We start from the raw sequence: 284,000 nt of genomic DNA, 5'->3' as shown, positions 1-284,000 counted from the left end.
GAGAGATGTAAAATACATGTAAAATATGCTTGTGCTTTTTGAGTTGGTTACATGTGACTGTTACGTATAGAATGAGGACACAGTGTACTGTACATGACTAAAATGCCATTTTAAACCACCCATGTGAAAACAGGCTTTTCCTCTTAAGCAGTTCAATCTCACTGGTATGAGTAGGCCTATGGAATAATGTGGTTGCAACTGTTTTCTAAATCCTGAACCAACACCTTTCTCATCAGCGTCAACAATCCACCCCAACCAAGTATGCGTTGGCACGAGTGTGTGTGTGGGTCACGTGACTGAAGTAGAAGCTTTTCTTAATTGAGGAAAAACAGGTTCTTTTGGATGGCAATCTTTCGTTTAAACATCTTTAAATACATATTTACAGTGGATACTTATTTTTAAAATATTGGTGGAGGATAGGCCTATTGAAGTTTTTTTATTTATTTATTCAAGCTCAATTTAAATTTGAAACTGAAACTACAATGTCAATATAACCACTGGTTTAAGCTAGCCTATATAAAACAGTGAAGCAAATCAAATTAGACAGGCATATACAGTGAATATATAATACACTTAGCCTACAGTTATAATGTAATTAATAATTATTTTATTATATATATATATATATATATATAGCCTATATATATATAGCCTATATATGTATATATATAGCCTATATATATATATATATATATATATATATATATATATAGCATATGGCATAGTATATGTAAGCTATAGCCTATAGGCCTATAATAATTATACAAACTAAAATGGCCTATATATCTTAATATAACAACCGAACAAACGAACAAATGAGGCTGTTAATTGTGTAAATTACCACAAATAACACAAACAGCACTGTACAAAGAGTCCCAGCAGTTGTTTCATGTTAATAACGTCTGAAACAACTGACAACAAGAAAAACAAAGTAGTAATAAATATACTCAGTTTAAAACATACCGGAATTGTTTTCCCAGATTTGTGCGGGTCCATGTCATTCGACGTATTTGTCAACTTGGCCGCTGTCAGTCCGCTGTGTTGCCGTTCATGTGTCATGCAGGCGGCACTTTATCTTCACCTATAGCGAAACCCGCTGACTCGCGCACGCAGGTGTCTGCTGGATTAACCACAAGAAACTAGCCCTTCATCTAGCCATTTTTTGGCATGATCTTATAGAATCGAGACGGTATAACCCTGTTGATTTTATTATTTATGTAGGTTTTGGATATAAAAAAACAAACAGATTTATTGTAAAATCGTAAAGTGACACTTCCCACCCAGTTTCGAGCTGCAGATGAGTCTCTCTCTCGCAACCATCCTGTACTTCCTGTAGACACAAGAACACAGGTGTGACGTGGGAAAACCAGGATATCTATGAATAAAGCAGTAAACATGCTAAAAAAATCTACTAACACATATATTACAAACTCTTAAAAAATAAAGACGTTATTTTGCCTAGTCACTGAAGGAGTTTAACCTTCTGAAAATGTTAATTAAATAAAATGAAATAAAAAAATATGCCAGAATGAATGTCAGGGTTGCAAATTTAGCCTGCATTATTGTTATTACTACTACTACTACTAGTCTACTACTATATTAATATTTTGTCTGTATTTGTTTGTTCATCTTTATCTCATAATTAGTTGGGTACTATAGGGCTGACAAATGCAGTCAACACAGCAATTTGTTTAAAAAGACAAAAATGGAATGAGATTTTCAAGTTCAATGATACGTCTGAAAAGTGAATTACCACAGTGACATGATGAGGTGATGATGATGGACAGACTTTATACATAAACATATGAGTAAAGAGACACAAGAGAGCAGCAAGAACACCCCAAAGAACATCATTAAAACCTTCTCATTAAAGCTCATTAATTATTTAAATATTTGCCATTTTAGACCTTAGGCACTTGTCATCATTAATGGAAAAACAAGGCTTCTCTTTAGACTCTCTAAAAGTCTCATAATAAGGTACCTTTTTTATTTACCCCTGAAGGGTGCATATTAGTACCTTAAAGGAATACATATTAGTACATAAATGGTATATGTTAGTATATTTTGAAAGGGTAGTCCCTTACGGAACAAAAATATATGGGAATATAGGCCTACTGCAAAATATAATGCGATATATCACATAATGCATTTCCACATTGGAAACTAGTGCTTATATTTTTCATACTGCAATATATGCATTGTATGGCCATATAGTAATACATAAACATTTATAAATGAAGACAAAAATAGCTTTACATCATATTCAGAAAGTTTTATCCTTTATTGTGTACATATATTGCACATACATGTTCCCATGTAAATGTCAAAATCACAGAATGAGTTACAACAGAGTTCTAGTTCCCAGCATGCTTTGCTTCTGACTGTTAAAGGAGAGCAAATGTTCAAATGAAGTGTTATTTAATGCTTTTTGCTCAATATTAATATAAAGGGGAGATCTGTTAGTGTTTAATGTTATATTATTTTGGAATTTAAAACGTTTTCTGGTATGTGTGAGTTTTTGGGGTTACCATTGTGCTGAAGAGTATAACCTGTGGATAGATTGACATTTGGCTGAATTCCAACAAGAAAATGTTGTGACTGTGCACTTCTTACACAGTGAAAGTCTCTTGACTAAATACTTTAGTACATGCAGGAATGCTTGTGCTTTTGATAACTATAGCTTGAAAATAAGTTACAATAATATTTTAAATAAATATAAGATATATATCAAATTATATATTTATCTGTGTGTAAATGCTGCATGAGTAAATATTATATATTTGAAATATATTACACATGCAGGACCATATCTGATCACATATTCATCTATATATTATCATCTATGTATTTCTAAATATAAAATTACATACATTATGATATATTAGTAATTGCTACATATTTTTCAATATGAAAACTGGCAATTCTTTATTATTCAATATATTGTAATATATTAACACAATATATTATTCTGTATATACTGTTTTATATACTGTTAAACCATTTAATAGTGATCATTCATATGTTTTCTTTTCATAAGAGAAATTTAGTGTAAAGTCTTACCAAATATATTAGGTAAAACAGAAAGCATAAAGAGTATATGAAAAGTATACAGGTCTATATTTCAACAATGCTAGAAGAAAAGGTTCTATATAGAACCTTAAAAGGTTCTATAGGCGCTTCGTATTTGGAACCCCTAAAAGGTTCTATATACAGAACCCTTTTTAAGGGTTTTTAAGAACCAAAAGGGTTCTTTTGTGTCATTATAGAACCTTTTTAGCATAAAAGGTTCTTTGGAGTTGAGTAAAGAACCCTATGGTTCTATATAGAACCCCAATGAACCCTTTTTATCTAAGAGTGTAGAACCTTTTAGGGGTTCCAAATACGAAGCGCCTATAGAACCTTTTAAGGTTCTATATAGAACCTTTTCTTCTAAGAGTGTGCTTTTAAAAATGTAATATTCAATGTAAGAATCAGGGGAACATGTTCTATCTCTCTATCCATCCAGGGGTTCTTGGCCTGAAAAAGGTTGAAGACCCCTGAGCATGCAACAGATTAAATGTGTACTAAACCACTGGCGACTGGTTGTTTATCTTTATTTTGTGTGTCTTTGTTTTGATGCGCTCACACTCGAAGGCTGTTCTTCCCCAAGGAGGCCATGTTTTCACAAATACAACACACTTGATAGACAGAAGAATCATAAATTATTAATACATGTCATAATGAGGAGATCAGGGAGCAATTTAGGGCAGACTGTGCCCATGCTGTTTTCTGTGATTCTATCTTTATAAGTATATAATGTTATACTGTTATATAAATATTTATACATATATATACTATTTATACTATCCCCTATGCCTTTACCAAAAGCCCAGCCAAAGTTCTCAATCATGCCATTAATACAAAAATATGTCGAATTTATATTTATTTATATTTTGATATCCAAATATCAGTTTCCTAATATTAATATGGCAGCATTTATAGTCTGCATGGAGCTCTAGCGTGTTGGACAACCTTCTAAATTAAATCTAGATAATACTATTTTTAACTTTTTTTTATTAAATGTAAATAATAAATTGTCCTGCAACATATGTGCTTTAAATTCTTAATTTCTTTTCTTATGGTTTTGTAAGGGGATTTACAGTCAAAGACCCAGAAACGATGAATGAAGACCCAGAGTCAGAATTATAATAAATTAAAAAAACGTTTTTACTGAAGATAGTTTGCAGTTTCATCAGCAGAAGTCAGCTTCAAGACTCATAAGGAGTTCATTGGCCGCCCTATTACAGTTACAAAGATTACAGCAGTTATTCCCTTCACAAGGTCAAAGCTATGTCATTGCTTCAGGACCAGGTTGAATGATTCTGATTGGCTAAGAAAATAGATAAACATAGCAATTTTCCACACCTAAACTGATAGACTGGAGCATATCTCCATCGATTATGCAGCTCACACTCAGACCCTGAAGTTAGGCACGCCGTGACCTTCTAGGTCGCAGATTTGGGTTACTGGGCGCGAGCCTGTCCAGAACAACAACTCAGTTAACTAATGCCAGTGGTTCCTTAACCTGTAACCAAGAAGACGAACACACACATCAACATGGATTTGGCCAGGCTCTAACAATAAACAGAAGAGTCCTCTCAAAACATCAAGATAATACAAGGACACTTTAATCTAGTAAAGTAAAAAACTTTAGCTACAAAATGGTCTCTTAAACTATAGACTTAAACTATAAACTAATAACCCCTGTGACCATACAGTAGTTCCCAGAGTACCATAGAAAAGCAGATGCATGTATTGGCACATGTTGATGACCTTTCTCAAAACACAAATGAGTCTATATTTCATTTCTGGAAGCCAGGCTAAATGAGCAGGCACTGTTACTGCATTCAGATATCAAAAACAGACATTAGACTAGAGAATACATGAAAAAGACCAAAAGAACATTTTAGTTCATCACACTGGTAACTTCTAACAAAGTAAAATACCATAAGCCTTAAGAAGTCATTCAACTCATGTGATGTTTAGAAGGAAAATTATTGATTAATACCTTGATTATAATCACTCATTAGATATAAAATTGAAGCAGCAGTGGATTCCATCCACTTCAGTTTATTTCCATATTTTCTCTTTTCATTTATTCGCCATACAGCACATGTGCATGTCATGCTATCCACCGTCTTTTTAACGTAAGAACTAGGCTATTCGTAAACTGAATGTGTCCGGCTTCTGGTGTCATTCGCTTTCAGTTATTTTTAGCTGTATAAAACAGCCCATTTTGCTGCTTGATATTGCAATCTGGTATTTCTAACCATATTATCGTAAAGTATTGACATAATTATAAACACACTGCTTTGCAACACAAACTTTTTTCTCGCTTTCATTCCATCCCTCTCATACTCACAGTGGAGCAGAGAGAAGGTTGATGTCTGACTTATTCATAGAAGACAGACAACACGTTTGGCGTAGCTGAGGGAGGGAGAAGCCACGGTGGAGGCTTGGGCTTGGAACCAGGGCGACGAGTGACTCAGACGGAGCTGATGGTAGTGGAGACCCAGGCAGAGCTGAAAAACTGACGGGACCAGGCGACATCGAAGGTCCTGGAAGGCAGGGCAGAGCTGCAGTGACAAGCAACCGCGGTGGAGCAAGGATGCCAGAGGACTGAGGCGAAGGCGGAGTGACCGAGGACCAAGGCGGAGCTGGAGGGAAGGAGGAGCCTGCCAGAGCCAAAGGGGTAGACGGATGAAACACAGCTGAAGGGACGGAATTATGGGGAGCCTGCAGAGCACCGACTAAGCAGGAGGAATGAGGTAGCCTGGTAGAGTAGTGGGGACGACAGTCCTGGGTGGAGCCAAGGGGGCGAGGAGCCAAGGTGGAGCAGACTGCTCGACAGGCCGAGGTGGAGTTACAAGCCTGGAGGGTCTGGGCGGAGCTATGTGGTCGACAATCCAAGACTAAGCTGGTGAACACTCAGCTCGAGGCGAGTCACTGGTGACCAGGACAGGAGCCAAAGGGCTGAGGAAAGGCAGTGCAGGTGGGGATGAACAGGCAGGCTTAATAGGGTCACACGAGACAGGCATAAAATGGGCCCACGTCACTCCTCTGTTCATCTTTCTGCCTTTTCCTTTAATCCTCCCTTGTTTGGCTTATGCTACTCTGTCTGAGCAATGCCTGAACTTTGTATTTTGAGCACTTCTTGCGTTATTTTTGCCTCTTCATGATGACTCGCTTGCTGTAGTCCTCAGTTGTAAGTCGCTTTGAATAAAAGCGTTTGCTAAATGACTAAATGTAAAATTCATGAACGACACTCTTGGCTGACGTGGTACAGGCAGGATTGTCTGGAACAACGCTCTTGGCCAACTCAGAACAGGCAGAGTTCGGTGGGAGTGGCAGGCAGGGTATAGGAACACATACATTAATAACAAGGTGCTGGGTGACGAAACAGGCTCAGTGCACAGGGAAACAGGCATGACACACTCACTTTCAAAGTCAGTGCTGTAGAGGGGTTTGGGCTCCACATCAAGCCCTCATATTCCACCAGTAATCCCTCTTGAAGAGTCGTTGCAGCAGGCTCCTGGTCAGACATTATGTCGGGCTCGGGCTCTGGGACAATCCTTAGCACAGTTCATGATGCTGGCACTCCGATAGTAGCAGGATCCAGATCGGTGTCTGCGATGGGCACAGGCTTCACTGTCGCTGGGCTGATGGCTGGGGCTGGCACGCTGATTTCATTCTCGCTCTCGCAGATTGTGAATGGGGAACCATTGGGGAGGAGTACCCACTCCACATACTCCTTAAAACTTCCCAGAGGCTCATCTCCAGTCAGGCACACCTTGGTCTTTTCATTCAGGCCCGCCCAAAAAAACACACGCAGGCTGACATCGGCGTAGTGGACAAGCAGTTACAAATCCAGAAAATCCCATGTGCCTCTAGGCCTAGGTAGTGGTTCCCCTGAATCTGACTGCAGCTAGATCCATGCTTTTGGGTCAGTTCTTATGTTGTGGTGAGGTTGCAATAAAGTTGATGACATGGATCTAATCGCAGCAGTCAAAGTTTTATTTAACACAGAACTCAAGGTATTCAGAAAACACAGGAACAAATCAACCAGACCTAACGCAGACCTAAGAACTGAAGGAAAGAGAGTTTAAATAAACAAACCAATCAATGATATTAACAACAGGTGTAACTGATTACCAACTAATAAAAAAAATAATGGAAACCAACTGAAAACTATAGGTCACAGAACTAAACAAGTGCTAAACCCACACAAAACAGAGACAAACCTAGATGATCCTTAACAGTGTTGCCCTTGTTCAAATATTTCTTCTGCTTTTGTTCAGCCAAAGTGTTATTTTACATTGACTGAATGAGAGATATGAAAGGACAGTTGATATGCAAATGGTGATATAAAAAAGATTTGCATTATATTATAGTTCTGTTTATTTTTTAAATATAAACATATTATTTATTGTTTATGTGCAATAATATATATTATTTATATAATATTAATATATAAATATATGATTTTAAATTATTTCAATATGTTAATCTTTACATTTAGCTACATTTATGCATTTGGCAGACGCTTTTATCCAAAGCGACTTACAGATTTCAAGGTACACATTTACATTCTTATCAGAAATAAATAATAATTGTCAGAAATAAATTAAATAATTTATTTCTTTAAAAAAAGAAAGAAATTATTGAATTTTGTACTCATATGTGTCATTTTGGTTCATGGACTGTTGTTTTCAAATGTTGCAGAAGTACTAATGAATTAAAGTTCTGCTCACTCTAAAATATGTCATGTTGTTGTAAACAGGTTTTGAGTTCTCTGAAGTTCATAAATTTTACAGCTGTTTTTCAGGTTTGACTAAATGATGGCTGTTGTCTCAAAACTGTTAATGCCCTCAAGCATATCCAGCAAACTATCAGAACAACCTATTCTATGGCAAAAATATGTTTAAGACTAAAAGGGTCAGTGATATACACACATGTATAATTTCAAATTTCAATATCATTTTTCGGTTTAATTTTCATGCTTTCTTTTTAATTAATTTTATATTCATATTCTATAAAATGGTTATTGGCAAGTTTCTGCATGCCTGGCTTCTTAAACTACACACACACAAAAAGACAAAATAAAAATAATATTGTGAAAATAGAATGTCTCTAACACCTCATTAGAATTCTATATAAAATTCGATATAATCTTTATAATATTTGCAGACAGCCTGTATTTTGCACTTTTACACTTTGGACTGTTAAAGAAAGACTTTTAGTTTTTTTAACTAAACAAAACATATGTATAGTTTTACAGTGATCCTAAAAAAGTTCAGCATTAATTTGTTGAATATTTAATTGTCTGTCTGTAGAGTTGAGCTTGCTCACAATATACTCTCCAAACAAACCGTCTCAGGTTATGACTGTAACCCTAGTTCCCTGAGAAGGGAACGAGACGATGCGTCGATGACGCTTTGGGAACGTGTTGCGGGATTACGTCTGAAGCACGTATGTCAACTAGTCCAATGGAAAGAATGAGCGTCACGGGCGGGTGACGTCATGACCAGGAAGAGATAAAAGCACATCTGGTGCGTTACTCGCGTTAGCTTAAAGAGCCGAAGCAAAGTCGATCGCAGGGATGCAGGAAGTATGGCAGGGCGACGCATCGTCTCGTTCCCTTCTCAGGGAAATAGGGTTACAGTCGTAACCTGAGACGTTCCCTTTCGAGGGAACTCGCGATGCGTCGATGACGCTTTCGGAATGAGAATACCCAATACGCCGTACTTACAAAATGCCAGAAGACAAAACTGTCGGCAAACTAAGCAAGAAGTACCTGGGACCCTGGGGCAGCGTCCAGGTCCAGGCTATAAAACCTCACAAATGTGAGTGGTGAAGACCAACCTGCTGCATCACAAACCACCTGAAGGGAAACCACCGAAAATAAGGCTTTAGAGGCCGCCATACTCCTAGTAGAATGAGCTCTGACCACCAAAGGACATGGCTGGCCAGAGGACTCATAAGCAAGAGAAATAGCCTCGACTGTCCACTTGCTAATTGTCTGTTTAGAGGCTGGAAGACCCTTCTTAGGTGATCCAAAGCAGACAAATAACTGATCAGATTTTCTCCATGGGGCAGCCCTGTGGACACAAGAGATTCAGTTTTTCCTGGTCCGAAGAGGCAAACGGAGGAGGATAGAAAGCCTGCAGTACAATACGCCTCGGAATATTGGTTTGCACCTTAGGGACATATCCCTGTTTAGGGTATAGGAATGCCTTGACCATCCCAGGTGCAAACTCGAGACAGGTGGGAGAAACCGAAAGGGCCTGAAGGTCTCTGACTCTTTTGAGGGACGAAATAGCTAGAAAAAAGAAAAATGGTCTTGAATGTCAGAAATTTCTCTGAAACCGACTCTAGTGGTTCAAAGGGAGCCCCTGAAAGGCCTTCCAAAACTATTGCCAGATCCCAAGCCGGCACCCTAGTACGTGTTGCAGGCCTCAGTCTCAAGGTGCCACGAAGGAAACGAATAATCAGGGGGTCTCGACCCAAAGATGTACTACCCACCGGGGCGTGGAAAGCCACAATGGCCGCCACGTAGACCTTTAAGCTAGATGGACATAGACCTGATGAAAAGTGATACTGGAGAAACTCGAGTACTGTGTTAACTGAACAGTTGACTGGATCCCGCTGATGCTGGTGACACCAAGATGTAAAAACTCTCCACTTAAGTGCATATAATCTCCTCGTAGCTGGAGCTCTGGAGCTAAGAATGGTCTCCACAACCTCAGTTGAAAGACCACTCTCTATAAGTTGGGCCCCCTCAGAGGCCAAACCCATAGATTCCAAATCTCTGGCCGGGGGTGAAATATTGTGCCCCCTGCCTGAGACAGAAGGTCTCTCCTGATCGGGACTGAAGTAGACTTATTCCGTCCTGGCAGACTCTCTCCAGAACTCCTGGGAGCAAAGCAACAGGGGGAAAGGCGCACAGACGTAGCCTCGGCCATGTCTGTACCATAGCGTCCCAGAGGGGTTGGATGAGTGAGGGAAAACCATAGTGGACAGTGCGTCGTGTACTGAGACGCGAACAGATCCACTTCTGCTTGGCCGAATAATTCCCATATCTGCTTCACCGCCTCGGGGTGGAGTCTCCAATCCCCTGGCCTCAGCCCCTGCCTCGACAGGGTGTCTGCTCCTATATTCTGGTACCCAGGGATATACACTGCCCTTAGAGAGAGTATCTTCCCTAGGGAACACAGGAGGATCTGGTGCGTCAGTTTGCAGAGTGGACGCGAACGCAGACCCCCCTGACGATTTACGTAAGAGACCACCGATGTGTTGTCTGCACGGACGAGCACATGATGGCCCCTCAGGTCTGGATGGAAATGTTTCAACGCATTGAAGACAGCCATCATCTCCAATTTATGTGCCAAGAGAGATGATGACTCCTCCACAGACCCTGAGCTGAGAGGCCTTCCATTACCGCACCCCAGCCGGTGAGGGAAGCATCTGTCGAGATCGCAACTCGATGGCAAAGAGCTCCCAACACCGGACCCTGGGATAGGAACCAGTGTTTTCTCCATATAACCAAGGCACGGCCGTGTGATCTTGATCATACGAAGTGGGTTTCCCCTTGGGGAGAACCCTCTGGTTCTGAGCCACCACTGCAAGGGTCTCATGTACAGTAGGCCAAAGGGTATCATATTGGACGCTGCTGCCATGAGACCCAACAGTCTCTCGAACTGTTTCACAATGCGTGACTGGCCTAGCTTCAACTCTTTCGTGGCTATGAGGATAGCAGCTACACGAACGGGCGATAGTGTGGCCCACATCATGACTGAATCCCATACCACACCAAGGAAAGTGGTTCTCTGTAATGGAGAAAGCACACTCTTCTTGGTATTGAGTCTCAACCCCAATTTCTGCATGTGAGCGAGGACGACATCTCGATGCCGAACCGCTAACTGTTCCGATTCCACCAGAATCAGCCAGTCATCGATGTAGTTCAGAATGCGTATGCCCTGCAGCCTGAGCGGGGCCAGAGCTGCATCTACGCACTTCATGAACGTGCTGGGTGATAGTGCTAGACCGAATGGAAGCACTCGATATTGGTATTCTTTGCCCCTGAAAGAAAACCTCAGGAGATTCCTGTGTTGAGGGAGGATGGAGACATGGAAGTAAGCGTCCTTTAAATCTATCGTGACAAACCAGTCCTCGGATCTGATTTGAGTCACGATCTGAGTGTGAGCATCTTGAACTTGAGTTTCATGACTGCACGATTCAACAGACGAAGATCTTAAATGGGACGCAACCCCCCATCCTTTTTTGGTACAATAAAGTAGCGGCTGTAAAACCCTGTCGGGCGAGTACACCTGCTCTATAGCTCCTTTCGCTAAGAGAGACTCTACTTCTTGCTCCATAACCAGAGCCTGCTCTGGATGTACTAACGTGAGTAACACCCCGTTGTAACGAGGTGGAGAAGAACCAAACTGGATTCTGTAACCTTTCTCTATTATCTGCAGGACCCATGGAGATATATTCGGCAGATTCTTCCACTCTGTCAGAAAATCTACTAAGGGTGCCAGTCTCTCGAGACTGGCCTATGGTATTATCGGAACAGCCACTTCGGTGACCTGAAGCATACTGGCAGGAAACAACCGAACTGACTGTTTTTGAACCCCCCTCTGTTTTTGAACCATATTTCTTCATTGCGTCAGCGAGTCTGACGCAATGTCGAGTTGACACTGAGCCAAGAGCTCGCTGGAGACTGCTGCGCCCCGAGGCACCAAGGGTGGCGGGGTTGGCAGAACGGTCCCGAAGTGGGGCTTTCAAAAGCCTCTGACTGTTTCTTAGTTTCTTGAAACCTATCAACAACTGAATTCACAATGTCACCGAAAAGACCAGAGGGAGAAATAGGGGCATCCAAGAGAAAAGCCAGATCTTTTTCTTTTAAATCAGCTAAATTGAGCCAAAGGTGTCTCTCAGTAGCTACGAGGGCTGCCATAGACCGCCCAATAGCACGAGCGGTCTCTTTTGTAGCCCTGAGAGAAAGATCTGTAGCCCGACGAAGTTCTCGAATTTTGTCGGGACTAACTCCCTCACTCTTATCGATATCCCCCAACAGATCTGCCTGGTAGGCTTGGAGCACTGCCATCGTGTGCAGACAGGCTCCAGCTTTACCTGTTGCCGCATATGCCTTGCCCACTAAATTGGATGTAGTTTTTAAGGGTTTATTGGTCAACACGGGAGCCTTCAGGGACGATGCTGACCTAGGAGACAGATAGCTCGCGAGCGTCTGTTCCACCGGGGGCATCGACCCATAACCATATTCCTTCAGTCCCTTTATATCTGAGTATGTATGCACTTGGGGACTGAAGAGACGTGAAGAATATGGTTTATTCCATATTGATTCCAGGAAAAAATGGAAGGGCCCGTGATGGAGATGATATATTTGACGTTAAAAAACGCTCGTCTAACTTGCTTTTAAGACGAGTATCTTTTCTCTCTGCTGGCCAGTCAATATTTAATTTATCAACAGCACGAGTTATCACCTCCACAAGCTTCTCAAATGCGGGGGAAATAGATGGCGAATCCTCTCCCCTATTTGTGATTGTGTCACTTTCTCCAATGCTCAGTAACTCTACCTCCTCAGAGCTAGAGCACCGAAGCATTGGGCTCTCTTCCCGGGCGGAAGAAGCCGCTGGGCGGGCTTCCGACACCGGCAAGAGAGCAATGGATCCCTCGGGTAAAGGAGGAGATAAGGCAGAGCCCATCTCCAACCCCGCCGAGAGATCCATTTGCGAACCCCAGATGAGCCTTCTCCGTGCTGCCTCGGCAGCAGCAGGTCCAGCTCCCTGAGGTTCGCGAGCCTGTCTATCATCCTCGGATGTGGACAGGCGGGAGCGGAGCATGCGGAGCGGGAGACGCTCGCATTGAAGACAGTCAGCCCCCTCGAAGGCTGACATAGCATGCTCCACTCCCAAACAAACTACACAAAGATCATGTGTATCCCCACCCGTAAGGAAACGAGGGCAGGGAGAAGAACAAGACTTGAATAGCCGTTTCGCCATGATTTATATATATATATAGAGTGACAGACAATAATAAATAAACACAGTTTTGACATAGAGCACTTTGCTGAGGCACAAAAGCTGACGCGAGTAACGCACCGGATGTGCTTTTATCTCTTCCTGGTCATGACGTCACCCGCTCGTGACGCTCATTCTTTCCATTGGACTAGTTGACATACGTGCTTCAGACGTAATCACGCGAGGTTTTCGCAAAGCGTCATCGCAAGTTCCCTCGAAAGGGAACTGTATATTGTCCATTTGTTGCTCTTTTTTATCTATTTTATTGAATTTAAGAGGGATGACAACATTATACCAGCAGAGTGGGTCTTACATTCCTGTTGCATATGTTTGGTTAGGGACTGTGAACATTGTATAGTAACAGACCCTGGATTCTTTAAAAGCTAGCCCACTCATTTAAATCTGAATGCATCAGAGATTTTCATAATTTCAACGTCAAATAGTCTATTAAATATTTACCGCTTATTGCAAGAAAGCTATAAGAAAAGAAAGTGTCGTTCACATTTACATGGACTATGGGCGCGCAGTGCGGTCAGTACGGGCCTTTCTCCTCATCTCCTGTTACTTTAGTAATCCCACCACACGCACGTGCACTCTTTAAAAATGTGCAAGAATGTCGCTTAGCATTTAGCTGCATGATCACATGAAGCATTTTTTCAGATTAAAAAAAAAAAGTGACCAGATAAACAGGGTTTTGTAAAATGGAATAAGCTGGATTCTATTTTTTTTCTATTAAACTTTTCACTCATTTTATTGGTTATAGAAAATGACTAATTTAATATTGAATAAAAAAGGGCACCCTCCCACCCAATGGCATGTATGGTATACCCATGTGGTTCTGCCTCTGTTTAACATCTATATAAGTCCAGGAGCAGTGTTTGTGTTTGTGGAATCTGCAGCCGGAGCAGATGGAAGGTTGATGTCTGACTTATTCTCTGTAGAAAGACAACACGTTTGTGTGAGAGGTCTGTTGTGTCCTATGCAAACTTTTGAAAGTATTCATCTTTAATTCACATAATCAACAGATGGAAAAAAGATTGCATCAAACTGTATTGATCATTAGTTCAAATAAGTCTTGTTTCACTGTTTCTTGTGTTTCAGCTTATGGCGGGGTCCAATGGCACAGCTGTGGATGCGTCTTTCACTTATCAGCAAATCTTTAATCAAGACATGGATGTTGGGCTCAGCACTAAAACTGCAGTGGCTGTGTTAACATCTCTGTTCTTTGTTTTTGTAAATTGTGTGATGCTCTTTGCTCTAGGAAGCAAGCGCGTATTCCAGGAGACACCACGCTACATTCTTTTTGGCCACATGCTTATGAATGACTCTGTGCTTTTGCTGGTCTCAATCTTAATGTATGCAGTGGCTCAGTGTTTCCTTCCAATACCCAAATCCATATGCACTCTGTTAGTTTTTATCTCCTACTGCACTTTCCGTAACGCTCCTCTCACTCTCGCACTGATGTCTCTGGAGCGGTACGTGGCAATCTGCTTCCCTCTGAGACACTGCAACATCGCCACACCAAAAAGGACTGGAATCGCCATAGGAATCATCTGGATCCTTAGTTCTATAAATATTATAGCAGACATTATTTTTGTTTTAACTGTCAACCCCAATTATTTAGCTGGTATTATATTTTGCACATTAGAAAAATTGTTTCTATACAAATGGCAGCTGGATAAATATCAAGCGTTTGATGCCCTTTATTTTGTGTCGGTTGCAGTGATCATCATTTTCACATACATTAGCATTATGATCACAGCTAGGTCTGTTTCCTCTGATAAAGATTCAGCTAAAAAAGCCCTCAGAACGGTGCTGTTGCACTTGATTCAGCTGGGACTGTGTCTCACCTCTTTCCTGTATACCACAATAGAAAGAACACTGTACATGATGACTGGAACCAACTCATCTCTCTTCATAAATCTCAGATATCTCAATTTTCTTATTATTCTCATTATACCACGTTGCCTGAGTCCTCTGATCTATGGTATGAGAGATGAAGCCGTGTGGCCCTTGTTCAAATATTTTTTCTGCTATCGTTCAGGAAAAGTAAAGCCCTCTATTTATGTACATTAACTATTATGGTTGTGGCTTACAAGTTGCAAAAACCTTAAACATAATATATTAATAATTGCATTATTTAAACTTGTTTACCAAACTCTCAGATTAAATTATCTGCCAAAATACTTTTTAAGACTGATATCTGGGTGAGTGATATATCTGTGCATATTTTAACTGTGCATACTGTCTCTGTGCTTATTTGTAATGCTTTCATTTTATTTATAATATAGAAGCTATTATTGACAAGTTTCTACATGGGTGCTGAAATTACACTCGTATAAAAACAACTAATATTAAAATTAAAATAATTTTGGGAAAATAATAATGTCTCCTAACCAGGGACAAGTATAAACATAAAAAAATCTGTTAACAACACCTCACCAAGAATTCTATATAAATTTCCATACAATTATAATTAAATATGCAGACAGCCTGTATTATGCATTTGTACACTTTTGGACTGTTAAAGGAAGTCTTTTCAAGGCTTTTTGTATCTACAAAACAACATTTCTGTATAGTTCATCATGCATGTAAACCACCCTTACAGTATATGAGCTTGTGTGATAAATAGTTTATTCAATTATTAATAGATATACAGTGATCCTAGAAATAGTTCAGCATTAATTTGTTTGCTTGCTCAAAATATACTCTATCTACTATGAACAAACCTGTATAATGTCCATTTGTTGCTCTTTATAATATATTTTCTTCTATTATATCTCACAGTTATTATCTTAAGTTATTATGTACATACGACTAAGAGACAGATTGCTCCTACGACAAGAAGGAATGACAGCATTATATATATATATATATATATATATATATATATATATATATATATATATATATATATATATATATATATATAAAGGAATGACAGCATTATCCAGCAGAGAAGGTCTTACATTGTTTTTGCATATGTTTGGTTGTAGAGACTTGTACAGTGACGACGGACCCTGCATCCTTCAATGTAGGCTCACTCATTTTAAATTTGAATGCAGATTTTTATGTAATTCTGGCATAATTGGGAATAAAAACATTTCATGATGGTATAAAAGCCTACATAGTAAGTATAATTTTAAAGATAAAGTGATAAAGCCTCAAAGTTAAAGTGAAAGGCTTCATTGAGCTTAACTTCTATTTTTAAACGGGGAACGAAGTTCTGCTTCTTGGTGTGTTGATGCTATGGGAGACGCCATCAGCGTGACCGGTGTCTGGAGCATGTGTAAACACACCGACCAGTGTACAAAACTTTACTAAGCTAAGAGCAGATATGAGCTGTACGAGGGACACACAACATAGGATGCTTGAGTAAAGGGATGCTTGCAGACTGCTTGGTTGGTGGTTACCATAATTTTGTTTACCCTGCATCAACAGCCCTATATATTTAGTCAATGATGCCAGCATTATGACTTTGACAGACATGTGCTTAGCAACACATTGCTCTTGTTTTTATGTCTGGTTGTAGCCTACTTTTACATTTACAGCAGCGACAGACCCTGGAAGCTTCGATGCACGTTTCATGGACGTGGCAAACTTGTTTTACATTTTTCAAATAAATAAAGCAAAACATTGTATCTTCTGTTTATGGTTCAATATCCAATAAAAACGAAAAGAAAAAGCTTGTTTTAATGCTGCGTTCCATTTACCTGGGAAGAGGGATGCAGCAGCTGGAAATTACGTCACACCCGTACGTGGTGACCTCATGGTCAGAAAGCGGTATTTTGCACAGATCATGCCGAAGAGTCATGTCCACAAATAGAGGATAGGTTAGGATAGTAGCCTACTGTATGCACCATTGAGTTTATTGAGACACAGACAAAAGTGTTCATATATTTTCCTACTGTTTCACCATACTGGATTCTGAAGTCGGGGTTGTTGTTGCACTTCCCAGGAGTTCCCCAAATTCGCAAATCCTACTTGAGGAGGAGGCCTAACTCCCATGATTCGCTTAATCGACACTGCTATAGGTCACCAGCAGGGGGCGCAAAGAGAGGCAAAATAAATTAACGACAAATTATTTTTTACATAGCATTAATAGCAATATTAGCATTATGATTTAGCTAGGTCTGTTTCCTCATAAAGATTCAGCAAAAAAAAAAAAAAAAAAGCCCTCAGACCTGTAGGCCTACTATCAGGCTGCTAACAAAATGTGACTGTGTCTATCTCTTTCCTGCATACTAAACAAGCACTAACGTTACATGGTGATCGAGAGCTCTTCTCTTTGAATGCATCTCAGGTATGTTATTTCAATTTTTATTTTTCTCATTGTAGCCTACCTACCGCGTTGCTTGAGTCCTCTGATCTATGAGAGACAACGCAGTGCTGACGTGTCCCACCTGTTATTTAAGCAAAGTAAGGTAGGCCTACTCTGTTATGTGCATAACTGTATGGTATGATATTAAAAAATAATTTAACATGTGCAATAATAATTTCGCAAAAATCAGTTTGTTTGTGTGTGTGTGACTTAATGCTAGTTTTTATTTACTATGCCATTTTTAAACATGTTCACTTTTAAAAGATAATTAGGCCTATACAGTTACGTAGCCTATCCTACATTACATTTTATGATTCTGTTGTTTTCAATTAAACATATTTTTTTTAACTTTCATTTTATTTATACATATATTTTATTTATACACTGTTATTTTCAGCCTTTGTCTTGCTGCTGAAATAATACATAAACTGTTAACTGTTAAACTCCTAAAACATTTTTTATAATTGATGCGGCCGACCTGTATCCTACTATACACTTGCACAAGACTGTTAAACCAAGACTTTTTTGTTGTTGTTTTTATCTACAAACAACATAAGTATACATTTACATTACATTTATTCATTTATCGGATACTTTTATCCAAAGCGACTTACAAATGAGAACAAAAGAAGCAGTTAAACTAACAATAGGACAAAAGTATGCAAGTGCTATGACCCTTTGCAGTTTAAGTACAGATGATCATATGCAAATTTAAATATAATATACTTTATCTGAGTTTTAAGTGATTGTGTGTTAAAGTAGTATTTTATTATTAACAGATTCAGTAACCTAACCACCCAAAAAATCTGCACAAATCTTTAAATATTACTTTTCTTTGTCTATAAAGGTCTTAGTGAACCAAGTTCACAAAGTATTTTCTGTACAGACTATAACATCTATTTATATTGAGCCCATATTGAGACAACTCCTCCAACAACAGTGTCCAAGGGGCATGGCAACATTTACTATATGCTAGTGGTGCACTGATGCCCTGGAGTACCAGAGTAGCCAGGGCCGCATCCATGCACTCCGTAAAGGTGCGTGGAGACATGGCTAGGCGGAAAGGAGGAACTTGATACTGGTAAACTTTGCCTCCAAAAGTGAACCTGAGAACTTCTTCAAATGTGTAGATAAGCATCTTTTAGATATATTGTCACAAACCAATCCAATCCTCAGATTGAATTTGGGAGAAAATGAGTTTGAGCGTTAGCATCCTGAAACTGTATGTCTGCAGAGTATGGTTCAGGCCAAGCTAATCTAAAATTGAACGTCTTCTTTTGGGGTACTATGAAGTACCGGCTGTAAAAACATGCCTCTTTCTCTCTGGAAGAGGTACATTTTCCATGGCCCCTTTTGCCAGAGGTGTAAAGTCCAGGTTCAGAAAGTAAAAGTCCTCCTCAGTATTTTGTTCCAATCACCTGGATTTGTTAATTAGCACAGTTTTTCAGCCAGTAGATTGCTGGCTAAGTTCAAGGGTGGAATTAACATTTGGCAGGACTTTTACTTTCTGACCCCTGGACTTTACACCTTCACGCCTTTTGCCAAGATAGACTGGAGTTCTTGTTTTAGAAATATGGTTCATCATTGTTTCTAATACCCCATTGAAGTGAGGTGGACGGGAGGCCTGGTACACAATGTTGTGGTGTACCCTCCACGAGAGGGCTCACCCCCAGGGACCTGGTTCCTGGTTCACACATCTCCTATATTGAGTTCCTGCCATTACAGACTAACTCTTACTCCTAAATTCACAAACACGCACTCACACTTATAATTGTGTCCACGTACATGCACTCAACAGAGATGCGGCTCCTGAAGACAAAGAAGATGATGACGTGCCTGTTTATGCCTGTCAGGTGTCTGTTTATGGTCTCGGTGACGCACATACGCTCAGCCAATTGAGTTAGTATGTTAAAACCTCTGTGGTAGCCATGAGCCTTAACAACATAAAATGTGACTTTTATACAGTCTATCAATTAGGCTAAAATAACAAGCCAACATAATACATCGTGTTACTGCTCAAATACTACAAATAAAATACATAAAGGTTTCTACTGTAAAATCACGAATTGTTCTATCATATTATTTATTTGTGTGTGTGTGTGTGTGTGTGTGTGTGTGTGTGTGTGTGTGTGTGTGTGTGTGGTAAATATAAAACCACAATGTTAACTATACTTTTCACTCATATACTTTTGATATTAGAGTAAATAGATTCTTTCAATATTATTATTATTTCGAGTTTAAAACATTTTCAATAGTGGTCTCTGATTCTTGGGCCCCACTTTTAATTCTTAAAATGACACCCACACATGTCTTTCTATCTCTCTTTTGCCCCCTCCCTCTCAAACACCCAGTGGCATGTACGGCATACCCATGTGGTTCAATCTGCAAAGCTTCAACATCTATATAAAATGAGGAGCAGAATTGTTTGTGGAATCTGCAGCTTTAGCAGATGAAAGGTTGATGCCTCACTGAAAGGCAACACAACACGTCTGTGTATGAGGTATGTTGCAAACTTGTTAAAATTACATTTTTAAAGATGCCACTCAAAAATAATAGCTATCAGTAAAATTGCATGATTTACACTGTAAACTTGCTCTAATTCATTTTGTTGTTCTATTTTTTTTTGTCTTTCAGCTTATGGCAGGGTCCAATGGCACAGCTGGGGATGTTTCATTCATTTATCAGCAAATCTTTAAGATAGACATGGATGCTGGGCCCATTACTAAAATTTCAGTGCTTTTGTTAATATCCCTGTTCTTCTTTTTTGTAAACTGTGTGCTGCTCTTTGCTCTAGGAAGCAAGCACGTATTCCATGAGACGCCACGCTACATTCTTTTTAGTCACATGCTTATGAATGACTCTGTGCTTTTGCTGCTCACAACTACCATGTACACTATGGGAGCATTTTACATTCAAGTAACCAGAACCGTCTGCACTTTATTAGTAGTTCTCTCCTACTGCTCTTTCCGTAACGCTCCTCTCACTCTCGCACTGATGTCTCTGGAGCGGTACGTGGCAATCTGCTTCCCTCTGAGACACTGCAACATCGCCACACCAAAAAGGACTGGAATCGCCATAGGAATCATCTGGTTCCTTAGTTCTATAAATATTATAACAGACATTATTTTTGTTTTAATTGTCAACCCCAGTTTATTCGTAGATGTTTTATTTTGCACACAAGAGAAATTATTTTTATTCAAATGGCAGCTGGATAAAACTCAAGGGTTTGATGTTCTGTATTTTGTGTCGGTTGCAGTGATCATCATTTTCACATACATTAGCATTATGATCACAGCTAGGTCTGTTTCCTCTGATAAAGATTCAGCTAAAAAAGCCCTCAGAACGGTGCTGTTGCACTTGATTCAGCTGGGACTGTGTCTCACCTCTTTCCTCTATGCCACGATAAACAAAGCACTATACGTGGTGACTGACAGCTCTTCTCTCTTCATAAATCTCAGATATTTAAATTTTCTTATTGTTCTTATGCTGCCACGTTGCCTGAGTCCCCTGATCTATGGTATGAGAGATGAAGCCGTGTGGCCCTTGTTCAAATATTATTTCTGCTATCGTTCAGGCAAAGTAAGGCCCTCTGTTAAAGTACATTAACTATGTTTTTGATAAAAGTTAACGTGCAATAATAATTTTAGCTTACAAGTAAATATTTAATTATGATGAATGCCATATTTAAAAATGTTTGTCTGAGAAGGTCAAGGGAACCATATACTTTTACATTGTTCTGTTTAAAGTGAATATAACTTTTTTTCTATTCTAATATAGAAGATGATTTTTAAGTGGATTTTACATGTCTTGCTGCTTAAACAATGCATACTCTGTTAATTGTTAACAAGCTCTTATAATAATCTTTCATCATATATGCAGACAGCTTGTATTATGCACAAATACACTTTGGACTGTTCAATGTGTGTGAAATAAAGCAATGTATTGAATTATTAACAGTATAAAAAGGTTAACATTTGTCTGTAGAGTTTGTCTTACTATAATATGAGAGATTATTTTTAGTATAATATGAGAGTTTATTTTTAGTATAAGCTAAATGCAATATTTTCTGTACAAATTATTGTGCTTCTTGATGTATTATGTTTATATATTGATTCTATCAATAAACATGAATTTGATTATGACTCATTTAGGTATATTTCATTTAGCTTACATATGATATGAAAGAAGTGTTCTCTCTGCTAATATTGTAAATTATAAAGGGAAGAATTGGTAACTCGTCTACTCCTAAGCTAAACTACTCACTAAAATAATTGTCTCATACCTTTTTTTTCTGGGAATCAGGACCAGATTTGATTTACTACAAAAAATTACATTCAATGACAATAGGCATAGAATAAAAGATTGATTTTTACATCCTGTGAAAATCAATATTTATACAGAGCCCTAGAAGGAATGAGCAGACTGCGGAAATCTCTCTTTTTATTTTTCCCTTGAAATCGGCAACCGACCAACACTTTGACCACAATATGATGCAATCATCCTAATTACAACAATAAACAAGCAAGGCATCAGAGGAAATGCAAAAGAAATCAGTTAAGGGGGAAATAAAAATGTAAATATATATAACGATTTTAAATTAAAGTATTATTGTATTATTATTATTTCCTGCCAAAGTAGCCATGAGAATTTGAATGACTACAGCAAACATACATAAAGTCATACAAAACTGAATATAATTTAAGAATGAGTTCGCAGTAAATGAGTCATCATGATTTTGGTTGTATTTTAATCCCCGGTGAGAGCAGAGAGGGATGACAGCGCTGGATGAAGACTACGAGTGGAGGCTACACATCGTCTGTTGAAGCAAACAACACACAGAAGACCAAAAAGGGCAAGATTAGAAAACAAATAAAATATATGAATTATACGATTCAATCAACATTTGACTTCTTACCAGGGGAAATCCTCCTTAAATTCAGTGAACTTGTTACGGACCATGAATGTGGCTAGAGCATCAGCTACCTGCAAAAATGCATATTACAGTTCAGAATAAAAAAAATCAGTAAAAGACTACAGCGAATATGTCCAAGTTTTCAATTACTGTGACCCTATGATACAAACAGACGTACTTTTTCCGGGGCATCTTCATGAACAGCATGGCCACATTGTGGCAGAACCTGCATCTGAAACTTTCCTGTAATAATAATCAAAAAAGACATGAAGGACCTTCTGGCCACAGCAAAGTGACTTGCCTGAAGAACAGAAATATCAATGCCGAACCTTGCATTTGCCCAATGGTAAGATCTTTATCAAGCCTGTCAACACCTGTGGGAAACACATTAAAGACACCATGTAATCAAGATTGACAATTCTTAATTTATTAAAGAATATTGTAGTATTTTTGAATAAAATGATTTATCCGTGTACATAATTTTTTTAATTTCATGTGCCCTCGTAATCTTAAATCAAAATAACTCCCTCTTGCAGCAACATCACTTCTCTTCTTTGATGATGCGTTTACTGGCATAAGGGCGGGGCAACCTGTCACTCACATGACATCACAGCAATAGCAAACGATCCAATCAATTCCCAAAGAACAAAATTAAGTCCCGCCATACATTTTTTCTTGTTCAAGACGCCGTTTTACTAGGATATACGTCACAATAGAGAAAAAAAGACTATCGCAACTTCTTTTTCATTAAGAGTACATGTCTAAGCCTTACCAGCCAGCAGGAGGAGTTTTGGCACAGAGCAGCTGAGAAAGAGAGCAGACAATCCTTTAAACCAGCCCTCCCAGTACTTCTCTGTCTTTGAGAGTTCAATACGCCATGTGTACAGACATTCTTTCTTTATCTGCCAAATGGGAAAAATCATCAATCAATCATTCGTACATAAAATAATGTGATGTTTGATGTTCATTGTGAGACGTAATTGTAAATAAATGCACAATAAAGTAAGGGATAATGTACACCACCTTTCAAAAGTTTGGGGTCTGTAAGAGTTTTTGAAAGAAGTCTCTTATGCACACCAAAACTGTATTTATTTGATCATAAATACAGTAATATTGTGAAATGTTATTACAATTTAAAATAACTGTTTTCTATTTTAATATATATTTTGACTTGTAATTTATTTATTTGTTTGTGGAAACTGTGATTTTCCAGGATTATTTGATGAATAGCAAGTTCAAAAGAACAGCATCTATTTTGTAATGGAAATCTTATGCAATATTATAAATGTCTTTGTCATTTTTTATCAATTTAATGCATGCTTGCTGAATAAAAGCATTAATTTCTTTTAAAAAAACATCTACTGACCCCTAACTTTCGAACTGTAGTATACAGTCAGCCAATTATTGTTTCAAAACAACCCCTGACAGGGTGATAAGATCAGAATTGAAACATTTAAACCTCTTGGTCATCCTCTTTCTTCCTTTTATGGTGGGATTCACCTCCTTCTTCATCTTCCTCTTCTTCTTCAATAATGCCTTCACTGAGGCTTTTGGAAACACCTGGACTACTCAATGGCTCCTCACATCTAAACATCCAAACACATCTGATCACAACAATATACACAATAGCTAAATATTTCTACAAATGTACAACAATTCCTGGAGCTAGTTAAAGGGATAATAAAAATGATTCTGTCATCATTTACTCACACTCAAGTTTTTCCAAACCTGTATGAGTTTCTTTCTTCTGCTGAACACAAAATAAGATAATTTAAAGAATGTTGGTAACCTGAGAGATAGTAAATGATGACAGAATAAAAACATTTAAGGGAACCCACACTAGGGAATACTTACTTTTTCACCTGTCCAACCATGGACACTCGTGCAGACTCAATATTTCTGATCTGACCACTTTTTACACTGGTCAGAAAAAAACAAAAACAGTTACCAGTTGGGATACATGAGGCATACTGACCTCTACCATGTTTAGCAAACTCTAATAACTGTACTCTAAATAAACTTGATAAACAATCTTGGCTGCATTTCTCAAAAGTATTGTGAGCGAAGTAGATCGTAGTAAAGACCATTGGTGGCAATGGTTCTACAATCTACATAACCCTAATCCAAACCCTAACCCTAGGAAATGCAGATCAGATCATTTACAGTTTAGGCCTGGCTTTCAATTATACTGTAATGTTGAATGGCTTAATAATTTATTTTATATAATAATAAAATCCATGTAATAGAGGCATCAATATCAGCGACCTTCAACTTCTTAAAAAATGCCTTTAAACCAATAATTAAAACGTTAAATATTCAAAACACTGTCTTTATGTTGTTTTCAAATTGATTTGGAGATTCATTGTGAAAATTACAGATTTTTATGTTTGGTGCGATTAATAACATTTTGTTACAGAAATCTGTGCAATTAATCGATTGACAGCCCTAGATTTTCTATATATTCCAGCACTAGATATTATTTTCAGCAATATACTCAAAACTGTGTACCTCCATTCGATTGCGTTCTCCACAGATTTAAACGTTTTTGGTCGACCTCTCAGAAAGTTTTGCATGCTGTTCAAGGCATCCATTGCTGTACCTTAAGAATGAACAAACTTTAGAATTAAAGCATACATAAATATAACACACAGTCACAAATAATCAAACTGTATTGAAATCCATGACGAAACATACAATGGTTTCATAACGATTTTTGTGAATACATCAATAACTGTGCAACTCTTACACTTGTAAATATTTTACTTTTTCTCTTCTCATGAACTGTTTTTGCTTGTGTGGATTATGAAACAAGGTAAAATAGGGATGAGGGGTGAAAACTTACCTTCCACTACATCAATAACACAAAGGCCAAGCAGTGATGGGACATGATTGGATGCAGCCGTGTGAACTGCTATTGCTCCACCCATGCTGTGACCAATAATCATGATCGGAGGTGGGTTTTCACCATAAAGTGCCTCCACCACTTTTCCAATATCCCTGAGAGAAAGTAACATTTCTAAATTTGAAGAAACATTTCTAAAAGAGTATGTTTACCCAACAACAATGTACCAAAATAGCAGTAGTTGGCGATGCCACTTTGTAAAGAAACACTACGCGCCTATAGACGGAACATGCAATGCACATGATGTCACCGTTTTCACAAAATCGCATTTTTGTAGTTTACACAGATACGATAACGATATCATTTTCAAAAACGTTTACTTTGAAACCTGTTTTACAAAAGTTTGTGTTTTCAGACCCCCAAAAAATTGTTGTGTAAATTAACTTTTTTTTTTTTTTTTTTTTTGGGCCATGTAAACGTCGCAAAAACGTCCTTGGTAGAGACATTGAAAGAAGAGAAATGAGCACGTACTCACTTGGCCATTGTTTCAGCAGAGAGGTCGTCAGGGTTCTTTACTTTAGAATCACCTACATTTTATGAGAAAATGTGACATTTGAAAACAGGTCGATTAAATCATATATTTTGTGTTAATTGTATGTATGTTATTGACCTATGTGATTTTAAAATCAAAAGTCAATGGTTTGTTATCAGCTAATTAACTAAATAAGAGTTTGAAATCCCTTACCATGTCCTCTGAGGTCCATAGCTGCAACCCTGCAGTTAATCCTACTGCATATAACAGACTGGAAATACAAACATCAGATAATATCATTTATAATATTAGCAATTATTTTAATTAAATATTTTTGCTTCATATTTTTGTGTAATGTGCTAAAAGAAATTCCAGGATTCTAAGATGAATAGAAAAATCTGAATTTTGTTTTTGTTTTGTATATAAAAGTACTTACTAGGTACCAACAGGCCTAATTGTCCATGTGCAGGTATATATATTTATTTATAAGTAAATAAATATACATATCTATACACGCACTACTGTTACACGTGCCGTATATTAGAGCACATAACAGAACGCCATTTTTCCACATCGGTCTCTTTATGATGAACTTGATGCATCATAAAATCACAGACCTAAAAGTGATGTATTGAGGTATGGCTTAGTGAGACGTAAGAAACTCACAGTGAACACAGCCCAGGACAGTGCAGAGTGACCTCCTCCATGAAGGAGCAACAGGACAGGACCATCAGAGCCACTGCTGTAAATTCTGAATGTGTACTGAGGAGTTAAGGAATGTTTTACGGAATCGAATGGATTATATTACATGAGGTACATGAAGGCCAATATTTCAACATTTTCCAAGAGTCTCCTCAACAATTAAGCAAAGGATATGTCTTTGCTGTTGTCATTTTCCACCTCCACATCCTCCATGGTTTCGAAGTACTGACTCCAGGGCAGAGGAGTAAAATCTCGTTTTCTTCCTGGTCTGCATAGAGAGAGGGGAGAACAAAATAGTCAGTGGCATCAATGTGTTCTTGTGGATGTCAAAGAAACCTAGTGGCCACAGGTTAAATGACTGACCAAATGGATGGTCAGGTCAAGATGTGAAGATGAACATGAATCAGAAGACACGCTAGCTAGTGATGTGAATCCAGTGTCCTTTCAGCAAATTGGTTCTTTCGAACTGTTTCGCACCATTACGTAATGATAAGCTGCCATTTAAAGCCAGCCCAGCATGAAACAGAAGATTTCATTGATTGTATATTGTGAAATGGCTCGAACAAGAAAAAATGTATGGCGGGACTTCATTTTGTCCATCGGGATCTTTGTGGTTTGCTATTGCTGTGATGTCATGTGAGTGACAGGTAGTCCCGCCCTCACACCAGTAAACACATCATCAAAGAAGAGAAGATATGACGTTGCAAGAGGGAGGCAAAGTTAAGTTATTTTAAATGAAAGATTACGAGGGCATTTGAAGTGCAAATAATGATGTGCACTAAAAAATAATTTATAATAAATACTGCAAAATTCCACACAAAAAAAATAGGAAATGTCAATTTTGATTTAATGGTGACCAACTCTGAATCGTAAGTTGTTTGATAAAGGATCATACACTCCTGGGCAAAAGAAAAAAAAGGGCCAAACTCAAAGTCACTAAACAAAAGCTTTTAATTGTCACAACCACAAATTATTGGTCAGGAAATTAGCAAAATTTTACCAAATGTACTACTTAAAAAAACAAAAAAAACATTGCCATTAAAGAAAAACATTAAAGACAGCATGAAGTTTTGGGAGAATGTTTGAAGTTGTATGGTGATGAATCACAATGTAACAGGTTGCATGGTGATGCTCTTCTAAAATCTGCTGAGAAATATAATAATAAATGCATGTCTAGCACAGTGAAGCATGGAGGAAGTGTGTCATTGTGTGGGGAGCCTTTTTAGTTGCTGGTATGTGTGAGCTACTTCACTGTGAAAAGTCATTACCGGCACATGCTTTGGAGTATAGGAGAATATTGCAGAAAGGTTTGCTTCCCACAATTGAAAAGATGTTATCTAAAGATGAATGATCAGATGTTATTTCTCTTGCTCCTGCCCAAACTGCAAAGACAACAATGAAGTGACCGGATAACAAATCCATCAGACTCATGTTTTGGCCTGGTCAGAGTCAGATTTGACCCCTATGGAGAATATTTGGTCTCACTTTAAACACAAATGAACTGGAAGACATTTTTCAACAACTCATGAACTGTTTAAAGCCATTAACATTAAGTGGAATAACACTTTATCTACATTATGTGTGCAATTCTTGCTAATTTCCAGACCAGTGATGTGTGACTAAAATGGTTAAGACCATTAAAAGTCCAAGAAAGACTTTGCCATATTTGGCTAGGCCTTTTTGATTTTTTTTTTACCCAGGAGTGTACAATCAAATAGTAAATTAATTTCTAATAATTGTATTTTGTATCAGCCCTCTCATTTGAACCTAGGAATACACGCATGTCCGAAACAGACTGCTGTTGCGTTGTTGTTGATTTGAGACCCGCTTGAGCCGATTAAATCTCGTTCAATAGCTTTATTGAAAGATTCAGTCATTGCTAACGATTGAGTCGTGATCGCGGTAGCTAGACGAGACACAGAACGCAAGAGTGACCGCAGACAGTTGACCAGAGAAGCAACATTTAATCGTGGATGGATTTTACACTGGCTTTTTATTAGGTGCGACAAACACCGAAACAGTTAAACACACTAAGCTAAGCCATAGATCCCGAGAACAGTTATGACTCGTCGTGACAGCTATCAGCGATAGTGTTGTTAAAACACCTTGTGAGTACCGATGTGCATATGATTATAATGAATGATATGATGAAGTGTAAACTCACCCCATTCTTATTTTAGATCCAGACTGCAAACCTGCCATTGGGGGTTTGGAGGCTAGCAAATTCAATTGCAACTGTTTCTCCATGGTGCGAGGAAAACAAAACCCTTTGAGCACGTAAAGCGTCTAGCCCTCTTTGCACCATACGATCTTCTTCTATAAACAGTACAGTTGTACAATTTACACATTAACGATAAATCAGACTAGTTCAGCAAGACAGGTACAGAAATCTATGTTCACACAAGTAGTCTCCGCCCACCAGTATTTTTGCGCATAGTGCATTATGGGAAATGTAGTCATATAATTGGTTCTTAACGCTAACTATGACGTCAAGGCGCATGGGAAGAACTACAACTAACAGAACACCAGTTTTGGTTCCTTTGCACGTAAACCACCCTGAAAAATATGACGTAATGCAATACAAAGGATGATGGATTGATCCTCATCACTCCAACCGGGAGTCATCAGTAGTCCCTTGTAATTGACAGTTTTCTAAATATTGATTGTTAATAGTTTTCTGCAACTTTTCTGAAAGCATTGAGTACTATATATTTCATGTAACATCTGCTTTCTGGTATAGCCATTATTTTCACTAAAATAAATATTATCAATTGATGTTTTTTTTTTTTACCCCTGTATTTACCCCAAATTGTCATATTCCTGAAGAGATAACATGTTTTTTTGTTAGCTATGTCTCTCAGTCTCAATATATTAGAATGTATATATTTGTTATAAAATATACTTATATAGAGAGTGAGACAGATACATAGCTTTAAAAAAAAACATTTTTTTAAATCATAAGTTTAATGTATTATTATGCATTCTTTTCTTTTTGTCTATTTTTAAATCTTATCATTGTCTTTGTGAACCCTAAACTTAAAGCACTGGATTGTGCATGCATTTGTTGAATATACAAAACATATACGTTTTGTAATAGTTCTTTTGCAAAATTTGGAAAGAAAATGCTAATTCAATTGCAATCTGATTTAGACCAAGCATTATGAAAACTGAAAGATTTCTGTGAAGGCTTTTTACTTTGAAATCAGCATTTATGATTGTAAAGAGCTATGCGTAACAGCAGCAGTCGCAATAATAATGATTATGTTAAATATTTCCATTGGAGTGCATAAGAGAGAAGACAAAACAAGAGATTTGATATTTTTCTCCTTAATTGCTTTAATAGATGATTATCACTCTCATTAACAGAAGTTTCTTTTCAGGGCAGGATCACTGGTATATGGTGAAATAAAATCAAATAAATAATATCAACGAAGCACCATAATATGGATAAAAGGCATGAATCTAAAGTGGCCTACATTCAGTAAAAACTTCTTTCTTAAGAAATGCAAAAAACACTAAGCAGGGAAACCTACTTTGGACCTAGTTTGTGCTAATCATAAAAAAATTAAACATTCACAGTTCAGAAAAAAGAAAACGAAAATGAAAATTGCCACAGCAAGGACTTTTTTCCCTTTTAAGACATATTTAGGGGCTTCAATAGACTATTTGGTGAAATCCCAGAATGCAACACTGCCAATAAACTCCCTGTGAGGCATCTTAAATCAAATCACACTCAAGCCACCAGTTACAAAAGGATGCGGAAAATTCAAACACAGAGGTCAACAAAAAGAAAAAATGTGGAGCTACAGTAAAACACAAAGAGCTTGTCAAATCTGAATCATAAGAGTAAATCCTCAAAGGCAGGAGTCAGAAATGTGTCTGGATGCTTCGCCACCCTCCAGTCTTCAGTATCATCAGCAGTGTCACTCACACACCTCGCACCACAGCGCTCCCTGGAGGGCCCCACGCAAACAACATCAAACCAACGCAGGCAAACAAACAAAAACAACCATCTCGGTCAAATTTCAAACACAAAAAATGCAAATAGCCATGTCAAAAAAAAAAAGGAAGGCTGTTAATTTTTGGACGTGAAGGGAGAGTAGAAACAGAAACAGTGCTTGGAGAGATATGTGCACGTCTCTCCTCAGTGCATCAGAGGTGAGGGAGAAGTCTTCACATTCCGGCAGGACTTTCGAGGAGAGAGTGGAGGAGGAAGAGACATTACTTCTTCCAGATGGTGTAAAACACCCATCTGAGTCAGCATGTTAAGGAACTGACCATTCATTTGAGGGCAGCTATGAGTTGCCTTGTCAATAATGACACATTTCAGTGGACAACAGAAAAGTATGGTCAAAAGTAAAAAAATGTTTTACTGAAATATAAAATAAATAATGTTATAATAAACACACATAAACAAACACACACACACGGAGTGTGAATCTTCACTGGTATCACGATTCAATAAGTTTACGATTATCATGTCAACGATTTGATTCAATATCACGATGCATCATGATGCGTTGCATCCTCAATTTTCAATATTACTGCACATGGCTCATTGAGTACAAGCAGTCGGATATATGAACTCCCTGAATGAAGCAAACATCAAACAAAACTTAAGTCGGAACATAGCACACAACAGGAGCATTTAGAATGAATAAACACTAGTGAATACCAAAAGCGCATGAAACTGGCAAGTAGTGTAATTAAATTACTCACACACACTTGCACGCAAATGCTTGCACACGCACATGCTGAAAATGTTAAAATAGTGGGTAAATTTTTTTTTTTACTCGCTTTTGTTTGGGTCCGCATCATGGAAACAATTAAACATGTTTCCATCATGGAAACGCATCATACGACTGTTTACGTTCACTTAAGACATAACCTACTATGTTTTCTAGGATATGCACCAAAATGGGCATGTTGACATATTTTTTGTGTGAATTTGTCCGTTACCCAATTTACCCCATTGTAAATGTAAATTACATTTAAATTGTGTGTGTGTGTGCATATGTGTGTGTATATATATATATATATATATATACAAACATATATAATATATAAACACACACATATATATAAACACACACACACAATTTAAATGGCCTTAATTTTTTTGCATATTTTCTAATAATTAAATTATTTAACATTTCAAATAATTAATACCTTATTCACAGACATATTTCCCAGACATTATTAATGTATTTTAGCTAGAGGGACTGACCAGGTCATTTAAAAAGGATACAGCTCCATATATGAGGGAACACACACCACCTCTTTGGAAAAGTCCACTTTGCACGAAAGTCTCCCCAAAAGCTTTTCATATTCACTGAGTGCATCAGTCAGATTCGCACAATTACCCTGCAGGCAGAGAATAACAGAACATTAAAGGATTGAAAAGCAGTAAAAATTCACAGCAATTTTAACTACATGCCTCCCTCACCTGCGTGAAATACTTTCCACTAGGCCGCAAAACTCTAATAGAGAGGTCAAGGATGAGTCTCAGAAATTCCCACGTCGAATCTATAGAACAATACCAATCAAATTTATTTAATATTTGTAAAAAAAAAAAGTAAGACTCAGACAGAAGTGTAGCTGCATATAAACTAACCCTCCTCGGGTGCAGTGGAAATAGGAACAGCCGTCAAATCATTAATGACGTAATCAAACGTCCTCCCTTGCTCTGCAAACTTTTTAAGTACGGGAACACAGTCTTGAACCAAAATCTGAAACAAAAAATTAGAAATTAGAAAAGAAATGTAAAGTAATTTTCATAGTTGGACATATACATTCATTGTTAGCCATGACAAAATTGGCAGTTGCCCAGAGTTTGGGTAATTTCCTTCAACTGACTACATTGCACTTGTTTCAAAAGCAGGAAAGGGGCCTCATTGTAACTTCAAGCACAAAAATATGTAGCAACTGATAAACGGTTCAGAGAGACAAAACAGAACAAACGAACGAGAATGTGTAATAGTCTAATATACACTACCATTCAAAAGTTTCAAAAAGAAACTAATACTTTTATTCAGCAGGGACAAAACAAGTGACAGTAGAGACATTTATAAAATATTCTATTTTAATATTTCTATTTTAAATAAATAGTGTTCTTTTTAATTTTCTATTCATCAGGAAATTCTGATTAAAATAAAAAATGTTTTTTTTAGCAGCAAATCAGCATGTTAGATTTCTGAAGGGTCATGTGACACTGAAGACTGGAATAATGATGCAGAAAATTCAGCTTTGGAATAAATTACATTTAAAAATAAATTCAAATGGAAAACCGTTCTTTACTGTATTTTAAATGTGAATGTTTTGATCAAATAAATGCATCCTTGGTGAGTGTAAGATACTTATTTAAAAAACATTTCAATACAATCTTAAGACACCCACACACTACAAGATAATCGGAAGGATTTGGGGTCTGATTATCCCCTTCCAACAATCCTAGGTAACGTCTGGATTATCTTGAAGGTTTTACAGATTGTTTTTCAGATTTTCCTGTGGTGTAAGGTGTGTTAAGAGTGATTGAATCTGCTTGGAAGAACGCCGGGGCCACAACATCAAATCGTAAATATCCAAAATGTTGAATATTTATGATCAGGAATCCAGGCTGTTGTGTGGGGGGAACCCCAAGGACAAGCGCGCACGTACTCTGTAGATTGTCACGTGGAACGAAAAGATACCCAATCAGAAAGCGAGCTGACGTAAGACGGAAGCATAACACGACTTCATCCAAACCTTTTTCTTTACACCCCACAAATTTTCTGTAAAAAGCAGTCCAAACTCTATTATCGCCATTTCTTCTTGCCCGTCGTCCGCAATGTTTATTTACTCTAAAGTCACGTTTGACAGTGAGTGATTTTGAGAGATGTCCCATGTTTGCAGTCGTGAATGGTATCTGTTGCTTTCTTGGCCACATCGCGGCACACTATAGGAACAAAACGGTTAAATAATGTTTGTGGTCTCTCACATTTTTAAAATCTGATAAGATTTTAAAAACCTTTTAGTGTGATCCAGCCATTACCGACTTACTTATAAACCGAAGCTTGACTGGTATGTGTAGCAACAGGGAATAAATATAATAAGAGGGAATAAATAAGAGCTTTAACTGATAAAATGTCACAAAGTCAATCCTTACCTCATAACAATCTCCCTTCAAGTTATCTAAAACATTCCCACACGTCTTCCTCATGTGTTTACGGCATCCGTCAATCACCAGCTCGTCAATGTAAATATTTAATTAAGGAAAGTACATATCTAAAATCAGTTAGAGAGCTACAAAATACTGAGTAGGTTTCCATTTAACTGCAGTCAAGTGTTAACTGCATAAAGGATATCTCAACCATGGTGATCATCTTTGGTTTGAGCTTCACCGCCTCATGGAGAATTCCACCATCTCCTCCTCCCAGAATAAGTACCTCCTTTCCAGCATAGTGCTCTTTGCCGCTGCCCATAATGGCCTGAGTGTAGGGCAGATCGCTTTCTGCCAGATCTGACATTTGATCACACTAAATTATCACACACTCGTACGGTACAATAACCCAAAAACTTCTCATGTATTTGAAACTAGCAAATAAACAAGGAACTTTTAACTTACTGACATCCCCGTTAAGAATAAGCATATTGCCAAACTGCCGCGAATGCAGGATTTTGATGTTCTGGTAGGCGGATTCCTTCTCGTACACAACTTCGTCGATGTCGTACTCCATCAGCCTGCCGTCAGCCGTGGGCCAGTATCGGTCCACATCACTGCCTCGAATCAGCGCAGGGAGTCTGGCAGGACAGATCACAAAAACGTTCCACAATACACATGTTTGGAATGACATGAGGGCTAGTAAACAAGGAGAGAAGTTTATGGCAATTGATTCAGGATGAAAATAATGCTAGTTTCACCTCTTGATCCTTTGGATATTTCCATCCAGGAGAGCCTTTAATTTCTTCTCCAGTGCGCTCAGTAGCTACAGAGAAAACATTGTCTTAATTATGACATTCTGAATAAGGGAAGTAAACACCTTCTAGATTGGTTGAATCACTCTCGCCTACTGGTTGATCTGTGGTCAGCATGCCGTACTGTTCAGAAGTTTTGTTTTTTAAAGAAATTATTAATACTTAAGTTCAGAAGGGATGCATTAAAATTGATCAAAAGTGACAGTTAAGACATTTTTAATGTTACAAAAGATTATTATTATTTCAAATGCTGTTCTCTTGAACATTTATAAAAAAAATCAGAAAAATGTAGTAGTAGTTTCCACAAATGTTTCTTGAGCACCAAATCAGCATACCAAACACAAACATTTGACCGGTAGTGTATAAATATAGACTTCAGAGTGTTGAGGAAAATGTGATTAAACGTTTTCAAGAAGTGACAAAAAACAACATCCTTATAATCAGATATCCCAGTTTTAGAAGCAAAAGTATGGCAACTGTAAACAAAGCCGACATCTTCAGATATTTGTCAATCGTTTTACATGCCACAAGTGAATTTAGGCATAATGTCCAGAAAAATGCATATTAATTTTGAGATTTGCTAAAGGTTACATTTAACAGTGTTTTTAGATTCTACGCGTTTTAAAGATTAACTAGAATAACGTTTTATTAGATTTCAGATATATCATATGGTAGTTAGAGGTCGACCGATAGTGGATTTTTACCGAGAACGATAAGTAAAGTTAAGTGATTTGTGACGGCATCATACCTTTAATTTTTTAATCCATACTTGCAGCGAGTAGTGAACACACACACTGCAAACCATGGACACACATACCCAGTGCAAAAGGCAGCCATTTTTGATGTGTTGCCCGGGTATTGAGAATCGAATCCGCAACCTTCGGGCTACCAGTCTGACACTAACCATTAGGCCATGACTGTCCGCTTCTGGATAACTAGGTTGATATCCAACCAATAGTTTTTAAAATGGATACTGAATGAAAAGAAAAACTAGTGCTGAGCTTTATTACAACAACAAAAAACCGCACTGAACCATGAAAATGTACTTATTAAATGAAATAAATATATAAATTATATAAATATGTATATAAATCCAAGTGTGAAAATACTTATAAAATTTACTCACCCACAAGTTGTTCCAAACCTGTATAAATGTATTTCCTCTGTTAAACACAAAAGAAGATATTTTGAATCTTAACAGTTTCTGGTCCCCATTGACTTCCATAGTAGGAAAATAAATACTATGGAAGTCAATGGGGTCCATCAACTGTTTGGTTTCGTGACATTCATCAGAATATCTTCTTTTGTGTTCAACAGAAGAAATAAATTCATACAGGTTTGAAACAACTTGAGGGTGAGATTATGATAGAATTTTTTAATTTTGGGGTGAACTATCCCTTTAATATTACAGATGGACTCTTATTGTAAATGTGAAGTGTTTCTATTTCATATAAATATGAAATATTCTGTCGGCTGCATAAACTTATCAATTTGCTTTCTTGCATCAATAGCTTTAAATATGCAACTTTTCTTTGCAAACAAATGACCAGCTGGATATAAACTAATGCAAACAGATGGTAACAACCATGACATTAAACATTTGAGTCAGAATGGCGTGTGTTTCTGTCACATTGCTGTAACCGCTTGAGATACTACTGTTAGCGTCCTCTCAGCCTCAATGACAAACGTACTGCTGTTCTTTCTCTACTAATGCAGCATCTGGTAAACAAATCAAATACTTTATAATGATATAAAAACATGTAGTGTACTGTATTCATACTGTTTTAAATCTGCATCTGAAGTGTCCTGCTCTGTGCAGCGCACAGCCTCATGTGTCAAAACAAACTCCACGAGGCATTGGAGATAGTTTTTATTTCGCCTTTAGAGGATGCTCTTGTACTGTATAATGACAGCGGACCCTTCTCAGCTACTCCAGCAACACACACACACAACCCGGAAAAACTATTGGTATGGATTTTTGCGAATAACTTATCTGTGGCGATTAATTGGCAAACCTATCAATCGGACGACCTCTGGTACTAGTATCTCTATCACCTACATTCTGTTAACTCACATTGTCCACTTGCACTACATCATCCCCTTCAAGACACTGCAGGTCAAAGGTCACCAGACCATGGGAGTGCATTCGTAAGATGGCAAACCTGATACAAAGAAAATACAGAAGCACAATTAAAACCTCAAAACTGCAGTCAAAAACTATATATATAAAAAAACATGAGGCGCTCAGGCCAGATTCATCCCAGCTTAAGCCTAAACAAAGCCCCAACAGCTGTGTTTACAGCAAGCCACACACAAAACAGGAAGTGAGTGCCAAAGCCTTTAGATCAGATTCACAAAGCCACTAAAATGACCCTGCGCTCTACTAAATGCGGTCCTTTGTTGCACAGAGGATGCACTTAACTGACCGATCAATGGTCATCCTAAAGAGTGTCTGAACACTGGAGCACACCTGGTGTTTTCAGTGGGGCATTTGTGGTTTCAGTCATCATTATTGTCAGTTAGGTTCAACATTGTGCTTAGCTGTTACAGAGCAAAAATTAAAACACTTTGGAAAGGAAACTGGACTCTTTTTCCCTCAAAAGCAGCAGCAAATTCGCCATAATAAGAGGGTGATTACATCATTATCCATTCTTCAAATTTCAGTCTGTCCCTTCAGCTAAACAAAACCTGTTGAAGAGTTTTTGCATGTTGTATAGATAGTTTTTGCATGTTGTAAATAGGGATGGGTACCGAAACCGAAACGTGTTAAACGGGCCCCGGAGCTGAACTATGAAAGACCACAGCATCGATAAGCTCCAAACCTAGACAAGCAAATAATACTTTAGGTCATATCTAAACTTATTTTCTTATTTTATCTTATCTTATGTATATAAAACACAAAATGCCTATACACTGGCCCATGTACTAGGGGTGCAACAGATCACAGTTTATCCATGATCCGTACGGACCAGGCCCAGCGATTCAAGCAGTTTTAAACCATTCAAGCGCAAGAAGAGGCGAAAGAGAACTCGATCGCGCGCTGTTATCGGAACGAATTGATCCCTTTTTCGCGTCTCCTTGCGCTTGAACGGACACAGACACATAAAATTATTAAAATACCCATCTCGGCAAGTATTCTCAAACACAGTTGAGAGAGAAATCGGATGTGTATCATTATATTGGTTCCGTTGATTAGGTCTTAAAGTGACAGCAGCCTATTAATAGCAGCCAATTAAAAACATTAGTCATTAATGTTAATCAAACAGCAAAACACTTCTTTAACAAGGAGGAATCTATATTTCATTTATTCAGTGAACACTGTTATATACAGTGTTATATCTATACAGATTTAAACTGTTATTTTACATTTAATGATTACATTTCTGTACCTGATTTCAATACAGTTAGACCTTACTTTATCCGTTACTTTGTTGAATTGTATTTACCTATGCTTGTAATTTGTGTAGTTGTTCTTATTTTATTACTGACTGTACACTTGTCTTTAATGATGTTTAATTACTAAAAGCTAGATTTTTGTTGTGATATCGAATTACTTAAAGTGGGCATTAAGTAATAATTGTTTTTGCTGATCCGATCTGGGACTCAAAAAACGTAATATGATCCGAACCGTGAGTTTTGTGATACGTTGCACCACAACCATTTACAAATAGTTATTTTATATTCGTTTTGCTAAAAAAATGCTGTTTCTTTTGCTCTAGATATTTATTTTACCTTTCAGAATATGAAGCAATGTTACTCATGTTCGCAATTTTTTTTATATATATAAAAAATATATTTGACTGTAAATATACATATTTGACTGTATAACAACACAGCCAAAGTACCAAATCGATAAGTAATCGGTAAGAGTAGTAGCAGTACCGTCAAAACCTTAACGATACCCATCCCTAGTTGTGAAAGACTGGTGTTCGACTAAAGACATTTGAGGCAAAGTCGCTCACCTGCCATTCTTGCCGACAAAGGTTGCCAGATATCCTTGTCCCTCTGAGTCGTGGACATTCTCTGTCATTTCCTGCTCTTGAAATATAGACTGCAGGCCACGCACAGTCGCAGAGACATCAGCTAAACAGATAGAGGGAAAACAGACCGATTACTTTATCCTCCACCTCGAAAGCCCCTAAAGAAAATCTTCTTACTAAAGATGACTGACCCTAAAGCCAATTTCACTGCACACAGATCAACTCATTTGCACATTTAATAATGTTTCTAAAACTACTTAAAGGGATAGTTCACCCGAAATGTTTTATTCTGTCATTATACACCCTCATCATTCAAACCTGCATGGCCCTCTTTTTTTTCTTTCTTTTTTTCATTGGTGGAGCCAAAAATAAGATATTTTGCGAAATGTCTCAAGTGTTTTTTGTTTGTTTGTTTTTTACATCCAATGGAAGTCAATGGTAACCAAAGTGGTTTGGTTAACAACATTCTTCAAAATATCTTATTTTGTGTGTCCACAGAAAAAAGAAATTAATACAGGTTTGGAACCAAATGAGGGTTAATAAATTACAGAATTGTTATATTTTCTTTCTTTTTGAGTGAGCTATCCCTTTAAGGACTGATCATTTTGGTCACTATTCACTTGCATCACATCTTTTCTCATACACTGAAATAAATGGTGAATGAGAGTGTCATTCTGAACACCTCCCTTTGTTTTCCACAGAAGAAAGTCTGGTTAGTTTTGAACAGCATGAGAGCAAATAAATACTTTTTTAACGTTTTTTGTGTGCACTATCCCTTTAAAACTCACTAATCACAAATAAGTTGCAAGAGGGTCCAAGTGTGAGTATCTGCAGGTTGGAGTAATGGGCGTGATGAAAGGTTGGGTCGTGCCTAAAGGTATGGGGCATGGAGAAAGGTCATCATCATTGATCACGAAAGCTTTCTGACATGGTGTGGGTTAGGGTTAGGGGTTAGTTTTTATTGTAGGCAATAGGCATTCAGCTTTCAACACACCCATTATTCTGACATGCAGTTATCCCGGTCTCAGAGGATCTGCATCTGTCCATTACACATAATTCAGTTAATTCTGGGATTCAAATTTCTCTTGAATAATTTTTAACCTAGTTATGCGAAATCTGCACAAAACAATCCAATCCAAATTGATTCATATCCATTCTACAGTTTATAAAGTAGGATGAATTGCAACATATCGATCTGTAGCAGTACTTTTATCTAATGTAAATAAATCTAAAATAATAATAATACACGATACTCTGCACCTGTCACACTCCTCGAAAGAGATAAGGCATGTTTGTGTGTAATATCGAAGATGATCGCTGTAGTATGCAAGAATGGAAAACTCATCTTATCGACTTGCGATATTATTAGACAGTCAGATAGAGGAACTGCCACATGAGGTGAAAGACTTTCAGAGCTTGTCAACATACAAAAAAAAAACAGCAATCGTTCAAAAATATGTCAGATGCACGAGACTACCTATAGAGGATTTAAACGCTGTACATACATAATAATTGGTAATATATAATTGGAAATATTTGTTTTAGTATGCACTGCGGCTAGCTCGCCTGCTAATGCATATATATGTGCACATATAAGCTCTATTCAAAGGCAAACGCCAGCTTCGGAGGAAACCCGACATTAGCCTCTGCTAACGCTGCTATGCTACCCTCCTAGAAGGTCATTTATCAGAGCAAACGTCAGGAGGATATGCACAATAATAGAAGTTTTTGCTCGACTGCAATGACATGCATCCCGCGGTCGTCTCGGCAATGCAGAAGTGGGACTGCAGCCTCGCTGCGATTCTAAAGACACTAAATCGCTTACAGGGCAGTTGCGAGGAGGCCCGTTTGTCTGCAGTGCAACACGAGCCCCTTCTTCTCTTCCACTCGCCCACTCAATACATTTCACTGAAATTTACCTGGCGCACGGAGCTTGAAGTCAAGGGTGTAATGTAGCACTGCCATGATGGGGTAAAGCCGTCTGCCATGCCTGGATGAGGCAGCCGGTGGTGAATCGGTGGAGAGTCTGTGGTGACAGAAGGAGAGAACAAGCACGCCGGAGGGAGGGAGGTGTGTTGTGTGAACCGCGCTCTGTCTATCTCTCTCTCTGAGTCTGCACTCTGCATGCAGTCGAGCTCGGAATCGGAAGTGGTCGTTGGTAGCGCTGGGGAGTTTGATTCATCTCAGCGAATCGAGTCTTTTGAATCAGTTTCTCAGAGATTTGTTCACTAATTTTAACCTATGATTTTAACAGGGTTAAACGGTTACTAAACAATTTTTTTCTCTCTTTTTGTGTAACCAAGCTAACTTTCTTAAAACGTTGCATTGATTTTTTTAAGACACAGAATGTTTAATGTTTTTTTTTTTTTTTTATCTTTCTAGAAACCAAATTTGTTATATTGTAAATTAAATTAAATTGTAGGTTACATAATGGTGGTTGAGGAGATTCCCAAAATCTATCATTTTTTTCATTTATTTTGTTTTATTTTCATTCATTCTTTTATTATTTATTTTTTGCTGGCAAAGACGTGACATGACGCCCCATTTTTTGTTTTTGTAGGCTACTGTTTTGTATTCTTGAAAATTATCTGCAAATAATTTGGGAAGACAAATGTAGCCTACAATTATTTATCATGCCATAAAAACTGAAAATGAAACAGACAGAACATGAATCCGTGCATGGAAGGGAACGCAAATGATTCGTTTAATTAAAAGATTTGTTCAATAACATCGATTCGTGGAAGACTGGCCCCGAGGAGGTATCAAAACCGATTCACACGTGTAGGGCGTACTCACTGCTGCACATAAAAATGCATTATGTTCTCCAGGCCAGGGTGCAGCTTTTAGACTGTCAGACTACATTTTTGAGTTATTTTTGCTAAGTGATAGATGTAATTGTAGATGACTTGTTAAGTGCCCTCCCCTTACACTTTCAAGCAATAGCATGTTCACACGTTCAGTAACTTGACATGCTTATGATAAACAGAAATGCTTGCACAATCAGTGCATTACATGAGAATGACCATTTGTTGCCTTATACTGTGACAGTAGCATGGAACAGTATCAGATGGTAATATGATATTTTGATGCACCATGACAGCTGAATGATTACAATATAAATGTACGGGTTTTTAATGAACTTCAAGGTATTTCAGAGAATGTCATTATGTTGCGTGTGTATTAAACATGGTAGTCCCATGCAGTGTTGGGGGTAAAGCATTCCAAGTTACATAATCACATAATTACTTTTTTAAAGTAGCCTAACTGGTAGGCCTAAAGTAACACGTTGCTTTTAAATTGCAAGTTACTTTGTTTTCCTGTGTATATATGGACACCGTATCTGTCCCCATGTTGAGAGAAATAAGGAACATGATGGTTATTGTAGTTTTAGACTAAAAGTGAGCAATTACTACTTATTTCACTTGCACAAAAAAACAGATTCAGTATACCTCAAATGCAAACCTGAAAACCTGCAATAATTAAATGTTAAATAACACAACTATACGTACAAATATTTACCACTTTAGTAGGCTAACTAATTGTATTTGCTAAAATACAAACTTAAGATAAACATCAAGTTTTTTATTTTTTTTTATTTTAATTGCTGAAGAGTGTTGAACTTTCTTCACCTGCATCCGATTCTTCTGGAATCCAGAATGTCAAGACAGCTGAAAGCTTGTTTGAGCTGCACCCTCTACGAATTTGCATTTCCTTCAGCCTAAGGCTTATTCATTTTACTGTTGGTGTGAAAGGGCCTTTACATTTACAAAAATAGAACTTATGGGGTTTTTTTTGTTATAAAAAAACAACAACAACAAAATACAAGCAAGCCCAGGTGAATTAAGTAATGCAAAAGTAACGCAACACATTACTTTTCATAAAAAGTAACTAATGCAATATTGTAACATATGTGACCATGGACCACAAAACCAGTCGCATGGGTACATTTTTTGAAATTGAGATTTATACATCACATGAATAAATAAGCTTTCCTTTGATGTATAGTTTGTTAGGATAGGACAATATTTGGCCGATTTACAACTATTTGGAATCTGGGTGCAAAAAAATCGAAACATTGAGAAAATCCATTTATGCTCACAAAAATATGTTTTATGTTAACGATAGGAAATGTACCATCCATGGAACATGATCTTTACTTAATATCCTAATGATTTTTGGCATAAAAGATAAATCGATCATTTTGACCCATACAATGTATTATTGGCTATTGCCACAAATATTGGACACAAATTGTCCTGGGTCACATATCACTTATAAAAGTAACTTTCACCCAACACTGGCACCATGGTAATTCTGCTAGAGCATGAAACTGCACTCCTCTCACTACAGATACAGTTTAGCTCTGGTTTTCTGTTTGTGTCATCCAAAGGCAGACAGTGCTCAGTGCTCAGATTCGAATGAAAGCCTCTTACAACATTTCCCTCAAAATGTTGGCTTTATTCCAAGCATTTAATTGCCAACTGAACTAAACCGAGAAGCACGTTTGTGGGCATGTGCATTGAATGCCTATAGGCGGTGCCTAAATATAGGTTAATGTAAGTACAGCCCAGCTTACATCGTCAGGATATCAGCAGTGATATTACACAAATCCAAAATATCATAAAACATTTTAGAAATAAAATAACTGAATCCACTGAACTATCCTGATGGCCCAACCCTCCAAAATATATAACCATAAAAAATAAATCAAAATGTTCACACATGGGATGCCAAACAAGTCACATTGGAACTTAAACCAATGTCAAAACATCAAACAATTTATTGATAAAATTAATTTTTTGGAGATACTGGAACACTGGTGCTTTCACATGAAAGTTTCATTTTGTTAAAGATATTTCAAGAACACATTAAAAGGGATTTACACTTGCCGTTATCTTCAGATAACACATAGTTCAGCATACAAAACAATGTACAAACATCTCAATAAATATCATGCTTACAAAAATAGACAGTGTCAAACTAATTAATCGTTTTAGTTCAACATTATTGCAAGAATCTTGCTGCTAGGGTGCAAACGGTCAGAATATTACAACATACATTATTTACAACACACCTTTCAACACACAGCCGCACACAGACACGCAATCATTACATCCTGTCAGTTCTTCTCTCACAGTCACAGTAACATTTACCATTGAAAAATGTTAGTTTCAGTGAAGCTGGAATTAACACTCTCAGTTAAGACACATCACAGACATTAAATCTATTAACCAGACAATGGCCATGCAAATCAGATTTAGAAGAAAATAATTTCTATATCAGTAGTTTTATTCATTCCCTGTGTTTTTTTCTTTCAGTCATGAGAGACTTAGGGTAGAGTTCATTGGAAGTGCAGTTATCTGGCCCCAAATGGAGGCCAAAGTCATTATTACAAACACAAATAATTCGAAAAGAAAAGAACTGTACAAACAAAATAATGCCAATATTAGCATGTGCAATAAAAGAGCAAAAATGAAAAAGTGAGTGCAATTAGAGGAAATTCATGAACGCTGTAACAGAGTAAAAGAATGAAAAATGTTCCTTAAGAAAGATGTAATGTTTGATAAAAGCGACTAAGATGAAGCCTTCAGGGAAAGAGAATGGATCTTTTTTTAGCAGATACTGGAATGACTGGTGCTGTGCCCTGCTGCGTTCTCTGGCTACACATCCCGATGGATGATCTTAGTTTCTGCTTCTTGAAGAGGGATGTCCTGTCAAAACAAGACACAGCGATGAATGATGCGTATTCAATTATGCAACACACGTCTATGATCACAAGACATAAAACAAAGAATTTATTTTTCAAAGCTGAAAGCACAAAGACATTTGATGTGCAAATATCCAAAAGTTGTGAAATATAAATACCCCTGGTAAAAAGGAAAAGAAATGTAGTGCATTTAACTTTGCCAAGCAGAAACATCATGGCATCTTCCACAAAAAAAGACTGATCAGTTTTATTGTGTTTCACCCACTGAAGATCACTTGCTTTAAACTGAATATTATGCAATCATCTAGCAATGCACATCCCACTCAAAAAATAAAACGTTTCCTGTGTGTGTGTTTTTTTTTAGTTTAGTCAAAAAAGTTCAGATTTACACTTACTGTTCAAATGTTTGGGGTCAGTAAGATTTCTGTTCAAAGAAACTGATATGTTTATTCAGCAAGGATGCATTAAATTGCTCAAAAGTGATAGTAAAGTCATTTATAGTGTTACAAAAGACTTTTAACTCAAATAAATGCTTTTCTTTTGAACTTTCTATTCATCAAAGAATCCTGAAAAAAATGCATGGTTTCCACAAACATATTAAGCCGCGGCAGCTGCTTCAACATAATAGTAAGAAATGTTCCTTGTGCAACGAATCAGCATAATTATTAGAATGATTTCTGAAGGATATATATATATTACTGACCCCAAACTTTTGAATGGTATAGGTTGGAATTTGAATTTGGGATTTAAAAACGGTGGGCCCACATCTTACACTTATGCTATGAACTATGTTTTGGAAACGTTTTTTTTTTTTTTTTGTGGTCGTGTTGCTCAGGGAAAGCAGTAAACCAAGACCGCAACCAGTGTCCCCTGAAAGCTGTACCTTAAATGAGTTTTGAAGGATCCGCAGGCGGTGCAGCTTCTCATTGAGTAACGGATCATTGCAGCGACGGACGAATGATCGCTTGTACTCTAATCGAGAAGAGGACCTGTGCTCATTGACAGGGGATAGACTACTCCTCTCAAGAGCCCTGTACAAATCCCCCAATGAGTCAGCCTGGTGCCTGCGCTCCCGATCTGAACCTGCAGAGGGCAGTGAAGAGTTACTCGCAATGACCAGAATTATCACCACAACTGCAATGTATTCAAATTCAAATGTTATGCACAAGTATATAGTTTTGTAAATCAGTAATGGTTATTTTAAAAATCATCATAAAGCATTTAAATACATGAATATGGTAGTGCATGCATGTTAGGGCAGGATTAAAATCCAACACTCAATGTTACACAAGGGATTCTCAGCACTATATCTTCCTCTAAAGCTGAAAACCTTTGTTATAGTACAAAACAATAGAATTAGATGTGGTGTGTTTATTGTAATGATCACATTAGCTGTTATACACTGACTGTCAGGGATCTCAGGGTGGAAGAAAGAGAGAGCAAATGGCCCTGAAGCCATATTCCTCCGCTTCCATTCTGAGAAGACATTAACACGGACTGAAGGGACTCCTCCTCGTGTGCTGTGAGGCACAGTATAGTTCTGAGAAACCATGAATGTGTGGAACAGAAACGAGGGATGAAAAAGGATAGACAGGGATGAGAGCTGTCACGTTGTATTAGTACGACTGCACCTAATATGAGGCTATTGGAGGTCTTAAGGGAGATGTGTATTCAGCTGAGATTTGCAGCTACAGTGCCTCTGAATCGAGCAGCAATATGTTTATCATTACAGGCTACAATGCAAATAACTGGAGCGTTGAAGCAAAATGCAGCGTCCCCTCAGTGATATTTTGCAAAAAAATTCAATTCAATCATGATTCCCACCTAATAAAACAACAATGTAATGGTGAATACAGTTATTGTCAAATCTCTATCAAGACATTCTCAAAATTATTGTGATTCTCATTGTGATTGTAATGCCTTCTAGTGAATTACAATCAATAATATTAGTTCTAAATAAAATTAAAAAAAACTGTGAAGCCTAACAATAAGACAGCTCAAAACAAAGATGTAAATCATTTTACACACAGACACACACATATTTGTTAAACAAACATAAGCAGCATCAGATAAATAATTATATATACTGTAATTAGTCATTATTTATAATCATAATAATATAAAGATTTTCTAAATATTCATAATATTTATTCAAATATTCTTAGTTGTTGATCGCTATTAAAATGTCAAGAAAAAAACAATATCATGGTTGTTATTATCATTATTAATCTGAATAAATGTTATGAATATTTACATAATAATAATAATTAACAACAATGTATGTAATGTAATTAATAATAATTATGATTACTATTATTTTAATAATAATAATAATTATATTCATAAAATGTATTAACAATGCATATCGGTTGACCACCATTAAAAATATGTATGAACCTGTCAATCACAGCTGTCAATCATGATGTCACACCACCGCATCAAATAACTAACTAAAAACAAACTTATTTTAAAAATAAACACTTTAACTTTCATCAGCGTGATTAAAAACTACAGTAAATGACAGAAACCGATCGAGAAATAAGCGATCGAGACGCTTTGGCTTCACTTTTCAGGGCTTGTGCGGCACGCTTGGTTTAGACCCTATTCTGAATCAGGAGCTAAATTAGTTCCTCCAAAAGATTTCTTAGAACTAAAATAGTTCCTAGTTCCTGCGGTGCGAACGCGCCAAAATCCGGGTACTTCCACCAATAGGAACTATAAAAAGGTTGAAAGCCCCTAATATGACACGGGCAAACCAGACGGCCAAATCCAGTAACAACTTGCTTGCCTCTGCCTACACATGCTAACTCACCCATTAACTTCCCTCTGCATATATATGTAGGCAAAGGCAAGTTAGGAACACAACCGTCTCTCAGTTTCCTGACCTGTATCTCTGGCATGGGCCCGGCCCAGGTGGTATCGCTGTGCATCTGCGTGTTCAGCTGCACTGCTGGCAGCCAGGATAGCATGAAGACCACTGTCACGGGGCAAAGTAAAACTGCGGTGCTTGCTTCCTACTCCACCTGCTTCTTCTCCTCTTCCTACAGCTGTGAAGGACTTTTGGCTGGGTTGGGTGGGTGTAAGGGGCGGCGCGTAGTGTTCTGGTGGCAGCCCGTGATGGGCGGGGAGCGTCGACTGGCGGCGAAGTTCGACGGGCACGATTCGGCTAGGATCAACGAACACGGAGTCGTCTAATGGCAGAGTCTGCAGGAAATGGAGGCCGGAGCTGGTGAGGGGAGTCTCGATGAGGTCCTGCCACGAACGCCGCTGGCTGGAAGACTTTCGGCCCGGAGAGCTAGCGCTGCTCACGCTGCCCCCATGTGTCTCGGATAGGGGGGAGCGGGACTGGATGGTCTCCGTGGAGGGTGGGCGGATGTGTTGGGACTCCTGGAACGGACTCACCTGTAACACAGTGGACAATATGCAAGGACCTTTTAGTCTGTATATTTTACAACTTAGAGGTTGGTGCACCAAGAAGCATAAATCCAAATTGAAGGACAACTATAACAAGAGGGGCATTTATATCCCTGTTTTCCATTTTCCCTGCTGTCGTCTTTTACAAGCTCACTGCTGTCACCCTTAGTTATGCTCTGCCTGGATGGAACGGTCTGAGACAGCAACACACGCACACACAATTCTCCTGCTTAGGATTAAAGGACTGATTTGCGTCTCCTTCATTAAGATTACAGAGGGCTGGAGCCAGAGGACCTCCTTAAAAAAAGTGCCCTTTGACTATGAATTTACAGTGGCCACAATCACCCCTGGGGTCTAAATAATTAATGTGTCCTTCATGTCCCTTCTGTCCACCCCTTCACACCTCATTCTTCATCCTGCTCCCCCTTCCTCTCTGCCCTTCTCTTGTCCCACCATGTCTTTCTGCATTGCATCACCTCATTTGTTTCCTTCAGTCTAAGTTTTATGTATATGGAGTACAATACAGTTCAAAAGTTTGGAGATAGGACATTTTTTTTTGAAAGAAATTAATACTTTTATTAAGCAAAGATGCATTGAATTGATCAAAACTGACAGTAAAGACATTTCAAATAAATGTCATTTTCCACTTTCTATTCAGCAAAGATTCCTGAATTTTTATTATAAAAAAATGTATCCCAGTTTCCACAAAAGTATTATCCAGCACAGCAACTGTTTTAAATATTGATAATAAGAAGAAATGTTTCTTGAGCATCAAATCAGCATATTAGAATGATTTCTGAAGGATCATGTGACACTAAAGACTGGAGTAATGATGCTGAAAATTCAGCTGTGCCATCACATGAATAAAGTACATTTTAAAATACATAAAAATAGAAAACAGTTAAAGGGGACCTATTATGCAAAATTCACTTTTATATTGTTTTTAAGTAAAAAAAAGTCCATCCAGTCATGTTAATTTCCCCTTAAATCAGAAACAGTGTCTCAAAATGACGTGATGTCACATTGGAACAGGCACCGCCCACAACTGGCACGGAATCTGTCCTATTAGCTAAGCTCCTCCCTCGAGTGAGCTGTACAGTCCGCCATGTTCATCTCCTCGCCAGAGCATTTTACAGCAGCATTCAAGTAAGAACTGTATTCTTTAGAGATCCACCGATTACAATTTTCTAGGCCCATTCCGATTTCCGATTTTTCATTGAGTTTGACCTGCCGATACCGATTTTAGCCGATTCCGATTTCATTTTTTCTAACAACTTTACACAAATATTTATTTTCTATATATATATTTTTTTATAAAACACCATATACTTTTACCCAAACTGAATAATAAAAACAAGTTTACATGGGTAAATATTCTATAAATATTATTTTCTGACATACTAAACACACTAGACATGCAAATTCTGTGCATTTTGGGCACTTTTTCTGTGCAATCATATTTATTTTGTCCATCAAAAGTGTGCTGTCGCTTTAATTGAGCGTGAGCCGCTGACGCATGCGGTGTGAAACGGCCGTAATTCATGAGGTTTCCTACATGTGTCGACGGACAGCGAGTGGGTCTGTTTGTACAGTAAAATTACGATGCCACGCAGATGTGCTGTTCCTGGCTGTGGACAAACAACATCTTTGAATACGCTGCCGAAAGATCCAGACGTCAGGGAAAAATGGATGCACATTATTTTTTGCGAACGTCCCAGTCACGGCAGTGTTAATTTAAGCGTTTGTTCTATACATTTTAAGGATGACTGTTTTGAGGAAAAAATCCCAAAATGATGCTGGCTTTGCCAGAAAACTGTTGCTCAAAGATAAGTCCGTGCCGACTATTCTGGGCTCAACAACGACGACGCAAACGTACTTTTTATCATGGCTAATTGATTTAAGTGCAGCTTTTTACACCATTTCTCATAACATCCTCACTGACAGATTAGTCTCTATTGGTTTCACTGATACACCCTTGGAGTGGTTTAAATCATATCTTTCTGGCCGCACTCAGTTTATCCAGCTTAAACATTTCAAATCCGAATTATCCCCTGTCACTTCTGGTGTTCCCCAGGGCTCTGTCCTGGGGCCCCTTCTGTTTATCATCTATTTGCTGCCACTTGGTCATATCTTTCGCAAATATAACATTAGTTTTCATTGCTATGCGGATGACACCCAGCTCTATATGTCCACTAAACCTAACACATCTCTCCCTCCCAGTTCCCTTTCCGATTGCCTAATAGAAATCAAATCCTGGTTTTCTTGCAATTTTCTGAAATTAAACAGTGACAAAACTGAGGTTCTCCTCATTGGCACTAAAACCACACTGACTAAATCTGACAGTTTTTCTCTTATTATTGATAATTCCACAGTTTCTCCTTCCCCTCAGGTTAAGAGTCTGGGTGTGATCCTAGATAGCACACTTTCTTTTCAAGCTCACATTAATAACGTCACTCGTTCTGCATACTTTCACTTACGTAACATCAATCGCCTCAGACCGTCTCTCTCACTCACTAGTACAGCAATTCTCGTTCATACACTGGTCACATCCCGTATTGATTATTGCAATTCACTTCTTGTTGGTCTTCCTTTCAAAACTTTACATAAACTTCAAATGGTTCAGAACTCTGCTGCCCGAATTATCACCCGAACTCCTTTCATTAACCACATTACTCCTGTGCTTCAGCAGCTGCACTGGCTACCGGTTAAACACCGTATTGATTTTAATCTTGCACCTTTGTACCTCACCGACCTACTTCATATTACCGCACGGACCCGGATTCTTAGGTCCTCTTCTTCTATATATCTTACTGTACCTTCTGCCCGTTTGACCACCATGGGGTTTAGAGCCTTCAGTCGCTCAGCCCCTCGTCTCTGGAACTCTCTTCCACCAGATATCCGTAATATTGACTCCCTCTCTATTTTTAAATCCTGCCTGAAAACTCATCTCTTTAAGATGGCATACCACACATGATCAATCCGTTCTTAACTTTGTTTTTAGTTATGTACCCTGATTTTATGTTCTGGAATTATTTTAATTATTACAATTTCTTGGATTTATAAATGTATTGTACTAGTATGTGTTGTGAGGTGACCTTGAGTGTCTAGAAAGGCGCCATAAATAAAATGTATTATTATTATATAAACACATTTGTATAAGAGAATCTTGAAAATATGTCGCCTTTCTAGTAGGCCTGCATGTGATAGAAAATAAAAATGTTTGCCTTTATCAATGCTGCATCTTCAAAGATGGCCTGTGCATGTCCGTGGTACACCCTATCATTTCATTGAAATTAGTTAAATAATGTTAAACTGTTAGCAAATTAAGCTATAGGATAATTATGCAACAATAATCCGTTTTCAAGTGTCTCGGGTTACAATTTTTTTATTAATTCAAATAGTTTCACTTTCCATGTGGACACGGGCTGATCCAGTCTTCGTTGTTGTGGTGATGGTTCTACCAGAAAGACTCGGGAGATAAATTGATATAACAGCGTATATTTATTAACAGCCCAGCAAGCATGAATTTATAAAGTTCTTTGGCGTAGGCCCCGTCCTTAGAGAGCAATGCGAGGGTAGCGGAATCTGCATATCCTGCCTGAAGACGAAGGCAGGGGCGCAGCCGACCCCCCCTGGAGGTTAAGGAAGGGACCATCCTGGTGGTGGTGGGGAGGATGAAGGGGAAGGTGCCATCTGGGTGGTGGTTGGGGAGGATGGAGGTACTTGGCAGCGTCAGCATCTGCGAACTCAGACGAATGTAAGTACCGATCTTTTATACTGTGAGTGTTAGCACATGATTGGTTAGGAGAGAAGTAATACGTGGCACGCTGATTGAGTCTTCCTGGCAGAACCTACGCTGAAGCTGTCATTTCTACCAGAAAGACTCGGGAGATAAATTGATATAACAGCGTATATTTATTAACAGCCCAGCAAGCATGAATTTATAAAGTTCTTTGGCGTAGGCCCCGTCCTTAGAGAGCAATGCGAGGGTAGCGGAATCTGCATATCCTGCCTGAAGACGAAGGCAGGGGCGCAGCCGACCCCCAAAGATAGGTGGAGGAATAATTCCACCGGGACGGAGCCCACCCCCAAAGAACTGAAAGTAAGTATACCCACCGGTCGAGCATCCTGCAGTTCCTGAAACGAGAAAGAAAAGTTAGAAAAATAACGTAATAAAAGCGATATAGTGGGTATATACTTTTTTATTTTTATTTTATTTTTTATAAATAATGCATGGTTATGATGCCTATAGACACGGCCGCAATGGACCATTAGACCGTGATGGCTGTACGTGAACATGGTGAAACAGACAACATAGAGACGAGGTCCAATGGACCACACACAGAAGCCATAATAGCGCAAGGTCGAGATGACCACATAAAGACGAGGCCACGATGGACCACTTGACCACGATGGGCCGCACATAAAAGCCGATGAGGCGCCAGGTCATGATAGACCACATAAACACAAGGTCAGCTTGACCACAGGCCATGATAGACCACATAAACACGAGGTCAGCTTGACCACAGGCCATGATAGACCACATAAACACAAGGTCATGCTTGACCACAGGCCGGCTTCGACCACACGTAGTAAGGCCGCGATGGACCAACATACCTCAAGGGCACACACAGACAAGCCGCATTGGCCACACAGCCATGATAGACCACATATAAGCAGGGCCACGATGGCCACGAGACCACGATGGGTCACACACAGGACAGGCCGCGATAGACCACACGGCCATTGGACCACATAAAACCGAGGCCGCGACGGGCCACAAGCCATGATGGCCGCATAAAGGACAAGGCCACAGTAGGCCACACGGCCATGGGAGACCACAGACACGAGACCGCTTAGGAGCCACAACGGCCGCTAATGCCACATAAATACGAACCTATAAGACAAGGCTACTAAGCCACACGAAACAGCGGCCGCGATGGACCGCACATAGGACAAGGCCATTGAGGCCACACGTAGACGGCTAAACAGACACGACCATTAGGCCACATGAAACCGAGACCTCTATAGGTCACTGGACCACGATGGGCCTTGGAGGACAAGGCCACAGTAGGCCACACGGCCATGGGAGACCACAGACACGAGACCGCTTAGGAGCCACAACGGCCGCTAATGCCACACAGAGACAAAGCCTATAAGACTAGGCAACTAAGCCACATGAAACCGAGGCCACGATGGGCCACAGACCACGATGGGCCACACGTAGGACAAGGCCACAATAGGCCACACGGCCATGATAGACCACACTGAACAAAGGCCGCGATGGGCCCGGCCACGAATGGCCACGCACAGGACAGGGCAGCAATGAGCTACGAGCCGCTAAAGGCCACACATAGACGGGCTAAACATAGACACGGCCGTAAAGCCACATGAAACCACGACCTCTAGAGATCACTAGACCACAATGGCCTTACAGGACAAGGCCACAGTAGGCCACTCGGCCATGGGAGACCACATAGACGAGACCGCTTAGGAGCCACAATGGCCGCTAATGCCACACGAAAGACAAGTTTCACGAGACAAGGCCGCTAGGCCACACGAACCAGGCCGCGATGGACCATGAGGACAAGGCTGCGATAGGCCACACTGACCGTGGCTATGACCGCCTACTTGGGACAAGACCGAGCTCAGCCACTAGGCCGAGAAGGATCACACAGAGACGAGAGACAGACTGAACAGCCACACGGAACGGAGTTGCAACACATAGAGACAGACACAATATGGCTTATCAGATGATGTGAATAAGCTGCTGCTCGGTAAGTAAGTGATATGCAACCGAGACACCACCACCAGTATTTGCATGAGGATTTACCTGGATCGTTACTGGAGAGCTTGCTGAGCTTCAAGGATGATTTTAGAATCGGTTCTTATATAGGATTCGAAAGCAGAGGAAGACCATCTTCCCATGATCTTAATGGCTGATGAAGAAACTCCTTGTTCAGCTGCTGTAGTGGCTGCCCCAATTCTGGTGGAATGGCCAGTATAGAGAAAAGGGGATAGACGGCAGCTTTTGAGGACAGGAGCTAAGTGAGACCTGAACCAGGTTTTAGACAGAGGTGCTCCGTTAGGTAGGATAACAGGGGGAGTGATCTGAGACTTGGCAGATATTAAGGAATTTAATCATAGATGAGAAGGAACAGAATTTATTGCTAATTTTGGAAATTGTTAATGTGATAACAGAACATGAATTCTAGAGTACATTTAGCAAAGTTACAACACTCGAAAGGTCAACCATGGAAGATTTCATTTAGCGAGATTGCTTTAAGGACTACGACAAACGCTGAACGGCATTCCTCCTGGGTTAGTGGCATCACAAACCCTTAAATTACATAAATCCGGTCCCCAGAATATGATTTATAGATATCAAAACAGAATGAGCAAATCAATGACTAGAAGATAACTACGCGTAAGCTGCGTAATCATGAACTAACCATCCTGAAGTGAGGTCTACATGTTTACACTTCTTGGGTCTCTCCATCTTTGACTGACTCGGATTTGAACAAGCTAAAAGTTTTTAAATTTGTCTGTGAGGGGTAGGCGAAGCTGTAGTACGAGCTGTTGAAACTCCGCCCCCTGTGCTGGGAGCAGTAGCCTGACTGCATCCGAGGGATAAACAAACTGTGTGCTTCACTCGCCCTCGAAGACAATTCCGGCATCAATACGAAAATATCTGAGGGGCTTTGTGAGCCAAAACCCCTCGCACGCACCCTGGGGACACCGGAGACCTACCACACATAGATTTTGTAATTGTAGACGAGGAAGGAACAACCGGCCATGATCAGGATGGGAAATAAGAGGAATCTGAAAAGAAAGTGAAACATTATAACAAATACTGCAGAGTCTGAGCTTTTAAGGTGTTGGGAGCCACGCCTTTAGTGAAATATGGTCTAGCTGGATTGACTTAAATACATGATCTCTGTTAGAGGAGGGCAGGGTGATGGATCCGGGTTGCTGAAGGGTGAAGCCATCTGAAGCCTGAAGACTAAAACTTGAAAGCACGTAGACATGGCATTGCAGTGGCCAGGAATGAGCGCGACCTTAATCATGAAATTAGAGACTACTGATTGCCAGATAAACATTCAGAAATAGAATGACCGCCTGACAAGAACTGCTTTAGTGACGCAACAGAGCTTCGTTAGCACATACGAGTTTTACCACACTTCGACCCAAAAGGACGTTAACAGCCGCTATAGGATAATTCTGTGAAGCGTGGATGAACGAGCCGGAGTAGGCTTGGTAATATGTCTGACCTTAGCTGTTCCAAATGCCCAAATCTGAGATTGGACATGCACCTTCGTCTAGCTGAATCGGGTCACTTAATTCGCCACAGTGGGCCAGCGTTAACACAAGAAAGATGTCCTGCTTAGAATAGAAATACTCAGTGAATTTTCGATGACCGAGCAGAAAGCATATACTAGTGGTGTCAACAATAATAGATTTGGTGATGCATCGCAATGCGGGGCATGCACGATTCAGCATCGATGCGGCAAAGTGCCATAATCGTTTATTTCGCCGTTTATTTTCTGGCCTTGGGTTGGACAATAAAGTTGTGAAGTTTCAATTACATCCGGGGTCATAACAACAACAATCAAGATGGCTGAAGCGGAGGGAGATGACCGCGATAGACGAGTAATTAAAATCGCACCCAAAGCTTGGAAAGCGGACATCTGGGCACATTTAGATTCTACGGAGTTAATGGGAAACGTAACAAAACTTACGCGATGTTTTAAAACCTGCCACACTAAAATCAAGCACGTTGGCAATGCAACGACAAAAAGTTGGCTGTTATTATTGCACTATTTAATTTCAAATGGTTCAGAAGCAGAGAGATGGGAAACATTTCTCGTTCAAAGCACTGAAAGCAGTGATTTAGGTTTTCTTTTCCAGGTTTGAAAATGCCTTATCTGATACCCTGTACCATTCAATTTTATTTTGTTTAATGACATTTATGTCAAAGATACAGAAGAGTGATAATACACACATAGCAGCCTATAAAATCTGTTGTTCAATATATGACTGCTTGTATTGCCTCATGACTGATGAAAAATTTGCCTTGTGAGCAGAATAATTTTGATGCATCGCAATGCGTCGTAGAATCGAATTGTTACCTGGTGAATCGTAATCGAATCGAATTGTGAGGGCAGTGCCAATTTATTTATTTTAATAGCACTAAATCTTAATCTTATTAATCTTAGTACGATACTTACCTGAAGTGAGGTAACGGTATACCGATAAGATACTACCTCGATACACTTGATATTGTGTTGACTTGAGCGTAGAATACATTTTCAGCTGCACAGCATATACCTGACATTGCTCTTGAGTTGCTCTTGTAGGAATTAAGTTTTATCCACGGCCGGGAGATGCTGGCCATGACAACCAAGTGAGTCCCTTGGATAGGAAAAAAATATATTAACATTTAAATCGTGCAGATGAGTAAAACAATGTCACTTGAGTCTCTTGACTGTGATTTGTTTTGGTGACACATGCTATCAGTGGATTAAAGTAGTCACCAGGAAAACGTGTTACAACGATTGTACCATATCTGTTATTGTAGACTTTTTAAAAATAGTATAAGACATTTGTTAGAGAATTTCCAGCACTTGTAAATGTATAATATACTGTCTTTGTACTTTACTACGCATATGCAGAAATATAGTGACCAACTGTTCTCTTAAGCTAAGCTTTTTTCCTTTATAGATATGGTGGTGGTCATATATTAACATGAAAAACTAAAAATAGCCGGACATCTCTGTAAATACCGAAGCTGATGAATTAAGAGAAGGCATAACGAGTTGAATTGGGTAGCCTACTGCTCCTTTAAGTGGAACGCACTCTCTGGTGAGTGGGCAGCCGGTATGAGACGAGAGCGCGAGCTTTGAATATAGCATGTAAGCCGGTTAACATTTGTGTTACTCTTATGCTGGTTTATTTATATTCGGTTATCGTGAAGTATATGCGAACTGCCCATGTGTGCGTGGGATCAACGATGCTGAAAAGACATGAACACTGCGCTGCCTGTGGGATATCAGTTACGTGAATCTAGCTTACACATGCTACAACCATCCAGCGAGCTATCCAGCCATACTGTAAAGCGTTACAGTATGTAGCGTTGAAGACTGCAATCTGTATCCGCAGTTAAGAAAACTGCCACGTCACCACAGTCACGAATGAACTCCACCGCTGGTGAAGGAAGCAGCGGAGTAACCAAATAAATTAATATACTTACCTGAATGAAGTTTGAATATTTGATCGTGAGTAAATGTTAACGTGGCTGCTGGAAGCGCAAACGTGAGAACCGACTTGAAAGCGTTGAAAGTGAATTTGAACTTGAACTGAAAACCATAGAAGATCGTCTCTCATGAGATGAGTTTCCTGCACGCGTGTCTCGCACTCGCGCGCCGTCAGAGTTGGTAAAACCGACGATATGATTGAGTGTTGGAATGATTGGAATTGAGACGCGGGTGAGTACTTGGCAGCGTCAGCATCTGCGAACTCAGACGAATGTAAGTACCGATCTTTTATACTGTGAGTGTTAGCACATGATTGGTTAGGAGAGAAGTAATACGTGGCACGCTGATTGAGTCTTCCTGGCAGAACCTACGCTGAAGCTGTCATTTCATTTTCCTCTGATTCCGGCTCAAACATATAAGGTTTTATCATTGCAAGAGTCATTGCTTCGCATGCATCACCCGCTATTAAATAGTTGCGCCGAATTCGCAAATGTCTCGGCTGGGGGCGTTAATAATTGATGCATAGGCACTGACGTTAGCCAATCATAACAGTGGGCATTAACACTGAACTCTTAAAGGGGAAACACCCCCAAAACAGACTGTTTGAATCAGAGGATGAGAAACAGGGTGGGAAAAGGTCATAAATCACTACATTTTAAAAGTTTTTTGTAAAAAAAACTATAGTAATACTATAATTGCACCTAAGGGAACATAATAATAAAATAAAAAAAAAACATGTCATGACCCCTTTAATACACAGATCTAATTACACATGCGATTTTTTCCCCCTGCAGTTTACATTCACAGATATAACCGACTGTGTTTATGTGAACTTTTTGTGTGTTTTGACATAACCTTGTTGTGTGTATTTGACAGTTTAAGAGCAATAAGTCCTGAAAGAGAACTTAGTTTATTACTCAAGGGACCATCTGACACTCGGCTTTCTGTGCGCATGCTTCGGATGTGTGCGGTCAAAAATATATATATATTAGAAGTTTAAACTGATATGGCTTTAAAACGCATGCAAAAAATAACTTTCATCATGATGAAGAACTGTAATGTCACATGAGTGTGACCGCGATAGAAATGATAATCAAAGCCAAACAGTTGTTTCTTTTGTTTTTGGCAGAGTATCCGAGGCATGAGCTAAAAAGGCTGCCCTCTTCTGGATATAGGGCGGGAAGCAGCAGCTCATTTGCATTTAAAGATGCATGCATGAAAACAGCATGTTTTTGCTTCAACTATAAAAATGGGTTAGTTTTAATAAATGATCTGCAGGGTATTTTGAGCTGACCTTCACACAGACACATTCTGGGGACACCTGTGACTTATATTACATCTTGTATAAGGGGGCAGTACTTGAATACACCTTGTGGTGCAACCTGGACACATCGTCAGTGATACTCCCGGGGTCATAGGGTGTTTCGGGTCTTACATCAGACACCCTCACCCGGGCGACCCAGCCGGGGGTGATCAGGCCCCGACTTGTGTCCAGGTAGCGCCCTACGCCACGCGCCCCCCCTCCTTAACCAGAGCCACCGTGCTGCCTTTTCAGCGGCTTCCAGGATGTTCTTAATGGCTCTTTGCCTGTGCAGTCCGCAAATCCCTAAGAGTCCCAGGACCCGGTGTAGAGACTGTCCTGCGAAGCCCCTACAGCCCACTTCAACAGGCTCACAGCGGGCCTTCCACCCATTCCTCCGACACTCAGCTACCAGATCAGCGTACTTGGCCCTCTTCCTTTCCTGGGCTTCCTCCATTCTATCTTCCCAGGGGACCGTTAGTTCAATTAACACCACCTGCTTACTTGCTGCAGACATCAAGACCATGTCCGGTCGTAGTGATGTGACGGCAATGGATTCTGGGAACCCCAATTGAGTCCCCAGGTCCGCCAGGAGGTGCCAGTCTCTTGCTGTTGCGAGCAAGCCCCCTTGGGTCTTTCTAGGGGGCTGAGGCTTCTCGCCTGCTCGAACAAAGGCAATTGCAGACTTGGTTGGATGATGCTGCAGATCCCTTTTTTAAAAATCTTACTGACCCCAAGATTTTGAATAGTAGTGTATGTGAGGAGCAGAATTACATGATTTTGCCTGGAGTGAGCTAGGAGCTTTCGGAGAGTTCAATATGACATGAGTAACGTGTTATTGGCCCATAATGCAATTACATTTCAGACACATGTTGAACACAAGAACCCAAGCAAAAAAAGAAAGACATGACTTACTGAGGTAGGGTGTGGATAAGTGTCATACGGAGGTGGAGGGCTGTCCAGTTTGGGTGTTGAGGGCATGTGATCAGTATCCTCATGGTCACTCTCGCTCCAGTAGTCTGAGGAAATGACAGCAAATATCCATTAAACAAACGTGAAGGCCAATACTGAAATTTGAAGGCTGCAGAAAGCAGACAGTAAACTTCATTTAAAGTCCCCCTGTGGTGAACATCAAGTTTGTACTGTTGTTTATGTCTATGTGGTGTTTTTAATATACTTTAAGACAAGCCATGTGATAAATTCATCAGTCAACACCATTGCTGAGTATTTTCTCCTTAAAACTGCAGTTAACCAAAGAGAGTCTTAAAAGTGCGGTTTGAAATCGCCCATGTTCCCTGCTGTCACAAACAAGTAAACAATCCCGTCAACGTGCTATCATTCCTATCAAGCACTTTGGCCATTTTAACACAGTGAACACAAAAACACCTATAAGAAGGAACAGGAAAAATCAGGTACAGCGGGAATTATGAATATGATGTTTATTATGATGTTACGATGAACTATATGCCTTTCTCCACTGACTTTCTATGATGTTCAAAGCATTTCTAAGGATGCTGATTTTTAGAAGGAAGCTGTCTGACTCTGAGATGGTTAACGTGAACATGGTTTGTGTAACATTAGCAACACATTATTAGCTGTTCGATAATGTAGTCAAGCCAAATGCTAATCATATCAATTACCATTATGTGTTCGACATTGTAGAGAGCGATACATTTAAAGCATTCAGATTTATCCATTTATAGACGACCCTGTAAATATGACCTTTTTCTTCTGAATCAGTTACTGTTTTAAACATATATGTCTGAATTAAACCAATATTTCTACTTGTCTTTCTTGTGTATCGTTTACTACAGTTACAACAGATATTCTGTGCTGGTGTGATTGAGTGGAGGCAGGGACTAATATGTATATTAATGGATCTGCATATACTAAATGAAGCAAGGGTGTAGAGTTACATTCAAGCTATTTTTAAGCATGAAGAAATTATTTTCACAGGATTTTTTTTATTATTGACTGTAGGGGGACTTTAAAAGATGTTTATGCAGTTTCTAGTCATCGTCATTGTAGCATTTAGTCATAAAATGATAACGTTCTAATTAGGGTATATAAAAAAAATATTCTGAAGAATGCCCTATACATGCACCCAACATGTACTTCATATGCAAATATTTATAGGACTTGCAGACCAGACCACACAAAGTGAGAGTGTGGGAATAATTGATCCGACAGGCTTAGCGGAGCATGAAGGCATCTTCTCACCATGATCCTGTCGGATCCTTTTCTGCTCTGAGTGAGCTGTTGCCGCCATGTTCATCCGACTGAGCCACCTGTGAGCAAACATAAAAAATGTTACCTGGGGAGCTCTTTGCACTGCTGAAATGCAGAGCTGAAAGGCTCTTTTGGGATGTTGCTAAAATTAGTAGCTTTGATCAGCTAAGGGAACATTAAATGAGATTCGGGAGCCTGTGCAAGAGAATTCATGAGGATTTGACAATGTTTCAGATTACAGTATGAGCCTTTTTTGTTTCTTATAGACATGTTTTCATCTTACCTATTCATATCATCCAAGTTGTCCGCAGCAAAGTAGAAGCTCTTGATTTTAGGATGGCAAGCCTTAAAAGCACTGAAAACAAGCAAGAAAAATAGACAATCAAAACATGCTGGCCTTTCCGATAGGGGTGTTTCTCTTGCTTTCGATTTGGTTTGGTAAAATACTTGATACACTTGGTGTTAGGGGTGCACAGATTAGTAAGACTGTTTCCATAGGAAATCAGTGTAGTGAATATGATTTGTTTACCTTTTTATGTTTTTTAAGTAACGTAAAGCGCATTTAGAAAAACACTCAATGCCGCTATAGTGTGATAAACTGTCATCTCTAGTTTATAATACCACTCACAACTTTTTGCGACATTCGTTGGCTTGATCAATGTTGAACTCAGGCAGACTGACAAAGCCCTCTGCCTTTTCATCCTGAGAAAGAACAGAGAACAGTGAAATTAAAAACTTTATCTAAACCGTCTAATGGGCCATTTTGTTTCGTGGTACTGCATCATGCAGATGAATGGCCTCGTGCCCTCACCTCTTCATTGGTGTACCAGTATAGGCAGGCGTCTTTCAGCACAACCCAGTACTTCTTCCATTTCTGAGAGAAGTAGCTCTTTGCATCCTTCTTCTTCCAGAGCCATCCCTCACAATCACCCTGACCCAAGTCTCGGCAGGAGATTCGCCGCTTACTAATGGAGGGCAGGGACCCAGCTGAGAAGGACAAAGAGAGAGTGAGAGAGATCAGAGATATCAACGTGGGCATTATAAATGAAAGGAATGGCAGGAATAGTATCAAAACAGTGACATTTTTGATGTACTGCCATATAATGGCAAAGAAACATCTAGACAGAACAATTATTCAGAGTGAGACTGTGTGATGAATGTGTGTAGAAAAAAATCCTTTTCTCAATCAGTATTTTTTCTTCCGTTTCCAGTCAAATTATTCAAATTACATTTAAAAATATTTTTTTAGACAACATATTATATTATTAAATGTATTAAAATTGGAAATAATATAAAATAATATATATATATAAATAAACTGATAATATGTAACAAAATTAACAAATGTATTAAAATTATTAACATTTCATATACAATTGTAACTATATTAATAATTTAAAAATATTTTTATTATTATTATTTTAATTATTAAAAATATATATCTTGAATTGTTTATTTTCCCCACCCCAATTATGATATATTTTTTTAGATTCTCTGAAAGCTAAACCTACTGTACACAAAATTTGTAGGATGACTCAATACTTTTCTGGGAAAACAATAACTTTTTTTGTTGTTGTCTGATTAAAATTATTTATCAAAAATATTTTTGCAATGTGGCAATAACTACAGGGTTTTAGAGCTAGTAGAATTTAACATCTCACCTCTTAACTTAACTTTCTTTGACCGGGAGAGCATGGACGATCGATCAAATGTCTGAAAGATAGTAAATAAATAAAATATTTAAATCATCTTATGCTGTGTCCCTTATAGTCTTGCATAACATTAAGTTGTCTTCAGAACACTCACAAGGTAGACAGAAGAGGTTTCAGATGTGGGTGTGGCCAACGAGTCCTGCTGCAGCATCTCCATCTGGAGGGTGGGGACTAGGGTGTAGTGGGCGGGGCTTCCACCTTTCTCACTCTTTCGTCTACTACGCCGACTGCTGCGACGTCCTGTGTGGTACTCCTCTGTCCCTGCCTTGTCCTCACTCACATATCGCAGCAGGGAGTTTTCTGTCAATAAATGTATGGGATTATGAAACCACAGTATATTGATTATGAAAATGAAAAAGCATTTTTCAATGCACTGTCTATTTTTTTAAATTTAATAGACCAGATTTGATTCTGCCTTTTAAATAATGTAATGCTTAGAGTTGAAATCAAATTATTCAGAGGTCTCATGATCAAGGAATAGGGATGAAAGGTGCAATGTTGCACATGTACAAATGTAATATAAATTCTGCCAGCATGACTAAAGAAAGCATTCTCTCTGCTCCTACTCCTTCAGCAACAGATCCTGGCCTCAACCAATGAGAAGCCAGCATCTTGGCAAGACCTCTATGTTGGAGTTACCATGGCAATGCAAAACCAAAAAATCCCAAAATCTCAAACAAAGAGCCAGCGAGATACTGGCAGACAGATCCCAGAACAAAAAAAGAGGTAAATATAGGAGAAACAGGACAATCTGAATGGAAGCGGATTTTTAAAAGGTTCAAATGGAGAGGTCAGGGCTAAAGTGATGAAATTCTTGGTTTAGTATAACCTAAGGAAAAGAGATTTAAGAAAAACATCCCCCTCAACATTCACCTACACACACACACACACACACACACACACACACACACACACACACACACACACACACACACACACACACACACACACACACACACACACACACACACACACACACACACACACACACACACCTCTTCTGATCTCTTTCTTCAGCTTGGCTGGATCTTCATAGTCTCCAACCCAGTTATATTCTACAGGCATGGAAATAGGCCTCAGCCGTCCTAGTACACAAGCACAGAGAAATCGAAATAAAATCAAATAAAAAAATGACTGCACAATACACATACAGTATTGGGCCAGGAGTAGAAGTATAACTCAATTTGCAGATATAAAAACATCCCTTCTGACTGACTGATCCCTCGTCACCCTGGCAAGACCACAAACTTGAATCTGACTTAAAAAGAGACCAGCATGAAAAGACAACCTCTCCTGACACTGAAGCTAGTCTGTAAAGATCAAACATCATCATGTAAGAAAGGATGTACCATATGTGGTATTGCTGTCCCTGCGTACGGGTGGAGGGCCCTGATTCTGATCATACTCGTAACAGTACAGGACCGCATCCTCATCCAACAGGGGGAACCGCCTCCGGCACTCCTGATCCAAAAAGGAATTGGGCGAATCAGAACCTTTAGCGGCCTGCTGGCAATTGCTGGTCAGATTCCCCATTTCATCTCTGCAATGGTAAGAAAAACCTTGTGTAATCTTCTATTACAGCTTTCTTGGAGAAAAAGTATTTCCAGTGCAAATTATATTTGAAGACTGAGTAATGATGCAAAAAAAATCTGCTATTTTAGCTATATTAAAGGGCACCTATTATGGAATTTTGAAATTTACCTTTCATGTAGTGTGTAACATAGATCTAAGTGAACAAAAACATCCTGCAAAGTTTGAAATATGAAAGTGCACCGTATATAAAGTTATTGTCTTTCAAAAGTAAGAGTCGACTCTGAGTCATTTTTATGAATCGTTAGAAGACCGAAGCTTTTTCTCTGACTAGATGACGTCAACTTGTAAAGTTATTTGAATACGATACGCCCACTTATTGCACTCCAAGGCCAGGGAAAATATCAGGGCGACGAGACGCTGTGTTCTGAACTACTGTCTATGGTTCTGAAGTGCGACTCAAAAGCCAACTTTTTTCATTTGCCCAAGAAGGAGCATTTGAAGACTAAGTGGCTACAATTCATATAACTGTACCACAGAAGTATAGTCCGAGCCTTGTGCTTTGTTCGCGCCATTTTGAAGACGATTGCTTTACCAACTTAAATGCACTCAAACTTGGATTCGCGAGCCGGCTGATATTGAAGGAAGGTTCAGTTCCAAGTGTATTTGCATCAGCTTCCTCCTCCGTATCACAACCTGTAAGTGTTATTAATAATTGTTGCTTTTATGTTTTATGTAGCATGCTTAATAATTATTTTGTTTGTTGTCTAAGCACCGTTTAGCTTCTAGGTCTTCAATGACAATTGTATTGAGATAGCCTATGTGAAGTGTTTGTCGTTGTTTTTGGAGTTGTCTTAAAGAATAGAGTAATACCTCGTAGTAACGTAACTACATTTTATTTTTTTTATTTTTGTAAAAACGTTATGTTTATGCATCGGGCTAACGCAAACAAAGACTGATTGTGCTTTTACAATATGAACTCTGGGCTGTGCTCGCTAACATAACATTACATTCTTTATCTTATTTTTAGTTTTTTACTACAAACTACAAAGCAGTGGACTATAATAATTATTATAACACAATTTAATTGATAAAAGCATCATTGTACTCCGTGTTAAACAATAAGTATTATCTATGTAAACACTGGGTCATCTGACCAATCACAGATTAGCGTCGCGCAAAGGAGGGGTTTGGAAAAACGAGTCGTTGAACGATTCATTTGGGAGTCGGTGAGCAAATCAGGTAAAAATAAATGCATATTATACGACAACAAAAGTGTTTTTTTGTCATTGCATACATGTAAAACTGTTGTTGGGGACTCCCTAAACAACATTAGGAACATTTTAAATGTCATAATAGGTGCCCTTTAAGTTATAGTATTTAACAATATTAAAATTTGACTGTATTTTCTGCATCAGAGACATCTTTCAAAAACATTAAAATCTTACCATCTCAAAAATGTTGTACTCTCTTTAAAAAAAAAGCATATGGTGTAAGGCGTTTCATACATATTCATACATATTTACAGTGTGGATCAGTGTACTAGTCTGTCCTCTTGTTGTAGAGATTGTCATTTTTGTCTGTGTGTGTGCACCTGTAATACTGTACCTGGGTGAATACGGCTCGTCAGGGGGAGGGGGGATGTAGAGGTCCTGTAGAGCGCAGCTGTCCCGTCTGGATGGGGTGCTGAGGGTGCTGGATGGTGTGGCCACACTGCTGCTGGGGCTCGGGGGGATGATGGGCTAAAAACAGTGGTAGGCTACCGTTAGCTTTAGCGTTTACAACATCCCTTAGGAAAATTGTTTAAATATACTTTTACGTTTTAATACAGGTCATTTTTAGATTTTCACTTGTCGATAATGAGTGTTTGTTATTTCGTTGCATGTAAAGAAACACATAAATAAGTCTACAAATGTCCTCTCCATTCACATGCACACTTCCGTTCAAAAGTTTGGGGTTGGTACGATTTTATAATGTTTTTGAAAGAAAGGATGCATTTATTTGATCAAAAACAGCTATATTGTGAAATATTATTACAATTTAGAAAAATAATTGCTTCCCATTGTAATAAGTTTTAAAATGCAATTTATTCAGTGTCACATGATCCATCAGAAATTCTCTTTTAAGAAACTGTGATACACTTTTTTCAGGATACTTTGATGAATAGAAAGTTCAAAAGAACAGCATTTATTTGAAATAGAAACTTTCTGTAACATTATAAATCACTTTTGATCATTTTAATGCATCCTTACTGGAAAAAAAGTATTCATTTATTTTCTTTTTTAAATCTTACTGACCCCAAACTTTTAGTGTACATCACCAAGATGTCTTTTCAATGTTTCCGTTGCAAATATTTAGAATGCATTTGAATCCAATCCCTTTATCAGATTGCTGTAATATACAAATATGATGCCCAAAATAGAATGTTATTTATAGAAATGAAAGCTACATCTCTGCAACTGATAAGTGCTTAATAGATACAGTAGTTATTAAATGACAAAAATGGCGATATTTTTATTGTTTCATGAAAATTTCAAGGGTTATCATACAAAAACTACTGATTTAACATTTTCATCACTGAAATATAATTACCACAAATTAAATGACAACTACTAAAATTTTAAGAAAATGAACTAAAATTAAGTTCAACAAAAATAATAAATAATTTTACCAGACATCAAACAATCATCCTAATGGCAGAATAACCTGGCCTGTGTGTCTTTGTGGAAGAAGACATGCGAAAAAATAGCATTGGCCATCTCATTTGAGTGTCCAGTCATACTGAGTCTGTTTCCTCCTGCGTTTATGTATTTAAAACACTTTGTGCACGCTGAAGCGGCTTTGGTTCTGTGTAAATAAAATGCCGTCTCAATGTCTTCAACTGTTGTCATGACAATCAGCGTGTCTTGTTAACTGTCAGCTGTGCAATAGAAACGGCAAAGAAAAAAATGAATACGTGCAATTTACACACTGCACAGTCAAGCGTCTAAAACGACATTCCACATTTTCCTCTCAGGCCACAGTAAAGCTTCCTGATGCACAGGGGCTTCGGTGAAGCTGGAGAGGAGATTGGGGAAAGAGGGATAAGCAGCAGATTAGAGGTAAAAAAAGATGAAAGAGGAAAAAAAAGGAAGGTTAGTGGGTGGGTGGGGGAAGAGTGGAGTGAAGATTTTGCCATGCAATCTAGTTGGTCAAAGCCCTAAGGGAGGGGGAAGAGTGCTCTTAATGCTGCTAAAAAAAGAACATGCCCAGATTGGGGGACTACGGCACACAGCATATCATCAATTCACACACACCACTTAATCCTCATACCGCACACATCCCGTCAGTACCTGCAGGGCGAGGGGCTTCCATCTCATGTTCTTGAGTAAGGCTGGGGCTGACGTGAGAGTGCTCTGAGGTCGCTTCTTCAGCGTGAGGGTCACCCCTGCAGGATTGCTGCGTAAAGAGTTCACCAGGTTCTTCAGCTGCCAGCCCACCTACGCAAGTCCAACACACGTGTTGACCTCACCACGAGAGAATCAGATAACATTCCAGAGCATTTTGTAGTCTTGTTAACGGGGGGTCATTCTTCATCATGTCATATACATCTTAACATTTTGGATAAATACTTGAAAAAAAAAATCAAGATGGGAAACTATACACTACCATTCAAAAGTCTCTGATGCTCACCAAGGCTGCATTTATTTGATCAAAGATGCAGTAAAAACAGTAATATTGTGAAATATTACTACAATTTAAAATAACGGGTTTCTATGTTCATGTGTTTTATAATGGAACTTATTTCTGTGATGCAAAGCTGAATTTTCAGCAGTCATTATTCAGATCTTGTCATGTCACATGACCCTTTAGAAATCATTAAAATATGCGGATGTAGTGCTCAAGTAACATTTTCCTATTATTATGAAAGTAAAAAAAAAATCAGGATAAATAGACAGTTGAAAATAACAGCATTTATTTGAAATAGTTTTTTTTTTTTGCAACATAAATGTCTTTACTGTCACTTTTGATCAATTTAATGTGTCCTTGCTGAATAAAAGTATTAATTTATATATGTAAAAAAAAAAACATACTGACCCTTGAACGGCAGTGTATTTCTTAACATGAAACAATTAAGAAAAAATATATTTTTTTCTAATATCTTTTATTCAATCATGTTCATTTTCATCTTGTTGTGTAATAATAAGGCTACCATTAAAGTTTAGGAGTATACTTTTGATATACTAAAGTATATCTTTTTATAGAAGCTAAAATGAAAACAGAAAAAATATTTCTTCATTACGAAGTGTAATGTAAAGGAATGATCGAGTCATGTTAGCAGGTAAAAGGTAAAATTATTGTGTATGCCGGTAATAGAAACGCTCACCACTGTCTGATGATTGACCTGTATGACCTCATCACCAGCATGGATTTTCTTACAGCGGTCAGCTAGTGACTGGAAGAGGAAGAGGGACAGAGAGAAAGCCATTGGATTACACATAATTGTTTTGAAGATTACATGTACAACCAACTGTCCATGCATGTCATACTGAGATGAAATATATTACTGAAATATTGAAAATGACCACTCACTCCCTCTGTAGTGCCTGTGATGACATGTAGGCCATCATAGGTTGATTTGATGTACATGCCCTAGGGCAAGGAGAAAGACACTTTAGAGCCATTGCCTGAAAATATCGGACACACACTGAGAAAACACTGAAAGTAGCTTGCTGACATGACATGCAAGCACAAATCCACTCTGACACACAGGCTCATGAAGGAGAAGAGATATAGTGGGAGAGAGAGGGTGTGTGTGCATGTTTATTTTTATCTATCTCTATTCAGGCTTTATTGAGCGGATACTTAAAGTGTCAAGTGTGTCTATATGTAACTGTGAAATATTACTGCCTGAAGCTCACACCAGCATACCATCATTAATGAAGATGGGGTACACGTGGCATCTATCTATCTATCTATCTATCTATCTATCTATCTATCTATCTATCTATCTATCTATCTATCTATCTATCTATCTATCTATCTATCTATCTATCTATCTATGATCCATCCATCCATCCATCCATCCATCCATCCATCCATCCATCCATCCATCCATCCATCCATCCATCCATCCATCCATCCATCTATCTATCTATCTATCTATCTATCTATCTACCTATCTATCTATCTATCTATGATCCATCCATCCATCCTCCATCCATCCATCCATCCATCCATCATCCATCCATCCATCCATCCATCCATCCATCCATCCATCCATGAAGTAAAAAGATCTTCAGTTTTGAATAAGTAAAATTTATAATAAACTGTTCTGAATTAATGCATTACATTAGTAATATTTGTTTATTATTCATCATTTAAAGAGCTTTTGATTTAAAATGCTATTAAAAAAACATCCTAGTTGGAAACCTAAATTTTGTGCATTAGAAGAGAGATAAGAAATCAGGCATCCAGATACCCACCAGTCCCTCGGTGGACCTTATGTTGTCCAGCTGCACCACTTCCAGATGGGCGGCCTGGGACACCATGGGGTCCGAAGAGAGGGAAATGATGTGGTCACACACACCTGAAAGTGTCTTACACTGAGGACAGAGAGAATAATTGTGGATATCCTGACCAAGAGAGGCTCAGAACAAGTATTCTATCAGGCTACAATATGCTGATCGTTTCGTTGCATGTTCACTGCACAGCTTCGTAAACACCATCTGCGCTGAGATCGAGACTCGCCAAGATGCACTGTTTTATGAAGTAATCATGTGACCAGGATGGTCTCATAAGCATAATTCTCCATGATCTTGCTTCCTTCTTTGAATTGATCCATGCAATCACGATTCTCTCTCAATCTGCTGCTGGTGACTAATCAGTAAAGGTGTTCCTGGTGTTGTAAACGCAAACTCTCTCTTTCTCTCACTGTCACTCTCAGATGAAATGTGGCCTGGCCTGGTATTTATAGCAGAGAGCCAGCTGTACCCTGACTGACACTGCAGCATGGGCTAGACTGCATGAATCAAATGTGAATATATTTCTCTCTCACTCACCTCACACATACTCTCGCTCTCTCTTTTTTTTCTCACTTCGACACAGATTTCTATTTTTGAACAGAGGAGCTAGATAAGGAGCTTTATGTAAATTAATCAAGAGCATGTGTGAGAATATAAATGTCACTCTTACCACATGCAGTATCTTATTCTCTGTCTCATACACTGTGCCATCCTAAAACACAAGAAAAGAAAATGCGATTTTAACAAATTACATTCTGATCTCATCACACTTACAACCTCATAACTAAAATACTACATGTGATTGAAACAGAATTATACATTTCATTTATAACACAAAAATTTTATAATCAGTATTTTATTTTTCCAGTAAAAATAAATTTAAGCATACTATTTTCTTATTTTGTCTTAGAATTTTAAGTTTTTAATGATTTAAAATAGTATATTTTTTTATTTACACAATTTCATATTAAGAATATATATTAATAATGGATTAAGTTTTGTTTTTCTTAGCCAACTGCAAAACGTTTTTGTTTTAAGCATAAATGTCACAAACTTTAGTTTGATTTATGTAAAAAAAAAAAAAAAAAACTTAATTTGACATATGTGACCCTGGATCACAAAACCAGTCACAAGTTGCATGGATATATTTGTGGCAATAGCCAACAAATACATTGTATGGGTCAAAATTATCTATTTTTCTTTTATGTCAAAAATCATTAGGATATTAAGTAAAGATCATGTTCCATGGAGATATTTTGTAAATGTCCTACCGTAAATATATAAAACATTTATTTTTGTGAGTGAATGCAGCACAATCGCGAATATAAATGGACCACTTAAAGGCGATTTTCTCAATGTTTTGATTTTTTTGCACCCTCAGATTCCAGATTTCCAAATATTGTCCAATCCTAACAAACCATACATCAATGGAAAGCTTATTTATTCAGCTTTCGTATGATGTATAAATAAATCTCAATATCAAAAAATTGACCCATGTGACTGGTTTTGTGGTCCAGCGTCACATATATTCTCTAAAAACAAGTCCTAGGTTGCAATTCTGTTTCTTATGTATTTTTTCTTTTTTATATATTATACTGGAAAACAAAGATACTAATATTTTTTTCTGTAGTGTTATATAATGCTAAATGGTTATATAATGCTTTATAGTTCATGTGCATTCATGTCATGAAACTTTGATTAATATATATTCAATGGTGAATCATCAGAAGTGTTGTATAATATTTGCTAATGACATGTCAACAAAAGTTATAAAATGCTTCCCAGTTATGTGATCCACATTTGATTTCTGCTCTAATGGGTAAACAGAGTTTTGGGATGTCTCAGATGAGGAGCTGAGCTTTGCTTGTAAAACAAAAGAAGAAAAGGCACGGAGCTGGCACGGAGACTTGCACCTATCTGAAATAGCCAAAGGCAGAGTTCTCTGTCTTGAGCAGACAGCTGAGGAGGAGATGAGTCATCCTCCCACACCGAACCTGGTGCAACACTTTTCCTCGTCCTCCTCTCATCTGCTCATTTCCTCCACTCTCCATCACTCTGCTTAATGGTAGTCTGATTTCCAGCCCGTGGGTGAGGGAGCTTGGGGATCTCGACTGGCCACACTCATGATTAATCTTAAACATATTGGGAATCTCCTTCAACACTCAACCTACACATCACAGCCTGATTCAAAGGAGAGTAATAAAGATTGAGCTAATACACATTAGTGTTTCATTAAGAGAGGACAACTTTATAGAAAGTTTGAATGCGTGAAAGGCCCTTCAGAGTGTGGTATTTTTCACTTCCCAGGACGTATCATAAAGAGCCAATTCTACAGGCCTTCATACATGTTCTGGGACACGTCGCTATTCTCCCACCTGGGACAGTCTGTGCTCGCCCTCAATGGCCCATGCCAGAGCAGCACTATTTCAATCCAGGACAGAAAATTGAGAAGGAGAAAAAAATGTCCATGGCCTCCTTCTAAAGAACCTTCTGCCCTAGAAACTTCACCCTGCTTTCCATGCATCCTCGAAAAAGAGATTTAGTCCTAAAGTATGGCGTGACACTGGTGCGGGTGAAAATGAAGATAGACTCTAGGTCAAAAGAGACTTCTTAACTTTGCATTTAATTTTATGGATATGGGATTTAAAGGTCCCATATTGTCAAAACTGAAATTTCCTGGCTTTTTTCATGATGCCAGAGGTCTAGGGGCTATGAAACTACCGTATAAGTTTTAAAACAGTCGATCCACAGACAAATGCACACTGCCTGCATAAAGTAGCTGTGCCTTTTCACAAGCCGCTGTGACTTCCGTATAAATGTGATGTCAGAACTACTCGGTCACCGCCTTCAGTCACCACCCCCACCAATGGTGGGTCACTCAGAAAACAACAGGCCAATCAGAAGAGAGGCTCATGAATATTAAGTAGACAGGCCAAAATCGACCTGTTCTTGGCAGAGCTCCTGAGAAAGGAGCTGTGAAATATATATTAGGATGTTTTTTGGTACTTATACCGGAAATATATATTCTTAAGGACATCAAAACCTAAAATAAAACTTCAGAAAGGTGTACAATATGGGACCTTTAAAGGGACAGTTCACTCAAAAAATAATATTCTGTCATCTTTTAAATAAAATGCATAAATACATGCATATATATATGTTAACAAGTTTACTTTGGCAGCCCTAAAAATACATTTTGTAAAATCTTATTTATTGTTTATTTTCTCTACAGTTACTTTTATGATGCTTTTTGGAGCTTGACAGTAAACATATTTTGGGTTCGGAATGACGTGGAAGTTAATAAATGACAAAAATTGCCATTTTGGAGTAAATTATCCCTGAAAAAAAGATGAAGGTGATATGTTAATGTTATAATGGAGTGTTTCAGTCCATACCTGCTGAACTATTGTGGTCAACTCCAGACACAGCTGAATCACATTATTCCTGGTCATGGAGTAGTCTGCTACGGCAGCGAACGGAGACCTGATGAAGAAGTAACATCTGCCATTAACCATTAGATCACTTCTAATCACAACCATTTTTTATGTCTAACCTTCCTCGCTGTCGCTGCACTGCCAAAGCCGAACTGAGTCTAATTCAGGCAATGGAGGACATTCATGATGAGGAATGAGAGCTAAAAGGAGGTGAACCAAGTAGCATGTGGAGAGGGAGGGAGATGAAGAGTAACAAAAACAGAGAGAGACAGATAGACAGAGCTGAAAGCGAGAGGAGAGAGAGGATTTTTCGCTCCAATGCACTAATTCACAGAGGCTCCGGCAGCAGGAGGAAGCTCTGCTCACGTGCCCCATCACACAGACTGCAAAGATCACGGTCTTTCTATCATTACGAGAGTCTTTCATTTAGAACATGCTGTTCCCTTCTGTGGCCATAATAAATTCATTTCCATCTGATTTTGTTAATATGCTAAGGATATTATTATTACAGCATACAGTATCTTTTTGCTATATATAATAAGTATACAGTATTTATATATTTATATTACAGACTAGACTGGGCTCAACAGTAAGAAACAATAAGGCCTGGTCTGAGTAGTTCAGATTTTTACTTGCCATTCCAACATTTTCATGGGCCCCAACATAATTTTTTTTTTCATACTTTTCAATACTTTTATTCAGCAAAGACAATACATTGAACTGAAGTTAAAGACATGTATTAAGTAAAAAAAATGCATCACATCTCCTACAAAAATATTAAACAGCACTACTTTTTTTTCCAGCATTAATAATAATACTAAATGTTTCTTGAGCATCAAATCAGCATATTAGAATGATTTTTGAAGGATCATGTGACACTGAAGACTGGGGTATTGATGCTGATAATATTTCACAGTATTACAGTTTTTACTGATCAAATAAATGAAGCCTTGGTGAGCGCAAGGAAATCTTATCAAACCTAAACTTTTGATGAAATCTTTGGTTCTCTTACGAGAGGTTCTCTCGTACTGCGTACTGAAAGTACGCACCGGGTAAAGTCTCTTAGCTCGAGATATTGAAGCCAAAATTTATCCTTAAATTTCCATATCTTGTAAACGCAGTGCAGCAGCAGTCAGACCTAGAGCGGGCAATCTAGCGCGCTCATTGGCTGCTCCGCGGCAACTGCTGCAGCCTACCACTGAGCCCCTGGCGTGACGTCACGCCCAATGAGGGCGCTCCGCGCCCTCACGCGGCCAAGCCCGCCAAAATGGGAGTGGCTTAGCGTATATAAGGGGCAGTTCAGGCTGCTAACACTCGATTTTAATCTCTTCAGCGACGCTCTACGCTACGCTGACCTCCGAGAGAAGCCGCCGCCGTCGAATCCAGCGACCAGCCAGCTTAGGACAGCGCCTGAGGAAGCCGGCCGTCTTCGCCACCTTCAGCCGTCCGTGCCAGCTACGCTATCCGGCGACAAAGTATCCTTTTCCAATACCTCTCCGTGAGCTCGCCGCCGCGACTCACGTCCTAAAAGAGCAAAGGCGTTTGTACAAAAATGCCTCGTCTTTCCTGCGGTTCGTGCCGAACCGCGCTCAGCGACGGAGACCGCCACGTGATATGCGCTCTCTGCCTGGGCCGAGACCACGCAGCCATCGCTCTCTCGACGGGTGGCTGCATCGAGTGCGACGAGATGGCGATTTCGACCCTGCGGGCTCGACTCGCCCTCTTCAACGTCGAGGCTGTCGCTCCGCCTCTCTCCAGTGGCCTGCGAAAGAAGAAGCGCCGTGCCCAGAGACTCCCGGAGCCCGTCGCTCGCGAACGCTCGCCGGAACCTTCCCCTCGAGCTTCGCATTCCCCTTCACCGCCCCCCCTTCCCGACGCGCAGATGACGGCTTCGGCCCTCACTGCCGTCGACACAGGGGACGAGGCGGGGGACGACGCCATCGACAGCTGTTCTCTCCTGGCGTCGGACAGTGAAGAGTGGTCTGGATCTACACACTCCACCTCCTCTTCGACGCAGGAACCTGGCAAGGCCCGGTCTAATGTGGACGCCGAACTTATCCGCCTCCTCACCATGGCCGTTGACCAACTGGGCCTGGACTGGTCTCCACCGGAGGCGCCCGCGCCCAACAGGCTCGATGGGTGCTTTTTACCTAGCCGCCGCCTAGCGCCTGCCTCTAGGTCAGCACCCTTCCTGCCGGAGCTCCACAGCGAGCTCTCTAAATCGTGGAATGCTCCATTCTCCGCGAGACTCCGCTCCCCTGCTTCCTCGACTCTCTCCCACGTGGACGGAGCCGTCGAAAAAGGCTACAGCCGGATTCCCCCAGTGGAAGAGGCGGTCGCAGTGCATCTTTGCCCGCCATCACCAAAATGGCGCTCAAAGTCTGCCCTCCCGTCGAAAGCCTGCAGGACCACTTCAGCCCTTGTCGGCCGCGCTTTCGCCGCCGCCGGACAAGCCGCTTCCGCCCTGCATTCTATGGCTGTCCTCCAGATCCTCCAGGCCGAACTCCTCCGCCGTTTGGACGAGAAACGCCCGGTTCAGGACATCGTGACGGATCTGCGCAGCGCGACGGATCTTTCCCTCCGCGCCACGAAATCCGCAGCACAGGCGATGGGACGATGCATGGCTTCACTCACGGTAACGGAGAGGCACCTTTGGCTGACGCTCGCCGAGATGAGTGAGTCTGAGCGCGCCGTGTTCCTCAACGCCCCGCTCTCCCCCGCCGGCCTCTTCGGCCCTGCGGTGACCGGGATCGTGGAAAGGTTTTCTGAGGTACAGAAAACGTCTCAAGCCATGAAGCTGTTCCTCCCACGACGCGTTAGCTCCGCTGCAGGCCGCTCCCAGCAGCCTCCTGCACGAAGCTCATCGCAACAACGCCCATCGCAGCCTCCATCAGCTTCGCAGCAGCGACAGGGCGGCCGCCCTCGATCGCGCTCAAACAGCCGTCACAGACCGCCTCCCCCCCGGGGACCGCGACAGAAGATCGTGCTGAAGCCTGAAGCCGCGAAATCCTCCTAGCCACCGCGAAGAGGAAAAGATGCGCGAGTCCCGCCGCCGCCGCCGGACCGCCATCAAAGTTAGCCGCTCTGTCAGTCCCCTTAAACAAGGCTACTGCAGTTGTGTATTTAGCAGCCAATGAGCCACTCACAGTACACGCTCGCCTGCACACAAACGCCGTTTTCACGGCGACCCAGATAAATCACAAAAAGAGTGTAATGTCTGTATATACGGCTCACGCCGATTGTGTTCTATGTGTAGAAAATGTGCCCACTCCAATGTGTTCACCCCTACACACAAGCACGCCCCCCAGGTTTGTCACAGAGCCCACTCATATAAAGCGGGCACGCGCCGCTCGAGTGTTAAATGTAGGATTTGTGCCCACGTCCCAGTGCCCACACCTACAAAATGTCCGCTCTGCTGTACAGTTATCACGGGGGGCGAAACTAATAAAGCCAATAGGCCGTGTTTCAGATATAAGCGCCGCACGTGCTCACGAGCACGCGCGCTCACTGACGAACACTGTTCCCCCCATATCGCTCACAAGCACCGCTGTTCGCGCCACAGACTATTCTCCGTCCCTAGCGACCGAGTTACTGAATGCGAAACGGCAGGCTGCTGTAACCAGCGAGCAGCATTACTCAGCAAACGAGGGCGCGCGCGCCGCGCTGATACCTCCGTTTCAGTTCCTCGAGCCCGCGCAGTGCGGCGCTCAGGACGCGGAGACCATTCTGCCCCTAGCTATGCGTGCGAAAGCATGGGAAGCTATCCCGGGCGTGTCAGAATGGGTGCTGAAGGTTGTAAGACAAGGCTATACACTGCAGTTCGCTCGCCGTCCCCCGCGCTTCCGAGCCCGTACAGTGACGAGCGTGAACCCAGAAGTAGCACACCTACTTCGCGCAGAAATAGCAAAACTGTTATGCAAGGGGGCGATAGAGCCGGTACGTCCTTCTATGAGCGAGTCAGGCTTTTACAGCCGTTATTTTCTCGTGCCCAAGAAGGACGGAGCGCTCAGACCTATATTAGATCTGAGACATTTGAACAAAGCTCTTATGAAAAGACCGTTCAAAATGATCACGACCAGACAAATCCTCGCGCAAATTCGCCCGAGGGACTGGTTCATTTCTCTCGATCTGAAAGACGCGTACTTTCAGATTCAGATCATACCCCGTCACAGGCCATTCTTGAGATTCGCCTTCGACGGTCAGGTATATCAGTACACCGTCCTGCCGTTCGGCCTGTCTTTAGCACCCCGTACATTTACGAAGTGCATGGACGCGGCGCTCGCTCCCCTGAGGCGTCAGGGGATGCGAATATTGAACTATCTGGACGATTGGCTGATTTTAGCACAATCAGAGGCGGAACTTGTGTCTCACAGAGCTGTGCTACTCAGTCATCTGGAAAACCTGGGTCTCACGGTCAATTGGACCAAGAGCTCACTGCTGCCCCGTCAGTCAGCTTCCTTTCTGGGAATACAGCTCGACTCAGTGGCAATGACGGCTCGCTTGTCAACACAGCGCGCGCGCCGTGTTCAGCGTTTGGCCGCATCTTTCCAGAAAGACAAAGTGTTTCCCCTGAAAACGTTTCAGAGATTGCTGGGCTTTATGGCCTCAGCCGCAGCAGTGCTCCGGCTAGGTCTATTGCGTATGCGCCCCCTGCAACGATGGCTCAACGCTCGTGTACACCACCGAGCGTGGGCTTCCGGCGGTTACCGAATCAGAGTGACTCAGAGCTGTGTTTCAGCTCTGCAGCCCTGGCTTGTGACCGACTGGTATCAGCGGGGAGTTATGATGGGAACTGTCTCGTACCGAAAAGTTATCTCGACGGACGCTTCCAACCTCGGTTGGGGCGGGATATTCGAGGGCAGACCGGTCTTTGGCCTATGGTCAGACACGGAGAAGCTCCTCCATATAAACTGTCTGGAGATGATAGCGGTCGAGTACACTGTGAAACACTTCCTCCCTTTTCTGCGGGGCCACCACGTACTGGTTCGAACGGACAACATGTCTGTGGTATCGTACGTGAACCGCCAGGGCGGTGTCAGATCCAGGGCACTCTGCGATCTGGCGGAACGCCTCCTCGTCTGGGCTCAGCACCACGTGCGCTCGCTCAGAGCCACGCATGTGCCAGGACGCCTGAACGACGGACCGGACAGACTGTCCAGGAACAACGTTCCCCTCGGGGAATGGTCCCTGCACCCTCAGTCAGTCCAGTTATTGTGGCACCGCTTCGGCAAGGCGGAAGTCGACCTATTCACGTCGACAGACAACGCCCATTGCCTAAGGTTCTTTTCAAAGAACGAGGACGCTCTGGCCCAGACATGGCCCAGATGCCCGTTATACGCGTTCCCTCCGGTCTCATTGTTACCACAAGTAATCAAGAGAATCAGGGAAATGCGTCACTCGGTGCTCCTCATAGCCCCCCGATGGGAGAACCAGACATGGTTCTCGGAGTTGGTGCGGCTGTCAGACTCAGCCCCATGGCCGATCCCGGTGAGGAAAGACCTCCTTTCCCAACCCGGCGGATCGATTTGGCATCCTCATCCAGAGCTATGGTCTCTGCATGCATGGATAATCAATGGGTACCCGTTGTTTTGCCAGAAGGGGTCGTGAACACGATCACGCAATCTAGAGCCCCCTCTACCAGGCGGCTTTATGCGTCTAAATGGTCGGTGTTTACTAAATGGTGCACGGACAAGGGCTTACAGCCTCAAACGTGCGGAGTCTCGTGGGTGCTTTGCTTCCTTCAAGAGATGTTGGAAAGGGGCAGGTCCCCCTCCACGCTCAAAGTATATGTCGCGGCCATCGCAGCGTTCGCCGAGTCGACGCTCGGCCAGGCGATAGGAAGGAATGAGCTCATCATCCGCTTCCTTAGAGGAGCCAGGAGGATGAATCCCCCACGGCCCCCCTCGGTTCCTTTCTGGGATCTTTCCCTGGTCCTAGAGGCCCTGAAAGCACATCCCTTCGAACCGCTTCACTCTGTGGATTTGAAGTACCTCGCGCTCAAAACCGTGTTTCTGATCGCTCTTGCATCAGTTAAACGTGTGGGTGACTTGCACGCGCTCTCTGTGAGTGCTACGTGCCTCGAGTTTGGACCTAATTACTCTAAAGTCATCCTTAAACCGAGACATGGTTATGTCCCCAAAGCGATCGGTACCCCGTTCAGAGCACAGATCATTTCGCTCTCAGCTTTGCCGGCATCAGACAACGAGGTCGATACGAACCTCCTTTGTCCTGTCAGAGCACTGAGAATTTACGTCACGCGCTCCGCCGCCTTCAGGCGCTCGGAGCAGCTTTTTGTTTCGTTCGGTGGGCGCACCAAAGGTCTCGCCGCCTCGAAACACAGCCTATCCAGATGGATAGTGGACGCTATTGCTGCGGCTTACGCGTCAAAAGACCTGCAATGCCCCTTGGGCGTTAGGGCTCATTCCACCAGAGGCATGGCCTCGTCGTGGGCTTGGTCCAGCGGGATTTCTATTCATGACATTTGTACGGCGGCAGGCTGGGCCTCCCCGTCTACATTTGTTAGGTTCTACAACCTAGAAGTCCCCGCCTTGCAGGCTAGACTCCTTTCAGTCTGAAAAAAAAAAAAAAAAAAAAAAAAAAAAGTCCTAGCGACTCACTTGTGAACTGCGCTACAAGGGTAGATGTGTTCAAATATAAGACCGGCAGTGCCGCTCTGTATGTATATCCCCTCATATAGTGCTTATGTACAGGTGCGAGCCCACTCTGTTGGCCACCTAATTTCACTTATCCATGTCCCCCGGGGCGTTCCCCCCTGGGATTCATATAGTGACTGCTTAAGCGCACACGGCGTTTACAAGGGGTTCCCGGTGCGTACTTTCAGTACGCAGTACGAGAGAACCTCTCGTAAGAGAACGTACTCGGTTACTTACGTAACCTCGGTTCTCTCTAGAAGAGGGAACGAGTACTGCGTTCCCTGCCGTGTCGCGCTTCGAGCTCATTTCGCTTCAGCGATCAAAATCGAGTGTTAGCAGCCTGAACTGCCCCTTATATACGCTAAGCCACTCCCATTTTGGCGGGCTTGGCCGCGTGAGGGCGCGGAGTGGTAGGCTGCAGCAGTTGCCGCGGAGCAGCCAATGAGCGCGCTAGATTGCCCGCTCTAGGTCTGACTGCTGCTGCACTGCGTTTACAAGATATGGAAATTTAAGGATAAATTTTGGCTTCAATATCTCGAGCAAAGAGACTTTACCCGGTGCGTACTTTCAGTACGCAGTACTCGTTCCCTCTTCTAGAGAGAACCGAGGTTACGTAAGTAACCGAGTACGTTTTCTTTAAAAGAAAAAAAACTTTAAATTTACAAAAATAGCTATAAATTCATAAACGCACAAATTCATGAAAAACGTAGTAAATGATAAAAGGTGCATTTTTACTACTTACTGGTGCATCACTAGCCATTTTGATAAAACCGATATAAGCTAGCTAGATGAATTTAGCTTCATTTTAGCTAAGAAGAAAGAATTTTATGAATTGTATCATAAAAACACATATACATGATAATTTTCAGTCATGTCTTGCTTACAGTTTCAGTCAACAACTTTATTTGTTCCAGGGGTGCGTTTCCCAAAAGCATCGTTAGCCAACTATGGTTGCAAGTTCCATTGAACTCTATTGGTAACGACAGAACTTGCGACCATAGTTGGCTTTGGGAAACGCACCCCAGGTCGGTTCACAAGAAACGTGTACGTGAACACTTCATATAACGGATACCCGCAATGCATTACAGTGTGAAAGACCCAAGACATTGACTAGAAGAACCAATCAACTAGTCGACTAGATGGTATAAACCATAACCCAGAAAATCCTCTCTATAGAAGAAAGCACAAGGGCATCATTTATCTTAATGAGTGCACTGAGCAGCATATCTGACTCCAGGGTTCATATCTTACACTGAATAATAAGACTGTAACGTACGAATATGATCACCCAGGACAACACTCCTGCTGTCATCCTGTCTGGGGAGAATAAATGAGGGAGACCCGGAGGCCAGGAATAATCTAGGGAGACGCAGCAGCAGATTAATTGCACTCACAAATTATGAGTGTGTGCGCGGTTAGGCAGGACACTTGGCGTACTGCACTAACGAAGAGGCGTGGCCAACGAGAGCTTTAGCTGATGAAGGAATTAATGCAAACTCACAAAACACGACCTTGCGCACACACACTTGAGAGACAAACAGAAGTGCTTAGCAGACACGCTGGCCGCTTTCAGGGCCAGCTCCTCCAAAACAGAAGAGACTTACGTAAGCTTTTTACTCATCTTTTGTTTGTCAGCTGATTGCTCATGGGTGTTACATAAGGAAATCGGCATGATCGTGTCATCTGTGGCCTCTCGCATGACCTCACTGATGAGTTCACAACAATGAAGCCTTTTACCCGAGATGAGCGGTCATGTGACCGTACGCATGGTAGATAAAAGAGCAGGATTACTGAGGCTGCTTTCATTGAACTTTTGAGTTTGCTTGTAAATAAATACAGCAGCCCTACTTGGACACATTTGGACACTTTATATGTATTCATTTCATTGCCTTTACAAAATATCAATTCATGTGGGATGTGGCATCTGGAAACCAATTTATCCCAACTAACTTAATTTCAATATATCTATTGTTTTATCCTCAACAAAGTATTTTTATTTGCACACAAATATGCTTCTGCTATCTTTAAATGCAAAACAAATATATCTTTAAACTGCAAAAACATCCATACATTTTTAAGTCAACTAAAGTTCCCAACAGTGTTATTTTAGTATTATTATAATTATTAACATTTTGATTTAGCTTTTATTTCTATATTTTCATTTTTCAATTTTAGTAGTTTAAGTAATTTAATAATTAAGCCTTTTTTTCTTTTTTTTCTATTTAGCTTACTTTTTTTAAGGTCAATTCGTAATTTTAGTACCAGAACTTAAAAACAAAAAATAGAAATCTTGCATTGGCAACTAACTGAAATAGATGAAAGTTTAAGTTTTTTTCCCCAGTTTTTTTTCATCTAATTTGAACATTTTATTTACATTTAATGGAAATCATTTTTAATAGTTTTAGTTAACAATAACAACCAGTGAAAAAATTGTATCCTTAAGCACAATTTATTTGTATGGTCTTTAGTATAACTAAATGTATTTGTGGTCTGTTTTAATTGGAAATTAATTTTTAATTGTAGTACTAAATGCATTTTAGTTGTCCAAAAGCAGTGCTAAAGTTTAATTAAAGTTGTATTAAATATACTTGTTTGTGCTAAAGTGAAACTATTCCAAGTATATTTAAGTACACTTTAAATGTCTACTCTTGTATTTAAATTTTGATGTGCAAAATTCACTCAGTATAAACTTCAAATGTATTTTGGTGACATTACAATTGCAATAAAAGAGTATTGAACATACAATTCTTTTTTTTTCTTTTTCTTGGCATCCGTCTGTCTCTGGAGACAATGGAATATGCGTCAAGGAGTCTCTTTGGTTGTTTTGCAGCGCCTGCTGTGACTGTACAGTCCGATTTTGCAGTTGCTGCAGGTGTAGTATGTGCCTGGGTCTGGATCTGTTGGTGCTATATCTGCTGATGCAACTCTCTGCCATCTGCGCTTTCTCCGCTCCTCCCACTCATACTCTCTTTTCTTCTCCGACACTTTGATAGTTAATTAATAACTATCAATAACTGTAATTAATGACAATTAATAGTATACTGATAACAAACTGAGGTCATACTATCCTTTACGTGATTTTAAAACACATTGTAATTGTGATTCGAAGTAAACTTGAAGTATGCTAGTGGCATCATTATTGTGTGCTTCAAATATACTAAAGAAATCTTTATAATTAATGGCACAGCTTAAGAATTTAACTTTTACTGCCATTTTACAGACACCCCCCAGTTTACCAGTAAACTAACTTATCAGGAGAACATCTGTTAAAGGGGTCATGACATGAGAAACCAAATTTGCCTTGATCTTTTGGTATATAAGAGGTCTTTGTACCATTAAAACGTCCTGCAAGTTTCATAGCTTAAGACGTCCTCCCCATTATAAATGAATCATTTATTTAATCAAGCTCTAAATACAGCTCGTTCTGGATCCATGGTAAGAAGTGACGTCACGGTACGAAGTGACGTACCAGCGTTTGCATAATGATCGCCTCCAGCAGAAGACAACTACGCTTAAAGCGCAAGGCAACTACGCTCATTTCATATTATTGTCGCGCCCGCGCGCCGCGCGCCTCACAAGTGTTCAGTCGACGGACAGTGAAGTGGGTCTGTGTACAGGGAAATTACGATGCCACGCAGATGTGCTGTTCCTGGCTGTGGACAAACAACATATTTGAATACGCTGCGAAAGATCCAGTCGTCAGGGAAAAATGGATGCACTTTATTTTTTGCGGACGTCTCAGTCACGGCAGTGTTAATTTAAGCGTTTGTTCTATACATTTGAAGGATGACTGTTTTGAGAACAAATCCCAAAATGATGCTGGTTTTGCCAGAAAACTGTTGCTCAAAGATAAGTCCATGCCGACTATTCTGGGCTCAACAACAACGATGCAAACTGTAAGTAATGTGTTTAAAACTTTAAACTACTTTTTAAATACGCCAAATCCGCAAATGTTGGGCGTTAATAATTGATGCATAGGCACTGACGTTAGCCAATCATAACAGTGGGCGTTAACACTGAACTTTTAAAGGGGAAACACCCCGAAAACAGATTGTTTGAATCAGAGGATGAGAAACAAGGTGGGAAAAGGTCATAAATCACTACATTTTAAAAGTTTTTTGTAAAAAAAACTATAGTAATACTATATTTGCACCTAAGGGAACATAATAATAAAAATTAAAAAAACATGTCATGACCCCTTTAAGACAATGGGAACAGATATATGTACATTGAATGTGGGAAACACTACGGACTGGATTCGAACACTCGGTTTAAAAGTTGCGCGACCACGCAGATATGTATTATGCAAAACTGGGGTTACTTTGTGTTCTTTCTATACTGTTACAAGTACTGCTATAAGCAAACCGATTTTTCCATTAATGACAGCACAAATTGTATGGATTTAAAGACTGCGAATAGCAGAGAAAAGTCTCAATATAGGCGCAGTAAGCGGTGCGTGAAAATAAACGCGAAACTGCATAGAACATGAGAGTGCGTTAAACTTGAAGCTGTTGAAGAAATAAAGCCAGCAGACAACATTAAATATCATCTGCAGAATGTTTTGCATATACAATGGGTGGGTATATATTATATATACATATGGGCTGTGTGTGTGTGTGTGTGTGTGTGTGTGTGTGTGTGTGTGTGTGTGTGTGTGTGTGTGTGTGTGTGTGTGTGTGTGTGTGTGTGTGTGTGTGTGTGTGTGTGTGTATTTGTAGGTCATATTTAAAGTATTTTTTGTGCTCAGAGAACATGATTTTGATAATCACTTTTAACAAGTTTCAAACATGTTGTAGATGGAATTAGGAACCTAGCCAGTGTACTTTCTTAAAGATGAATACATATATATATATGTCGTCGTTCTCCAATTGCATTTGTAAAAGGTACTACTTAACAAATTCATTTGTAGTGCACTAAGTTTGTATGCTTGATGAAAGCATGAAATAACTACATGTATAGTGTATTTTCAGTTGGTACATAGACATGTCAAACTATTTTTTGTAAACCTAATAAATAAATCTATTTGAAATACAATTCAGTATATTTATTTTTCACTAGGGAACAATACTTTTAGGGCCACTAGATATGCAGCTGCACTGTTTAATGTTTGAAAATGTGTCTGTATGCATATCTGTGTTGAGTGTGGGTTGTGTTTGCGCCTCTTTGCAGGACTAACCTATCCAACCAAGCCAGCAGGCTCTTGGCGGAAGCGATGAGGTCCACTACAGAGGTCAGAAAGTCATTGGGAAGTTTTCGGGTGGCTCTGCCATCATAGTGACCGCCCCTCCGCCGGCCCGTTATGAAGTTCTGCAGGTTCTTGGCTGATGCGTTCAACTTATGGGTCAGAGTCTTCAGGTTCTCTGTCTCTAGTCCATAGTTCTGAATAAGAAAGAGCAAAAAAGATCATCACAACCACCAAGAAAGAGCTAAAGATACTTTTTGTGAGCATGCTAAACTATGATGATAAAAAAAAAAACATGTCCTATTAATAAACTTTTTTAAATCTCTCTTTTCAGGATTTTCACTTATGCTCCAGCTTCTGTAATACTGTAGCTTACTCTTGAAACTCTGCAATGTGGTACTCTATATATTATTGGCTCTTGTGTGACAAATTGCTTGTGATGTTCCACATTTGTAAGTTGCTTTGGATAAAAGCATCTGCTGAACGATTAAATATGGATGTAAATGTAAATGAAACGGGGGAAGGTAAAGGCAAGGTCATAGGCACTCTGTGATGCCGTCCTAGTTCACTGGGAAAAAGTAGTTTGAGTGGTTTTAAATAATGGAGGAAATAAAATGGAGAAGGAGAAAAGGGTCACTTAAAGGTACACAACCCACGCAACATTAACGTGAACTTAACATCATAGTTCAAGTGAAACTTAATAAACACCTTGCTATAAAAATATATGAATAAATCAATATATATACCGTTCAAAAGTTTGGGCTCGCAATACGATTTTTTAAATGTTTTTGAAAGAAGTCTCTTATGCTCACCAAAATTTTATTTATTCAACCTAAAATACAGTAGAAACAGTAATATTGTGAAATTTAATTACAATGTGTCAATATTTTTTTTAAATACATTTTAGTAGTTTATTCCTGTGATGCAATGTTAAATTTTCAGCATCTTTACTCCAGTCTTCAGTGTCACATGATCCCCCAGAAATCATCCTAATATGCTGCTGCTCAAGAAACATTTCTTATTATTATCAATGTTATTATTAATAAAAAGTTGTGCTGCTTAATTTTTGGGTGGAAACTGTGATGCATTTTTTCCTTTTTTAAAAATAAATAAATATAAAGTTAAAAAGAACAGCATTTATTTGAAATATGAATATTTTGTAACATTATAAATGTCTTTACTGTCACTTTTGATCAATTAAAATGTGTCCTTACAGATTAGAAGTATTATTTTTTTTTCAAAATCTTACGGAACCCAAAGTTTTGGTAGTGTTTATATGTCATTGTATGTCTCCATTGATTTATTTTAATTTTTATCAACATTTAATCAACAAGATGTTTGTTGGGAACACTGAATTTCTCCATAAGTGAATGGACATCACTAACAGCTTAAGTAAAAATATTATGAATACGTACAGAGCATATTTTTATCAAAATGCTAAATTTTTCTGAGCAGGCAAATCCCTCTGATACCCCCTTACGGTCATATACTCCACATGACACCACATAGTACGGATCTCCCAGAATGCCTTGCTGCACACAAAAGCCAGTGGGGATCTGTCATGCAATAGAACCAGCATGAGGGACAGATGAGTAATCATATATAATGCAGCAGGGCTCCATGTTGGACAAACCCAGAGAAGCATTACATAAGAGGCTTTCAGGGACTAGCTGGACTTAAGCACATGACATAACAAATGGTGGGAACAAGCAAAGAGGAATACAGGGGGCCAGTTTGCAAAGGCAGTGGCTAATATACCCCCATTCACCCTCCTTTTTCTGCCCTCTTCCTTCATCCGCTCAGGCCTGCTGTGTTTCTACTCTCACACTTTTCTTCACTCTCCCTCAGAGCCTTTCTCTCCTGTTTTAATTTGTTATCCTTCTCTCACCCGACTGCTGCCAGTTTTCTACCCACTCTGCCCACACAATCTTTCAGTCGCTCCGCCTCTCTTTCCCTCCTTCTGCATAAGCGTCCTTATTTCTCTTGCACCCCATCAGAACGGCCTGGAAACTGTGTACAGGATGACAGTGGGGAATGGAGGGATTTTCAAGGAATTAAAGTGTTTGTGTTGGCTATTATAAATTGCACAGGATGCAATTACCATAAACAGAGGCAGCATGGGAAAAACAGGGTCAGGTGCTTCAGGTATAAATATAACGTATAGTGCTTGAGTGATTTGGGTATTTTAATGGTTAATATCTAAAATTGGGGTTTTCAACCTTTTTAATGACACGGACCCCCAAATATGATGATCCTCTTTGCCTTTGCTCTTGATGCATCTAAAAGTATTATGATGGTGGGTGGAAAAAGTAAATATATTTTTTCTATAAGGATTATCCATATAATAATTAACACATATGTATATTTGATACAATCGTGATGCATGAAGCATAATTTATGCTTATCCACATGCTATTTGTATTCATTGTGAAATGTCAAAAAATGTATAGTAAGAAAAATGTAAATATTATAAATCTATGTAAATATGACACGGAAAATATTTAGAAAAATATATTTACTTTTTCTACACACCATCAGGATACTTTTAGAAGCATAAACCTGAAGAAAAACTTTAAACTATGGATGCGAATAGAAAATAAAATTCCTCTCATGATTTCTCATGACCAGTCTTTAGAAAGCAGAATGAAAAAGTAATAATATGAAATTCTGTATATTTGAACCTTTTATTCATTTGCTTTTTTTTCTTTTTTTTCAAATCCCCTGATCTATTGAACAGGGTGGATGTAATAAATGTACATAATACAGCTTACATAACAGATTTACTAACAGCTTGAGCCAGCGCAAACCCTCTTTTGGCGTTAACAAACTACTGTCAGGATTTAAAAGACAAGCAGTGAAAAACGAGCACTGAAAAGGCGTGGACAAGGTTATTTTTGCGGCTGACCCTATTGCACATGCATTTGTATGAGTTTCTCTTTCAGACGCTAAATGTATGGGAGGAGAGTATTTAAATGAATCATGCAAGGTGATTTACTAATGTTTGCGCTGGTCAACTTACTGGTATTTACGCCATTATTTACAGCCCAAAAAAGCATGTCTTAAACCATACGCTAGTTTGCGCTTTTCCTGATAGATTGTGCTGGTAATTATGTAAATGATTTGACTGCGACTGTGTTCTTTAATTTGCGTGTCGTCGCGTCAGTAGATCACGCGCAGAACTTTCCACTCCCATCTGCACTTTTTTAAAATTACGCTCTCATACTAATTTGCCCTGTTTAGTAAATCTGGCCCTAAATCATGGAATATAACTGCTGGATCACTGTATTCACCAATCTGCATCCACAACCGTAACTACGCATCTTGTAATTGCTATTATTCCATTTCAGTTATGTTATTATAAAAACATAACGCCAGCATAACGCGAAACATAATGCTATAAAACTCACTTACTCTGTAAAGCAGATACAATTTGTGTTTGTTGAGAACACAATGCACCTGTGTTTGTGTGTTTGCGTGTGTGCTCACCAGCGCACAAAGCAGGTCCACAGCCTCCAGAATGAGTTCCTGGTGGCCGATTCGAGAAACACCCAGATCTTCGAGCTCCTGATGTGTGATTCTCAACAGCTGTTCACCGCCCACCTTCTCCTGCTCAAAGTTTTTAATGTACTGCTGCAGACAGTCATCCAAGCCTTGAAAAGAGCAACAAACAGCAATATGAAGACATCATTCAAAATACCAGAGCATCCTGGATCCTATGTATTCATTTACAGCAATTTGCTTAATCTACTAAGAGTTATAATCTGATTAAATATGACTAAAACAGAGATTATAAGCAACTACGGTCTCAAATATATCTCCCAGCATGAGAGTGTGGGAGCCGATTGCGTGTTTACATGGTTACCATCAATGTGTACAGCACACATAAATATCCTCTCTAGGACAGTGGTGAGGGATTGTGAAAATTTTGGCACACAGCTGTTTAAACAGACTTTATTTTGTGGACCGATCCAGGCACACAACTTTGAAATGCTTTGCTGTCATGAACAGACGTCAGTGGACTTCAAGCACTATTGTCACTAATAAGGGAAGACCTGTTTGGCGAGCGCTAGCTGTTGTCTAGGAAACACATGCCTCCCCCGTGCCCCCTACCCTTCAACTACACTGATCCTTCACTATTGTTTTGCTCTCCCACAGATTCACACAAAACATCATATATTTATAGAAGAGAGACAGAAATTATTTCACATTGTTTTGAGATAATTTAAGTACAAGGAAGGAGTTAGTTGTGCTATTATATATATATAGTGGGCTATTAGACTGCAAATAGTGGGTTCCAGACTGCAAAAAAAATGGCTTCAAATTAGATAAAATAATAGTGAAACTAATATAAACTCTCATAAGGAAAGCTTACATTTGCAGTTTCTTTGCGTCTCATCTTGTGAGGTGGCATTTGTTATCAGTGTGCATCAACATTTCAACAACAACAAACACAATGTCCGATTCACAAACAAAAGACAAGTTTGTGATCTTTGAATCAGTTTTTTGTCTGTCAAAAAGATTCACGGAAAAGCTTTAAATTTGCTCATGAGTTAGCGGTTTAAATCAGATTAATTTAGTAAGTTGTACTGGGTTCGCAACCAACTTCCACACTGAACTGTTATATAAAACTTATATAAATATATAAATGGTATTTTTTTAAATATTTTACAAAACTATTCTCAGAGCTCTGTTGGGACTGCAAATAAACTCAAATGCAAAAAAACAAACAAACAAAAAGCATCCACATGCAGTTTCTTCATGTATTTAAACGGTAAATTAAATTAAATGCACATTCTAAATTTAGAGTCCAATTCATAAAAAGACTCTCAATGAGTCAGTTAAAATATATTCACAATATATATTCAGATACACTCAGTGAATACTTCAGAGCCGTACTGGATTCACAACTGACTTCCTTACTGAACTGAGAGTGTAATTTAAAATACAAAACATATAATAAATAAATTAAATATTATTGGTAATTTGGCAACTAAAATGCAATTTGTCTCCTAAGTTTTAAAAATGTCTTTAATTTCTTATTTTTATTCTCACTGTGTAGTCTTTTTGTAACTCTTATATGTATGTATGTATGTATGTATGTATGTATGTGATTATTTATATAGAAAATGCTCTGCAGGAGACACACACTATATGTGTAAATAAAGTTTCACTAGTTTATGCAGCATTTTCCATGTTCACTTCCTCCCAGCTCCCTCCTTCTGTCCTCAGCACTATTCATTTCCTCTCCACCTCCCATAAATTCCCACACAGACTTGCATTTTCTCCTCCATGAGGTTTCATTATCTGTACGCTCACTTCACAACAAAAGACGAGGATGCAGAGCATGTAAAATGTCTCTTTCATCAAACCCCTGATATTGATCTCTCCGTTGCATACATCTAATGGACCGTGAGGAGAAAGTTCAGATACCGGCACGGTTCAAAACTGCTGAAAGCGAGCATTTCACGGCTTTGCATGCGATTTGAGGGCTTAACAAATCCGCTTCTTTACCAGGCTGATCTAAACCCGTTCCAAATGAAGGAATCATCACGTTTGTCGTCGTAAGTTGCTATAGAGACGGCATACGGACGGGAAGAGCGTTTGAGTAGGACCTTATTACCAAGACAAAACTGGAAGTGAGATGAGAAGCTTATATGCGAGGCGTTTGAATAGACAAATAAATAAATAAAGAAACATCTAATACTATTCACTATACATCATTGTACTATTCAGGGATTTTAGCTTTTGTGTGGCGTTTGCATTGTAATGCTAATGAAATATTATAAGAAATATTATTATTAAGAATCTAAATGGTTCTACTGCAGTACCAGTGGCATAGATAGATATATTGTACCACGACAGATTCAAAACAGAAACAAGTGGGGAAAGGCAAACCATTTTATTTTTAGAAAAACTTCCCCAATCATTAGAAATAGCAACATGAAACTAAGTCTCTTTTTTAAGTCTCTTTTGTTGTTGTTCAACTAATCCCAATAGTGAGTGTTGCTTTTTCTGTGGCTGAGTGAGACAGGCCAGCTCACACAGTGCCAGTGTACACAAACAGTAAACTCATTGATTAGGAGGACATTAATCTGCTGTTAATTGCAGCCGTTGTGGCTAAATTGTGTTAAACACTACAAAGAAGAGCGCCGCACGTTCATCTGGGACCATTAATCTCTGTCAAGCGAGGCGGGTGGTCGGCCAACAGCAAGAACCGAAGAAGATGAAGCAAGAGGGTGAGAGTGTAAGTAGGTTATGGAGTGAGTAAGTAATGAGAGAAAGTTGTACTGAAGAAGAAAATCTGATTGTAGCTTTACAGTATGTTGACTAAGGTTGCTTAGAAGCTGGTCCAATTCAACCGTGACCTGAAAACCTCTAAACTGTCCTGAATCCATGATTTGGCAAACGGTGTGGCCCAGAACTGAAAGAGGGATTGGGAGTTTCGTAACTCTCTAAGCAATGGATGATTAGAGTTAGATGGATAAAATGAACACTTTTTAAATATCACTTTTTAGATTCATCAAAAAAAAAATTATAATTTACTCAACCAGTTTCTTTCTTCCTCTAAACGATAAACTGTGTTGGTCCCACTTTTCCATGCAATTGCAGTGAATTGAGATTGGAGCTTTCAAGCTTTAAAAACGTGGAAAACCCTAAATTTCCAATCCATTACGATACAATTCACATATTTGTTTACTTGTACATTACATGTATTCCAAACAAAACTTCAGCGCATACGCAGTGCCAGTCGCCACATTCGGAACCGGAGGGAGTCATCGCCATAATGTCTTCGCCATAATATTTATGTCAAATGGAGCTATTGTGAGTATAGGCCTAATTGTCATTTTATCCTTGATGACATCTAAAAAGACACCTGACATATATAATGGCCCTGAGCATGTGCGCAATGTATTTTTTAAATCCGATTGAGAAAGTAGCCAATTCAAGCGTTTAAAGATAAGGATAAAGGCGTTAAAGGATTTCATTATAAATATCTTCATTTGTGTTCCGAAGAAGAACGAAAGTCTTACCGGTTTGGAATGACATGAGTTTGAGTATGACAGAAATCGCCTTTTTGTGTGAACTAGCCCTTTAAATTATTTTACATTCAAATTGATCAGATTATTTCACCACCCCTTCCAATCTGATTCCAATTTAATTGGGATCGAGCTCAGTCAGATGGATTGAGGTGTAGAAGGATTTTCAGTCAGATTGAGCCATCATTTAGATTACTAACGGATTATTTGGCTGCATGTAAATCTAGATAGCTAACTCTGATTTGCTAAGATGTGGTTTTGTGAACTAGATCAACCAATTCACTGGTAAAGAATAAATCCCAAAAGAACAAATCGTTCACAAGTTAGACATCGCTCTTTATTACATGTTGACCATTACAACTGAAACACTGTCCAAAAAAAAGCATTACAAGTCCATGAGGGTGCCATGAGGATGCCAGTATTTTCTTTTTTAGGGGAATTATCCCAATAATGTTATTTCTCAGTGCTATTATGCAGGGATCTGCTTGTTATTTGCACATTGCGGTTATTTTACAGTGTCTGTCAACAAACAGCTCAACAGTCTGTGTCTGGTCAATACGTGTGAAATCCTGTTGCACTGCTCAGTTAAATAGATTAGTAAAACATGCATTTAATCAAGGCTATATTTAAGCTGCATTGTGTGCAGTTTATTGGATTTACTGCCATTATTCTGCTAAGAATGACACCAAGGGGGGGGTTCAGAGTGAGTCACAGGAAGCACTGAGGGGGGCAGGAAAAAAAGAGCATTGAGGGAAGGTCACAGGGCTCTTCTGCTGTCGGGCCCTCAGAGGCATCACCTGGGGGCATCACCACTGAACTGTATGCTAATGTTAGAGCTGCAACATGGTAATCGCAGTGTGCTAAGAAACACAGAATAAGAATAAGAAAAACACAGCATAACCCAGTGAATTTACAAAGAAAATGTGACAAAATATTCAAAACCGTAAGTTACTACATAGAACAAATCTTTCGCTGGAGCCGTGGTGCAGTGGTAGCGCACATTTCTCTTGACACATTAGGGACAAAGCACTCATAGTTACAAGGGTGGCGTGTGATTTGCATCCAAACCACAACATGACCTCATCCCACTAACCCCTCTCACTGGACTATCCAAAAGAAGTCCAAAATGAATAAATAAATCTCTCTGGTTGTTGTTTGCTGCCTGCGAATGTGCCATCATATGCAATATATGTTAATTTGCTTAACATTAGCACATATAGTGAAACATCGCCTAATGCACGATTGCAAAAGTTTGGGTCGGGTCAGTAGTACGATTATTTTAATCTCTTGTGCTGAACAAGGCTGCTTATTTGATCAAAAATACAGTAAGAATTCAGCAATATTGTAAATTATTATTACAATTTAAAATTACTTTTTCTATTTGAATATATTTCAAAATGTAATTTATTCCTGTTATGGCAAAGATTAATTCTTAGGGGTCTTTAGTGCCGCTCAATATGTTTGTGGAAACCATGAACTGCATTTATTTGAAATAGAAATCTTTTGTGACATTTTATATGTCTTTACTGTCACATTTTACCAATTTAATTCATCCTTACTGAATAAAAGTATTAATTTATTTCAATAACAACAACAAAACTTACTGACCTCAAACTTTTGGATGGTAGTGTAAGTAAAATATACAATTTACTTTAGAAAAAGTAATGGAAGCCTTGCAGAAGTCCCTGTGTGACATTTACATCACAATGCATTGTATTTGTTCAGATTTATGTTTATATATACATTCATTTATTGTCATGGATGTTACTCTGACCACTGCACACCATCTATACATGTTTATTTTAGCCACTGTCTGCAGAAAGTCCTCAAAATGTTGACCTTAATTATAATGGTTGTTTTCAGTATATATTTTAAGCCACCTGATCACACTAAATGCGTCTCTATAGCATGCAGTGTGTTTATCGTGTAATTTATACGCGAAAATTAGTTTTTACGTGCATAGGATACGCATGGGTTGGTTAGGGTATGTTTAGTAGTGGTGTGGGGTGCATGTGTATTATACGTTTGGGTAGAATTAGTGGTGTGGGGTGCGTGTGTATTACACGCAATGAAGTGCATATCAAATGCACATGAAAACTGCGTATCATATGCACGTAAAAACTCATTTTCGCGTATACATTGCACGATAAACACACTGCGTGCTATAGAGACGCATTTACGTGAGAACAGGCTGATTTTAAGGTACAAAGCAGTTTTAGTAGTTCAGGTTGGTACAGAACTACTAAACCTGTACTGATCCCCGACTGTATATTTAACATTATATCAAGTTATTGATACAGTTATTATGAACCATAATTCCTCCAATCCAGTAATGCCTGAAACATTTGTGATTTGTATTTGTTTATCATGTATCATTTATCATTTTTGGCAACCATAGCTTTCAACTAATTTCTAATCATACCACTAATTGTTTACACGTTACCATAATATAACTAGTTACAACAGATCTTTCTCATACCTTTAATGGCATCCAAAAAAACATATCTAGCCATAAACAACATTTCTATTTACCCTCAAATATATTGGGAAATGCTAATTGATGTCAAATATGCAAGCCACAAAAACCAACAACAAAAAAACACAAAAAGTTCCATATGTTAGAAGCTCAGAGTACAAAAACATATCCAATAGGCATAGCCTTTACACATGAAAAATCTGTATGCTACTAGGAATGCAAGGCCTAGACACCAAACAAATACATACGGTAATCCAGAGATGAAAATACAGCATTTAAAGAGTGTTCTGAGCAGATGCATTTTCATATACAGCACAAAATCCTGAGACTTAAATAAGAAAAATGATTGCAGTCCTAGTCGACAAATTTGTGCTATTGTGTGTGGCTCAGTGTGGGAATCATAGCCATGCAGACTTATATGTACTTTGTGCTGAATAATGCTCTTTTAGCTCAATAAATGCTGCTAAAAGGGTTATTTATTCAATCATTTTGTTAAAAAATGACACCCTTAAAAAATTCATCCGTAGAACACAAAAGGAGAACATTAGTAGAAAGTCCACGCTGCTCTTTTGTATAATGAATGCAAATGGTGACCAAGTGCAGTCAAGCTCCAAAAAAATAAAATATGGAACAAAGCAATGTGTCATAATGACAGATTTTCTTGTGCAAGGATTGTGGTGAAGGCATTATTACATGCCGCTGATCAGAAGGATCTAATAATCACACAGATATTCACAGACACCATCAGCCCATAGGGGTTTAACACAGTCTTACACTGATACACATGCATATAAACACTTTATCTTCTGTCTAAGCAGCTGATACAGCAGCTTGCAGGTTTCTGCACATAACAGACAGATGCCGATTAAATTCGTCAGCTTTTAAGAAGCAAACATCAAGAAAATGTCTGAAGCTTCTTACATTTCTCTCTGACCCTCAGGAAGGGTTAACTTACAGAGCGACGATGTGTACTTGTGAGCATGCTTTTAGTGTGCAAACAGCATAAGAAACCCTTTCTGGCATTCCCTTAGGGAGGAACACCGCCTCGGTATAATTCTTTATGATTCCTACACTGCCTTTTCATCTCGCTTATCCTTCCTTAACAGTTTAGATTTGCTCAAAATAAAAGGATGTTTGCACTTTTAAAAGTTTCCACCGTCTTCACCGCGCATATAGACTGTGATCTAAATCACAAAGCACTAAATCAGCTATGTTCCGGCATAAGAGCAAAATGAATTGAATAATACATTAAATCACACAGCTTATTATCGTCCATTTGAGCCATCGCCTTATTTATCCACTCTAACACATCACACGCCATCTGATTAACTAAGCTTCAAGCCAAGACATCCACATACAGGCATACAAGTGCACATTGTTGTACGTTTAACAAAGCTGTTATTGCTGAAAAGCACACCTGCAGACATATTCTCATAAGCGTACACATTGAGTACCAAATTTCTCTTTTGTGAATCCTCACTGGGAGGAATGAGATGGAGATGCTGATCAACCTTTTTTTCAAAAACATAATAACTTAAAGGCAAAACATTTACCCAAGTGGAACACTTTCCTCATTTGAATTACAAATGACTGTCTTCCTCTCTTCATCCAGAACTCCTGAGCAAATAAACCAGCAATTTAGACTCAAATGATCTTTCTCCAAGGAGTTCACCATATCCAATGCCACATATATTTACAGTGTTGTAATAGACCTAATGTGCATATTCACTGGCTGCATTCGAAATTGCATATTTCCCTACTATTAGTGGGCAAAAAACAGTATGTGACAAAAGTAGTATGTCCGAATTCACTGTGCTCATAAAAGAGTAGGCTAAAAGTACCCGGATGACCTTCTACTGACGGCGAGATTCTGAAGTGCGCACACTTTACTATCCCACGAGGCTACGGGAGAGGATTTGTAAATGGCAGTGAAGCGACGCAATTGACGCGGGTAGGCCACATCATGATAATGACAATTCAATTACATTCATACACACATTTATACAGAACAGAACATATTTTTTACGGCCGTGAAGTAGTTACTTATTCAAAATAAGTACCGACTCAAGAGAGTATGCGATTTTGGACGCAGCCACTGTTATCACATCAACTAAAAAAAATCAATGTATGACTAATATGGCAAAGACAAATTATAGTAAAAGGGGTTATTCGACTGCCTTTGTGGTATAACAGTAAACGGGATATAAAAACAAAACAACTATGAATGGTTTCTTGACATGTCGATCAAATGGTCTGCTATAAGGGCAGATTTTTTTGTTTGTTTTTTGGCCAACAAAAGCTGCGATATGGACCAGACATTTTGTAATTTAATGAAAAATAAAGCTTGATGGTAAAAAACAAAATAGGCCAATAATAATAATTGTAACAAATTTCTACAGTAAACATTCTACAGTAAAACCCTTAGATGTTTATGTTGCAATGTATAATGTTTCTTTCATTATTATAGTAACATTTTTGTGTGTGTGTGTGTGTGTGTGTGTGTGTGTGTGTGTGTGTGTGTGTCTTGTCCCCATAGAGATAGTAAAACTTGAGATCACCAACATTGTGGGGAGTCGGGACCAGCCAGCGGCGGGAAATGGATGAATAAACATACTAAATTATATTTTTTGGAAAATGGGTAGGTTTAGGGGAAGGGTTAGTGTAATGGTGATAGAAAAAACGGTCTGTAAAATATACAAATCATTACGCCTATGGAGAGTCCCCAAAAAGATTGCGAAACAGAGAGAGAGAGAGAGTGTGTGTGTGTGTGTGTGTGTGTGTGTGTGTGTGTGTGTGTGTGTGTGTGTACAAATCAAAACACTGTGTTCTGTTCATTAGCCGTTGTTGCTCATGAAAAAAAATCATTTTCATGAACTTCAGTGACCATGGAGGGGCCACTGAGTCTTTAACTGCCAGAGGGGTCCCAGCTGATCACTCAGCCTCCACGTGACCCGTCACTTTACATTCTGTTTGATGAGATGACGTGACTACTCTTCAGCCTATTTCATTCATTAACACCATATTTAAACACATTCTGATATCTTAATCCTTTTACGTGTATTGCCGACATCCACATCTGTTTAATAGGCTAACAGCAATCGCTATAAGCTCAATATAAGACTAAATCTTAATTGCATGACAGCTAGAGCGCGCGCGCAGTGTCGCGCCTTGATACAGCGACGTTTCCGAAAACGAGTTAAATTAAATATTGTAAGCACGCAAAAAAATTGACAAATAGGTAACATTTAGATTATCATAAAGCACAAACACTATGCACAGACAAGCTTTATTCCTATTGGATATACAGTATGTTCCTCTATTGTTACAGCAAAATACGACTGTAAAATGCATACCTTTCATCCAGTCGACTACCTGGCTTGTTGACCACCTGCTTACAGGTTCCATGACCAGAGCCATTATGGAAGTTTTTGCAGACGGTGCCAAACAAAGGTGCGAAAGAGGCGCTTCAGCACACTCCAGATCCACTCACGCAGATTTCTGCCTGTTTTTCATCCGCTGCATGTTTACCCTGCAATTTCTGCCTTGGTTCTTGAAAAACGAAGCGTTGGTGGTCTTTCAAGTTCAAAGCATTGCTCTGCATTCCTTCGCACTAGTCTTTGTGAGAGAGCTGTCAGAATAGCCTTAGATTTATCTTGGTCGCGCGCGAGGGTTTATCCTCATTTCTATCATATTCATTCACGTCGCGGTGCCTTTAATGTTTCCATTCCTTATCCCATATATCGAGCCGTAGAAGAAAAACAACGGTGAATTTGCGCAGCTGTCTGCCTCGTCTCAAGCTGTTACCAGTAAACAGTAGTCTGCACGCGCGCCCCTCGCGCACACTCGTATGACTCGCGCCTCGTCCATTCTTGCCAGTCGTTGGCTCTGGCAAATGAGCCGTCATGAGGGCCAAGCAGCGGAAACATCTCCATAATTGAGCTGTGTGCCAACCAGAGGATTAAATACCCGCTTACATATAGGCCAGTATTCAAAGATTGGGGCTATTGCTTAACTTTTATCCTTTGCAGATTCATATGAATCATTTAGGCTACTTTTTAATTTTTATATAATTTTTTTTTAAATGACTATTTCTTTTAATTGACCTTTTTTTTTACTACTTACTGTTTTATGAAGAAATTATATTAAGAAAGAAAAAGCAATAAATATAAATGGAGACTGAGACGTCAGTTCCTACAACATTCCGTCCCAACCCCTCTTTTGTGTTCCATAGAAAGAAAGTCATAAGGGTCTGGAACAACATGATGGTGAATAAATTATGGAACATTTTTCATTTGTGGATGAACTATCTCTTTAATCTAACATGCATACAGAGGTACACACACACACACACACACACACACACACACACACACACACACACACACACACACACACACAATCTAAAGGAAGATTAATATTTAGGCTGTGGTTGAATATGCATTCAACTGAATGCATGATTAAAATGGCAAATTCCATTAAAAAATATATATTTTTAATAAGGTGTTTTAAATGCCTGCTGTCCTCAAAACTGGACTGACCTATTGTCAGGGCTTTGTGCATGATCATTCAAGGGGAAACATGCAACGCCATGGGCTGACTTTCATGCCACTAGCCTGTCCCAATTAAGCCATTTCTTTTTAAGAAACATGGTGCCAAACAAAGGAAAAAAATCATGACATGCATGAGCCAGTTTTGTTTATGTGACTGATAATTACAGAGATAGTTTTCCTAAAAATGAAAATTCTATCATCATTTGCTTACCCCGTTGTTACAAAATAGTACTTCCTTTCGTCTGCGGAACATAAAAGAAGCATTTTGAGAAATGTCAGTGTATTTTTGTACAAAAAAACTAAAATGGTTTGGTTAAAATTCTTTAAAAAAACTGTGCTCTTCAAAATACAAAATAACAGGGATGCATTTCAGAGTGCTTTATGTTGATTTGACATCTCATGTGAACATACGGGGAGTGTGCACTGTTGACAGATGTTGAGAATCCCTACTGCCGGCAGGGTATTGAGGAGGCTTTTAAGGGACAAGGGGAGGAGAAGAGATCAAGGTTCAAGAGCTGCTCCATTAAGACTCAGGCCCACCATCTGCAGTTAGAGTTGGAGGGGCTTAAACAACTACAAATCTACAGCATATGAGATCAGTGCCTTTCACAGCATGAATTCAGGTCTTTTAATTACAGAAACAACACAAGGATCAACACAGGATCCTTCACCACAATGGTGTCAAATAGGGTATAAGTCAAGGTTCTTCATCCTTTTTACACTAATGGCTAGTGCATATAGAAAGTGCACAGAAAGACAGAGCAGGGACTCCCTGCTATAAAAACTTTATAGCTTTTGATTAAATAAATAGGCCTAATATAATATCTTTATAGCTATTGTTTAACTTTTTTCACACAAATTTTTTTTATTGGCAGACCCCTGTTGAAGACCTCTGGTATCTGTAGAAAAAAAGAAGCAAAATAGAAAGGTAAAATGGGAAAACTTTAAAATAAAGGTATAAATAGGCTACAATAGTACGAGCCAAGAAATAGCCTATACAATTTCTTAATGAAATAGGCCTACACATTTACTAAATAAAGAACACAAATATAGCCTCTAAACCTAAAGCAAATCATATGTGACGAAACACAATGCTCCTATACTGAAACACACAACCAGCTCAAAACATCAGAATAAAAGCTTGATCTGTTCCCACTTCCCAGAGACACTAAAAGTAGCAGGTGACAGATGACTATTAGTCCACTGCCTGAACACTTACTAAATCTACTTCACTATTCGTGCTGTCTCTTTAAGAAAATAAGGAAGTAGGCCTATAACTTCAAACCGAAACTGGAAACTATGGACACTGAATAGGTGCGCGTTTGATAGCCTAGATGTTTGTTCGCTGACCAAGTTTAATATTTACGGGCTTGTAGTGGCATAAGTTACGGTCCCAGACATTAAACAGATAAAATAATTTATGAATGGATAAAGTTTAAAGTTAACAAACCGGTTTTATTCGTCTTCCGGAATTATATGTGAACCAGACGTGGATCGAGACTATTTCGGATCCAGAAACATCGAAATAAACAAAGGTGAAATCATTTATCTGAAGCATTCATTTGACCACATACGGTCATATAAAGTGAAGGTAGGCTACACAACTTAGCTACCATGAAACAGGCTGATCAAATATTGGCTTCTTTTTACAACATTAACGTATTTTTCACACTGTAACGTAACATTGATAAACCTAGTGCTATAACTTAGTGCTAACGTTATGGACAACAAAAACGTGGACCAGCTGCAACTTGTTTTATGAACTAGCCTACTTCTGTATAAATTACGTCACAAAGATTTAGCTCTGACGTTAGCTGTGGCGAGTCTTCTAAAACGTACAAAAATAAGCCAAAAGTAAAACGGCGCAGTTTAAAGTTAAATGTGCGTGTACATTAGTCACATAATATGAATATTTCATTGTAAGCACAGAGGCAGTTTATGATTGGCTGTCAGTTGCTAAACAAACAACTCGCTGACATTTTAGCACCATTGTTTGTTTCACACTGCCTATCACTGGCGCTGCATATACATAGTGTAAAACGTTAACTGTTAGCCTACTTAACCAGATTTAGAAAGGGTCAAACGTGTTACTACTGTAACGAAAAAAAAATACTTGTTTTAGCAATAATAAGGCAATATTGAAGCCCTCCCACAAGAAGACATATGGGTTATATCCACATGAAAGGCAAATTAACTTTGCACGATGTGTATCGCTTTTAACAGGGTAAAAACACCTCTGCTTCTGACACGCGGGGAAACGCTGCAAGTAACGTTACGAGATGGATGACGACGGAGTAGACATGGCGTCAGACAACAGTCTGCCATTAGGAATTGGGGCTTCGGCCTTCGGGAGTGAAAATGGGGATGAAGAGGACTTCATTCCTCAGAGGACACTTCCATTCACCCTAGGATACTCCGATCCTGTGGGGTAATATGGGTTTTGGTAATCTTACATTGGTGTGGTTCATATATGAATATCCATGTTGACGACCATTATTTTAGACGCACGCATGCTTGTCTGTTGTGTAAGTGCGACGCCTGCTGGTAAGACCAGGAACACGCCAGTATTTGTGTATTAAGTTTACTGTTGCTTGGGTAGGTTAATTACATCTCATTCGCTTTCATTTGATTGTCTTTTTCATGTTTATATTTACAATGATCGTTCTCACCAGACAATACGTGGAGAGAGCAGAGTCCCCTGCACCCAGTTACTCCTCCATGCAAAGTGACAGCTGGTCAGAAACAAGAGAAGAGCGTGAAGAAAGTTGCACACAGTAAGTTTGCTTCACTTTCATTCAGCCCGCATAATTGTTTTGTTTTTCGAGATGATAGGACAAGTTCAGAGCTGGGACCATCTTTTATGTATTTGTCATATTTCCTTGCAGAGTTAATATATTCATCATTAAGTTAAAGATAATGAGCATGTTAAAGAGAGGATTTAGACTTTGAGCAGTAGAGAGATTTGTACCATGTATGAGTGAAAATGATACATTAAATTAGTTGTTTGAAATGTCAGAGACTTTGCTCTCTTTGTGCTTGTGGCTTAGGTTGTTATTCTTGTAATTCTGGTTGCCCTGGTTAAGATTTTCAACTTTCCACAGGGTTCTGTTAGACAGACGGGATTCGTCTGCTTCTAGCAATGAATCCTTTAGTAGTGATGAGGAGATGATGAATCCAGAGGGTGAGGCTGAAGAAAGGTGAGTGAAAGTCGCATGATGCATCTTTATCATTCTGCTTATATATTGGCATACAATTCAGAAGTCATATGTATAGAGAGATAAAAAATTAAATAAAATGAAATGAAAATGAATTACCGTAATTAATTGAATTTTAAGCCTGGCCTATATAATTAGTTATGATGCTTACATTTTCATTAAAATAGTTATTTTTGTTGTACAGATGTATACTTGTACACTATTTTAATTTAAAAATACATTTTAATGTGGGAGGGAAAATTAAACATTTAGCTGAACCATAGCATTTTAACTTTTTTGATTAAAGTTAACATGCTGTAATATTGTATTTTTGTTCACTGCATATTTTTTTTATGCATATATTATTTATTTAAGTCATCTATAAAATACACTACCATTCAAAAGTTTGGGATGAGTATATAAAACATAAAAAAATGAATACTTGTATTCAGGAAATTCATTACCCGAAAGTGACAGTAAAGATATTTACTATATGAAAAAAGATTTAGATTTTAAAGGAATGCTGTTCTTTTTATCTTTATTTTCAAAGAAACCTGAAAAAAAAAATGTATACTGTATAATGGTTTCCACAAAAACATTAAGCAGCACAACTGTTTTCAATATTGACAATAAGTAAATATAAATAAATGTTCTTTGAACAAATCAGCATATTAGAATGATTTCTGAAGGATCATGTGACACTGAAGACTGGAGTAATGATGCTGACAATTCTCAATTCTGACAGCCATTCAATTGGGGCGGCAGTGGCTCAGTGGTTCATGTAGGTTGTCTACAAACTGAAAGGTTGGTGGTTCGATCCCCGGTTCCACTGGACCAAGTGTCGAGGTGTCCATGAGCAAGACACCTAACCCCAGCTGCTCCCGACGAGCTGAGTGGCGCCTTGCATGGCTGACACCGCCGTCGGTGTATGAATGTATGAGTGAATGGGTGAATGAGAGGCAAATTGTAAAGCGCTTTGGTGGCCATGGGTCTATGAAAGCGCTATATAAATGCAGTCCATTTACCATTTACCATTTACAATTCAGCTTTACCATCACTTGGGATACATTACATTTAAAATATAAAATATATCATTTAAATTCTAATAATATTTCACAATATTACTGTTTTTACTCTATTCTTGTTCAAATAAATGAGCATAAAAAAATCGTACAGAGCCCAAACCTTTGAACAGTAGTGTTAGTGTGGTTTTCATTTATCCTCACATGAATATTTTAAATAACTCTTTTCTTTTTAAAATAAGCACACGAAAGAAGGTCAGGAAGGAAGCTATCCTGAAACAAGAAAAAGTCCCTGTTCCTGTTAAACCAGAGTTGGTAGTAGATCCAAATGAGAAAAGGCATCCAGCGATGACGGTGAAATTTGCTTTCGAGGTAAGGCCTACAACCAATGGTCATCCATTTAAAGCAATCACAATATTACCATTTATTGCCTTTTACAATGAGTTGAGAACTATCATTCTGTGCTACATCTCAGGCCCTCACAATCTGCCTAAAGAAACTTGAACCGGACGAATTAAAGTACTTCCAAAAACGAATGTGGGAACGATATCCAGAGCGCTTCCGTGATCCCCTGGATGGACTTGATATTGTGGGTCTGGTGGATAAGATGCTGGAGATCTGTGATATTGAGGTGTCTATGAAGATCACTCTGGCGCTATTTAAGGTCATGGACTTAAAGAAACTGACTGAACATCTGCTAGGACTATGCAAAAGAAGTAAGTCATATTATTTTATCCTCGCTAAAGCATTACAGTGCATTTCAAACAGTTGTCTTAAAATCTTTCATTTTGATGTTTCACAGACGAAGTGCGCTACGAGTTGAAATTGGCTCTGAAGAAGAAGTATGAGATGGTGTATGAGGGTTTTAGTCCGCAAGGACACCCAGTCCCCTTTGAATCGGTATATACAGACCTTTTCATTACAGATGGCATTAATGCATCAGTGAACAGCGAGCATGAGTTCAGAACAAAGATAGAAGAGCTCCTAGAGACTGGGAAAGTGAATAGGACGCCATTAACCGGAAATGACTTATTTCCCTCTGAGAGTCCGAGGGCAAGGCGCATAAGGTCGGTGTTATCCAGAGGAGTCCCAGGAAGTGGCAAATCATTTGCAGTGCAGCGCTTCATCCTCGACTGGGCGGATGGAAAAGTCCACCAAGGTATTTTCTTTCTCATTCCTCTGCAGTTCAAGGAATTGAACAAGATGCTGGAAGGAGAGCATACCCTCATCTCTCTAATCAGCACCTTCTATCCAGAGATGAAGGAAATAGACACTCTCGAATTTGAGGGCTGCCCAGTAATGTTCATATGCGACGGCCTAGATGACACTCAAATCCTCTTTAACTTCCGGAGAACAACATATTGGTGTGATGCGTGCAAGCCTACGAGTGTGCAAGTGTTGATTACTAACCTCGTCAGGGGGAACCTGCTCTATAACACCTTCGTGTGGGTCATTTCTAGGGCAGGAGCTCTGGATGTGATCCCACCGGAACACGTCCACCAACTTCTGGAGGTTCGTGGCTTTACTGATGACCAGAAAGAGGCCTATTTCAGGAAGACGATCGTAGACCCAGACCTTGCTGAGAGGGTGATCGCTCACATCAAGTCTTCTAAGACGCTGTTTATTATGTGCCACTTGCCATTTTTCTGCTGGGTGGCATCTAAAGTGCTGCAGCGACAGTTTCAGTCTCTTCCACCATCAGCACAGGTGCCCAAAACTCTTACCAATCTGTACACCATTATGCTGCATCGTCACACTCAAATGTCCGTTCAGAAACTGGAGAATGACCCCAGTGAAGAAACCAAAGGTCTTACTGCTGATCAGCTGCTCATTAAGCTTGCAAAGATCTCCTACGGCATGCTTGAGAAGAACGAGTTTCAGATGGAGAAAGAACATTGGGACGAGGTTGGATTGCCGGATTCATACCCAGCCATGTCCTGCACCGGTCTCTGCACTGAGTATTACAGAGAGAAGTACATGATTTACACCGAGAAGGTGAGCTGCTTTGCTCATCCGACCATTCAGGAATACCTCGCTGCTCTTCATGTTTTCTTCTGTTTCAAGAAACACGGGAAGAATATCCTTGAGCAGAGCAAGCTGAAGGTCTTAAAGGTTTCCTTGTCAGAGTTACTCAAGAGTGCAGTTGACAAAGCATTAAGCTCTAAGAATAGCAACTTCGATATCTTTCTCCGCTTTCTGATGGGTTTGTCTGTGGAGGCCAACCAGGAGCTGCTCAAGAACCTCCTTCAGATCTCTTCCAGTTCTAGCCAGAATGCACGGGAAGAGACGACACGATACATTACTAAGAAAATCAAAGAAGGCCACTTCCCTGAAAAAACTGAAAACCTTATGCGGTGCATTGATGAGCTTAACCCACAACTGTAGGGACGAACTTCTGAGAGTGATGCTTTTGCATTATCTCTTGCCAAAAGATTGAGGTGGTAGAAAAATAATCTGTGAAGAATGTCTATCATCCAGGTCTACATTGAGGGTCTTGCAGTGGCATTTGGATGTGTGTGTTTTTTCATCAGAAAAAGACAAATTATGTGTAAACACTATAAGAATTGTTCAATCACTTTTTTTTTGAGGGTTGTGTATTTTGTGTTATTGCATTTGGATATTGTTACTCCAGCTTTTGTATTCAAGCCTGTTCATTTGTTTAGTGTAAAAGTACATGCATTTAAAGTGTGGATAGTATTAAATGCTGTTATTAGGAATAATTCCATATCAAACCCAAACATGCATGAAATATTTGTGGCACTTGTGTCCATAAAATAAAAAATAAAGACCTGCTCAAAAGTCGGTTTTGATGCTTTTTTAAAAATTCTTTATTTTTATTATAATAATTCTTTATTATCATTTTTCAAACACTATCTAGGATGATTTCAACAGCATTTAAATCAAGTCAATATTGACAAATGAGATATTCACACAGTAATTTCAAAGAATTAAAAATGTATTCATCAGAATAGTTTTATAACTTAAATGTTAAATTTTAGATGTTAAAAAACGACAAATGAGTAATTATTATATAGTAAGCAAATATTCATCATAATTTAGGTTTAATTAGGTTTAAATGTTATAAATTAACATCCACATGTTAAAAATAATAATAAATACATGATTTCACAGACAGGGCTTAGATTAAGCCAGATTTAGGCCTTAGTTCAATTAGGACATTTAAGTAGCTTTTATAAATGTGTCCTAGACATTTTTTTTAAGATGTGCTTTCGGTTAAAACACCTCAAACATACATTTTAGTCTGGGACTAGGCTTAAGCCCCTGTCTGAAACCAGGTGACAGCGTGTTAAAATAATACTGAAACATCATGTTTTAGTCCTGATCACACCGCTCTGTGTCAAATGCTGACACTGTTGCTGATCGTATCAGGGCACATGTACGTGTAAGGCACTTGCAGCCCTGTGTTTCTGTCTTTGATGGACTCACTCAAAAAGGACAGCTCTGCTCGATAATCTCTGATCATTTTCTGGGGAGCCGTCTGGCAAAAGTAGTCCTCAGGGTATTGCCCGAGTGAAACCTGCATAAAAGATTAGAACGGATTTGTAGGGATTTGTGATTATTAACAACAAATGGGATAATCCAATCAGTTGAGTAGGAAACGCTCACTAAATCTGATGAAGGTTTGCTCAAGAGCCAAAAGACTGATACTAGATATGCAGAGGTGTTCATGTCAGCCAGAGTGTCCAGCAGGGTGTTTTTGTCTGACCTTCCCTTAGATGTAGGAGGGGGTCTTTTTAGAGAGCCAGGGGCGTTGGGAAACCAACTTCCATAGTCAAACTAAGTAAAAAAAAAAGTTTTTAGATCATTATACAAACACACACACACACACACACACACACACACACACACACACATATATATATATATATATATATATATATATATATATATATATATATATATATATATTAAGTACAATAATTTTCAGTTTATTTTAAACTTACTAGTCCTGCTCTGAGGGCAGAATGTTGAGCTGACACTGTGAAGACCACCATGGTTACAAATTTAATGACCTCCTCCACTGTACTAAAACACTGAGGTATTCCTAAATGAGATGAAAAAAAAATTTGATGATGAAAAATATAATGACATCACAGCTATGGCCATATCACTTTACTTACCTGTGCTGATCTTCTCAAGAAACCCATGAATGAAGATCTCCTTGATCCAGTCCTGGAGTTCAGTGTCCCGCTGCACATCACCGTCACTCTTGTAATAAAACTCCACCATGCTCCTTACAAAACTTGAGATCGCAAAATCACCACAAAGTCATCTGATTTGTATTTGGCACACTGAAGAATGCTTTCAATATGCCATGAAAGAAACGTAATTATGCACAAATTACTCATTTATTATGCCCCAGATCTGAAGTCCATCATCTCTGTAGAAGAAGTTGGGAATAGATTCCAGACCACGGTCACTGATGTCTTCAAGCAGGCAGAGAGAGCTGTAGGTCAGGTCTGAGAGCGCCTTCTTCATGAGATCGGTCATCCCTTCATCTCCAATACTGGTATTCTGAAGTCATAATGATTTGCAAGTAATTGTGTTCATTAAAATTTTTTATGAAAATAAAAATATCCTAAGTCAATACCTGAGTGACAGCACCGTTAGGACCGATAAGTCTGTCCCGAAGAAGGGTGTTTATCTGGAGGGTATAACGGGTGTGTGGCACCAGCAACTATGAGAGAATCACAAATATGAAAATGAGTCATGATGATTTTAAAGAGGACCTATTATGCTTTTTTACATTTTCAATTCTTTTTTTAGTGTGTTGCTGTTTGAGTGGTTATGGTAAGGGGCGTAAAATTTACGAAACACGTTCAAAGTTGTTGACCAATCAGAATACACTTGCCCAGTCGACCAATTAGAGAATATTAAGCTTTTCGGAAGGAGTGGCTTCAGAGACACAGGAACGAAACAGAGCGTTACTAAAAGACTGGGAAGAGTGGTGCTGCAACAATTATGTGCAAAATAAGTGCTTTGCCAAGAATGAAAAACTAATCTAGACCCCAAATACAAAATCAAGACTTTGTAAAAGGGCATAATATGGCCTCTTTAATACATCAGATCTTGAGACTCTCTGTAAAGGTTTTGCTCATCCAGGTTATGGCAGAATGTCAGGTATTGTACTGATTTCTTTGAGCTGTAATGTATATTTCTTTGGTCCAAGTGTGTTAATACTCAGAAGTATTAAAAAAGGTCCTGTAAACAAATGAGCTGCACCTGACAGTATCCTGAGTACCTTATGAATTGGGTGAGCTGCCGAGAGGTTCCTTAGCAATGACACTGTAAAGGTCTCAGCCAACAGATGGGTGCGCAGGTAGAACGATGCCTGATGCTCAAGATAGTCTGCATTCCTCACATAGAGTTTGGCAAGCTGCCAATCATACTCACAGTCGCTAGGCAGGAAAACTGGATTGCCGCCTGACGCCTGTTGCTGCAACTGACACAGCAATGACAGACCAAATGGGAATCACAGTTAATAATTTGCTGTAAAATGAACAATACAATCAGCAAGGTTAAGAAAGCATAAACAATCTTAAAGGTTGGTTTATTATTTTTTTACTGGCCATGTCTGTCACACTAAACCAAAACAATTTAATCAGCATTTTTGTCTTGTTTCCAATAGAAAATGTTTAAACTTTCTTAAAGCAAGATCAAATCTAAAATAAGATTAGATCACATTTAACTGTGTACATTTGTTAAATTTAATTATTTATTTATTATTTTAAGCATATTGCTTTGTATAATGCTTTGGAAAATAAGTTTTACTGATTAAATTAACTGATTAAAATACTTTTTTCTAACCGCTTTTATCTAAAATCTTATATTTATATAGATTTTTTAAACATATTTTAAGCATAAACCTCACTAAATTTTGTATTAACAGATTTGCAGAAATTAACAGAAATCAGTGGGCTAAGAAAAATAAACTTTATACATATATACTTCAAATAAAATGTATCTTGTTTCAAGGAAGTTAAAAAATACTGATTAACAAAATATTATTTTTCTTCAGGGAATTCCTGTTTGTCGTCGTATGTTTGTTTTTTAACCTTATGTGTATATATATAATATATATAAGGTTAAAAGGTTAAAGGTTATAAGGTTAAAAAACAAACACAAGTGTGTATATATATATATATATATATATATATATATATATATAAAAAGGGTGATAAGATGCCAGAATGAATACACATATTTAAGATTTGGTCCCGTCCATTCTGGCACAGTAAAACCCAGCAAATACCTGAATAGCAATAGGCAGAAGTTTGCCCATTTGGTTCTTGTACAGCAGACACAGTGGAGCCGCAACATACTGCTGCTTCCCATTGATGACTTGAGCCGGTAAATCTGCCAGTCTTTTATAGTCACATAAGAATATGTTTCCTTGCTGTTGGGTTAAAAAAAGCAAAAAAATTATAGTTTGTGTTGAGATATAACATTCATATTATGAAAGCAAGAGAGCAAATTTGATATTGTTTTACCTTCATCTCTTGAGTAAGAGACGTTCCACTCCCAAGAAAAGGCTGCACCACACCGTCATTAACAGCAAAGTTCAGAGGAAGCTCAGTGCATCGGCGGAGCATCATTGGATTGGGGCCATTTAGGAGCTGGTATCCAAAAAAATCATCATCCATCCAGTGCAGCTGCACATATTCTATTAAAAAAAGGATTGCAACGACAAAACTGCCAGGTTATTTCAGTTTTACTGCACTCGGCATCTGATGTCAACATATCTGTGTAACAGATCACTTTAGCAGCTACTGTATCATACCAGAGATAGTGGTTCTGGATGACCAAAAGGCACTCTTCATGTCTTCCATTTCAACCCACTGATCAGGTCTTTTCACCAGTTTCTTCATTCTGATCTCACCGAGCCTGGAAGATAAATTCATCATTGATGTAAAGAAGTGACCAGGCAGCATATACTAATACCTATAATAATAATAATGCAACCCCATTTCCAGAAAAGTTGGGACATTTTGTAAAATGCAAAAATCAAGAATCTAGTTTGTTTATTCTCTTTCAACTTTATTTATCTAACAAAAGTACAAAGAGAATATTTTCAATGCTTTCACTGACCAACTTATTATTTATTATATATATATTTATTTATTATTGTGATGGCTGAAACACTCCAAAAATGTTGGGACAAAAGGAAAATAAAAGTGAAAAGATTATAGAATATCCAAGTTGAACTGTTTTAAAACAGTCCACTATGAGCAGGTGAATTGGTAATAGGTGAGGGTATCATATTTGTGTGTAAAAGTAGCATCCACCAATGCAAAGATGGATCATGGCCTGCCACTCATAGTGAGAAATGTCCAACAATTCAAAAATCACATTTCTCAGTGGAAGATTGTAAAGTATTTAGGTCTTCCACCCTCTACCATACATAATATTGTGAAAAGATTCAGGGAATCAAGAGAAATCTCAGTCTGTGTAGGGCAAGGCAGGAGACCTCTGTTGAATGTGTGTGACCTTCGAGCCCTCATATGGCATTGCATGAGAGACCATCATGATACAGTGTTAAATATAGCCACATGTGCCCAGGAGTACTTTAAAAAAAAAACAAGTTGGCATTTCCTGCGAGTTCTCTGGGCCTAATCTCATCTCAGATGGTCCAAAAGACAGTGGAAATGTGTGTGGTGGTCAGATGAGTCCACGTTTCAGATTGAATTAGGAAAAAATGGACATTGAGTTCTCAGTCCCAAAGACGAAAGGGACCATCCAGACTTTCATCAGTGACAGGTAAAAAAGCAAACATCTGTCATGGTATGGGGGTGCATCAGTGCTAACGGATTGGGTGACTTGCATATGTGTGAAGGTACCTTTGATGTGGAGGTATATATTGGGATTGTCCAGACATATATACTGCCATCAAGATTAAATCTTTCCTAGGTGGTTATTACCGCAAAAACAATGCCAGGCATCATTCTGCACGTTCCACAACAGAGTGGTTTTGAAGAAACTCCACACCTGCAGTCCAGATCTGTCTCCTACTGAAAATGTATGGCCCATCATGAAGAGGAGAATCAGACAATGCTGACTGACAGACTGTTGAGCAGCTGTCTTGTATCAGGTGAGATTAGGCAGAAATTCCACAACCAAAACTGCAACTACAATCCTCAATTCCCAAACAATTAAAAAGTGTAATTAAAAGGAAAAGTAATGTGACAGTGGTAACCATGCCTCTGCCCAAACCTTTTTGGAGTGTGATCCAGCCATTAAAATGAGCTGATTTTAAGTTAGTCAGTAAAAACATTGGAAATCTTCTCTTTGTACTTTTGTCACTTAAGAGAAAAGAGAATTAACAAATCAGATTCTTGATTTTTTTTTTTGTCCCAACTATCCTTGAAAAAGGGGTTGTGGGTTAGGAGGAACCTTACGCAGTTGAGCTGTTGAAAGCTGAATCCATGTCTTTAGTGAAAGAGAAGCGGACCACTGAGGGAAGAGACAGGGGCTCCTGAAAACACGTACACTGTGGGAGACCTGTTTTAAACTCAGTCCACCTCAAGGGAAAGCAAAGATACACAAACGCATGAAACAATGAGGAGGGCACAAATTATTGCAAAGTCAAATCTTGGTCGTGCAAACTTACTGGTACACTTGCTTGTTATGCTTCATCTCATTTTTTCTGTGCTCTTCCAGTTGTAAATATTTTTCGTCATAGATTTTTGTAGCTGTCAGACATTTGAAAAGTAACAGAAAGTTACAGAAGTCAATTTCGACAGAAAATCCCAGTGAGAATAGACATACATTACTGTTCAAAAGTTTGCGGTCGGGAAGATTTTTGAAATTAGTCTTTTTGAACAAAAAAAAAATCAAAAGAACAACATTTATTTGGAACAGAAATCTTTTGTTACATTATAAATGGCATTACTGTCACTTTTGATCAATGTAATGCATCCTCGATGAATAAAAGTATTATTTCTTTTTAAATCTTACTGACCCCAAACATTTGAATGATATATAAAATATGAATGATCACTGCTTTCAACAATGATATTTATCAATAATATATATATATATACAAACCTTTGGCCTCTCGCAGCTCAATCACTTCCCCCTCTGCCATCCAGCGATAGCATGGGAAATGGATCACATCCTTCTCGGGGGTTCTTACATTTACCAGAGAGCAGAACCAGTCATTCTCTGGCAAGAACATGACATTATCTTTCTCAAGTCTGATAAGCAGCAGGTAGCCGATTGTGAACCTGGTTGTCACTTTATACTTTACTTTCTAGGTAAAACAAACAAACAAAAACAATACTACAGTTAAAGAAGCTTATGGCTCATTTCAGTCAGATATTTCCTGTGCACATTTTAATTGTTTTAAATAGATTTTTTTTAAATATATATATCTCACCATCCCAGTCTTAAAATCTCTTCCAAAGCTGTCAAGCTTGGTCCGCTCACTCTCTCCATGTGTGCCAATTAGAGTAATGAATATTTTGTCAAAAGTGCCCGCGTGGGTCATGGAGCCTGTGGTAACCTCTACTTCATATATGGCCTCCATGGCTCTGAAAGGAATAGGCTACAGAGGTTTTGTACTTGCTCTTGATTTTTAATCAAAATCCTATTCTTAACTAGTAGGCACTATTTGTTTTACAGTACAATATATATCTAAAATAGTCTAAAAAATGTCTATAATGCTTACATTTTACATTTAGGGATAGTTCGCAAAAAAAGTCATATAATTTAATCATTTTATGACGCCCAAACCTGGTGTTCAAACCTGTCTTCAAAAATGACTTCCTTTTTTTGTGGTTAATGAAGATATTTTGAAATGGGTGTTTTGCCACTTGTAACCAAAACGGTTTGGTTATATCAACATTCTTCAAAATTTATTACGTCGTGTTCCACAGAAGAAAGTCACGTGGGTTTGGAAAAACATAAGGGTACATTTTTTTTATAAAAATGTTCATTGTTGTTTGAACTCAACTACCATTTAACAATACAAATTTTATTGTAAAGAAAAAAATCGAATTTTCTTCTTTAGAATGTATCTCTGCTTTTATTGTTTTACACATAGACAGTATATAAACGGTTTTACACAGGACGAGAGCAGCAAACAGTAGCCTAAACACTTGCGTCGCGCTGCATCGCGTCGACGACAAGTAGACGATGCGTCCGACCTGGATTATAAGCATAAACCTCACTAAATATAGTTGTGTAAAATTACAGTATATAATATATGTATATTTATCATACCTTCTCAAAGAAAACATACCTGAGGTAAATGTGCAAGCAGAGCCTGAGAGACAGTTGAAAGTCATACGAGGAAAACCTAAAGCCCAGTAGCAGGACCCTGCCAAACTGGATTATGATTCTACAATAGCAAAAAGCACAGGCTCAGGCAAATCGAGCTGAAGGTGAAACTAAAATAATACTGGTTGAAGCCTACCATATAAGGACATTCCTGCAGTGTTTATTTCCTAATCATTGGCTTCTGCCCAGTTTAAAAAAAAAAACACATTGGTCTACATGTAGGTGTTTTAGTTGTGCCTGGTTTAAATGTTTTACAATTTTTTTACAGCAGGAACTGCTTTTTTGGTTTCTATGAATCCTACTTCTTGGAACTCAATTTGTGAATAATTGTTTGTATACCATGTCACCAAACATGCAGACTGCAGTTTGTTTGTATGTATGAGATAAACCAACTCATAATCATCCTTGATCATTCAATAATAGTTTCTTATGTCAGGAAATAGTACCAGCAAAGACCAACAGCGACCAACAACTCCTTTTATTTTTGTCAAAGAGTATTGATCAACATAATGTAGGATCAGCTCACCGTTGGGTGGAATATCTGTGCGAATTAGGCTTGACCATCATGATTGACATTTCAAACCAAGTTTATTTTTTTTATTACAGTCATAAAGATATATCCAGTTATACACAGTCATAGTAATTATTGTTTCTTCTTTACGACATGTGCACAGTCATATTTGCCCCTGACCACCTTGAGTTTGACCCCTGGTAAGTCCTGTGTCCTCCCTCCTTTCACCAGCACCACATTGTGCTCCTGGAGATTGTGTCCTTCCCCTGGGATGTACACAATGGCTTCTTGACCAGTGGACAGACGTACTCGTGCACACTTGCGGTTTGCTGAGTTGGGCTTCTTGGGTTTCCTGATCATGGTCTTCAGAACTACAGCTTTGAGCTGTGGATGTCCAAAAGTGGCACTGACCTTTGGGGGAGATGGGGGAGATTTGCCCTTACGGTGCATCTGATTGAGAGTGGCCATGGTCCTGGTGAAGACGGGTCCAGACCAGAAAGGTACAGATTGCGATGCTGACAAAATAATATAGTACAAAATAGCATCATTAATTTTAATTACTTATTTTAAAACCATTTCAATTATTTATTTTAAAAGCTAATCAAACGATGCTGCAAAGACTCACCCTGCAAAACAGACGAGAGCATTGGTCTCAGACTTCCAAGAAAAGACATTCTTAATTCATCTGCATGAACAACTGGAAAATCGAATCATAAGATGCGTGTCATCTCAGTTTAACTGGAACATAGTGAAACACACTGCGACAGTGTAACGTTATTCTATGTATGTTCAATTTACCTGTATGTTCGTTGCGTTAAAAACAAAGTAGCGGACGTTTCTCAAGTGCTGACTTTAGTTTTCAGTCAGAAGAGGAAAGAGGACGAATTATTTCACCCTAACACAGTTATGTTAGCGACATGCACGTCGCCATGTTGAAAATACGTCATCTACCCGAAGAAATCTTCCTCGATCCCAGACCAGTGACGAGCTCTACTGAACCGCCTAATACTGCCATCTAGTGGATGGGTTTTCACGTTTGGGTTTACATGTCGAAAATCCTGCCAATATTCACAATAAGTTAGTGACGGTTGTAAAATATTTTTTTCTTTAGAACTACATTAAGAAATGCAATTAATACAAAACGGCTTAATTAATACAATACACGTATTAATACACATTTATATAATAAAAACGTCTTATATTATGAATTATAAGCTATTTTTATACTATGGGGTTCAAAGTTCACAAAAAAAAATGTATGTGGTGTTTCCGGAGGTTGTACACGAAAAAGGCTGAAATTCTTGCTTGAAAAATAAAAAAAGGACATGTTGTAATGCATGCATAAGTGTCGTTTAGCTTTAGCTTTAATTTCATTATTTTATTTATTTTTCTTTTATTAAGCAGTGAAACAATTGTATTGTAACATATATTTAAAATCTCACATAAAATCATTAAAAATGTATTTAACATTTCAAACATGAAACATTTCAAATTCAGTGTGTAACCAACACATAGCCTCATTTTGTTGACGTAGAAAACCATAAAACAGAGATGACCTCTTTATTTCCACATGTTTTATTCAGTTCAAATGACAGTTGGAACATCCTAAAAGAAAAAGAAAAAGGATGACATCTAGTCGAGAAGATATAATAATAATAATATTCACGTTAATCCAATATTGGTTGTGTCCATCGCCCCTATACCCTAATTTCAATATCAAATGTATTTCTATAAAGTTCCAGTAGTGGGATTGAATGTGAGATTGAATAAGTGCACTCAATAACGTCCAAAATGGTTTCGGACACCCAAATGGCTGTTCCCTCAAATATTGCAGTCTCTATGAAAAGTTTTTTGGCTGTTAGCATGAATATGATAGCCTTACTGTTATCTATAAGCTAGTGTGCTCCAAAACAATGACAGAATTCGCATTTAGAAAACAAATCTCAACGTTGAAAAAAAAAATCAGGTTGATGTCAGAATCCAACGTCAGTCGGGTTCTGACGTCAATCCGACTTTCATTTCCAACCAAAATGCAAACCCTGGAACTAAAATCACCCCCTGACTGAAGTTACAACTTTCTACTCAAGGACATTGACAGAAATGTAGTGGAGTAAAAAGTATGATATTTGTCTTTCAAATGTAGGCCTAGTGAAGTTAAAGTAAAAATGTAGTGAAGTTAAAGTACTAAACTTTCATGTTTCATGTTTCAAGTGCAAAATTGTAATATTCAATGGTGTCCTTCAACATTACATTAATTTCGCACTTAAACTGGCCTATAACATTTTAAAGTAGGCCTATATTATGTCCGCAATAAGCAGACTAATCTTTTTCTTTTCGTTTCTTTTTTTACACTAATACTTCTTTTTCACACTGATAAGTGATAACACTTATTTTTTACACTAATAACTTTTTCAAAACATTCAATCTTTTTATATATATTATTATGTAACTATTATGCTAACTACTATTAACTATACTATTATGTAAGATGTTTAATATAAATATATTTGTTTTATTCATCAAAATTAGCATTTTTCAGAAATGAAAAGAGATAGTTTTAGTGAATAATTTGGTTATTTGTCTGTTATTAAAGAGAGGTTAAATTTGCTGAAGAGAGAAACGTAAAGCATTCTGTATTATTCCCAATAATGACCACTGAACGTCAGCATTGAGCAGTCTTTGCAGCAGATATACTGACAAATCAAAAAGAGAGACATTACATAAAACTTGTTGGTGTAATGCAGGCCATCGTGAGAGGTGGACAACTGAGAATAATAATAATAATTTGTTTATATAATTTATACTTTTTTTTCTCTGCACTCAACACGCTTTGGAAGGGAGGAATATCCTCAACCTCCACCAATGTGCAGCATCCTGTATGATGTGACATCAGCCATATTGGTGGAGAGGAGACGGAGTCATGAAGCCAATCAGTGTATATGGGGATGATTAGAAGGCCATGGTGATGGACAGAGGCCAATGGGCAAATTTGGCCAGGATGCTGGGGTTACACCCCTACTCTTTTTTCAAAGGACATCCTGGGATTTTTAATGACCACAGAGAGTCAGGACCTCAGTTTAATCTCATCCAAAGGACGGTGCTTTTTGACAGTATTGTCCCCCTCATTAGGATCCACACAGACCACAGGGTGAGCACCCCCTGCTGGCCTCACCAACACCTCTTCCAGCAGCAACCATAGTTTACCCAGGAGGGCTCCCATCCCGGTACTGAATCATCCCTGCTTGAAGGACAAGTTCGGTATTTTACACTTAAAGCCCTGTTTTCAGATAGTTTCTTATGAAATAGAACGGTTAAGTTTAAAATTTGGACAGATGCTGCTGTCCCGAGAATTTTAGTTTTCTTTCGCTTTCCCCCCCACCTCCACAATGGCTGCATAGGTGCACAGGAATAATCCTTCCTAAAACGCATTAAACTTTCGTTTACAAAGACGTGAAACTCACCGAGTGGTCAGGGGTGTTCACTGATATGCTCACACAAAAATCGCTTCAAAAGATGCTTTCCAACAGGTTTTATCGTAGTTTTTGTAATACCGTACCACATAGCACATCCAAAACAAGTCAATGGAGTTGGACAAAAACTACGATAAAACATCAGAAACGATCTGAAAACAGGGCTTTAAGTGTCCTTTAACTTCAGTGGACTACCAGTCTTGGGCTACAGGGTGATATTGCTGCTGGCTATGAACATATGCCTGGGGATGAGGAAGCCGCTAAAGCTGCAATAACTTTTCAAAATAATTCTTATTTTAAAGCTTTTTGTTTTGTTTACTCTGCTAAATGTCTGCCAATATAGTTTATTAGTTGAGTCTTTCTGATGTTGCACCATGGCATTGGAGCTTATGTTTTGTTCCTCTTTGAATAGTACACACAACGTAGGTGGTTGTTTTCATCGTATTTTCCAGAAAACAAGATGAGAGCATCTTAATTTTTGCATTTCCATTATGATTTAAGTGGGCACGGGCTGTTTGTGTGGGACATATCTGGAGGACGGGTGAAGAGCGAGAGAGCAGAGAAGGGAGAGACGAGTTAAAGAGGTAAGGGTGAGTCATAAGGAGAGAGGGTCCTAATGAATGGGACGATATGAATGAGTAAGCACAGATGTGTGAAAGAGGGAGGATGAAAAGAAATCCAGCTGACTGATTGGAGGAGTGGGAGGAAAGCAGGATGAATAAGCACCTAGAAGTCCTTGTGCACCTTCCAAGCGCTCCCCATTCCCTCTTTTTCCTCCTCTTTTCAGTCCGGGGCTATTTTTATTCCTCTTCATTGCTGAAAGCACATCATTCTCACAAGGACAGGAAGACAAGACATGGGAGATTTTTATTCAGATGAAACTAATGGGTCCTGAGTATTTCTGGACACGGGGGCGGTAAAGTTGGCCCGTGGTCCGGTGTGGGAGGGTCAGCGCTGCACCGGACGTCGGACTCAATGAAAAAGGTGCATAACTGGATAATTGACAAGCAAACAATGGTTTAGGGGCACCGGAGATGGATATTGCGAATGGAAGAAATCGCTTCCCCTGGCAACAAGAGGAAAAAATGGAAGCAGATATTGAGAGGCAGGAAAGGCCATATAGGGTATTATCGTGAGCTTCCAGGTATAATGGGAAAGTGTAGGCTGACTATTCACTGTACAGCATGTGTTTGGTGGACATATATGTGTGTGTGTGGGAGGCTGATTGTCTCCACTGTGCCTCTGAGTCAAGAGCATACGTCAGGAAAAACAGATAGCACCTCATCATCTGCGTCAGTCGGTCCTAGGAAACCATGGCGACACACTAAAAAGGCAGTGAATGAAAGGGGTGATAGAGGAGGGAACAATGGAGGGGGCAGCAACAATGAACACACACCGATGAACCTCGCTTTGATGCATTTAATTGACTCTCATATACATATTTTGAAAACAAGAGCGCATCGAATTCAAGGATATTCTTTGTGAGACATTGAATACATTCTCAAAAGTAATAAAGCGTCCAAAAGGGGAGTTTCACAGCAATGCCATAGCGTAGAAGAACCATTTTGGGTTCGCCAAAGAACCCTTTCTTAGTGTGATGAACCTTTTTTTACACTCTAAGAATTGATTGTGCAATTTAAAGTTTTTATGTAATTTAAGGTTCTGCACTGAACCACTCATGCCAATAAAGAACCTTTATTTTTAGGAGTGTAAGCAAATCCTATAAAACATGACGTCTGGAAATCTCATAAAGGACAAAACATAAAGGAATACTGTTTATTATGAAGCATTTCTATGGTTTTCATGCACTGACACAATGAAAAGCAATTAGAAAGAGAGTACTGTAGGTAGGAATCAATCCTCTACTTGACCGTAGAACTCTACGATGACTTAAAAGATACAATTGTGATTCATAAACAGGTTCTTTCAGTAAAACACAGTCTTCACTATAAGTGAATACAAAGTGGCACTTGGTAAAATTGCCTTTGTTACTTAAAGTACTTTTCCCCAAAGTGACAGTCCAATATGAATAGGATGCATGTTCATGGGACTTCATGATATTGAAATATAAACATAAATAAATATTTTCAACACATTTTGATTTAACTCTAACACATTATCCCAGAAAAATAGCTTTGTAAAAGATGACAATATGCCATACTTCATCGAATAAGTCACAGACTTATGTTAAAACATGTGATCACTGGTTCCATCTGTAAGAAAAGACAGAAAAAGAACAATTTAGAAACAGTGAGACACTTTGAACATCATGCTGAAATCACTAAAACGTCATCATTTCTCACCTTGGTAGAAGATCTGTTGTCCGCCTTGATGAGGGAGTTGATACAACTCATCTGGTTGCCTCTCGGCAGGAGTCATCGGGGCGGCTGCCCCAAACACAGGTTCCATGGCGACCAGCTCCTCTAGGAGGGACTGGGCACAAGGCAGCTCAGGGGTGAGGGCAGGAAGGCCTGGATCTGTGGTGGACCCTGGGGAGGACATCATCTCCACGTCCTCTTCGGGTCTCTCTGCTTCCTGCGGCCCACCCCCGGCCATGCAATTATGGTGCGTCGACTGGACGCTACAGAAGTGGTGTACACCGTTCAAAGTCGCAGCCTCCTCCTGAGCGTAGGACGGCGCCGATGAGTAAGGTGAGGGAGGTACGGGGGAGGTGTTTGGCAGATTTGGAAGAGGGATGCCATCTACTGCTTTCTCCTCATACATAAAGACATCAATGTGAGCCAGTGAGGAGTTTGGGCCCTCAAACGATGCGTCATGAGGGGGAGCCAATGTGCTTTGTGGGTGGCTGTGACAGAAACCTTCAGCTAAAGTGCTAATATACTGAGCCAATAGCGAGATCTCCATTCTCTCTCTTTCGGTATCCTCTTCCCGAGGGAAGAAACTCAAACAGGGCTTTTTGGTGGGCGAAGCCTCTGGGGTTAAAAGGCCTTCGGGGAGGGCGTTGAATGGGAAATGGGGGACGTCTACGTAAAGAGGTCCCCTGATCTCTGGCAGCGCCATGAGAATGCATTCATCACTGCCTGGGCTGTCTGGAGTAGGAGGCAGCGTTTCATAAAGACGTTTTCGGCAGTGTTGAGCGGGACCAACGCTGGCGGAGTGGGAAGCTGAGGTTATAGGCTGCCTCATTTTAACTGCTTTGTTAGGGTCTGATTTAAAAGTCTCATCACCAAACATGAAAGTTCCCCCTCCGAGTCTTGGGGTGTAAGGGGGCGTGTAAATAAACTCCTCTGAGCTTTGGCGCTTAGGAGGAGTTTTGAATGGAGGAAGGGGTGATGGGGCAACATGGGAATGGGGGACTGTAGAAAGACTTGGGATGTTGATGTTGCTGAGATGTTCAGGGGAAACAGATACAGTCATGGCTGATCTCCACATCTGGGGACCGCCATGCGGTTGAAGGTGGCTCTCTTCATCCTGAGAAAAGCCCTGAAGGGGGTCGAGTGCCATGCTGGATGGGGCAGAGGTACTGGGGAGCTCTTCTGAGGAGCTCCGTCCAGAAGTGGTGAAGCTGAAGTCGAAGGACTGGGAGGACAGGCCACTGCTGCTGGGTGTGAAGACCTGGTCTGGGCTGGACAGAGGGTCAGAGATCTGCCGTGCCTCCTGGTACAGGAGAGCCAGCTGGTTCTGCTCTGAGTACAACTGCTGACGCACTGACCAGGCTTCAGACTCACTGAGGGATGAGTAGAGAAAATGACAGATTGTTATGATTATTCATATATGCTATTATTTTATGAATTTGGTTTATAACATGTTTTTGCATAAATGTTAAAGCAGTTTAAATATTTATCAGAATGACTATTATAATAAATTATGGTTCTATATTTAATATAATATCAGTTATAAGATAACATTTATTAAATAAAATTTAATAATAATAATAGCATTAAAAATAATAATATAAATAATAATATTTAATTATTAAAATGAATAAAAACATAAAAATTAATAGAATAGTGTGAATATGGGGACTGGCCTTGTAATAAATTATTATTATTATTATTATTTTATAATGTTTATTATTTTATAAATCCTGTATTGTACATAATTAAAAAAATGTAAAAAATTCAATAATAAATAATATAAAATAATATATAAAAAGTATTATTTTTATTAATAATTATATTACATATATTAATAATAATTATATTACTTAACAATGATAATAGTAACAAAAATTATAAATATAATTGTTTTTATTTTACAGTACATTACACTTAAACACTGGTAGCCTTTACCTTATGACGTAGTTGTGGCTGTTGATGGGATATTCTCCAGTCTCCAGCTGAAGAACAATGTAAAGCCAGACCCAAGTGTGGTCTGCCGCCTCTACCTGGACCACCATCTCCACTTGCCTCTCGTGTACTGAAAAAGGACACGACGACCAATTAATAAACCACATTTACTAGACCAGCTTTTTGATATATATTATAAACTTTTAAATATTGAGAGATAAAGTCAAGTACTCACACAGGGCGCAGTGTTGTGCAGAGGCATGAGAGAGATCACGAGGATGAATCAGACTGTACCATGAGCGAGAGCGCAGAGTCTCTATGTCGTAACCAAGGTACATGCTTACACTGTCAGAGAGAGAAATACAACGCCATCATTCCCTCACTCTCAAATGCATATTCATCATATACCGACAGTGACATTACTGTACCTGTCCTGAGCAGCATGGATTCTCATGTCCCGGCTGTGCTGAGACTGGAAACAGGAAAGGAGGAAAGACTGCTCAGCAGGAGGGGTGGGGAGAGGATTCCTAGCTGAAGAAACCTGAGGGACACTGGACTCCAGTGGGGAGCAAAAACACACCCACACTGGATTGGATGTCCAGTAGGACGATGAGTGGCATGGAGGTGGTAGACAGCGTGCCCTAACCAACGCCAGTTTGTTCCCTGATCCTTGCCTCCTTACAAACTTCGAAGTGCTGAAACGGCAGCGAAAAAGCCGGTCTGGACAAAAAGAGTTATGAGAAGAGTTAAAATTATTATTATTTTACAAATTACATTAATTTCAATTTCTTTATGTTGGATTGAGGGGTTAAACCAACAGTGTTGGTTACCTGTGTCAGTTGTGGTGATCGGGACAAGGTTGCCCCTCATGATAAAGTGGTCCGCAGGGTCTATAATGTCATACACGCTGTCACTCTGAGCCACCAGGTCCACCTGAATAAAGCAGAAATAATTAAAACATGTTCACCTAACAAATTGTTATGATGATTTAAATGTTTTCATTGATATTCCTTACCATGGAATGGCCGAGGTGCTCTGCCACGTTGTCCGACAGATGCAGGATTTTTCCTTCACTCGTCAGCACTAGGAGAAAGCCTGGTAGTGTGTGCAGCAGATCCGAGAGTTCCGGCAAAGACAGGGCGCTTCCGCTCATGTCGTGACCTGCTGCAACTGATAAAGACAAAACAAAGTTTAAAGATAAAACGTAAAGATCTATACCATAATATGTGCATCGTGAAGAAAAAATCTCAAGCAATTAGAAAGCATTCTAATGCAGCATCCACACAAATAGCTCAACATCAGCACCACAGACAGAGACCAGCTACTTTCAGAACTCTGGACAGGGGCAGAGATTCCTCAGATATCATCTAAACTTCAGATCTGCTCTAAACTCGTACAAAGTAAGGTTTTAAAAGGGTTTTGCAGCTTGATGCTGTAGAATCAGCTTTTTATGGTACCAAGTTCTTTAGAAAACCATGTAACGATGCTTTCAAGAGACTTAAAACTGTAACATCAATAACTTTATCTAACAAAAACAACAACTAAAAAACAAGAACCCTACATTTTAAGTTAACCCTACCTTGAGAGAAAAAGACGGACTTTCTTGTGTAAATGCAGGCTAGGGACATGATGTGAAGATAGGAAAGACGAGCTTTGTCGGCATCGGAGATAGGCAGAAGATCTTTCAAGTTGCGAATTTCTGCGTTGATTTGATCCCTCCGAGCCTTTGATGCTCCTTTAGTGGACCGGTACATTTTCTCGCGTCCAAAGAATCGTTGGAATGGACGAATATTTTGGGTGAAAACTGCATGCAGTTAGAGCTATTCAGCCATCATTCGGGGGAGACGCCACTTCTTCTAAGTTTTGGAGCATAAACCAACCTACTAGGTAAACATTTTTTCTTTGCTCATATATCCTCTTAAGTTTTACTGTTGGTGTGCTATTGGTCTCTCTCTCTCGCTCGCTTTCTGATGAAAACATTGCCTCCAGATCCCTTATATAGAGCGCGCGCCTGAAGAAATGATGGGAGGGGGCGTGCATAAATGGATCTGAATCTGATCGCGAAGTATCTCTGCATTTTGCTGCTGTAATTGTGACGTAGGATAAATATGGGATCCCTTTCAACGTGCAGAGCCAGATTTGGACAAATCTAAACGGAGGCAGAGGTCCAAACTCTCCACCCTGTTGCGCGCTCAGAGAAGGTGCATCTGCCGCGAGTGCTGCAAATATATATTTATTTGACTAGGGTTTATTTCTGTATTTTTCTAATATTGATGTTTATAAAAAATATTATTTCTTTAACCATACAAAATAATGCAACAGGGTTGACATGGTAAGATAGCCCCCCACTGACAAACAAAGGTAATAAAAAACAAAGTTATATATTTTTTTAAAGACCAATAAAAATGGTTAGTAGCCTACCAGAGCAAAACATTGTATACAATGTGTTTTAAAACTCTTGTGATAATCATTTCACATTTGAAAACTCAATACAACGTATGTTCAGTGTTTTTATTTCTTTTTTTTGTGTGTAGTAAACTTATAGCCTATGAATAGCCTAACGGAACAAAACAAATGGTGTTCTTTTTGATTGGAGAGAGAGAGAGAGAGAGAGAGAGAGAGAGAGAGAGAGAGAGAGAGAGAGAGAGAGAGAGAGAGAGAGAGAGAGAGAGAGAGAGAGAGAGAGAGAGAGAGAGAGAGAGAGAGAGAGAGAGAGAGATGAGCGGTCTGAAGGACACTTGTCTGGTTTTATAGTTTCTCCTTTATGTTCATGTTTATTTTAAAACCAAAAGAATCAAGGTCCTCACTCTTGTACTTTAAAGAAAAGAGATAATCTGTTGCTTGGCAACTCTCCTTTTAAAATATCCGATCAGGACAAGATAATGATCTTTGAAGTTCAATCTCAAAAAACTTTATTAAAGTAATATCATAAGTAAAAAGTTGCTCGTGTGTCATGTTATGATTCATACACTTGTAAACAATATATTGTGATAAAGTGGGATCTTATCTGCTGAGCTCTCTGTGGTCAAATTGTTCTCATATTTTCATCCTGCTTTGATCATTCAGCTGTGACATCATGACTTACCGAATTGATTCTTATTATATATTGTCTTTTGCATTTTGCTGTAATTAAGAGCCTTTATGTAGCTATATTTTAGTTACATAGGAAATTGCATGCACGCATTGTAAAAGTTTGAAATACTGAACAGCTCATGTTCTCGCCTACACATCTCCCTCCTCCCTCTACCGTTGATGAAGCCTGTTCAAACTGCAACCTTGTAACTGTGCTGGCTTTTTTCTTTTCCTTAGTCGCTCGGGCTATTTTTAACACCAGCAACAGTTTGAAACCGCTTTCAGTTTTCTAGTTCTAAATATATATTGCTCAAGGACAGACAGATTCTTATGTGTTCAGTAGATTTCTGGAACTTTTAAAGAACGCTATTGCATGTGTTGTTCACATGGCTTTTCAGTTTTCACACTTTAACGTTAGTTAAATCCGTGGTTATCTTGCTTCACACTGCTCAAAAATTACCCGGGGTTAACAATTAATCCTGGATATTCATAAACTCACGTTTCACACTGTACAACACTGGGTTTGCGTTCAGTGTCATTGATTGGATGGACGCAGTACGCGACCTGTTTACATAAAAACTAGCATTATACCTATCCCCTGACTAGGCTACTATCGAGTTTACTGAATGGACATTTCGGACCAAAAACGTATTAATGAAATGGTCTGTTCTTCACTCAGATTGTCGCAGTTTTTGTCAGCATTTTATTTTTTTTCCTTTCAAACGCTGAATATAGGCTACAATGCTCTGTAGAGTGTTTCCGTGACTGTTCAGAGCATGCAAATATGAGTGCGTGATTGGTTGTCTGTTGCTAGCTGTAACATTCTAACACCATTGTTTTACACTGCACAAGTTTAGCACCCTAATCGGGGTTAATACTGCAAAAGGTTTTTACCCGGGGTTAGGTGTGCTAACCCCGCTTCTTAATCACAAGTGTGAAATGTTCCTTTGGGGTAAAAACGGTGCCAACCCCACTTCTAACTCACAAGTGTGAAACGTTCCTTTACCTGAGGTAAAAAGCGGTAGGCTACTAACTCTGCTTAACTCACAAGTGTAAAACGTTCCTTTTACCCGGGGTAAAAAGCGGTACTAACTCCACTTAACTCACAAATGTAAAACGTTCCTTTTACCCGGGGTAAAAAGCGGTGCTAACTCCGCTTAACTCACAAGTGTAAAACGTTCCTTTTACCCGGGGTAAAAAGCGGTACTAACTCCGCTTAACTCACAAGTGTAAAACGTTCCTTTTACCCGGGGTAAAAAGCGGTACTAACTCCGCTTAACTCACAAGTGTAAAACGTTCCTTTTACCCGGGGTAAAAAGCGGTACTAACTCCGCTTAACTCACAAGTGTAAAACGTTCCTTTTACCCGGGGTAAAAAGCGGTACTAACTCCGCTTAACTCACAAGTGTAAAACGTCCCTTTTACACGGGGTAAAAAGCGGTACTAACTCCGCTTAACTCACAAGTGTAAAACGTTCCTTTTACCCGGGGTAAAAAGCGGTACTAACTCCTCTTAACTCACAAATGTAAAACGTTCCTTTTACCCGGGGTAAAAAGCGGTGCTAACTCCGCTTAACTCACAAGTGTAAAACGTCCCTTTTACCCGGGGTAAAAAGCGGTACTAACTCCGCTTAACTCGCAAGTGTAAAACGTCCCTTTTACCCGGGGTAAAAAGCGGTACTAACTCCTCTTAACTCACAAGTGTAAAACGTTCCTTTTACCCGGGGTAAAAAGCGGTACTAAATCCGCTTCGGATTTACAAGTGTGAAACCTTCCTTTACATGATGTTTTATGAACAAAGTTCGGGAGGAACTTAGGCTACTCTGGGTTCGGGCCGAATTCCAAGCTCGGAGCCCTCCCCTCGGACAGCACGCCAAATAGGTCTTGACCATACGTCAACATACGACGAAAAGGGTACCCCTATAACGTCAATATGAGACGCAGACATAAGCGCACCAGCAGCGCCTCCTAGCGGTACCCTAACGCATACCTAAACTCAACCATACCCGAATCGTCACACATGGACGTTAAAGGGTACCCTTTTCGTCGTATGTTGCCGTATGGTCAAGACCCGTCAGTATGTGACGTTTTGGGGTGAGACTGTGTTACAGCCCAAATACACATAGCCTAACCTTTACTTTCTATAATAATATGTGTGAACTTGTGAACCGGGGTAAAAAAACAGTGTTAAAGGAGAACTCCGGTGCAAAATGAACCTTTGGTCTAATTACACATTGTTACCTAGTCAACCGTTATCTGAGATTTGTTTTCATGATTATCGAATGTAAATAGTTTTATCTCTAAAAACAGTTTAGCCTATAACGCTAGTATAACGCTAGTATATGGGGCATGGAGTAATGACAAATAAAAATCGCTTGTTAATACCACTAACAAGGCTCAAAATAGCCCCACACTAACACGGTAGCATAATGAGGGTCCCTACATGCAAACCGAAGCATTGAGAACTTTGACAGTGTCCAGACAGTTTAATAAGAAGATATTTTATACATACAGTCAACTTCACGTATACAAGCAGAATCCATCTTGGAAAAACAGACTCTATCAATCGATCTACGAACCACCGATCCAAATGCGCTGGACCATATAAGATTCTACACAGTTCAGCGCATTTGGATCGGTGGTTCGTAGATCGATTGATAGAGTCTGTTTTTCCAAGATGGATTCTGCTTATATACGTGAAGTTGACTGTATGTATAAAATATCTTCTTATTAAACTGTCTGGACACTGTCAAAGTTCTCAATGCTTCGGTTTGAAGGTAGGGACCTTCATTATGCTACCGTGTTAGTGTGGGGCTATTTTGAGCCTTGTTAGTGGTATTAACAAGCGATTTTTATTTGTCATTACTCTACGCCCCATATACTAGCGTTATACTAGCGTTATAGGCTAAACTGTTTTTAGAGATAAAACTATTTACATTCGATAATCATGAAAACAAATCTCAGATAACGGTTGACTAGGTAACAATGTGTAATTAGACCAAAGGTTCATTTTGCACCGGAGTTCTCCTTTAACTCCGCATCTAAATTACCCCACAAGTGTGAAACGTTCCTTTACCCGGGGTTATTCTTTAGAATGACAATAACTCTGGGTTAATTCGCAGTGTGAAAAGCCCTAAAATGAGAATATGAAAGTGAGAATATTGTGGTGCAATATTGGATGGATACTTGTGTTTTGGTTCTAGCATCTTTTCCATCCATCATCTCTAGATTTTTTTTTTTTTTTTTTTTTTTTTTTTTTTTTTGTCCTGGGATTAAATAAGCCTGAGTCACAGTTCCTGTTTGTAATATTTTACATCCTGTGAGGTATCTGGCTGCCATTATCTGCATCAATACTGTCTTTTTCATCTTTTTTTATGTCCAACCTGTGCAATTATGGCTATTACTGATCCAATAACAAAATCTTTTAGCCTTTGAACTAATGGATGTAAATGAGAGGCTGGATGACAAGAACAGAAGGGACAGACTGTTGGACAGCCACAGCATTTGACGTCAGAACATATGCTATCAATATTGATGAAAAGTTTTGCTGGATGATGTGGACCTGGCCCTTGGGAGAGAGAGATGGAGATGCCACCCTAACCTCTGAGCTCCCACTGGACTTTTTTGTTTATTACGTGGGTGGCATGGCCATCTGCTGAAATCAGAAAGATGGGGGATGGGATTTCTTGGAGAAAATGTGTAATGCTCATAATCTGTTCACTTGTACAGTATGTCTTTTAATTTACATTGAACTTTGGTCATTTTTGAAGAATCGAAAGAACACTTGCATAATTATCTTGCTTTCCAGGACAATGCGAAATTCAGCTCAAATGGTCAGTCTTCTTGGCTCATGTTGCTTATGCCACCACTTTCTTAAAACTTTTATTATTCTAATTTGGACTCCACAGTCAGGACAATATGGATCATTTTGTGGCCACAGAATTGTTACCTTTCTGAACAAAATATAATTTTGGTGAAGAAATGCCCAATGTGTTTCATTTGTAGTATCCATGTCTTTTTCTTCACATTTTCTTTCTTTTGTTTACGGGTTTATACAAGAAGCCTATACTTGACCAGCTCTGTATCTGTGCACCCATGGCAACGGAGCTGCAGTATCTTAGTAACAAAATTTGCGCATTGCAAGAGATACAAAACGATGGTTCTTCTCAAGCACACCAATTTGATCCCAACATGAAAAAGTCATAACATTTAACCTATCCCAATGGTTTTAAATAAAGTGAAATGTATTAATATGGACAATACTAAAACCAAAAGTAAAGGGAAATGGTCTTCATATGTTCAAAAGGTTGCACTTTGTATTTCGATGACTGTACATTTTGTGAATGCGAATGGTTTCTTTATCCACTATTTTGTGAAGAAAACCAAGAATGGAAACTCACCTTGCCATTGCTAATCACACTTTTAGAGCATGCTAAATCAATTGGAAGGTCACGTTGCCTGATTCTTTCTGGTTTGAAGATACGTTTTTTGTTACCTTTTCATCTTCTTGAAAATTGAAGACCTGATTTGTGTGGGATGGAAATGTTCAAATAACCCAAAAAAGAGAGAAAGGTAATAATTCAAATTTCACAACAATTAAGAGTGCACATCTGTTGTTTCAGTCATTCATGGATTTCAGAGAACAATATGTTTTAATGGCCTGGTTGTGACGTGTATTTGAGGGGGTGGACAGGAAAATTACTCTTCTTATAACCCAGTGTAACATTACCCTTGTAAGCCACAAAAATAGCTCCAAAATGGGGCCCATTTTCCTCTGCATGTGAAAATAACTAACCTTGTTTATTTTTTGACACAATTCGGTTATTTATAGACAGGCTGTTTGTTTGCTTTTAAACAGATGTAACATAATATTAATTTAATTTTCGTTACAAGCGGATTAAAAAGGCTACGGGGATGGCTGATGAATACTTTAAACTGATTGGTTGAGGAACGTTCTAAGGTGTGCAATTATTTTCTCTCTCCTCAGAAAGACTAGATACAGGTACAGGGAAAAGCACGGCTAAAGTAGTTCCAGACAGGTCTTGACCGCTTTGCCACTTTGCCAAATGATTTCAGTTATTTCAAATGTCTTTACAGATTACAACAGCAGAATAACCAAAACACACAACGACACTGACCAAGCAAATACATATAAACAAAAGGATAAAAACGACATTTCCATGTTTTTGTTTTGGCCACAAAATTACGTCGCTTCGCGTCGTGGCCGCATTACCACCTCAGGTGTGCACTATTTTTTTTCTAATAATTCAACAGGCCATCGTCAATTAGGCATATTCCTTACTTATACTAGGTTAATCGTCCTGTTGCTGGATATCCAGAGCCTTGTGGTACCTTCAGAGAGACCATTAAAAAAAAGCTGGAGAATGTAAAATATTACAGCATTGTCAGTGTGCTGAGTTACTCCTATCACACCTACATCCATCTGCTGCACTGCCCACAATCCCTCTGTGCCAACACTGACCATCAATGAGCTCATCATTTCCCTGCTGGAGCTACACTTGGCTAAAAATTCACACTTATCATTTGACAATTCACTACATGCGTTATAATTAACATAGATCCTTTCACACACATAGCAGTAACAAATCAGACGCTGACTCAAATAGAACTTCCTACTCGTTTTTCCATTGTTCCACAACAAGTGCGAGATGACCAGTCCATTGATGAAATTATGTTAATGAATGGCCTGCAAAAACACAAGCCTTTTACACTCCAATTAACATTTAAAGGTATCAGTTTTTATATAGTTATTCATTGTTACATTTGTATCCATTAACTTCTTCAGCTGTTCTGTCTTTTTGTATGATGTAGGCCTACAGTAAATTTGTTCCGAAACTACAGAACAACTTCAAATCTTGTAGTAAATACATAGTATTTTCAGAATTGAAATATTAGGTAGGCTATAGTAGTTTTGAAGTACAGTAGACCTATAACATAAGTGACATTTATTTTAGGCAACACATTTGTGAACTTTGCCCCTTAAATGTGACTGTAATAATGTATCTTTCAGCTAAATAGCAAAAAGGTAAAACTCATTATGTGTTCACCAGTGTTACACTGTCACCATGTGGAGACACCTGAGTAATACATTTCATTTACTTACCTTCACTTCAAATCAGGAAAAATTAACCCGAAATTATTAACATGTACAAAACATGGGATATTTTCAGTCTATACAGACATGAAAGGAAAATATTATAAAAACAAAGATATGAAGTAAGGATTAAGACATATATTTTTTAACATTTATTTACTTTGACAACGTAATTATGCACAAAAAAAAACTTTTTGTATCAAAGATTTGTGTATCATTTAGGAGTCTAATTGAGGAAACACAAGCAGAAGTGAATTCACGCATTAGACAAAATGCAGCAATATACTTAAGAATGGTTTCACAAATTATTTACAAAGAAATGTGTTCTTATGTTTCATAGAGACCTGTATTTGTCTTTAGTTTGTTAGTGTTTTCTGAGATAATACAGTATTACACTAGATACAGGTACTTTGGAATATGTGTTGTATATAGGTTATATATAAATATAGCCTACTGTAAATATGCATTGAGTGATTTTATTAGCAAAAACTGGTACTAATAAGAAATTATATTGTGTGTGTGTGTCTGTGTGTGTACTTGTATGCTGCATGTATGTGTGAGAATGAGTCCACGGTGACAAAGTGAGAGGAATGAATGTTAAGATGCTTTAGCACTTCCCGGAATAGGCCCGCAGTCACAGGCTAAAGTCAGCCACAAAAAAAAGACAATTTCACACTATTAGCTTGTGTTCCCAATTCTTAAAACATAAAAGCAAAAATAGACAGAATTAAAATTTTTCTTTCATTCATTTCTCTCTCCTCAGAAAGACTAGATACAGGCACAGGGAAAAGCACGGCTAAAGTAGTTCCAGACAGGTCTTGACCGCTTTGCCAAACGATTTCAGTTATTTTAAATGTCTTTACAGATTACAACAGCAAAATAACTAAAACCCACAACGACACTGATCAATCAAATAAATATAGTAAACAACAGGATAAAACCGACATTTCCATGTTTTTGTTTTGGCCACAAAATTACGTCGATTCGTGTCGGGGCCGCATTAGAAAGCATGAGGCCCAACATAAACAGAGAGACGAAGAACAGAGCTGGTCTGGTAGTTCATGAGAGGATTGACAGACACCATCTCCAAATCGAGGACGTACTCCTTCGGTCCAGTCACTGCTCGGGCCAAAACCAACATGGCACCGATGTTGTTGATTTGCTGGGGACAAGAGATGAAACAATAAGACAACATATTTAAGATTCTGCACTATTATGATCATGTATTTGTCACAGTCTTCGTCTGCACCTGTCTGTCTTAGTCTGCACTACACTTCCCAGAATTCCTTGTGTCTTCACACCTGAACTCACTCCCTCAATCATCCACCTGTTCATCATCCTCATTATCTGTGTCACCTGTCTTCACCTTGTTAGTGTTCGTTTGTATCTGTATTTAGTTTGCTTCTGTTCAGTCTGTCCTTGTCGGTCCTTGTATATGTTACCCTTCTGCCTGTACCAGTTTTGTATAAGTTTATTATAGTAAAAGTTTGAATTAGATCTTTGTGCCTCTGCCTTTCTTCACCCGCACCATACCTGTGACAGTATTAATAATTTAATAAAATGATATTAAAATAAAATAAATCTTACTGGGCCCAATCTTTTGTATGATAGAGTATTTTATAATATAATATAATATAATATCGTTCAAAAGATTGGGGCCAGTATAATTTATTTTTTTTACCAATAAAGAAATATATTATATGATTTAGATATATATATATATATAAAAAAATATTGACAATCCACAAAAATGTCTTCACAGTTTCCACAGAAATATTAAGCAGCACAACTATTTTACAAATTGATCATAATAAGTAATGTTTGTTAAGCAGCAAATCAGCTTGTTAGGATGATTTCTGAAGGATCATGTGACACTGAAGACTAGAGTAATGATGCTGAAAATCACAGGAATAAATTACATATTAAAATACAAAATCTGTTATTTTAATTTGTAATACTATTTCAAAATATTACAGATTTTATTGTATTGTTTATCAAATAAGTGCAACCCTGGTGACCATAAGAGACTTCTTTCAAAAATATTCAGAAATGTTACTGACCCCCAACTTTTGAACAGTAGCATAATATAATAATACAAACATTTTTTTTACCATTTTTACCAGTCTGTGCTAAATCACACATTATGTAACTAAAGTTTTGAAAGCGATGTATAAAAGACATTGCGTCTCTGACTAACCCGTATGTAGAATTCTCCATTTTCGTCTCCAGAACGAATGCGGAAGGAGTTGTTGGCTCCAGGATAGACGCTGGTGGCCTGGATCTGGAAGATGTCCGAGGGAACCGAGCGTTCAGAGGTGATGCTCATGTATCGATGCACAATGGAGAAAGGCATGTCACGACACTCTGGCTTCACCACTGGACATATACAACGACTGGACAGAAAGAAAGTGACAAAATGGAGAAGGGTGTTAAATACTAGGGGTGTAAATCGGATGGTTCATCACGTCACGATATCAAATCTCATAGCCAACGATACGATATTTGCCGATTACGAATCGATTCAGTTGTATATCAATCGTTATATCAATATTATTATATTATGTGATTCATTTACACAAAGTTACATTTTATACATTGATATGATCATATCAATGTATTGTTACACCCCATACTGAAAAGTGCCAAAACATGACTGATTCAATTAAATGTTGTCTTTAAAAATGACTCACTTCTCTGAGACCTGGACGTAGGGGTCTTGGCAGTGGTTGGAGTCCAAACACTGATGCCCTCCATGGATGTTCACACAGGCCTGTCTCTCCCCACACAGATGAGTGCCCGTCTCACACTCATTCACATCTACACACAGAATTATAATGACAAGCTGAAACGTCATTTAGTTCTATAAATTCTGTAGTGTTTAAGGAAGAACATAAGTGTTAAAAAGCAATTTTGTTTAAAGAGGACCTATTATGAAAAAGGTCTGCAAAGTTACAAAGCACAAAGTAATTTCAAAGGGAGTTATTCTCTATATCAGAAAGCATATCAGGGGTGAGGCCTGGTTGAGTTAGTTAATAGTCTGTTGAAACTTGCGGTTGTGGTAAGGGGCGTGACATTTCCAAAACATGCTCAAATCACAACATACTGGTCCAGCTGACCAATCAGAGCACATCGCGCTTTTCGGAAGGAGGGGCTTCACAGTAGGAACCAAACAGAGCGTTACAGACAGACTGGGAAAAGAGGTGCTGCAACGACATAAAATATGGGGACTTTGACCTTGGCAGAGTCGTGTTCCATGTAGCTCGTAACCGTCTGGACAAACACAGGAAAATCTTCCAGGCTCATTCATACACTGAAACTGGCAAAGGAAACTGGAATAGCTGCACTCATCAATATCTGGGAGAAGAGAAATAAAGACAGTCACATTCCGTCCATCATCAATTGGTCAAAAACTATTAAGCTAATGTCTTGTGCACTAACCATTGCACGAGTATCCATCGGGTCCCAGGTCATAGCCCTGATCACAGCGACACAGGAATGTGCCATAACTGTTGTAACACCTTTGCTGACAAGGTGCTCCCATCTCACACTCATTTACATCTGACAACAAACAACAGAGATGTTAGAAGTTCTGTGCTAAATAACATTTCTGAATAGAAAGCATTAAAGTGAAAGTTTGCACATTACATTTATTTTATTTTATACTTAAATAAATGTGTATTAGTTTTTTTTTTTTGTATTAGCATCTGCAATGTTCTGGGGAGGTTAGTTTAGGGTTATAAAAATAAAACATAAAAATAACTAGTAGAAAACATGTGTAGGTTCTCTTTAGGCTGTTGCAACATTAACGCAACGCTCTTGAAATGTTTGGTCCAAGACTTTGGTGTTTGCTGGGACCATCATGTCATTCCAAAACCTGTATAACTTTCTTCCATGGAAGACAAAATAAGTAATTATGAAGTATGTTCATTCTGCCATTTTCCATACAAAAAAAAGTGAATAGAATAGGTGCTGTACCGTAAAAAAAAAATAAACAAAAGAACTAAGAAATACGTTTCTGCTTAAAAATGTTTAACTACGGTACTGTATACTCAAATTCATTTGAATCTTAAATGAAGTTGAAATTGGTTAAATTATTTTCATTTGAGTTAAAGTAATGGAAAAAAACCACGTGTTGCCATGATCATGTAAAATTAACGTTAAATATTAACGTTAAATATATATGGACATTAATAATTTATTCTCAAATAACAGATCTTCACTGACATCAACAATGGCATTCACCTCAAACAGAGCTATTATATAGTCCAAGTGCACATGCACAAATCATATAAAATCACTTTTTTTGCTCATTTTATGGTGCTCTCATGTCACTTATGGAGCCCCCGTGGCCATTCATTTGGAAAACATCTTGTTCCATGGAGGAAAGAAGTTTGAAACAGTGACAGAATTTTAATTTTTTATTAAACTATGTTTAAAAAGGCATTTTGATTAACCTGTCAAACTAATGATGTGAGTGCATAAGAAAATTTTGTTTTTTGGAATATGTACAGTATCTGGTTTAAGGACTTACCAACACAGGACCGGTTGTTTCCTGCCAGCTGGAATCCAGGCTCACATTCACAAGAGAAAGATCCTGGCACATTCACGCAGCGATGCTGACAGTACCTGTACCTGCACTCATCAATATCTAACAGAAGAGAGAAGAAGACACTGTAGACTGTATAGTAGAACCCTAATCATATACAAATTAAATTGGCCAGGATGATTGCAGATTACTATAAATCCTGAATTGTTTCTCTCTGTGAAAATGGCCAGATTTTAAAGACAGACGTTAAGAGAGATAATTTCTTCTCTCACCAACACACTCTATGCCAATCTTGCTGTAGCCGTCAGGGCACTGGCAGGTGTAGGTGCCCACGGTGTTGATGCACTGCTGGCTGGGCTGGCAGTCATGCATGTCCAATTCACACTCATCAATGTCTGTCCAATACACACACACACAACCCTTTAAATGATGAAGAGCTTTTTATGCACATATTCAATCTAAAACCATATGAATAGGATTTCCCACATCTGCCTTTAAATAACTCACCCACACAGGTTTCTCCCTGGGCCCTGTAGCCTACGGGACAGGGGTTAAAGGCCTCGTTGGTCTCCACAGGCACACTGGGCTCTGATTGGCTGGAGGACTCCGGTGCGGTGACCACATGGGCGGAGCGAGGAAGGCACAGGTAACCACCATAGTGATTGAAGCATTTCATCTCTCCTTGACATGCCTCCTGAATAGTATCACACTCGTTTATATCTAAGAGAAAATAGAGAAAAGAATTTAGGGTTCTCACTAGGTGAGAAGTCATTTGAATGTCAAATGATTTTTTTAAATTAAATGCTAGACATGTAAAACAAATAGCCATGACAATTACATTTTCTCAAATCTTTAACTCTTTAGCAACTGAATTTTTTTGTTTTGTTTTGTTTATTTCTTACATGGGTAGTTCACCAAAATATGAAAATTCTGCCATCATTTACTTGTTTCAAACCTAAATTACTTTCTTTCCTCTGTGGAACTATATAGAAGTTTTTTTTTTTTTTGCTGACCAAAACCGTTTGGTTACCAACATTCTTCAAAATATCTTATTTTGTGTTCCGCAGAAGAGAGAAAGTCATACCGGTTCGGAACGACATAAGGGAGAGTAAATGATGACAGAATTTGTGTTTTTGGGTGAAGTACTGTATCCCTTTAAGAAAGTCAAACATTAAAAAAACCATAAATATTTTAAAATCATAAAAACGTGAAGATAACAGCTATATTTTGGTAATTTGATTCAAAGTCTCTCCCTTGGAAAATCTCTGATTTGTATGTAAAGATATTTGACGGTTAAGTGTCAATTTGGACCAATCAGATTTCACAACGGGCGGGGCTACCACAAGTCGCAGAAATAGCCTATCAAATGTTATTGAACCCTGTTAGGATATGTTGTATCTTGCATATAAAGGTAGGAAGGTAGAGAGTATTTTAACATCAAAAAGCATTGCATAATTTACATAAATGACATCATTTAGCTGTGCATTATATGAAGCAGGATTTTGGACCAATGTGACTTTGAAGTGTGCGGGGTCACCCTGCACAGTTATAGGCCTACATCTGAGCACAGCTTGTTTTGATCGCCTGCGCTTTATCGCGTAACGTCTGATCGGAACATAGTGTATTTTAACATTCAAAGATGCAGCCAGACGCAGGGGCAGGACAGACGGATTGTGCATGTGACATTTAACCAACAAGATAATTAGAAGAGAAATGCATCACTTTCTCATCATCTCTCTCTCTTTCTCTGGCACATGACCTTCCACCCACCTCGACAGAGTTGAGTCTGCACGTCCCACTCATAGCCATCTGTACACTCCTGGCAGAGAAAACACACTTTATTATGTGTTATCTTTAATCATTAGCAGTCTCCCTCAAACACTTTCATTGACAGGAACATGACTTCTAATGCAAACTGATGTCTGACAGCATACAATACCACACTATGCACTGTAAAAAGTAATACCTAGATCTAACTTATAAAAAATGAGGCAAGTGGCTGCATTGGATGTTTTAGGTTGAGTCAACTTGCAGCCTTTTTTAAGTATATTGAACACAGTAACATTACTTAATATGAATGCAATAAAATCAAGTTGAGTTAACTAATAGTACTAGTATTACTCAGTTAGATAAACCTACTTTTCTTGGTACAGGTAATGTATTTATGGGTTGCTACAAGTAACCTCTACTCATTTTAATTAGGTTTTATGAACTTTATTTTTTTAGTAAAATTAACCTAATCATATGTGAATAAACATTTTAATTGAGTCCTGGCTATAACCTCAGAAAATAAATCTAAATGTCTATTCTAAGCACTGAATCCCTTTAGAATTTGTCAATAACAATTACAAATTCAATTGAAGAAGAAAAAGATGATGAGAAGATAGATTGAAGACAATAACATTTATTTAATGTCAACCAGTGTCACTTTTAGTACAAAACAGCAAATAAATGTGCCCGCACATTTTATAATATAAAACAAACACTGTATAAGTGCATTGAAATATCAAAACTGCTCAATCTGCAATGTTTGGATAAAGTTAAATGTGAGCCATAAAATCACATTGTATCACACTGGAACTGCAATGTCAAACATTATTACAGTATTTCTCTATTTTGAACAAAAATAACCATGGAAATTATATTACCTGACCAACTTGTACCTGTCAATTGAGTCTTAAAGGAACATGCTTTAAGGTAAAAATCGCATGGGGTCCAATCCCACAAAAAGCATCTGATCTCAAAAGTATACACCAATTTTGAGGGATACTTGAGGTCGAGAGCATAGGTAAGTCCAAACAGGAGGCAGCATGCTTTCGACAGGTTTGACACATCTCTGACCACGGGCTGTCCTTCTATGATAATACCAATCGTGTCGGGATGATGGCACATGTAAATTTGCAGTGGGCAACTGCCAAGCTCAGCATGCACCTCTGTTTCAGCACGATTCTATTGGAGGAGATAAAAAAAAAGAATCAATAGTTTGGTCAGACAAACAGGTAATGAGATGAATATAGCAGACAAGTAGAAGACACAAAGTTAAAATTGTACTTTTGTTGCTAAAGGTGGTGGATACTAGACTGATACTGTGACTAGAGCATGTGACCAGAGTGAAGTCTACCATGACAATGCCATAGAGTGTGGGTACTAAACTATCATGATCTACTGTAGCATGAGTGTTGTCTTATTCTGGTTCAAAGGATGCATTACAATAAAACAATGCAATTGTCCTTGCCTATCCCATTACTCATCACATTACTGTTTATTAATGTTTATCTGTTTACGTTTTCGAATCCATTCAGCCGAACTCCGGGTCTGACGGTACCAGTTTTAGCATAGCTTAGCATAGATCATTGATTCTGATGAGTCCAGTAGCATTTCTTTCAAAATGACCAACGAGTTTCAATATTTTTCCTATTTAAAACTTGACTCTTCTGTAGTTAAACCGTGTACTAAGATCGACGGAAAATGAAAAGTTGCGATTTTCCAAGCCTATATGGCTAGGAACTACTCTCATTCCAGCGTAAGAATCAAGGAACTGTGCGGCCGTACCATGGGTGCAGGCGTAATGATATGACGAAGCACCTGAAAATAGTCCCCAGCTCGGTAACTTCCAACATGACCGGGACTAAGTTTGTGTAGTTTTTAGGCGGCAAATTAGGTTTCCAAAGAATTACGGTTCGGGATCAGCACCAAAGTAAATGTCATCTAAATTGTCTCTCACAAATGTCTCCATGCTACAAGGCACGCTCCTGTGCAAGCAGGTCGTCACGTTGGTATGTTGACGGCAAGTGCTTCGTCATATCATTACGCCTGCTGCACACATGGTACGGGTGACAGAACACGTCAAAAAAAGACGTCATAACTTTCATTCTTGCTCTTCAGTGGACGTCTCTTCAACATACGACTTTTGTGACAAAGATGTTGAAAAGATGTCTTTTAGACATACCTGTGCTCAGTGAGACAGACAGACAGACAAATAGACAAGTAGCTTTAAGCCCAATACATACGTGGTGGACACTGATAAGGTCTTCCTGTCTCTCCCCCATGTACTCAATCAGGCATCTCAGGACCACTTCTCTCCTTTTCTCTATTGTCCAGGATGACTCGAAATTTTACAGCTGCCTCCATTTTGATGATGTAGCCTTAAAAAGATGACAAAACAACATATTTTTACATTCAGTCTGGCATTGTTTAGCTAGCATTCTTGCAATATGTAATTTTTTGTATTAAAATGTCCACAAAAAACAGTTATATACTTTGAGCCACATTTAATTGACTTTTTCTCCAATTTAATTTTTATGATACACATTTTAAAGCCTGGTAGTTTTTAGTCCTACAATATATTTAACTAGATTAAGGATTTTAGTCATCACATGTCAGGATCTTAAATGGTCACAGAAAAACAGTTGAGTAAATATTAGTGGCAACTGACAGCTTACCAAACTGCCTCAGAGAAAGACTGACTGATAATAAACTGCTCTATTTGATGATTTTTACTGTTTGTTGTGGGGAGGAGACAGAAAAGGTGATCATATCTGCCTTCTATTGGTGGTTGGTACATAAAAACGTCAAAATAATTTTACCTATGTGTTACTTACCTGTGAATAGTTAGAGCTGTATTTGTATAAATTCAGAAGTTTTTCTTACCTGGATGTGAAGCTTGAAGACCCCAGGTAACAAACGCGCTTGGGTATCTAAAGACCAGGAAAATGTTTGTTAGAATAAGATTGAAAATCAGTGGTAAATGTAACTTATTTAAGAAATGGGTTAGAAATTGTTTTGTTTTTTTCAACCAATCATTAATTGACAATGCAGCATTAAAAAAAACGTGGATCAAATATCTAAAATCAGACAGACTAATAAGCATACATCTCTACAGTTTAATCTGTGTATCTGCTTTACTAATGCAAGTGGCGATGATGTCAGCAAGTGCTGCTAGAAACGTGCATTAAAACGCATAACTAGGCATGACTACAGCACTTTTTTTTAATTTAATTTAAAATGTATAAAATGTAATTGTATATTAACACGGTCTCAACCGCTGTTGTCTGTCGATCGGCTGTGCAGCCATCTTAGCTTGCCATGATTGTGTGCAGGATAGCTAGCTACAGTACAATTTGCAAACCTATAACCTCAGCTCCCTAATGGAGTAACGTTAACGTTAAGCGATTTCGCGTGACTTTACATCACCAGTCATTCGGCTAAATTTGCTCAACTTACCGTGTTATACAGTCCAATACAGATTCGCTGCAGCGAACAAACCGTTGAGGTGCCGAGGAAGATAGTGCATCTGCCTGGGAAAGTCCGCGCCAATCATCTTCTTCTTGTTCAAAGTGCGCGCCAATGAAAAAGGGATGCCAACTTATACAAAATGTAAAATATTTACGTTTTATGAACGCACCAGCCACATCGACAGCTGCTCAAATAAATTGTGTATGTCAACTCACTTTTATTACATTTATTGTACACAACAACCACATACAAATAACTACCTAAATAAATTGCATTGGTTTTATTTAAAATATATTGTTATATAAAAACTACTATATTTTAAGTCAAGAGGAAGTATTTTGATACTTTTTATTATAAAACTAATAAAATTAACTAGATTACAACTATTTAAAGTATATAAAACCAACTTTGTGGGTGTAGCACTTTTTACAGTGTGGGGAGTTACATGTATGTAGGAAGGCAGATAGAAATGCACAAGCATGAAGAGGACGGTACTAGAAGGAACATGGAGAAATTGTCAAATGACTTACTGTGTAAGAGTCACGTTCAGCAGGAGACTGACAGATTGTAGCAGGAAGAACAAGCAGACCCACACAAAGTAGCACATATGTGGCCTTCATAGTTACAGGGTACAGGACACTCACACTGCCACACTCACAGCTGGATGTATAGATGTTGGAAAGGCACACTCTCACTCCAAAGAGGCCCGATAAGAGAGAGAACAGACGTGCAACGGGGTCTGTTCGTCTCCTCTGGTAATATAAGGAGGGGGCAGACAGACAGGTGGGGGTGAACCCTTGTAAAAAAAGAACAAAGGTAATTGCTAATAAACATGTTATATGGTGGGGGGTGGGGGGGTAAAAACATACACATTTGGAGGCACTTTCACTGCCCTGTTGAAAAGGCCAGTATTTCTGATCACCTCCATATGTTTTGTTTTGGATACTGGTGTGTGTCACCATTAGATTGTTAATCAGGTTTATGTTTAACAATTACAGTACAATATAAACACTACTCTGTATAGACATTAAAACTGACAAACTTTTAAATTAAAATGAAAGAAAATATATACAAATTATAATAGTATCAAAATCATGCTAAAATAACACTGATCTAGGTTAACGTTCATTTATAAATATATGATGATCATATAATACTTTTATTCAGATTCATGCTTTCATAATGCATTATTTATTGTTAATTTATACAATGTGAAATGTTAAAATGTATTAGCGTACGTAGACATTAGAATTAATCTACATTTATAAATGCTGTAAGAGTGCTGTTTTTTTGTTGGTTCATGATACCTAACTAAATTAACCTTATTGCAAGTGTTTACATTGTCCAGCAGCTAGACCAGCATACACTTATCTGAACCAGCATGGAAATTCATATAATATTTTTTTTTATTTAGGTTTACATAAATATAACAAAGTCTTGAACAAATATTATTCCATGGCATATGTGATACTGTAAGTTATAAATGCAACTTTATGATTTTGATGTTGATAATAGGCTGTTCTGAAACAAGACAAGTCGGTGCATATAATCAGATATTGCATGACGTACTTTCCATTCCTCACATTCAGTGATCTGGAGACAGTTATTCATCCATTCATCTCATCCTGACTACTGTACACAACAATAATGGTAACATTAACTGGTTTTAATCAAGTCAAATATAATATTTAATCACATAATCAACCTAAACAGATTTATTTATGTCAGGAAAACTAATAATTGGTTTAAAAAAGGTAGATATAGCTTTTTGAGAAAATAATTGCATGTTACTACTTTTGTAACACTCTTAACACATGACTTTATTGTCCCAAAAGGACAGTATCTCAACTGTTCTGGCCTCTCTAAACTTGTTACACTACAATAAAGAATTTATTATAAGGCTTTATTATTTGTTTTTTTTTATAGCTGCTCCATATTATCTCTCTAACTTCAGCCTTCATTATCTCTGTAGGACTCTCAAATCATCTGACAAACTACATCTGCATACACTCAAGTTTCAGGATTAAAGATGATCTTTCTCTGTAGTTTTGAGGTTTTTTTTTGTTTTACCTTTGGTTGCTTAATTATCTTAACCATTAAAAACATTTACCGTCTGGTACATAAGTTTTTATTTGTGCTCTATAAATAAACTGACTTGACTTTCCTTAGATTTCTAGGGACTTGCTTTACTGTTTGTTCTGGAACAGTGGAGTTGGACTGCCTATAAGAGGCAGTAACATGGCCAGAGTCCGAACTCGGCAGGATATGACTACATAGGCAATTCCATGCACTCAGATCCGTCCAAAAATAAGCCACCAAACTTGTCTGCAATCCTCAACTATAATTGTTACAAGTTAAACTAAAGACTTCTGTCACATCTGGCAAAGCATTGAGTAATTTCCTGTCACTCATTTCATTATTAAAAATGTCGCCATAGTAGAAGTTGCAAGGAAACAATGAGCTGTAAAGTCCTGGAATGATCAATGGTTTACAGATTGTTTGAAATGCCATACAGATTTGAAACTCACTTTGCTTGATCAGTCCGGCAGAAGTCGCGTTGTTCGTCTGTCTCTATGCCTATCGATTTCTCTCTCCCTCAGCATATAGCGGCCTGTCTTTGACCACAGACAGGACCCAGGCTGTGATAGCTGTGTATTTCGAATGTGAGGAAAGGTGCAATGCTATTTAAAGGAGCTTAGGACGGCCCACTTCTTCCCCTCCACCCACTCCAGTACGGCTCCTGCCACCCTTCACCCTCCTGCCTTTTTTCCCTCCAGCCCCCAAGGATTCAAATTCCTGGTTTCCAGACCAAATCCCAAATCTATATGTTTTGTCCGCTTGCAAAACAAACCACCGGGGTTTTATTGGGCAAATCCTGTGCAATTCATAGGCCTTAATTACTTCCCATTTTGAATACACTTTACCTGGTTAACTTTCATCCTGATAAAGCTCGCTTGTGTCTGACGCTGCTGGATATTTACTGGGGAATGTCAAAAAGGAATGCAGACACAAATTAGCAGGGCAAAAAAGGAAGCAAGGCCTCCTGATTTGACTGTAACACACAACCCGGTGCCAGATACATCGTGCGTCTTCCTTACACAAAGAATTAAGAACCATTAAGACAATGGCTTTGGAAACAACAGAGGTAGCCTACTTTCGGAAACAGCAGGAGTGCCGGGGAAAGTTCCCATGAGGACTTTTCTGCAGACATCCAGAGGAAATTTCCATGACCATTTGTAGGGGGTGACAGATGTCCCAGCTCTGACCTTTTATAAGGTAGTAAAAGTGTCTCCTCATCCATCCACTCCAGAGCTGACCAGCCCCCCTGCTGACGACCCACCCCTGCTGGGCACACAAACAGGTAGCTATTACCCAAATAATAAGTAACAGGACTATCCTAATGACCACTTTTAAAACCAGCAATTAAGGCAGATTTTTTTTATTGTACAAGATACTTTGATATACAGAGGGATCTTAAATTCAATTTAGCAAAAAGAGATTTGATCACACTAACCAGCAATGAAAAGTTATGGTACATTTTCAGGATGCAGCTTTTGATGACACCCATGTATCTGTCCCATATGACTTGATGCCTGTGGAAAAAACATGTTGTATTTTTAACAAATGCTTTTTTATGATAAAGTGATCACAAACACACATACATGCATGTATACTATAACCTGAAAGCCTGAAGCGTGTGCACAGAGCTGCTGTAGTGCCTGAGGAAAAGTCTGAGGTCTCCGATTGTCCATTTATCTGACCGGCACGGTTCAATGAACTGCGAAGAGAAGCGAAAATCATTCTGTCACATTCAACCTGGGACTATTCTGGGACAAATATCACATCATGGCGTGCAGTTTATCTACAGTGTCAGTGCATTACCTTCTCCGCAATATATATATATATATATATATATATATATATATATATATATATATATATATATATATATATATAGGGTTTGAACAATGAAACTGAAACACTGGGCAATATAGTGTTGGAGGTTTCAGGCCTACGGACTAAGTAATTAATTACTGTAATTTGACCTTTGAATTAACCTTTGAAAAAGTAAAGTAAAGGATTACTCTTAATTTTTCTGTAATTTGATTATTACATTCTATATAAAACAATAGTGGATTTAACATCAACATTTAACATCTATCGGTAATGTTAAACTGTATGTTGTTAATGTAGCTTTCTCCCTTTAAATACTTTGGTCAGTTCAAGAATAATTTATGCAATTTTATATTATCTATTTGAAAGAATTAAAGGGCGGTTTATGTCTATCCTTGTATTGTTCAACTGGTCGAGGTTGATATGGGATTTAGAAAGTAATTAGTAATAACCAATCCAATACTTAAGAGAGTTTAAGAGAATACTTTTACAGAAGATGTAATTAGTATGGTAGCTAGTAATAATAAAAAATGTTTTTACTTACTCAACACTGGTCTAAAAGGGATGTCTGGCTTCTAAATCGGATTGTCTCCATTAAACCACAACTGCCCAAATCACTGCAGAAGGTGAAACTCGAAAAATTTGAATATTGTGTAAAAGTTCATTTATTTCAGTAATTCAACTTAAATTTTAATTTTTCGAGTTTCACCTGTAAATGCGCACCTCGACTCTCCTGTTTTCACCAAAGCTGTTTGTCGTTGGTGCTCCAGACAATATTGGTCAGGCTGCTATAGCCAAACCTTTGGTCACTCGTGCCAATGCCAAATGTGTTTCATTGGTGCCAAGAGTGCAAATCTTGGGTTGTGGACAATGTGAAACATGTATTGTTCTCTGATGAGTCCACCTTCACTGTCTTTCCCACATTAGTGGTAGTTACGGTGTGAAGAAGCCCAGAAGAGGCTTAACACCCGGACTGTTGCTGCCCAGAGTGAAGCACGGCGGTGGATCAGTGATGGTTTGGGCAGCAATATCATGGCATTCTCTACTGTACTTGATGGCCAAGAACTACCAAACCATTCTGGAGGACCATGTGCAGCTAATGGTTCAAACATTGTACCCTGAAGGGCCGTGAATCAGCATGATAATGCACTGATACACACAGCAAGACTTGTGACAGAATGGTTTGATGAACATAAAAGTGAAGTTGAACATCTCCTATAGCATGCACAGTCACCAGATCTACATATTATTGAGCCACTTTGGGGTATTTTGGAGAAGCGAATCAGAAAATGTTTTCCCCCACCAGCATCACATAGTGACCGGGCTGCGGTGCTGGAAGAGGAATGGCTCAAAATCCCTCTGGTCACTGTAAGAGACTTGTATTGTATCTATCTTTCACAAGACGAAATGATGCGGTATTGGCCACAAAAGGAGGCCCTACACCATAATAATAAATGATTGTGGTCTATTACTAGGTGTTTCAGTTTCACATATATATATATACATATATGAGAATGCATGAACCTGTAATGCCTTTTCTTTCCAATTAATTTTGCTTCATTACTATATCATTTCCCATTATGGATTTTCCAAATAGTTCCTAATTAGTGGCCATAGGCTGAACAATATTTGCACTGTCACCTCCCTGCTTGCTTAAATTTTACTCTGCCTCTCACCGTTGCGTGCTACACAAAGACACTCACCAAAGATGATCTGATTGGATGATTACAATGCAAATGGTAGTAGCTGTTTCTGCAGTGCATATTTGTTGTTTTTATACATGCTTGTTTTCATAGTACCTCTCTTTGAAATGCATTCTATTTGGTTTAGTGCAAAAGTTTTGCAGTCCATATTATTAAGTACAGACAGTCTGAGCTGTCAGTTAACTGTCTCTTAAAGACAAACATCTTACCAACTGCCCCCACAGTTCAGAGAATGATTAGCTGTAACACCGCAAAAGGCAAAGTCCTGGAAAGACAAGTACTGTACCCTGTATCAAAACGACTTTTAGCAACATCAGAACAGAAACACCAGTTTTAAGAAATGGCTGTGTGTATCCTAGGTTTGGCCAGGTTTACGATTGCTTTCAAAAAAACCTCTAAAATCTTTCACTGGTGAAGCTGGTTGTATTAAATCACAAAAGCATCTTAATCTTTATAACAAGAACAGGTAAGGAATATGTTTTTTTGGCTCACATTTACATTCTTGGTATTGGAAAGTTAGAAATGGTCACAATTTCAATAGGTGGAACAGCTTCTCTTTAACACTTGTAAGGGAATGGTAAAGAATATACTGTATATGCTTCATTTGGCCTCATGTGTGAAAGTCTCACCTTGCCAGAACATCAGACAAGAAAAAGTAATGTTATATGTTCTCCACAAGGGGGCCTTTTAGCTCTGCCACCACTTTAAACACACACTTGAAATTGTCAAACTGAGAAAAAGGTAAAAAGGGGTTAAAATAGTAATCATTTACATTTAGGTCCCTTTATTTGACATTAGTTAATGCATTGACTAACATTAACCTGCTACAGTGAGCAATATATTTGTTACAGTATTTGTTAATCTCTGTTAACGTTAGTTAAAGGTGCTGTATGTAATTCTTTGACTGTTCTAAAGCATAAAAATATACCATTTTATATTTGCAGATATTTAAGAAAACATACAATGTTCAAAAACTTGTTTCTCTGAAAAACAATGATACAGCCAGTTATTCTACTTTGAAATGTGTGTTCCATGTCTGAATGTTTTTTTTTATTTGGTCTGTGTGATCCCGCCCACTGCCAATTTACCCAAAAGTATTTCGACACCCCGGTTTGACAGAAAACACAGTGTATTGCAGCCATGGAAGCCAACAAACTAACTGGGTCAGAGATTCAGAATTCTACCAACCTAAAAAGCCTCGGCATTCACAATACACAGCTCTATGAACAGAGACATATTATAGTACACTGACAAACTAATTTCTGTAAAATAGCATTGCAAATCATGCAATATTCATCCTTTCCTAGTGAGGCATTCAAAAATAGTGTCTGCAGCACCTGTCGACAACAGCTCTTGAGTGCAATCCCAGTATCAAACTTAGTACATACAGGACAAATGTGGCAAGAAACAAAAAACCTCAACAAAACACAGATGATGCCCTAGCTAGCTATTGCTATACAATAGCTATTGTAAAACTTTGTTGGTAATATTATAGAAAATGGATGCAAACTCTAGTAGGACCACAGACCTCTCAATAAGCATGGTTTGGCGGTGAGGAGGGATCTGGAAAAGAAGCTGATTGGCCACTTTGGGAGGGGACTGTAGGAGTCACTCAAACATCTGGAATGTCCTGTACAGGCTACATGGTGTCGCTGTGCAAAACGTCTGCATTGGCTTTAACCAGGAATTGACATTTTCATAAAAAGCAAGAAGAAATAAATAAAATATTTTAAATAATGTATTAAAAACACATTTAATAAAACAATTTGATATAGCGGTTAGGTCATAGCTGCTTTGACAAACATGACTTTTTGACTGGTAACAACAAATGTGGATTTTAAACAATGGCAATATTTTTTTATTTGCTAAACTATTAATTATTAATTAATTGTTTTATGCTTATATTTAAAGAAAAATCTAAAATAACCTAATACATCACCACTGTAACCTGTTTATTCAAAGAAAATTGACGTTAAACTGATGATTAAAACTTACCGTGTTATTTTTGTTTTGTTCTGAAAGATCAGTCAATAAAAACGCTGTTAGCTCAAGTGAAAATACTGCAAAAAGTGCATCACTCAGGAGAACCCAAACAAATAATAGCATATGAGCACTGACTGCTGCTGTGGTACATGTAACTGGCAGGAGAAGACGCTGTCAAACTCCTCATAGTCGTGTGAATGTTCTGGTTTCACTCCATCTGAACTACATTCTCCAGATATTGCCCTCCGTCGAGCCTTCGGTCATAGGGTCTGATAGAATAATATGTGTGACTGCCATCTGCTGCTAAGGAATAAACAAAGCACATGATTGTAAAAACAGCTGAACAATATGTTAAGAAATACATAACTTAATTCTTATTTTATGTTTGGCTGTTTTAATGTCCTGGTATAACATTTTGCGCTTGTGTAATGTTTCTGACTTACACTTTATTCAGCAATAGCTAAACTTGCAACTACAGTAGCCATGTACGGAAACATGCATTGAGGCATTTTGGGGTAATTCAGTTATTTTTAATGTTAATAATTGACTAAATCTGCACATCTCCAAAGTAATTATGTGTGGTAAAACTAGTGGAGGTTCATTTGCCATTGGAAAAATTATATGATTTAATGTTATATATTTATAAAAAACATCTGTTAATAACACTACCATTCAAAAAGTTTCGGGTTAGAAAATGTTTTTAAAGAAACAAGGACGGCAGGAAAGACTTATATTGTTACAAAAATTCAATGTCAAATAAAAGTCATGTCAAAATCAATCCCATCACAGGAATAAATTACATTTGAATATATATCAAAATAGAAAATTAATGACTGTTTTTACTGTACTTTTAAACAGTACATATTAGCTAAATAAATATACAACTTTTGGAGCTTACGCCCAGCCAAGCTCCACCCCTACACCCATGGTACAAAAAGATTTGACAGAGAAACACCATTTAAAGCTGTGGTTTATTACAACAACAAGTAAAACAAATATGCATGCAAGATAATAATTCTCAAAGTACCTCTATCACTGAAATATATTTCAACATTTTGCTTTCTTGAACAAATATAAGCCTATTACGTTATATAATACACAGCTGATCTGAACCAGCAGACTCAGCACTAAACATGACCAGCATCAGTGTTTATTCTGGGGTTGGGTCATTTAACTTGCAGATGGGCATATGTGCCTCAAAGACCAACTCTAGAATCTCTCTCTCTCTTTCAAGTGCAGCGATCTCTTCTTCCAGTTGTGTCTTCACATGTTCCAAATGATCCGTCTCCTGAAAGACAAAGCACAAGCTCAGGACATACAGTACAAATAGGTTTATGTATAGAATAGTTTATACCACAAATAACCCATCTCACATTCTGTAATGTGTCTATAAGTATCCGACGACGATCCCGACATCTGGCAGCTGCTTCTCTGTTCCTTTCCCTGCGGATCCTTATCCTGTCAAGTTCCTCAGAGGACACCTATAAAAGAAGACTGTATTAAGACCAATTTCATTTAAAGGATTAGTTCACTTTCAAAAAAATGTTTTGCTGATAATTTACTCACCCCGATGTCATCCAAGATATCCATGTCTTTCTTTCTTCAGTCGAAAAGAAATTAAGGTTTTTGAGGAAAACATTCCAGAATTTTTCTACACAGAATGGACTTCAATGGCAACCATCTATCCCAATGTTCAAAGAGGTTTCAAATGTCCGTCTCAATGCAGCTTCAAAGTTTCTACACAATCCCAGTCGAGAAATAAGGGTCTTATCTAGCGAAACGATCGGTCGTTTTCTAAAAATGTTTAAATATATATATATATGTATTACAGTATAAATATACTTTTTAACCACAAATGCCCGTCTTGTACCATCTCTGAGATGAACCATGTATTACGTCATCATGTTGGAAAGGTCACAGAAAAACAAAGATGTCGGACAATTTTGAAGTTGGAGGAGAAAATGAGATGGAGTTTTTCGCCCTTCCCTATATTTTTGAACCGGACAGAGTACACAGACAAATAACTTAGATAAATGATGTGACGCGTGGCGGGACCTTTCCAACGTGATGACGCAATGCGTGCCGCATCTCAGAGATGGTACACAACGGGCATTTGTCGTTAAAAAGTATATAATTTATGTTGTTTTTTTTGTGAAAATAACCGATCGTTTCGCTGGATAAGACCCTTATTTCTCGACTGGGATTGTGTCGAGCATTTGAAGCTGCATTGAGACAGAGACGGACATATGAACCTTCTTTGAACGTTGGAATATTTGGTTGCCATTGAAGTCCATTAAATGGAGAAAAATCCTGGAATGTTTTCCTCAAAAACCTTAATTTCTTTTCGACTGAAGAAAGAAAGACATGGATATCTTGGATGACATGGGGGTGAGTAAATTATCTGGATTTTTTTTTCCCGAAAGTGAACTAATCTTGTGAGTTATGGCTTAAAGTGAACTTTAAGCCATTAAGCTTAAAGGGATAGTTCACCCAAAAATGAAAATGATCCCATTATTTACTCACCCTCAAGATATAACCCTGAATTTGGCTGAAAGAAGAAAGTCGTGTACCCGGGTGTTCTTCTTTCAGCCAAATTCAGGGTTATATAATAAAATATCCTGGCTCTCCCAAGTTTTATAATGGGAGTGAATGGTACCATTATTTGAAGTCCAGCATCCATCCATCCATCCATCCATCATAAAAGTAATCCAAAAGGCTCCAGGGGGCTAATAGGGGGTTTAGGCCTTCTGAAGTGAAGCGATGCATTTGTGTAAGAAAAATATTAATATTTAAAACTTTATAAACTATAATCACTGGCTTCTGGTAACGACCGTACATGAGTCTAGTTCTAGCAGAAGAGTGACCTCTGACCCGACGTATGACGTTATAGTTATGGATATTTTTCTTACAAAAATGCATTGCATCAGAATGCCTTTATTAACTCCCTGCACCATATGGATTACTTTTATGATGGATGGATGTGCTTTTTTGGGCTTAAATAAATGGTACCATTCACTCCCATTATAAAGCTTGGAAGCTTGAAAGCTTTATATAAATCTGATTGTGTTTGGATGAAAGAAGAAAGTTATATACACCTAGGATAACTTGAGGGTGAGTAAATTATGGGATAATTTTCTGTTTAGGGTGAACTAACCCTTTAAGTCTAAAATAGTGATGGTGCTGCCATCTTACGGCTGATAAAAAAAAAGCATACACAGCAATTCTACTCTATTCCAAATATGCTATTCCTGTTACTCATCCATTGGCACCAATGTCAAAGTGATCCATCTGAGCCTGCGCTTTAAGATTCCCGCTCAAATACCACAACACTGACTCAATCCTCATGCTCCTTTGTGATTCAGGTGTGAGTCATTTCAATCTTTTACCATAAATGAATGAGTCACCGGAACCACTCAAGTTCACTTTCACTATTTTCTGCATTCCAAAAACTCTTAAAATATCAGAAATAGTAGTAACTTACATGCTTATAAGTATGTCCTACAGCACTGTCCCCCACTGCTCCGTTATAGGACTGGTCAGGACTGGAGCACTGTGGCAAACAGGGGCAGTTAGGCATGGTGGTGCTGGGTATGAATGAACAAAATGTTCCCAATGTGGTCTCTGATTGGGAAAGTAGAGAGGACTGCAGAAGCCACTGAAGATCTGGACTAGATGTAATTACATCAAGACTTGGGCTAGATGTAGTCTCCTCAGTGAGATTCTGCAAAAATAAATCAAATAAACTTAACAATTATAGGCTTTATATTGCAGAAGAACGAGAAAAATATTCACCATGTTAAACAACTATTGTTAGCTCTGAGGTATTCCTTTTATTTAATTAAGTTGATTTTAAAATATATTCAAGTAGGCTAAATATCCTAAAATATTTAAAAAGAAAAAATAGCCTACCGAACATATGTGAAAAGCCGTTGAGTTCTCCGGGTCCATCCATGCTGGAGGAATCTGGGAATCATGCATACGATAATACGATTCTCTTCCTTCATTATGATTCATTATGATCAAAACAGACCAGTAGCCTGCTCGTTCATATTATTTCTCGTTGTTAAGTTCGTTTAAACCCATCTCCTGTTAATTTAAATGTAGCTAACACCGATTCGATAGCGGAAAAATGACAAAATTAGGATAAATCCATGAGAGCGAATGATGAAAAATAAACTAAAACACGTGCTACAACTTTTCTTCAAATGTTTCAACGCCTCCTCACACCCACTCTATCTCTCCTCCCAATCAGTGAAGCATCTATCGTTTCCAATCTACCGCCTTTTATCCTCAGTGGCTACTAATGTGCCTCTAATGGCCATTACATTCTTGCTAATAGCGCCAACTAACCGTCACTAAAATTATATTCACTGGGAAACCAAATAAACGTCGAGAAGTGTGGTTTGAGAGCTCCAGAAGCTTCCATAGCTCACACACCCTACACGTTGAATTTCAATTACAGCCATATTTTGCCAATAGGTGACGTGTAGGTTTGAAATGTATGAATAATAAGCGAACCGTTGCAGAACTGGTCGGACACATGAATCACTGAACTGGGTAGAGAGGAAACAGATATGTGCCTCATTTTATGTTTGATGGTTGGTCGGTCGCTATATTGCATTCAACAATAAATTACCCAAGAAATTAAAAAAGTGTTTAAAAGCCTATACGAATTTCATTTAATTTGGATTTGTGCGTGTGTGTGTGCGTACGTATGGGACATCGATCATTCGTTAGGTTAATTATAATATTTAAATGTTATAAAAAAAATGTTTTAACCAAAATCAGTGTGTAGGGACCAACGTGTAAAGTAATTTTGTTGTCTTCTGATTTCCGGCTAGAACATTATGACGGTCTCCACCATGCCTGTCTTGTCAATATAAATATTATTATTTAAAAAAAATGTTTTAAGTAAGTCATTATGCTTATCAAGGCTGCATTTTTTAAAATACAAAAAAAACAGTAATATTGTGAAATATTATTACAATTTAAAATAACGGTTTTCTATTTAAATATAGCCTACTTGAAAATATAATTTAGTGATGCAAAGCTGAATTTTTAACATTATTACTCCAGTCTTCAATGTCACATGATCCTTCAGAAATCATTATAATATGCAGATTTATTATCATCATATTTCTTTGTAACCTGTGATACTTTTTTTTAGGATTATTTGATGAATTTAAAGTTAAATAAAGAATAGCATTTATTTCAAATAGAAATCTTTTGTAACAATATACAATACCGTTCAAAACTTTGGGGTCAGTAATGTATTTATTTCTTTTTTTTAAAGAAATTAATATTTTTATTCAACAATGATGTGTTAAATTCAAAGTGATTGTAAAGATTTATATGAAACATTTATATTTTGAATAAATTATGTTCTTTTTCCGTTTTTATTCATCAAAGAATCCTGAAAAAAGAACCACAGGTTACTTTCCAACATTGCTAATAAATCAGCATGTTGGAATCATTTCTGAAGAATCATGTAACACTGAAAACTGTAATGATGCTCAAAATTCAGCTGTGCCATCACATAAATAAATTATATTTTAGAGTATATTAAAATAGAAAACCATTATTTTAAATAGTAATATTTCACAATATTGCTGATCCAATAAATGAAAAAACATAAAAAATTTTAATGTTTCCAAACTGTTGACCGGTACTGTGTGTGTTATATACAGTAGTCAACATTTTAAGTGGATCAAAACCTTTCATCAAAGTTATACATGAATTTTGAACAATACCGTTCTTGTCTATGGACAACTTTGATTAACTTTTTTGATCCACTTCAAATGTTGACTACTGAGATTATATATATATATATATATATATATATATATATATATATATATATATATATATATATATATATATATATATAAAAAACTCAGAATTTCTTATTTAAGTAAGTTTTGTTGATGCATAAATATATTGTTGGGTAGATTACAAATTATAAATATATATTTTTTTAAATGAACTGAAACAGAGCTCCTGGGACATGGTGAAGATAGAAAGAATTATAAAAATTATTTATCAATGCTTTTGCGTTCTCTCACAAATTTGTTGTTTTTCCCAAGAAAAAGGAACACAAAACTTTTGTGAGCAAATGCAAAGGCATTGAAATCCTATCTCATATTTTTTCCATCACCTTGTCCCTTTAGGGCTCCACAACACATGAATGCTGCTGAGAAAATAAATGCAAACAAAGACAGAAGTATCATTTTGTCTAGTACGAAACAGACTTGTAATAGGGATATGACTAAGGCCGTGTCACACAACTCAGATGGCAGATAGAATATGCCTATTTAAGCTTATTTTTTTCATTAGAGTCAGCACAAATCCCAGATAAAAAGTTTTATTATTAACAGTAAAGTTACACAATTTATTCCTCTTGTAATTCCAGTGCTCTTCCCCCCAGGGGTGTAAAGGACATATTATATAGGTCTGTAGGCCCCTACAGTAATATCAAATAGTTTAGGATTATTCAGTGTCCCATCTTTGTCCATAAGAAAGTAGAACTTGTACCCTTTGACTTTAAGAGGAATAAATGAAGGGGATTCCTGTCTGTGTGCATGACAGGCCACTTGAGTCAAAGGCACAGTTAGATGGTGAGCTCTGAGAGGTCCCAGCGGTGATTGTGTCGACACTGTCACATTTCCACCTCCCTTATGCAGAATCACACGACTGACGGAACGACGGCTGAACAATACTGCCGCTCCGACAATTCCTCCACCTACAACAACAGAAAAAATACATTTAATACAGATGAAATACATAAAAATGTTATTAGGCAGAGTTATTAGGCTTAGCCTACCAATGATTATGCATCCAAGAGTGAATCCATACCTCCAGGCATTTGAACCAAGGTTCATATCAAAACTGAAAAGCCCCCCTAACTCAGTTCTAACCTTTGGAGATTCACCGTTAATGTTTCTTGTGTCTCGAAGACTTGTGAAAGCAAAGTGAGCCAGATATGTCCAGAATACAAACTGACCACCACAAAAAAGGGCCAAAAGTCTGAAGAAACGGGTCCGGTCATGTTGAAAGAGAATCACGTCCTTTGAGACGGCAGTGGAGGTGAAGGTATATGCGTTCCTGACTGAATTCACGCGCACGTGAGAACGCACTGGACTCAATATGCTTGTGATATCATTGATTTTAACGAACTTAGTCGCTGTAGACACGGAAGCTCTAAAAGACTGAATCCTTGTCAGTCGATACGCTGAAATAAATGTGCGACAATGCTTTACGCCGAATAACACGCACTGAATAGCCATGGTTTAATAAAACGATCTTCGAAATACAAAAATTTCAAACAGGACACATTTCTGAACAATATTATCTAATATGCTGAGCGTTCTGAACTGCACCAGGGCAGCGCCATGCTTGCTCTATTTTAAACTACGGATGCCTCGTTGGTCCAATCGGTCCAGATCATTAGATCCTCGTAATCTTATACAAACAAACACAAAAAATTATCAAAACCTTTTGTTCATTGTTTATTATTATTTGTTCAAAACATGGGCATACTTATTCATTTATATTTTGTGTTTACTACTGTTATAGTAATAGCCTACTGTTTTCTCTGCACTGAGATTGGCTTTTATATCTGAGTAAAAAAAGAATGACCCGGTCTCCATACATTCAAAACTGCTTTCCTGCTGTGTATAAAAGTAAACTTTGTTAAAAAACAGGCTACCTAATATTCCCTTAATTTATATAGTTTCAACAAAGTGCACGGACACATTGTGTAGCCTAAACATAGCTCACGTAGCCTATTCATTTTTGCAGGGTACTTAGGTTTGTTTGTGTTTTCATTGTGTGTGTGGGAGGGTCGTTTTACTGTGACTCTTATCTGATTTTTGAGACATTAACATGCTCCAAACTAATTTGCATACAAAGGTTTGATTTACACTCAACTGATGACAGCTTCTGTTAAAGTGCAGCCTATTATCTAATATAGCAAAGTGTCCTTTTATTATATGAAAAACCCATGTTTTCAAGAATTAGCAGTGTATTTAAAACTTTAGTAGGCAAAATGTATGTGACAGGGCACTTTCGCCCCCTGCTGATAGCCTACTGTTACAGCGATACACCTCCATTCAGACAGACAAAACACCTAAACAAAGGAGTAGACCCACACCCAGACAGAAAACCTCAAGTCATGGTTTAAAAAGTTGATAAATAGACTAAAATTACATTATCAGTGTTCTAAAACTAATATGACCATGTTACTATTTAAAACAATACATAGTAACCAGTTTACCTTTGTCGCTAAAGTTAGCATTAGTTTGAGAACCGGTTATACTTGTACCTGCACTGCGCCGTTATATTTCTGCGCATGCGCAACATCACCTGGCGGTTTCCTTGTTATAAGGAAAAGGATAGTTGAATTGTGGATAAGTGTAGGTTGCGAGAGGATCCGCTTAAAAGCATCCATAGGAACTTAATCGAACATAAACCATTCGCTAGGTTTTCGAAAATGCCTCGAGCATTCTTGGTCAAAAAAGTGAACATCGCTACTGGAAAAAGAAGCTGGAGTGAGATTCCGGATTCCGCGCGTGGGGAGTCTGGGGACATATACATACCTGGTGAGTGTCTCGAATGTTCGTGTGTCACAGGCTCGGAAGTTAACACAATTCAATACTTAATACATAATTAAGGTATTATATAATTAATTTTATTTTGACAAATGCAGTTAGACTAAGCAATAAGAAAAATAGTTTCTCATTATTATTTATATCCGAGCCATATTGGCTATATTAATTTATTATTTTATTATATGTATTGTCTTTTCCTTTTTTTATTAGCTATATATTTAAATGTCTTTTAAATGAATGTAAATTCTGACTCTGAATTCTATATTTGCATAGTGTTTTATATTTCATTGAATGCCTATTGTAGTGGCTATTTGTCCATAAACTTAAACAAAACTAATAATATAAAATTTCTCAAATGGCCACTGCGGCTACGTCATGGTTTAGAGGTACCAAAGTGAACTAATGTCCATAGCAAAAATGAGTTTGAGGAAGTTTATTTACACATATAAGCAAGCTCACAGACATTTTCTGCTGCCTCTCTTACGCTGGTAAAAAAAAACATAGCACTAGCAGCCAAAGGTCCCTCCCACCTTGACCTACTTATGCAAATTAACATAGCACCATGTGACCAATAAACAACAACATAAGTAAACTAAAAATAAGCATAAATACAACATAAAACAAATTAACTTTAACAAGAAAAGAAAGAAAATAAATTAGGCTATAACTTAACTTAAGCCTAAACAAAGCGAAAAATAGCTCCAACACCTATGATTATACTGATTACTGCTTTGTATAGGATTAAAAAAAACTTGCTGCATACAAAAATGATCCAATTAATTAAGAGTAGGCTACTTAAACTCAGTGGCCTGTCAAAATCTGTTGATCTCTCTCTCTTTCTGCTTTTGCTGCTCCCTAGAGTCCCTTTTTCCACCATATGTGCATGAAGTCTCTGAGGGAAGCATTGCAGAATACTCCTGCTTCACAACTGCACAAAACAAATTCCTGACTGCAAAGCTGCCATCCTCTGCTGCACAGGGTCAACTTAATCACAAGCCAGAATGCCGCATGAGGACCCAAAGAGTGCCTTACTTGCGCTCAAAGATAAAGGTGAGCTCACAATTCTTTTGGTTTGAAACTGCTGCTTTGGCACATGTTGTAATGTTAGTGTTAATTTTTCTGTGCTGTAGCAGGACATGATATCATTGTTCTCCCATTTTCAGATAACTACAGGTAATATGCCATCTCTGCTGTCAGTCATCTCAGAAAATGCGAGCAAATTAGCAGACATTCTACCTGCTGCATCAGTTTTATCCTGCCAGGTATGTCAGAAGACGTTTACTACAGCGCGTATGCTGAAACGCCATGTGAAGTGCCATAGTGAAACAAAGAAGTACACTTGTGAGCGCTGTGGAAAAGGATTTAATGATACTTTTGATCTGAAGAGGCATGTACGTACGCATACTGGTAAGTATAAGTTTATAATTATGTATATTTACATGTCGTCCCCTTGGAATTATAAGGTTCTATCTGACATTTTTGTCAAAATTGAGTTATTCACATATTCTTATTCTGTGACCACTTATTTACATTATGTGATGTTTTTTAAGTTGTGTACATTTTGGAACTTTTTATTTAGAAAATAAAAAGGTTCTTTCTACACAGTCGAATGGAATGCAAAAACTTTAAAGCTCAATATCTCAAAACCAGTCAGAATGCAGATAGAACCTTATAATTCAAAGGTGGCGATGTTTAAATATGTAAGTTTGTATATCTCTAACTTTCCTCTCAACTTACAGGTGTGAGACCCTATAAGTGCACTTTGTGTGCTAAAGCCTTCACCCAGCGCTGCTCCTTAGAATCTCACCTAAAGAAGATCCATGCCATTACTCCGCAGTATGCATACAAACAGCGTCGAGACAAACTGTATGTGTGTGAGGAGTGTGGCTTGACCGCACAGACACGGGACAGTCTGCAGAATCATCTTCAAGCTGAACATCCGCAGAGACTAATAACGACAAAAAGCAACTATATACTGGCACACAGTGAGGAAGATAACATGTCACTGTGTTCACCTGAAACCCCACAAATATAGTGCTGAGTAAAAGAGAAAAATGAGAAGTTATTGATAGACGTTCCACTCTGCATGCACTTTTGTACAGTCAGTAATTCTAGGCAGAACCAAATGTCTTAGAATTATTGGAAATAGGAAAATAATTCTGATGTAATGAATTGAATCAAATTACACTGAAGCAGTATGAGTATATTGTTCAAGGCATATTTCTGCAAAAATAAAATTCTGGTGTGTTGTAAGAGACGACCCTATTTTTTTTTTTCTTGAACGTATAGACTTGTAAAATATAATATTGGCTACTTTTGAAAAAGAGTATTTATTATGATATAATATATTATATAAATCCCTTGAAGTGCAAACTGAATGTTTTTGGACACTTAATTACATGATATTTGCGACTAAATGAAAATATTACAATTTAAAATGACATTGAATGCAATTATTTGACATACTTTAGCAGGACATAAGTAGCATCTGTAGGCTATATGTAATTTCATAATTATTTCTATTGTCTTTGAAATATGGTAAAGTCTATTGTCTAATGTTGACAAGCATTTATCGTAAACTAAAATATTTTAATGTAATTTCTGTCGAAACTTACACATTTTATATTAACTTTGTGTAGCCTAATATTGAATAACACACATAGACCTAGAGTTAAAATTATAATCAAAGACTTTACATGTGTTTTAGTTAGTTAGTTAGTTAGTTAGTTAGTTAGTTAGTTAGTTAACACATCAACAGAAGTGCACTTATTTAAAGCATGACAAAATAAACTTTTTAAAAGTGCACTTAAATGTGTTAAGAAACAATCAGGAATGTGTAAGTGGCCTTTTATTTCATTATTACATTATCTGTAACTTAAGTAGGCTACAGTTTTTAAAAAATATATATTTAATATACTTTTATTACGATTTGGAACTCTACACGTGCACATTAATTCAATATTAAGCTCACTTCTTTTTTTACAAGGATTGTCCGAATGTTTTTTTTTTTTTTTTTACATCGCAGCTTTAGCCTTGTTGTAACAACATAAACACGACTATTGACTTGACTATTAAATAACGAATAATAATAATAGTTATTATTAAAAAAACACTAACAGGACCGAACCTCGCATGTGCACGCGCTGTCAGCGGGTTGGTCCAAACTGCCCAATTATTAGGATTTGAAGGCGCGTTTAAGGATGACGTCAGAGTGAAGTCCGCAAGGAGACCGTTCAGGTGAAAGGAGGCTGAGGTGGAAAATACGAGATGCTCGGGAAGAGGACAGTTTGAGGATTCTGTCATTTCAACATTGCGGATTTTCTTTCATCAAAACGTAGAGAATATAATAAAATATTAATCTCGCCGCCACTGATTACGACACACCGTGATCTTCGACAAAGACGGCTGAGCAGCGCGAGCCGCGAATATGATGCACGCGCTGTTATCCAGCCATCGCTCCGTGTCGAGCTTGCGACGCTTATGTCACACAATTGCTGAGGGGAAATCAAGCGCAACAGTTACCCGATATCCCTGATCCTTGACCGGACTAGAATCCAGAAGAACCGCTATTGAGGTTAGGGGATGTGATAATAACCTTTGTAAGACAGGAAAAGGAAAGGACGCATCTTTGGGGGGATGCTCGTGTGTAGTGTGGACATCGCCACCATAGAAACGTGGTGGCACTCGCCGCTGATGGGGTGAAGTAGGTTACGGAGAGGTCCTGACGGTGGACCGCATCCTGGACCGTGTGTGCCGTGGAAATACATGTTAGTGAAAAATGCAAGGGGTGACGGTGACGGGAGAAGCACCCACATTGAATGGGGGCGGACGGGAGGAGGTAAGGCGTGAAAATGTTGGTAAATAAAACCAGAGTTTCTTCTCGTTGTTGTGCAATTTTCGTATGAATATGTAGAAAGTAAAAATACTATTTTGTACATGTTGTATTTCATAGGTTCACTGTAATTAACATTCAGTTGCACGCATTATGAAATATATATTTTGTTGCATGTAGTTGTTTATACTCATCAATACAATCAAAAACAAAATAAGAAAAAAATATATATCGTTTTTAGTTATCTTACCAGTAGGCAACAATGTGCAAGAATGGAAAGAAATGAATCAAAGATTATAGTGAAAGTGAGTGATCCATTTAACTGATGTCAGAATGTTAAAATACTTTGTTATTTACATATTAACAGACTTCACACATGACAGAATCCAATAGAATTGGCTCCTAGATTACTTAAAATCACTTTAACTGTGCATAAGATAAAAAAAAAAAGAAGTGACTGCATGCGTGATGATGTCACTGCACAGTTGAGCATCCACTCTTTTTCTTAATGCTAAAATTAGTGTGTTAAGGAAACGTTTTTTTTACTACATATTTAATTTTTTTATTGTTGTCTTATATGCATTTGCAAAGTGGAGAGAATTGGTGCAGTAAATATTCTTTTGAAGTATTTTCATATGTAAAATTATCCCTTGCCTGGACACTTCCTCAGTGCCTCAAAATTTTTATTTTATTTATTTATGGCAGTTAGTTTTTGAGTATTTACTTTAGCTATAATTGTTGGTTTATTAAGGAAAAGGGCCTGTCTATGCTGTGAGCTATAGTTGATGAGAATGCACATCAGTTATTTCCCTGTCTCTCTATTTAGCCAGATCTGTGATAGAATGAATGACATTATGCATCTAATACAGGGAGAATTGGCCAAATGGGCTCCTATAGCTTTCTGCATGTAGTAACTGTAGAAGATTGTTCTGTTAGTGATACAAAATAAAATAAAAACGACACTTTCAGAGAAACCAACCTGCTAATGGCTTACATATTGTCTCAGCATATTAAGTTCGATAGGAGAAAATATTTGAACATAAAAAAATGACACACTTTAACTTAAATATTTTCATTCCAAACTTACTTTTAGAAGAAAATGTTCTATATAGAGCCTTAAAGTGTTCTTATATAGAAACCTTTAGGGGTTCCCTTCATGGGATCATGAATTAAGCGCTTGTAAACATGATCAGTAGAAAATTGTGATGTATAACCCTTTAAACATGAAAGTATTATCGAAACACGTGAGACTTTTCTCCTTATATAGAACATTTTTGGCATTAAGGGTTCTTTAAAATTGAGTCAAGAACCCTTCTAAAGAACCCTATTGAATCTTTTTAAGAGTTTAGACATTCTTTGCTCTCCGATTTTCTCACTTGAACCTTTTTTCTGACTCGCTCTGCTTTCTCACTTTGACTTTTCCCACCTGACTTGCAGCATTTATCTTAGATAACCGGAGGTCAGGTCTCAGTGGGTGCATTCATTATTTTCTGGACGGTTATTCATCCAGTGTGTATAGTTCATTAAAGAAAATCCAATAATTAACACACACACTTTTCTGGCAGCACATACAGTGCCTTGAATTATTTTAAATGCATTCTTTGTGACAATACAAGCCTGCCCTTAATTCTTTCTCTCACTCACACCCTCAGTTGCTGAGTTTACCCCCATATACTGTTACAGACCGATCAATAGGCCGAGAGACAGAGTGGGGGATGGGACGTTTTTGTAATCATTATTGAGTTTTCATAATGTTTGTGCTACACTGTCACTTACAAATGTATCAGTACTTTTAGCTGCAGCTATTTCTGTATAGTGACAGCTCTTCTCATTTGACAATGTCTGATGTTCAACTGTTCTCTGAACAGTATATGAGTCTGGATGCTTCTTTCATGCTGCTTTGTGGATAAATGCATCTCTTCGAAAGTAATGAGTGCTCGCCTGGTCTGATAGAAATAGATGTATATGCTGACAAGGCAATCAAGACTTTAAAAGGCCACTCAGACCATCCTGTTTTGATTTATGAATGTATCCTATTCTCTTCTGCTCTTTACCATCATTAGTTTATCCACCACACGCCTCTAACATATAACTAGTCTCTGTTGTGTACTAGTTATCCACTGATTAGTCTTCTCTGCAGTCTAACGTTTGATGCGTATCACTCTCAATATCATTTGTTCAGACTGAATATTTTATGTGCCCAATGTCCTTCATCTCAAATTGTTGCACTCACAAAGTCTCCATTTTACCAAATGATAAGATAATTTCAGTTATAAATCCATTTAAAACAAATCATGCAAACTTTAATGACTTTACAGTGTTTTTAGAGGTAGCATAAATGCAATCAAATAATTGTCCGTAACTACACAACAATAGGCTATTACACAAACAATATAATATAACATGTTACATACTGTATATTATACTGTAACTGTATATTATACTGTAACTGTATATTATACTGTAACTGTATATTATACTGTAACAAGTTATTTTGTAGGAAGAAAGAGGCGGGAACCGGCAAACATTTCACAAACTTTAATAATAAACAAACACAAAACGAAAGTAAAGGCGGCAGCCCCTCTTGGACAAATAAACAAAACATAGCGTAAAATCCAGGCCTTGTTCTCTCTTGTCCTTTACTGTCATCCCTCCTCCTTTTATGCTTCCGAAGCTCCTCCGTAAGAGATACGAGACCGTTGCAGAATGCAGGTGATTATCAATTTTCAATTACGCCACAGGCCTCGTCCTGCTTGCCACATATACACTGTATATATACAGTATTTATATAGTACTGTATCGAAGTCTTGGGCACGTTAGTATTTTCACCTCAAAAATGGTTATATTTATATATTTTGCTGTAGTGTGTCAGTAGGAAATATCAGTTTACATTTCCAAAAACAATTCTTTTGTCATTCATTGTAATAATCCAGTGAGATTTTTGTCAGCCGGTATGATCTGATCTCACCATCATCGAGTCTGTCTGGGATTACATGAAGAAACAGAAAAAAATTTGGGGTGGTCACACCAAATATTGATTTGATTTGCTTAATAGAAGGTAATTGATTAATAAAATCTATTTATGAAATTATTCTGAAAGCATCCTCACTTCGCAGCATTTTTACACAAGTGTCTATCATTTTTCACAGTACTGTAGCTCTGCAGGCAGGTTTCTTCTGGATTTACTTCTGCTGTTTCTTCATGTAATCACAGACGGACTCAATAATGGGGAGATCAGATCTCCGTGTGGAGCAGACCGGCTGTTGTCTTGTGCATACAAAAATCTCACTGGATTATTACAACTAATGGCAAAAGGAATGCTCGGAAATGTAAACTGATATTTCCAACTGACACACTACAGCAAAAGATATAAAAACTTGGCTTAAACCCATTTTTTTCTGGTGAAAATACTAACATGCCTAAGACTTTTGCACAGTACTGTATATTATATTATATTATTTGTTAAGTTACCATGTGAACAACCAGTTATTAACTGCATTGATTTAAGTCTCACAGTAGTTGTAAGCTGTCTGTCTTTATCTCTATTTTATCTATGTCATTCGTTTGAGAATACGATTGGTTGTGCTATGAGTTTTAGATTGAAAAGAACTGACATTAGAGCCAATCATACGGAAAAAAGACTAGTTCTCATGAGAAATTATAACTATTTTACGAGGTGCCAATTTCAAATGAATTCGTACAATGTGTTTAGTAGAGAAACATACATATGATTTTTGGGGGGCTGAACGTGAAACTTTTTATGCGTTTTTTTGGCCGTTCATTTACACAACAATGGCGTTTGGGGAGCCTGAAAACCAAACTTTTGAAAACGGTCTCCGTGTAAACAACAAAAAACAGGAATCTGTGGAAACGATGATGTCATGCAAATGCATATTACATGTTCAGTCTATAGTGTTTCATCGCCATCTAAATGCCTGGCAGAATACAGCGTTTTTTGTTTTTTTTCACAGATCCATGTGAACAGGGACGTTTTGACAAAAGTGTCAGCTGTATGTGGAAAACTCAAAGGAAAAAGTTCTCAGTTTTAAGCGTATCCTCGTTTAAACGCACCCTTTGAAAAAACAAAGCATGAAGGACCACCCCTAACCTAACCTTCAGGGGGTGTAAGCAGAACACATAAAAACATATGCCTGAGATCATACAAATTCAAACAGACCAGCTACAAATTCACCAAAACATAAAATAGTTACTCCCAGGTGAAAAAGACTCTATTAAATGTATTAAAAAATTACTTAAAGCTACAATATGTAATTTTTTTCACCGCTAGGGGTCGCTAACCTCTTACAATAATAAAGACGAAGGTTTATGACGTAGTAACAAGCTGAATGATGGGACTTGCTGTCAAGCTGATGTTATATATAGAATGTTATTCTATGTGTCAGTTCGTTTGCTATATGAAACTAGCAGCTTACTAGTAACAGTTAAGCTAGATCAACATTAGAATAACATACAGATCATGTTCTAACATTCCATCATGTTGAGCAATATAACATTGATTTGTTTTATGTACATTTGCTCACCTGTCTAATAAAGAATGTCCAAGAGCGGTGTCGCTGTCAAGCCGTGACTCGTGAAGCTCTGTCAAGTCCAAGTTAGTCACAGATGTGGAGCTCTCGGCATCTCGAAAATAACTACGCCGATATTGAGCCTCATTTTAGTTCTTCTTTTTTGTCCCAAAGTCTGTTTGCCATGGTCCATAATGTTTAAACGAAATAAGAACAGCGTGCCGCTAAACATTACGAACTACGCAGTTGTCCACGTCTGTCGCCATTGTTACGTCATGGCTATGGCAGTACGAGCGGAAACCGAGGATAGCGCGGATATTGCGTCATTGACAGGCGACATTTTTTTTCTGGGACGAGACATTATTTAAAATTGGAATTTCTCTGAAATAAACAATCTTTGGAGACTGCAGGAAATATATCACACTGTGCTAGTGATTTTTGGATATTTTATTACAAAATTCTTACATATTGTACCTTTTTAAATAGGTTTTTAGTGCAATACAAATTACGCTGAATGTTTTTGAGTCACTGAAAAGAACCGACTCAGAAGAGTCCTTTGTCAATTGAACTACACTGATTACACTGTATGTTATGATGTTACCTTTGAACAGTAGTGCAGGAAACAGTATTTTATTATGATATTCTTCCTGGATGAATTCACTTATGGGAACGTCATTCAGATCTGGTATATTTTATTTTACTTTATTTTATTATTTTCTTTTTATGAATATTTTCTTCTTTTATTTTACTGGTTCTTTGGCCCCAACCTAGTTTCTACAAACCACAAGCAAGTAAACTGAACGAACTTTTCACTTGTTTTCCTCTCTTATCCTCTATCCCAAGAGGCCAAATAATCGTTGACTCATACACATGTGCAGGAAAACACACGCATTTGGGCTTGATTTTATGATTCTGCCCAGCACTGATGCTTCTCATGTAAAAAGCATTAAATGCACATGCTCATATGACTTCAGACATTCTTGGGGCATCTAAATAATTTAACATATTAAAGTGCCTCTGAAATAGCAGTCTAACTTTATCCACTATTTATACATCACTGCCATTTTGCTCTATGCAAGTTCCCCAATCACAGCCTCCAGAATTGAATCTCACTGAATATCATTCACATCTCCTAGGACACATTTTCTTGTGGTACCAACAGGATTCAACACTTGCTTCTCACCCTCCCACAACTGCACCTCTCTGCATCTACTATATGAAACCTACAGACAAAACCAAGAGAATACATATAGATCAATATGTAAATATATGTATGTGAATATTACTATTTATAAAAGGCTATATTATCATGTTTTTGTTTGTTTGTTTTTTGTTTCAGGTCATCATTATTAAAAACGTGTAGATATTAACCTGTGCACATGGTACGTCACACTGTAGGCCCTAATTCTATCTCTCTCAGTTTGCTCTCGTCCTTGTAAAAGGAACAATTAAACTCCTGCCAAGAGGAGCACAGACTCCATGCCACGCTTGGGCTGCAGCCTGCTTTTAGTGCTGCAGTTTCTCACAGCAAGGGCATTGCTCGTACTATTAGCTGATTTATGTGTGCGTGCGCGCGCGTGTGTGTGTGAGAGAGAGTGATGTTGTTAGAGAAGAGACAGCAGGAAAGAAGGACAAAGAGGGGACGAAAAAATATTGCAGACCAACCATAAAAAATCTTTTTGTGCAATACCCAATACCTTTGCTTTGTCAGAGGAACTGTATGGCTTGCTTTTTTTTTGTTTCTACCTCCTACTACTTTGGAATCAGTTCATCCCCATATGGCCACAATACCTCAAACCACCACTGGTCTCAGACTAGGCAGTAGAGATCCATATGCATTTAGTCGAGATGATGCACTCAGTGATGTCTAAAAGCTTCTAGACTTCCCCTCCACAGTCATACAGAGCGTTTTAAAAGGAGACATGGTTTGGGTTACGAGCAGCCAGGAAATGTATTCAGCCCTCAGGAGAATGATCTATTACTGAGTTCTCTCTGCAGCATGTCAAAGTGGATATAACAGACTGTGCTTCACTCAGTTGTGCATGTTGTAACACAAATGAAATATACCTGTACGGTACCCTGAATCATCTAAAACGGGTTCAAACTAGAGCCAGGAGGCCACAAAGGGGTCCTAGTGGGTCGGTAAAAAAATGGGTAGAATATAAGTGTCAAACATGCATTAAGAAAGTAAAATAATTGTACAAAACTGCCTTTTTTTTAATGCTCTGACTTCATGAGATTAACAGTGATTTATTTTATTATATTGGCAGGCCAAATTTTTTAAGAAATAAAAGCAAAACTGCATATCATTTTGTGGGGAATTTTTTTTCCTTTCTTGCAACATACAAACTTATCTGTATCTTTTTTGGGAGGTTTCCCTCACCACTGTAGCTTAAAGCAAAACTAATTTGCTTTAGAACAATATTTATTGTGGAAAGTGGGGAAAAAAAAGTACATTTCAAATAAAAATGTTTTCATTATATCAGAGGTGTCATATGCTTTTCTGCCAACTAATTTTTGCATTTTTTTCTTTCCTTGTCCCTTCTGTTCACCCCCACCCCCTCTCTCCCCTCTGCTTTCTTTCTCTGCCATATTTTCATTCCCATTCTGTCCAACACCTTCCAACTCGCCTCTTATTGAACCCTGCCCCATTCAATTTCCTATCCATCTGCACAACCCTCTGTCCCCTGGTCTTCCCATATTTTCATCCACATCCGGCCTCCCCCTTCCTGCCTATAGCAGCGTCCCCTTAAGCAGTCCCTGAGTGGGTCGCTGTGCCGAGAGTCCCACTGGAAGTGCCTGCTGCTCACCTTGCTCATGTACGGATGCTTTGGCACGTTAGGCTGGTGCTCCCTGTACCGCATCACCGTAATGGCTTCTGATGACCAAGGCCCCGCCTACTTCTACGGAGACCGAGCCCGACTCTATCATGACAGCCCGTGTTCCAACGGCTACATCTATATACCTGTAGCCTTTCTGGCCATGCTGTACATTGTCTACTTGGTGGAGTGCTGGCACTGCTACTCTAAAACAGCTAACCTTGCTAAGGTGGAAATCAGTGAGGTGTATGACAGGATACAGCGGTTGCAACAAGCTACACCCTGCATCTGGTGGAAGGCCATCAGCTACCATTACGTACGACGTACCAGACAGGTGACGCGCTACCGAAACGGAGACGCGTACACTACTACGCAGGTGTACCATGAACGGGTCAACACGCACGCAGCGAGCTCAGAGTTCGATTACTCACGCCTCGGGGTCAAAGACGTTTCAAAGGAGCTGCAGGGCCTTTTGGAGCATCCCGTCACCCGCTTGCGCTTCACAAAGTGCTTCAGCTTCGCCAGCGCCCGCGCTGAGACCGCCTACCTCACGCAGCGAGCGCGCTTCTTTGGGGACAACGAGGGTCTGGATGACTACATGGAAGCACGGGAGGGTATGCACCTTAAAAACGTTGACTTTCGGGAACACATGCTGGCATTCCCCAACCCATTGCGCCCACCTTGGTACACCCGACGCTGGGTGTACTGGCTGGCCTCGGCTTTCCTGCTATCGTGGCCTCTTCGCGTTATTGCCGAGTATCGCACAGCGTACGTCCACTACCACGTCGAGAAACTTTTCGGCGAGAACGAGGATGCAAATGACAATGATAATACGGAGACGGGGAACTACTCTACAGGCTTTGAGCATGGCACTGGGGGTCCCACTCTGCGCATCATATCACGGGTCAACACGGTGGATATGACCGAACTGGAATGGCACATACGCTGTAACCAGCAAATGGTGCCTAGCTACTCTGAGGCCTTGCTTATGGATTTGGATGTGAATACAAACACACCGTTATCGGTCGCGATGGCAGCACGTATGCGACGCAATTCTAGCTACTTTCTTCAGAGCTGCCCCAGGTGTCGGCCCTCAACAAGCAGCTCCTCGCTCCCTTCCTGGGTTAGAGGGAACGTGGCTGCGGGGACAAACTCATTCCCTATTAGACCCGGCGGTAGGCTGTCCCTTAGTCGCAGTGGTTTCTCTCTCGGCCGGTTACAGACCGCAAGAAGCCGCCACCCTTGCCTGTTTCACTCGAGAAGCCTCGGAGGTGGGATGAGCAGCCGGCTGGAAGAGGGCGGTGGGGGTTTCCTTGGTCTTGGGTTTAGAGTGCCAGATGAGGAGAGGAGGGGTGTATTAGAGAATGAAGGGCTAGAAGACGACAACATGGAGGAGACAGGCCAGGAACAAGTGGAGGAGAGGGAGAACGGAGAGACCAGGGAGGATGAGAGAGACAGGCCACCAACATACCAAGACGCTCTCTATTTTCCGGTGTTAATCATTCACGGAGAAGAGAGCTGTCATGGGGGGCATGGTATTGACACAGGTTAAAAGAACCGATATGGTGTAAAGAATGTATGAAGTGGCTTTTGAAAAGTAGAGGCAGATTGACATCTGAGGTGCAGATAAGAGACAGGGAGATCGAGAAATTCGCAGAAGAGATGGGAATTTTTTACTAGAACCAGTGTAGAAAAGTTGAACCCAAAGAGACTTGATTTGTGTCTCTGTGTAACACTGAAAAACAACTGTTCATGAATGTGTAGAATGTTGTAGGGATTGAAATGAAAATAATACACACTGGTCATGTCAAATCAATGTCAATTGACTTGATACAGACATACCCTAAATATATATGTAGTTCATACCTAGTAGAAAATACTGATAGGCATGGAACATCAGTGTCCTATATTGATCTTAATGTCCTATTATTGAAATCTCTGGCATATCATGTCCATAACAAACTAAAAGGTCAGTGTGTCCTCCTTTTGACTATGGGAGTAATGTACTTTACATGAAAAGCTGGGCGTCTGCAACCTGCATTTAACATTGCGAAGCAGTTTTTGCGACTCTGCATTAATGTGAAAAAGCCCATGCTGGTGTAGTATTGTAAATCCATTCGTCTACAACGTACCAGTAGCTTACGTAAAAAGGGACTGAGATGTGAACTGCATTTATTAAAGTCTTTAAATATACATGAGAAAGAAAGAACAATCAAAATCCAGATGGACAACTAAGGTAGATCTGACAGAAGCAAAACCAACTGGTTCTCAGGGGGAAAAGTAAAAAAAAAAAATTGAAATAATAGACCTAATAAAAAGGGATGGTAAAAGATCAATGAGTGAATGTAGGCTGGTGAATTGTAATCCCTCACTGTTTGACACTGTGCTTTAATCCACTGTCCTGGCTAATGACTTCTTTTAATCTCGTTCTTTTTAATTGCCTGGTAGAAGCACGGTGCTTATGACTTCACTTATCTCTGCCTTAGAGGTTTCTTATGTCAGCCTCGTGTCTACTGCAGCCAACTGACAGTAACAGCAATTCAATGTATTCCTCTTTATTACCCAGCATACACACATTTGCTTTTCGATCACGGTGGGGACCTTCCATTGACTTCTTTTGGGTTTATACTAAGCTAATGATATTTTCTATTCCTTACCCTACAACTAACCCTCACAAAAAGTTTTTTGCATTTTTAGATTTTCATTAGTATGTTTATAAAACCATTGTCCTTTAATATTCTTGTTGGTATATCTATCCAATACTCTTTCATTCCTCCCTAGACTGTTAGAATGTTTAAAATATTGGATTAAGCTCATTTCAGTTTAAAACAACTACTGATAATAGATCAAATAGACTACTCAAGATACAAAGTAGTGCAACAATCCTCCACCCCATGTAGTCACATTGTTGATATGCACATAGAAGAGCAAACAAGCATAAAAATATATGTGTAGCACAAGCACAAAGTGTCACCTACTTTACAAACAGTGCAGGGATCGAGTTAAAATAAGCTGTCCTTGGAAACACCGAAGGAACGAATGTATAAACAGCCTTGCACACGGAGAGGAGATTATTACAAAAAAGGTAAAGTCCAAAGCACACACCAAGAGCATCCCTGTATTGTTTGTAGAATTTCTGCTAATACTTCAACAAGCACTAGCATATCTTTCAGCAATGAGGAAATGATTACAGTGGCCATGACCATGATGCTCTTATTAATAAAGTCAAACCATTAACAGTGTGTTTACTGACTGCTTTATTATCATTATGATTCATTATTGTTTGACTTGTTACTCAACTTATAGCCGTTATTAAAGTAACTTGCAGATACAGGTGAACAACACAGAAGATAATATTAAAAGAACAAACACTGTCCTGTACTGATTTGCATGTGATGTCCTTATCACAACAAACAGTTTATGCAATAATAACTCATAGTCATAGTGTTATGATGTTTTGATAGAACCTGAAAGTCATAGATGCTTCATTTGACTTTGAATGATCCTTGGTATCAATTAATAATGCTGTGAAATTCTGGATTTAGTCTCAGTAACTCTAGGCTAATGACCAGAGTTGTTTTTAGGGTTGGATCAATGCAGACTTGGCAAACGCATACACTCTTGTTGGAGACATGCTTAACAGTGTTTTATACAGTTACATTTTTATGTATATTATTTGACTGCATCAATGCACAACCATTTTCCAACGAGTTTTGAATCTATTGGGATTTTCATTGTGGGTGAGCAAATGTGCTTAATGTGTGGTGAGTGACCAAGTGCTACACGCTTAACTCACATGTGTTTGGCCAATGGTTCCTCCTAGTGGTGGTTTTCGCAACGAACCCTATTGAGACTTGAAAGTTTTGAGGAAAAGTACAAAACATTTTAAAATCGAATAGTGGGCCAAAAAAAAACATTATAATTGATTGAAAACTTATTTCTTAATTGCATGGAATGTCTGTAATCTTGCTTGTTGGGAATTACACTGTTAGCATGTCGTCCTTCCATCCTCTCCCTCCCTCTGTTCATAATCTGGGTTTGAAGGACAGAGTGGCATGTTTCCCACAATGCAGCAGACAAATAATAGAGGAAGTAAGAGAGCGCCAAAGGAGAGTGTCTGTGTGGTGGTGGATATAAAAGGATACAATCCAGACCTGGTAAGTCAAACAACAAATATTCAAACATTTCCTTCATTGAGGAGAATGACATTACTCAGTTAATTAGATTGACATTTGAACTAGTCTACATAGCAGGAAGACCTTATAAATGCTTGATTCAGTAAAAAATAATTGCTACACTGGAATTGAGTGTTAGGCATCCATTTCCAATTATCATGCCATTCCACTGCCTTTGCTCTCTATTAAAAACAAAGTTTTTTTGTTTCATTTCATTGCTGAATATGTTCTTTTTTATATTACTCTTAAGAGAAGTCAAGTAACAGTGCAGGCGCTCAGATAAGCTTTTCACTAAGCAGCTTGTTACCTCCCTTGAGCCTGATGATTCAGACTAGTTCTGCCATCAGAGATTTAGGTCACAGAGACACAGAGCCTGTTGTCCTAGAGACAGTGATGAGAACCAACTTTTCAAATACCCGTTTGATAATTAATAAGACTGCATGCATTTGAATCTGTCTAATAATTGTCAGAACTAAATCCATTTATTATTAAACTGCCACACTTTTTACTTTAGCAGTAGGCCTATTTTTCAGTGTAGATATATGTCTCCAAATCTATTTAGAAGTGTATATTGAACAGCTCATTGAACATGCTGACCTTTTGTTATGTGTGACCAAAAGCACTGCAGGTTGTCACAACAGAACCCATCAATAAACTATTTTAAACTGTAAAACATTTATAAAACACAAAATAATTCATGACAAAGCCTATTTTTTTTGCTGTGTAATACTGTATGAATTTCTAACATCTAAAACATGTGACAACTTGCCCCAACCTGACATTTGGCTAATATAGGCTACCTTTGTCCTGAGAAGAGTTTAACCTTTAGCTTAAAGGGATAGTTCATCCAACTAAATGAATTTCATTTACTCACCCTCAAGTTGTTCCAACCTGTACGAGTTTCTTCTGTTAAACACAAAAGGTGGTATTTTGAAGAATGTTGCGACCAGACAGTTGACGGTAGCCATTGACTTCCATAGGAGAAAAAAAAAATACTATGGATATGGAAGTCATTGGCTACCGTCAACTGTCTGGTTAACCACAACTTGAGGATGAGTAAACGATGACAGAATAAAAAATTTCAGTGAACTATTCCTTTAAATCTAGCTTCATTATATTGTTGACCCTTTTCTGTAGGCCTTTGTTTTCTGTTCTCTTGTTTACCCACGGCCATGGCAAAAATATGATAGGCTAGCCTATTCACAAAAATAATGTTATTTAGGCTACAACAAATTTATGAATGTTAGAGGGTTTTGAAATAGTTTTAATATTCATTATAACTTTCTGTATTGCTTGATCATTTTTTTCTCACTCCACAATCCAACTGTAGCCTACTTGGCGTGGAGAGAAGCAGCTGTGAAGTGAAGAACAACAGGATGTCGAAGGAGCAGCTGGACTCCCACGCGGAGGGATTGCTCTCATTGGCCGTCGCGCTGCACGCGCAGTGTCAGGAGGAGAGCGCGCAGATGGCCGCTCTAGCCGAGCAGCTGAGAGAGGAGAGACAGAGTCTCCTGGGCCAAAGCGAGGTGCTTCAACAGGACATGGCTGAGATCAGCAAAGCGCTGGAAGCTCTGATGGACACTAAGGTGGCGTTTGAAGCCAAAGAGAGGCAGGCTCGTAAACTAAGCAAACAGCTATGAAACACGGCGGTAAAATAGCTTGTCCAGTCATTCAAATTTAATGTAGGCCTAATATAAAATGACGTAGGCTAATAAAGTGTTTTTTTTTTTTTTGTAGTAAAATCCCGAGACGAACACAATCGCTCGACAGATGTGTGAGTTTGAGGTGGAACTGTTTGCTCATCTAGCTGATAGGGAGAGTGTTTGCATAGCCTACTTTAGAAAATCGTCACGACACGAGTTCACCAATTTTGTGATGCTGGTGGGGTAGAAATGACACTCTTCGACTACCATTTATTTTAATCTTCTAAACACTCCACAGCAGACATTTGTAAAGAATCAGTATTATTACACCGAGCACACAAATTAGGCTAATCATTCATTACAATTTTAATTTAGCAAGACACTGCCATAAATACGGATACAGACCCCCTTCACATTTTGCTCGTATTTTAAGATGTCAAATGTTACCAGTCAGAATGGTAGGCCTAGACAGTAGTCAACATTTGAAGTGGATCATCAATGTTATACATTCATTATATATATATATATATATATATATATATATATATATATATATATATATATATATATATATATAATATTATTGACTGTTCAAGGCAAGTGATTTCATACATAGGCTTTTATATCTCTCATAGCATTTGGCACTGCACTCAATTTCAACATAAATAATTTCAACTCAAATTCAAATTTTATTTCAACTATTTATTTATTTACTAAATATCCATGTAGTAAACATGATTAACCCCCTTCAGGGTATAGAAGAGACCCTTTGTTAATTTTGAGTATTACTCCTGATTATTTTGCAACAATGGGATTCCTGATTGACTTGACTTATATCCATCATGCCCAATGACATGTTCTTAGACATGTCTATTGGCTCTCTGGACATATCTTTAAACTTTGTGTATATTATTGTAGTTACGACATCAAAGTACTATTTATGTGAATAATTAAATAAAAATTCAAGTGTTGCCACAAAAATATGAAGTATTTTGTGCTTGTGTTCCCACATAACTGAATGTACCAAACTCTGCATGATACTTCATGATTAGCTCATGTGATGATGGTGTCTGGTGATTTATCTTGGTTGGGATGGGCGATGGAGGAAGGGCTCCGTCTCAGCACGGCTCCACTCATCATTACCCCAAACCTTCAACCTTGAGCTCTGGCTTCTCTGTATGACCACCACGGCCGTTATCAACACCCAGAAGAAGAAGCTTACCCACATTGACCTCTGTGGAGGAGAGAAACAGAAGATTTATTTCATGTAATACAAATAACAAAATATTTTGTGTGAATGAAGAAACACTAAGATACACTAAGCACGTACTGACACCTATTGGTGTGGATGCAGCATCATGTACAACTCTGCAAAATTAGCACTAGATTTAGGATTTAAATGTATGTGTTTGAGTAAAATTAAAAATGTTTTATTTTATAAGCTACTGACATTTCTTTAAAATTTCAAGTAAAAACATTGTCATTTAGAGCATGTAGTTGCAGAAAATGAAAACTAACAAAATACCGAAAAAGATGCTGTGTTTTCAGCATTGTCCTCCTGGAAAACAAATCCTTTGAGTTGGAAAACATTGTTAGAGCAGAAGAACGCAAGTTTTCTTTCAGGATAACCTTGTGGCTTGAGTCACACATCCTTCACAAAGACGGATCTGCCCGGTCCGTCCAGTCTCGCTGAAGAAGCCACATACGGAAGCCATTGTGGGCTTGTCTGTGACTCAACAGAGAAGATCAGCCACGTACAAAGTTGTCCAGGAAGAAAACTTGCTTCCTTATGCTCTGACAATGATCCCCAGTTAAAACATTGGAATTGTGTAGTTTAAAAATATTAACTTTTTGAGTATTATTTTCTTTGCATTATTCAAGGTCTGAAAACTTCATTTTTGTTAATTTGACCAGTTGCCATTTTATACAAATACTTGAAATTAGTAAGAAATGTCACCAGTAGCTTATAAGCTGTATCCACTTTAAATAGTAAATCCTGAGAAACTGCTAATTATGCAGTGGTCTCTTAATTTTTTCCAGAGCTGTAAAAGTTTTCGGTTACAGAGGCCAATGCAGAAACACCCTATAGGTGTATTTCTCACCCATAATTCAATTATTTTGCAACTGAAAGTGTTCGATAATGGGGGTTAACAAGATGATGCTCTTTTTGACAGGTCATGTGCTCTTAACATAGCAACCACCATGAGAGTTATCACCATGAGGGTGATAACCTTATGAAAAATAACCAAAGTACTAACCTCAGTACTGTACAGTCCTGCGTAGAACTGATTTCCAGTGTATGGATGAGCCCATGTCTTATTCTCTGCATCTTCACAACTAAAACAAAACATATTTCCAGCAGTGCACATCGAAACATAATTTTTTCATCATTTTGTCCCTTTAGGGGCTATATATTGCAACCATATCAGCTGAGAACTATGAAGCACCTTCATGGGTTCTTAAAAGGTGTAACAAAAGTCACACACGCAGAGTAATGTGGAAAGAAGAAAGTTGAAATCACCTGGTAATGGAAGGAACATTGTGAAGGACAGAGAAACACAGGCTGTCCCGACCGATCTTGAGAATACATCCTGACACCAAGAGAAAAAACAGAAGTAGGCCACAGACTCCCAGTGACGTGTTGAGAGAAACAGTCCCCCTGCGCATACATGCAAACATTTCCAGACACAAGAAGGTAAAAACAACAATGTTAATTTAACTGTTGAATCCTACCTGCATGAATAAAAGAAAGTGGAATGTGAAACAAACATCTAAAAGAAATAGGAAAAATCTGAAGGTCAGCAGAAAAGTTGATACATTCACCTTCTCACATCCTCATCCACACAGCTGACATAGATCCAGTAAAGAATAAGGGAAAAGCAGTAAATAGCCATGCACACGGCGATGGCTGACACAAAATAGCAGAGAGAAGGAGAACTGGAGCCTTCCAGGGTCAGAGCCTGGCCAGATGTGTTATAATGAACACTTCCGTAGAGGATGCACCGTCCATCAAAGTGGCCCTATAAAGACAAACAATAAAAATCATCCACATTTGCACATGCTAAATATATGGGAACACAGTAGCAAGGGACATCTCTTTCACAAACTGATTTGTATCCCTGTGACACACACAGACGTAGAAGGAAAGTGGTGTGATAACAGCTTTTGTCCCTTATCATATGACTCTAATAAGCCATAATATGGTGCGAGAGGTGGCTGATCACATGGTGAAAGCTCAGTGAGTCTGACCTGGGATCAGCAACATTGAATAGATATTATATATTTATATAAACATTGACATTTATTTAAAAATTAAGTCATCTTCACACAAAAAAAGCAAGAAAATAGTGTCCACTTCAATAAACATTCCAACATGCTGAATGATCATGCATTACAGTACATTTTAACATCAGCTGAATGGTATAACAAAAGCATGCAAATAAATATGCATTCAAAACTTTATCCATGATCATGTTGATATTTAAAACTCTGAACCTCAGATCAGATATAGTAAATCACATTCCCCCAGAGAGCTGGTTGTAGTTTTCTACAAGCAATAATAATTCATTTTATACTTTCAGTGTCCACAACTTAGCAATGATCAGACATTGTAGATGATATTGATAAATTGGTGTTACCTGAGTGAGTGTCATCCAGGCGGCAGCGATCACCCCACAGATGAAACATCCAGCGTAAAGGACAAGCTCCAAAACTAGCAGCCAGGGTAGTCCCATCTTGAACATCTCTCACGGTCACTGTCTCACGGAGTCCAGCAGCCGAATGCCTCATTCATGCGCTCCTCAAACTGCTGTGGCTAAAGCATGTCCTGTGCTCACAACAATGTTGCTTTTCACAATGATTCTTGACAATTGGGTCAGAGAATTTCACAGCATTGCTATGAGGTATAACACAAGACTGCATTCAAGTCAAGCTCAGACAAACATTCAGCCAGCCTGAAGCATATGGTCACTCATGAATCAACATTTACCCACAAAACACCTAATTTTAAGATATTATGAATATCAGATTTATATCAATATCTGCTTAGGATGCCAAGTTTAAGCTGACAGGTCTTACTTAAATTGTCCTGAGGCTGTAGGCGAGGAGAAATGAGATTGGAATGAGAAATGACTACATTTCAGGCATGCACGATAATTTGCATCTCCATTTCTGTGACCATAATTATACAGTAATGATAGTAATTTGTTGATTATTAGAGTGAAAATAATGTTACTTATATGAATAATAGCTGAGCAATAAGTGTGACAAGACTGTGACAAAAACTGAAATCAGTGAGAACAATGGATAGGGAAATACAGTGCGACTCAATACGTCTTTCTCCAAACCAATAGGTGGCGATAAACACTTTTCAACGAGATTCAGTGACAGTCAGCAGAGTGAAACCGAATGACTGAACCTCAGTGTCGTTGTTGACCAACTTGACCACATTATTCATGCTTTAAGAAGAACTCTAATGTGCTTGTTGTGATTTTAGTTTGATAAATCAAACACTGGACTGAATCTGCCCATCACGTGCCTTTATTTATCATGATGATCTTTTTGGAGACCATATATCTCGTATTACTGTGCACCATGTCCAGTGCAGCAGGTAGGAGGAAGCCCCAAAATCAGCGTTTTTATTACTTTGCTTACAAACTTTATACTAACATAAATAATTGTTACTACGTTAGAACTGTAACGTGGTATTACCCATCACTGTCATAAAAATAAGTAGTTTTAATTGCTGACATTCTATGTATCCAATGACACAAAATTACAACTTGATGCACAATAAAGGTATTCTGTCATATATTTGTTTTATCTTCACGCATCATGCCTCACATCTCATCTCCAGCTCTGCACTGACTGTCATTTTGATTAAAAAGTACAAACTTTAGAAGAAATAAAAAACTGTTGGTGGTAGTAATGACAACAACACACATGAGGGGTGTAATTTATATATATATATATATATATATATATATGATTGTGGCTTACAGCTTATGAAAACCCCATATTCAAAATTAGAATATTGTGAAAGGGTTTTCATAGATGTAAGCCATAATCATCAACATTATAACAAATAAAGGCTTGAAATATCTCACTTTGCAGTGGTTGAATTACTGAAATAAATACATACATACATACATATATACATAGCTACATACATAGCTACACACACACACACACACAATATCTACTGAAATAGTAAAATAGGTAATACTCATTTTATTCAGATGATATAATTTTTGCTAATATTTTTGGGTCTGGGGCAAGTGTACAATAAAACAAAATCAATACATAAAATACATTTAAGTAGCAAAATAAATAAATAAAACATGGTGAAAAGTTTTTCTAAAAAAGAAAACAGTTCAAATCTATTGGGACATAAAGGTTCTTATAGTTGAAACATTCATCTGTGATATTTTAGTGAAAATCGAGTGGACCAAACGTCTGCTGTAAGTAGACACTTGTTTAAGATTGAATTGTTTTAGCAGATGATGAGATGGTGTTTATTCCTGGTGGAACAATGATGATGGGAACCAGTGCCGCTGATGGGAGAGATGGGGAATCACCAACACGAGCTGTGACTCTCCTGCCATTTCAGATGGACAAATATCCTGTCACTAACTCTGACTTCAGGTACTTGTCATTGAAGATGTTGATTTAAAACCTAGTGAGCAGCCTTTTTTAGGAATGCACCATATGATACCCTAATATAGTAGGGGTTAATCTTGTCTATTTCAACACACTTTGTATTTTTACTGCTTGTGTGTCTTCTTACTGGCCTGATAAAACCGCTTCCGTTTATTCCAGGGAATTCGTCAGATTGCAGAAATATAAAACAGAGGCTGAAACGTTTGGTTGGAGTTTTGTGTTCCAGGATTTTGTCTCAGATGAACTGAAAAGTAAGGTCACTCAGAAAATTGAGGTATGAACCCACAGCAGGAGCGGGACGTTTTTCAAAGTGTGTAAATGGGAATTTCCATTCCATTTCCTAAACACTGTCTTTTGTTCTATATTTTCTCTTTTACCCTCTATTCTCTTGAAAATGACCCCATTTCTCTTTCCTAGTCTGCGCCTTGGTGGTTACCAGTCGAGAAAGTGTTCTGGAGACAGGTGACAGTTAACATTCTATATGCATGTAATTCACTAGACTTATACTTTATACAAATACTTTTGAATCATTAAACAAATTATAAACAACTTCAATTAGTGGTCGACCAGTATGGGTTAAAGGAGAACTCCGGTCAATTTTAACATTGAGCTCAATTTTTAGTAAATTTGGAGTGCTGTCAATACAGAGAACAACGACAAAAATCGGTGTTGCTTACACCGTGTTATCCTCTTTTTAAAATTTGCACCCTATTGACTTGAATGGGGCACGTTTTAAACCTGCTTTTATTTCTCTTATCATCCTTGATGTGTCATACAAGTGCCCAGCCATGTTGAGTGATTCCTTTAGACTTGAACACGAGTGAATCTGACTGCAGTAGATGTGAAAGATATGAATAAAAATGATGTTATATCAGCCAGCGCACATACCTGTATTTAGTTCCTGTTTTCGGTCGAAGTTCAAAGTAGTCGATTGTCGAGTTCACGCGCGTGATCATAGGTAACTAAACATATGTGCGTGAACTCGACAATCGACTACTTTGGACTTCGACCGAAAACAGGAACTAAATACAGGTATTTGCGCTGGCTGATATAACATCATTTTTATTCATATCTTTCACATCTACTGCAGTCAGATTCACTCGTGTTCACTCTAAAGGAATCACTCAACATGGCTGGGCACTTGTATGACACATCAAGGATGATAAGAGAAATAAAAGCAGGTTTAAAATTAGTCCCCATTCAAGTCAATAGGGTGCAAATTTTGACGGTGTAGGCAACACTGATTTTTGTCGTTGTTCTCTGTATTGACAGCACTCCAAATTTACAAAAAATTGAGCTCAATGTTCAAATTGACCGGAGTTCTCCTTTAATATATATATATATTTTTATTGTTATTGATTGATAGATAAATAAAAATAATAATTAATTAATTTGTAAATAAAATTTTAAAAAAGGATAAAGAAATTAATATTCTTTTGTTGAGTTTTTCAAAGTAATCAATCAGCATGAACGGTAATGAATAAATGGAGCATTAACAATATACAATGTTAAAATGTTAAGTATTCCGAAAAGGAGGAGGCCAGTACACCCAGCAAGCACATGAGTGGGGCGACTGTAACCTTCTGTTACATATTATAGATACTAGATAGTTTATCACAAACACCGTTCCAAAAATCAGCAACCATTCCCAGAGACAATGAAAGAATGTTCCGATACTGTTGTTGCATTTAAGACATTGGGGAGATGATACAGTTTTATTTGCAGACATAAACTGTAAGCTCTATGTACGATATTAAATTGCATTTCTTTGAGATATACAAGCGTAGTATGATAATATCTTCACAGACATTTTCGTCAATGTCACATTTTATAAAGATAAATGTATTACATGATATAAAAATGTATTTATTGTTTATTAATGAATTAATTTCGACTTTATGAATGTCTGAGGTCTCTGGTTCAAAATGTGTGCAGCCAGCAGGACCAGGCTCTGGTATCAAGGGCAGACTGGAATCCCCTGTGGTGCAGGTCAGCTGGAATGATGCCCAAGCCTACTGTCAGTGGAAGAAGAAAAGGCTGCCAACTGAGGAAGAGTGGGAAATGGCTGCACGTGGGGGTCTAGAAGGCAAGCCAAATTATTGCCATGCAGTATTTTCCACCTATAATGCATCATTGTATGTACTGCAACCTTCATAGCCAGCACATGTGTGTTTCAGGCAGGACATACCCATGGGGCAACAAGTTTTTGCTGAACCGGACTAACCTCTGGCAGGTCAGTTGAGGGATATTCTTGTCCATTTCCTAAAGGAGAAGTGTATATTTTGTAAGTTCTGAAGTCCTTAGACTGTTAGTAAATTGCAAACTCTTTATACAAAAGGGCCTGTTTCCAGATGGGGACACCAGAGAAGATGGCTATCATGGTGTAGCTCCTGTCACTGCCTATCCTCCGCAGAATAACTATGGTAGGGTACGACACACGACATGAGCTCTTATACTTTCTGGTGCGTCACATAATGTTCAAAGATTTGGGGCTGGTCATTTTTTTATTTTATTTTTAATGCTCACCAACAGCTATGCTGCTTGTGTTTGTGGAAACTGATAAAAAAAAAATCAGGTTTCTTTGATGAATAAAAAGTTCAGAAGAGCAGCATTTATTTGAAATAGAAATCTTTTGTAACATTATAAATGTCTTTTTTGTTAGTGTAATGCATCCTGGCAGAAAACAAATATGAATTTCTTTTTAAAACAAAATCCTACTTACTTTTGAACTGTATTGTAATTCACTAAGTATTGTTCTGAATTTTGAGAATAATATCCCACCTTTTGCCAGGACTATATGACATGCTGGGTAATGTCTGGGAGTGGACCTCGTCAAATTTTCCTGGTGCTCAGACCATGTACGTCCTGCGTGGAGCATCCTGGATTGACACTGCCGATGGCTCAGCCAATCACAGAGCTCGTGTCACCACTAGGTCAGTCATGCTATATGCATATTACTCAAAGTCAGCATTTATTAGACTTTTATTAGTGCTTCTTGTAACAGTTCCAGTTGATACCAAGCAGGTCCATCAACAATTGCTAAAGCTTTTGTCCAAAGCAATTTATGAGAATATGATGAACAAAATGTGTATTTTATGTTCTCACATGCAGGATGGGAAACACTCCAGATTCAGCCTCTGATAACCTGGGCTTCCGCTGTGCAATGAGCTCAAATGCAAAACAGAAAAGGACTGAGCTTTAAGGGCCAAATGTTCAAGATTAGTTGATGCCAGTGGTGCATTATGGGATTGATACTACATTTCTCCCGTGGAGACATAAACTTCTGTAATTCAGTGTTATATCTGCTTTTTTTCCACAAAATACTATGACATTAAAATCTTAACCTATCTTATAGTTGTTCTCTAATCATTAAAATCATTTAGATATAAAATTTAAACCATGCAATTGTTTTAAATAATACCATACATTTTTCTTGGTTTGACTTTTTTAGCATTTAAAAGGAAATAAAAGGCTCCGGAAGATAATTTACTTGTTTCCTTCTCACTGTGTAAATAAGAGGGTCTGATATGCTGTCATAGATAGAGGTCTATTTTTGGACCATTATCAACATGGTCTTGAGGTAAATTGTGGTATCTATTAGTAACTGGGGATGATGAACCCTCACCAAGTCCTGTGTGCTACATCCATCTCCTCAGCTGCAATAGAGAGCAGAATGACTTTTGGAGTGTTCTCAAATAAAGCTGCTCTGTTCTGAGTTTGCCCTTTCTTCACCCAGTGGCCGTAGATCTTAAAGGCACATGCGTCAATCATTTTGCGTAGAGGTTTGATGGCGTACGGGTCGCTGCAGATCACTTCCTTGGTCACAGGTTTGGCACGACGGTAGTTGCAGTAGATGCGCATGGCGGCAAGCACGGTCATAGAAATAACCTGCAATGTGTAGGGTGACACTCAAAACCTCAAAGTCATTGCTTTCTAAGAAAAAAATCATCTAGAACATCTGCTCTTTACCTTGAACTTCCTGTAAGGGCTGAAATGACGAACTTCTGCGGCCCTGTACTGTTGGAAGAAGGGATGATTGAGGGCTTCTGTGGCTGTATAGCGAAGTCGTGGGTCCACAACTAATAATCTGGAAATCTACTGGGAAGAAAACAAGTTGACCTTTTTTCTCTATGTAATTTTGCATAAGTTCTTTCAAAACTGGTTGTCAGCAAGACAAACAGGACCACAACGAATTAAAACAACCAACACACACCAAGTCTTTGACAGTGTCTGAGCGGTCGTCCCACTCCGGAGAGCTGAATTCGTATTTCCCTGCAAGAATCATTCGAAGCATCAGCATTTGTTTCCTGTGCCAGAACGGCGGAGATCCAGCCAGAAGAGTGTACAAGATCACGCCAGTGCTCCATCTACACAAGAGAAGACAGAAGAAGGTTATGTAAGAATCTATTCATTTTCTTCTGGTTCACTGTCACTGCCAGGAAGTTCATGTGTTTATCCGGGGTTTATGCACACCGGTGTTAATTAAAAGCTGAAAAAATACATAAATATTACATGAAAAACTTCAAACAAAAATGTAAAATGTTGGTCTTGGTGGTAATAAATGGTGGCATTGTCTTGGTGGTAATAACATTATTATGGGCGAAGGTCTTACGGGCTTGGAACGACATTAATTAAAAATATTTAATTTTTGGGTGAACTAACCCTTTAAAATTAACAATAAAAGCTAATTTAAAAGAATTAATACTATAATAGTATGTAAATATTACAAAAATTTCACTGATGCATACTTATTTTATGTGCTTACAGGTCAACAGCAGTCCCATAGCCAGCGTGGTTGGGATCCATGGAGCACTCAATGATTTCTGGAGCCAAGTAACCTGGTGTTCCACAAACTTCTATAGGGGTGAAACAGAGGCAGGTGCTTCTAAACTACAATATCTGCAATCTGAATGCGAATATTTAAAGGTATTCATAAGAACTCACCATTCAGTCTTTGTCCATGCTCAATCTGGATCGAGAAACCGAAGTCAGTGAGTTTGATATTCACATCATCATCTAACAGAATGTTTTCTGGTTTCAGGTCACGATGGACGATATTGTGGGTATGAAGATACTCAACCACCTCCAGAAGAGCTCGCATGATCTTTCTATCACAGAGTGAGAGAAGAGAAAACTGAGTGCCAATAATCAAGATCTTACATCTAAGGTTAAAACAACAGCTACAGTGTATTAAAGTTGTAATGTACATTTCCGTTCAAAAGTCTGTGGTGAGCACAAAGTCTCTTGTGCTCAACAAGGCCGTGAAATACAGTGAATTATTATCACAATTTAAAATAACTGTTTTCTATTTTATTATATTTTAAAGTGTAACTTATTCATGTGATGGCAAAGCTTGATTTTCAGCATCATTACTCCAGTCTTCAGTGTCACATGATCCTTCAGAAATTATTCTAATATGTTTAACTCCTTAAGTGTCACCGGCCCACCGGTGGGCCCAAATTCATTACATATTTAAAATAGTAATATCCTATACTAAACCTAAACTAATATTGACAAACTATATATCATTTGAAAGCTTACAATCTCTAGTTTTCATATTTGGTGACTGATTTATTAGTCTGATTTTTTACTGATCTGATTTGATCATTTACTGATTTGGAGCTGTAATTTATCAATTTGCAACAATAATATTTTCATACTCCTAAGGTGTTCAGTCCTTTATTTTGAAATAGTGATGAACATGAAAAATCATGAAAAAAAATGGTAGAAACCTCAGTTTGTTTTCATGCCAAGAGTTCAAAAGATAGCATTTGTTCAATTATTTTAGAAAAAAAGGTCTGAAAATGTTTTAGAAATAAAGAAAAACCATATATGGAAATACAGGCGCCCTTATATGGGCAGTAATGTCAACTAGTGAAAAAGTGTGGTACTGCACCCAAACAAAATCTCACTAAAAGCTCATTTTTTGAGATATCAACCTAAAATTTAAAACACAACTTGTTCAGATTTTTGGCTTTGATTTTTGTGCAGTTTTAGAGTCACCAGGGTTTTGAAAAAATATATTTTATATAAAATATGAATAATTTTTTTTTTTTTTTTTTTTTTCATAAACTCAAACTTCTATAACTTTTTTTCTGTTACACTTTCCCAATTTATTTCACTTCTACAAAAATCTGCAATTTTTCTTCTTTAAAACAAGACCAATCTTACATCCATATTCCAAAGCATTCTTGAGTTACAAACATTTAAGTTCGGAAAGTGCATTTTCATGTATATTCAAAAAAAGGGGGGTGACACTTAAAGGGTTAAGAAAGATCAGCATGTTTCTGTGACATTATAAATAGCTTTACTGTCACATTTTTGATCAAATTAATGCATCTTTGCTGACTAAATTTTTTTTTTTAAACATTAAACTTTTGAATGGTAGTGTATGAGGAAATTAATAGAAGTATAAAAACACTACATTCATAAGTGTGACATAACTTTAAACCCATCAAGATGCACTGCTGTTGTTGGCAACAGCTTAAAGCATTTGATTATATAATCTCCTTTTTAGCATAGGATTTGTTTGTTTAAATACAATTGTAGGAGAATCCACAATTGGATTATTCAAGGGAGCTGACCGTGTCTCTTTCTCACTTAGGGTGACTTTGTCTGTGAGGTAATCGAAGAGTTCTCCTCTCTTCATCCTGTTAAAACAACATTCATCTTTAAACATTAACAAAACAGTAATGTCAAGGCCTATAAAATGATGAAAGATAAGAAAAATAAACTGCATCTGTTCAAAATATAAGTGTCTGGATAAAGGAAGGGATTAGGGGTGATATTGTGCACATGCTTGTTTTGAGAGCCGGGCGTTTGGCAGAAACGGTCTCGTCTTGGCAATGAGTTCGTTGTGGGCTCTTAGAATAGGCAGTGTCCTATCTGTATGCTGCAGTGTCAACCAACAGATAATCTCCACAGGGAACATTTAGAAATCTGAATAGGGAGCAAACTTGTAAATAACACAATTATATGAGCAATTGATTTTCAGCCATTTTCTGCTGTAAACTTGATTTGTAGTGTTTTGCCTGTGCAAAAATTCTCTAGTTTTTTGGGTGTTTGCTATGACATTTCAAAAAGTTTGCTAGGTTTGTTTCATACTGGCTCAAGTCTCTATAAGGGTGTGTGTGACCACTAACAACAGTGAGGCACGGACATGAGAGATGGTGTGTGCCAAACTTACAGATCAAATACCAAAAAGAAGAAGGCCTTTGATTCAAAGCAATCCTTCAGTTGAACTATGGGGGGGAAAGACATCCTATTTTTAACAAAAATAGCCATACAATTTTCAATTTTGTAACTAAAAAAAGTAATAAATTAAAAGATATGTGATTTTCTGTTTTATAGCACCATTATATTCGGTTATATTTGCTAGGATATGTATTGTAAAAGTCTGAGGGATCAAGAGGAACTTCCACTGGACAGGCATACTTATGTTTTTTTGTCCAGACACTTTTCGGAGAATGTCGATCTCTTTCACAGTGGCCTGCTGGATTTCTATTATTTCTTGAGGTGTCATTTTGTCTGATGGTGTGATGTCTATGATCTTTACGGCATATTCCTGGGAAGTCCGTTTGTCCACACATCGGCGAACCACACTGCTCACACCTCTGGGAGAAAATACATTCAGATAAATTCAGGACTTATATGTAGCCTAATTGTAATTTTAAGGTAATTTCATTTTTATTGTTATTTATTTTCTAATGCCTCTTTTTTCAGACACAAACTTCATCAAGATTGGTGACACCTACCTTCCTAAGATCTCCTTTGGTTCATATTTGTCATAAAATTCCTGACCACCAACCCATTCAGGGTTTTCCTCCTCTTTTGTCATTCTGACGATTCAGAAATCCAGTAGGCTACTTTGCTAAAGTTGATCACGCACAAACACATTAATCCATGTTTAACTTAGTCAAGGGTCAAATTGTTTGCGTGTATAATTCATAACAATTTGTAATCAATTTGTTTTTTGTTTGTTTTCATAATTCTTAATGATTTGTGTTGTTTTAGAAAGCAACACTACATTCTATTCTTGAATGGCTGAGTTCACTCACCTATAGCGGTTCGCCCTTCAGTGTTTATGGCGCGAGTTGCAGCTCGCTCTTTTGTTCGTCCATAAGACTTCTCTCAGTACAGCACCAGAACAAAATACTTTACACAACCTTGATAGTGCACCAGCTCTCTGTCCAGAAGCGTTGGCCATAAATTAGCGATGTCGGTTTCGTTAATGAATCGTAGGCTACTTGAGTCGGATCATTTCAATGAATCAGTCGAACCGGTTCTCGGTCTGAACATTTCTTTCGCCGTAGAACGGATTCAGCCAGATACATGATCCCCAGACTCTGTAAAAACAAGTTCTTTAAAAGGTTTAAGTTAGCTTTATAGTTTACATTTTATTCAATTTTTTTCCTCATTTTAAAGTGTTTTGAAATGTTACACTAGACTATTTTGGATTATTGCTCTCCCAGACTAATAACTAGGCTACGAGTTTAAAAATGTCTGACTTATGGGATTTGTTCAAGGATTTGAATATCTTTACATTTTTATATTAGACTATATCTCTTTAATTAATTTAATAGATTATATAATTGCATTGAAATGTTACATTTGACAGAATATTTGACTGTTTTTGGAAATAGTCTGAGATCCAGCAGTAAACAATTAGACTAAATAAATCAAAGTTCTACAACCTTTATTAATAAACTTTAATAAAAAAATTAAAAAAAAATTGAGGTAGGCTACTTTGTATGGAATGTTACGTAAAAGAATCACTGAATCGTTTTTTTCTCGATTCAAAAGAACCGATTCAGGGAAACGACTCGAGTTCCCATCTACTAGGCTTTAAATAGAACAGCTGTTACTTGAGTAAGGGTGAGGGAACAGCTTGTGCCCATTTGTTTACTTTAGACATATCTGATAGTGTTAACAGCATTGCATTTAGCCTTTATAATATGTAGGCCTATGCAATTTATTTCTCTCACTCTCACATTTCTCTAAATGAGACTTAATGATATGATCCTAAGTGTGTTTAAAGCTAATGAACATAATCAAAGGGCGTTATCCTTTTTTCTTCCACAGACGTGCCTGAACACGCATCTCGTCATGTTTATATTAATCTGCGTAAAGGGTTATAAGCCACCGTCCCATAGGTAAAACCCTCTGTGACGTCGAACCCGGTGAAGATTGTTGACGCACACATGACATTTCTTTCTGAGCGTCAAAAAGCAGGAAAAACTGGTTTGAAGACATTCTATCTTCTCGGTTTCAGTCGTCTCTCCCATAATAAGAACATGCTGCTTAGCTTTGATCGCTATTAGAAGATAATGGAGACCTATAGGAGAGGTTCACAAGTAACTTTACGCAAGCTCAATGACCTCCTGGAATCTCCTCTCACCACTGAGGAAGTCCACAAACGATTAACTGACGATAAGGATTCGATTTCAAATCACGACACTACCATGGACAGAGAGTCTAACAGCTCACTGTCCACACTGGATGAGTTACAAGAACAGCCGGCAGTGGATGGCAAGAGCGATGATACAGTTGTGACAAGTCAAACTGAGCATTCTGACCCGGACGGGGCCCCGGGCCCGAAACCCCCGGGCCCTCGGTCATACATAGAAGAAGCGTTACCGGATCTGCTCCGGAGTGGAAGCCCACTTCGCAGACGAGTGTCCAGCCCGGTGTCTGCCACGGTAAGTCATGTTTATTATGCATAGGCTACAGTGATTCACAATCAGTGAACACAATACGGAACAAAAGGAAAAATAAAAAAGGGAAACTGAGCTGTACAATGTCGATTTCTGTCCCGTAAATATATTATTAGGCCTATAAAGAAACGGGGATTTTAATAGCTTTAAATATATATTTTATTGTATCTCTCAATTATTATTTCCTAAATTTAAAGCATTTTAGAATGTTAAATTTGACAGTATTATCCCTTAAATGTCTATAGGCTACAGGTGAAACTCGAAAAATTTGAATATCGTGCAAAGGTTCATTTATTACAGTAATTCAACTTCAAGGTGAAACTAATTATATTGACTCATTACATGCAAAGTGAGATATTTCAAGCCTTTATTTGATGAATACAGCTATGAAAACCTGTTCGCAATATTCGAATTGTGAATTTTTCATAAGCTGTAAGCCATAATCATCAAAATTGTAACAAATAAAGGCTTGAAATATCTCACTTTGCGTGTAATGAGTCTATATAATATATTAGTTTAACCTTTTAAGTTGAATTACTGAAATAAATGAACTTTTGCATGATATACAATTTTTTCTTGTTTCACCTGGAAATGCTTAAGAGGTTTTTGATTTCTGTCTTATTTTCTTTTGCTCAATGATTTGAACAGCTTTACATTGTCATACATGTAAATACAGCCTATCTCTTCAATTATCCCCCCCCCCCCCCTTCATTTTAAAGTGTTTTGAGATATTAAATTTGAAACAATTTGACAGTTTGGATTATCCTCACCTAGACTCTACATAATAAATACAAATCTTACTTTCTTAATTCAGTATAGCCTGTAATTCTTTCTTTTTTCCCCATAACAAAACACTGTTTTCAAACCAGCTTTCATACACTGCAAAAACTATATGATCAATAATTTATGACAGCATGTTTTTACATTGCTTCAACTTTTTTATACTAGATTCAACTCATGTTTTAAAATCAGATTATACATGTATAATTGATTATACTTAACATTTTAAGGCAGCAACTTTTTTTTTTTTTTTTTTACAGTAGCCTATAGCTTAATGTAAAGCATTTTAAATACTTTTTTAAATTTTATTTCGTTATTATGATTTAAAAACAAAGTATTAGACATAGGAGCATATATCTGCCAGGGCCGCAGAATAACATGTTAAAATCATCAGAAGTATATTATTCATTTTGAGATATTGTAAATGGTATAATTGAAGAAGCAAACAAACAACAAAAGGACGAGATCAATGAGAGGACCAGATGGCCAATCATTGTTTAACAAATGTTTATCTACTTTTCCTGTATTCAGCCAAATTCGTTTTAAAGCAACATGACTCTCCAGAGCTAATAATGAACACAAGTGTCTTTATTTACAGGCAAACCCATGTCCAGGACAAACTGTCATTGGAATGTTGATTTCACTTGCTGCACTAATGTTTTCCTAATGATGCATATATAACTAAATCTACATTTTCAGCAGTCAAATCACTAGGAAGTACAGTACATGGTCATCTCAGATTTGGTTCTGAATGTGTCCTGCTAGTTTCACCGGAATGGCAAGATTCCATCTGTCTCATTCTTCTGAAAATCCAGAATAGCAAGGTTATAAAGGAGACAAGAACATATGTGTTTATGTTTGCAGATGTGTCAGTCTGATATCATTCTGAGTGGATTTACACATGCACACAAGTGTAGCTGAACAAAAGAAGCTTGAATGTTGTGCTCATTTAATGCTCTCTCTATGGCTACAGCTGAAACATGTGAAAAGGGAGGTGGCGTTATCTCGGCAGCGCAGTCTGAGGCTCAAGGCTCAGGTGGATAGACTGGAACAACAAAACGAAAGCGGACCTGGCTGGAGTGAAAACAGACATCGGGTGAGTGTCTGCATGCTTTGCTGTCTCATAGGCCTAACCCTTAACTTTTTCTTTTCAACTTTGTCATGCCACAATTGTAAATATTCTTTGACAACACCCTAATATAAGATGGCAGCTTCTAACAGACTGGATTATGATTTAATTTATGCAATCAGGGTTTGTCTTAATTGCATCTTCATTGTTTTTGCGGTGTGTCAGGTGGCAGAGGAGGTTCAGTCTGTTGTAAAGCTGCTACTTCCTCTGACAGACTTGGAAGCAGCAGAAGTCAATCAGCCGTCCCAGGCCAACACTTTAGACACCGCATTGCTTCAGCTGAAGAAGGTGGCCCGTAGTCTCGCCCTTAACCACAACTCTCAGGTGAGCTTTAGCCACGCCCATCATCTCATATGTGGCACGCCTCTTTTTTGAATTTGCATATCCCTCCTTTGTAAGGCCTCACGCAACCATTCCATTCACACGCTCCTTAAATGTAAGAACAATTGCAGAAATAATAAGTGCCCATATTATTCTCATTTACAAGTTTGTCATTTTATTTTTGGGGTCTGCTAGAATACATGTACATGATTTAAAGTTCAAAAAACATTATTTTTCTTATAGCACCTCTTTTCACCTTCTACCTGAAACGCTCTGTTCCTATCTCTTTAAAGCCTGCCTTTCCAAAAAAACCCACTCTCTGATTGGTCAACTGCTACAGTCTGTTGTTGATTTGTCAGCCACATAGAGTGTGTGTGCCAGAAATGTAACGCAGCAACATAGCGAAATCACTTACCCAACTGTTTATTGAGGGTGGGCAAAAGTAGCCATTAGGCGGGCATTTTGACAGAGCTAAGTCACAGAAATAATGGCAGGACTACAAACGCCAAAGAGATTAACTTCCTTTGGACTTTGTGCTTCATAACTTTGTTTCATGTGGACTTTGTGCTTTGTAACTTTGCAGATCGTTTTCATGCACAAAACGACTATATTACACACTAATGGAAAGGTATAATTTAAAAGCATAATATGTGCCATTTAAAACCAATCTACTACCATTGACAGGGAAAGGAGAGGACTGGGGAAGATGCTGCCATTTTACAGCAAGCTCTGTGGGACAGAGATGAAGCCATTGCAAAGTGAGTTCAGTTGATCACTTGACTAATTTTTGACTTTTTCATGAAACAAGACATTTAAATACTATCAGAAATACATCAGAAATATCTGATGACAAGTACACACACACACACACATATATATATATATATATATATATATATATATACTGTATATATATAATCATTCTCTATAGGGCACAGCTGATTGGTTCCTGCTGTATCAGTAGCCAATGAGGTCGCTGCTCAACTTTCATATACTGTACTTGGTCAGCATTTGCTGTAGCAATTAGAAATCCTCCACCTTCCCCAGCTCCACCTGTATATATCTTTTATGGGTAATTGATGTATGCTATATTATACATCAACAGCATGTCTTGCTCACAGCAGTGTGTTGTGTATGTATTGGCAGTAGCAAGTTTCCTACTTGTTCTTCAGAAGCGTAGCAGTTTTATTCTTCCAAGACCAAATATCAATATTTTCATACAAGAGTTGTCATTTCTGTCATGAACTCTTTTCTTCAGAAAACAAGCAATGGAGACTGAGCTATTGAGAAGCAAGAATGAAATGATGACACTAAACAACCAACTTCTGGAAGCTGTTCAGAGTCGACTAGAACTGACCATAGAGCTGGAGGCCTGGAAAGTATGTTTGAATAGACTCAGACTTTAATTACTGATAAAAAAATGTAATTGCTAAAAAGTTTGCTACTTTAGCTTTTTAATGAAAGCAAAAATAAGAAAGAATAAAAAAGGAAGTAAATATCAATATTAATTAAAAAAATATATATATTTTGATACAGACTTGTGATTTTATTCATATTTTATTTGTATCTGATCTAGTTAATGTCAAAGTGGTAACAATCAACATATGTTTACCTCAACAGACAAGGTGAATTTTAGTTGTTGAAACATAGAGTCATTATAGTTTTAATAGGCTTAACTGAGTAAAAAAAAAAGCACTAAAAATCAACGATGTTGTCCTAAAAATACATATTTCAATATATAATCTAACACTGTATATGATTGATGTTATTTAATGTAATCAAGGGTTAAGTGTAATCTGTTGGGAGAACATCTCTGCAGGACTGTCGGATCTTAATCCTGTTTTGCCACCTGTCCTGGACTCTGTCTGGTTTTCCTGCATACCCCTGAAAACACTCATTGGTGTGATTTGGCCTTGTTGATGTTCTTAAAACAGTTGTGTCATGTGTCTTACAGGATGACGTACAGACCATTCTTCATCACCAGCTCCTCAAACAGCAGCAGGAAGAACAGGCCCAGAAGAAGCCTAAAGGATTCGCTGTTTTGCGGCGCTCAAATAAGCCCCTCCCTCAAAAACCGGATTATTCCACCCTGGCGCACGCACCTGTGTTGGCCCCCCAGTCACCTGCAACAACTCAGAGATGGAAAGACAAGTTCAGACGTGGAAAAATCGCTACACAGGGACCTGTTGAGTCTCAGCCGCAAATGAGCGACAAAGAGGACAATTTTCAAACGGTTTCATTGGACTGACGAGGCCATTTCAGTGACACGTAACCTATGGATGATCTCACATCTCATTGATTGTTCGCTGATTTAGATCATATTGCCACACCACAGTGAGATGACAATCTTAAGGATGTAAATAATATTATGAATAATGTTATGACGCATTAAACTGGGGGTGCTTTTCTCTGTAGAGGTGATGTTAACTGTTGTGACTGAGAATCTGAGAAGGTTTTGAATGACGTGATATCTGGTCTATTGTTCAGAAAAGGGAATAAAGGTGACGGAGAACCAATAATACATAATTCAAGACTGATTTATAAGGCTCTTTGGAATAATTCTTTCAGGAACGTACCGTTTTTCCCCTTTAAAAAAAAAACTATTACCGGTAATTATTAATCCACATTGGGTTAAATTATGCTCAGAGACCATTTTGTGGTGGTTTCACTGTGCATTATTCATTCTATAATTGAGTAATCATTCAAATATACTGATTTGGGGCTCAATAAACATTTCTTATTATCAATGCTGAAAACATTTTGGTGTATAACTGAACTTTTTTCATTACGAGGAATAGAAAGTTCAACATCATGAACTTGTGATCAATTTAATACTGAATATTAATGTCTTACCGACCCCAAACGTTTGAACAGTAAGTGACTCTCTGTTCTTGGTTTGGTTGGTGCAATGCATTATTGTAAGTATTGTCTATTTATTTTTGTGTATAAACATCTTTATACTTTGTGCATACTACTATCTGTTTTCACTGACCAAAAATAGGAAGTTTACCATCCTGCATGTTGCTGGTTGCCAGGTTGCTGTGCATATCCACTTAATTTTCCCTTAAAAATGCGAATGACCTCAATTATTATTTATGTAAAAAAAATATATATTCTTATACTTCATTCAATAACAGTTTAGCTTCCAATCAGATTTTTAAAGGCCCTGACAGTACCTGTGATCGATACTCACAATGCTCACTGCCCCTGATAGGAATAAAGCAGTTGATACAGCATTTGTACACGTAAAACTGTCTGTAAGGTAGTACAAATCAATCACATAAGCAGGTTGAAGACTTGTACATTTATTTAGTAGTAACAAATCTGCACACAGACAGATACACTCTGGCATGCAAAGGCAATACACCCATACAAACTGCTCAACACTGACTCCCACACACTCTTTCATGACCTGTCATTACGGACACATAAGATCAATAAAACAAAGAACCGGTATCACTATGTACTAAAAAGTAACAATACATTTAGTTTTCTCCACTTTCAAACAAACAATATAGATTACTGCAAGAAGCATCAAGAATAGGTTTATTATAACTCTAATTTAGTACAAGGATAGATTACGTACAATGAAAATATATCAAGTACTCTAAGTGCCAAGATAACAAACCCAATATATATATTAATTTCATTGTACTTTGTGAATAAGCTAAGCACAAACTATATTGTTAAAAAAACACACATCATAAATGTCTGTGCGTTACGTTCTCAACTGATTCGTCTTTTAGGATTGCATACATGTACATTCTTTAAATCAATGGGCTGTTTCATAAGGAGTTAAGAAATGAAAACACACTGTATTCTCAATGGTAATTTTTCAATGACACCCGTTGATCTAGCTTTATGAAACAGTCCATTGAAATGCTAAAAGTTTAGACATAATCTTGACCAAAAAAAAAAAAAAAAAAAAGTTTTCATAAAGACTGACCAAGTCACTGTTTTTTATCTAGCAGGAGATAAAGCAGCTGGCAAAAGACATTGCACTAGCACTGCTGATAATCACTGGCAGTAAACTTTAGTTGTGAAAAGCTATCATTCTGCAAGATACAGTTCCCTGTAAACACAGAAACACAACAAAGTGTGTCTGAAAAGACATAAGCAACGGCAGTGCTATGATTCTAGTGTTCCACCATAAACATTCAATACAATGATAATGTGACATCAGAGAATACACACTGACATTTAGGACATGTTAATTTGCAGCATATTTCTTGATTTATCAATCATTGAGATAAAGTCATAAATATAATATGTAATATAGTATACATTTATATAACCAGTACTGTATATGGATATACAAAATACTTGTCATTTACAAACATCGACACTTTCACAATGAACAAAAATATCCCCTTATAACAGCAGCTTTTATACTGAAGACTGCCAAAACAGTAACACATGTACATGTATTCTTAAATGTGTGCCACACACAATGTTAACACACCAATGGTCGGGGGAAATCTTCCCATAAACCCCTGCTTTGGTACTTTAATAACCATCCAAGAGTGATAAACCTACTGATAAGTGATAAACCTACCAAGATTAGATGAAAAATGTGCAGAGGTAGGCACATTGTCTGTAATAAATCACACTAACATACCTGCAAATGCTCCAAAAAGATCAACTGTGCAGTCTCTAATGGCCGAACAAGCACCGAAACAGGTGTTTTATCACACACTTGTGTACTTGATCGATTTATTGATTATTCGTTAAATACAGAAGGGGTTTGAAAAAAAAAAAGAGGATCCAGGGCCAAATAAAAAAAGAAAAAGGTGTTCAGGTAAAACCCTTCATTTTTGTAGTTCTGTCAGCATAATTTCTGATGCTCTGAAAGATGTCTTATTAGTTACATTGTAGCATCTTCATTTGTTGTAAAGCCCAACAAAACTGTTTTAATAAAACATCTACAGTTACATTTTAGTTTGGGGAACACATATTCACTATTAACTGTGACTTTTGCCTCAATAAACTCCTAATTTACTGCTTATTAATGGTTAGTAAGGTAGTTGTTAAGTTTGGGCATGGGGTAGGATTAATGGATGTAGAATATGCATTAATATCTACTTTATAAGTACTAATTAACAGCCAATATTCTAGTTATATGCAAACTAATAAGCAACTAGTTAATAGTAACAATTGGTCCCCAAACTAAAGTGTTACCCACCCACCTTATAGCACATGCACAACAGTTTTGAAACAACAGAAACAAACCTATTATGCCATATAGCATTAATGATTTAAAACATTTCACAAACAACTAAAATTTCTGTTTCCAGACAAAAAAAGTTGGCTGCACATCAAAGTGTTGTGGTCTAAATCTGAGACTGTGAGCGATGCTTTCAGCTTGAGAACAGTTAAATAAGTCACACACTGTTGCATAGACATCTTTGTATTTGTTATCAGAGCACAGAGAAAGGGTTTTCCATGTCAACAATATGCTTACCAAAAAAATATATTATTTAAAGTATTTAAAAAAGAAAAATGTAAATCTAGTCCAATTATAATTTAGCTATAAAGCTAAAATATTGTTTTAATTGTTTTAATCAAAATATATATAACAAAGAAATCTAAATCGAGTTTATCATACAAGTTATGAAGGTAAAGTATATTTTTTTAAACCACTGGATCCACTGGTTTCTGTAACAGCTATAAACAAATGTCCTTGATTGAAAGTCATGGCCAGATTTCTATACATCGTTTTAATAATTTAAACGAATTGAAATTAATGTACTATGTTACGCAACAGTGCAAATACCACATTGAAAAATGAATACACTAACTATCAGGAATTATATACCGGTGCTATTGTGCATTATAAGGTAAGAGACTAGATTTAACTCAATAACAGTCATCTTGGTCCACACACCCTTACAATTCATTCACTGTCCCTTAATCATTGGGCGCACCTGTATGCATCCTCACCTGAGACAAGGACTATGATTGTAAGAAAGTGATTATGGAGCTGATGAAATCCAAAGGCTTGTCAGCATGAATCCAGTGACTGGCATCTGGGATGTACTGGATATCAGCACTAGGAAAAAGTCGCTGGATTTCAGGGTAATCATCAGAGCTAAGAGGATCCATGGCAGGAAAACAGACACAGACTTAAATAAACATGTATTTAAGACACTTCAAACATTCAAAAGTCAAAGAGAAAAGTGACGCTCAATATTCAACAGTATTATTGATCTGACTGTGTACAGATGCTGTTATATGAGAACTGAACTGAGCTGGACGATGACATCAGTTTTTACAACGCTGCTTTATAGATTAAATGAACTTATTTAATAATTGATGAGCTTTACAACGGAACTGACTCAACACTGAACTTACTTCAGCTGAACAACAGCCGAAAATTAATAAATTTCCTGTTATCACTGTTAAGCTGCTTTAAAACAATCTGTATTGTAAAAAAGCGCTATATATAAATAATGGTGACTTAACTTGAGTTGACAGAGAGAGATTATATTAAATTTAACCATAATGATGCACATGTGTACAAGTAGGGGTTAAATAAAATTATTACCTTATGTAGGCTGAGCTACTGCCACCCAAGAAAAGAGTTGGACCCTCAAAGGTGGTTTTAAAATCAGGAAAAGCCATGAGGTCCTCTAGGTGGTTTGAGATGGCTTCCAGGTTAATCCTCCAGCCATAGTCTCCATTTTGCTCCTCCAGGTTAGTGAGAAGGAACTGACGAACTGAACGCTCCTGAAAACAACATAAATGTGGGTGATTACATTGAAATGCCACTATAACAATGTTCCAGTTAACTATATACAGTATACGGCATGTGTGTGGACATGGTTACCTCAACTATCTTCCTGAGCTGGTCTTCAGCCAGTCTTCGTGCTGTGGAACGTGGGATATCACTGGCTATCTTCACCTCCTTCATTGCCTGGATGTAGGCAGGGAAATTGGTGCGGGCTGAAGTCTGAGAGGGACTAATATCCACAACAACCAACCCTTCCACTAAATTAGGCTGAATTAGAGAGACAAAATAGAAATATAATAACATATTTTGCTTACTATCTAGATACATTTAATTGTAAACATCTTAATCGCTTATTTACTTTTTTTAATGAGAAAAAAAAGATATAGGCCCTATATATATATATATATATATATATATATATATATATATATACACACACACACAAAAGATTTGGAGGTCGGCGAGATTTTTGAAAATGGTTTCTTAACAAGTCTCTCCTGCTCGCCAAGGTAACAAACTGTAATATTGTGAAATATTTTCTAATTACAATTTACATTTTATTTGTATTTTATGATGCAATTCATTCCTGTGATTGCAAAGCTGGATTTTCAGCAGGCATTTCTGTGCTCAAGAAACATTTCTTATTCAAATCAATGTTGAAACCAGTTCTGCTGCTTAATATTTTTGAAGGAACTGTGATTTGTTTTTTTGTTTTTCAGGATTCATGACATGACATTTATGACATTTTATAAGCCAAACTAACCTTGTCTTGTCATAAAATGGACAAATGATTAGATATTTTAAGAGACTTATAGACCATATGGTTGTTGTTTTTTTACAGCATGTTGGTTGCACCACATGACTTTGATTTAGGAGACAAAAAAGTCAAATATTTATTATATTTTTACAAAACTGTTTTACTGCTTATTTTCTTAGACATAAAAAAACGGCACAATGCTTTCTTGAAAATCTTCACTCTTATAATGAGCCTTTTTATCTTTATTATAATATCAGGACAATTGTATCACACTGACATTTTTAACTTCATGCCCTCTAAAAAAAGATCCATATAATTAATATATGATTTTTAATTTATTCATCATGTAAGTGGTCTATTCAAATGACTAAGTGTGAATTGCATTTTTTATGTATTTTTGAATAAATTAAATAGATCATCATGAGCATCACTGACCCTTTGGCCTACTATTAGATGTTAAGTTATGGTTGCATGCAGATATGATACAGCATGTGTTACCTGAGATAGAGCTGTCGTCATAGCAACCTTTCCCCCCATGCTGTGCCCAATCAGGACACACTTCCCAATGTGCAGCTGTTCAAGCAGATGCGTCAGATCGTGGGTCATTGCTTCGTAGGTCAAGACAGGACTGTGTGGGCTTTTGCCATGGTTACGAGCATCTACTGTCACCACCTAACTAGACAAAGTACAGTCAGGACACTCGCACAGACGCTTCTGAACAGCCCACAGCACCTCTTAACCACCGGAGAAACTGGAAGCATACCTTCCTGCCTGTCCGCTGCACCAGGGACTTGGCTATGGAGTGGAAGTTCGACTTGCTCCCAAATAAGCCATGAAGAAACACCAATGGCGTGCTGTCTACCGTCCCATCAAACACATCGTAGGTCAAGTTTACAGCACTAAGAGAAAGCAAAGTAGACAGTGATGAAGACACTGTAAAAACGGTAGTAATTTGAACAGTAAAAGACTGTAAAAATGCTACAGTAAAACCAAATTAAATGGTTAACATACGGAGAAAAACTGTAATAGACCTACCCTTACATTTCATGTAATTTCACAGTACAGTACTGTTAGATGTACTGTTTTCAGAAGTAAAAAAAGAACAAATCACATTATAATTTAGAGTGAAAAGCCATCAGACATTCCCAGAATTCTGCATGACACTTGACATTTGATGGTTTCTTTTATTTTATTTTAAATAATTTATGTACATTAGGGTATGTTACATCTTAATGTTTAAATATTGCTGTCCGTTATGGTGTTTTTTATGTGTGGATGGCACTGTGCACCATCTATATAAGTATTTACCTCAGCTAATGTAAAAGCTACATGTGATTAACTCTAATTCATCATGTGTCTTTCTCTTTACCACGTTATTATTGTGGATGTTATATATTTTCAAGGTACAAAAGAGATTTTAATAGCAGCGTGTCCTTGCTAATTCAGCAGAAAAGAGCTGTTAGATTTTTATTATTGTACATTAGTTTTCAATAGTAATATTTACAGGTTGTTGTTTAATATGTTTACATATTACTTTATTTTTACAGAATTATTCTGGCAACCACAGCTACCAGTTTTTGGACACATGGCCTTGGCTTGTTTATAGAAACACAACGAAAGAGCTTTATCTAATGTATAACTTCATTAACGTGACCATCACCTGTAAAAGACAAAACAGAACATAACATGTATAACGTTAGCTATTTTGCTCTGGCTTTACTAATGTTTTCTTCATCTATAAAACTACCAACAACTGGCTAATTTGCTAATGCGATACAGAATGCGCAGGTAACGTTAACCCCTTTAAAATAAAGTAAATTGAACTTTATATTGCAACAGCCCTCCCTCACACATGCATTCCTGAGTAATTAACAGTATTTGAACCGGAAGATTTAAAATGAAGCACCTGGCGGCTCGTGCGCTGTCACTGCCAGCGCCTTCCAGTCGCGAGACTCCACTGAAAAAATCCCGAAATCCCGTTACAGATAAACATGACGACGGGCCACAAAGCACTCCCCTTGTCAAATTACGGCACAGGGCACTCATGGCAAAATTTGACATGCTAAAACCTGTGTCCGGACTTCATTCATTCATTCGACCGGGATTGGAGTCTTCAAAGGTCGTGATGATGTTTAGCTAACACTAGGGAAACGGCACTACAGTGTTGCCAGATCTCACTGGATAAACAAAATAAACCCAGAATAAATATTCTATCATTGAAACGTGCACAAAACATACATTAAAATTCGGTTAAAATGTATTTATATGAATCTAAAATGTTTTTAACAAAAGTAATTGAAATGTTTCACATAAACAACTGATATCCAAATCAATAACTACATGCTCTCTTGCGCACATATCTATACAATGAATGTTGTACACACATATCTATACACTCGGGAGGTGAGAAAACACTTGCAAGCCTAAAATCGTGCCTGTGTTTGATGATATTGTATGGTATATCTATGATGTGACATTTATAAGCAACTTTATGAAAAACAACAACAACAACCCGAAAGTACAAAATAAGCGGTCATGGCAACACTGCCGGTCTGCCGCACGAGAACCTAGACGTGATGCGTGATGTCACTACGTCGTACGTCTATAATGCCTGCTGCAACGATATTAATATTTCAGATGCCACACCTTTAGTAATAATATTTAGTGTATTACATATGAACGTTCACGAAAGGCAACCAATTAAAGTAGGAGAAAATAAAACACAGAGAGAAAAATTTATTCTGACAAGTAGGCCCCATATAGGCGTATGGACCCATATTACCAGATAGTGGCGCCACAGACCAAGACAACAGATGCGTTGGGGCAAACAAACTGCTTTCATGCGTTACAAAGAAAAGAACAGATCGTTCAAAAATATTTAAAATATTTATTAGAAGATGAAAATTAAATCAGAAGCATTGAGATTAGCCACCCATGGTACAGTTTTTTCCAATTGCTAACACACAATTTTGCAAAGGCTGGTTATAGGCTGATGTTATCACAATTAACACAATTCACAAAAGCACACACCCAAACAGCATATATCCTGCAAAATAAAGCACTGCAAGTCTGCAACCAAAACTACATATAGAATTATCAAAATCAAACTTTTGCATGAAATGGCACAGACTTATTTTTGTAGAAAATTATTCAGATTTGTTCACATGCACAGAAATATTTGCAGATACAAGCATGCTGTTGAAACATGTTTTTTTTCTTTCTTTCCACCAAACATGTCAGTGCAACATGTGACTTTATGTCAGATTGTTGTGTCTTATGCAAAGAACCGTTCAGTGCATTTAAAAGGTGCCATTTTGAATGGCAAAATGTGTGTAAAGCAGAAAATGTGTTTAGACTTTTGGAGATTTGAAAAGAGGTTTTGCTCTCTGTGTCAGTTTACATAATTGTGCTGTGCATGTAATTTTAGTGTGTTAGCAATGGACTTTATGCGCAGCTGCTCTACTTCCTGAACTTTAGCCAGCTCATTTGTTTCCTGTCTGCCATAATTGGACAAACTGATTAATCCAGGTGTGCCTGACCAACAACAATAATCATACACACCTGGATTAATCAGTTTGTCCAATAATGGCAGACAGGAAACAAAGGAGCTGGCTAAAGTTCAGGAAGTAGTGCAGCTGTGCATAAAGCCCATTGGATAAAAACTGTAATTCAGTGTTTTATTTCAGATGAATAGCACTTAAAGGGATAGTTCACACAAAACATAAAATTCTGTCATTAATTACTCACCCTCATGTCGTTGCAAACCCAATACTTTTGTTCATCTTCGGAACACAAACAAAGATCTTTTTGAAGAAATCTGAAAGCTTTATATCTAAGCAACTGCCACTTTGATGCTTCACAAAGTTCATGAAGAGATTGTAAAACTAATATTTGAGCAGTTTAGTCAAAAAAATGTGAACAGATTTAATTTAGGCTTTTATTCACATGCTAAACTTTTTTCAGTGAACATAAACAGAAGCTGAACTGAACCTGTTTGAGAACAAACCTCATTGGTTCTGGAGGAAGCTCAAACGTGCTGCGTAACACAAGAATGAACCTCATTGGTTCTCGCACGTCAAGCAAACATGCTTGAGCTCCTGTTTAAATCTTAAAATTTAGGCTAAATTAAATCTGTTCATCATTTAAAGCGAAAGTGTCTTTTTAGAAAATTTGGACTAAACCGCTCAATTCTTATTGATAATTCTTACGATCTCTTTATAAACTTTTTGAAGCGTCAAAGTGGTAGTTGCATATCTGTCTATGGAGGGAAAGAAAGATCTGAGATTTCATCAAAAATATATTTCATGTGTTCCGAAGATGAATGAAAGAACGACATTGGGGTGAGTAATTTTCATTCTTGGATGAACTATCCCATTAATGTCGTTTGACAGACAGTTATCAGTAGCCTAATAATTTAAATTGAACTTTACTTCAACATTTCCAGTGATATATAGGCCTATAGCAAGACTGTCAAAACACCTCTGCCTAAGCAAATGAGAACAGAAGTTTTGCATTTTACGTGTGGTATCATCAGCTGACATCAACCCTGTTGAATAATAGATAAATCCTGAGATGGATGAGCTAAAGATTTTCATATCACACACACGCTCTCATCAGTGTTCTCAATTACAGTATTTACTGGCACAAGCTTTTCAATATGATGACCTTAAATAAATATATCTGACAAAAAAGTTGACTTTCCCCCATAAACAAAAGAGGACATGTTTTGATACGTAGAAAGTTGCATTAAAGGGGAAGCTTTCGCACAATGGAATGGCTAATGGACAACATTTTCCACAGCAAAACAATAGGCACTATAGAAATGAAAAGAAGAAGCGTGCAAGCTCATTACATTGTGGGAAGTTTAAAGACCATGTACACTATTTATTCCTCCACTTTCATAAACCAGGCTTAAGCCTAGTCCCATAGACTAAAATGAATGTTTGAGCTGTTTTCACTGAAGCAACTTGCTCTGGCATATCTTAAAATAAGTCTGTGCCACACTGAAAAAAACTACTTGTAAGATTTACTTAATAAAATCCTCGTAACAATTTGCACAAGTATATTTTAAGTAAATTTTACTGCTCTAATATCAAGTACAACTCGCATGTCATTATCAAGTAAAATCTACTTGGTATTGAACGTAACACTCATGAAGAAATTAAGTAAAAATTACCTATTTACATTTAATTTAGAAGCTATATTTATTTAAAGTAATTAAGTAAAGTTTATTTATTGTTTTATAATTAGGAAGCTTGCTTTTATGAAATAAATAAGTAGATTTCATTAAGTTTTTTTGTTGAGATTTTCATTTACTTAGTTTTATTAAATTATAATAATGTAAACATTGGTAATTAATTTTTTTATAAATAATCATGAACATAAATAACTGAACATTTTCTCTATATTTTTCACAAACCACACAACTAAAATACAATTAAACAGTTTATTTTTCAGTCATCCAAAAATGGACATTCACAGTCATCTCTTGACACAGGTGCATTCAGTTAAACTTCAGAATTCTACTGTAACTCTTGTTTTAAACTTAAAAATGTATTTTAAAAAAATTCATGCAAAACATTCAACATTCTCCATCAGCACCATGGACGACCCGTATTTGAATGATGTGCTGAGTGGTGTCACTGCAGCTGTCCTCCTGCATACAGAAGAAAAATTATAATTATTTTGAGAAACAATAATAGAATTTCTGGAATTATTTGAAGTGACTTCATTATCACAACAGAATGAACACATACACATACTAAAAAAGACCATATGGTTTCGATTATGTTAACCCTTTGATGCGTACGATTAAACCGGTGTGATTATAGTGCATTTCAGGCATTTAAATACACCCAAGTATAATTACCACACACATTGTGTAGGTAACTATAAAGTTTTCTCTTTTTTTTCTCCCACTGCACCGGCCTCTTACTTTCTCGTATTTTGGGAGAAGTGGATGTATTTACGCGTTGTAAATCCAACAGATCCTATTCTCTAAATTCCAGTGCATTCTGACATGGCGTACTAACATGGCGATGCCAAGTAACGTGATCATTATAAACGACAAAACACATACACGTTTTTGAGAATAGGATTATCTGATATTATCAGATATCAGAAATTTAAAACAAGTGATACATGTGACAAACTGCAGCCACAATCACTATTTTTACTGTTTAATACTGCTTTAAAGCAATTTATATTGTACAAAAAGCTATGTGTGCGTGCATGTATGAGAAATACATTAAAGGGATAGTTCACTTTGAAATAAAATGTTGGTATGTTTTAGCTTACCTCAAGGGCATCCAAGATGTAGGTGTCTTTTTTTCCGCAGTAGTTTCAATTTTGATATTTTTAGGTCAAACCGTTCTTGTCTGACAGTCATATCATGCAGGTCTATGGTCACTGTCTCAAAGAGCATGCACAGAGTCCAAATTAAACAATTCCCCATCGTCCAAATTAAACAATTCCCCATCGTAAGTACACATTGATGGCCTAAGACACGAAACGAGCGGTTTGTGTGAGAAAACGAATGGTATTTATATAGTTTTTACCTCTTGTAACACAGCCACGACCAAGTGATCTGAGGGCGCGAGCGCATCCTGGTGTGTGACGTGTGCGCAGACTGGTGCATAGGTGTATACACTAGATGTCTTTAATGCGAGATCTAGTGTATATATATCTATGCACCAGTCTGTGTACACGTCACACAGAAGGAAGCGCACACGTCACACAGAAGGAAGCGCCCGCCCTCAGATCACTTGGTCGTGACTTACGATGAGGAATTGTTTAATTTGGACGATGGGGAATTGTTTTAATTTGGACTCTGTGCATGCTCTTTGAGACAATGACCATAGCCCTGCATGATATGACTGATAGACAAGAACGGTTTGACCTAAAAATATAAAAATTGAAACTACTGCGGAAACAAAGACACCTACATCTTGGATGCCCTTGAGGTAAGCTAAAACATACCAAAATTTAATTTCAAAGTGAACTATCCCTTTAAGTACATCTTATTTCCAAAAATGTGAACAAGCACAATTTTGATCAAACACACCTGACTCAGTTTGTCCAGAAATGGCCTCAGTTTGGTCCCCACAACACCTCCCTTGGCCTTCATCAGGGCAATACGTTTTGGTGTGCATTGGTCAAGTCTGAACGTGAATCTCTGCTCCAGGGAAATTGTAGTGATTCTCATGAATTCCTCCTTGATCTAATGTGACAAAATGATTCAAGAGTACAACAGCAGAAATTTGGTTAAATATTCTGATGCAGGGAGCGAGGTATAAACGTTTTGAAGTTCTAAATCTGCATTTATTGCATGGCCAACTCATAACATTGAAAGCCTACTTTTTCCTTGATGACACCAGTGGTGAAAAACATCAATCCGTCCACTGTCTTGGCTCGTCCTAGCGTTAGGTAAGGTCACCCTGTAAATGAATGGACACAATTTGTGATATTAAAACATTAATCAATGATATAAAAGTTACTATCTCACTTTCTACAGTATGAATGAAACATACATTACAAGAGTTTTATTTTTTTCATTAAATAGTTTGGAGCTCCATCCCACAGACGCAAACTATGTTGCACCAGTGCTACTGTGGAAAATTCATTCATCACACAGACCTTTTCTATGGATCTAATGCCTAAGTAGATCATAGAACCATTGCCACCAGGGGCATAGTCATCTTTTTTTTATAAGGCTAAGAAATCAGATGCACTCCTTAACAACAAACTCTCATTTGTATTCTATATTTTTTTCCTTATGAAAATTAGTTGATTGTTTTATGTACTGCAAACATTTGTACATTGAGTCATCGTTGATTTTATACAATGTAAAAATAAATAAAAAACTAAATAAGGCAGAAAATATATTTTAGAGTTTCTATACTGTAATAAAGGCTATGTCAATTAGCACTGCATTACTCATGTCACTTAAAAAAAATGTAAACACGAGATTGCTTGAAAAATACACAAACCAAATTATTATTGTCTTCACGTTTCATCAGACAAAAAATGTCTGCTTTTTATTCCAGGTTTTCAGCGTCTCTGCAAAAGTTAGGGGAACGAATTTACATTTTATAAAAAAGTAACGTTATATTTCATTACCTCCCGCGTAGACCCATGATTGACACCAATGATCTCTACGAACAGCTTAGCGCACGATGCTTTTAGAAACGCAACCCTGCTTATTTGAGACCTCATTTATGCACGATGTAGTGCGATTGATTTTTTTTAGCTTTAAGTTATGTGTAGACCTTTCCTGAGTAATATTCAGTAAGAAAAAAATTCGAACTTTTCCATAGTCAACAGTAACTTACGTTAACCCACGCGTGTTAACGTTACACTAATATGAGGTCATGTTATAAGATGAGCATTAATGTTTATTGAGTCAAGTAAACAAGAATCATCAATCAAAATCCACACAGACCCATGTTTTATTAAATGTAAAACAGAAAGACTTACCTTAAACACGACAAAAGAAGCCTCGCAGCAGCAGCTCGCCATTCCGATTAACGTTAGACTCTGATCCAAAGTGGGCCGTTAGACTGTCTTGTCCAAACACGCATGCGCGGATTCAAACGCTCTATTCTTTTCGATTAAAATTTACTTACAATTACTATGTTTATGTAAAGTGACTACAAAACGTTTAAATATTACAAGCAAATATATAATAAGATTTACTCTTTCCAACCAGTTAATTTATTACATGAATTAAATGTGTAGATATTTAAAATTTTACTTAGAAAATTCTAGTTCTCATTGAATCTTAATTTTATAAAGTAAAAATTATGATGGTTAATTTAATATATATTACTATACCAAAAAGTTCGTTTTTACAGTGCATTGTTTTGTCTCAAGATGCACACCAGTAATGTTTTATTTCTAAGGCACGATAATAAAAGCTACGTCAATGTCCTAATTGAACTAAGTTCTAATTCTGGCTTAATCTAAGCTCTGTCTGTAAAACCCAAACCCATGAAAGTACCGTGTGCAGTCATGAAAATGTATTTAATACATGGATTACACAACTCTTCTAAACAAAATACATTTGCCTATAACTTAAACCAATAGATAAACATGTTTTCACAATTCCTAGAAATACTACAGTTACACCTTTTTGTCATTGAGGGTTATATAGAGTGAACATTCCTCTCTTATTTCAGAGAACTTAAGAGGGCCAACTGCTTTTTGTTTATCTAAAGAGAGCGTGACGGAGTGAGATCTTCACCCTCCTCCATGTCTGCTGCTATAGGCAACACAGCAGTGGGGATAAAGCAGCAAACCAACAGTACCCATGGTGAGGACGAGGACACATGCTGGAGGGAAACTCACAAGATGAAATTACTGAATAGTCTAATATTTAATATGTGGTTTAAGTGTTGTCTCTGAAAATATTCACCTAACAGGCTAAACTAGTTTGTCTTGAACTTATACGCCCTATAGAAAATTATTTTCTTTAACTGATAATAATCATTTAATGAAACCTGTTTTGGACCATAAGTTTCATTCATTGTGTAGGCTATATGGTGGCAATACAATGACTTTAAAGGCCTGAGTAAGATGTCCAGTTCTTTATTTTGTCATCACAAATAGCTAAAGCATGTGATAGCATGAATACATTTTAATACAAGAAAACTTAATTTTAAGTCATTTGTGAGGTTGTTAATGAAATTACAAGGAATAGAGGTGTGATATAAGACAGCAATCAATTCTGTTGCTATAGGCTGCTATTCAGGCAATTACATTTTTTAAGCAATTGTTTTCGAAAACAGAATGCATAAAGGAAAGCAGTTCCAGAAACCTAATGAGTTTATATGCGCCGAAAGATAAGACGTTGACGGAAATCTAACATGGAATGTTGTGCACACTGCACACAGTAGCCTAGCCTATATTGAGCCGTTTATGATCACATAATATTGGGTGCCGTGTCCTTGATACTAAAAACGGATGTAATTTTTTTTTATTTTAGACCAGCTGGTTGAGAATGAGTTTTAAAGAGTAGGCTATACATAAGTGCAATGAATTAAAATACACTAAGGTCCCCAGATAATACTAATCCAGTGCGAATAGAGGCTAAAACACAAATATTTAATTTGCCCCAACAAACATCAAATGTTGCTGCTATCTCTTTGTAATGTGGTGTAAGAGAGAATGGCCTTCACTTTCGGAGTAGTCTAAAATGCTCGCGAAACTCAAGGTGTGACATTTAAGCAGACTTCCGCCACGCAGTCTCAGTAAACATAAGCAAATCTCCTCACCCGCTTTGGTATCGGTCACGTGGTGTCTCACAGGTTTCATTTTCAGCGCTGGAGGTGAACTAGAACAGCCAACAACAATGTGCTGTGCAATATAATTCCATATTCTCCCATTAGATATCCCCATGAAAGAAAACGTTTCGTTTAAGTCCAAGATGACTTTACTAAACTATTAATTAAAATAGTCTACTTTAAAAAAAAAGTATTGATCCCGTCATAAGTCAATTGGGATAGGCTGGTGTTTACATAACGCATATTGTCATATCACTACCGGTGAAACATTTACCAGTAATAGCCCTAATACTGTAATACTGGTTATTTATATAAATATTATTATTTAACCCACAACACCTAGGCTAAATGACCAACAACGATCAGGACCAGATACAGACCAAAAAAGTAATGTTATGTAATTGCATTATACTGGGCACGATAATGTTGTCTGTTCATATTAAATTTACTACAACATTTTTGTTGGAACTCAATAAAGAACAGACAGTAACTGTACATAATGAGTTAAATATTTAAATTGCATTTTATACAGTGCCTAGCCCGTCAAAACTTTTTGAAAAAAGTCTCTTCTGGTAGGCTGCATTTATTCACCAAAAATACAGTAGAAACAGTAATATTGAAAAATCTTATTAAAAATGAAAATAACTGTTTTATATTGTAATATATTTAAAGTGTAATTTATTCTTGTAATGGCAAAGCTGAATTTTCAGCATAATTACAGTCTTCAGTGTCACATGATCCTTCAGAAATCATTCCAGCCTATGATTCAATTTCAAGAAACATTTATTATCATCATTATTATGAATATTAATATTATCAATGTTAAAAACAGTTTTTGCTTAACATTTTTGTGGAAACAAGGACACTATTCAAACATTTGTGGTAAAATTGAAAAAAGATCAATTAAATTGATCAAAAGTGACATTGAAGACATTTACCATGTTACATTTTTTATTTAATAAACCCTTTAATAAATGTTATAAATGCAAATAAATGCTGTTTAGTGAACTATATTTATTAATCAAAGAATCCTGAAAAAGTATCACCATTTACACAAAAATGTTAAGCAGCACAACTGTTTTCAACATTGATAATAAGAATATTACCTGAGCACCTTAAGTTACCTTAAGTTATTGGAACTGTGACATTAATTTTCCTCTGCCTGTGAACTGTTAATGTATCAAGGACTGTTCCACAGGTGCATGTGCAAAAATTGTCTGTGGTTCATTGAATGAGCAATTATATATATTCGTTTAGCAGATTGTTTAACCTATATTGATTGAAGACAGAGAAGAAAAGCCGTATCTTTTCCATAAAGTATTGATGATAGTGATGGCAGTGCATCAGAAAATGTGGGCGTAGTAGTAAGAAAGGAAAAAGTTGAAGATCAAGGAGGATATAAGCAGTGAGTGAAGTGAAGGCAATATCCAAGTTTGGAAGACGTGATCCATATACAACCAAAGATCAGATGCCATTGCCTATTGGCCGCATTACACTGACAAGCAGGGATGCTCCAGAAGATGATAAACAGGTCAAAATCAAGTTACTTGAAAGTCTTGTTGAATTTCACTTCTGCTATAATCATTGATTTGGAATTCCAAGAAAGAAAGAATGTTTAAAATGTTTTTTGAAACACTAACACATGGTTTCACTACTTTGCAGGCAGCGAAGTTGCATCTACATTTGTGTCAAGTTTTTGACATTTTCACATGCGAGTTCAAAATGAAACATAGTAGCATATTATGATGAAATGGAATGTTAAAGCTTTTTAATGTTTTTTGAAAAACTAGAATTTTTTTTGATGAGGAAGGTGAAGAAAATGTCAGAACTGAAATTTGCCCTCTGATTATCAGTTGGTTACTTTTTCTTTAGATCCTTTTATGTCAAGAGTTGCATATCATTCCTATAAGAGTCCGTTGACTGAAAAGAATGAAAGAATATTGCTACACAGCCATTTCCTTGTGACCTTCTCCCAAGAGGGGAGGAAATCTTCAGTTCACATTCCTCAGATAATCAACACTGCAGGCTAGGATAACCAGATAATGAGCGATGCTCGTTCCTGTATCTCAGGACAACTGAGGTTACATTAATATCTGGAGCGTTGGATACTAATGTAACCTCGGTTTCGTGATATACAGGAACAATCGCTGACGCGTATGTGGAAACTCCGTTTTCTCTGAATACTGAAGCCTGATTGGTTCACGTCTGTGCATTTGCGCAGACAAATGGCATTTCAGTGCACCAACTGCCTTTTTATTTAGTCAGATTTTCCTGACTGAACAGTAGTAGTGTCGACTCGAGCATATGCGAAGTAGTACGGTAGGATACGCAATGCTTGTTCCTGTATCTCAGGAAAGCGAGGTTACATTAGTAACCAGATCGTTCCCTTTCAATACGGTTCGCTTCATATTGCGTCACTTCACATTGCACAATGGACAGGGCCCAGGAAGGGACAGTGTTGGGACAAGGCAACCTGGCCTCATGGCCCCTCTGAGAAATCTGACAATCAGGTCATGTTTCCCAATCGATTGGCAACCTATATGGGCATACGCCGCAATAGCTGGCATTTATACTTTGAGCGTGGACGGAGTGTGTCCGCCGTCCAACAGCTCCTGAAGAAAAGAAAGAATGGAAGCGATCTCACAAGATATGGGGTCTATAAGCCGGGAAAAAAACACTTCTGCATATAAAGCGCCTGGTAGAAGGTGACCTAGTCTCAGAGATTGAGGATGGAAGGCTTGAAGGCTCCCGTCAAGAGGCCATAGTTGAAGGCTCCACAACTCGGGTTGGGGATGCCAGATTGACCCTTTTGCTTAGGAAAGGAGGTCTCTTCTCAGAGGGATTGGCCAAGGTGCTGCAGACAGCAACTGGGCCATTTTTGGGAACCACGGCTGGTTCTGCCAGAGTGGGGTCATACGTCATACATCGTCAAGGGCTACTCTTTTAGCATAGGTCGACTTGCGTACGGCCATCTGCCGGAAGATAGTTATTTTAGTCCTTAAAGTTTTAAATATGAATATTTTGCTTACACTAACACATTGCTTCGCTTCAGAAGGTCTTTATTAACCCTCCAGAGCCGTGTGGAGCACTTTTACCACGGATGGATAGGGTTTGATGAACTTCCCAAAAAAAACCAAAAAAACATTGACTCCCATTATAAGGCTTGGAAGAGCCAGGACATTTTTTTATATCAATTCGATTGTATTCGTCTGGAAAAATAATTTCATACAAGGATGGCTTCAGTGTGAGTAAATCATGGGCTAGTTTACATTTTTGGGTGAACTATCCCTTTAACTAATACAATAGCAGAGCATACACCACATACATCTTTGTTCTGGTTAATCTCTTTGTTTGTCTTGTTTTCTTTGTCCTGAAATTGATCGTTAAAATTATCTCTCTAAATAATTTGTTCAGTAAAAAACAATTTTACCTAAACTTTAAACTCTTCCACATTCTCTACACCAAAAAACAACATTTATTTCATAGGCTTTTTATTTCATTTGTTCAACAACGTGCAGAAAAAATGCACAATACTGTTTGTGCTGCTGCACTTAAATACAAATAATTATAATAAATGCGTAATTACATGAATGTTCTGTATATTCACACTAGATGAGAATTAAATTCAGGATTGAATTGCAAGGAAACTTTACAGCAAACACACCAGGTGAGTCATTTTCCTACGTGGAGTTCCCCTCCCCCTCTCTAACAGGTGGAGGCGGCGGCGTATCCCTGAGAAGCATTGTCTCTATGGGAACAGCATTACAGAATGTTGGCTTGTGTTAATATCCCTTAGGGTTATGTGTTTTTCAACTTACCATGGTTTCATGGCCTGTTGCCTTCGCAATATAATTCACAACCAAGAGTCTTTGTTTCAATCTGTTCAATCTAAGTCTCCCTTTTACCAAGAATAATGCAACTTGTGCTTAATGCAGCGTGTTGAACTTAATTGTTTATCCAAAGCTCCAAATCTAAAAGCTTCCTTGATGTTTTGTTTTCTGCTCAATATGTATCAGCTAGATGGATCTAATCAACACTTAGAGCATTAATTCTGTTTTTTATTGCAGATTCCAAATTACAATGGAATTAAATACAGACATATATACTGTACATATAGTAAACTAAACATTTTGTGCCTTATAAATGCACATTTCACTCCTCATTCTACATCCCCTGGCCATGTATTCAGACTGGTTTTGGTCGGATCTGTCTGCCACCACCAATGGCAAACAGTACAGCTTGCATAAGGTTTGTATGCTGAGTGGTCACTCTCAGAACGTGTTTTCACATTACTGCCCCAATTGTAGAACAAAGGGCCAAACAGGTCCAACCACTCCAACAGTCTTTTGTATGCTGTAACTGACCATTTGTTGTATTTACCAGCTGTTTTACTATTTCATATTTCCACAATCAATGTTGATAGTATAAAAGCAATACAACCAACAAATATTAGTCACAGTAATAAAATGGTTATGAAAATCTAGAAAATGCATTCAATCTTTAATCTTTGTAGAAAATATAATAAAACAATTGTACACAATAAAACAATTGTACAAAACATCGGGAACTATTCAGAAAAAAACTTGATGTCCTCAAGAATAGACACAACTGAAACCTAAAAGAAATGTATATATATTCCGTTTCTGTGTCCAGTGGAATTTTCCTAAGCAAATACATGTAAAGAGGTAAAGTCTTCCTCTTCCTGTCTACATAGATTAGCGATATACAAGCCCTCAGATGAAGGAAGTGACCACTTTAATAAAAGATTTGCACATCTCTACTTATTAAAGTTTGCTTACACAGAGTAAATAATACATTTTGACACCAGCTATGCATTTAGGAATGACATGAAATAAAAGAGGACAACAGTTGAACAAAAAAACGGGCACATTTAAACAACAGCAAATCAAATAATATCAAACAAGAAATGTATAAACACAAAAATCCGTAACAAGTAAACCTACAAAACCAGCCCTTAACACTCACACACACACACACACACACACACACACACACACACACACACACACACACACACACACACACACACACACACACACACACACACACACACACACACACACACACACACACACACACACACACACACACACACACACACACACACACACACACACACACACACACACACACACACACACACACACACACACACACTCACATGAAAAGCAAATATTAACAGCATCGTATGACCCTTCATTGCGGAGTCCTTTCAGAAGTATCTTCACCCTTTGTGTGAGATCTTCAAATCTTTCTTCTTTGTTTTTTTTCTTTTCTACACGAAACCAATGTTTTAAACATAGTCCTTCCTGTCATATCCATTAGTAGAGCGTGGAGCGGAGTAGCCCATTCTCGGTGCCTTGTAGTTCTTCTCTCGTGGAGGACAGGTGCAGCACAGCAATGCTCCTCCAATCATTAGCATAATAGCAGCAGCAAACCCTATGTAGATCGATGCCCCGATCTCTCTTTGCTGAGCGGGGTTCAGCATCGGATTGTAGAAATCACGAATGATTTGATTTGCAACCCAGGCCGCTGGAATGAGCTCCAGGATGCCGGCAAGAATGAACAGGATGCCGGAGACGATCATGACTTTAGCCTTGGCTGCTTCATCCTCGATACAATTGGTGCATTTGGCGCCCATGATGGAGATCATCACACCCAGAATGGCCAAGATGATGGCGATGATCGACATGGCTCTGGAGGCCTGCATGTCCTGCGACAGTGCTAGCATGGAGTCGTAGATCTTGCACTGCATCTGTCCGGTGCTCTGTACAACACAATTCATCCACAAACCTTCCCAGATGATTTGTGCCGTGACGATGTTTGCACCAACGAAGGCAGAGACACGCCACATAGGGAGAGCGCAAGCAACGATGCCAATGATCCAGCCGATAATGGCCAGGGCAATGCCCCCGATCTCCATTCCCATCGACATGATGCCTGTTGGGTGTGCTTCTTTTTTTACCTAGAAAAAGGAGATATTGGTTAGTCATGAATTTCATACACAAATAAATCAGCAGTTTTAAAAAGGGTGGAAGATCATTTACCAAGTGCTGAGATGTCAAGATGTAAGCGTCCCAATCCTTCCTGTCTTTGTGTTACCTGCGAAGGTGCTTTGAAGCCAAGCAGCCTTTATATTCCCAAAGAGACAGGTGCTACTGGAGGAGGATCTTAGCTTGATGACATAGGTGGATGTAATACAGGTTTGTACACGTCACCTGCCTGCTATTGCCACTGCGGGGAGATGAACAATGCGTTGGTTTTTTCTTTCGTTAGAAATCCAATTCCTACACTGTGTGAAGTAGAGAAACAGGCTCAGTCAGGAAGAACCTGGAAGCACAGGTCAATAATCAATGGCGTGGAAAAGAGGGATAATATTTCACACTGTAACCATTAGTGATGTCGCATTGGATCTCAAACTTTCTTAGGATTCACGATAGCATTGATTAATGGATTTTATTGACTGACTTTAAATTGGTCATTGGCATTTTAACAGAGAATAGTACATTGTAACTTTTTATTGTTGATTCTTTTTCCTCTTCTTCTTCAGCACCATAAAACAGGGGGAACGAGCTTTGGTGAAGCTGATAATTAAGAGACTATTAGTGTCTGAATGATAAGATGTCTTTAAAGCTATTAGCATGCTGTGGAAACAATTCTCAAAAGTTATAAGGAAATGATCACTGTGATTAGCGGCAGTTGCATTAAAAAGCCAGCACGTTTGTCAGAAACATCGAAAATATGTCTTCCAACAATTACTTTTAGTGGATGTAAAATGTCAAAATGCGGAAACAAAATTATAAACTATAAAAAGTTTAGGCCTCCTTTTCCCCCTTAGCCAAATAATGTCAACTAAGCGGTAACGGCAATAACACTGCTAAGTCTATGTATTTAATCATTTATTTATTGCAAATTATATGCTAAGTCATTCTGTAATTCTTAGAATTGGCTTTTCAATGATTTTTATAATAAAAAGATTATTTTAGTTAACACAATATTTTTGGTTACCTCATTCAAATGGTTTTTCGGACAAGAAAAAATGTAGGGCGGGACTTGATTTTGCCCATCGGGAATTAATTGGATCGTTGGACTATTGTGAGAGACAAGTGTTGGGGGTAATGCATTACAAGTAACATGAGTTACGTAATCAGATTACTTTTTTCAAATAACTAAGTAACGCAATACCTTTACATTTACAATAAAATATCTGATTTACTTTTTCAAACAAATCACGCTTGTTTTCCTATGTATAGACTGACACCTTATCTCTTGAGAGAAATTGGGAGTAAGTGCAGAGGCGTTGTGCATAGTGTAAACATTGTACTTTTAGACAAATTGTGAGCAATTTACTTAGCTCACTTGCACAAAAACAGATTTAGTATTACTCAAAATAAAAATAGTGAAATGCAAATTTAAATATTACGCAAACCTGCAATAATTAAATGTTAAATTACACAAATGTACTTTATGTATTTAATCTCACTTTATTAACCAATGTCTTTGCTACTGACCTTCGATGATCCAATTCAGCCATACTAAGCAAAAATTACTTTATATAAACATCACGTGTGTGTTAAACATTTTTTTAAACTTTTTAAAAAAACAATTGGTTTTAAACTTTCTTCTTCTGCATCCGATTCTTCTGCAATCAGAATGTCAGCACAGCAGAAAGGTTTGTTTGAGCTGCGCCGTCTACTGTACAGTACATTTCAGCTTTAGGCTTATTCATTTCACTTTTAATGTGAAAGGGTGTTTACATTTAAAAAATAAAATAAAAATAATAATAAATTGTATTAAAAAACAAAGCAAGCCCAGCCCAGGTGATAAAAAGTAACGTAAAAGTAATAACACATTACTTTCCATTAAAAGTAACTAAGTAATGTAATTACTTACTTTTTAGGGAGTAACGCAATACTGTGACGCAGAAACTTTTTTAAGTAACTCTCCCCAACACTGGTGAGTGACAGGTTGTCCATCCCTTGTGCCAGTATAAATAATAAATACTGCAATTTTTCTATATAAAATAATAAGAATTGTCCATTTTGATTTCATGGTGACTAAAATTCTTATTTGTGTATTTATGAGGTCAATGACTGGACAAATACAGCTAGTGACTGGGGCGTGACAGTTTTTAAAAAATGCGTTTCTGTGACGTACAAGTACAAAATGTAAGAAAATGTAGCGAGGTAAGCACTCTCTGTAGTTTGTGAAGGGTTACTGAAACATTATAGCACCCCACTGTTTTACACTGTTACTATTATAACCATCCTTCAACATTTCAATTAAAGTGTTGCTTAACTAGGGGTTAAAGTGGCCTTTACCCGCAGTTTAAAAAGGCCCTTACCGCAGGGTTAAGCGCTCAGTGTGGAAAACTCTTAATAACTATTATCAAACTCAACAAATGATCAAATATCTGAAATGAAGACATACAGGTTTAATATATTTGTGTTTTTTAATAATAATCAGGAATTCAATTATAATTCAGTTATACTTATTCAAATATATATTCTAATTATTCAGTGATTATACACAACCACAAACACGCAAATGTGCACAATATATTTAATCTGACGAAACTTTGGGAGGTGCCTGCACATAGTCTCATTGTTTCTCTGTTGTGTTGTCCAGTGGAACTTGAACTTAGGGCTTAAATCCAGTCTCTCAAATCCACGTATACTGTATTTTGTAACACGTACACACACACAAAAAAGATGTGGCTGTTGTTCATTGCTGAAGAGTTTCAATGAATAAGAATGAGAACGCCACTGAAATAAACATTAAACACAACTAAACATTTACAGAGTTGATTACAATTTAAGCAAAGTATAAACATATTGGTACAACACAAGATTTTCCATTTAGTTTCGAGTCATTAGTAGATAATCCATTTTCATTCTTTTAAGTGAAAGTATAAAAAATATTAATTCACAAACAACTTTGTTAAAAGTGTAAATAAAGCAAAAATAGTAAATAAAAACACACACGACTACAAAAATAAAACCAGTGACTTTTTCCATTTAAGAAACAACTGACAATTTGATTTAAAACATACCAGATGATTTATGCAACTTGCTAAAATAGGCTAACAAATAAACTAAAATATGCTAACAAAATGTGGAGTGACAATGGACAATGAACAAAACAAAAGCATGTAGAAATGTTACACAAAAAGTAAACAATATTTTGAGTTACCTCCAACCCATATGGTCACAATTATCTTTCTATGAAAGACAGAAGAACTCAAAAGTCCTCAGACATAATCTCTCTTGTTGTAGGTGCTTGGAGCCACTGAGTGGTGGGCTGAGTAGGCTATACGACTCTGTGGCGGGTACCTTGTCTCATCTTTAGGTGGGCAACTGCAGCACAGAATGGAGCCTCCGACCAGCAACAGAGCCGCCGCGGCCCAGCCAAGGTACAGCGAAGCCCCTATTTCCATCTTCTGAGCTTCTGGAACAACTGGGCTGTAGAACTCCAAAATAACGGTGTTTGCTGACCAGGACACGGGAATAAGCTGCATGACCCCAGCGGTTATGAAGGCGGCACCAGAGGTGATCATCACACGAGCTTTGGTCCCTTCATCCTCAATGCAGTTGGTGCACTTGGCCCCCACTATAGCTACGAAGAGCGCTAGGACACCCACGATGATGGCCACCACCACCAGAGCGCGAGCCGCCTGTAGGTCGGCAGGAAGAGCCAACATAGAGTCGTAGACTTTACACTGCATCTGTCCGGTACTCTGAACCACACAGCTCATCCAGATTCCCTCCCAGTACACCTGTGCTGTGACGATATTGGTGCCGATGAATGCCGTGACCCTCCACATGGGCAAAGCACAGCACACAACGCTGAGAAGCCAGCCAAGAACCGAGAGCGTGACGCCTATCAACTCCAAACCAAAAGCTGCCATGTCTTCGCACTTTCTGCTTTCAAATTCGCTTGGATCTCTCTTGTGCTCTCTCTGTTCACTGAGGCTTTCACTTCGTCTGTACAAGTCCTTGAGACAATTACATCAGGAATCTCCAAAATCACCAAAGGACCATTCAAGCATGGAGGGTGGGTGTTGACACACTGAATCTCCTCTTCAAGGACGGCTGGAATGTTCTGTCCTGGTAGAAATTTCCCTTGTTCTGAGAAAAAGGGCTGAGTTACCTGGGTTCTGACATCAGATGATAAGGCGCGATCTTAGTATTGGTTAGCGTCCTCATAAAAAGGGGAGCTGCTCTCTGTGTAGCACTTAGACAATGTAGCCTCCGGTAAAAGTTTGTTTAAACCAAAGGTTGGGACTATTTACCAATGTTAATAGATAACCCAATGTAGATGTGTAATGGACAATCATTGACAACACCAATGTAAACACCTTAGTTTAGGCCATTGTGCATGCAAACTGAAGTCTTTCACTCAAAATTAGCCCCCCCTCCCTGTTTTCTTTAAAAATGAACTATAACAGAATAAAATACGATGGTGCTATTAAAAAAAAGCTCCAGAAAAGCCCATATTATATGACTCATGTGATACACTTCTAGTCTTTTAAAGCCATACTATAAATAAAAGTGAGGATAATTTATATATATATGTATATCACAGTTTACACATCTCACAATTGTTGTCCTAAAATAGCCAAAATGCCATCATTACATTTATGTTTTTTTAATATGTAAAGGCGTAAGAGCTAAGCGATATGGAAAATGCCTGGAAATTTTAAAAAAGCATCTGTTCAATCTAATCAAATAAATATTTCTGTTATTGTTTATAAACTTCCTCAATGAAATAAAATAGTGATGAATGCTGTCTCACTTCTTAAGTATAAGCAGTATACTAACTGAATTCAAAGTCCTGGTATCAATCTAGGTCACCTTCGATTGCAGGCCATAAAGTCTAGCTATAAAACATGTAAATATTTAGAGTATTTCAGTTCTCCATTTCCTGGTTGAAAGTAAAGTATTACATTTAGTGACACAACCAAAAAACAAGTAGCCTACGTAAGTGAAATTATAAGGAACTGATACATTCATATGTGCGTATTTAAGAAGGTTAGACAATGCTGTTTTTAGGAAAAATTTAAGCGCAAGTTTCCATTTAAAAAATGCTAAACTGCTGAGAGAGACCAGTAAAGTGATATTGTGGTAACCCATTATATTATGTCAGTAAGCCTACAGTTCAAGCTTTGTTTACTTAGGACAAAAAGACACGATTCTTCAGATGTGTACACACTTACGAAAGCAGGAGTGTGTGGCAATGTTGAATATGAGAATTTACTCTTGTGGGTTAATGTTACTTGCTGATTACAAAAGTAACAGTACAGAATTGTTAAACCAAAGCACTAAAACTTTGCATGATTACATTACATTGATACTATCATAAACACAGACCCAGAAAATCGTAGTTTATGGCTTTCACAAAATTATCATGGGAATGGAGATGAATTAAGTTAAATTTTTTCCTAAATGTCATTACATGAATTATCATTGTGTGCCATTTTTTCATATCAAATTAATAATCAGAACTTTATTTACTCTACAGTGCATATTATTTTATGTTGTATCAGTTTATACTTGTCATCTTTTGGCCTCTGATACAGGATTTGTGTATTTACTAAACAACAGCATCTGAATCTGGACACACCCAGAGAGCCTGAAGCTAAAGAAAGATATTGAAAAGTGTTGTAGCACAAAATCCCATATAACATTTTATGTGAAGTAAAAAATAAAAGAGAAGAAGAAATGGTTGCCAAGTTTTTACAAGACAGCCCGAAACCGGTCTGTGTTTGATAGGCGAGTATGACATCATCAGCAGTGTGTTGGACTATTTCCCTCTCAGAGAAGACTGATTATATTTAAATGAGTTTCTGTGAGGCACGGCAGTGGTCATGACTAATTAGTTTCAGTGGGAAGATGTTGTTCTCTTAAAGGTACAGAGGGGGAGTGGCAAGTGCTTCCTGTGGCACTCCATTGGCCACTACTTTTGACATTTTTGTAGCCTAATTATTTCCTGAGTTGAATTAATGTTTTTTCCTTTTTTATTATTATTGGTGGTTGAATTGCCTCTCTACATCCACGAACCAGCAAGTACAAAACATTTTTACAACATTTCACAATGTTGCTTTTTAATTGCAGTAACATTTTAAAAACATTCTAGAAAAACCACACCTATTATTAAAATATAAACCAAAATAAAAACGGTACAGAGACAAACGGAAAAACTTTCTGAACATGAGTAGCCTCAGGCATCACTTTATTTATTTTAGTATATTCTATTGTTTAAGTTTTCTGAACATAAAGAGACTTTGAACTGCCACACGAGACTCATTTTCTCCGCTAAAACTAACTGGTGTAAAAGCCACACTGAAGTCACGTGTAGCCTATCTACTTCCCACGACAAATTATATCATTAACTTAGTTTTGAAATTAGTTTTCCAGTTCCTGGTTGTTAAACAAGTTGGTAAAAACCTGACCCTCATTGCGAGTTTCGATGTAGGCTACTGTATGTAATAGAAAATGACTAATAAATCAATAAACCGCGGAAAAGGTGTCCGTGACAGGCTGCGTCACTTCACTAGTGTTGCTGCTCGTCTGAAACTTATTTCCAATACAATATGTAGCCACTAGTGGGCATACATTTACCATACAAAACATCTGCCAAACACATGTAACACAATAGGCATTCGTTATGAAAATTAAATATTTATTAAGTAAAACTATTATAGTAGCCTATAGCCTATAGTATACTTTCTGAATTGCAAACTTTCTCAGTAGGCTAGCCTATACCAAGTGTTTTTAATTGTAATGTAGGCCTACATAATACTATGTTGCTTATATTTATGTTGCTCACATCAGTTGAAATGGTTGAGCATGGTGAGTCTAACCAATCCCATGTGAAACAGCCCCTTATCAACGACGATGGTACCTCTGTTTGACTCAAATTGTTATTTTTTACATTTTACATTAGGCTACATGTTTTGTTTTTCTGAATGTGATATTTGAACCAGGGGAAGATTTAAACACTCAAGGCAAACACACACACACACACACCCTTTGCCTGTACTGGGACATCCCATTAACGTTAGGCTACTGTCAATCTTTGTTTTTGTTCCTTTCAAATATTTTATATTTGTAGTTCACAGTGTAACGCCATCTGTGATACTTGCTATATTAGAGCCACGCTTATTCTTTAAGTGTAACGTTAGCTATAGCCAATATCAATTTGATCTTTTATTATTCCTCTGTTATTGTCAGTTAAACAGACGTGTTGCTGCAACGATCTGAGCTGTTCAGTCTTGCCCAGGCCAATTGTCAACATTCACCTGTTCTCAGCAGAAACCAGTTTGACCAGTTCCAGTGGGTACAGGTGCATTTGGGCGGCTCCACCCCTACAGCGTCAGCAAACTCTCGAGAAATAGTTGTCATGGGAATTGCTAACGTGCTGAGTAAGAAACTTTGTATATTTGTTACATGTGTCATATCCAGAAGCACAAAGTTTTACTTGAGATATCTTTGACTTGAATGGAGAGCGATGAGATAATGGTCAATACTCCACAAGCTACGGAAAACATTTATAAAATCTCCACGTCTGCTCTATTGTGATATATGAAACCAGCCGCCACTTTCTTGATACTTTGTTGACCATGAGGGAGAGCAAACAAACTTAAACAGAGAAATATTATCACGGTCTTTGTGTTTTCCAAGAACAAAATCCCACAGTGTAAAACAATATTTGTTGAAGTTGTAAATAATACAAAGATTTTTCAAGTATGTTTTACAAGAAAATAGGCTATTATAGGCTATATATATATATATATATATATATATATATATATATATATATATATATATATATATATATATATATACACCCACTCAGTATGTTTTAGAATAAAAATAATACAATAAAAACATAATACAAATGTATTTATTTTATTCATTATATAAATATATTTCTATTTTATATAATTATTTTAAGTATAAAAAAGAGATAAGTAAAATAAATATTTGTTATAATTAAAATAATATAATTAAACAAAAAATAATTTTAAAATAAAATGTATACATTGATGTAATTTTTAAATGTAATGTATTAATAAATTGTATATTTATTTACATTTACTTATATTAGTTTCTTTAGTGATGAGTTTCGACTGCTAGCACTTTTATTTCACGTCATCCCACAACATTTTCCAGTATACTTTTTGTTTGTGTGTGTGTGTGTGTGTTTGTTTCTCTGTGGAAATTATAATATCTGATCACTTCCTGTCAGGGGCACTTCCTGTCTTTCAGTCCATTAGTTTTTCTCAAAAAAGGCATTTTTTCTCTCTCATGTTCTTGATTTATTTCACAGACCCCTCCATAGATTTCATTACATATATTTTTTATTTTATTTTGAAGTGTAAACAATAGAGCAAACCATATAAGGATCTATGTCCTCAATGGAAAAAAAATGTCAAGGGAGTGACTTCAGTTGGCTCCCATGAAGTAATCACAAAACCAGCAGAGCAGGCCATTCATTAGAAGTCCCGCCTCCAAAAACACAGGCTCTTTAAAGCATCAGCACACACCCTCTAAAGCATTCACCTGTAAGCAGTGCGAAGAGAGCCTCCTCAAGACAAAAAAAAAAGAAGAAGAGAAGAGACAGAAGTCATGGTGTCTGCTGGACTTCAGTTACTGGGCACCGCCCTGGCCATCATAGGATGGATCGGTGTCATTGTGGTCTGCGCTCTTCCCATGTGGAAAGTTACAGCTTTCATTGGCAGTAACATCGTCACGTCGCAGATATCATGGGAGGGAATCTGGATGAGCTGCGTCGTGCAAAGCACCGGACAGATGCAGTGTAAAGTCTACGACTCAATGCTGGCCCTCGGCTCAGACCTTCAGGCCGCCCGCGCTCTCACCATCATTGCAGTCGTGATTGGGATCCTGGGCATCATGCTGGCGATGGCTGGCGGCAAATGCACCAATTGCGTTGAGGACGAGAGCTCCAAAACCAAGGTCGGTATCACTGCCGGTGTGATATTCATCATAGCTGGGGTAATGTGTCTGATCCCGGTGTGCTGGACGACCCACGTCATCGTCAAGGACTTCTACAACCCCATGGTGTACGAAGCACAAAAGAGAGAGCTGGGAGCAGCGCTCTACATCGGCTGGGGGGCCTCCGCCCTGTTGATCATCGGGGGAGCTTTGCTCTGCTGCAACTGCCCACCAAAAGAAACAGGTGGATACACCGCCAAATATAATGGTCCCTCTCGCTCTGAAGCCTCTGCACCCTCTGGCAAAAACTTTGTGTAAATTATCTACTCTAAAATGGACTCTACAGTGCCTATAATGTTTACAATCTTGGTTTGTCCAGGATGTAGCGGCTCAAATAGAGTTTGCAGCAGGTATCATGAGGACTTGGAAAAGCAGTCAATGAAACGCTGATGCTACAAGTTTTCTAAATATTTTCAATATATATATTCAACACAAAGACAAAGAGAACAATGGAACCACATCTTTGGAAAAAAAAAAAATCTACTGTTAAAGGAGGCTAATCTGGAAATCTGTCTTAAGTATGATCAAATTTTCCTTTCAAACGGTTATGTACTGTGGTCATGTGTTTTTTTTTTGTTATTCAAAATGCATTTTCATTTTTGCAAGTATTTTTCAACATTTATGATTTTGTAAATATTACTGTTTTGTACTGCAAAACAATTTTTTTTTTTCTGATATAAACGTCTCGCCAAATGAAAAAAAATAAAAAATGTTTGTATCACACCAGTGTTTTGGACTGTCTGTCAGCTGTATTAAATGCATTTGCATGGGTGTTGGCATGGGTGTCATATTACAGCCCTCCATTGTGTCACCTATCCTGTGGAACTTAGATTTCAAAAGAGTCCCAGTGTACAAAACATTCTCAAAGGGAGTTGACAAAAAGAAAACTGGTTTTTCAGGTCCACGAATTCGACAAGACTAAACACGATCTAAGGTTTGGCTTGTTTACTCAGAGCTGCTATTAATTATAAGCGATTTTTTTTGTTTTTTTTCAACAAAACAAATTTAATTGTGAAAGTCTATAGCTGGGGTGTGCATTTAGAATTTGTGGGAGCAAACCGGATAAGTTACAGTTTTGCAAGTTGAATTTTAATGTAGGAAAGAAGAATTACACTGAATTGAAATTCAAAGAAATCTATCTATCTATCTATCTATCTATCTATCTATCTATCTATCTATCACAACAAGAAGGATCTAATTGCAGCACTTTAAAAATAATAACACAACAACAACAACAACAACAACAGAACACAATGAAGAAGCTCATAGGAAAAATACGTGGCAGCATAAACAAGACGAAGACACAAGACAAAGAATTTAACAAACTGAGGGCTATAAATACACAGAGGCAAACGAGGGAACTAAATGAACAACGGATTAACTTAAATAGTGATCAATGGCACCCAAGAGGGCATTAAATACATAGGGCATTATTTGAGGGGACGGCCATTTGTAGTGGTGTCCGAGGACGTTATTGAGTGAACTCCTTCAATCCCACAATGCACCACAATAACGAGTCTACAACCGATATCATTCATCATTCATCCATTAATTTGGTGTTGTTTTTCTCAGCGCTGAGCGGAAGAGTGAGTAAAAGAGACAACTGTTCACGCTGTTTCTCTCCGGTGATTTATTTGATTTTTTTATTAATTTATTTTTATTTTTGTACGGTGTTTTGCATCTAAGAGCTTCCACGATGAAAGCACTGTTGACTCTGATGAGGACTAACTTACACTCCAGAGAAAAGTAGCCAGTGGTTAAATTGGCTTTTATTGGGAGGGGGAGCCCTTATTTACGGTGAATGGTCATCATTCAAATTCCAAAGGGGCTCTTTGTATCAATGTGTAAGGTAGAGTTGATTAGTTATTCAAACAAAGATCAATACTTTACAATTAACTTACTTCATTATTATTTTCTGTTTATACTTGCATTTTATCTCGCACTATATGACCATAAACTGAAGTGAAGCGTCCCGTTGGGATTCGCGCACGGCTCGCGCTCCTGTAAATCCTGCTTGCTTTGATTGGACTCAAATACTTTGACATTGACGAGCGGTGTTTGAGTGCTGAAGCAGCTCAGATGAAGGTCAGTTCATTGCGATGGGCGAATCATTGCAGCACCAAATTAGAGTTAATATTAGCCAATTATTTCACAACTTTCATTATATACACTTAACAAAATGTATATATTTGGTGCTGAAGGAGACGGAGCTGAGCTCCAGCAGGGTGTGTTGTGGACCCGAGGAGGCAGAGCTGCGCTCCGGCCCAATTTAACCTATGCAAGTAGCCTACCGCATCTTCGGCTCAAGGACAGGTCCTTGCCTTGTTTTTACCTTGTTTGCCTTCGTTGACTGTATATGCAGGTACTGGGAATTTTGACTGCTCTTTCTCTGCCATAATTGTGATTATTCCTAGCTTCCGTGCCTCTTCCCTTCCTCGAGTCAAATGGGTGCAAGCATGTGGGCAGTTCCTGTAGCAGCAGGGTTGGTAGCCATGGTAGCGAGGGAGAGTGACAGTCGCCCAGCCAATCATTTCATTCGTCCCGAATGGAAATATGTTGCTGTGTTTATTGATTTATTAACAAATCCCTCTGAAAAAAATGTAAAGTCGGCATGAAACGGAAGTTGAGATTGTCATTCTTTCCTTGTTGTGACGAAACGGCTTCTGAAATTAGAAGAAAAAAAAGTAGGGCGGGGCTTGATTTCGTCCTTCAGGAATTGATTGGATCGTTGGAGGTTGGGCGTTGAAAACAAAATGATTTGAATGCCAGTTTACATTCAGTTGTGGAGGATTTCTCTCCACCGGACTCCCCACTATACCCTCCCATGAAGGATTTGTTTATTGAGGAGCCCGGCGACGAGAACGAGGATGAGCAGATAAATTTTCAGGCAGGAATCAGCCCATATTTATATTTAACGAGACAGACACCGATAGCCGCACCCTCATCGGCTCTGGCCACACCCTTTTGCCACGGCACGTGACCGAAAGAGAAGAGAGGTCGTTTCGAGCATAGGGGGGAGGGAAGGGTAATGTATTTGATTTGATGATTATAAGGGTAGATGAATTTAAAAAAAATAATGAAGTGCACAGATAAATCATTTATAATAAACACTACAATATTACATATAAAAAGAAGATTTGTCAAATTTGATTTCATGCCGACTTTAAAGCAGGGCTATGCTTCGGGAATTTATTTGCTGTATTCTCGCTTTTTTGCTCGCAGGTTGCTCTATAGAGCTCCCCCTACAGCTTCGGAATAGATATTTGACAACACTGTCGAATAACTTGTTGGTGACTCTCAGATGCCAGAGGCTAGATCAACGACATCAAAGCAGACGGGACATTCTTTAAAACGTCTTCTTCATTCGGGTTCAAACAGCGTGAAGGAGCGCAATAATGACAGAATTTTAGCTGATTTTTTTGCCGTAAAGCAATTCGTTACATCGCAAGACCTGATATCATGCGATACTTCCTGATGCTGCGGCCGGCGGCCCGCCAGCCCAAAGTTGTAAGGGTGTTATTTCCGCTCACAGGCGATAGGGGGGTGCGAGACGACCACCATTCAACCCGAAAAAAAGTAATATAACCATTCCAATGACTCCGAAGCTGTTCAGTTAAGGTAAAAAACCTGCATAGTTCACCTTTAAATGTGATAGGGTGCAGACAGCGATCGCGGACGCGGAGCAGCATGTTGATTTAGAACGCCAACTTTTGTTGAATTTAACAGAAATCTACAGACGCAAATAGACAAAGTGTAGTAAAATAAAGACCTAAAATGTGTATTTTGGACTTTTTTTCACCACAAGTCTGAAAGAAGACATGTTTATTGAAGACAAATAGGCCAAAATCTCAAAATTGACCCGTGAACAAAAAAAACATGTTTTTGCCTGCTGTGTCTCTCCTTAAATTCCTATAAATTCCTTTTTAGTTGATGTTACATGTGCATGTAGTTTGACTGCTTGCTATTTATTTATTAAAGTTCTATAAATCATACATGTTACAATTTCTCTCTCTTTTAAATTTTGCCCAACCCTGATACAAACAACAAAAAACAAAATAAGAATTAAAAACTAAGGGGAAGGGGTAAGGGGAAGGGGTAAGACAGAGAATTGGGATTCAGCCTAAATCTTATTTATCACACAAAACCCATAATAATGTGAAGCTATTTCACCAATATACATATACTTTTTAGTGTGTTTTTTTTGTCATCTGGACTGTTAAGTGGTTTCTCAAGTTGTCTAGCTCTTCATACAACTCACACAATAGTCAAAGAATATCAAATGTCCGGATTTCAAATATCAAATTTCAAATATCAAATTTCTTTTTATGCAAGAACTCCGCCCAAAGTTTGCGGGCTATAAAACCCTGACATATAAAACTTTTCAGACGCTTTGTGCAACCATCCATGAAGTGACCTGTGTCCGGCAACAATGGCATCTCAAGGCATCCAGATCCTGGGATTCATGCTTGCCATGATAGGCTGGTTGGGGACCGTCATCACCTGTGGCATGCCAATGTGGAGGGTTACAGCCTTTGTTGGAGCGAACATCGTCACGGCACAAACCATCTGGGAGGGTTTGTGGATGAGCTGTGTCGTGCAGAGCACCGGACAGATGCAGTGTAAGGTCTACGACTCCATGTTGGCTCTATCACAAGATCTGCAGGCTTCCAGAGTCATGGTTATCATCTCCATCATGGTGGGCGTCTTTGCATTCCTGATGGCTGTGGTTGGAGGAAAGTGTACCAACTGCTTGGAGGACGAAACAGCCAAAGCCAGAGCGTGCATCGTCTCAGGGGTGGTTTTAATCATCGCTGGCGTTCTCCTCCTGATACCTGTGTGCTGGTCTGCACACACTCTTATCAGGGACTTCTACAACCCTTTAGTACCAGCAGGCCAGCGGCGGGAGCTTGGAGCATGTCTCTACATAGGCTGGGGATCTGGAGGCCTCTTGTTGCTGGGTGGTGGGCTTCTTTGTTGGAACTGCCCGTCCAATGACAGTAGGCCCTACACGGTATACACCCATACAAGATCTGTGACCCCAGCAATGGATTACGTGTGATAACTTGAAGATATATGGCAAGTAGGCTACTGTGCAAAATGACTAATTGGACACGTCACGTAAATTACCTTTGTCACTTGTTAAATGCTTGAAAATGACTGAATGAAAGGTGAATGAATATGAGTTTACAATGTTCATTTACAATAAAAATCTGATCAAAATAAAATTGTGTTTGTGTGTGATTGACCATGAAATATAGAATTTTTTTTTAGTCATTCACTCATCAGACTCTCTGACGATCATAAACTCACTGGACCTGATAAATGTCTCTGTCTCGTTTCTGAAAAACTCAAGAGGACAGTGAGATTCTGAGAACAGTCTTGCTCAATGCTTTGGCGTTTCCTCCCTCTTTCTGTTCTTTGTATAGAAAATATAGAACATTTATATAAAAAAATGTGGCATGCGCACTTGTAAACACTGAGTGAACACTCCTCTTTTGACCATTTCACAGCTGCTGATTTTCCCTCATTCACACAAAGTATACATTATTTTCGTTGTCAAGGAGAAACACTTTGCACTCCAACTACTGCACAATATTAAACAAGCACAATCATTAATAACAGAGCCTTGCTACACACGTTTTAAACAAGCATGAGAACTCTGGCCAGGAATTACCAACATAAGTGTTGTTTTTGTGGGTCAACCAAAGGTCAGAGATGATAAAAAGGATATTTAAAAAAAATCCATTTGGACATGACTGTTTTCATATTACATTTTTATTATTTAACGTTTGATAACAAAACTTTTAGCCTAAGTGGTGTAACCATCAAATAAAACATACTTACTTTTCTTGCGCATAAAATACATGAGTTTATGTAAGTTTATGTTTTAATTGATTAATTTGTCCTGAATATAAATGTCAAAATTGGCTATGTAATAATAAAAAAAAAAAAAAAATGAATGACCTTTACACACAGACAGTCAAGCAAGGTGTAAAGGGGTTTATTTTTTAAATGCCACATACACCATTTTTAATATTTCTGCTTATATTTTTTTATTTAAAAAGAAAAAATAATGGCAAAATCTCTGGACAGTCAGTCAGTCACCAAGCTCTGCTGCACCCCACACATATGTCAAAATGACAGAAATTGAATATGTGTTCATCAGAGAAGAGATGTTAATATGTGTTAATTTATCATTTTTGTATGAATTGCATTTCGTGTAGGCCTGTAGTTTTAACTAAAGAGACAAAAAAGAGCGCAACTTTGAATATAAAGCCTTTATTTTTGACTTAATTTTACTTTGTACAATTAGACCTTTGTATAATTTTTTTGTATATACGTCTATTAAAACTAAACATCTAGGTATACAAACATATGTTATAGCCTGTTTAAAACAGTTAGTCCATACTGTCAAAAGTGTAGGCTAATCTTTTATGTTCATTATAGAAACCTTGAGTACAAACTCAGGCACAAATTCTGATCTACTTTTAAATGTTCCTTCATTCAATTTCTTTTTCCGAGTCGTTTGATTTCGGTGCGGGTTTTTTGGCGACGAATGCTCGTTCGCGTTTCGGCGGACACTGACAGCAGCAGAGTTTCGCGCCCCCGCTGAGCAGCAACGCTGCGGAACCCCAGCCCATGTAAAGCGACGCCCCGACCTCCCGTCTCATTTCTGACAGGTGCAGATTGTAGAAATCCTGGAAGATGTTGTTCGCTGACCAGCAGACAGATGTGAGACACAGCAGTCCAGCGATTATGAAAAACACCCCCGATGTGCATTTCCCATTCCTCCCTACAACCGCCAGGAGAAGGCCGACGACAGAGAGCAAGATGGAGATGATGAGTAAAGCGCGCGCGGCTTTGATATCCACAGGCAGCGCGAGCATTGAATACACTTGGCACTGCATGTGCCCCGTGCTCTGTATCACACATATCATCCACAGTCCCTCCCAAATGACCTGACCCGTCAAGCGGTTTCTGCCGATGAAGACTGTACACTTCCACATCGGTAGGGCGCAGGTTATCATAGACCCTAGAAACCCAACAAAAGACAGGGCAACCCCTAATATCTGCCCAAAAGATGCCATGCTCCTCTTGTATAGTCACCCCTTTCGTTTAAATTTACTGACTTTACTGCATTTATATGCAAATCCTCCCCACACGTTGGGTGGGATTTGAACAAACGACATGGTCTTTGGAAGCAAAAAAGGGTGGTCTCAAGTTTTTTTTTTCTGGCTGGCTTATTTAGTTTATTTATTTGATTAACTATTTCGGTTTTGGTCATATGGACTTTCTTGAAACACTTCACATCCTTTGACGTTTTTATGCATAGCATGATGCAATGGAAAATCTTAATTAAAGTGTCTTAAAATATTATTTTCACACTCTGGCCGTTCACTTAATTATCAATGCAGCTGTACAAATAACCTCTTTCAGGAGCATTCTTGGATTATTTTTCTTAAAGTCATGCACATTACAAATTGATTAGGCTACATTATGGTAGAAATGTTATTAATGGAAATTCTAAGAATTTTTTGGAAGAAAACACCTTTGTTTTGCTATGGGTATTTTCAAATATAGGTTTTCCTATAGCCTACACAACCAAATAATAGCATATGTTTTACACATTTTGCGTCATGTGACAAAATTAATCATAGCCTATAGGCCTGTGCATAGCCTATTATAGGCTATGCCTGATGCACAGTAAAAAGCAACAAAAGCATATTCTGATAATTAGCCTACCTTGCCCTTCTGTTGTCTTCACACACCCGAAGGCCTATTTCATATCAAGCTTTTCACTGACACTGTTGAACTTGTCGCCTACACTTTTGAAAATTAAAAAGATCTTTATTGGGTCAGAAAATGCTAGTCGTGGTGGGCGTGGTAATAAAAAAAGTGTTCAATGTTTTGGTCTAACCCTCATTTAACAAAAATCACATAAACAGAAATTTGTTTTTGTTCTGTTTTTTTTTTTTAGTTCTCTTTCTTTCATTTTAAAATCAAAAGGAAGTAGACTATTGCTATAATAGATAGCCTATACTATTATTAATAATAAAATGCTTTTTTTAATATATAAATTTTATTCTAATTATTTACAGATCAGAAATTGTTCAGACCAGGGCCGAAAACTTGAACAATACGGACATTCTTGAAACATTTAGCCTAAGTAAATTCACTTGTCTAAGAAAATGATTCATAGGCTAACTCAAACTCGAACAAGGTTAAACGGGGCTTTCTTTTTTTTTTATCTTCTGTACATATCCATGAGACCTAATTGTAAGTGTATAGGCTACTATTCAAGTGCTTTTATGACAAAAGCGGACGTTGCATTGCACGACACGCTGATTTCCCTCGATCACACCGTCAAAACAGTGCGTGGTCCATGCGCACAAATGTATATTTCTTTATTATAAATCCCGATGTGCGTGCATGACAAAGTTTAGGCCTACTTCAATCCGCTGATGTCCTGAGTGCTATATTGTTATTATGAAGTGCGTTAGGAAAATGCTTTCTGTAGGTTAGTAATTTTTCAATGGCTTTTAAAGACGCTCCACCCGCAAGTGACGCATGTTCAACGTCTTTGTTCTAATTAGCCTTAATTGTGTCTGAAAGCAATTAGGAGAAAAGAGGTAAATCCTCACCAGCTGAATCAAATCACATTGTTTAGAAACCGCGCCTCTTAAGCCACTATAAATAATTGTAGCGTTCATTCGTGTGATAGACTCTGATACTTTACACACAAGAACGTAATGGCATCTGCTGGGCTTCAGATTTTGGCCACTGCCCTCGCGGTTATCGGTTGGTTGGGAGAAATCATTATCTGCGCGCTCCCCATGTGGAAGGTGACTGCGTTTATTGGAAACAACATCGTGACCGCACAGATCTTCTGGGAAGGCCTTTGGATGAACTGCGTGCAGCAGAGCACAGGTCAGATGCAGTGCAAGGTCTACGACTCCATGCTGGCGCTACCGCAAGATCTCCAGGCCGCTCGAGCTCTGGTTGTCATCTCCATCCTCGTGACCTTCCTGGGAGTTCTTCTGGCCGTCGCTGGAGGCAAGTGCACCAACTGCATTGAAGACCGGGACGCAAAGGCCAAAGTTGGGATCGCGGCCGGGGTGTTCTTCCTGGTTGGTGGTGTTCTCTGCCTGATCCCGATCTGCTGGTGCGCGCACACCGTCATCCGAGACTTCTACAACCCCATTCTGAATGAGGCCCAGAAGCGGGAGCTGGGAGCGTCGCTGTTCATCGGATGGGGCGCGTCTGGTCTGCTGCTCATTGGAGGCGCACTTCTCTGTTGCCATTGCCCAAAGAGTGAGGGTCGTGGATATTCCGTCAAGTACTCCGCTCCGAGGTCTGCTCCCGGAGCCTATGTGTGAAACTCAGACTTTCTGGACTAATGATGAATTCTCCTGTTTGTAGGTTATAGGAAGAGAGATTAACTTTTACTTTCTGGTCTTGCATGCCATTTTTTTTAACTCAATAAATTTTATATTTTTTTGTACAGTGTCTAAATGATTCCATTTGTACAACGCGTCCTATTTGTACAGAGCTCAAGTGAGCTCGCGCACGGCCTCCATAATCGCGTAGGCTACTTGCAAACTATTCTAAATTAATCTTAAAGAGAAAGATGTAATCTTTATTCTAAAATAAAGACTGAAAATATTCAGAAGTAGCCTATAGTGGTGATGTTGAAATTATGCAACTGTTTATTTCAGCCGACTATCTGGGTCAATTGATTTTTTTACACGTGATGTTTATCAAAGTGAGGAATCAAACTTTAGTTGGTCACAGAGAGGTATTAAGAGACCTATGACGTAAAGCCAATGTCACTATGCGGCACATATCCGGTGGATATAAGCCACGCAAAAAAAAAGGTTTACAATAACGGACGCGACGCTATTCGTAGTGAGTGACCCATGATCTATTTCGTTTCTTTCCTAGAATGGGTATGATAAAGTAGCACTGGTATTACAAAACATTCACATAGTGACATTGGCTTTACGTCATGTCTCTTAATACCTCTCTGACCAACTAAAGTTTGATTCCTCACTTTGATAAACGTCACGTGTAAAAAATAAATTGACCCAGATTAGTCGGCAGAAATAAAAGCTGAAATAAACAGTTGCATGATTTCAACATCACCACTATACTTCTGAATATTTTCAGTCTTTATTTTAGAATAAAGATTACATCTTTCTCCTTTCACACGTACGATCACAACGGTGTGATCAGTCTTGGCTGGTCCCTGGAGCGTACGATCACACCGGTGTGATTAGAACGGTCAGCGCATCACGTGATCAACTGCTAAATTAAAATGTGCTTTTGCGCGTTGGCTGGCGCTGAGCCAGAGATGGACGTGCTCGCGCTTGTCATATATCACAACTATTCAGTGTTTTCAACCACATAATGTTTATTTTAGGTTTCAGGCATTTAAAATCACATAAGTAGCTACTAGCAAACCAATGAATTTGAGTTTGTAAAATACACACAGATGTCTATGGAAGCGCCAATAATAATCCTTTCCATTATAATAAGACGACATGTTTTATTCATATCAGATACACAATGTGTAAGTAGGTTTACATTTTACCCTATTCTTCTCCCAGTTAACCTGCCACTTACTTTCATGTATTTCGTGAGAAGTGGAGGAATTCACCTTTGGCTAAGCCCCGCCCCCCTTAGTTACTGTTGCTACCTCCGACAACTTCATCTGGGCTCTGGTTTGGTATCAACATGGCTTATGCTGTGACGGCTCTTCCTGCTGAAATTTTATCAAACTTTTATAAAGCAGCAAATAAAGTGTCCGATAGAAGTAGGCAAAAGTGTCTGCAGTGTGCGTTTGAAGGCTTTATTCAAGACATACGGTGAAACGCGAGCAACAACAAGGCATCCAAATACAGGCAAAAGCATAACGGTCGGTCACAGTCAAAAAATGAACCACCGAATATCCTAATCGAGACGGAGGCTGTGACTCACAATATCAGGAGAAACACTGTTCATGCAAAGCTGGGTAGGTCCGTATTCACTTCTATAATCGTTATTATTTACAAAGCAAACGGACTACGCGAGTATAAAGCTGTAACGTTATTTATTAGCAGCGTGTGCTAGCGTATCAACAATTAGGGCAGAGAACCGAAATCATAAATCTAAACCAGCATAAAACTGTCTAACTATAACTTCACAGTAAGGTTAAAAGCTAAATGTATCTTAGAGCAAAAAAGTGAGCTTGTTGATCCTTGAGGGGTTTCGCTGACCGTGAGGACGTCCACACAGTTTAATCCAAAGACGACACTTGTCAGTATTTAACTTCGGTTTTGGGAAGGGGGAAAAACGGACACCCCCCTCCAACCTATCTGGGAAACGCGTATCTGTGTTACAAATGCCCCCGGCACAACGTTTAACCATATTTTTTATAAAACGACGACGTAATAGAGCATCACAGTCCCGCCCACAGCCCGAGAGAGCTTTGGTGCCGGAAGTAAATTTCCCATTCATTTCTCCCATTGACTTTTGGAAAAATCCGTATCTAAAGAGTTTTAGAGCATGTCTGAGGATAACCAGCTATGGCTGAACTCATAAGCATACAACATATCATTTCGAGTAAAAAAACGAAGAGAAAATCCAAAAAAAGGCAAAGGTACAAGACTGTGTACATATTTTCATTTCCGAGCGAAGGAACTACTCATCCCATAAACCACCGCGCCTCACTGAAGTCGACTGAAGCCACAGCCGCAAAAAAGCCTTTTGAGTGAATTTTATATAGTAAATGTGTAGTTAATAGCAGTTATTTCAGTAATAATCGTGTAAATAAAAATAATAATATATTGTGTGGGTGTGTGAAAGCGGTTAACGATAGCGTTAGCAACATGGTGCAGCTCAGTCATCAACACACGTGTGTTCAGTCAGTGTGTAACGTTAGTTTGTGTGTTTATTTCAAAGCCCTTTATGACACAGGACACTCTGCTGACAGGACAGGTTGAGGTCCATGCTCATTTTCATGATGTTATAGTTCATCCTTAATTGTAATAACATTTAGTGTATTTTCTTAATATCCACAACAAGTGAAAATTAAAAAGTGATGGTCAGCAAACCAGCAAGTGCACAGCGCCACCGGTCTGATGCTTGGACCGGTGCATGGTCTGCTCTTGGACCGTCATATTCAGTTTATTAACTTGCCATGAATTATTACACAAATGTTCTAAATGCATGAAGAGGTATGCCTAGGCTTAATATTGTTTTGACAGTGGCATCATAAAATGCTTGATATGACTCATACCATATGAAGGCTACAGTAAGTTAGCCTATCTAAAGTGAACGATAAGTAAGGGATAATGTAAAGGTTGTTATAGCGAGCGAATACAACTCGCGAAAGGCGGATTATGAGCCCAAAGCGAAGCCTGAAGGGAGTTGTATTCGCTATAACAAACCAACTCGCTATACATTATCCCGCTTATTACATGGCTACCTACCAAATAAATAAATAATTTGACACAAGATATTAATTTAAAAAGAAATGTATTGATTTAAAAACTATTTATATGGCTTCCGCTAAAGAAACAGTCCGTTCAAGTCTCTACCAGAGAATGTAGAGTAGACGGGCTCTGGTCTCTACTGTTAGAATCCTGCTTCCATGGCAACGCTCTGACCTTCGCGGGGTTTACACGACATCCACCAATCAGATGCATCACTGTGGGATTGTGGGATTGTTTAGGATTGTGGGTAATGAAGTACTTATCCAAGACATCGCGAATAAAAGGCATTTATCTCAAATCAAGGTTAGTGCCCCATGAACTTTTGGCGTTTATATGAGCATATACAATCGCTTAGTACAGCCGTTGCTGGTTTTAAGTCTACCATGTATGGTTACGTTTTTATGGCTTAAACCCCAAATGTCTATGGAGAAATTGTATTGAATTTTTACTTCCGGCACCGGCTGTGGGCGGGACTGTGATGCTCTATAGCCTGCCGAGACCAAAAATATGAGCCGCCTGCGTTGAAGTCAATGGAGCGCCGTGAATAAGTGTCGGACCCTCTGTGGGAGCTCGTTCTTGGCTGCGCTGTGATTGGTCAATATACATTCTAGGGCGTGGCTTAGCCAAAGGCGAATTGACGTGTGGTAAATCCAGCACAAACTAACATGGCGCCGCCCATCGCGCATACAGCTCAACTAACGCGATCGTTATAAGTGTTTAAACAACCAAACACATCCACATATTTGACAATCGGAATATCTGTGTTTCATGCTATATCTAACATATTTTTGAATATTTTGATTCAAAAAGAGAAAATTACATAAAAGCAGATCATCATTCATTCAGTGCTGTGTTGTGTTTGCGCTGTGTCACGTGACAAGCAATGACGCGTCACCATGGAAACGATAAAGTGACAGGTTCAAAATAACGGTCGCCTTAAAAAAAAACTCACGCTGGGGGGTCAGTTAGAATATTTTAAACTTACATGTGAAAGGGTTAAAGATTAATTTAGAATAGTTTGCAAGTAGCCTACGCGATTATCGAGGCCGTGCGCGAGCTCACTTGAGCTCTGTACAAATAGGACGCGCTGTACAAATGGAGTCATTTAGACAGTGTACAAAAAAATATAAAATTTATTGAGTTAAAAAAAAAATGGCATGCAAGACCAGAAAGTAAAAGTTAATCTCTCTTCCTATACAAACAGGAGAATTCATTAGTCCAGAAAGTCTGAGTTTCACACATAGGCCCCGGGAGCAGACCTCGGAGCGGAGTACTTGACGGAATATCCACGACCCTCACTCTTTGGGCAATGGCAACAGAGAAGTGCGCCTCCAATGAGCAGCAGACCAGACGCGCCCCATCCGATGAACAGCGACGCTCCCAGCTCCCGCTTCTGGGCCTCAGTCAGAATGGGGTTGTAGAAGTCTCGGATGACGGTGTGCGCGCACCAGCAGATCGGGATCAGGCAGAGAACACCACCAACCAGGAAGAACACCCCGGCCGCGATCCCAACTTTGGCCTTTGCGTCCCGGTCTTCAATGCAGTTGGTGCACTTGCCTCCAGCGACGGCCAGAAGAACTCCCAGGAAGGTCACGAGGATGGAGATGACAACCAGAGCTCGAGCGGCCTGGAGATCTTGCGGTAGCGCCAGCATGGAGTCGTAGACCTCGCACTGCATCTGACCTGTGCTCTGCTGCACGCAGTTCATCCAAAGGCCTTCCCAGAAGATCTGTGCGGTCACGATGTTGTTTCCAATAAACGCAGTCACCTTCCACATGGGGAGCGCGCAGATAATGATTTCTCCCAACCAACCGATAACCGCGAGGGCAGTGGCCAAAATCTGAAGCCCAGCAGATGCCATTACGTTCTTGTGTGTAAAGTATCAGAGTCTATCACACGAATGAACGCTACAATTATTTATAGTGGCTTAAGAGGCGCGGTTTCTAAACAATGTGATTTGATTCAGCTGGTGAGGATTTACCTCTTTTCTCCTAATTGCTTTCAGACACAATTAAGGCTAATTAGAACAAAGACGTTGAACATGCGTCACTTGCGGGTGGAGCGTCTTTAAAAGCCATTGAAAAATTACTAACCTACAGAAAGCATTTTCCTAACGCACTTCATAATAACAATATAGCACTCAGGACATCAGCGGATTGAAGTAGGCCTAAACTTTGTCATGCACGCACATCGGGATTTATAACAAAGAAATATACATTTGTGCGCATGGACCACGCACTGTTTTGACGGTGTGATCGAGGGAAATCAGCGTGTCGTGCAATGCAACGTCCGCTTTTGTCATAAAAGCACTTGAATAGTAGCCTATACACTTACAATTAGGTCTCATGGATATTTACAGAAGATAAAAAAAGAAAGAAAGCCCCGTTTAACCTTGTTCGAGTTTGAGTTAGCCTATGAATCATTTTCTTAGACAAGTGAATTTACTTAGGCTAAATGTTTCAAGAATATCCGTATTGTTCAAGTTTTCGGCCCTGGTCTGAACAATTTCTGATCTGTAAATAATTAGAATAAAATTTATATATAAAAAAAAGCATTTTATTATTAATAATAGTATAGGCTATCTATTATAGCAATAGTCTACTAATTCCTTTTGATTAAATGAAAGAAAGAGAACTAAAAAAAAAAAAAAAAAAAAAAACAGAACAAAAACAAATTTCTGTTTATGTGATTTTTGTTAAATGAGGGTTAGACCAAAACATTGAACACTTTTTTTATTACCACGCCCACCACGACTAGCATTTTCTGACCCAATAAAGATCTTTTTAATTTTCAAAAGTGTAGGCGACAAGTTCAACAGTGTCAGTGAAAAGCTTGATATGAAATAGGCCTTCAGGTGTGTGAAGACAACAGAAGGGCAAGGTAGGCTAATTATCAGAATATGCTTTTGTTGCTTTTTACTGTGCATCAGGCATAGCCTATAATAGGCTATGCACAGGCCTATAGGCTATGATTAATTTTGTCACATCACGCAAAATGTGTAAAACATATTCTTTGGTTGTGTATAGGAAAACCTTTATAAATGAAAATAGCCATAGCAAAACAAAGGTGTTTTCTTCAAAAAAAATTCTTAGAATTTCCATCAATAACATTTCTACCACATACGGTGACATGTTCCGCGGCTCGGTGTCAGTGTGTCGCGATAATGTTAGTGACACATGCCACTATCCACTGGCACATGCCAATAATGTCAGTGGCACATGCCAATGAAGACCGGATATGCCACCCGATGTGGCGATACCCATAGTCTTTGGTTTCTGTGCTTCAGATGCACATCACATATCACACATCACAGCTACTTGATGGAAAGGTGGTAAGGGTGGTGTCAGCATTTTGCGCTAATTACATCTTTTGTGGCAAGACATATATCTACCACTGTTGCTGGCTTTCACAAGCTAAGTTTCAGTATGCACACAGTTAGCTTTTTTTCTTCCGCCAGTTGCAATTCATTTGTGAAGATTGTCATTGTGAACAAAACGTGAATCATAAACGTTTGTTGGTCACAGAGCTTATTTTCTGCGATAATCCAAAAGCCAGTGGAAAAATTCGTCTGGGTTTTTGTCGAGAGATGCTATCTTTACTTTACTCATCAAAATAAGTTAAGCAATTAAAAAAAAAGATAAGTTTTACAAGATTCAAAAGATCTTTAGGTCAATTTAAGTTGTACTTATTAATTTAACTTTAAATTAAATTAAATTAACTTTCTTTCACTTCAGAAAACGTAGAAAGTATAAGAGTTGTATATACTTTCATGGAGCTTTTTTTGTTGTAATTTTTTTAGCGTAGTCTTGTTAAAGGGATAGTTCACCAAAAAAAAGGAAAATTAGCCCATGATTTAAGTCATAAGGTAGGCTATATGACATTCTTCTTTCATACGAATATAATCAGAGTTATATAAAAAATGTCCTGGCTCTTCCAAGCTTTATAATGGCAGTGAATGGCTGTATATATTTTGAAGTCCATAAAGTGCATCCATCCATTATAAAAGTAATCCACGCGCATTAATAAAAGCCGTCTGAAGTGAAGCATGCGTTCATGTACGAAAAAATATCCATATTTAAAACTTTACCAACTACAATAATAGCTTCCGGCAGACGGCCGTACGCAAGTCGACTTACGCCAAAAGAGAAACCCTCGACGATGTATGTAGATGTAGTGTAAGCTTTGTTTGATGCCAAACAAAACATTTCTCTTAAAAAATTCTCATTTTAGACTTCTAATTCGTGACTGGTGTTTTGTTTTGCTCTATCCTCTGTGCATCCGCGTTCATCAATGCGTCATGTCTAGAGATCACTCTTTTGCAGTAAATCGATGCATAGCTGTCTGCCAGAAGCTAGTAATTTTAGTCGATAAAGTTTTAAATATGGATATTTTTCTTACACGAACGCATCGCTTCACTTCAGAAGGCCTTTATTAACCCGCGGAGCCGTGTGGAGCACGTTAATCATGATTGGATGCGTTTTGATGGACTTAAACGGCCATTCACTGCCATTATAAAGCTTGGAAGAGCCAGGAAATTTTTAAAGGGGTGGTACTAATGCCCTTTTCACAAGATGTAAAATAAGTATTTGATGTCCCCAGAGTATGTGAAGTTTTAGCTCAAAATACCCCAAATATATTTTTATATAGCATGTTAAAGTTGTCACTTTTTGAGGGTGAGCAAAAACGCACCGTTTTTGTGTCTGTCCCTTTAAATGCAAATGAGCTGCTGCTCTCAGCACAGGGGGTGGAGCTACAACAGCTTGTGTCCTTTTACCTCACACAGACATGCACTGAAAATTGTTCAAACCGAAGTCAGAAAGATGGAGAGACTCAAGAACAAGTGACAACATGTACACAACAACACTTCTGAATGGTTAGTTGGTGAATTTATGTAGCTTTTGTGTAGTTATCTTCTAGTCATTGATTGGCATATTCTGTCTTGATAATCTATAAATCATGTTCTTGGGGCGGGGTTTATGTACATTTTAGGGTTCATGGTGTCACTAACCCGGGAAGAATGTCGTGTACTCCCTACCAGCCGTTTGTTGTAGTCCTTAAAAAGCAATTTTTTTCAAATAAAATATCTCCCTTTGCTTTGAACTGTGAGCGTTGTAACTTTGCAGACGTTGTTTATGCTCAAACAGCAACATTACTCACTAACTAAAGTTAGAAAAGTGAAATCATATTCAACCACCCTTTTAATATTACTCTGATTGTATTCGTCTGAAAGAAGAATGTCATATACATCTAGGATGGCTTGAGGGTGAGTAAATCATGGGGTTATTTTCATTTTTGGGTGAACTATCCCTTTAAGTGTTGTTTTATGGAATTGGTATTAAATAAACAGATCAGGTTTGGAATGACATTATAGGGTGAGAAAATAAAGACAGAATTTTCATTTTTGGTTGAATTATATCATTGATAAAAACAGTTAGCGATTGCTGAGTTTGAGTTAAGGGCAGCCACTGCTTAAAATAGTTTATTGTGTACTTCTTCCATGAATGTGGACTGAGTAAAAGAATCAAGTCGAGCAGGAAACTCGATACAGGTTTCCTCCCCTTGCTTTGCTTTCTCTTTGTTCAAATACACCAATACCTACGGCACAAGGAAAAGCATTCACCTTGTCAATAGTCGTTTGCTCTCACAACTACGACGCTTTCCTTCTTTTCATTGCACATGAATCGCCTGTGTTCCGTTAAAGATGAGGAGTCGTCAGATCTTGGCTGTATGTCTGGCTGTGTTAGGCCTATGTGGTACTATCCTAGTCTGTGCATTGCCTATGTGGAAAGTGACGGCCTTCGTGGGAGCAAACATCGTGACAGCACAGGTTTTCTGGGAAGGCTTGTGGATGGACTGCGTCCTGCAGAGCACCGGTCACATGCAGTGCAAAGCGTTTGACTCCGTCCTGGCCCTGACTCAAGATCTCCAGGCAGCTCGAGCTTTGATTTGTGCCTCTATCGCTGTCGGTGTGGTTGCCATTGGACTGTCGGTTGTTGGGACCGATTGCACAACCTTCTACAGAGAAGAGCGGCTTAAAAAGACCAACATTGGAATAGCAGCTGGTGCTGTCTATATAGTTGCAGGTGTAGCCTGCCTTGTTGCTGTCAGCTGGTCGGCGTATGTCATTATTGTGGACTTCTATAATCCTCAAGCAATAGCGGGGAGAAAAGGAGAGCTGGGAGCTTCCATCTATGTCGAATGGGTGGCCGGTGTTCTGCTGATTGTAGGTGGTGGGCTGCTCATCAGCACATACTCCAACAGATGTTGACCAGATGTGCGTATTAAGCCTTAAGTTACTTAAGTGATATGACTTTCGTTCCTGGAAGATGAAAAGTCTCACTGGCTCAATTCAGAGCTGCCCAGATGTGAGGACTGTTATATGTTTGATGGGGGGTGGGGTATCACCCTTAAAGAACATCTGACTGTCTGTACAAATTAATTTGTTTAATGACAAATTAGCTTGTTTGATTGGTGTCTTAGAATATTAAAATAAAATAAGAACTTTATTAATTTTGTCATAATCCTTGAAAAAAATTATATTCATTTGCAAATGTAAAAATGCAAATGAAAGAAGAATGCGAGATTTATTTAACTGCCACTGTGTTAAATCTGTTTTATGTCTATATATTTATAGTGTTCCGTTTTTGTTTTGTTCAGAGATGTTTATAGTTATAACGCTGCAATGATTATAATTTTCAGTTTTCTACATCTACCTTTTTGATTTCAAGATATCACCAGAAGTAACCAACTAGTGTTATAATATTTGATCTTAAAGGGGTCATGACATGAGAAACCAAATTTGCCTTGATCTTTTGGTATATAAGAGGTCTTTGTACCATTAAAACGTCCTGCAAGTTTCATAGCTTAAGACGTCCTCCCCATTATAAACGAATCATTTATTTAATCAAGCTCTAAATACAGCTCGTTCTGGATCCATGGTAAGAAGTGACGTCACGGTACGAAGTGACGTACCAGCGTTTGCATATGACCGCCTCCAGCGCAAGACAGCTACGCTTTAAGCGCAAGACAACTACGCTCATTTCGTATCGTTGTCGCGCCCGCGCGCCGCGCGCCTCACAAGTGTTCAGTCGACGGAGAGCGAGTGGGTCTGTGTGTACAGGGAGATTACGACGCCGCAGATGTGCTGTTCCTGGCTGTGGACAAACTACATCTTTGAATACGCTGCGAAAGATCCAGTCGGCAGGGAAAAATGGATGCACTTTATTTTTTGCGGACGTCTCAGTCACGGCAGTGTTAGTTTAAGCGTTTGTTCTATACATTTGAAGGATGACTGTTTTGAGACTGTTTTGAGACTGTTTTGAGCTTTGCCAGAAAACTGTTGCTCAAAGATAAGTCCGTGCCGTCTATTCTGGGCTCAACAACGACGACGCAAACTGTAAGTAATGTATTTAAAACTTTAAACTACTTTTTAAATACGCTGAAAGATCCAGTCGTCAGGGAAAAAAGGATGCACTTTATTTTTTGCGGACGTCCCAGTCACGGCAGTGTTCTATACATTTGAAGGATGACTGTTTTGAGGAAAAAATCCCAATATGATGATTGGCTTTGCCAGAAAACGGTTGCTCAAAGATAAGTCCGTGCCGACTATGGGCTCAATGACGACGACGCAAACTTACTTTTTACCATGGCTAATATAAACACATTTGTATAAGAGAATCTTGAAAATATGTCGCCTTTCTAGTAGGCCTAACGTTACATGTGATAGAAAATTGAAAATGTTGCCTTTATCAATGCTGCATCTTCAAAGATGGCCTGTCTGTGCATGCATTTTTGTCCGTGGTACACCCTATCATTTCATTGGAATTAGTTAAATAATGTTAAACTGTTAGCAAATGAAGCTATAAGATAATTATGCAACAATAATCCTTTTTCAAGTGTCTCGGGTTAATTTTTTTTTATTAATTCAAAATAGTTTCACTTTCCATGTGGACACGGGCTGATCCAGTCTTCGTTGTTGTGGTGATGCTTCATTTTCCTCTGATTCCGGCTCAAACATATAAGGTTTTATCATTGCAAGAGCCATCGCTTCGCATGCATCACCCGCTATTAAACAGTTACGCCGAATTGCATTTGTTTTCAAAGCGCATGTTTGAGTTTGTTGTTTATGGAATTACTAGAAAGTCTGGTAGTCTGTGACACTCGGCCACTGTATGATATCCATTTGTTTCTTTGTTACCATTTTCAAAGTCAGTAAATGGTGCCTTGAGTTTTAAAATCTGCAATATATACAACCTTTACTATAATTTACACTTTTCTGTTCTGTTTATAAATGTATGCTTGTGTTACTATAAGAAACATGATGTTTCTTTCAATTAATATGATAAAGATTATCTTTTTATGTAGGCCTAACACAGGCTTGACTATACTTAAAAAAAAAAAAAAATTCCAGCATTTGATGTGGGTCCATTTGACCAAAACTAATTTGACAGCTTTCTCTAAACAAATGCCATGACCAGTAGAAGGAAACAAGTCCTGGAAAGACCTTAAGCCGTCCCCCAGATATAAGTGAGTGTTACATGTGACACTGACAATACAGAGACATATATCTAACGTAACAGCAACTTCTTTCTACATTCATTCCTTCAACACAAGAGGTGAAGAAACATGGTGTCCGCAGGACGTCAAATCTTGGGCATATGCCTGGCTATGATCGGCTTCTTGGGAAGCATCGTCATCTGTGCCTTGCCCAAATGGAAGGTGACATCATTCATTGGTGCCAACATTGTGACCTCGCAGACCATCTGGGAAGGTTTATGGATGAACTGTGTGGTTCATCAGCACACAGGACAGATGCAGTGTATGGTCTATGATTCTCTGCTGGCACTTCCTAAAGATGTGCAGTGCGCCAGAGCCTTGGTGATCATCGCCATCATCGCTGGGGTGTTTGGAGTCCTCCTGTGCATCGTGGCAGGAAAGTGCACCAACTTCGTGGAAGACGAGGTGTCTAAAGCGAAGGTCGCCATCGCCAGCGGTGTTATCTTCATCATCGCTGGAATTCTTGTCCTCATTCCCGTCTGCTGGTCTGCGAATACCATAATCAGGGACTTATGGAACCCTTTGTTGACGGACAGCCAGAGGAGGGAGCTCGGGGAATCGCTTTACATTGGCTGGGCTTCAGCCGGCTTGCTTTTCCTGGGTGGAGGTCTCCTCTGCAGCTCTTGCCCACCGAGTGAGGATGTTCCCAGTAATGTGAAGTATTCTCAAGGCAGGTCTGTGGACAGCAGCAAAGCTTATGTATCAAAAGTGTGAGATCAACTAAACAAAAAAAGTTGAAGAGGAACTGATTTACATACAAATTTCAAATGTAATTTCTTCAAATGAATGAAGCTTAATGAGGTATTAGAATGTCCATTGCCACAAAACATTAATGCATTATACGTATTCATATTTTTTCATTGTATATTAATTCAAGAAATGCATGTGGAAAGGTTACTGAAATGTTCATTAGGGTTATGCGCACCAAGGCTGAATTTGTTTAAAAATGCAATAAAACAGTAATATTGTGAAATACCATTACATTTACACTAAATCTATTTTATCAATTGAAAACTGATGATGTAGCTATTCAATATTTTTGTGGAAACCATGATACTTTTTTTTAGCATTCTGTGATGAAAAGACAATGCCTTTTTTGCAACAATGTAAAAGTCTTTACAGTCAATTTAATTGGTGCATCTTAATAAAAAATTGTACTGATCCCAACTTAATGTACATATCAAGCATGCTTTGTAGCTAATCTGTTCTTATATGCAGTCATCAATACATAATTATCCAGAAAGTTATTTTCATAGTTTTACCTCAAATTATAGTTGGTAACCATTATCCATATGACATGTAGCAATGTGTACTTAATAAAAAAAATATTACTGAATGCAAACATTGTGACTAAGTGTATATTTCCCTAAACAAAATATTAACTTTATAATATAAAGTTATTAAGTGTTATAAAATATCATGATAGTGATATAAAATATAACTTTATAAATATTCAAAAATGATCAATTAATGTATAAATGTAAATAGTAAAGGTTTTTGCTAACATAAACATGTTCTGTTTATAAATGTATGCTTGAGCTTCTGATGCTTTTTACAACAGGAAGAGACCGACCTCACTTTTTTTTTCCGGTAGGTATTTTCCACAATATGCCACCAAGGTACAATAAATGACTCAAAACTACTGTCAACTCTTAGGTATGATGACAGTAAAATCTAAATGTAATGAGCGACCTTAGCATTCTCTCCATTGTTGTTTTAAGACCTCTAGGAAAATTGTTTCCAAAAAACATATGCGACTCATCATGTCAAGTAATTTGACACTAAACAAACAGGTGAGCAGCAAGATTGTGAATATGGCAACAATCCTGTTTGGCATTCAAATAATTCATAAATAACTTTATTTAACTTTTACAATTTATAAACTTACTTGTTAGTCCTTTAAATCAGTAACCACACTTGCATGTTATGTGCAATATAAATACCTAAATGGCAGTAAAGTAGTGAAATCATGTGAAAAGATGGATGCTAAAGTTTGAGCTGACTCACAAATGTACTCTTATACAACAACTTTTCTCAACATGTACTGCGTGTTTCCGGGGGCGGGGTTTATGTACATTTTAGGGTTGGTGATGTCACTAACCCATGAATGTAGTGTAGTCCCTACCAGCCGTTTGAGTGTTGTAACTTTGCAGATGTTGTTTATGCTGAAACAGCAACATTTCACACTAACTAAAGTTAGAAAAGTGAAATCATACTCAACCACCCCTTTAAAGGTTATAGTTCAAAATTATGTCATTATTTACTCATGTTGTTTCAAACTTATGTGACTGACTTTCTTCTGAGGAACATATTTTGAGAAATGTATCAGTGTTTTTTGTTTTTTTGTCCATACAATGCAAGTGAATAGTCACAACATTCTTCAAAATATCTTCTATTTTCTATTAGGTACCATGGAAGAAAGAAAGTCATTCAAGTTCAAAAGGACATGAGTTGGACATGGCAATGATTGCATAATTTTCATTTTTGGCTGAACTTTTGGTTTGACATGTTTTTTTTAACATAAAATAACAATTATGGTATCAATTATGAACTTTTTATGGGATATATATATAGGGGCTGCCTCAGTGGTCAGAAAAAAAACTCAAAAAGCAAGAGATCGAAACTGCATCTGGATCCCTGTACACAAGTGACGCACGAACACCTGAGCCCTTTTCAGGAGTCCAACGCAAATTTCCATCCAAACAGTTGCCCATCTACCTCTTTTTACATGACCCGCCCATTGTCCAAGGAATCTGGTTAGTCTGGTAGCAAGCGGACTAATGGAGGCATGGTCTATTGAAATGCACACGCCTCCTCAGTCATTCACTCTCTTTCTAGCATACAAACACCTCATCCCTGTCACCAGAGTGAAAGCTGAGTTGCAGACAGGAATGAGTGAAGAAGGAAACAAGGCCTTCAAAAAGGCTTTAACCGGTGAGAGGAACGAAGAAGCTTCAGTATAGCTGTGGACGTGTATAATTTAACCCCAGCGAGATGGCTTCCCTTGGCATGCACATGTTGGCGAGTGCCTTGGCCTTAATGGGATGGACGGGAGCCCTCCTGTCCTGCATCATGCCAATGTGGCGTGTGACAGCCTTCATTGGAACCACCATTGTCACCTCAGAGATCATGTGGGAGGGGATTTGGATGAGCTGCGTTATACAAAGCACTGGCCAAATGCAGTGCAAACCGTACGAGTCCATGCTCGCACTAAGCACAGATCTGCAGGCCGCTCGGGCAATCACGGTGATGTCTGTCCTTTTAGGAGCAGTGGGCCTTGTTTTGGCCTTCATCGGAGGAAAGTGCACCATCTTCATGAATAGTTCCAAAAGATCCAAAGCCAGAGTTGCCACAGCGGCCGGCGTGACGTTGATCGTCGCCGGGATTCTCTGCATCATCCCTGTCTCCTGGTCGGCTGGCATTGTGGTTAGAGCGTTTTACGACCCGCTGTTGAACAATTCCCAGCGGAGGGAGATTGGCGCTGCCATTTATGTTGGTTGGGGTGCATCTGTTGTCCTCATGTTGAGTGGAGGAATGTTGTGCACCACTATCTGCAAAGACAAAACAGAGGATGACAGAGGTCCTTCAGTGAAGTACCTGATCGTGCGCTCTTCGCAGGCAGGGTCAAGCAGGGCGGGCTCACACAGTATGCAGCCCATCTCCGTGAGGTCGCGGCAGAGTGCCACTCCATCTGTGAGGTCCCAATGGAGTCAGAAAGCTCCACTGAATCAGGGCAGACCACTCTCCACAGACTCCTACCAGAGCAGGCCATCAACTACAAAGTCCCAGCTTGCCAGAGCCGAATCAATCCCAGAGTCTGAGCAGGGCAGGGGCGCGTGGACAGTCCCAGCTGATTGATGATGGTATGGATCAAATGCTGGGCCCCTCTGAACTTAGTGAGACATCTGAAAGTGCTCCAAAGTCACACATTTGATTAAGGAGACACTGCAAGATCTGTGTTGACTGAGGGACTTACATGCACTTGGACAATCATATACCTGCCATAGCACTGTGAATTAGGAATTACTGGTCAAATGAAGAAATAAAATGACAAATTTAGTGGCTGAATATTATGTAAAATTGATAATGATCGCAGTTGCTTATTTATTTATTTTTAATAAGTGCAGCTGAGTGAGATGAAGATTTGCACTGTGATTATAATCAGACCTCAGCAGTCAAGATTATTAATGTTGTTTTATAGTTCATTTTAATAGCTTTGATACATTTTGTCTTTAATGTGTATATATCTGCACTAAATAATGTATATTCATGATTGTATGTGGTAAAATGTTTCCCCCTCATGTTATTTACATACATAAATGTCATGAATAAAATGTCTGTCTGTAGTTAGTAGTTTATTCTCATTTGTAATGTAATGTAAAAAAAATAAAAACACTGACGCAGCTTCAACGAACATATGGAAATTCTTCAGTTTCATTCAGTGGGTTTTAACCTGCTAAGAATCTAAAATGAACATATTTTTGGTTGAAAAGGTTGAAAACAGTCATATAAAAGCCCTGCTATGACCTTGTCCACACAGGTGGTCTTACAGAAATGGCCAATGGTTTGGTTCATATGTTACAAGAGAGGGAAAAGAACACTCTCTTCATTGTTAGCTTCCTTGTGTCAGCTCAAGCCCTGAATGAAACGGCAGATCTAGGCCAAACCGGTTTAACAGAAAGTATCTGTTTTGAAAACGCTCTGCATGTTGTCAGGACACAGAGTGTTTAAAAAGACGGTGGAGTGTGCTAGTGACGCTTACCATATAAAAACAACTACCAAAAATCTCCATATTCTTCTGTTTTTTTTCTAAAACCTAAGTTGAATTAGCTGTTACAAGTTATGAAGTATAAAGTCAGCACTTCCTGAATGCCTTCATGCCTTGTCAAAACACTGTGAATTAAGACAGTTCTAAACTTTTCTAGTAAGCAAGCTAATAAATAAACAGTGGAATTGTGTAATCTGTTTATTTGCTTACACATGTACATTTATTTCTGTCTGTGCTTGAAATATTGTCTTAATGACAAAAAATCAAATGTATTTTAATGGTCTCTGTTAGGTATTGATATATACACATATATAATAATGCAAATTCAACATCATAACACCCAAAAATCATGACATTGGATTTCAACAACAACCTTTTAAACTGGAATGTGTCCTGTAAAATATTCGTATTCGTATTATGAACTCAAAAATCTAAACCAAACATTGTTTGTGTGTTTTATTTGTCACACGGCACCAACGGAAGTGGGAGCTTCAAAAGTCTAGCGGTCGGAGTATCGAGGAGTGGCAAACTGAAAGGTTAGATGTAACTGGGGAATGGTAGATTTGTAACGATACACCTCAGACATTTTCTCACGAAATCCTTTAGCTTCATAGACTTTACTTGAACAAAAATCTTAAAGTGACTGCACTGTGTACAAGTTCCAGGTGAAATAATTTAGTGCCAAAACACATAGATGGATCATGTTTTGACATTTCTCTTCGTTCCAGGTGCTTCTCTAGGGAACAAAAGTACTTTTCAAACAAGTGATACTATAATTTATGAAAAAATGCTACCACCTGCTGGTGGAATAAGAATTCTGTAGAATAGCTGTGTGTGTGGATTACTGTGCAGATTTGGTCCAGCACTGGGTTGCCCTTGTGTGATCCTAAAAACGTTTCTGATACAGATAAATGGCACCTGGAATGTACCCGCTGTCCTGTTCTGAAACAGCTCTCTCCCATTCCTCCACCTCAACAACAGTCACACGGCTCCATTTCTGCTCTTCCTCAAGTGCTTTGATCATTTTCTCCAGCTCAGCCTTGTACTCCCGGTTATCAGCGTTCCCTCTAGTAGTCATGCACACATAGCCGCCTGTTACACAGCATGATGGAGTTTAGGAAGAATCTCTGAAATGTACACGTTCTATATGCAAACAAAATCTACAACAATGACAACACATTAAACCATTATACTGAATTAGACCAACTTAAAACACTTAATTAAAGTTCCTTAAAGGGATAGTTCACCAAAAATGAAAATTAGCTGTTAATTTACTCGCCCTCAAGCCATGCAAGATGTAGGTGACTTTTTTCTTCAGTAGAACAGTAAAGAAGATTTGTAGCTGAAACCGTGGTCCTCTGTGATTCATATTACAGAAGTCAATGGGTGCCGTCACTTTAAGAGTAAAAACAAAACAAAATGAATACCCGCCACTCCTGACGATACATTGGGATCTTAAGAAGAGAAACGATCAGTGTATGCAAGAAACTGAACATTATCTACAACATTTTTACATGTAAACCACAGCCTCGGCAAATGGTTCTGAGCGCAAACGGTCCTGGAGCGTGAGCTTCCTGTCGCATAATGACGTATGCACAGTAGCTCAAATGTTGGAACTCTGTACAAATAACATTTTTGAGATTGAGATTGAGATTGAGATTGCGCAAGCGAATGTAATCTTAAAGGCACGATAGATGATTTTTTCCAGAAACATTATTGTTATGCTGGTTGAACGTCTCTGATCACATCCTGATAGCAATCATTAAGTTAAGTGGTCTAAAGTATTTATATGTGTATATATATATATATATATATCGTCTGTGGAAGGTGTAGGACCATAAAATGTTTGACCAATCATTGCCCTTGTTCCAATGTCCTACCTGCCATTATTATTAAATGCTTTGAGACATGAGGTAATTTAACGCCGTCTCTCGTGACGTTTTTGTTTGCTCCCTGCTGTACAAGTTCATGAGTTTTGGAGGTGTGGTTTTTGAGACGCTCTGAAGGGAGGGTGGGATCTTATGATTTCAAAGGTATCCGAGCCGAAAATTGCCTACTCTACCTTTAATCTTTTATATACGTTTCGGCATCCAGGAAAAGCACAAGTACTGTATGTACCATTTTGATGAACAATACAACATACGTGTCTTCCCTCTCTGTTGTAAACAAACACAGCATCAGCTCACATGTGCATTTGCTCCCATGTCATTATGCGACACGAAGCTTGCGATCCAGACCGCCATAAACACGCTCAGGACCGTTTGCCGAGGCTGTGGATTACATGTAAAAATGTTGTAGATAATGTTCAGTTTCTTGCATAGACCTATTGTTTCGCTTATTAAAAATTCAATGTATCATCAGGAGCCACGGGTATTAATTTTGTTTTGACTGCATATGTTTCTTTGAATTTCAAAGTGCATTATATGAATCACAAAGAACCACGGTTTCAGCTAAAAAAATCTTCTTTACTGTTCTACAGAAGAAAAAAAGTCACCTTAATCTTGGATGGCCTGAGGGTGAGTAAAATTAACAGTAAATATTAATTTGTGGGTGAACGATCCCTTTAATAACAACAACACTAAACATGCATTTAACTACATGCATGTATTGGTGTTATTAATGTGAAATGCACAAGTTACCTGGTTTTGTAGCATCCCATAGCTCTCTGATGACTGTCAAAGGCACCTGCCCAACGCTTAGAGCTCCAACAATTATAACAATATCATATGTTTCTGAGAAAAAGGAGAGAATCAAGTCCAAAATGCAACAGTGCTGATCCATTTAAATATCAATATCATTATCAACAAAAGACTCAAGCATGTTTTATGATTCAGATGATTAGTTATAACAGCTAAAACTTGGGAAATCAAAATGTGGATTCTTTATGTGCAGATTGTCCTATAGATTAAACCAGCAGTATATTGAGCAGAATAATGTTAACAATTTAAGTTCTGGTTACATTACATTAATATATATTAATGTGTAGGCTAATGTTGTTGTTGTTGTTTTTTTGTTGTTTTTTACAAAAGTCTGAAACATTACCACACATTCTATATTACCAATGAGGAAATAGAAATTAATCAGTTATATTTAGACAGTAAAAGCCCAAAACATTAAAGTTCACAGTGTGGTATGGTTCATTACCAGCTTCAACTGAAATTTCATCGTGACCAAGCAGGCACTGCTTAAGTTGCTGATAAAGTCCAGTTTTCTTTGCCAACTCCAGCATCGTCAAAGATCCATCTACTCCAACAAAGTGATGGAACCCCATTTTCTTTAACTTTTCTCAAACAAATGGAATTAAGAAAACAAATGTCATCACTTTTTGCATTAGCAAGTTTATCACATTCTCTTGTGCCCAGCAGCATTAGAAGAAGCAATGCTTACATGTGCAGAGACCAGGCCTGTTCCACAGGCCACATCCAGGACAGTGGCCTTCTCTCGGTCACCTGTGAAAAATGAGCTCACACACTCAGCCGCTAACAAAGGGGCACGGTAATCCAGCAGCGCTACATCCTGAGAAAGCAACATTATTACAGATGAAATTGTTTTAGAAAAAGTACTAGGAAAATGACTGCTGCCTTAAGTTTACCTGCTCATAGTTCTCAGCCCAGGTATCATAGAAGCCAACCTTATCCTGGGCCCCTGTGTTTTTATGAGCCGACAGAATCACATTCCTCACATCAGAAAAGGTCCGACTGGTGTTCGCCATTCCTTTAGGGAAAATTACACAGATTCAGGACTCTTTAGGGCAATTTCTAAGGAGAGAATATTTTGACATCTTTACAAGGCAAGAGATAGGCTACTATAAAAAATTCATGTGACATTTATATAAAGGTTAAAATTACATTTGGATAAAATCTTCTAAAATGCATAATTGTAATGTAATTTTAGTAATACATATTGGCCTACCAATTTACGCAAACTGAGATTCTGACACAATATTTGATCATAATACGTACAAATGATATTTCTTAATAAACCAACTTAATGAACTAAAAAAATTTAAAACCTCAGTTCTCATTTAAATGCAGTTTATTTATTTGAGAGAGTGGGCAGAAATCAAATCACTAGTAGTACAAACTCTTTAAACTGTTATTCTATAGGTACCGGTAGAGGGCGGGAAAGAGAATCAACAACAAAGTGCTGCTAAGTGCTGCTAACTCCCTATCCAACGCATTCTACTCAAGAAAACATCAGATTTATATTCCACAACCGCCCAGCCTATGGTTCAATAAGAAAATGGGCGATTTTTAAGAGTTTTATACACTTTCCGACTCGTTTATATTGATTTCCATGTACGTTAGGGGAACGAACCAAATACGGTTTGCATTGTTGTGGTTTAGCGGAGAGACTGGAAACTCCAAGCCGTGGATTGGGCCTGTTTCAACACACAACCTATTCAAGGTAACGTTAACTGATTGTTATTTAGCTGGTTTCATTCCCAAATCTTTAAAAATGTTCGCAAATCATTTCTGCAACGTTACCGTTTAAAGTGCTATTGCGCAGCTCCACAAGGAGAAGAGTAACGTTACTTTTTATGTCATGATTTAAGAAGAAACTCAAGCTCTGTGAAGTCGTATTCTTCATGCTAGCTGGCTATAACATAGCAGACTGTGTAAAATCTGACTCAAAAAGGGCGAAGACTAATCACATTTACCGTGAAAATGAATAGAAATAGTTAATCTAACGTTACTATTGTATGTAAACAGACAACTTATTGCGTGTTAGCGACTTACCTGCGGTCTCATGCATCTGCTAGGCTATGTGAAAGTAACTTAGCACTGCACTCATGATAGTGCATGCAATACGTTAATTACCGGTAATAATAAGTGTGTATGTATGTATGTATGTATGTATGTATGTATGTATATGTTATGTTATGTTATATATGTAACGTTATGTATTTTTTTCTAACCAAAATTTGTCTTAAAGATGATTCTCGACTACGTTACGAAAAATAACCGAATGATTTAATATACTGTTGTGTTTTACTTTATGCAATTTGTGTGTAAACATGGCCATACATGGGCAACTTAGCCCCGTTCTATACAATGTATCTATGCATTGTATCTAATTTTGCATATTAATGTCTTCTTGGGGCTAACGTTACATGTAATGTAAAAAAGAAGTGTAACGTTTTTAATGGGAGTTCTAACTTGGCAACATTTTCATATTTCTTAGGAACATATTGATATAATTGATTTATCTATTTACTTGTTGTGTCTCCCCAAAATGCCTGATAAACATGCTGTAAGGCCTTGTCTATGACTGGGTCTCAGGGGGATATATTTTTTACTTGACTATTTTACAGTTTATCTTTATTTTTGCAGGTGCTTAAGAAGTCACAATGTCGATTTTGGGTCTAAAAAAGAAGCAACCAAAGACTTTTAAAGTCAAAGTCAGCACTATGGATGCTGAAATGGAGTTCAGTTGTGAGGTAAAAATATTGAACATGCATACCTATGTTTTTAATTATGTGGTCTGTATTACCATTTTGTTACCATACCGTTTTATAGGTCAAATGGAAAGGGAAAGATTTGTTTGACCTGGTGTGCCGGACCATCGGTCTGAGGGAAACGTGGTTTTTTGGCCTTCGATACACTGTGAAAGACACTTATGCCTGGCTGAAGCCTGATAAACGGGTGAGATGTGGTGGAAGAGCAGTGTGAACAAGTTCTGAGAATAATGTAGTTCTTACAGTAATATAGAAATACCCTGATGAGTTTGTTGGATTTTTAAATCCATTTAGGTTCTGGATCAAGAAGTTCCAAAGGACTCTCCGATAACATTTCATTTTCTTGCCAAATTCTTCCCTGAGAAAGTTGAGGATGAGCTTGTTCAGGAAATTACTCAGCACCTCTTCTTCTTACAAGTATGTGGGAGTTGTTCTTGTGAATTGAGCATGATTTCTCTCCTTTTCTGCTACAAAATCCTCTTTTGGTGTTTTGCAATAATTAATCTTGTTCTCTTTGAGCAAAGTTCTTCTAGAGTTAAAATGAAGTATCTTTTTGTTTCTTTACAAAGGTCAAAAAGCAAATACTAGATGAGGAGATTTTTTGCTCTCCAGAAGCCTCTGTTCTTTTGGCGTCATATGCTGTGCAAGCCAAGGTAGGTCTCCATATCAGTGTTTAATGCAAAAATGCATATAAGTATATAGTGTTTATTAAATATTTCCTGTTTGTCTTTTTGTCTGTAGTATGGGGACTACGATCCAAACTTTCACAAGCCAGGTTTCTTAGCTCAAGATGAACTCTTGCCTAAAAGAGTGAGTAAAGGCTGTACTACTTGAGTATTAACCAACGTTTGCATTCATTAAAATTACTTGTGTATTTGATTTCTGTGTTTTATTTTCCAGGTGCTGATGCAGTATCAGATGACACCTGACATGTGGGAAGAGAAGATAACCGCCTGGTATGCTGAACACAGAAGCATCACAAGGTAAGACCGTGCATATCCTGTTGCGTCCATGTAAACTCTTTTCAACATGAAAGACACGCTACATTTTTTTTGTTTTTGTAGGGACGAGGCTGAGATGGAATATCTAAAAATAGCGCAGGATCTAGAGATGTATGGAGTTAGCTACTTTTCTATTACAGTAAGTCTATTTTTTTCCCTTTATTAAAAGATCTCTCCGTTTGTACACTGCTTGGAAGAGAGCTGATCTCTCACTAACTGAATGTTCAGTGGTGCACACTACATTTGTGATTTAGAAAATTAATGCTTCTCAAAAGACTTTGAGATCACTTGGAAGGAACAATTTCTTCTTGGTATATTTTTGTAGATATTGTGTGTACCGGTAGCAGTGTTGTAATGTAACGGAGTACAAATACTTCGTTACTGTACTTAAGTAGAAATGTCACGTATCTGTACTTTACTTCGCTATTTAAATTTATGTCAACTTTTACTTCACTACATTTCCTAGATAAAATGTATACTTTTACTCCGCTACATTTCCACTAAGCATCTTCGTTACTCGTTACTACAAAATAAAATCAGAAGAAATGTGGGTTTGAGGTTTGGCGAATCACTGCTCCTAGATTGCATTGCGCACACTCTATTTCAGCGTCAAGCTTGTTTGTTGCCATGGAAGCGCGAGCCGCGGCCGCGCGCGAATCCCAAGGCGACGCTTCACGAGATAAGATGCAAGTGGCTAAACTAAACCGCTGATTTACAATAGAAGTTTTAAATGACCGACATAAATAATCAGTTTGCAAAGCTCATCTTCGGGAAGGGGAGATGTACAGGTAAAGATAAAGAGACTGAGAGAAGAAGAACGAGAGATGGAGATGAGAGAGGGGAGCAGGTAGAGCAATAGCCTTTTGCATACTGTGCCCAGAATGAGAATAACTTTATTACAATGGATTCCTATTTAACACAGATATACATATGTTTTTTGCCAATGACAGTGGAAAAATAATATGCCCCCGAACCCCCTAGCAAGATCACTTTTGGGACCTCTGTATTTATAAAACCCCGTATACGGCTATTGCACTGAATATAAAATTATATTTTTGAAAAATAAAATGAATTATAAGGCTGTACAGAACAGTGCACTATTGCAGACTGATTTTTTCTTAGTAGAGCAGCAGCTAACTTAAGGTACATGCAGTGGGAGATAAACGATAACACAAGTACAGTAGGCTACAGGCTACAAAACACAAACAACAGCAGGTTGTACCAGTTAATAGTATGCCTAGTATAAGAAATCCACAATAAAGTTCACAAACAAAGTTAACCGCTTGCTTTAATAAAAAAAAAAAAAACTTTTTACTTTTACTTAAAGTCCCTGTAAAGTCAAAATTAAGTATGTGTTCTGAGTTTGTCATATCACAGAAAAATGTGTTATTAGCCACCCAGCCAAATTTGAATGATAAAAAAAGCCGGCAAGTACATAAAATAAGCTATTAAAATCTTGAAAAAATGAGCAGTGGTCTCTGCTCTCAAACGCTGGGGGCGTGTCCGCCGGCTGCGCTGAAACCTGTCTGACTGACATCCAACTTCTCGAGTGACTTTATGCATGAAAGACTCGGTCTCTTTTGTGGTCGGAAGGGACTGCTTTGTGAACAGATAGTTTAAATTACTTGGCTAAGAAATCATATTGATCATATAAATAAACAAAACAATCACGTTAGAGTGTTGCAGTATTTATTAGCCTACTTACTGTGGACTACCTACTATAATTATAACATAAGCACACAAGGCAGCCTACCCTCATTGGTGGGCACGCACTGCCGAGGATGGCACCAGGTGTCGGCGCGACGCGAGGATGACGGCCGAGACGGGAGATAGTCGGTTCGGCCACATTCACCAGTAACAGCGGATTATCAGAGCATCCCAGTTGTCTCCGACGAAAGTTTATAAAACTATCCCGTGTAAAATGATCACTACAGAGGCGGGTTTTGGTGGTGATCCTCGGCTCTCCATCAAGGTGGCTCTTCACAAAATTAATCCACCTCTTCTTGATGTGATCGTTTTTAGGAAATGTTGGACACCGATCTGTTTCGTACATGATCGCATCAAGGTAGTACGCATTTCCGTGACGAAGGCATAGCTAACTAGCAAACTGTAGGCTGTAGTAATAATAGTACTAACAGTAACTTAACTCGCGATTGAGCGCCAAACTGATGCGTATGTGCTCTGTTTTGTTAGAGAGCGGCCAGGCTCAGGGGCTCCAGTGCGTCATCAAGTAGGGGCGTGTCCAGGAGCTCAGGGGCTCCAGTGCGTCATCGAGCCCCCGTTTTAGCCCCGCCCAAAAAATCCGGAAAATAGCAATGGTGAAAAACTGTTTAACGGTCTAACTCCACAATTCAGTACTTCGCAGTTCACAGTCTTTGTAATATGTTTTAGCAATACATTTCTAACATTTATAATGTGTTTAGAATTTTTTTTTAGAATTGCCTTTACAGGGACTTTAAAATACTTAAGTACATTAAATATCAGAAAATTACTTTTCATACTTAAGTACAAAATAAATCAGATACTTTAAGACTTTTACTTAAGTAATATTCTAAAAGGTAACTTTTACTTCTACCAAAGTCTTTTTCTAGTACCATACTTGTACTTTTACTCAAGTATTGCTTTCTAGTACTTTATACAACACTGACCGGTAGTTAGTTACCACTAAAGTTAAGATGATGTACAGTTAAAGGAATAGTTCACTTAAAAATGAAAATTATCCCATATTTACTCACGCTCAAGCCATTCCTATGTGTATATGACTTTCTTCTTTCAGCCGAACACAATCCGAGTTATATTAAATGCTATCTTCTCTCGTACATTGTTAGTGTGCAAAGGTGCCTTTCAGAATGCGATCACAAATTTGGGAGGTGCTTAAGGTTAAGCGCAATAAGCTGTGAAAAAAAACTCAATGCGGTGCTCGCACTGACGGACACACTGCTGAAGCGCGCACAGAGAAAGCAGCGTCTCTCAGCATGCGATCGCGAATTTGAATCTCTTTACAAATATGGATACACGGAGAGTCGGAGACACACAAATATGTCAAAATGCCCACCGTGTGGAGTATTCATGTAAACAGATGATTATATCTCATGTGAAAGTAAAGAGTTAGGTGTGGATGTGTATCAGTACTTTGGATCTGCGCATTCAGTCTTAAATTTACAGTAGCCTAATAAACCTGCTGATCTCTGTGCCATTAATGTTAATCAAACAAAAGGGGAAATAACTTACTGCTCCTGAAAACATTTTTTTTTTAATTCATAGTGAAGACTGTGCAGTATTTTATTTTTTTAATTATGTTTATTCAATTTCTGTACTATTTCTAACTACATGTTAAATAAACCTATTGTACCTGAAAAACCTAAATAGTTTAATTAAAATTTTCGTTTGAATTGACAAAGCTGGGAAGAGCCAGGATAGTATTTAATATAACTCCGAAAGAAGAAAAGCATATACACCTAGGATGGCTTGACGGAGGGTAAATCATGGGATCATTTTCAGTTTTGGGTGAACTATTCCTTTAAATCTCTGCTACTTTGGTGTTACACAGCAAAATAAGAGGGACACAGAGCTGCTTCTTGGAGTTGATGCTCAGGGTCTTCACATCTACTGTCCCAACAGCAAGCTCAGCCCCAACAAATCCTTCCCATGGAGTGGAATCCGAAACATCTCGTACAGCGAGAAGGAGGTTGGGAGAGCCAAAAACATAAATTAAAATCCAAAATTGGGACAAAATTATTGTTCAAACATATCTTATGTCTCTTCTCAGTTTACTATCAAACCATTGGACAAGAAAAAGGAAGTTTTTAAATTCTACTCGTCTCAGCTTAGAGTTAACAAACTGGTGAGTTGCTTTTATGAGTGTTTCTGTAATAGCCTATCAAAAAAGTTGCTCATGTCATTTGCATATATTAGATATTACAGTTGTGTATTGGGAACCACGACCTGTTCATGAGGAGGAGGAAGGTGGATTCCATAGAGGTGCAACAGATGAAGGCTCAGGCCAAAGAGGAGAAGGCCAGGAAAAAGGTCTGTCATTTTACTTCCGTTCATCAGTTTAATTTTTATTATCATTAAACTTCTTCATTGACGATAGAATTGTGTGGTATTGCATTTCTTATGAATCTTTATTCATTTAATTTAATTTCGAAGATTCATTAAATATAATGAACATTACAGCTATAAACATTAAAACAACAAAGGCTTAATAAACTAACTTATGCAATGCATGTTTAGCTTCAGTATGGGCAGGAAAAGTACATTACCGTTCAAAAGTTTGGGGTCAGGAAGATTTTTGTTTTTTAAAGCAAATACTTTTGTTCAGTAAGGGTGCATCTAATTAATCAAAACTTTGTTCATCAAAGAATCCTGACATTTTTTTATATTTTCCGCAAAAATATTAAGCAGCACAACCCTTTTAAACTAATAATAATAAGAGATGTTTCTTGAGCTCCAAACCAGCATATTATAATTATTTCTGAAGGATCATGTGACACTGAAGACTGGAGTAATGATGCTGAAAATTAAGCTTTCACCAGAATAAATGACATTAAAATTTTAATAAATAAAAAAATCTTGCAGACACCAAACTTTTGAATGATAGCGTACATGAATTAAACAGTAAAAAAATGCATTTGTGTCTTTTTTAATCTATATTAAAATGTTTGCCTCGTCCCGTATTATCTTGTGCCAGATCTCTGCCATTGGCTTATTATGTGTGTGTATATTTAGGTTGAGCGTCAGATTCTTGCGCGGGAGAAGCAGATGAGGGAGGAAGCGGAGCGGGCGAAAGAAGAGATGGAGCGTCGTCTGTTCCAGCTACAGGACGAGGCTCGAATGGCCAATGAAGCTCTAGTGAGGGTTTTGCTAAGCTTGAAATTGATTGATGTCAAATAGTTTACTCTCTTTTCCCTGCCAGCTTGTAATATATTTCCTCAGAGCCCCAGCAGTATAAAAGTATGTGGTCCAGATGTAAATTTGAGATGAACTGCAGAGCTATTAAGGTGTAAACATTGTCCTGGACTCCAATTAGAATTCTATTCATGCTCTGAGCTTGATCCCATAAGCCTCTCTTATTGGTGTCCCTCAATGCAGCTGCGCTCCGAGGAGACGGCCGACCTTCTGGCGGAGAAAGCCCAGATCGCAGAGGAGGAGGCCAAACTACTGGCCCACAAAGCAGCTGAGGCAGAACATGACAGGCAGAGGCTGGAGGTCACAGCCCTTAAAACCAAAGAAGAGAAGAGGCTGATGGAGCAGAAGATGAGAGAAGCAGAACAACTGGCGGTTAAGCTTGTTGAGCAATCAGAGAGGAGGTGGGCCATTACAGTTGTCAGTCGTTGATACCAGTACCAGTGAAATTTCATCATTCTGGATACTTATTTCACAGCAACAATTTAATTCACACTTTAATTCAAGTTGAATATTAATATAAAAATTAACGGTAGCACTTTATTTTAAAGTCCTTTTCCCGATGTACATACTATGTATTTATTATAGTAATTACAATAACTAGGTAATAACTAGGTACTAACCCTGAACCTGCGCATAAACCTAACCATAACCCATGTAATTATCTGATATTACTCAGTACTTTCTTAGGTAAGTACACATAAGTGCAAACAATGGTTTCAGTTATTCTCTCTTAATTAACAGTTTCAAATGTTTTATTAATTATTCAAGTAATGAAGACCATTTATATTTAAGTTGCTCTCGATTTTTCTTCATTAAAAAAGTTAAGAAATAATAAAAATGCTCAGTTATTATACTCAAATATTTGACCTCTCTGTGCCATGAATGACCAATCAGAATCCAGTTTCACAGAGAGCCTTTTAACTAAATAAGTTTAATTTCTTGTCTTGTTTTTGTGGCGTTCAGACTGAAGGAGGCAGACCACCTGAAACAGGATCTGAATGAAGCTAAAGACTCAGAACGGAGGGCAAAGCAGAAACTCGTGGAAATCACCAAAACAACATATCCTGTAATGATGCTACGACGTGTATCAAAAGTATTCTGCTGTTTATTTTCCACATAATGCTTTTAAAACATGTCATTTGTGTCATGTGCTCAGTTAATAGCAGCATACTCTAGCCCTCCTCCACCCACTGGGCCAGAGAATCCAGATTTGGCTCTAGATATGGGCGGCTCCATCCGCATGGACTTCAAAGACTCGGATATGAAGAGACTTTCGATGGAGATCGAGAGAGAAAGGTACACACTTTTATCATGTTATGTTGGAAAAACGATTGAAAAACGAAGGTGGATTCAAGCTGCTGTCTCCTTGTGTGTCAGGCTAGAGTACATGGAGAAGAGCAAACATCTTCAAGACCAGCTGAAGGAGCTCAAATCAGAGATTGAATCCCTTAAGCTGGAAGAGCAGCAACAGGCTGGAATCTACAACCTCAGGAGTTACGCAGAACCTCCTTATCTTCCCCACAGCAATGTAAGAAACACTCACGCATACTGGTATTCATTGGAAATAATTAGTTGGAAAATAGGCAGTGTTATGTAATATATTAAAGGGGTGGTTTACTGCTTTTTTTCTTTGCATGATTGTATTTATGGGGTGCAATATAACATGTCTTCGTTTTTTTTTTTTTTTTTTAAGCCTTATTTTTCATAAATTTCACCTTTATTGTAAGCTGATTTCTCCTCTGTCATTTGAACGACCGGTTGACTTCCTGATTCTATGAAACCACTCCCTCAGAAACAGGCAATGGGCTCAGATTGGTTAGTTGGGCCGGTGCGTTGTAATTGGCTAAAGTGCGCAGTGCACGTTGTCCGGAAACTTCACGCCCATCACCTTTACGGGCGAAAGTTGCATGTGCTCCGGTCAAATGTAAATAATGGTTTCTATACTGCCGTACAGTTTGAGCCAGAATCAGACCCAGAAAGCGGCAATAAAGAGAGTCAAGCAGAACCTCCCCAAACACGGCTCTTACTAAACGTTTCTGAATGGTACATTTTTTTTATTATTATTATTCTATTCTACAATTATTATATCATAATTTCGATACGCTGTTACTTGAAAATGCCACTGCTGAAACTTGTTAGCTTTTGAGATACGGGTTTCTCCTGATTAAACATTTAATATAACTGAATAAATGACGGAGTAATACCGCAGCTGAAGTTTGCTGTTGCGATTACATTTATTTTATTTTTTTTACTTTATACACGTTTGTCTTGCACACAAAATAGCATCAAACTAACTGGCTACATAAACAAACAGCTTTGGCATTGGTTTACGTACTTCATCAAATCGAAAAATTACTTCATAAAGTATACATGGAAAATACATTTACAAAATTAGTACATAATTACAAATTGCAGGTTCAAAATGTTTGTACGCGTTTGTCATAGACACACGAAATAGCATAATTAAGTGGCTATAACGCGAGCGCTGGCATTTGTTTACATCCCTGATAAAACTAAAACTACGTCTGAAATTATACATGCAAAGTTAAAATTATTAAGTCTTACTTACAGGTTGTGGCCCAACAACGGCTGCCTCTGGGTTTAAAGTTGGAACTGCTTCATGTTTTAGAAACAGTTTCTTGTTTAATCCGGCATTGAATTCGTGGAGATTCTGGAAGCTGTCTTCCGTAAAATGCGCAGCACAGAGAGCTACGATTGTAATTTTCAGGAACATAATAAAACAGAAATTGTAGCCATTGTTGACGAACTACAGCGTCCATAGGAAGCCCGAACACCGAAGACATGACAGCTGGGTGAAAATAACACACTTTCGACGGCATGGCTACAGCTCTCCACTATAATTCTTCCTCTTCCACAACGCCGCAGAAATATGGCCACGCCCCATTTTTTGCATATTCCGGAGGGAGGGTTGATGTAAATGTATGGGTTAGCTACGTATAAAACCCGGGAAGTATCTCGTTGTAGTCCCATTCGAGTCGTTTTTGTAGGCATTAAACTTCCTGATTTTTAAAAGACAATATATCTGCTCACGTTGAACTTTCAGCGCAGCAACTTTGCAGATACTGTTCATGCACCAACAGCAACATTACACACTATTTAAAATGAAAAAAGTGAAATCGCAATCAACCACCCCTTTAAACATAAACTAGCTAAACAGTTCAAAAAAATTTCAACAAACGCATATTAAATTGAACAAAAGTGACAGTAAAGACTTAAACAATGTTACAAAATGTTACATATCTATTTCCAATAAATGCTGTACTTTTGAACTTTGTTCTATTCCTCAAACAATCCTGAAAAGTAAATATTAAGCATCACAGCTGTTTTCAACATTGATGATAATAAGAAATGTTACGTGAGCACCAAATCAGCATGTGATGCGATCTGGGAAAACCCATCACATGGTGAAATTTTACCTATTACATTTTTGATGCCATATTAAAGCTGGCTTCAAGTCCTTTCCAGCTCTGTTTTTATTTCTTTCATCGTTTGTCGGTAACAAAATGTATGGTTATCTGAAGTCGGCTGATCGCTTTGATTTTCAGGAATGCAATTTTGAGAAAAACAGGTTTAATGAACTGTCATGTCCTGCTAGCGCAGGGGTAGGGAACGTCAGTCCTGGAGAGCCACAGCCCTGCAGAGTTTAGCTCCAACCCTGAAAAACACTCACCTGATTGTAGCCTTAATGATCCAAAATACATTGATTAGCTGGTTCAGGTGTGTTTGATTAGGGTTGGAACTAAACTCTGCAGGGCTGTGGCTCTCCAGGACCGACGTTCCCTACCCCTGTGCTAGCGGGACGATTGGCGCTCTTTTTTTTTTTTTATTGCTTTTTTTTTTCACAGCACATATTTTAGTAATCATCATAAAGTAGGTACCATTCGAAAACTTACAAACCTCAAATTCATCATGTGAAAACCGTAAATTCCTCCCTCAGATATCAGACCGATATATTTATATATTTATTCGATATATTTTAAATAAGTGGCAAGAAGAGTGGAATATGTGCAAGAATAATAGGTTGTATGAAACTCATCCGGAAATTACTTACAGACTTTTTATCAATTTTAAAACTAGACTTGATCAAGTGGTCTACACCAGATGTCGTATGGGTCACACAAGTTTGACCCATGCTTTTTTGCTTAAAGGTGAAGAGCCAACTTGATGCATGTTTTGTAAAATTCCTTTATCTGTCAAACATATTTTATTAGATTGTCCTGGAGTTAATACAAGCAGAAGGCTCTTTTATGAAGTTAATTCACTTAAGGACATATTTAATGAGATTATGCCTGAAAAGGTTTTGGATTTTTTTTATCATATGTTAATTTAAAAAAAATCTTGTATAATGACTTGCTGTTTTTGTTTGTTTTGTTTTTATTGTATTATATGATATTTGTATTTTTGTAATTGAATTTTTGCCATGAAAATAGCTTTGAATGCTGACATGGCATTAAATAAAAAAATGTGAATCTGAATCTGTGAAAACCGTTTTGAAAGTGGACGATTGAGAGATCTTTCAAAGATCGCAAGATCTTTTAAGCGAGCAGCTACTTCAGACTCCGTTGGTCTCTTGTATCTCACGATAACGTTGGATACATTTTTTTACAAACTTGCGTGCCGTTGTAGTTTACACCGGACTGGCGGGAAATGCGCATTGATATACCTTTATTCTAGAGTTATGTTATGTAGTTTATTTTGATAGGTGAACTGTCTTTGTAGTGTTAAGAGAAGGAGAGCAATTGCCGATTTTTTTTCTTTTTTTTTTTCTTTTTTTTTTTCACCTCCGCCTTGAGTGTTCTTAAAGAGAAAGACAATCTTTTCAGCTTGCCACTATATAAATCGCTATTTTTTTATATTTAGCCAAGATATATTCAGAGATGATAGACAAGATGTTATAGAATAATAATTGAATGAAAACCCAATTTTTACTAAATTCAACCTATATTTAGACTGAAAACATACCAGCGCCACATCCGACGGGTTTTCCCAGATCGCATCACATATTATAATGATTTCTGAAGGATCATGTGATTGGAGTCTTGAGATCATGACTGCTCTCCCCAATTATTTTCATGAAATAGTTTGCATTCCCCAAAACAATGCAACAATGTTCTTATTCTGACGTCTGTTGCAGAGAAATTCAGCCTACATGGCTCAGATGGCCTTCTACGAGGAAGTGTGAAAGAACAATCCAGCCTCTGTTTCAGGAGCAGGAAGGATCTGGAGGAACCGTTTGCAGCTCTCACTGAAGCATGCATGTACACCAAACCTCATATAGTGTGCTTCTAAAATTAATATATTTCTTTCTTGTTTTTGAGTCAGCCAGTTTGGCTTTGTGTACACCTCGAGTTGTGTTTTACTAATACCACACACTGTTTGGCTCTTTCAAGCACATGAAACTGTGTTTGTTTGTTCACATGCCAAAAATATGTGCCAGAAATGCAAGGTATTAAGGGATATTTCAGATACAGATAGTGCCTTGAGAATGATTAAATAATGAAATTATGAACATAAGCATGTAATAAGGTTGTAATGCCTCCAGAAATACAAGGGCTTAAAAAGCATTACTATTACATTATCTTTCTATTCTTTTCCTATGGGATGCCTCATCAGTTTAACACTAGGTGCCTTTTACACATGCCACAGATAGTGGCTTTAACTACAATATCAGTTAATTTCAATAGATTTGTAAGTAATTGCATGTTTGAACCTTGGATTGTGCTCTTTTTGTGTGTGTGTGTGTGTGTTTGAATATTTGGATGATTTATATTTTCCAGTACACTCCAGTGCCTTTTGAAAAGGCTTGCACTACTCATTGGGCTGGATGATTCTCTACCCATGCACTCTTTCTCACGTTATGGGTTATACGGTCATATAACTTGCTTGGTGAGCGTGTCAGCTGTAACTACTCATATCATATTCAGGAACAGAGGTAGATTAATGGCCTCTTTGTTTAGAAATGTGCTGTGCTCATCCATTTTGGCAGGAGACTCGCACTCTGAGTGTTTTTTTGAATCTGTGACAGTTTTTGATATAGTGATACACGGTCAGATTTATTGGTTTATCTACCGTTTTCTGTTCCTAAATCAACTGAAACTTGGATTTAGTGTTATGGTTGTGAGCCATGTTGAGATTTCAGCACATTTACATCTGAGTAACATTTCAGATCTGTTTTTTTCCCCCTTCAAATGTTATGAGGATTTGTTTTGAGAATGCCAAAATGTCCTTTGTTTCAAAATTCCGTGTATGCAATTACACAGGACACATTTTGCACTCATTTTTTGAATGTTTTGAATGCTCTTGAGTATAAAGACAGTGAATTTGTTGCAGAAATGTTGGTTTGAGACAAATTAATCTGTGCGCTCGTATATAAAGGGATGAGTTATGATAGTGGAGTTTTTAGGTTGTAATGCCTCATTATGTTACAGCTGATTGTATATTTATCAGCATGATATTTTTGCATCAATAAGAGACCAGCAAAATACATGCATTAAAATGGATTATGGAGCAATATCTTTTGTAAATACACTACATTGTGTTGCTAAGTCGTAGTTAAATAGTGGAAGACATTCCTGTTAACGTCAGCATGACCGTGCTCTAGCTTGAGATGTCTTAAGAGAGAGTGACTTCACAAGGCAATTGTTCATGTTTTAATGAATGCCACTAAGTGCCCGGTTTATCTTTTTGATTTTGATGTTTCTGTTTGTCTTTATCCAGCTGCACCACATAAAGAATTTGTTTTTGGCATGAATTTCACAATGTCACAATCAACATGGATGGCTTTGACTTCCTTTCAGAGCTCAAGCTGCTTTTAATGATGTGTGCCATGGATTCAGACAGATTGTCCATATGAATTGGATGTACAGCAAGCTCATGTGCAGTGAATTGTAAACTGATGTACAAATAAACTGCAAATATGCATTTAAGAGTTTTAAGGGGTGCTGGAACCTTATTGTGTTTGTACTGATTTTCTTCTTTTTTCTGACCGCCAAACTCGGCAGGATGGTCCAAATTGTGCGCCGCCACACAGTCGCAAAGAAAGACACATCTGTGTGGTGCTATAATTAGGCAATTTGCTCTTTGGTTTGGAACCCTGGTATCCTACAGGCCGTTTTAAATTGACTGTAAACCTATATTTTCAATCTCCTAGGCCGTTGGTCTGGTCTTCACCAAGTTTTGCACACAGCAGCTAGGGGCAGTGGTGGCAAAAAGTTATCAAAAGAGTTTGGATAGGTTGAAGCGTTATTATGATATAAGCTAATTAATTTGTCTGGTGATGTACGTAGTGTCCAAACTTAATGAAATTTGATACACAGATGCCAAGTCGCATCAAAGTTGCATCTGCGCTAAAACTGAAAATCCTTATGCCATAACCGTTTCTTCTGTGATGTTGAAAATGGGTATGCATCTTCTTTTATAAACACCCTAACATATCCTCTAATATGACTTGGGTACATAAAACATGACCCCAAGCAGCCAATCAAATTTCAGGGTCTAATGACGTCAAATCAAAATGAAAGATAATATATTCACACATCATGTGAAAATGAGTATGTGTACCACTTTTTGTAAAAAATCGTCAACAAGGTGGCGAAATAATAATCAAATTGATGTTTTCGTTAAGAACTCCACAACCGTGTGATCGAATTTTTTTTTTTGGTCTTTTTCTGAATCCTTGTTTTGTAGTGTATATCTCATATTATGTTTATCTATAAAATACGCCACATATATTATGATCACGTCTTACGACAGTAAACATTTTTACATGTTTTTTTTTTTTTTGTGTGTGTTGAATTTAACCGTAAGATTTCTTTTGAAAGTTAGGGTACGTTTACATGACAGCAGTGTTCTAAAAACTGAAAAGTTTTTCCTTTGTGTTTTTTGCATACAGCCAACATCACTGTCAAAATAATACCGTTAACACGGATCCACGAAAACGATTAAAAACACTGTATTATGCTTAGCCTACCAGGCCAGTAGTTGGCGATGTCACTAGCCTATGTAAAGAAAAGCACGTGATGTCACCGTTTTCACAATTTCACATTTTTGTAATTTACACGAGATGAAAACGGTTTTATTTTTCAAAATCTTGCACTTTGAATCCCGTTTAAAATGTTTGCATTTTCAGGCTCCCAAAACGCCATTGTCGTGCATATGAATGGCCAAAACGCATAAAAAGTTTTCCGTTTTTTGTTGAAAATGATGTTGTGTAAATGGCCCCTTAGTTGTCCCTTTTGTGATGCTTTAACCTGTTTCATCAAACCCTAAATATCAGTGAAGATTCAAGATGGACTTCGCTGTAAAAGAAACATCATAAGATGCTTTTCAATTTAATCGCTAATCATCCACATGGTGCTTGGACCCTGATGAATGCTGGTTATATTTGTGCTTTGTGTTTGAAAAACAACAAGAGACCAAAACATAAAAATCCTATTTGTATCGGAGACCATTTATCTCAAACGTGCTATCCAATGCTTCAGGATAACTACAAAGTGAAAAGAGTCTCAAGTATTTGATAATATGAAAAGTTCCAGTCACTGCCAAAAGAGGGCGTAGTAAACTACATTATGCAGCAAAATATCTCGTTTAATCCTGCGTACAGATAATATCGCACTTTATTGAGCTTGTAAAACGGAAATTATGGTCTTGTAATACACTTTTAACATCAAATAACATTTAAGAAGAATATTGGCCTGTTTCTTTGTGAAATGTTCTCTTTGTAGACCTATATGTGCTGTGCATCTCAAGTCTTTGCCTCAGTGACCTCGTGGATTTGACGCATGCTTCTTACGCCATATACTGACGGTTGAAGCCCCATCTAGGGTGGGTTTCAAGGTGGACTGGTGGAAGCACATTGGGCCCATAATCCTTTGATAATGTCTTCTGGGAATACGAAAACGTGTAGCTAAACATCAGCAAGACAAAGGTTAGTAGCCTAGTTGACAAACAGTAGAGTGGATGTGAAGCTCAAACAGCGTTTAATTATTCACTCTTACACAAGTTCTAAAGACCAAACATCCTAGTCGAAAATGGCTTACACAAGTTATGATCGTTTATATACTGTCTATGATTATGATAAGGTCACAATCAAGTAAATTTCACAAACGTCCTCCTACTTTTACAACGAGTTGTATACAATACCGTAACCAATAGCTACATTTCAACCTATGGAGTACATAATAGTTTTTATTACATTTTATTGTTTAGCATATTTTTATTTCCTCAGGGACTCTAGTGTTTTGTGATAAAAGGACATTGCCTCCTCAGATACAGAAGTTATGGGTAGTTAGCCTATAAGATATTTGTATTGATGCATCTGAGGCCTGTCATATTTTTTTTCTGGTGGCTACAACAATCAAATCCGCCCACAAATATTTAATGTACAGTGAAATATGGATGTGTCCAAGGCTGTATATTTTATCATGCATTATCATACATTACACATTCAAGGCCATCTGGCAAGTAGTTGCAAGAAGTCGGAAATCTTGTGGAAAATCCAACTTGGTGTTGAGGATTGGAACTAATTATATTACTTCCTGAAATTCCATTATATGCAAGTTATTGATGCAAATTGCTTGAAGGACAGTTTTTGAACAGACACTCCAGAACAGATTAGGCCTACCATGTGTATACAGTGATCCAAATAGTATTATAAAACACACCAAATCAGTCCAATACATTTATGTAGTGAAATACATAAAATGGTTGTAAACGTGCTGATTTTTAAACAAGCATTATTTAACCACCGGTTATCTTTAGAGTTTGGTTTAATGGATAAAATCAGTGTTATGATATGTCAATGTCATCATCCATGGCAGAGACAGACAAGATTTTGAATATTTATAAAATAGTAATAGTTTTTAGTTTATCAATTTTATATAAAATCATTCATTTTATAATATATTTTATAAATATATTAATTATTACGAAATATATATATATATAATATATATTTATATATATTATATATATTTATATATATATATTTCGTAATAATTAATATATTATATATACACATTTTGTTTAGAAAATAATATAAAGAGATATACCTATTAGGCTATATGCATTAGTCTATAATATATTTTATAAATATTTGAGTTATTATTAAAAATATAATATATTATACATTTTATATAATATATTTAAATAAATTACTTTAAATATACATTTATATATTCATTACATTTGCATTAGCAATGTATATGTATTATGTTTTATATTTTATATATGAATTATGATTATGTATAGGCTATATATTAGAATATGTGTAAATATATTCATTTAAATATATAATTTATATTTTATTTCTAAGTTAATATATAAAGAAATATAGACCCAGCATATGCAACAATAGCAACGGATGTTTTCTTGAGTATAAATGTTTTGAACAGTGTAAATAATTTCAATAAGGTGGTAGCTTTTATTTATTATGTATTTTAACATAATTCTGGTCACTTTGTAATGTATTGATTAGGCTATTTCCTAAATCACTGGTAACATTTTCCAAAGAAAAACTGATTGACATAGAATCACTATGTTGTTCACTGGACAAGGACTGAGTGCTTCAGACACAAGCCAAGCATCAAACTGTGAAGGTCACATTTAGTGTGTGTTTGCGATGGGGGTTGGGTCTCTTCTTCTGATCTTTTATTCCAGTATACTTCAGTGTTTAAGCGATGAGTCACCAGAGTGTTGTATACCTCGTACTGCAGGCACAGTGACATTGTTTCCCATCCTTCATGGCGTGCCAGCTTAAAAAATATATGCTGATTTTTACGGTCCCATCTCCACCGCTGATGTGTTTCACATCCAGTGTTGCCTCTGGCAGCGTTCTGCTCAAAAAGTTAGAAAAGCTGTTTTAAATAGAACTTGCCATTCCAGGTATTTTTTTCATGTTTGTTTGTCTGCAGTGGTAGACATTATTGCCTTCAAGAAGCACTCTGGGAATGTGGCGGCACATTGCTTTCGCTCGAGGCAGAACTGGAAATATTGTATATTCACGCATCTACTGTGTCATAGCATCTTTCAGAATGAACACATTCATGTTTTTGAAAACACTTTCATTTGATTCATTAGCCTAACCATTTGTTGGAAAGCTGTTTTTTTAAAAAAAAATATGTGTACTTTCTTCACATCAAGCTTGTACTCGACAGAGCCAAATGACTGGATGGCTTTACCCACAGCTCATTTAAACTAACTGTTATTTGCTCATCAGTGATTCCCTTCTTTTTGGTGCCTTGAACAAGATCTAATGGGCCCTGTGTGTAAAGCGAGACCTTGCATCTTCAGGCACGTCCCACATGACAACATTTCCTCTGTTTTTGTAACTAATTAAGACTATCAGTCAACTCAACCCAAAAATCATTAAATTAATGAGGCCATAAAATGCACACGTTCAAACCAGAGAGATTTCCCCCCCCATCCCAAACGTATTACTCCAAAAAAGAAGTTAAACAATTGAGTGAATATTTGAATTTTATAACTTTGTTTCCCATTATATCTCGCTATTCTTTGCCGGCAGTTGTTAATATGATAGCTCTGTACTCACATTTCCCTTAATGGAGTATTTGGAAGCAAGATTGCTGATTTAGCCCACTTACGCATGTAAAGTCTTCATCTGTGCACTGTCACTATTTTTCCTCTAGAGAGAAACATGATCATTATTTGCTAATAGTTTCATCTACTCTGTGAGACATCTCTGTGTTCAAAAAGGAAGGTAGACGATCACTTCAAGGTATGAAAATGTGTATTCTAATGAAAAAGAAATGCAGTGTGAAAGACATTAGTTTAATGGATGCTCAAAACTGCCTGTTTTTACTGCCCATCATCCAGATTATGTGTCTGGAGTTTTCCTGCAAGGCAACCCAGCTGAAGTCATATTCTCACTGTTGTCTTCTTATTTTCTTCTAAAAGTCTCCAGGAAAGGAGGTAATCATCATCCTTGCAAATTATGTAATCCAGTAATAAGGATTTTCTTTTTTTTTTAAATCATGTAAGCAATTGTAAAAACATTTTTTTACAACTTTCAACTCCAGCAGTTGAATCCAACGCGCTCTCGTGGCATTTCGTAACTATTTTATGTTTTGACAAATTTATCAATTCCTATACATTTATTTGTATGTTTTCATACAATCTGCTGATGATTGGGTATAGTGGTGGGGTTAGGGGGGTGTACATTCTTGGTTCATTTTTTGACACACTACCTTGTTTTTAAAATTAATAAAAATTGTTAAATTTTTAAAGTTAGGCAATGCTGACGGTACACTCTAAAAAAAGTCTGTAAAAAATAGGGTCCTCTAAGGGATTTTCTCTAATAAAGTTATAATTGTGAGATGTCAAGTCCCAATTGCAAGTTTTAAAGTCAGAAAAGTTTTTATCATGCAATTATGACTTTACATATCGCAATTATGACTTTATTACTTGCAATTGTGACTTTACATATCGCAATTATGACTTTATTACATGGAATTGTGACTTTACATCTCGCAATAATTACTTTTTTTTAAAAGTCAAAATTGGGAGAAAAGTCAAAATTGTGAGTCGCAATTACCTTTTTAAAAGGTAACAATTTTGTCTTACAATGTTATTATTATGACATTAAAATTCAAAACGGTTAAAAACATGTTGAAAATATTAGACAAAATGTCATAAATATTATTTTTTTTAATGCCATAATTATGAATTTATATAAAAAGAATCACGTGGCTCACATGAAGGTGAGTAAATATTCATTACTTGCGTCAGGGTGAAAGAATCTCTATTATATGGACAGATGTGATAGCGGGCATCAGGGAAATAGCGTAAGCAGCACACACTAAGCATCATGCAACTGTGAACATCACCCCTTTCAGAGCATGAGGAAATTTCCCAATGTCATCTCAATGTTGTGAGAATAGAGCCAGTGTGGATGTGCTTTTGCCGAGCTGAAAGGACAGTATTACCCTACTGTTGTGAGCTGATAAGTCCTGCTGTACTTCCAGAGGCCTCTGGCTGCTTGCTGGAAGCTCAACATGCTGCAGTGAGTTTGTCTCCAGCCAATCAAATTAAACAATGCTATGCCTCTACTGCCATGCGTATTACACAGTGTGACTTGCTTAAGTTTTTTTTTTAACAACACCCATATTTGGTGACATGTATTTTGGCCATATGTCACTGGGGCAAGCACAGGAAATGATCTCTCAATACTGAGGAAGCATTTGGTTTGGATAATAAATCTTGACAAATGCTGAGATGTTCCCGTAAGCCGCTATAAACAAGAGGCACTTTGGCAGCAACTTATCTGTCATTGTAATGCAAATCAAGATCTCTCTCTCAAAAGAGCTGACTTGGAAAATCACTGAATAAGCCTCAAAGTAACAGAATTCATCCAAAAATCAACCTCAAAGCTGAATCTTGATTCAGCCATACATATCAATGTTAAGACTGATATTTCTTTGCATTTTTGGTAGACATGTAATTTTTGCAATCATGGCTTAAGTTATTTGCATTTTAACTGCTCTGAAATAATGCTTCAGTAGAGTTATAATTGTTGGCTATAATAAATAAGACAGTTCCAATTATATCGTGCAATTACAACCCAAATGCATTATTATAAATAATATAAGTAGCATTTCAGGCTGATTTAGACTGGCTGGCACTTGACCCAACAAGCTCACTCTGGGTTCTAACAATTTAGGCATGAATAATGTATGCCTTTTATTTTAGCCTAATAGGTACATATAAATGATTCATGGATCTTTAATATATTAGAGTTAATCATTTCATACATTTGCAGTTTTAAAACAGTCTTTGGAGATATGAGTAGAATTTGAATGGCTTTTAATTGAATGCAATTGTCAAAAAATGAGTTATGACATGTATTTGTCATCACTGTTTAGCCTAACATATCCTAATATTCCTCTCCAAAAGAACAAGTTCTTTTTACAGTGGTCCTTGCCAATTTGAACTTATATTACAAGCAGTAATAATTTTCTTGGAAGACTGAGATTGAAAAAGGCCAGGGAAGTCTAGGTCACTCTGGCCAGACAAGTTCAAATAAGGTCTTCTTGAAAAACAATATCCCTTTGCATTTAAGATTTTATTATTTAATTATTCATGCTTTTTTATCTTTTATTTCATCTGACAGCTGCATGACTGCAGTCTAAAATGAGTCACGAATACTGCTTTAGAAACACACTTGCTCAGCATGACATCCATTCAAACTTTGTTGTACCGTCATTGAACAATACAAAATCACAATGGCATGTCCTTGAATAAAAGTCAAAATATTTTCTGGCACATGCCACTAGCTAATTCAAAAATCTTTGTGTCTGTTTCCTTGCAGAATTCCAACACATCCTTTATGTTTCTACGGTACATTTCATGATTGGTTATGGAACATTTGATATGAAGTGTATTTGATTCAACTGTTTTTCATCGACTAATGGCCTTCAAGTTTGTCCTGACAGATTTGAATTCAGAACCCAAACCGTTCACTCTTATCAACTTCCAGGTAAACGCATTCTGTGATACTGCCAGCTTTGTTTGCAGTCTATGCCTGTGGGCATGTATTGACCTTATAATATTGATAAAACAAAGGACATGTGATCTTTTTTTACTAACTTTTTTGCTGTCCGCTTTGTTTCTCACTTGTTACAGTATACCAAAGCAAATAACTGTTGGACACATTTTCTAGTTCCAGAGGGCCAAACGTAAAGTATACATCTGTAAAATGTTCAAGTAATTGCATAAAATTTCCATTATTGATCCTGGTTAAGTTTCACTTAGCAACTTGTATACACCTTGGAAAGTTAGATTTAGGGCCAGGAAGTCCCTTCCTGCTCCTGAGAGATAGCCTCTGTCAGCAAGAGGACATCCATCATGCACAGGCCTTCTGTCACTAGAGATTCACCCACGAACCTCTAGTGTCCATCAGACTGGGCAGTGCTATGGCTTCCATAGTCTCTTTATGCTGGGAGAGATACCAGAGCCACCAGATACATTGGTATCTTGGTATAGGAGCAGAGGTCTGACAGTGATGAATGTAGCCTGCAAGAGGGGATGTAGGGGTTTTGAGGGTCTTTGAATTGTCAGGGGATGGATATTCTCCACCACGTGACAGAAACAAAGCCACCTAAAAGTGTTCATATAAAACCTGCTCAAAACACCAGAGATGTGTGTTTGTTAAAGTGAATTAAAATTCTGTCATCACTTACTCAGGCCTCATCCACACTACTGCGTTTTAGTTAAACGGAGAATTAAAACGAATACGATCTCCGTCCACACCAGCGTTTTAGCTGCGTATTAGAATTGATCTCCGTCCACATTAAAACGACTGAAAACGCGAATCACATGACCATTCACCAACACTGGGCATGCGCGTGCCGGTGTAAACAGGCGCATGTAGGCAGTTATAGCATTGTAAAATGCAGAATTTACTTGCACAACAGCTGCTAGCAAAGACATCAACGTCAGTAACGCTCCATGTTGCAGTCACTAAATAAAGGTTTTATTCCCGGGGACGGGTCATGTGATGGGTGTCTGACGAATCAGGGAAGGATACGCCATGACTGATGACACCCAATCATATAGCCAAGCGTAAGCCTCTGCGTCATCGTTTGTAAAGTCCTCCGTTTTGACAGTCTTCACTAAAACGCCCTCCGGAGATTCAAAACGCAAAACTGGGTCGGAGCGTTTCTAAACTTCTCCGTTTTAGGTCTTCGTTTTTGCCGTTGTAGACTGGACGGGAGGTGCAAACGTAGCAAAAGGTCTCAGTTTCTAAACAAAAACGCAGTAGTGTGGATGGGGCCTCACCCTCATGTTGTTCCAAACCTGTATGACTACAAGGGTGTGTTCACACACAGAGCTTATACAGTGTGGAAAACGTATAAAATGAGACAAAACAGTGCCACAACGAAGATCTGCTGCAAGGAGATGGTGTTTCAGACACCTGTACCTGTACCAAAATGTAACTGGCAACATAGGTCCTATGGTGAGAAGAACTAGGTATGCTTGAGCATTCTGCCATTTTTACGGTTTCATCTTGTAACATCACTTCATATTTTTGGTTTGTTCATCATTCATATTTCAGTCTACCACACCAAAGTTTGTATTGAAGGGGACATCGACCTCCTGAAAAAGTGTGTCTCAGTCCGATTTGATTGTTCAGATGGCAGCGTTCACACTTATTCAAAAGAACCGCGCTACAAACGTAAAAGTATCATAAAATTAACCTATATGACTCTGTACAAGTCTTAAATTTAAACTTAAATAGGTCTGTACATCAAGCAAAAGTATTGTATGACTGTATGGCAAATTTAGAATACAGTGCACAAGTTATACTTGAAGAAGTGGGAAGTGCATTCTTCAACAGTTCTCCTTTGTATTTCACTGAAGTAATACAATTATATGGATTTGGAAGCACACTTTTATTTGACCTTTGTGTCTGCCTCAGAGAAAATAGGATTGAATTAAGTGTGTGAATGTCATTGTGGTGCCTTGGCGAGGATTGTGACCGGAGTTATGTAGCCTACTGTCGTAAGTTGTAGGTCACGTGAAAATTGCCTGGGTTTGTACTTGCTTTCAAGCTTATCCAAATGAGCACTCAGTCTCCCTAAATTACATGTGTCTTTGCACAACTGTGAGTCCTTGAAACTAATTGTTCGAGAAGCATTCCAATAGTGGTGCATCTCAATCAGCTCTCTATGTCATGAATCAGTATATAGTGTAGCGGAAGTACTGAAGGGCGAAATCAGAGCATCAAGAAGAAAGGTTTTCTCACTATCTTGGATGTCTGAGAGGTTCAGCCACAGATGCTTCTCCGTAACCGACATTGCTGCCATCGAATGACCTATAGTAGAATGACATACTATAGTAGTATGTCTGTTTAGTGGCATGGAGGTCCAGATCTGTGGCGAACCGCAATTCAGCGACCTTTTCAGGAGACAGACAATCCCTCCCCCTGATTCAAAACTCTCCGCAGGTCAGCCTGATATGCCTGATCCTTCTTGATGCAAGGCACCACCAGCCTGACCAACTACCGCATATGCCAATCACCCGCGAGGTGGACTGTAACGTCTTAGACGGCAAGACCGGAGCCTTCAAAGAGAATGTCTCACTGTGCGAGAGATAGCTTGTCAGTGTCTCTTCTAGAGGGGGCATCTTTACATATCCTCGCTCGCACAAACCCTCTGTATATGCATTATTCAAATGTGGGTAAGGAAAGATGCCAGCTGAACATGGCTTCTTCCAGGACCTCTCCACCTCAGTGTGAAGATCCAGAAGAAATGGAAGGCTCATGGTGTAAGGACGATCATGGCCCGCCAGAAATCGCTCGTCGTGTCTACTGCGAGCGACTTCCTGTTTCTCACAAGACCAGGTAAAGTTAAGCCTGGCCGTGGCACGGACCATTACATCCAATAAATCCCCATATGGCTGACGAAAGAAGAATGAATTAATGAATTAATTTCAACTTCTTCTCTCTCTTTGTCCTCTCCAACTACGTCAAGCTCCTCAGAGACGACAGCAACATGCTCTTCGCTGGATCAATGCAACGATCTAACACAGGGTATCCTCAAAGCTGATGACGTGTAACACAGGTGTCCTCTTATATTTTATCTTGTGACATTAGGACTGCTGTATTCAGTATTCACTGCTGTGTGTTGCTCCGAGACGTGCAACGGCTTCGTTTAAAATGATCTTCGTTTGAGGAACAAAAATAGACAAATAAACTGATAATATTGACTCTAAAATGTAAGTTACTCAGTATTAACATTATTTAACTGAAAGCAATATGACCCAATCAGTTATTCTGAATATTCTAAACACAATGGTGTAAACTATAAGTAAACAAACACTAAACTTATTCTTCATTCACTGTTTGTTCCTAATTTACTTAGGCTGAGATGTCTATGACATGCACATTAGTCTCTTCTATAGCTTTGGATTGTTCTGAATGGGAACAACTTACCAAATGGTTTTTTTTTCTTATCTGCTGGTGATCACTTAATGAACACTAGCCTAGCTGATCTCCTCTGTGGGGCTTTAGAGATGCTCATTAGTGTCTCTATACCTTCAGATTCCTGCTGAAGTCTTATTTTGGATAATTTTCCAATTCAAGGCAAGGAATTTAGTTTAGTTAGTTTAATGAACATGCGTTCAATAGAGTAATTAGCCAACCAGAAAACTTTGACTTTTGTTTGAAATAATAAAAGTATATTCGGCCACTGCTATTGTGGTTATGAAATATGCTAAAAAATATGAATATATTATGCAAAATATGATGGGAGATTGAGCCCTCAGATAAAACTTTCTCTCTTATGTAAAATGCATAGCAGATTACTCACTTGGAGGATCCCATATTTGGCATAAATAAGAGACATATGAAAGGCATGCATAATTTGCAGTCAGGCTTTATGAATGATTTATGATGTAAAGGACATCAGTTCAGGCAAGGTTTAGATCCAATGATTCAATAATAATGAAGTTTCTTTTAATGTGAAACAAATGTATAACATTCACTTAAAATTGCGAAGCGTTCAACAAAATTGGTGCTCAAGGTGACACCAAGTGAGCCGACAAGTGACTAAAAGTAGAATTGATATACCCAAATTCACAGCATTGGAATGTTTGCCCTGTTATAATTCATGAAACCTTAATCTTTTCCATATCCATATTGTATATGAATGTTTTTTTTCTCTATCTAATTTACTCAAAACATATTCCAGTGCCTCAAATAGGTTTTTATTTGTTGTTTCTACCTTGAGAAATGTAAAACGCTTCACTAAAAGACTTGTGAGACATTTATATACTTGTAGTGATGAATGTTGTGTGCCCTTTCAATTTCCTTCTCAAAGCTTGTTTCATGTCACAACCTTGATGAAGAGCCGGTTTATTGAATTAAATATTGATCTTAATTTCCAGGTCATGGCCCTGTCACTGGTGGACCGTTGACCTCAGGTCTCAGATGACCAATTAACTTGAAGGTTTGTCAGATTTCTTGCTGTTATGAATCCCTAAGCGATCAAATGACATACCAAAATGTCACAATTCTAGAGGTTCCCAAGACAAAGATGAGGCAGAGACTTCCAAAACAAAGGTTTTTAATAAAAGAATAAATTAGGGGGCGTGAGTCGCGGGACACTTTAGATTCTAGAGGGCATTTGATTGGACAGAAGATGTGATGAGAAGCTGAAGTCTGCCGTGATGTCATTAAAATCTGTGATCCGTTTCAGCGGAAGTGAGAGGGTTTAAATGCTTATATCTCCATAATGCAAATTTTGTTATTGTTTTGGAACACACCAGCTTATTCATTACCTTAAGGCTAACATATTCATACTAAAAGCTAAAAAAACATACATTTTGATTTCAGGGGGCTTTTAAGTAGGCTATACACTGATAACAAACTAAAAGACTAACAGGTGTGATGAGTGTTGTCAAAAATATCGATATTTCGATAAATATCGATACTGAAATATCTGAACGGTACCAATACTAATTTCCCGAAGTATCGATACTAGCCGAGCGGTCACTTTCACTTCTCTCCAAAGGCGCGTTGACAAACACCACACGTGACGCACTCGTCTCATTCGCTCTGGTTAAATAGCAAAAGTGAAGTGAATGGAAAGATGGCGAGGGCGGCGCCCCCGCGACCGGCTTTGGTTGATTGATAAAGAACACCACGAGCGGGCAATAGCACGGACACGCGTAAAAACACACCGCGAGCGGGCATGTCGGAGTCGGAGAATGGCGTGGACACGCGCTACACACCGCGAGCGGGCATGTCGGAGTCGGAGAATGGCGTGGACACGCGCTACACACCGCGAGCGGGCATGTCGGAGAATAGCGCGGACACGCGCTTCACACTGCGAGCGGGCTGCGGGCACCCAAAAGATTGTTTGACAATCAATAATCCGTCACATCACTCATTTTTTTTTTTTTTTTTTTTTTAATAGGTGAAAACAGACTTAAGGAACAGGCTCCAGGGGTACCATTTAGCAAGCATAGGCTACCCTCAGCATCAGGGGTGTTTGTTGTTTGGACAGACCTTTCCCCACTGCTAAAAAAATCCTAAAGGAAACACTGTAACTCTTCTCATTTTAACTTTTCTGAAACATTAACCAATATGGCCTAGTATTGTTGTTGATATGAGTCTGTGTTGTCTCGTTTTTTCACCGTAATTCTTAAAGTTAACATAATCTGACTGAGGAATCTTAGACAAGTAAATATTTTAACTGTGGCCAAATGTAAATTAACTTGTGCCTATTTAACTTTATTCAGAAAAGTATTATTTAATTCTGCAATTTGCCTTCATTAGCGATTATCATCAATTTGATTACACAGATATTAATTAAACTAAACAGCTAGACAATGGCATCTCTGAATTCAATAATGAAATGCCTTTAACTGAAAATGTAATGTTTAATCTTATTATTATACATTACTGACACTCTATCCTCCAATTTGATACTGTTAAGTGCTTTTTTATTACAGTAGGCTATATTTTAATCTTTGATAACAGTAGGTTATACAAATACAACAGGTCATGTTAGCCCTGGTCCAATTAAAAAATATTAACAGATAGAACTCAGGACATTTTTGTTCATGTAAAATATATCTCATTGTCATGTTCTAGACTTGTTATATTTAGCTTTAAATAAAAAAAATACCCCCTTAATATTGTGGCAGTTTTTTTCTCTGTGGTATCGAAAATGGTATCGAATATCGATATTTTTCAAGGTATTGTATCGAAGTTAGAAATTCTAGTATCGTGACAACACTAAGCAGGAAACTATAACTAAGACAACAGGATATGAAACCAAGTTTGACAGTTTCTGACCATGTATAATTCAAGTTTACAAACCCAGTGTATTTAAAAACAAACAATATGTTTGTTTGCAATATTCTATACTGTGAATGTATTACATGGCTCTCAGGAACAGTTGTAAACTTTTTTTGATTTCAAGGACCCCACAATATAATGATCCCTGGTGTGAAATGCCAAAGCTTTGAGAAGGATAGGTGTATTGTTTGTTATTCTTATCAATATATATATTTTTAATCAATATCACAAAGAAATGTGTTATATTTATTTAAAAATTATACAATATATTAATTTATTTTTAGATGTATTCTTTTTTATTATGAATAAAACATTAATATATTAAAAATGTCTTGTAATATATACAATTTTAGCTTTTGAGGGACAAACATTGTCAACATAAAGGTAAAAATGCATGAATAGATCACATTTAATGCATACTGTGATCCTGAACCGTTCACCGTTTAAAGAGATGGAGTGTAAATCATACGGTGTGGAAACATTTGATCTTGACTTAATTTGTTGTTTTGCATGCTTGATTTTTGTGTTTGATTTTTAAATTGTTACTGACATGTACTTAGATCAATTTTCTACATTCTTAAAAATTGTATTTCGCTATAGTAATATATCTAAATAACAAAGTTTCAACAACATTTATCAGATTTCTTGAAGTGCAAGTGACGTGAACAGGAGCAAGAACGTCATACTTTATGCATTGTCTTGCATCCATTACTCAATGCTTGCATAGTACCTTGCGTTCTTTCTGGCAGCGAAGGCAGATGAGGATGGACAATTAAAAAAAAATTAGAAGCACCCTCTTGATAATAATGGTGACATTGATTATACATTGAGAGTTGTAGTTGACAGCATAATCACCTGATCTGGGACTTGTGTTTTATCTCCTGCTCTGATTACTGCTTTATCAGGTAGTCATTCATTCCTGAATCAGTATTAATTGTGAGTATTGTAACCGATCTTCATTCTGTTTAGCCAGTTCCGCTGAAACACAGTCACAAAAAACTACATCTTGTGTTTATGAGAAGGCGACACACATGGCTATTTTCTGATATTTAAAGAGATTTAGGCCACATTTACACATAGCCGGGTATTTAGAGAAACAAATATTTCCCCCCCCCTCCGTTTTCAATAATTACATCGTGCACACAACCCGCATAAATACGCCGTCGAGCGCCATCATAACTATGCCAAACCTATGGGCGGCAGTGTAGGGAGAAGGATAAAGCCATGCAAGCCAATCAGAATCCTCAGAATCGACAAGAGAGAACCTAAAACCCCGTTTCTCCCAGTTGACACGACAACATATAACCGGCGTTTTCAGAAATCTCCACTTTGGCCGGAGTTTTTAGAAATAATCGTTTTCTGGGATAAAAACGGCGTTTTCGTGTAAATGACAGGCCAAACCGCAGAAAAATATCTGCGTTTTCCCATCGTGTAAACGGGGCCTAAGGTGTACATTGAATCTGCAGCTTTAAAGAAATTGTCATATTTTTTTCTCTGTGAGTAATGGTCATAGCTCAAAGGTGTTTATTCCTCTTCATGCAGAGTTTAGCTCCAACACACCTGCCTGGAAGTGTTCAGTGATCCTCAATGGCCTTGATTAGCTGCTTCACGTGTGTTTAATTAGGGCTGGAGATAAATTCGGCTGGAAAGGTGTCATTTTTATTTTGAAAAGGGTTTTCCCCAAACTTTGAAATGGTCAGGAATTTGTTGATATACCATTGTAGTTAAAATATTTTTTCAACAAACCCAACCCATTCTCACTCACAAGGCGTCAAAAACGGAAGCATGGTCAAGCGCCCCCGGCGTCACAATAAAGACGCCAAAGGTGCCCCTCGACGTCACTCTATGACGAATTTGGAACTCCTTTGCTTTCAATGGGAAACCTGTGGTGTCAACAACAGACGTGAATTTTATGTAGGAAATCGCGCTGAAGAAGTCTCACTCCGAACACATCGCGATATTTGGCATCAGTTCGTGTGCCAGATGTTAGTAAGTAGCATAGACTGTAAACAAAATATGATTTGCATGCAAACAGGACAGTTATCAGCAGTGTAACTGATCTGATTACCACAAAATAATCGAGTATCTGATGTCATGTGACAAGTCAGTTTTGCTTTTCCACTCTTGCAAACAGAGGTAGGTTATGAGGTGTGGAGAGACATCATGTATCATTGGAACATGAACAGACAGTGTTCAATTTGTAATCATTTTAATAAATACAATGCAATTAATATAAACTTTCTGTCAATGTGTGGGACATCCGACTACTTTCAAAGAAGGGGCGCAACTGATTTACAAATATCGCGATAAATATGTACAGGAATTGAGGCAGTAGCCAATAGGCTTGTTTGAGATGCGCCTTGCCTCGCCTGAAATGTATGCGAGAGTA

General features: G+C 38.1%; 31 protein-coding genes and 2 long non-coding RNA genes across 50 annotated transcripts in view; 13 read left to right on the top strand and 20 right to left on the bottom strand.

The window, feature by feature from the left end:
* st14b (ST14 transmembrane serine protease matriptase b) overlaps positions 1-1,354 on the bottom strand; it is a 13,253-nt gene extending 11,899 nt beyond the window's left edge. The window contains exon 1 of the mRNA XM_079586646.1: positions 964-1,354. Within this exon, the coding sequence (XP_079442772.1) occupies positions 964-1,059 (96 nt within the window). The 5' untranslated portion in view covers positions 1,060-1,354. The remainder of the gene's footprint in view (positions 1-963) is intronic.
* Positions 1,355-14,110: 12,756 nt separating this feature from the next.
* LOC306985039 (odorant receptor 131-2-like) lies at positions 14,111-15,158 on the top strand (the record flags this gene model as incomplete). The annotated part of the gene is made up of 1 exon (XM_079586910.1): positions 14,111-15,158. Exon 1 carries the CDS (start codon positions 14,187-14,189, stop codon positions 15,156-15,158), a length of 972 nt encoding a protein of 323 aa, XP_079443036.1. The 5' UTR covers positions 14,111-14,186.
* Positions 15,159-17,139: 1,981 nt separating this feature from the next.
* Positions 17,140-21,114, top strand: LOC306985038 (odorant receptor 131-2-like). Its single transcript, XM_079586909.1, has 3 exons — positions 17,140-17,385; positions 19,755-19,903; positions 20,038-21,114. The coding sequence occupies exon 3, from the start codon at positions 20,041-20,043 to the stop codon at positions 21,007-21,009; it is 969 nt and encodes a 322-aa protein (XP_079443035.1). The 5' UTR covers positions 17,140-17,385; positions 19,755-19,903; positions 20,038-20,040; the 3' UTR covers positions 21,010-21,114.
* A 564-nt stretch (positions 21,115-21,678) lies between these two features.
* Positions 21,679-28,813, bottom strand: ppme1 (protein phosphatase methylesterase 1). Its single transcript, XM_079585423.1, is given in 15 exon segments — positions 21,679-22,219; positions 22,319-22,386; positions 22,494-22,558; positions 22,645-22,689; positions 23,088-23,217; positions 23,775-23,901; positions 24,170-24,235; positions 24,824-24,914; positions 25,158-25,312; positions 25,693-25,744; positions 25,903-25,960; positions 26,356-26,450; positions 26,568-26,659; positions 28,556-28,650; positions 28,652-28,813. Coding segments are annotated over 15 exon segments (1,185 nt in total). The 5' UTR covers positions 28,697-28,813; the 3' UTR covers positions 21,679-22,218.
* An 889-nt stretch (positions 28,814-29,702) lies between these two features.
* sms (spermine synthase) lies at positions 29,703-40,531 on the bottom strand. The gene is made up of 11 exons (XM_079585159.1): positions 40,244-40,531; positions 38,307-38,427; positions 36,419-36,506; positions 34,291-34,355; positions 33,995-34,170; positions 33,735-33,889; positions 33,536-33,625; positions 32,006-32,120; positions 31,838-31,917; positions 31,640-31,755; positions 29,703-30,643 (listed from the first exon to the last, which is right to left on the bottom strand). The coding sequence occupies exons 1-11, from the start codon at positions 40,287-40,289 to the stop codon at positions 30,613-30,615; spliced, it is 1,083 nt and encodes a 360-aa protein (XP_079441285.1). The 5' UTR covers positions 40,290-40,531; the 3' UTR covers positions 29,703-30,612.
* Positions 40,532-42,764: 2,233 nt separating this feature from the next.
* Positions 42,765-97,716, bottom strand: cnksr2b (connector enhancer of kinase suppressor of Ras 2b). Of its 5 annotated transcripts, none has more exons than XM_079587126.1 (22): positions 97,110-97,716; positions 87,730-87,893; positions 84,238-84,440; positions 72,370-72,475; positions 69,645-69,686; positions 68,936-69,055; positions 68,043-68,102; positions 67,837-67,905; positions 66,803-66,949; positions 65,079-65,212; positions 63,290-63,480; positions 62,936-63,025; positions 62,035-62,240; positions 61,890-61,941; positions 61,040-61,215; positions 60,857-60,930; positions 60,512-60,583; positions 60,220-60,287; positions 58,915-59,018; positions 46,917-47,433; positions 44,915-45,114; positions 42,765-44,035 (listed from the first exon to the last, which is right to left on the bottom strand). In XM_079587126.1, the coding sequence occupies exons 1-22, from the start codon at positions 97,171-97,173 to the stop codon at positions 43,985-43,987; spliced, it is 2,910 nt and encodes a 969-aa protein (XP_079443252.1). In that variant the 5' UTR covers positions 97,174-97,716; the 3' UTR covers positions 42,765-43,984. The 5 variants fall into 5 exon arrangements, with proteins under 5 accessions (XP_079443252.1, XP_079443254.1, XP_079443253.1 ...); XM_079587128.1 differs by having other exon boundaries at positions 72,370-72,457; positions 97,110-97,634; XM_079587127.1 differs by lacking the exon at positions 97,110-97,716 and adding an exon at positions 95,310-95,413.
* A 1,740-nt stretch (positions 97,717-99,456) lies between these two features.
* Positions 99,457-105,324, top strand: nlrc3l1 (NLR family, CARD domain containing 3-like 1). 3 transcript variants are annotated; one of them, XM_079587052.1, is made up of 7 exons: positions 99,457-99,841; positions 100,530-100,734; positions 100,979-101,080; positions 101,408-101,503; positions 102,765-102,894; positions 102,998-103,238; positions 103,325-105,324. In XM_079587052.1, exons 2-7 carry the CDS (start codon positions 100,586-100,588, stop codon positions 104,905-104,907), a joined length of 2,301 nt encoding a protein of 766 aa, XP_079443178.1. In that variant the 5' UTR covers positions 99,457-99,841; positions 100,530-100,585; the 3' UTR covers positions 104,908-105,324. The 3 variants fall into 3 exon arrangements, with proteins under 3 accessions (XP_079443178.1, XP_079443179.1, XP_079443180.1); XM_079587053.1 differs by having other exon boundaries at positions 99,582-99,897; XM_079587054.1 differs by lacking the exon at positions 99,457-99,841 and having other exon boundaries at positions 100,692-100,901.
* A 5-nt stretch (positions 105,325-105,329) lies between these two features.
* On the bottom strand, positions 105,330-112,903 carry LOC306985132 (hydroperoxide isomerase ALOXE3). 2 transcript variants are annotated; one of them, XM_079587059.1, is made up of 15 exons: positions 112,784-112,903; positions 111,920-112,073; positions 111,589-111,793; positions 111,152-111,233; positions 110,940-111,062; positions 109,325-109,428; positions 109,035-109,207; positions 108,797-108,940; positions 107,786-107,986; positions 107,135-107,221; positions 106,889-107,058; positions 106,665-106,786; positions 106,488-106,588; positions 106,150-106,320; positions 105,330-106,060 (listed from the first exon to the last, which is right to left on the bottom strand). In XM_079587059.1, the coding sequence occupies exons 2-15, from the start codon at positions 112,067-112,069 to the stop codon at positions 105,881-105,883; spliced, it is 2,013 nt and encodes a 670-aa protein (XP_079443185.1). In that variant the 5' UTR covers positions 112,070-112,073; positions 112,784-112,903; the 3' UTR covers positions 105,330-105,880. The 2 variants fall into 2 exon arrangements, with proteins under 2 accessions (XP_079443185.1, XP_079443186.1); XM_079587060.1 differs by having other exon boundaries at positions 111,920-112,087; positions 112,784-112,866.
* Positions 112,784-114,376, bottom strand: mrps12 (mitochondrial ribosomal protein S12). Its single transcript, XM_079587061.1, has 3 exons — positions 114,131-114,376; positions 113,958-114,029; positions 112,784-113,847 (listed from the first exon to the last, which is right to left on the bottom strand). Exons 2-3 carry the CDS (start codon positions 114,004-114,006, stop codon positions 113,465-113,467), a joined length of 432 nt encoding a protein of 143 aa, XP_079443187.1. The 5' UTR covers positions 114,007-114,029; positions 114,131-114,376; the 3' UTR covers positions 112,784-113,464.
* Positions 114,377-118,989: 4,613 nt separating this feature from the next.
* npas4b (neuronal PAS domain protein 4b) lies at positions 118,990-122,836 on the bottom strand (the record flags this gene model as incomplete). Its single annotated transcript, XM_079586142.1, has 8 exons — positions 122,632-122,836; positions 122,068-122,222; positions 121,883-121,985; positions 121,481-121,772; positions 121,288-121,397; positions 121,056-121,182; positions 119,106-120,490; positions 118,990-119,015 (listed from the first exon to the last, which is right to left on the bottom strand). Exons 1-8 carry the CDS (start codon positions 122,804-122,806, stop codon positions 118,990-118,992), a joined length of 2,373 nt encoding a protein of 790 aa, XP_079442268.1. The 5' UTR covers positions 122,807-122,836.
* Positions 122,837-130,356: 7,520 nt separating this feature from the next.
* efemp2b (EGF containing fibulin extracellular matrix protein 2b) lies at positions 130,357-142,757 on the bottom strand. 3 transcript variants are annotated; one of them, XM_079586643.1, is made up of 11 exons: positions 142,547-142,757; positions 140,549-140,814; positions 136,554-136,602; positions 135,291-135,503; positions 135,056-135,178; positions 134,769-134,885; positions 133,676-133,795; positions 133,472-133,591; positions 132,928-133,054; positions 132,435-132,630; positions 130,357-131,399 (listed from the first exon to the last, which is right to left on the bottom strand). In XM_079586643.1, the coding sequence occupies exons 2-11, from the start codon at positions 140,636-140,638 to the stop codon at positions 131,238-131,240; spliced, it is 1,317 nt and encodes a 438-aa protein (XP_079442769.1). In that variant the 5' UTR covers positions 140,639-140,814; positions 142,547-142,757; the 3' UTR covers positions 130,357-131,237. The 3 variants fall into 3 exon arrangements, with proteins under 3 accessions (XP_079442769.1, XP_079442770.1, XP_079442771.1); XM_079586644.1 differs by having other exon boundaries at positions 140,549-140,770; XM_079586645.1 differs by having other exon boundaries at positions 140,663-140,814; positions 142,547-142,756.
* LOC306984903 lies at positions 137,172-140,213 on the bottom strand. The gene is made up of 4 exons (XR_013794686.1): positions 140,007-140,213; positions 139,434-139,480; positions 138,794-138,928; positions 137,172-137,732 (listed from the first exon to the last, which is right to left on the bottom strand). It is a non-coding gene; the product is annotated as an uncharacterized lncRNA (long non-coding RNA).
* Positions 142,758-142,955: 198 nt separating the features above from the next.
* On the bottom strand, positions 142,956-143,768 carry LOC306984904. The gene is made up of 3 exons (XR_013794687.1): positions 143,699-143,768; positions 143,533-143,611; positions 142,956-143,360 (listed from the first exon to the last, which is right to left on the bottom strand). It is a non-coding gene; the product is annotated as an uncharacterized lncRNA (long non-coding RNA).
* Positions 143,769-148,242: 4,474 nt separating this feature from the next.
* fosl1b (FOS like 1, AP-1 transcription factor subunit b) lies at positions 148,243-152,203 on the bottom strand. 2 transcript variants are annotated; one of them, XM_079586902.1, is made up of 5 exons: positions 151,508-151,856; positions 151,281-151,319; positions 151,080-151,148; positions 148,972-149,079; positions 148,551-148,886 (listed from the first exon to the last, which is right to left on the bottom strand). In XM_079586902.1, exons 1-5 carry the CDS (start codon positions 151,610-151,612, stop codon positions 148,749-148,751), a joined length of 459 nt encoding a protein of 152 aa, XP_079443028.1. In that variant the 5' UTR covers positions 151,613-151,856; the 3' UTR covers positions 148,551-148,748. The 2 variants fall into 2 exon arrangements, with proteins under 2 accessions (XP_079443027.1, XP_079443028.1); XM_079586901.1 differs by having other exon boundaries at positions 148,243-148,886; positions 151,080-151,319; positions 151,508-152,203.
* A 1,288-nt stretch (positions 152,204-153,491) lies between these two features.
* tmem223 (transmembrane protein 223) lies at positions 153,492-155,004 on the bottom strand. The gene is made up of 2 exons (XM_079585422.1): positions 154,419-155,004; positions 153,492-154,337 (listed from the first exon to the last, which is right to left on the bottom strand). Exons 1-2 carry the CDS (start codon positions 154,879-154,881, stop codon positions 154,039-154,041), a joined length of 762 nt encoding a protein of 253 aa, XP_079441548.1. The 5' UTR covers positions 154,882-155,004; the 3' UTR covers positions 153,492-154,038.
* Positions 155,005-155,704: 700 nt separating this feature from the next.
* Positions 155,705-158,638, top strand: ovol1b (ovo-like zinc finger 1b). Its single transcript, XM_079585421.1, has 4 exons — positions 155,705-156,195; positions 157,064-157,254; positions 157,368-157,611; positions 157,944-158,638. The coding sequence occupies exons 1-4, from the start codon at positions 156,087-156,089 to the stop codon at positions 158,237-158,239; spliced, it is 840 nt and encodes a 279-aa protein (XP_079441547.1). The 5' UTR covers positions 155,705-156,086; the 3' UTR covers positions 158,240-158,638.
* A 764-nt stretch (positions 158,639-159,402) lies between these two features.
* Positions 159,403-171,444, top strand: tmem151a (transmembrane protein 151A). 3 transcript variants are annotated; one of them, XR_013794490.1, is made up of 3 exons: positions 159,403-160,042; positions 167,302-170,466; positions 171,426-171,444. XR_013794490.1 is itself a non-coding variant. In XM_079585156.1 (2 exons), exons 1-2 carry the CDS (start codon positions 159,983-159,985, stop codon positions 168,931-168,933), a joined length of 1,692 nt encoding a protein of 563 aa, XP_079441282.1. In that variant the 5' UTR covers positions 159,403-159,982; the 3' UTR covers positions 168,934-170,697. The 3 variants fall into 3 exon arrangements, 2 of the variants coding, with proteins under 2 accessions (XP_079441282.1, XP_079441283.1); XM_079585156.1 differs by lacking the exon at positions 171,426-171,444 and having other exon boundaries at positions 167,302-170,697; XM_079585157.1 differs by lacking the exon at positions 171,426-171,444 and having other exon boundaries at positions 159,414-160,042; positions 167,305-170,697.
* Positions 171,445-173,802: 2,358 nt separating this feature from the next.
* Positions 173,803-177,508, bottom strand: tmem179bb (transmembrane protein 179Bb). Its single transcript, XM_079585158.1, has 5 exons — positions 176,838-177,508; positions 176,023-176,219; positions 175,721-175,858; positions 175,458-175,536; positions 173,803-174,433 (listed from the first exon to the last, which is right to left on the bottom strand). The coding sequence occupies exons 1-5, from the start codon at positions 176,940-176,942 to the stop codon at positions 174,278-174,280; spliced, it is 675 nt and encodes a 224-aa protein (XP_079441284.1). The 5' UTR covers positions 176,943-177,508; the 3' UTR covers positions 173,803-174,277.
* A 42-nt stretch (positions 177,509-177,550) lies between these two features.
* Positions 177,551-182,205, top strand: sumf2 (sulfatase modifying factor 2). Of its 4 annotated transcripts, none has more exons than XM_079585155.1 (9): positions 177,551-177,808; positions 178,698-178,842; positions 179,017-179,131; positions 179,275-179,319; positions 180,793-180,943; positions 181,035-181,090; positions 181,196-181,280; positions 181,649-181,790; positions 181,969-182,205. In XM_079585155.1, the coding sequence occupies exons 1-9, from the start codon at positions 177,748-177,750 to the stop codon at positions 182,057-182,059; spliced, it is 891 nt and encodes a 296-aa protein (XP_079441281.1). In that variant the 5' UTR covers positions 177,551-177,747; the 3' UTR covers positions 182,060-182,205. The 4 variants fall into 4 exon arrangements, with proteins under 4 accessions (XP_079441281.1, XP_079441280.1, XP_079441279.1 ...); XM_079585154.1 differs by having other exon boundaries at positions 177,584-177,808; positions 178,695-178,842; XM_079585153.1 differs by having other exon boundaries at positions 177,594-177,808; positions 181,649-182,205.
* On the bottom strand, positions 181,429-187,128 carry phkg1b (phosphorylase kinase, gamma 1b (muscle)). The gene is made up of 10 exons (XM_079585151.1): positions 186,915-187,128; positions 186,612-186,727; positions 186,292-186,470; positions 186,044-186,098; positions 185,442-185,507; positions 183,802-183,965; positions 183,623-183,713; positions 183,071-183,224; positions 182,827-182,952; positions 181,429-182,745 (listed from the first exon to the last, which is right to left on the bottom strand). Exons 2-10 carry the CDS (start codon positions 186,692-186,694, stop codon positions 182,479-182,481), a joined length of 1,185 nt encoding a protein of 394 aa, XP_079441277.1. The 5' UTR covers positions 186,695-186,727; positions 186,915-187,128; the 3' UTR covers positions 181,429-182,478.
* A 553-nt stretch (positions 187,129-187,681) lies between these two features.
* Positions 187,682-193,884, top strand: bicdl2l (bicaudal-D-related protein 2-like). The gene is made up of 7 exons (XM_079584953.1): positions 187,682-187,731; positions 187,939-188,555; positions 190,324-190,446; positions 190,645-190,803; positions 191,485-191,558; positions 192,059-192,179; positions 192,755-193,884. Exons 2-7 carry the CDS (start codon positions 188,184-188,186, stop codon positions 193,046-193,048), a joined length of 1,143 nt encoding a protein of 380 aa, XP_079441079.1. The 5' UTR covers positions 187,682-187,731; positions 187,939-188,183; the 3' UTR covers positions 193,049-193,884.
* A 201-nt stretch (positions 193,885-194,085) lies between these two features.
* Positions 194,086-200,470, bottom strand: abhd11 (abhydrolase domain containing 11). The gene is made up of 6 exons (XM_079584955.1): positions 200,194-200,470; positions 199,051-199,186; positions 198,786-198,959; positions 197,627-197,797; positions 197,345-197,526; positions 194,086-196,888 (listed from the first exon to the last, which is right to left on the bottom strand). Exons 1-6 carry the CDS (start codon positions 200,346-200,348, stop codon positions 196,753-196,755), a joined length of 954 nt encoding a protein of 317 aa, XP_079441081.1. The 5' UTR covers positions 200,349-200,470; the 3' UTR covers positions 194,086-196,752.
* A 12,136-nt stretch (positions 200,471-212,606) lies between these two features.
* LOC306985125 (claudin-3-like) lies at positions 212,607-214,822 on the bottom strand. 2 transcript variants are annotated; one of them, XR_013794746.1, is made up of 3 exons: positions 214,636-214,822; positions 213,626-214,553; positions 212,607-213,548 (listed from the first exon to the last, which is right to left on the bottom strand). XR_013794746.1 is itself a non-coding variant. In XM_079587047.1 (2 exons), the coding sequence occupies exon 2, from the start codon at positions 214,521-214,523 to the stop codon at positions 213,882-213,884; it is 642 nt and encodes a 213-aa protein (XP_079443173.1). In that variant the 5' UTR covers positions 214,524-214,553; positions 214,636-214,822; the 3' UTR covers positions 212,607-213,881. The 2 variants fall into 2 exon arrangements, 1 of the variants encoding a protein (XP_079443173.1); XM_079587047.1 differs by having other exon boundaries at positions 212,607-214,553.
* A 2,199-nt stretch (positions 214,823-217,021) lies between these two features.
* Positions 217,022-218,809, bottom strand: cldn3d (claudin 3d). Its single transcript, XM_079587044.1, has one exon. It carries the CDS (start codon positions 218,493-218,495, stop codon positions 217,839-217,841), a length of 657 nt encoding a protein of 218 aa, XP_079443170.1. The 5' UTR covers positions 218,496-218,809; the 3' UTR covers positions 217,022-217,838.
* A 4,277-nt stretch (positions 218,810-223,086) lies between these two features.
* LOC306985123 (claudin-4-like) lies at positions 223,087-224,326 on the top strand. The gene has a single exon (XM_079587045.1). It carries the CDS (start codon positions 223,219-223,221, stop codon positions 223,861-223,863), a length of 645 nt encoding a protein of 214 aa, XP_079443171.1. The 5' UTR covers positions 223,087-223,218; the 3' UTR covers positions 223,864-224,326.
* Positions 224,327-224,479: 153 nt separating this feature from the next.
* Positions 224,480-228,710, top strand: LOC306985126 (claudin-4-like). Of its 2 annotated transcripts, none has more exons than XM_079587048.1 (2): positions 224,480-224,539; positions 227,991-228,710. In XM_079587048.1, exon 2 carries the CDS (start codon positions 228,035-228,037, stop codon positions 228,662-228,664), a length of 630 nt encoding a protein of 209 aa, XP_079443174.1. In that variant the 5' UTR covers positions 224,480-224,539; positions 227,991-228,034; the 3' UTR covers positions 228,665-228,710. The 2 variants fall into 2 exon arrangements, with proteins under 2 accessions (XP_079443174.1, XP_079443175.1); XM_079587049.1 differs by lacking the exon at positions 224,480-224,539 and adding an exon at positions 225,124-225,191.
* A 1,395-nt stretch (positions 228,711-230,105) lies between these two features.
* Positions 230,106-230,693, bottom strand: LOC306984522 (claudin-4-like; the record flags this gene model as incomplete). The annotated part of the gene is made up of 1 exon (XM_079585997.1): positions 230,106-230,693. One exon carries the CDS (start codon positions 230,691-230,693, stop codon positions 230,106-230,108), a length of 588 nt encoding a protein of 195 aa, XP_079442123.1.
* Positions 230,694-232,226: 1,533 nt separating this feature from the next.
* On the top strand, positions 232,227-233,351 carry cldnd (claudin d). Its single transcript, XM_079587050.1, has one exon. The coding sequence runs from the start codon at positions 232,356-232,358 to the stop codon at positions 232,980-232,982; it is 627 nt and encodes a 208-aa protein (XP_079443176.1). The 5' UTR covers positions 232,227-232,355; the 3' UTR covers positions 232,983-233,351.
* A 3,849-nt stretch (positions 233,352-237,200) lies between these two features.
* Positions 237,201-238,064, bottom strand: LOC306985128 (claudin-like protein ZF-A89). Its single transcript, XM_079587051.1, has one exon. The coding sequence runs from the start codon at positions 237,937-237,939 to the stop codon at positions 237,313-237,315; it is 627 nt and encodes a 208-aa protein (XP_079443177.1). The 5' UTR covers positions 237,940-238,064; the 3' UTR covers positions 237,201-237,312.
* Positions 238,065-241,679: 3,615 nt separating this feature from the next.
* Positions 241,680-248,643, top strand: LOC306984520 (uncharacterized protein). The gene is made up of 3 exons (XM_079585963.1): positions 241,680-242,341; positions 247,473-247,568; positions 247,615-248,643. Exons 1-3 carry the CDS (start codon positions 241,780-241,782, stop codon positions 248,490-248,492), a joined length of 1,536 nt encoding a protein of 511 aa, XP_079442089.1. The 5' UTR covers positions 241,680-241,779; the 3' UTR covers positions 248,493-248,643.
* LOC306985124 (claudin-4-like) lies at positions 244,470-245,967 on the top strand. Its single transcript, XM_079587046.1, has one exon. The coding sequence runs from the start codon at positions 244,704-244,706 to the stop codon at positions 245,346-245,348; it is 645 nt and encodes a 214-aa protein (XP_079443172.1). The 5' UTR covers positions 244,470-244,703; the 3' UTR covers positions 245,349-245,967.
* A 942-nt stretch (positions 248,644-249,585) lies between the features above and the next one.
* Positions 249,586-254,244, bottom strand: mettl27 (methyltransferase like 27). The gene is made up of 6 exons (XM_079587043.1): positions 254,142-254,244; positions 252,995-253,116; positions 252,790-252,918; positions 252,547-252,682; positions 252,042-252,134; positions 249,586-250,494 (listed from the first exon to the last, which is right to left on the bottom strand). Exons 1-6 carry the CDS (start codon positions 254,155-254,157, stop codon positions 250,289-250,291), a joined length of 702 nt encoding a protein of 233 aa, XP_079443169.1. The 5' UTR covers positions 254,158-254,244; the 3' UTR covers positions 249,586-250,288.
* Positions 253,511-267,744, top strand: nf2b (NF2, moesin-ezrin-radixin like (MERLIN) tumor suppressor b). Its single transcript, XM_079587042.1, has 17 exons — positions 253,511-253,809; positions 254,736-254,842; positions 254,922-255,047; positions 255,155-255,277; positions 255,430-255,513; positions 255,602-255,670; positions 255,761-255,843; positions 255,925-256,000; positions 259,412-259,549; positions 259,631-259,705; positions 259,777-259,890; positions 260,593-260,715; positions 260,956-261,173; positions 261,736-261,838; positions 261,929-262,068; positions 262,150-262,300; positions 265,928-267,744. The coding sequence occupies exons 2-17, from the start codon at positions 254,753-254,755 to the stop codon at positions 265,973-265,975; spliced, it is 1,761 nt and encodes a 586-aa protein (XP_079443168.1). The 5' UTR covers positions 253,511-253,809; positions 254,736-254,752; the 3' UTR covers positions 265,976-267,744.
* Positions 267,745-284,000: the final 16,256 nt, after the last annotated feature.

The sequence above is a fragment of the Phoxinus phoxinus genome (assembly GCF_949152265.1).
Source record: "Phoxinus phoxinus genome assembly, chromosome: 17".
Taxonomy (NCBI): domain Eukaryota; kingdom Metazoa; phylum Chordata; class Actinopteri; order Cypriniformes; family Leuciscidae; genus Phoxinus; species Phoxinus phoxinus.
This window is presented reverse-complemented; position numbering and strand designations above follow the sequence as displayed.

Bases quoted from the DNA above. Each gene is read 5' to 3' on its own strand.
- LOC306985038 (XM_079586909.1), top strand. From the start codon at position 20,041: ATGGCAGGGTCCAATGGCACAGCTGGGGATGTTTCATTCATTTATCAG.
- sms (XM_079585159.1), bottom strand. From the start codon at position 40,289: ATGGCAGTGCTACATTACACCCTTGACTTCAAGCTCCGTGCGCCAG. The intron at 33,890-33,994 runs GTAAGTTAAAAG...ATCAAATGTCAG, and splicing joins TATTCTTAACGGGGATGTCA to ATCTGGCAGAAAGCGATCTG. The intron at 30,644-31,639 runs GTATCCTTTTTA...ATGCTGACTCAG, and splicing joins GTTCCCTCATATATGGAGCT to ATGGGTGTTTTACACCATCT.
- cnksr2b (XM_079587126.1), bottom strand. From the start codon at position 97,173: ATGGCTCTGGTCATGGAACCTGTAAGCAGGTGGTCAACAAGCCAGGTA. The intron at 87,894-97,109 runs GTATGCATTTTA...GCTCTTTTCAAG, and splicing joins GGTAGTCGACTGGATGAAAG to GCTTGGATGACTGTCTGCAG. The intron at 84,441-87,729 runs GTGAGCACACAC...TTTCTTATTCAG, and splicing joins TGGACCTGCTTTGTGCGCTG to AACTATGGACTAGAGACAGA.
- nlrc3l1 (XM_079587052.1), top strand. From the start codon at position 100,586: ATGGATGACGACGGAGTAGACATGGCGTCAGACAACAGTCTGCCATTA. The intron at 100,735-100,978 runs GTAATATGGGTT...CGTTCTCACCAG, and splicing joins GGATACTCCGATCCTGTGGG to ACAATACGTGGAGAGAGCAG. The intron at 101,504-102,764 runs GTGAGTGAAAGT...TTTTAAAATAAG, and splicing joins GAGGGTGAGGCTGAAGAAAG to CACACGAAAGAAGGTCAGGA.
- LOC306985132 (XM_079587059.1), bottom strand. From the start codon at position 112,069: ATGGAGGCCATATATGAAGTAGAGGTTACCACAGGCTCCATGACCCAC. The intron at 111,794-111,919 runs GTGAGATATATA...TGTTTTACCTAG, and splicing joins GAGATTTTAAGACTGGGATG to AAAGTAAAGTATAAAGTGAC. The intron at 106,061-106,149 runs GTGAGCGTTTCC...TCTTTTATGCAG, and splicing joins GCAAACCTTCATCAGATTTA to GTTTCACTCGGGCAATACCC.
- mrps12 (XM_079587061.1), bottom strand. From the start codon at position 114,006: ATGTCTTTTCTTGGAAGTCTGAGACCAATGCTCTCGTCTGTTTTGCAG. The intron at 113,848-113,957 runs GTGAGTCTTTGC...TTATTTTGTCAG, and splicing joins GCTCTCGTCTGTTTTGCAGG to CATCGCAATCTGTACCTTTC.
- efemp2b (XM_079586643.1), bottom strand. From the start codon at position 140,638: ATGAAGGCCACATATGTGCTACTTTGTGTGGGTCTGCTTGTTCTTCCT. The intron at 134,886-135,055 runs GTGAGAGAAGAA...CTCTTCTGTTAG, and splicing joins GATTGGCATAGAGTGTGTTG to ATATTGATGAGTGCAGGTAC. The intron at 133,592-133,675 runs GTTAGTGCACAA...CTCTTCTCCCAG, and splicing joins CGATGGATACTCGTGCAATG to ATATTGATGAGTGCAGCTAT.
- fosl1b (XM_079586901.1), bottom strand. From the start codon at position 151,612: ATGAATCATAATGAAGGAAGAGAATCGTATTATCGTATGCATGATTCC. The intron at 149,080-151,079 runs GTAAGTTACTAC...CTTCTTTTATAG, and splicing joins TAGGACATACTTATAAGCAT to GTGTCCTCTGAGGAACTTGA. The intron at 148,887-148,971 runs GTGAGATGGGTT...TTTGTCTTTCAG, and splicing joins TTATAGACACATTACAGAAT to GAGACGGATCATTTGGAACA.
- tmem223 (XM_079585422.1), bottom strand. From the start codon at position 154,881: ATGGCTATTCAGTGCGTGTTATTCGGCGTAAAGCATTGTCGCACATTT. The intron at 154,338-154,418 runs GTAGGCTAAGCC...CTGTTGTTGTAG, and splicing joins TCTTGGATGCATAATCATTG to GTGGAGGAATTGTCGGAGCG.
- ovol1b (XM_079585421.1), top strand. From the start codon at position 156,087: ATGCCTCGAGCATTCTTGGTCAAAAAAGTGAACATCGCTACTGGAAAA. The intron at 156,196-157,063 runs GTGAGTGTCTCG...GCTGCTCCCTAG, and splicing joins TGGGGACATATACATACCTG to AGTCCCTTTTTCCACCATAT. The intron at 157,612-157,943 runs GTAAGTATAAGT...CTCAACTTACAG, and splicing joins GCATGTACGTACGCATACTG to GTGTGAGACCCTATAAGTGC.
- tmem151a (XM_079585156.1), top strand. From the start codon at position 159,983: ATGCAAGGGGTGACGGTGACGGGAGAAGCACCCACATTGAATGGGGGC. The intron at 160,043-167,301 runs GTAAGGCGTGAA...TCCTGCCTATAG, and splicing joins ATGGGGGCGGACGGGAGGAG to CAGCGTCCCCTTAAGCAGTC.
- tmem179bb (XM_079585158.1), bottom strand. From the start codon at position 176,942: ATGTTCAAGATGGGACTACCCTGGCTGCTAGTTTTGGAGCTTGTCCTT. The intron at 175,537-175,720 runs GTGATTTCAACT...GTTTTGTTTTAG, and splicing joins AATGTTCCTTCCATTACCAG to TTGTGAAGATGCAGAGAATA. The intron at 174,434-175,457 runs GTTAGTACTTTG...TCTCCTCCACAG, and splicing joins CAGGACTGTACAGTACTGAG to AGGTCAATGTGGGTAAGCTT.
- sumf2 (XM_079585152.1), top strand. From the start codon at position 177,748: ATGATGATCTTTTTGGAGACCATATATCTCGTATTACTGTGCACCATG. The intron at 179,320-180,792 runs GTGACAGTTAAC...AAATGTGTGCAG, and splicing joins AGAAAGTGTTCTGGAGACAG to CCAGCAGGACCAGGCTCTGG. The intron at 181,281-181,648 runs GTAGGGTACGAC...ACCTTTTGCCAG, and splicing joins TCCTCCGCAGAATAACTATG to GACTATATGACATGCTGGGT.
- phkg1b (XM_079585151.1), bottom strand. From the start codon at position 186,694: ATGACAAAAGAGGAGGAAAACCCTGAATGGGTTGGTGGTCAGGAATTT. The intron at 185,508-186,043 runs GTAAGTTTGGCA...TTGTTTTAACAG, and splicing joins TTCTTTTTGGTATTTGATCT to GATGAAGAGAGGAGAACTCT. The intron at 182,746-182,826 runs GTAAAGAGCAGA...TACACATTGCAG, and splicing joins GCCCTTACAGGAAGTTCAAG to GTTATTTCTATGACCGTGCT.
- bicdl2l (XM_079584953.1), top strand. From the start codon at position 188,184: ATGGAGACCTATAGGAGAGGTTCACAAGTAACTTTACGCAAGCTCAAT. The intron at 191,559-192,058 runs GTGAGTTCAGTT...TCTTTTCTTCAG, and splicing joins AGAGATGAAGCCATTGCAAA to AAAACAAGCAATGGAGACTG. The intron at 192,180-192,754 runs GTATGTTTGAAT...TGTGTCTTACAG, and splicing joins TAGAGCTGGAGGCCTGGAAA to GATGACGTACAGACCATTCT.
- abhd11 (XM_079584955.1), bottom strand. From the start codon at position 200,348: ATGTCAAATTTTGCCATGAGTGCCCTGTGCCGTAATTTGACAAGGGGA. The intron at 199,187-200,193 runs GTGCTTCATTTT...GCTTTCTCTTAG, and splicing joins GACAGCGCACGAGCCGCCAG to TGCTGTAAACTTGACCTACG. The intron at 197,527-197,626 runs GTAACCATGTCC...TGTTGTTTTCAG, and splicing joins AGCTCAGGAAGATAGTTGAG to GAGCGTTCAGTTCGTCAGTT.
- LOC306985125 (XM_079587047.1), bottom strand. From the start codon at position 214,523: ATGTCGATGGGAATGGAGATCGGGGGCATTGCCCTGGCCATTATCGGC.
- cldn3d (XM_079587044.1), bottom strand. From the start codon at position 218,495: ATGGCAGCTTTTGGTTTGGAGTTGATAGGCGTCACGCTCTCGGTTCTT.
- LOC306985123 (XM_079587045.1), top strand. From the start codon at position 223,219: ATGGTGTCTGCTGGACTTCAGTTACTGGGCACCGCCCTGGCCATCATA.
- LOC306985126 (XM_079587048.1), top strand. From the start codon at position 228,035: ATGGCATCTCAAGGCATCCAGATCCTGGGATTCATGCTTGCCATGATA.
- cldnd (XM_079587050.1), top strand. From the start codon at position 232,356: ATGGCATCTGCTGGGCTTCAGATTTTGGCCACTGCCCTCGCGGTTATC.
- LOC306985128 (XM_079587051.1), bottom strand. From the start codon at position 237,939: ATGGCATCTGCTGGGCTTCAGATTTTGGCCACTGCCCTCGCGGTTATC.
- LOC306984520 (XM_079585963.1), top strand. From the start codon at position 241,780: ATGAGGAGTCGTCAGATCTTGGCTGTATGTCTGGCTGTGTTAGGCCTA. The intron at 242,342-247,472 runs GTTGACCAGATG...CTCTCTTTCTAG, and splicing joins CAGCACATACTCCAACAGAT to CATACAAACACCTCATCCCT. The intron at 247,569-247,614 runs GTGAGAGGAACG...GACGTGTATAAT, and splicing joins CTTCAAAAAGGCTTTAACCG to TTAACCCCAGCGAGATGGCT.
- LOC306985124 (XM_079587046.1), top strand. From the start codon at position 244,704: ATGGTGTCCGCAGGACGTCAAATCTTGGGCATATGCCTGGCTATGATC.
- mettl27 (XM_079587043.1), bottom strand. The intron at 252,919-252,994 runs GTAAACTTAAGG...TTGCTTTCTCAG, and splicing joins GGGCTGAGAACTATGAGCAG to GATGTAGCGCTGCTGGATTA. The intron at 252,683-252,789 runs GTAAGCATTGCT...GTTTGAGAAAAG, and splicing joins CAGGCCTGGTCTCTGCACAT to TTAAAGAAAATGGGGTTCCA.
- nf2b (XM_079587042.1), top strand. From the start codon at position 254,753: ATGTCGATTTTGGGTCTAAAAAAGAAGCAACCAAAGACTTTTAAAGTC. The intron at 259,891-260,592 runs GTCTGTCATTTT...GTGTATATTTAG, and splicing joins AGGAGAAGGCCAGGAAAAAG to GTTGAGCGTCAGATTCTTGC. The intron at 261,839-261,928 runs GTAATGATGCTA...TCATGTGCTCAG, and splicing joins TCACCAAAACAACATATCCT to TTAATAGCAGCATACTCTAG.